Genomic DNA, 246,910 nt, shown 5'->3' on the forward strand with positions numbered 1-246,910 from the left:
CTTGAGCTATCATGTTTTGGCTTGCATTTGACCTTCTGACATGACTCTGGCTTGCTACCTTCCAACTCTCCATCTGCCTGGATAACGAGAAACAGTACCTCCTTGAAAAGCCTGGGACCAAGTCACCTGAGTCACCAAATGCATCATACTCAGAGTAATAAAAATGAGGTGTTTCTTTCTCCATTATTATGACTATTATCTGGTATAATCACTTATTGCAAATTGGATGATGAAACTATCCACAAAGCTCTCTAAAGCAGCATGTGCAGAAAGTCCCTGCCTCAGATAGCTTATGAGCTCAGCCAGGTATCAATGAAACATACAACAAAAGGAAAGGAGACCAGCATTGGAAAGTGGAAGGGGAGCTGAAAGGGTTAAGGGTTTTAGAAGAAAACCTTGCCGCAAGGAAACATGTCCAAGAAATGTGGCAGAGGAGGAGAAAGACCCATGCAGGAGGGAGCTGATGGGGAAAAAAATTGAGAAACATACACACTTTGTGTGAGTTGAGCAATGAAACCAAAATCTTGTTACTTACCTGGAATCCCAAACCACTAAACCAGGCTACCTCACCCCCAAGTTAGGGGAATTCAGATGGATCAAATTCTTCAACCTAGCCATGTGTAACAGACCAAAGAGCAAAGCATTCAGGTTCTGGCCAGACAGCACAACAGAATGAGTCTTGGCAATCTCCGGTTACAGCTTTAGAGCAGAGCTCAGTGGGAAGAGAACCTCTATCTGCAGGCCCAGAAAAAAGAGTTATAAAGAGGGTCTCATACACTAACCACATCAAGATCAGATTAAGCAGAACAACAGGAATAATATAGCATCAGTGGCCTAGTGTATAGAGCTGGCCTTAGAATTTAGTTGTTATTATTCAGTTGTTTTTCAGTCACATCTGACTCTATGACCCTTTTGGGGGTTTTCTTGGCTAAGATACTGGAGTGGTTTGCCATTTCCTTCTCCAGTTCACTTTTACAAATGAGGAAGTTGAGGCAAACAGGACTAAGTGATTTGTGCAGGGTCCCACAACCAGTAAGTGTCTAAGGCTTGATTTGAACTCAGGTCTTCATGACTTCAGGCCCAGCACTCTATCCACGATGCCACCTAGCTGTCCTTAGAATCAAGACCTGGATTCAGGTCTTACCTCTGACAGGTGCTGACTGTGTGAACCTGGGCAAGTCACTCAAGCTTTCTGCTCCTTGCACATAGATATCTCCTTCTCCTGACTCTGTGACTTTGGAACACTCTCCCACCTATCCTTGTTTTCTTCAAGATTCAGTTCAAATCTAACTTTCTCTGAGAAGCCTTTGCCAGTCCCCATGATGCTAGCACTTCCCTCTGAGATTGCCTCCTATTTACATTGTATATCTCATGTATAATAATTGTTTGCACGTTGTTTTCCCCATTAGAATAAGAGCTCCTTGAGGTCCTGGACTGGTTTTTGTCTTTCTTTGTATCCATGGCACAAAGCCTGGCCTCTACTAAGCACTTAATAAATGTTTGTTGATTGAGGGACTAACAGATAACCTCTCAGTGCCCCAGGTGACTACACTCCAAGACTAAATTGTAGAGCATTGGTAGAGGGAGTTTCCTAACCTGGAATTCCCCCACATCAATTAAATCAGATCAGGTCCAAATTAAAAAGACTTTGGGGATACCCTGTATAGTTAAACTCTAATTAGTGAGAGCCCTGCTAATCACTTAGACTCTCTGGGCCTCCGTTTTCACTTCTGTTAAAAAGAAATCTAGTTGGCCTCTAAGGTTCTTTCAAGCTCCAAACCTGTTGTTGTTGTTCAGTCATATCCAACTCTTTGAGACCCCATTTGGGTTTTTTTTTGGGGGGGTAAAGCTACTGGAGTGGTTTTTCATTTCCTCCTCCAGCTCATTTTACAGATGAGGAAACTGAGACAAACATGGTTAAGTGATTTGCCCAGAGTCACACAGCTAGTAAGTGTCTGAGGCCAAATTTGAACTCAGGTCTTCCTGACTCCAGGGCCAGTGCTTTATCCACTGTACCACCTAGTTGCCCCAACCTTATGCTCCTATAATCAAACCTCTCAAGGCATTGTCTCAGAGTTTAGGTTTTGGAAGAAAGTATATGATCACAAAAATGTATGATCTTGGGCACATCATTTAATTGTTGTCTGCCTCAGATTCTCCAACTGTAAAATGGGACTAATAAGAGCAGCTACCTCACAAGGAGGTGTGCAGATCAAATGAGATATTTGCCTTGGAAAGGTTGGAGGGTGGACACCAGAAAACTCCCCCCAGATCTTCCATCTCAGGGGGATCCCAGGGCAGCCCCCTCATTATTTCCTACCCGGCTTCACTCCTCTTAACTTTATCTTGGTCCCATACAAGGTACCCTCCCTCTCCTTCCCCCTTCAGCTATTTTTTACACATTGTCTTTCCACATTAGATTGTGAGCTCCTTGGAGGCAGGGTCTATCTTTTGCCTTTCTTTGTATCTCCAGCATTTAGCACAGTGCCTGGCACGTAGTAGGCATTAATAAATGCTTGTTCCCTTCCCCTAAAGGACAGAAGACTTGGGCGGGGGGGCCTTGAACATAAAACTAAGAACAAGGTAGAACTGAAGAGGAGACATTCTCTTTTTCCTTTCCCCACCAAGAGGTAAAGATTAGTACCTTTCAAAGACTTGTGCTTAAATTTGCCTCTGGAACTCTGACTGAACTCAGTCTTTTAAGGGGCATCACCTGATGGCTAATCTCCTAATGGCCATCACCTAACAGCATGGCCAATCTCACCAAATGGCTAGGCTCCTCTCCTAATCCAATCAAGGAAAATTCCACACTTTGTAAAGGAAAACCAGGTATTAATATGTTTTTGTTAACATATTAATATTTATTGCATCTATTGTCAAAACTTTTATTTTTGTGATTTAATCAAGTGATTATGCTTTAATATTCTTAGGATCTGTGGTTTTTTTCTGTGTAAATACTTCCTCTGCTGGGCATCTAGATGGCACAGTGGATAGAGTGCCAGGGCTAGAGTCAGGATAGATGCGAGTTCGAATCCAGCCTCACACACTTATTAGCTGTATGACCCATGGTAAATCACTTCACCTTCTTTGCCACAGTTTTTTCATCTATAAAATGAGCTGGAGAAGGAAATGGCAAACCACACCAGTATCTTTGTCAAGAAAATCCCAAAATGGGGTCATGAAGAATCAAACATAACTGAACAACAAAACTTCCTCCATTAATGCAAATTACGATCCTTATAATGAATCTTTAAGAGTCAAATTAAGTCAACAAATATTTACTAAGCACCTACTCTGTGCCAGGCATTGTGCTAAGTCCTAGGGATACAAAGAAAAGCAAAAAAATACTACAGTTCCAGCTCACAAACAATTCACCAGACAACATGCAAGCAACTCTGTACAAACAAGCTATGTAGAGGATTAATTGGAGATAATCTCAAAGAGAAGGCACTAAGATTAAAAAGGACTGGGAAAGGATTCTTACAGAATGTGGGACTTTAGTTGAGACCTGAAACAAGCCAGGGAAAATAGGAGTGTAGATAGGGAGGGAAGGAGATCCAGGTATGGGGGATAGCCAGAGAAAACATCAGGAAGGGTGAGGATGTCAGTGTCACCGGGGGTGGGGCCAGACTTATAAGGTATTTTATTTATTTATTTTCAGGTTTCTTTCAGTTCTTTTTTTTAATTTATGGAATAAAACAAGCAATAACATAGTATAATAAAAAAGATGATTTCACATGAAACTGCAAATAGATTAGGTACAACTTGCTATTGCTTTTAAATATATAATAAAGTTATCACGTAAATTTCCTTTTTCCCTTTTTTTTCTTCCCTTCCCTACCTCTGTAGAGATGGCTATCATTAGACACAAATAGGTACATGTGTGTATGTGTAAAATTCTTCTATACATACTTCTATTTATAAGCTTTTTCTCTGGACGCAGATAGTGTCTAACTTAATATGTCCTTTATAGTTAATTTAGGAATTTATCTGTTTTGTTTTGCAAGGCAGTTGGGGTTAAGTGACTTGCCCAGGGTCACACAGCTAATAAGTGTCAAGTGTTTGGTCTGAGACTTGATCTGAACTCAGGTCCTCCTGACTCCAGGGCCAGTGCTCTATCCACCGCGCCATCTAGCTGTCCCTATTTAGGAATTTATAATAGCCAAAATGACTTATTCATTCAAAGTCATTCTTAAAACAATATTGTCCTTGCTGTATACAGTTCTCTTGGTTCTGCTCATTTCACTCTTTATTTCATGCAAATCTTTCCATGTTTTTCTAAGATCATTGAGCTCATCATTTCTTATAGCAGAGTAGTATTCCATCACAAATCTATACCACAATTTGTTAAACCATTCCCCAACTGATGGGTATCCCTGAGTGATAAGGTATAAGAAAACTAGAAAGTTAGGAAGGGGCCCAGTTAGGATGGGTTCTAAAAGCCAAACAGATCATTTCATATTTGATCCTGGTGGTAATGTGGAATCTCTAGAATTGCCTGTAGAGCTGATTGATAAGAGATATGATTGATAAGAGATTGATAAGAGAGTCAGACGTGCGCTTTAAGACAATCAGTTTGGCAGCTAAGTGGAGTGGGGAGAGACTTGGGCAAAGAGACCAGACAGCAGACTGTTGTGATAGCTTGGAGTTGCTTTGGCCAATCTGGGGATAAGCGTCTCCAAATTTTGCTAGGCTTGGCCATTAGTTATCCCATACCTTGGTCTCTAATACTAAACTGCCTGTTCTTCAGACTGCATCCTGCTCTTCTCCCCTTTAGGGAAGCTCTGTTTAATTGTAAAATCTGCATAATCATAAAATTGTCCTCTGGTGGAAAAATCCCTGGCCTGGATGACAGGATAACTGGGTTCTAGGCCTGTCTCTGCCACTGACTAACTATGTACCTTAGACAAGTCATTTCCCCTTTTTTGAGATGTGATCTCAAAATTCAATAAACCACCTTCAAATGCAGTCCAAAATGCTAAACACCCTTTAGTGAAAACAATCTGTGCCCTCATGGAATTTATAGTTTGGTAGAAGAATAAGACACCAACAGAGAAAAAAATTAAACAATGATCAGTACAGTTGGGAGGTGCAAATCAAGGCTATGTGAGGCCCAAGGGGGAAGGTCATAATTGACCATGGCATCCAGAAAAGACTTTATAGAAGAAGGTGGCCTTCGAATTGGGCTTCAAAAAGGATGGCTTAAAAAAAATCATCAAATAAAGAGGGGGGAGGGAGGATTTTCCAGGTTTACATAGCAAAGACAAGTGTGTAGGCAAGATAATATAAGGCCTGTTTGAGAGACAGAGGTTCGTCCTTTTTATCTCACATCCAACTTCTCTTCATTCACACCATCACCATCCCAGGGCCTCATCACCTCTTTCCTGGATTGTTACACTGGCCTCCTGATTGGTCTCTACAGCCACTACTGTTCCTCTTCCAATCCATCCTCCACATGACTACCTAAATGACATTCCTAAAGCATGGGTCTGGCTATCTCACTCCCTCTTTAGTGGCTCTCTCTAGCCTTTAGGATAAAACACAAAGTCCTTTGTTTAGTAGTTAAAGTACTTTACAACCTGACTCCAACTTAATTTTCTAAACTGATTTCACATTGCTTCCCTCACACATTCTAATTTCCAGCCAAACCTACCAACTAGTTCCCTAGACTTGTGTAATACTCTCACACAGCAATCCATCTTGAGCTTTAGGGTCTCTGCATAGGCTGTTTCCTGTGCCTGGAATATTTTCCCTCCTGACCTCTAGCTCTTGGAATCCCCAGCACAAGCACCACCTTCTACACAAGGCCTTATCTGATTTCCATCCTCTAGTTATTCGTGTCCTAATCATCCCACCCCAAAATTATTTTGTAGTATATATAAATATAACATATGCATATCAAATTATGTATATATATATGTGTGTGAGTATATGTATAAAATATATGCAAAGAAAATACAAAACAATATTTCATTATTTTGTGTATATATTTACACACATACATGTGTATGTATATATGCATAGAATACATACAAAGATAATACAAAATAACATGTTTGTATATTTACAAATATATGTATGCATATATGTGTATGTATATGTTTACAAATATATGTATGTATATTTAATTATATATTTACTTATCCCTATCTTTATATGTTTATGTATATTCAAATATATACATATATGTTTACAAACATATGTATGTATATATTTAATTATATATTTACTTATCCCTATCTTTATATGTTTATGTATATTCAAATATATACATATATGTTTACAAACATATGTATGTATATATTTAATTATATATTTACTTATCCATGAACATGTTGGTTGCCCCAAGTGAGTGTAAGCTTTTTAAGGGAAGGAACTCATCCATCTTTGTCTTTTCATTGTGAGTACCTGGCTCAATGTCTGGCGTATATTGAGCACTTAATGAATGGGCATTGAAAGAATTGAATGGAAATGAAAATTGAATGAAAAACTATTAACCATTTACCATGCTTTGTAAAGTGCCAGGGATACACATACAAAAAACAGAGAGTCCCTGCCTTCAAAGGCTTATATTCTAATAGGAGGAGATGACATAAATAAGGGATGGTTACCAGGAATAAATGAAGTTGCTGGGATAGCGGGCAAATGGAGCCACAGGACAATCAAGTGGTGCCCTTTCCAGAAGCAATTTTGGTATTGGTTTGATTACTATTCCCAGAGCAAGAGCTGGAGTGGGGAGAAGGGTACCTGCCCTGGGTGGTACAGTAGATAGAGTGCTAGACCTGGAGTCTGGAAGACTCAAGTTCAAATCCAGCCTCAGACACTTACTGGCTATATGATCTTGGATAAGTCACTTAACTTCAGTTTCCTCATCTATAAAATGGGGAGAATAGTAGCATATACCCTCCAGGATTATTTTAAGGATCAAATGAGATGATAATTGTAAAGCACTTAGCACATAGCCAGCGCTATATAAAAGTTAAGGAGAAAGATGGGGTAGTTGGGAAATTGGAGACAGAGAGGTGCCATAAACTCCCACCAATCAGAACTGTCCCAGAGGGGGATCTGGATGTCAGGTTAGGAGAGTCCAGAAGCAGGAGTGAAAGCGCTGAACTGATGTCAGGAAGTCATGTGGTCAGGTCATATGGAATTGGATTTCTCGGTTTCTCCATCTGTGAAATGAGGAGGTTAGACTAAATGCTCTCCAAGGTCCCTCCTAGCTCTGAAATCCTAAGATTTGCCAAAAATATCTCTCCCTCAGTGCCTGGAATATCAAGCAATAACCACTGTCAAGGTGAGGTGGCCCAGATCTCCAATGCACATCCTGCTTCTTTATTCCTAGCCCTCTGGTACACACACACACACACACACACACAGCCCTGAGAACAGTCACAGAATCTTCCTCTTCTACATGGGAATTCAGTTGGGATTCTCCACTCCAATTAATGACCAACTTTTCCACTAAAGGAAAAAAAGCCCTCATTTAATTTCTTTTTAGCATTTGACTGCAGCTTGGAAAATGTGAAGGTCATCGAACCTCTGGAGTGTAACTGACTTTAAAAGCAGGCCTCAAGTGTACGAGTGGAATCCACTTCTGCCCACGGTCGTGAAGCAAAACGGGCCCTCCAGTCCCTTCAGGTGGAGACATTTGCGTATGGAAACCATGTCAAAGTAAAGTACCAGAAGGGAAATTCAAGTTGAGACATCTGCAGGATGTGCAAATCTGTGGAGAACCTACGAACTTGGCAGCCCCAGCGGAAATGAGGGGTTTTTGTTGTTGTTGTTGGACACTCAGCTAATCTAGATATTCATCTGGGACTGTGTTTCCTATTTCAAGACATTTCCATACTGTGTGTTTACGGGGAACGTAATAAACACATTTTTAGAGGGAGGAACCACAAAGGGCAGCGTCTGCTCTTTGCCAGTCCTGGTCAGGCTCGACCCAGACCTCAACAGGTCTTCCCGTTTTTATCTTGAGAATGTTAACCTAGAAAATTAGTGTGAATTGAGGCAGGGTGAAAAAAGCAAAAACAGAGCATTACTATCTAGACAGTAACTACAACTGTGTCAATGAAAGCTCACCACAAGGAAACAAGTCTGAGTAACTGAAAAACCAATGATGATCCTCTATAATGAAACATTGCTTTCTCTTGGCAGAGCAGTGGGGGTCTGCATGGACAACATGTTATATATACTGTGAGATGAGGGCTCTAGATCTGTTTTTGCTTAACTAATTTTCCTTTTTTGGAAGCCAGAGTTCAATGTGAGAGTGGAGGAAGGGGGATAGTGAGAGGGAAGGAGAGGAAAGTATAACAGAACTGACCATAGTGTAAAAGCAAAAAGTACCATTAAAACCTTTTTAAAATGTTAATCCCTACCAACATGGCTAGGGAAGCTTCAGGACTAAAATAATATTGTTTTCTGCCTTGGATCTCTAGCAAAGGATCAAGAGTAAGTCACAAGAAGGTGTTGGAGTTTTCTGGTGTTTACTTACACGTAAAAACCTTCAGCTTCAGCCAGTAAGCCTCAGTTAGAACGTCTTGCATGTTCACACAGTACCAGAATAGCAGTGGGGTACAGGAGAAAGAACACCACATTGGGAATCAGAGGCCAAATCCCAGGCTGCAAATCCTGACTCTGCCACTTGCCTCCTGTGCACCCTTAGACAAGCCATTCAGCTTCTCTAGCCTCAGGTTCTTCACCTGCAAATTGTAGGGGTTGCATTAGTGACCTCTAAGGTCTCTTCCAGCTCTGAATCCATGAGTATCTTGTATGACTGACTCATTTCTCTGGTTCAACACGGCCTAGAGCTAGCCTTGATGGCTCAGTGGATAGAGTACTGGAACTGGAGTAAGGGAGATTTGAGTTGAAATCCAGCCAGACATTTACTAGCTGTGTGACCCTGGGCAAGTCACTTCACCTCTGTTTGTGTCAGTTTCTTTAACTATAAAATGGGGATAATGATAGCACCTACCTCCTAGGGTTGTTGTGAGGATCAAATAAGATCTTATTTGTAAAGTGCTTATGCCTGGTTCATAGTAAGCATTATGTTGTTGTTCAGTTGTTTCAGTCATATCCAACTCTTTGTGACTCCATTTGGGGTTTTCTGGGCAAAGAGATTGGAATGGTTTGCAATTTCCTTCTCTAGATTATTTTACAGATGAGGAAACTGAGGCAAGCAGGGTTAAGTGACTTGCCCAGGCTCACATAGCTAGTAAGTGCCTGAGGCCAAATTTGAACTCAGAAAGCTGAGTCTTCCTTGTCTCTAGGTTGGCCTCTCTATTCACTGTGCCACCTACCTGCCCAGTAAGCACTACATAAATATTTATTCTCTTCCTCTTCCTTAATCCTGCCTCCGGCATTCATCATGGAACCATTACTCTACAACAGTACCTCTTTGCTTTGACCAAGTTCATTGTATTACCTACTTTGGGATAGAAGGGAGGAAGGTTGTGAGAAAAAGCATTGTGTACATCTTAAAACATGAGGGAAATATGAAAATGATGGTAGTGCTAGTAGAAGTGGTAATGAAATGTCAGTGGTTCCATGTTCATCACTATCACCACTACCAGCACCACCACCACCACCACCATCATCATTTCAAACTTATTTCTGGTCCTGTGTTCACTGTTCCATTATCACCTGAAATACCTTACCTCTCTTGATCAATTCATATCCATTTACTCAATCAACCAACAATCATATATTAATCAACTACTATGTAATCAGATCCTGTGTTTTGTGCTAGAGCTACAAATAAAAGTGAGATAATCCCTACCCCCGAGAAGCTTATATTCTGATCCACCAAAACTGTGGTGTAACCCAGAAGGTACCTTGATTTATCCTTCCCTGATGGAGATAATAATAGTAGTGAACATTCACATAGAACTTTGAAGTTCATAGAGTGTTTTTTGTCCATTATTTCTTGATCCTGTAGTGCAGGCATCTTCCCATTTTGTGCATGAGAAAACTGAGGCTCATAGAAGTTAATCAACTTGTCTAAGATCATGCAGCTAGTTTGAGGCAGAGTTAAGGTTCAAACCCAGTTCTCGTGAATTCAGATCTAGCACTCTTTGCCTTCTTCCACAATTTTACACAATAACAACTTAATAATGATTTCCTGAATCAGAGATAATGTGATAGAGAAGAAAGAGCTAGGATTTGGTGTCGAAAGACATGGGTTCAAACCCTGGTTCCAATGCTTGCTAGTTGTGTTACTGGGCAACTCACTGAGCCTTGGGTTCCTCATCTGTGAAATGGGGATAATCATATGTGCACTACCCACCTCACAGTGATATTGTGAGGAAAGTGAATAGTAAATTTTAAAGTCCCATAGGATTCAGATTTATTGTTATAATGGACCACATTATAGGAGTAGCAAGTCACCATCTGTGAGAGAACTATAAAAGAGAGAGAGAATGTCATCACATTCTGATCTACTGTAGAATTTCAAATGAGATCAATTCCATTTCCTGTCCCCATCCTGTACCCTAAGGAAGAAATCAGGTCACTTGGCTAGGTCTGTTTTGCCCTCACCTTGAACTTGACTCTCCTGCTCAGTTGTGGGATGGACTCATGTTTGGTAAATATATTACTGATGAAGCATGATGAGAGCTGCACATGTGCACCAGCAGGACAACAGGCCACGTGAGGCACTGAAGAGGAGTAGCAGCTGGGAGATCCATAAAGAAGGATGAGAGAGGCTGAAATTCATTAGAGTTTTCCAAAACTTCTCTTCCTTTTTTCCCATAGGAGGCCTGTGAAGTCTGGGATTTCTCATCAGGATGTAAGTTGCCTTCTGAAGTCAGAGAAGTTATTAGGAACCATGTGTGTGTGTTTTTTAACCATCTTTATTAATGTCCAACACAGACAAGGAAACTTGTACAAGTTATCACCAAAGTCAATGAAAGGTGAGACATCCTTATTAAAGCAGGTTCCATTTAACTTTATATATACCCTAAATGGACCAAGGCATTTTTGTTGTGATGTCCAGCCTGTTTACTAACCTCAATGTCTGGGAATCCATTTGCATCTCCATATGGCTGCACCTTCCTGAGATAGTGCATTATAAGATGGGCAGTGTGATGTCATGGGAATAACCCAGGGCTCATAAGACCTGGGTCTAGTTCCAGCTCTGCTGCTTATTTCCTGTGTAACCTTGAACAAGTCTCTTCTTTTCTCTGGGCCTCAGTTTCCTTCCCCCCCCCTCCCGCCCCGCCTCCAGAGAAGGAGCTTGTGAATTTTAGAGGACTAGAGCCTTTCGGTTATTTCATTTTTCACTGTACCCTAGTAGTATCCTCAGAATTGCAGTGACTAGCAATCTTGTCTGCAACAGGAGCCAAGAACAAACTAGGAACACTGGGGAAAAGCTTCAAGACTCTACCAGGAGCCCAGCAGAAAAGGTATATCATGCTTAAGAGGAACTTCATGGAGGGGAGAAAAGGACTTTTACCCGTTTGCTACATGTGCTCTCTAAACTTGGGCCCACTTTCCTCTGGGATATGTACTGGTGGGAGAGTATGTCCTAGACTCTTGGAAGAACATTTTGTACCAACGTTCTTACCGTACCACCTTAGTAAATATCTATTTCTAAAAGCTAATGAAATCTTGCAGACTGATTGATGCCAATTAATAATCATTTAGGGAAACACACCAGTGGGGGCTCATTAGCTCTAGCATTATAAAATCACCACCACCAGGACTCTCAGGTTCTCCTAGAATTCTGAGGAAAGAAGTAGCAGCCAAGATCTGGATATCCAGCCTGCAGGCTGGGAGAGTAAGTCTAGACTAGAGCCTACATCACTCATTCTAATAGAGCCTATATTTTCATAGTGTTACGAGAAGGATTAGATATAGACACAAATACAGTACAGGTTGGAAAAGGATGTATGTGTAGGTGAGACAAAGATAGAGCCATGAGAGCTTTAAGGTGGGACAGATCATTTCTAAGTAGTGAGATAAGTGAAGGTTTTATGGGGAAGGTGTCACCTGAGCTGGCCTTAAAGGAGAGGGTGATACAGTATGATGATGTGAATTTGGACAAAAAAGAAACGGTCTTCAAGATGCCTTCTAACTCTAAAAGTCTTTAAAATGTTACACCCTTTCAGATGAAGAAATTAAAGTTATCTATAGTCATATAAAAATGCTCTAAATCACTACTGGTTAGAGAAATGCAAATTAAAACAATTCTGAGGTACCACCTCATACCTATCAGATTGGCTAATATGACAGAAAAGGTAATTGAGAAATGTTAGAGAAGGTGTGGGAAAATTGGAACACTAATGCATTATTAGTGGAGTTATGAACTGATCCACCATTCTGGAGAGCAATTTGTCAAAAGGGCTATAAAACCATGCATAACCATTGATCCAGTGATACCACCACTAGGTCTATATCCCAAAGAAATCATAAAAAGGGGAAAGGACTCACATGTACAAAAATATCTATAGCAGCCCTTTTTGTGGTGCCCAAGAATTAGAAATTGTGGAGATGCTTGTCAATTGGGGAATGACTAAACAAGGTGTGGTATATGGCTATAATGGAATACTATTGTTGTATAAGAAATTATGAGCAGATAGATTTCAGAAAAACCTGGAAACACCTGCATGAACTGATGGTGAGTGAAGTGAGCAGAACCAGGAGAACACGTACACAGTAACAGCAACATTGTGTGATGGTCAACTATGATAGACCTAGCTCTTCTCAGCAATACAATGATCCAAGACAATTCCAAAAGACTCATCATGGAAAATGCTAACCACATCCAGAGAAAGAACTATGATGTCTGAATGCAGATCAAAGGATACTATATTCACTTTTATGTTGTTTTTTGATTTTTCTTTCTCATAGTTTTTCTCTTTTGTTCTGATTCTTCTTTCACAACATGACTAATGTGGAAATATGTTTAACATGATTGTACATGTAAAACTTATATCAGATTGCTTGCTGTCTTGGGGAGGGAGGAGGAAAGGAGGGAAGGGAAAAATTTTGGAACTTAAAATCTTACAAAAATCAATGTTGAAAACTATTTTTATATGTAATTGGAAAAAAATAAAATACTACTAAGTGCAAAAAAAAATGTTACTCCCATACCCAACGCACCAGACTGTCAGGTCCATAAGTATAGAAACTGTGTCTTATTTCATTTTTGTAGCTCCACCAGCACCAAGAACAGAGGATATCATAGGATTTTAAAGTTGGCCAAGGCCATTAGAGATCACCCAGTCCAACTCCTTCATTTTTTGAATGTGGAAACTGAAGATCAGAGAGAAGCGAATTGCCCAGGGACACAAAGGAAGTGATGTCACAGGGACTAAGTAAATGTTTGTGGAATATATTGAATTCATTATGTAATATTACTTAAAACTTCATCATTCACCTGAAATTGCTCTCTACAAAATGACGAAAACCCTCTTAATTGCCAAATCTGATGGCCTTTTCTCAATCCTCATCTTTTTTTCACCTCTCTGCCACATTTGACATTATTAACCATTCTCCCTGCTACTGATTACTCTCTCCTAGTTCTCTTCCTAGTACCTCACCCGTCTGATCTCTCTTCACACTCCTCTGCTAGTTCATCATCCCTGGAATGCCTAACTGGTATGTACCCTAACCCTAACCATACTTTATGGTTCAGACAGAGCCCTAAGGCTCTATCTCTCCTTGATCTTCAATTTTCTCTCTAAATTCTCTCACTTTGTGACTTCATCAGCTCCCAAGGGTTCAATATTCATCCCTTTGCAGATGACTCCCAGGTCTATATATTATAAAATATATAATCTCATATATAAAATATATAATCTCTTAATCTCTCTCCTGAACTCTAGTTCTACACCACTAATTACCCTTTGGAAATTTAGAACAAAATGTCCTATAGGCATCTGCAAAATCAACAAGTCCAAAAGAAAACTCTTCTCTTTCTGCCAAAACCCACCCTTCTTCCAAACTTGCCTATTACTGTCAAAGGCACCGGGGTCCTCCCAATACTCAGTTTTGCAACCGAGTTGAACTGAAGTATCATCCTTGACTTCATGCTTTCCTTTACCACATATCCCTAGTCACTTGCCAAATCTTATCATTTTACCTCCACAACATCTCTAGCATCATCCCTTTCTCTCTACTCATAGAGCCACTAGCCTAATTCAGGCCTCATCACCTCTCATGTGGACTATTGCAATTACTTCCTAATTTGTCTCCCAGCCTCAAATCTCTTCATACTCTAATTCATCCTTGACATAGCTGACAAAGTGATTTTCCTTAGGCACAGATGTGATCATGTCATCTCCCTATTCAATAAACTTCAGTGGTTTCTTATTACCTCTAGGATCACATATAGACTCCTCTATTTGGCATGTAAAATTTTCACCATCACTCCCCTTGCCAACGTTCCATTCTTCTTACACATTCTTCTTCCCCTCAACATTCTTTATGGTCCAGTCATAGAAGCCTCCTTGTTCTCCCTCACACAACACCCCATTTCCAGTCTCTGTGTCTTTATACTGCTTGCTCCACATGCCTGAAATGCTCTTTCCTCTCATCTGCCTCCTGGTATCCCCAGTTTCTTTCAAGATTTTCTCAAGTGTCACATTTTGCTTGAGACCTTTCTTGGTCTCCCCAGAAGCTAGTGCCTTCTGCTCCAAGGCTCTCTTGTATCTGCTTTGTTTGTGTCTTGTATATAGCTATATATGTGCACACTGTTGTTATGATAGAAGATCCTGGAGGGCAAAGGACTGCTTCATGATTGTCTTTGTGTGAGCTTCGCACACTGCCTGGCCCATAGTAGGCATGTAATAAATGTTTGCTGATTGGTTGATTAATCAACTTCCTATGGAAAGAGTGCATCTAGGTGGCTCAGTAGATAGGATGCTAGGCCTGGAGTCAGGAAGACCTGAGTTCCAATCTGGCTTCAGATAGACACTTACTAACTGTGTGACCCTGGGCAAGTCACTTTACCCTGCTTACCTCAGTTTCCCTATCCATAAAATAAGTTAGAGAAGGAAATGGCAAACCACTCCAGTGCCTTTTCCAACCCCCCCAAAAAAAAAACCAAATGCGGTCATGTGGATTCACATATGACAATGACTAAATAACAGTAACAACAGATGGAAAGATCTAATTGCCAGTAGCAAGTACATCCTTCTGGTTCCCTTCATACATCTAGACTTCTCCATGGAAATACAACTGTGATTATGCAGGCAGACAGTCTGATCATATGTTAAACTAAATGATCCCCCCAATTCATTTTGCTGTATGAACTCAAGTGACTGGGGAGCTTGCCACATGACTAGCTAGTCCTATGTGACTGCCCACACACAGCTTAGTAGACCATCTGTGCAGGCTATGAGGCCATGTCCACTGGCCTGTCTGTGAGTTTAATGAGAAATGTTCTCTCAGACTGAACCACCCCATCACTTGGCACCAGCACATAGAAGCCCCAGCTGCAGGTGTCATCTTCCAGCAAACATCAAAGACACCTAGACCAATAAAGCTCTAAAGAACAATGCAGGCAACATTAAGGAGAACAACATGGCCTCAGCCATGGGCCAAAGAACATCGAAGGACAATTCAGTCCATTAAAAACTAAAGCTGGTCCATATGGGGCTCAGCCAAAGCCTACTTCTCATGTTTCTCTGGGCTCACACACCATATCATTAGAAAGAATTCTTGGAGAAATCAGCAATTCTCTGGAAAACTTACTTCCTGCCCAAGAATGAGGTAGTGAGAATGGACCTGCCGAGACTAATGTCATTCTCGAGGAATTTTTCTCATGTCGTTCCCATTTAAGGGCCTAGAGAAAGTCTTATTTAGTTATATCCACTTGATGAGAGGGGAAACTCCACACATCTATTGCCAAAGACCCAGGGCTCCTGTGGGCAGAAAGTCAGATGAAAATTTAGAATGTAATAGGAACCCTGGAATGTTAGAGCTGAGCGTTTGGGGCCCTGTGACTTTGGCCATTCAACCTTCCAGACATATTCCAACCGAGACCTAGCTTATATGAATAAGGCCAAGGACCAGAAGGCAGAGCTGTATGTGCCTAATTTGAAAGGGTAGAATAGACGAAGGGAAAAGAGAAGGCTCTTTCAGTCCTTCAATGAACAGGTCCATCCTAGGTAAAGAGGGGAAGTCACTGCTTTTTGTACAGCAGCCCAACCACCCTCTCCTGGACTGATGTTTGACTCTCTTTACTACAAATGGGGCAGAACAGCTCAATGGGAATTAAGGTAGGTGGCATAATGATTAATATCCCCATTTTACAGATGAGGAAACAGACACTAAGAGATTCTGTGACTTACACAAAGTAACCCAGCTAAATGTCTTAGGGCAGCTAAGTGATACAGTGGATAGAGCAGTGGGCCTGAAGTCAGGAAGACTCATTTTCTTGAGTTTAAATGTAGCCTTAGACACTAACCGGCTGTGTGACCCTAAACAAATCACTTAATCCTGTTTGCCTCTGTTTCCTCATCTGTAAAAATAAGCTGGAGAAAGAAATGGTAAACCACTCCAGTATCTTTGCCAAGAAAACCCCAAATGGGGTCATGAAGAGTTGGACACAACTGAAAAAAAAAATGACAAAATATCTTAAGCAAAGGCTTACTGATTCCAAATCATATAACACTATTCCCCCACCTCCACCCTTCACACACACACACACACACATTTTACAGAATCCCAGCATCTTGGGGTTGTGAAGAATTTCAGAAAGTGTATAGGCCAACCTCGCATAAACAAGAATTCCCTCTAGAATATCCCTCTAGAATATCCAGCCACCATTGGAAGAACTCTATTAATTGGAAACCCACTACTATCTAAGGGTGGCTCACAAAGGAAAAAGGAGTAGATAGTAAGACAAGAAAGTAGGTTAATTTCAAGCCCCGTTTACAGATGAAAACTGATGCTTAAATGCTATTTCTTCTATGAAGCCTTCCCTTATTCTCACCTTCCTCCTATATCACTAAAATCCTTCCCACCCCCGCTCTTGGACTTTTGTTCTGCACCTCCCAAATTCACTTATTAAGCTATACCATGCATTACAGTTATACATGCTCACTTTTCCCCTTCCAAACTGGGATTCTCTCAATATCCACTTCACTTTGCTCTGGGAAGGCACAAAACTGTGTCAACTGGGCCCCTTACAAATTTATATTATTCAATCTCAATTGGTCCTCACTGCAGGTGGCAAACCTTCTATTCCTCCCTAATTGATTTGCTGTCCCACAGTCCACAGTGGCTGTTTCACTAACCTCCCACAGAGTCCTTTCTCCCATCCTCTCAACTGAGGCCCTTGCCTCATACTTTACTGAGGAAGCTGAATCAGTTTCCCAAGAGCTCCCACTTCCCTCTTTCTCTTCATCTTATATTACCCCAAAAATCTTCATCTACTCTCTTCTCCTTCACTCACATCTCAGACTAAGTGACATTTCCCCTTGCCAAGGCAGACCCACAGACAAGTGATCTCATCACCCACTGATTTGTCCAACAAATTGCTCCTACTTTCATTACTATCTTGGCTCTTATCTTCAATCTCTATCTGGTGGCTTTTCCCCTGATTCCTAAAAACATGCTCATGCTTCATCTATTCTTGAAAAAAAAATCTGAGAATAATCTATGTATCCCCACTGTCTAACACATATTAGCAAAACAGAATGAAATAAATAGAAACAAGAAAAAAAACACAATTATAATAACATAAGCAAAAATGAAGCTAAATACACAGTAATTAAAGACCAATCTTGGCCCCAAAGAAGAGATGGAGAAGCACTTTCCTCCTTGCTAAACTGGGTTGGGGAAACAGGGCTATGGAATGGCCCATACATTGTCAGGTGGCGGTCCCTGTGTTGGTGATTCTTACTGAATTGTTTTTTTGTTTTTACATGGAATGACTCATTTGTGGTGTATGGAGGGCAAACAAATCCCCAAGAACTGTAATGTAAAAACAAAAAGTATCATATGCTGTCAAATACACTTACTATGTTAGTTTTACTGAACATTTTTCTCCCTTTCTTTTTAAGTCTTTATTACAAAGGATAATTTAAGTCAAGAAGAGGAGTGATGTATTTGGAAATGCCTTTTGTCTTCATAACATTCATCAATAAAAGTAAGATAAAATTTTAAGAGGCATCAATACAACTTATTTTAAACCAAGTAAGTATATTTAATGGGGATAAATGTAAAATTCTGGACTTAGGTTTAAATGTTAATTGCATATTCAGGATGGAGGTGATCTGGCTTCACATGAAACACATTTAAGGTCTCAATGGTCTATGAGCTTCATGAGTCAAAAGTATGATATAGCAACCAAAAAAAAAACCACTAGTGAGATCTTAAGCTGCATTAATTTTTAAAAATGTATCCAGAAAACAAATGAAATGTAAAAACCCCACTGTACCCTGTGTTGGTCAGATGGAATAGTTTCTTCAACTAATAATAATAATATTATTATTAATAGCTAACATTCATATAGCACTTACTATGTGCCAGGTACAGTGCTAAGTATTTTGTAATTATTATATGATTTGATCCTCGCAAAAACCCTGGAAGATAGGTACTGTTATCTCCATTTTACAGGTGAGGAAACTAAGGCAAGTAGAGATGAAGTGACTTGCCAAGGGTCACACACCTAATATGTTTCTGGGGCCAAATTTGAACTCAGGACTTCCCAACTCCAGGCCAAGTAATTTGTCCATTGAACCACCTAGCAGCTCTGGATGCTTTTAAGAGGTCCAACAAAAAATGTAAAATTAGTAAGACATCCAAAGAAAGTTAACCAGAATAGTTCAAGGTCTCAAAATCACATTGTAGAAGGAAAATGTGGGGAGAACAAAAACGAACAAACAAAAACCAAAGACAAAAACCTAATGATGTATTCTTGAGTGAATAGAAATCCCATCCAGGGGACTTAGCTACTCTGCCAATAGAAGAGAGGACATATTTCTACCTGTGCCACCTTGGGCAAGTCTCTTCATTTCCCACACCTCAGTTCCTCATATGTAACATAAAGAGTTTGAATCCGTGAAATGAAAGTTCTTTGAGAACAGAAATGATTTCACTTCTGACTTGGGACAGTGCTTGGCACAGAGAAGGCACTTAAAAAATGTTTATTGACTGGTTGACATTATATTCACAGGATCTAGCACAAGTGCCTGTTACATTTAGGAAGCTGCAGTGGGGATAGGGAGAAGGGCCATATCTGTGATTTCCTAAGTGTGGGATACTCTAAGTGTGCAATATTCTCCTTGTGCGTATCTGCCACTTGCCTGTAACTTATAGTCTTACAGAATTGCCAGGGACGCTAAGAAGTGAAGTGGCTTGCCAATGGCCACATAGTAAATATGTATCCAGGGTAGAATTTGAACTCAAGCTCTCTATCCATTGTAACACTCTGCCTCTGGCTTTCCTTAATAAATGTTTATTGTTGGGTGGATAAGCTGATCTCTAAGATTTTTTTTCCCTTCTAAATCCTAAGTACAATTACTTGACTGTTGTCTCCAAGCATTTGAAAGGGCTACTGTGGAGGAAAGGGAGTAAAGGCATCATCTCAGAAATACATGATTGAGAAAGAAAATGGGTTGGTTGGTCACACGTCAAGAGTGAGGGACAAATAGACAGGCAAGTGTTATACTAGAATCCTTAAAATGTCAAGAGAAAATGAAGAAAGTACCAGTGTGGTTGGACAGGATGAGAAGGCACAGATGGGTCATGATCACTACTTTTGGAAGGAATATCCAAATGGATAAGATCATAGGTCAATTTTGCAGTATTTGGGTATTCCCAGAGCCTAGTCCAGAGCCTTGCACATACCAGGCCCAACACATTGTATAAGTGTTTATTCAGTAAATATGTGTCAAATTTGTTTGAACTGCACCAGATGACCTTTGAGGTCCCATTCAACCTTGGAATTAAATGCTTTTTAAAGGAAAAACTTTTACCAAAGAAGGATCTGAACCTTGTACTAGCTCCAGTAATATGCAATTACATGTTGAGTTTCCTTTGCAAGGAAACCATTTGCTTTTTGCCTTTCAAACAATTAGCTGGCATCATTTCAAAAATTTGCAGGCAGGCTGCTCCAAAGACAGAATTAGCAGCTCCTACATTTCATTTGGCATTGAGTCAAAGCAGTCAGAAAGGTGGAATTCTTCAACATTATTGAAGAACATCAGTCCAGCTGTTTGCTGCTGTCTTCTTTGAGGTATGGAGAGCAGGTTTTCCTTTGCCTATGCAGTGCAGAGATGGATCATTTGGCATGGGCTGGAGTGTGCTACTGTGTACCCCTATTAAACCCACAAGATTTCCATCAATCCAGCCCCAGAAAAGCTGCCTCATTTGCTCTATGGCCAGGAACGTTATAGTGTATGCTGGAGCTACAGTGTCTGAAGTTAATTGCTGACTTTAGTGCCTGGGCCCTTAAGGGCACCATTAGGATTAAAGGTAAATTTATTAATTGGCGTACACTTTGAAATGGAAATCTCCACTCTCATGGATTTGGACACTTTAGCCTTTCACCTAGGCTGGGATCACTCTGAAGAGTTTTTGCTGCTGAAAGGCTTTTAGCCTTAAATCAGATAACTAGCTACTTAGTCCCTTCATTATAATATATGTATGTATACACCATGTTCTTATGCATGTTTCCTTCTCAAATCTCATAGTGGCATGGAAGAGACCCTGAGTCATTTAAAGAGAAGGCTATGCCATCAGAGAATACTGTCTAACAGGTTCTAGGAAGCTGACTTCAAGTATTACTCTGTTATCCAGAAAAATAAAGTTAGTTAAGAGTGGAGAGGTTCGTTACCAGTATAGTTGACCACTAGGTAATAAAAGGAATGGCCATGGCTACCCATGTACATTTAAATACAGAAGTATGTAAATAATTTCATTAGAGCTGTTACTATGTCCATTAATATAGATCATAACAAATGCTTTTATGAATCAACAGGGTTGGTTTTTTTTAAATCATTACCTGATGGCCAACTTTCTGGTGATGTGTCTTTCTGAGCTTAGTAAGGTTGGCCTTTAGACAACAGACATAGAATCTTGTCACTAGACCCTCTTTTTGATGTTGTTCAGTCATTTTAGTCATGTCTGACTCTTCGTGACTCCATTTGAGGTTTTCTTGGCAAAGATACTGGAGTGATTTTCCATTTCCTTCTCTAGCTCATTTTGTAGATTAGGAAACTGAAGCAAACAGGGTTAGGTGACTTGACCAGGGTCACATAGGCAGTAAGTATCTGAGGGTTGACTTGAATTCAGGTCTTGTTAACTCCAGGCCTGGCATGATATTCCTTGTACCACCTAGCTGCCCAACTAGACCCCCTACTTGAAACCTTTGGATATGCCAAGAACTTGTGCTCCACTGACCTAGACTTGGAGAAGCCAGGGTCACACTGCATGATTAGATTGTGAGCTCCTCAAGGGCAGCAACTGTGTCACATCATTCTTTGGGTCCCTGGCACTTAGCACAGAGTCTGGCACAGAAGAGGCATTTGACTTATTTGACAATGCTTATTGACTGACTGACATAAATCCATATCCCAAAATCTCTTAGATATTTAAATCCAGTTACTACCAGGAAGGAATGATGAACACTATTCTGTATCATAAAACCCTGAATGAATATGAGAGCTCACTCTGGGTCTAAAGAGTGTTGGCAAACATGGGTTCTGTCTCAGGTTATAATAACAACAGAATGGAGCCGAAAAGGCATCAAGGAATGTAATACTCTATAATAACATGCATATTTTACCACATAATTCTAAAAGCAAGTTCTTTGAATCGATCATCTCATGATGTAGTTGGCACTAGTAGGATCAGCAGGGATACTTCTGGTGGTATATAAATTGATAGAATACCATTGTGCTGAAAGAAAGAATTGTTTCAAAAGATATGGAAAGACTTGTATGAACTGATGCAAAGTGAATTGAGCAGAACCAGAAGTATTCTTTGTACTTTATACTTTATACTTTTTTTTTTGGAATGCCACATATGTTTTTATTCTTAGCATGGACTCAATAAGTAAATAAACATTACTCAATAACAAAGGGACAATGCATAATAACAAAGCGTAAATATTTACTAAGTGTGTGCATGCTCACCAATCTCCTAAAACCCAGTAAATCTCCCCAGATGTAGGATCCATCTACACCCAGAAGTCCTAAACAATGTATAGTTTGAATTCCTCCACGGGAAAGCAAAGAAATATAATGACAGAATTCTCATAGGATATATACTTTATACTTTAACATCAATATTGTAAAAGATTACAATTCTAAAAGACTTAAGAACTCTGTTCAAGTAAATGATCAACCATGATTCCAAGTAACTAATTAAAAAAAAAAACCACTGCCCATTTCATAACAGAGAGACTATGGATCAATATACAGAATAAGAAATACATTTTTATTTAACCAATGTGGGAATTTGCTATCTTGACTGCACTTATGTGATACAGGGGTTCTGTGATTCTTCATTTCTGTTTTTAATTCAATTTTATATTATTTTCAATTCCAAATTATCTCCCTCTTCCCTCCCTATTTCCCACTCATTGAGAACATAAGAAAACCAAAGCCCATTACAAATATATATATAGTCATTCAAATTTCCTCATTAGTTATATCAAAAATAAAAAGGAGGAAAGAAGGAAAGAAAGAAAGAGGAGGGAAGGAGGGAGAATGAAAGGAAGGGACAGAAGGAGAAAGGAAGGAAGGAAGGAAGGAAGGAAGGAAGGAAGGAAGGAAGGAAGGAAGGAAGGAAGGAAGGGAGGGAGGGAGGGAGGGAGGGAGGGAGGGAGGAGGGAGGAGGGAGGGAGGGAGAGAAGGAGGAGGAAGGAAGGAAGGAAGGAAGGAAGGAAGGAAGGAAGGAAGGAAGGAAGGAAGGAAGGAAGGAAGGAAGGAAGGAAGGAGAGAAGAAGAGAAGAAAAGAGAAGAGAATGTGCTTCAATTTGGATTCTTAGAGTCCATCAGTTCTCTATCTGAAGGTGGATAGCATGTTTCATCAGTAATCCTTTGGAATTGTGGGTTAAAGTTGATTAACTTTACAATGGTGTTGTTGTTATATAAATTGTGCTCTGGGTTCTAATTCTTTATTTTTTCCCAATGGATGAAGGAGATGAGAGAAAGGAGGAAAATAATTATTGGTTAGTTTTCCTATGCTGCTTTTTTTCCTCGATTTTTAAATATTTGAAATAAAGGATGACTTTCTGGGTAGGAGGAGGAGAGAGATGCACTAAAAATGAATATGATATAAAAAAGTACCAATAAAAACAATTTTTAATGAAGTAGGGAAGAAGAAAGGGAGAGAGTGAAAAAGGAAGGGAGAGAGAGAGGGGAGAAATGGAGATGGAAGATAAAGAAAATTAAGAAGGATGAGAGGAGAGAAAGACTGAATTATTCAGATATCAAAGGACCAAGGAATCTTACAGGAGCTGATGATACATTTGACACAGCTGTCAAAGGATAGGAAAATGGTCAAGGCATCAGAAACTATCCAAGAAAAGGAGAGTGGATTAGATATTGAGCTGGGCAAAGAGAATCCTCTGCCCCCTTTTCACTATACTATGAAGCCCTCATGGTTCTTGTGAATGAATGAATAAGAAAGTATTGAGCACTTAAAAAGAAAGGCTAGGGTCACCTCTATGCCATAAAAAGTACAAGAGATATAATACACTTTTGAAGTATCAGTACGTAAGGGGGTAGAGGGCAGTGTGAAAGCAAGATTTGTCTGAGCTCTCCCCCAAACCCCTCCAAATACCAATAAAAAATGCTCTAAACAAATTCTAAAGCAGCAGAACCCACAAAAAGACAAAGCCCAAGACAACTTGGATGGTTGATCAGAAAAGTATATTGCGCCAGGCTGGGAGTGGAACACAGTGCAGAATGGACACGCAGGTCACAGCGAACCAGGAGTAGGCCTCAGAGGACTGAATCTCAGGCAGCTGAGGTGGCTTCCAGACTTCTCAACCCATGAACACCAAACACAACTGAGAAGGTTAGTGGGAAAAATCTGTTTCTGTGGTGCTGAGACAGGAGTGTGGGGTCTCAGATCCAGTTCCCTGAGAACACAGCCCTTGGAGGGGACAGCTGCCTCCTGAGCATCTGGCCCACAGGTTGAGGGGGAATTGAGAGGCTGATCAGAGAGAGATTTCAGGGATCTCTTTGCTAATGCTGAGGCAGGAATCACTTGCTTTGCCCGCGCTTGGATCTGGGTCACAGTTCTGTGCAGGGATCCTGGGGTGAGGAGGAGCACTGGTGTGGTGGAGCTTGTAGTGGTTGTAGAGAGTAAACCCTTCTCACAGTTCCAGGAAAGAAAGGAGTGCTTGTGGTCACTAACAGATCAGAGCACAAGATAGGAAAGGAATGAACACCTCAACCCTTATCATACCACCTTGGAAGAACTGAAAATTTACAGGTCCCTACAAGTATCTCTGAAAACAGCTACGCAAACCCCTGAAGCTTGGGACAGTACACTCTCCACATTGGAAGCAGACTCTTACCTTAACAAAGAGTTTAAAACTCAAGTAATTTGCTGGGATCATGAGCAAGCAGCACAAAAAGAGTCAGACTATATTATCTTACTTTGGTGAAAAAGAAGATCAAAATATACAACCAGAAGAAGACAACAAAATCAAAGCTCCTACATCCAAAGCCTCCAAGAAAAATATGAATCAGTCCCAGGCCTTGGAAGAGCTCAAAAGGGATTTTGAGAAGCAAGTAAGGGAAACAGAGGAAAAACTGGGAAGAGAAATGAGAGTGATGCAAGAAAATCATGAAAAACAAGTCAACCGCTTGCTAAAGGAGCCCCCCAAAAATACTGAAGAAAATAACACCTTAAAAAACAGCCTAACCCAAATGGCAAAAGAGGTCCAAAAAGCCAATGAGGAGAAGAATGCCCTAAAAAGCAAAATTGGCCAAATGGAAAAGGAAGTCCAAAGATTACTGAAGAGAAGACAGTGACTTTATGAGAAATCAAGACACTGTAAAACAAATCCAAAAGAATGAAAAATTAGAAAACAATGTGAAATATCTCATTGGAAAACAACTGACCTGGAAAATAGATCCAGGAGAGAGAATTTAAAAATTATTGGACTATCTGAAAGCCATGATCAAAAAAAAGAGCCTAGACATCATCTTTCAAGAAATTATCAAGGAAAACTGCCCTGATATTTTAGAACCAGAGGCAAAATAGAAATTGAAAGAATCCACTGATCTCCTCCTGAAAGAGATCCCCAAAGGAAAACTCCTAGGAATATTGTAGCCAAATTCCAGAGTTCCCAGGTCAAGGAGAAAATATTACAAGCTACAGAAAGAAACAATTCAAGTACTGTGGAAACAAATCAGGATAAAACAAGATTTAGCAGCTTCTACATTAAAGGACCGCAGGGCATGGAATAAAATATTCCAGAGGGCAAAGGAGATAGGATTACAACCAAGAATCACCTACCCAGCAAAATTGAGTATAATCCTTCAGGGAAAAAATGTCATTCAGTGAAATAGAGGACTTTCAAGCATTCTGATGAAAAGACCAGAGCTGAATAGAAAATTTGACTTTCAAAAAAAAAGACTCAAGTGAAACATGAAGAGGTAAACAGGAAAGAGAAATCATAAGAGACTTATTATGGTTGAACTGTTTTACATTCCTGCATGGAAAGATGATATTTATAACTCACGAGAACTTTGTCAGTATTAGGGCAGTTGGAGGGGAAAAAAAATTATATGTATGTAAATACATAGATAGATAGATAGATAGATAGATAGATAGATAGATAGATAGATAGATAGATGGATAGATAGATGGCACAGGATGAGTTGAAGATTAAGGGGTCATATCTGGAGAATAAAATTAAGATGAGAGGGATTATACTAGGAGAAGAAGAAAGGGAAAGGTGGAATGGGGTAAATTATCTCACAAAAAAAAACCCAGAAAAGTCTCTTACAGTGGAGGGGAAAAGGGAGAAGGTGAGAGGGAATGAGTGAGTCTTATTCTTATAGGATTTGGCTTACGGAGGGAATAACATACACATTCAATTGGGTATGGAAATCTGTCTTACCCTACAGGAAAATAGGGAGAGAAGGGGACAAGAGAGCGGGGGGATGATAGAGAAGAGGGCAGATTCGGAAAGGGGGTAATCAGAAGTAAATACTTCTGAGGAGGGAGAGGGTCAAAAGAAAGAGTAGAATAAATGGGAGGGCAAGATAGGATTAAGGGAAATAGAGTTAGTTTTTCCACAACATGTCTACTATGGAAGTGTTTTGCATAACTGCACATCTATAACCTATATTGAGTTGCTTGCCTTTTCAATGAGGGTGGGTGGGAAGAGAGAAAGGGAGAAAAGTTTTAAAAACATATGTTTTTTAAAAAATGTTTTCACATGCAACTGGGAAATAAGAAATACAGGAAATGGGGTACAGAAGTCTATTCTGCACTATAGGAAAATGGAAGGGAAGGCGATAAGAGAAAGAGGAGAGAGATAGAAGAGAGGGCAGACTAGGGGAAGGGATATTCAGAATGCATGCCATCTCTGGGCAGGGGAGGGGCGAGATGGGATGAAAATTTGGAACTCAAAATCTTGTGGAAGTAAATGTTAAAACTAAAAATAAATAAATTCATATTTTAAAAAGTATCAGTGGGTAATACATATTGTTTAAAGTTATGTGACCTTGTAGGTTTCTTCATTTCAGAATATTACAGGGGAGGATTTTCAGTGGGTGGTTATTGGTCCAAATTTTAGTGGAATCTCCTACGAACTGAAATCTCATGAAATTCCACCTGCATTGGTAAGTTATTTGTGTACATGTCTTATCTTGTCTACCAGAATGTAATCTCCTTGAAGGCAAGGACCATGACTTGTTCAATCTTTGTAACCCCCCAGTATCTAGCACAGGATCTTGTATGTAGACATGCGAATCATTATTATAAACATTAAAAACTTGTTTGACAATACACCAATCAGGTGACCAAAGTTTCCAACAACTCTGGTCAGCATAAGAAAGTTGAGGTGAGGGGTCACTAGCCAAGAAACAGAACAGTTTCCATGGGAGGTAAGCTCTAACACATAACTCACATTTCTGCCATGTTTTAAGGTTTACAGAGTATGATAATCACAAGAGACAGAGTAGTATAATGGGCCAACCTCAGCATCAAGATGACCTGGATTCAAATCCTGCCCCTGACATGTGTTGACTCTCTGATCCCCAGCAAGTGACTTAGCCTTTCAGTGCCCCCAGGCAACACTCTAAGACTTTCAGTTGCAAAATAGGTGCCACTGCATTGGTTGAAGTCAATCATGAGCTCCCTATACCACTGAAATCACAAAGGGGAAAATGAGACTTAGAAGAAGCTAAATGACTCGACTGTGACTATGCTGATAGCAAGTATTAAAGCTCCTACATGAGAAGCATTGTGTTCAATTTTGCATGCCTCATTTTAGGGAGCTTTGTTATCAGCTAGAGGGAAAGGGTGATCAGGATGGGAATGGGCTTTGAGTACAAGCTAAATGCTGATCAGTTTAAGGAACTGGGAATGTTTAACCTGGAGAAGAAAAGACTTGGGGTGGTGACAGGCTATGTTCAAATATTTGAAGGACTGCCATGCAGAACTCAGATTAGATTTGTTCTGCTTGGACCCAAGGGCAGAATTTTGTGAAGCAAGAGGGAAGGAGAGAACTGGGGTGGGGGGAGGGGAGAGGTAAGAGAGCAAATGTAGGGTTGATGCAAGGAAACACTTCCTAACAATTACAGTGATCTAAAAATAGAATAGGCTACGTTTGGGCATGTGATAGATTCCCCATCACTCGACATCTTAAGCAAGAGCTGAATGGCTGTTTGTCACATATGTCGCAGAGAGAATACTTGTTCAAGTAGAGGTTAGGCTAGCTTGTCCTTGAGGGTTTTCTCACCTCTGAGATTCTGTGACTCCAAAAAAAATAAGTATTTTTTCCATGATGCTTCTCAGGCTAAACTGGACAATGGCACATCCTGGACCTTGGGCACTCTGGAAGTCCAATCTATAGTGACAACCAGTCATTTCCTAGAGGTATATATTTCTGCATGGGACAAGGAATTGGCTGGAAACCAAAAAGGAAAAGAATTCCTCTTTATAAAGAAAGGAGTAGGGACAAGGAATTGGCTGGAAACCAAAAAGGAAAAGAATTCCTCTTTATAAAGAAAGGAGTAGCCAAAGTATCCAAAGTATACCTCTCAATAAGGTGGTCCTTCAGGAATGAATTGCCAAAGAAGATTAAAAGGACCTATGGACCTCTTCCTATGGTCCTTTTCTCTAGCCTGGTGACCTTCTATGTGGATGATCTGGGCACCTTTGTATTCCTCCTGGTGCACTTTGCTCTTTGCCTGATCTGTTCTCCTTGGACCTATCCACAAATGCCAGAGCACAAAAATACTTGTGGAAGAATATGAGTCCGAAGCAGATCCTCCAGAAATGGAAGCCAGCAACCCTAGTAAACAAGGGCTTTCCAGATGAATGAGAAAGTGATGAAAAATTGTGCCCTGGAAATTTTGAACCCTGGAAATTTTCCACCACAAAAATATTTTAGAATTGTAGGCAAAAAGATGGTCTATATAGTGTATCTCTACTTACATACCATAAAGCTATTGTTCAAACTTCATTTTGGGGGGGAAGGTAATAAGTTAAAGCCATCTCTAATTAATTAAGCAACAGGTATTTATTAAGTACTTACTGCGTGCCAGGAGCTGAGTAGCATGAGGTCAGAGAATAATAGCCAATATTTAGGGAGCACTTCAAGGTTTATAGAGCCTTTATAGACACCATTTCATTTGATCTTCATAAAAATCTGAAGCTTGAAGAGATAAAGTGACATGCCCATGGATTCACAGCTAATAAAGGTGTGATAAGGCAAGATCAAAGGGAAAAAAGTGGAACCCAGAACTTTGCTGACTCCAAGTCTAGCCCTCCTTCCATTTGACCATGTGGCTTCTCTAAAGGCAGCAAGAGGAAGGAATCACTGAATGTCTGGTTTCAGACTATAAACCAAAGAAAGCCAGAGCAGGAAAGGATTATAGTGATCATATAGCCCAAATCCCTCATGTACAGACAAGGAAGCTAAAGGTCAGAAAGAAGGGACTTGCCTAAACTCACAGAACAACTTGTACAGGTAGTTAGGTGGCACAGCAGATAGAGCACTGGACTGAGAGTCTGTAAGATCTGAGTTCAAATCCTGCCTCAGATACTTCCTAGCTCCATGGGAAACTTAACCTCCCTTTGCCTTAGTTTCTTCATCTGTAAAATGAGAATAATAACCTATATCCCAAGGTTGTTGTGAAGATAAAATGAGTTACTATCTGTAAAGTGCTTTACAAATCTTAAAGTACTATATAAATGCTAGCTATTATTATTATGGCTGAGCTGGGATTTGAACCCAGATCTTCCAAATCCAAGTCTAGGGCTTTTGCCAGCACAGCATAGTGGACACGTGGACATACTTTAAATATTGATGTAAAGATCACAGAGAATTTAACCTTTAGGAAGCAACAAGAAGAGAACAGGTAGGGTAGGGGTTTTTTTTTCAGATGAAGGGTCTTGGTCTGCATTTCAAGTGAAGGAATAAGAATTCTATTGACAAAATACTACCAATGGGAGTGAATAGTCATTGTGAAAGGAGTTGTGGAAAGACGGTCCTACTAATACATTATCGGTGGAGCTACAAATTGTCAGAACCATTCTGGAAAACAATTTGGAATTATGCTAAGAAAAGGACTAAGGGGATTTGTTCTGTGAAATTTGTTTTTTTTTTAAATATAAATTTATTTATTTTTAGTTTTCAATATTCACTTCCACAAGTTTTTGAGTTCCAAATTTCTCACCCCTCCCCCCACCCCAAGATGGCATGCATTCTAAATACCCCTTCCCCTGGTCTGCCTTCTTCTTCTATCTCTCCCCCCTCCCTTCTCTTATCCCCTTCCCCTTCTATTTTCCTGTAGAGCAGGATAGACTTCTGTACCCCATTTCCTGTATTTCTTATTTCCCAGTTGCATGTGAAAATATATTTTTTTAAAACATGTGCTTTTTAAAACTTTGAGTTCCAAATTTTCTCCCTTCCTCCCTCCCCACTCACCCTCATTGAAAAGGCAAGCAACTCAATATAGGTTGCACATGTGCAGTTATGCAAAACACTTCCTTAGTAGACATGTTGTGAAAAACTAACTCTATTTCCCTTAATCCTATCCTGCCCTCCCATTTATTCTATTCTTTCTTTTGACCCTCTCCCTCCTCAGAAGTATTTGCTTCTGATTACCCTCTTTCCCAATCTGCCCTCCTCTCTATCCACCCCCCTGCTCTCTTGTCCCCTTCTCCCCCTATTTTCCTGTAGGGTAAGACAGATTTCCATACCCAATTGAATGTGTATGTTTATTCTCTCCTTAAGCCAAATCCTATGAGAATAAGATTCCCTCATTCCCTCTCACCTTCCCCTGTTTCCCCTCCACTGTAGAGACTTTTCTTTTCTGTTTTTTTTGTGAGATAATTTACCCCATTCTACCTCTCCCTTTCTTCTCCGAGTATCATCCTCTCTCATCCCTTAATTTTATTCTCCAGATATGACCCCTTAATCTTCAACTCACCCTGTGCCCTCTATCTATCTATATATACATACATACAATTTTTTTCCTTCAACTACCCTAATACTGACAAAGTCTCATGAGTTACAAATATCATCTTTCCATGCAGGAATGTAAACAGTTCAATCTTAATAAGTCTCTTATGATTTCTCTTTCCTGTTTACCTCTTCATGTTCCACTGGAGTCCTGTATTTGAAAGTCAAATTTTCTGTTTAGCTCTGGTCTTTTCATCAGGAATGCTTGAAAGTCCTCTATTTCACTGAATGACCATTTTTTCCCCTGAAGGATTATACTCAGTTTTGCTGGGTAGGTGATTCTTGGTTGTAATCCTATCTCCTTTGCCCTCCAGAATATTATATTCCATGCCCTGGTCCTTTAATGTAGAAGCTGCTAAATCTTGTGTTATCCTGATTGTGTTTCCACAGTACTTGAATTGTTTCCTTCTGGCAGCTTGTAATATTTTCTCCTTGACCTGGGAACTCTGGAATTTGGCTACAATATTCCTAGGAGTTTTCCTTTGGGGATCTCTTTCAGGAGGAGATCTGTGGATTCTTTCAATTTCTATTTTGCCCTCTGGTTCTAAAATATCAGGGCAGTTTTCCTTGATAATTTCTTGAAAGATGATGTCTAGGCTCTTTTTTTGATCATGGCTTTCAGATAGTCCAATAATTTTTAAATTCTCTCTCCTGGATCTATTTTCCAGGTCAGTTGTTTTTCCAATGAGATATTTCACATTGTTTTCTAATTTTTCATTCTTTTGGATTTGTTTTACAATGTCTTGATTTCTCATAAAGTCACTGTCTTCCAATTGCTCTATTCTAATTTTTAAGGAAGTATTTTCTTCAGTAATCTTTTGGACTTCCTTTTCCATTTGGCCAATTTTTCTTTTTAGGGCATTTTTCTCCTCATTGGCTTTTTGGACCTCTTTTGCCATTTGGGTTAGGCTGTTTTTTAAGGTGTTATTTTCTTCAGTATTTTTTGGGTCTCCTTTAGCAAGCTGTTGACTTGTTTTTCATGATTTTCTTGCATCACTCTCATTTCTCTTCCCAGTTTTTCCTCTGTTTCCCTTACTTGCTTCTCAAAATCCCTTTTGAGCTCTTCCAAGGCCTGGGACTGATTCATATTTTTCTTGGAGGCTTTGGATGTAGGAGCTTTGATTTTGTTGTCTTCTTCTGGTTGTATATTTTGATCTTCTTTTTCACCAAAGTAAGATAATATAGTCTGACTCTTTTTGTGCTGCTTGCTCATGATCCCAGCCAATTACTTGAGTTTTAAACTCTTTGTTAAGGTAAGAGTCTGCTTCCAATGTGGAGAGTGTACTGTCCCAAGCTTCAGGGGTTTGCGTAGCTATTTTCAGAGATACTTGTAGGGACCTGTAGATTTTCAGTTCTTCCAAAGTGGTATGATAAGGGGCGAGGTGTTTACTCCTTTCCTGGCCTGTGACCACAAGTATTCCTTTCTGTCCCATAACTGTGAGGAGGGTTTCCTCTCCACAGCCACTACAAGCTCCACCACACTAGCACTCCTCCTCACCCCAGCACTGCTGCCCAGAACTGTGACCCAGATCTACACAGGGCAAAGCAAGAGATTCCTGCCTCAGCACTGGCAAAGAGATTCCTGCAGTCCCTCTCTGATCAGCCACTGGATTCCCCCTCGGTCTGTGGGCCAGAAGCTCGGGAAGCAGCTGCCCCGCCAGGGCCAGGCTCTTGGGGAATGGAGCTGAAACCCCACCTTCTTGTCTCAGCACCGACAAAAACAGACTTTTCCCACTGACCTTCTAAGTTGTCTTTGGCATTCGTGGATTGAGGAGTCTGGAAACCTCCACAGCTGCCTGCGATTCAGTCCTCTGAGGCCTGCTCCAGGTTTGCTGCGGCCTGCACACCCACGCTGCACTGCGCTGCGCTCCCAGCCCAGCGCGATACACCTTTCTGATCAATCATCCAGTTTGTCTTGGGCTGGAAATTTGTTTCACTCTGTCTTTTTGTGGGTTCTGTTCCTTCAGAATTTGTTTAGAGCCATTTTTTATGAGTTTTTGGAGGGGTTTGGGGGAGAGCTCAAGAAAGTCACTGCTTTCACTCTGCCATCTTGGCTCCGCCCCTTGTTCTGTGAAATTTGGATTCAGTCAAAGGGCCATATTTCATCACCTAGAAGGCCACATCTGTCCTCCAGGTCATAGACTCCCCACCTGGGTAATATATTCACACCGTTTGATGTAGATATCCTACTGCTAGGCATATACCTCAAGAAAATCAATGACAAATCAAAGTCCTCATATTCACCAAAATCTTCATAGCAGTACTTTTTCAGTAGCAGAAAATTGGAAACAAAGTAGATGCACCAATTGGGGAATAACTAAACACAGTGTGGTAGATTAATGTAATGGAATATCATTGTTTTGTAAGAAATGGCAACCATAATGACTACAAAGAAGTATGAAAAAAAACCATTTGAACAGACGAAAAGTGAAATAAGTAAAGACAGAAATATGATATCCACAAAGACTACAGTAATGCAAATGGAAATAACAAAATAATTAATATCCCCAAATTATAATGACCAAACTTGGCCCTAAAGAAGAAATACGAGGACGCTTTCTATCACTTCTTTTCAGAGGTGGGGGATGGAACACTATGCAATATCAGGCTTTTGGGGTTTGTTTTTGATATATTAGTTTTGCAGACCATTTTTTTCTTCCACTTTTTTGGTTCTTCTTTATAAGGAATAGCTCCCTGGGAAGAGGCAAGGAAAGGAATAAAGAGAGAATTGTCAATGATGTAAAAACAATAGGTATTAAAAAATTTTATTTTTAAAAAAAGACACGCTAATTACATCGTAAATTCCTTGAAGGTGGGAACAAAGTCTACTTCATCCCTTCCTCTTCCTCAGCATCCAGTACAGAGTTTTACATACATTTAACAAAATAAAAGCTTGTTAAATTAAGAACACTAGACTACCACAGATATACAAAGGAGTTTCATGACCAGAATATGAAGCAGTGTAGCATAGAACATAGTAACAAAGAAACGAGTTCAAATCCCACTTCAGACCCTTATGAGGTACCTTACTCTGGGCAAACTACTTAACCTTTCCAAGTCTCAGTTTCTTTATCTGTAAAAGGATGATAATAGTGCTTGTTTGTTCAGTCATTTCAGTCATGTCTGACTCTTCATTACCCAATTTGGGTTTTTCTTGGCAAAGATACTGGAGTGCTTTGCCATTTCCTTTTCCAGTTCATTTTACAGATCAGAAAACTGAGGCAAGCAGGGTTAAGTGACTTGCCCCGGGTCACATAACTAGTAAGTATCTGAGGCTGAATTTGAATTCAAGTCTTTCTGACTCCAGGCCCAGCACTGTACCACCTGTAGTATTTACCTTAAAGGTTGTGAAGATGAAATAAGATATTTTTATAAAGCACTTTGCAAAATTTAAAGCACTATATAAATGCAAGTTGTTATATATTATTATTATTAATACTTCTTATAGGTAAATATAACATAACAAAACATGAGATAATGTTTTATATATTATAATAAAATATTGACACTAAAATATATAAAACATAATTAATAATACCAAATAATAATAAAATAATAAAACATGTAACATAATAGCTCACCTTTCTACAATGCTTTAATATTTAGAAAGTACTTTCCTTACACCACCTTAGAGATAACAAAAATGAAATTCAGAGACATTAAGTGACTTGTGTCCATGGTTGCATGGCTTGTGTCTGAGCCAAGATTCAATCCCAGATCTTCTGATTCCAAATCCAACACTCTATTGCACTATGCTGTCTCTTTGCATTCAATGAGTGTATCCAACTGCACTCATTGAGAAGTCATGAATGAAAACCCATTACCAGATGGTTCAATTCAAAGTTTTTTGGTGGTGTTAGGTTTACAAGACACATAAACGAATGATACAAGACAGATTACTGTAAGTTTAAATGATAGGTCCAAAAAAGTGCAATGAGAAAATTGAGGAAACACACAGGAATGTAGGAATTGCTAGATGAAGGGCTGACTTCAAACTCAGTTTCTCTGAGGAAACTAAGGACGCAAAGTATGGTATGAAGTACAATGCACGGGGTCCAGTTGGGAGCTCCATTTCCACTATAACTCAAACCTACGACATCATTGGATGTTTGTCCATCCCAATGGGAAAGACACAAACAATCTTCCCATTCACCTAGACTGCAGCACAGTTGAGCCAACTGAACACTTGATCTGAAGAGTAGTTCAGAGTAGCTCAAAGAAGGACCATGCCCAGAGGTCCAAGAGGCTTCTGTGTGAATGCTAGAGAGCCCTACCTTCTTTCTGATGGCCCTACTCATGGCGCACATAGCAGAGGGGGTTCTGGGATTCTGATGGGCCACAGAGTCCTATAGACTCTCCAGCCAGACAAGTAATTGTTGAGACTGATTTCGTGCCAGTGATAATGTTAGTTTATGTAGAAGATTCATAGGCCAGGGGTAAGTCATTTCTTTATCTGGGACTCAGTTTCCCCATGTATAAAATGGGGAGGGATGAGACAATCTTTTCCCAAGATCCTTTCCAAGTCTAAATCCTATGATCCTATGCTCAAAGAGTTTATACTCTTGAAGGAGTAATAAGACACGAAAATGGAACAGTAGAGAACATCACAGCATAACAAAGTATGAAGTTACTCAGCATAAAGACTATGTGCTATTGGTGTCTAGGCAACATCCCAGAAAACTTTGGAGCCAGACAGGTCTGAGAACTAAAGGCCCCACAAAAGGCACAGACAACACACACACACACACACACACACACACACACACACACATACCCCTTTTGGGGGGAGGGGGTTCCCTGAGAAGGCTTTAGGAAACATAAGTACTTTGGTGAGTTTCTGTGCCCCTTCAGCTACAGGCTTTTAGGTGGGATTGCCAATAATAGTTAACACTGATGAAGCAATATCTCTCTCCTTTTGGAAGAGAGGTGGGGGACTACAGGTATAGAGTATTGCATACATCGTCAGATGTGGCTGCTTAGCTGAATTGAGTTGTTTTGCTTAACTGTTTTGCTTCGATACAAATGGGAACTCATTTGTTGATGGGGGGGGTGCAGGGAGAATATCCAGGGATGATTATGATATAAAAGCAAAAGACATGAATGAAGTTTGTTTTAAATTAGTAACAACTTTGCGTAACACTTTAAGGATTACAAAGTGGTTTCCTCAAAACTTTGTGATGTAGGTAGTATGAGTGTTATTATCTCCATCTTACAGATGAGGAAACTGAGGACTAAACTTGCCCAAGGTCACACAACCTGTAAATTGCAGAGCCAGGACTCAAATCCAGGTCTTCTGATGCCAAAGCCAGAGCTCTTTCCATTGAGGGACTGACCCTAGGAAGTGAGCTAAAGACAGTTCTACAAAAACCCTGGATCTCGGAGTTGGGAAAACAATGTTATAATCCCTGCTCTGGTAGGAAATTAGACCTAGAGCAAATTACGTTCTTCTCTCTCTGGCCTCGACTTCCTTCTTGAAAAATGAGGAAATGACAAGAGATGCTTTCTAAGGTCCTTTCAGCAATACAGTTTTATAATTCAGTGATCTTAGGCAATTCACTGAACATCTGTGTGCCTCAGTTTCCTTATCTGTAAAATAGGGATAATAACTTGCCCTAACTACGTGTCAGAGATCTAGTGAGGATTAACGGATATGAAACTACTTTGAACAGTTAAAAGTACTTTCCTGATGTACACATATAAGGCATTATTATTAAGGACTGGGATAATGTTTTCTCAATTCTGCCAATGATTTTATAATGCCTGTGTATGCATAGAACCGTTGGGCAATCTTAGAGTTAGTCAAACTTAGTTGAAAATCATTTATTAAGTGCTTACTGTGTTCAGGCATCATTTCAGGCTCAGCTCTGAGAATACAAATATAAGCAGAAATACAGTCCCTAACCTCAAGGATCTTCCATTCTGATGGAGGAAGACAAGACGTGAAAGGAAGATGAGAGGTAGGGAGAAAAGAAAACCCTAATGTGGGTGCATGGTGAAGAAAGTGCGGAGAGTCGGGACTGAATTCTGGAGGGGAATGAAGACATGGATAGCCTGGGCATTTTCCTTAAAATGGAGGCTCTGGGAGGAGCCAACCAATCAGAGGAAGGGACTGCAGAGGTCCCGTGAACTTCCAGAGGGAGAAGGCTGATGTTGCCTTTTGGAGAAAGTCCAGAGGGCTTTTTAGCTCTGTTTTGTTTTTGGTTTTGTTTTTTAAAGAAGGTGCCAGTCTACACAATTCAAGTCATAGAAATAATCGTGTTATTTGACCCAATCATCCCATTACTGGAAACATGCTCTAATACCCTGCTCTCTCCCTCCTGAGTTGCTAAACTCTGCATCATCAACTGCCTATTGGACATTTCAAGCTGGATATCCTATGGGCATCTCAAATTCAATATGTTGAAGATAGAACTTATTATCTTCTCCCCCAAACTCATTCCTTTTCTAAACTTCCCTATTATTATTAAGGGTACTATCATCTTCATAGTTTCACAAATTAGGAGTAATTCTCAACTCCTCACCCTCCCTGACCTCACATACTCTATCACTCGCCAAATCTTATCTTTTCTTTCTCTATAATATCTCTCCTATACATCTCCTCAGCACTCACACAGGCACCAGCCTAATTCAGGTCCTTATCACCTCTCACCTGCACTTTTCAAAAAGTCTTCTATTGGGTTTTCCTGCATCAACTCTTTCCCCACTCCAACCTCTCCTTCACATCACTACCTAAGTGTTTTCCCTAAAACACAGATCTAACCATGTGACTGTATCACTCAATAAATTTCACAGGCTCTCAATTACTTCCAGGATCAAATATAAATGCACTTATTTGTCATTTGAGGTTTTTCACAACCTGGTCCCTTCAGATCATTCCATTCTTCTTACACATGACTATCCTCCATCCACCCTACAGTGGAGCTGTGCTGGCCTTAATGTTCCCAACACACCAAGTTTGAGCTGCCATAATTGTGCCTTTGCACTAGCCGTCCTCATGCCTTGAGATAATGAATGTCCCTCCTCATCTCTCTGTCTCGGAATTCCTGATTTACTTCAAGCCTCAGCTCAAATACTACCTTGCTACATATTTTGAATCCTCTCTTATGTTCTCCTGTGCACATGATATGCTTTTTTTCTTTTCTTATTTTGTATTCCAGTTTCAATATTTAAGTTATAAGACGTTTAAGTTTATAATATATTCTTTTCTCATTGTATGTTTAAGTTTTAGTAATTAAAAAAAAAAGAAAGAAAAAGAAAAATGAGGAAGTTAGAAGAGAAGCTCTTTAAGGTCCCTTCCAGCAATAGTTTTATAATTCAGTGACCTTAAGCAATTCACTAAACACCTGGGCTCCTCAGTTTCCTTATCTGTAAACTAGGGATAATAACCTGCCCTAACTACCTCTCAGAGACCTAGGGAGGAAGCCTTTCTTGATCCTATCCCCTGACCTCACCAGCTGCTAGGCCCTCCCACCAAAAACTGCTTTAAAAAATTGTATATATTCTGCATATACTTTGGAAGGCTGTCCTGTGGAAAAGAGTTCCAATTTCTTCTGTTTGACCTCAGGGCAGAACCAGGAGAAGTAGGTTGAAATTGCAAAGGGGAAGATTTAGGTTTGATGTCAGGAAAAAATTCTCTAACAATGAGAGCTTTCAAAACAGAGAAAGGCTTTTGGGAGGTGGTGATTTCCCCTCCCTGGAGGTCTCCAAATGAAGGCTAAATGACCAATTATCGGATACATTGTAAAGTGATTCCCTTTTCCTATGTGGGTTGGATTTAAGGTCTCCAAGCTCCCTTCTAGGTCTGAGAACCAGAAGAACAGCACACACCTTGACTTTGGCTTTTCGAAAAAGGAAAATGTCAACACAAGTGCAGGGCTGAGGAGAGAACAGAAGATGCAGTGGAGGAGCTAATAAGTTTTTCTGAAAATAACTGCAGGTGGAATATTTTTTTAAGCGTCAATGGTTGCCAAAAGGGCTAAGGAAATGTGCTCACTCCATTCTCCATAAGGTACTCCTTTGCCCTGGATGCACATATTCAGTCTAATAATAACAATAGTTATAATTATTTATAGAGCACCTACTATGTGCTGGGCATTATTCTAAGCACATTACAAATATTATCTCATTTGATCTTCACACAAGCCTGGAAGGTAGATGCTATTATTATCTCCATCTTACAGTTGAAGAAACTGAGGCAAATAGAGGTTAAGTGACTTGTCCAGGGTCATACAGCTAGTTAGTGTCTGAGGCCCACTTTGAACTCCCATCTTCCACCAGGACCAGCACACTCTATCCATTGCACCAGCAAGCTTCTTACGGGGAAAATTACTTAAAGCTTAGATGTTGGCTCAGGTATGACTCCCTCCAAAAAGAGTAGCAGAAAGATACTCAATGCACAGTGTAAATCAGGTATGGTATTTATTCACTACACAAAAAAGAAATGCTAAACACAAGACAAAAACAAACCTAAATAAACAACCACCACTACTCTGCCAGGAAGTTGATATTTAAAACCATCTAAACATGAAGCGGTTTTCAAGGCTTCCGCTCAGACATTTTACATTCCACCTTGGCTCTGTACTGTCTACCTCAAAGTCCAACTCTTCTGACAAGTCTGAGCAGGGTTTGAACTCCTTCCCTTGTCAATGTCATCCTCTCAGTACAGGCTCTTCTCTCTATTGGTGGAATGCTGTCCAATAAAGGAGCTTCTCCTGCTAACAGTCACTGCCACCTGAGGAACTCAAGACCTCTGGACCTCTCAAACTCACTGTCATCTCCAAGCCTGGACTTGTGACACCACCTTGAAATGGATATTCAATCACTTACTCAAGAAAGAAAATACGAAGCAAGAAAAGGCATCAAAGACTACAGTCATATCATCACTTAATGTGATTTCCTTGCAAGGTAGGAATAATCAACAGGAAGTTTCAGTTATATTATGCTACTTGGAAGGTTAAATGGTGAAAGCAAGCCAGAAGCACTCTCTCTCTGTTTCAACTGAACAAGCTCCCCACCTCTCCTACTGCTGCTAAAGAGTAGAGAGAGGTCTGAGTGATGATTCAGGGTTTATTGTGTCATACCAAAACAAGAAGTCCTTTCAGCATGGCTTCATCATATGTGGCCAGGAGCAACAGGCCTCAGCTCTCAAAGTGCCAAGCCCCTATTGCACCAAGTCATGTATATCTGCTTGGCTTGAAGGAGGAAGCATAGCTTTGCATATGACCGGAGACAGGTCCTCACCCACTTGGATTTAATCAATTTTGTTTGAAGCTATAATAATTTTTTTTTAAAGGAAGTCATTATCAGTTGATAAAAAAAATTTCAGCCTGAAAAACTTCTGCTGATCTTATGACATGATATAATAGAAAAAAGCTCAGGGTTTAGAAACAGATAAGCTGGGTTTAAGTCCCAGCTCTTCAACATTATCCCTGTGTGACCATCAGTAAATGACTTTACCTCTCTGGGCCTGAGACTTGCCTCCTCCATCAGACAATGAGTTGGATTAAATGATCCTTTAAGGTCCTTCCCAATTCTGACATTTTACGTGGATTTTCAAGTCCAGTTTCTCTCATCCCGTTTGCACTGAGTGATACAACTAGGACTGAAGTGGTTTATTTGAAGTTAGAAGTAAAAGCCTTTAGCTTTTAGAATGGAACCTCTTGGCCTAAAACTTAAATTAAACAATAACAACAACAAAAAGAATTTACAACATCTGCAGCGTAGTTACCAAGCACAGCACAAGTGGCCACATGAGGAGGTTGACTCTACATCTGTCCTCCTCGGGCAGTGGAAGGTTGAGAGGGCTTGGGGAACCAACCAGCTAAAACTCCTGAGCCCTTTAACCTGGTTCTTCCTAACACCTAATACTCATCCTTCTCTGGAGAAAAGAGAAAACATTGACTTTTTTTTTCCCGACTTGGCTACATTAGCTACATTAAGGCAATGACCTTGTGTGGTAGGCCAACCCCTGAGGGAAAACAATTATTTTCCAGCAGAATTTTCTTAAATGAGGCTTCAAAGATTTTCACCCCCCAACCCCCACCTCACTACCCTTCTGGCAAAAGGAATGTCAGCTAATGGGTATTGAGAAGCCCACAGGTCTGGAACACAACTTCAGCTATTAAAAAGAAACAGTGTCAACATGACCTTATAATAATCAAAAACTCTAATTAAAAAGGAGGGGCTCTCTCAAGAAAACTCTCCTTGAACACCAGCCTTAAAATCTCAGCTTTGGAAGAGATCTGAGAGGTCAGCTAACTCATACCTGAACAATATTTCCCACTAGGAAAGAGCTGACAAATAGTTATCCCACCTTTACTTGAAGACCAAAAGTGATGGGAAACAAAAGTGAGGAAGCCCATTGCACTATGGAATAGCCCTCGTTATTAGGAACTTTTTCATTTCATCAAACAAAATTGACTTTTTGTAGCTTTTACTCATTGTTTCTAGTTCTCTACAGAGCCAAGTAAAAGAAGTCTAGTAATTTTTCCACTTGATAACTCTTCAAATATTTGAAGCAGCTACAATGTCTTCCCATTTCACTTTGGCTCTGCACTGTCTAACTTAAAGCCCAAGTCTTCTTGGAAGTCCCTCAGGTAGCCATCACTGTTATCAGAGGAAGTTTCTTTATTGCAGTCATCTCATTTCCAAACTAAAGGTCTCCAATTTTTTTGACTGAAAACTCATTAAAACTTACAATTAATTGGGTATAGGGCAAAAATGGAGAGGTCTTTACTAATAACCCTAGTTGTTAGATCTCTTCCTCTACCAGATTATTTTTTTTTACTTTATTTATCTTTGTATATGTTGTACACAGGATGTAAGTTTATTGAGGACAGGGACTCATTCATTTTTATCTTTGTTGCCCCAGGGGCTAGTATATTGTCTAGCTAGCATATAGTAGGCACTTAATAAAATACGGGAATGGTTGGATTTATTGTGAAAAGATAGGCACACTAATACACTGTTGGAAGAACTTTGGATTGGTCTGATCATTCTGGAAAGCAACTTGGAATTATGCTAAGAAAGCAACTAAAATAACCACATCCTTGAACTAAAGATCCTGCTGTTGATCATATACCCCAAGGAGGTCAATAAACAAAAAAGTCCTATGTTTATAGCAGAACTCTTTGTAGTAGCAAAGACCTGGAAATAAAGTAGATGTCTATCAAATGGGAGAATAGCTAAGCAAATCATGGTACAATTTTGGTAATGGAATATTTTCTGGGCTATAATAAATGATGAACATGATAAATACAGTAAAACATACAAAGATATACAGACTGAAACAAAGTGACATAAGCAGAACCAGGAAAACAATATGCCCAGTGACCACAATGATATAAATGTATAGGACAACAATAACCAAACTAATAAAACTGAAAGCTTTGAAATTATCATGACGGGAGGAGGAATAAGCATTTATATAGCACATATACAAGCATTATACTGAATGCTTTTCAAAAGATCTCATTTGAATCTCACAGCAACCTCTATAGAGGCCAACCCTCTCCATTTATAGGTGAGGAATCCAAGGCCAAGAATTGTTAAATGACTTGTCCAGGATCACACAGCTTGTATCTGAAGCAAGATTCAAAACCAGAACTTCTTGCTTCCAAATCCAATATTTTATCCACTGCATCATCTAGCTGTCACCTCATCAAAATTCTTTTTAACTAGCTGGACATAGTCTACTGGGAGAATGAGGCTGAAGTGCTTTTATCATCCCCATTTACAGTTGTGGAAACTGAGGCAGACAGAGGTTAACTGCCGTGACCAAGGTTGCACAGCTAGTGAGTATCTGAGGCCAAATTTAAACTCAGATCTTCATGACTCCAGGCTTGGCAGTCTATCCACTGCACCAACCTTATTTCCAAAGAAGACAAATGAGAAGTCATCTTTCCATCTTTGCAGAAATGAAGGTATATGGAGCACTATGTTTAATGTCACACTGGGTCAATGTGTTGCTTGGTTTTGCTAAGAACTTTTTCAATGTCTTTTTTGTTCTTTATCATAAAAAATAGCATTTCTGTAGTGGGCTGCAGATACATTAGGAGGTGTAGGTGATAGATATATTATATATGTATATATACATACATATACACACATATTCATATACTATACACACACATATACATATAGAGAGAGAGAACAATAAGGTTTTTTTTAAACATAGTTGTTTACGAAGTTGAAGTGAATCAATTTGTTTGCACCCTAGTTGTACCCCTCTCCTGCCCAATGTGCCTTTCATAGTCCCTCCCAAAGTCATCTCTCTGATATTATCACCCCTTAGGTTCTAGCTTCACCCATTCTTCCATTTGTGTGAATCATTTTGCCTCAGCTCCATATGTAACTGAGTCTCTTTCAAACCATTTTCTGAATTCTGATATGTCAACCTACAAGCTTTGTCTCCATTTCAAACTATAAAAACTTCCATACTTCAGAATCACAGAATCACAGAATTTTAGTGTTGGAAGGGAACTCAGTGGCTATCTTGTCCAACCCAGATTCCCCCCACCCTCAACCATGTGACTCCCTAACTCAACCAATACTAAGGCTTCCTGTTGCCTCTAGAATCGAGCATAAATTCATCCATTTTTCTTTTAAGTTCTATGTAATGTGACCCCAATCTGTCTTTCTAATCTCACTGAACAGATACCCATACTCTGTCATCCAGTCAAACTGACCTATTCTCTGTTCCTCACTTCTGTCTTTGTGAATTTTTACTAGACATCCTCCATGCCTAAAACGCACTCATTCTTTATGTCTCCCTCATAGTGACCCCCCCTTTTAGACACTGATAAAAGCATCATTTTCTGCATGAAGGCTTACCTGCTCCCCCAACTGCTAGGAGTGTCTTCCCTCTCAAACTACTTTTCATCCAACTACTTTGTACATATTGGTATTTATTCAATTTGTGATAGACACGTATATTTCACATATTTTTGTTGTGTCTCCTGTTAGAATGTAAGTTCACTGCAAGTAAGGATTGTATCATTCTTTGTACCTGTGTTCCTAAAGCCTAGTGTAGTATCTGGTACATGGCAAGCACTTAATAAATATCTATTGATGGATTAAATGCAGACTTCTAATGAAGGGGAACTGACTTCCCCCCAAGCATCTCATTACGTTTTCGCATAGTTCTAATTGTTGGGATATTTTTCCTTACATCAAGCATAATCACATCTTTGTAACTTTGGTCTGTTGCTGCTAGCCCTTCTCTATATATGAGGCCCCATGTTGGACATTATAGAGACACAGAGAATGTGTGAGACACAGAGATTGCCCTTGAGGAGAATCAAACAACTAAAACTAAAAGACAGATTGTGGCAAGTTCTGTGTGAGAGGGAAAAGCAAAATACTTTAGCACCAAAGATGAGAGAAAGATTATTTCCTATTGAGGAGAAGAGGGGTGGCTTCATTTGAACTGGGTAACAGAATTTTTTTTTAAGGCTAAGTCTCACTATCTTCATCATACTGGAAGTATAGTGGCTGCTCCCTACTCTGTATCCGACCTGTGCTGGTCTATACCTCCTTAATTAGCCTGGCAGATCCCCACTCTTGGCAGCTCACTGCATTGGTACTAGACTTAGTGGGGACACCCAATTGGCTTTTGCCCTCCTACAGCTCAGAACTCTAGATCTCAAGCAATCCATCAGCCTCATTGTCCCAGTATACCCACATCCAGCTAGTTAAAAGAATTTTGGTAAGGTAACAGCTAGATGATGCAATGGATAGAGTACTAGACTTGGAAGCAGGAAGTTCTGATTTCTAATCTTGCTTCAGATACAGGCTTGGGTGATCCTGGACAAGTCATTTAATAACTCTTGTCCTCAGATTCCTGTAAATGGAGAGGGCTGGACCCTGTGGTCTCTAAAATCCCTTCCAGCTCTAAAGCTATGGTCCTACAAGGCAGAGTTGAAAGAGACAGTATAAGAAAGGCATTTCAAACAGTAGAAATAGTTCAAAAGTCCAGAGGTTAAAAAAAAAAGAGGTATGTTAAGGAAAGAGTGAAGAGTCTTGATTGGCTGGCTTGTAGGCTGAGTGAAAAAGAACAGTGGTTGGAAAAGTAGATTAAAACTAGGTTATGAGGACCCTGAATATCAGACTAAAAAGCGTGGACTTTCATGAATAGAGAATAGGGAACAACTGAAGATTTTTACAGAGAAGATTAACAGGTTTTTAGTTGTTTATTTCTATGATTCTAGAACAATGAACATTTATCGAGCACTTCACAGTGTGTGGAATGCTTAAGCAACTAGGGTAGACGTGAAGTTTATAAAAGATGTGTTCTTGCCCTGTTCAGGCTTAGAATCACAGAATTGCAGAGGTAGAAGGGTGCCACTATGTAATGAAGTAGATAGAGAGCTGGGTCTGGATTCAGGAAGACTTGAGCTCAAATCTGGTCTCAGACATTTCCTAGTTGTGTGACCCTGAGCAAGTCACTTTGATGAGGATGGGATCTAGACCCCAAAAAGGACTTTCCACACATGGTCAAATCTCTGGCTTTTGCCTAAGGCTACAATCCCATCAACTGGCCTTTTGTTATTGTCTACACCCAACCTCTCAGTTGTGTTACCCTTAACCTAGCCTACTCCTCCCTATGGGCCCAGGCCACTTCCCATCCTTAATCCTATCTAGGCTCCATTCTCGAGTTCTATTTCCTCATAGACTACTTGGCCACTCCTAGATCTCTCCTATGGTTTTTCTATATATAAGATCCATCTTGTCTCCATTAAGATGTTTAGATTTTTATAATCTAGCCATTGCTCAGATTCTTAAAATCTAGCCAACAGCTCACTAATGTTCAGACTCCTTAAGAGTCTGCCCAACATGGTGGATGTTCTAATAAACCTTGTCTTTGGTTGAAAGAAGGTTTGGGTCCAATTCTTTTGGACAGGACCCACTTGTTGTGATTTTGGAGTTCCAGCACCCCTAAGCTCCTAAACCTCATCAACTTAACTTCTGTCTGCCTCATTTCCTTTGATTATGAAATGGAGATAACAATAGCAGCCACCTCCAGTTATTGTAAGGATAAAATGAGATATTTGTAATGCACTTTGCACAGTATCTGGCATGTAAGAGACACTTAATTAAACGTGTTTCCTTCCTTCCTTCATTAGCATCCATCTAATCCAATCCAAACTGAGAAAAGAGTCCCAACTACAATGTACCCCCCAAAATGATTATACAGTCAATCTTTACTTGGAAATTGTCATTGAAGGGAAAACCACCACCTGCTAAGGCAACTCATTCCACTTTGGGACAATTCTGATTTTGAGAATTTTTTTTCTGGCAACAAGTATTAATTTGCTACTTTGTCCATTCTACCTCTCGTTCCTAGGAACCAACAGAGAATCTAATCCTTCTTCTGAATGATAGCCTTTCAAGTACTTAAAGACAGTTCTCATAAGCCCCACTTAGTCTTTTCTTCTCCAGGCTAACCATCCCCAGTTCCTTCAATCAATCTACATGTGACATGAGCCCGAGGCCCCTTCGACATTCTGCTAGGCCTGCTTGGGACTTATTCTATCTTAGCAATGCCTTTCCCAAACTGTGCTGCTCAAAATGGAACATAATACTGCAGATATGATCAAACCAAAGCAAAACACAAAGGGAGGGGACTATTACCTTACCTCTAGAAGCCATGCCCCTCTTAATGTGGCTCAAGGTCAAATAGCTTTTTTTGAATGCCACATCACAACATTCATTTGTATTGAACTTCTAGTCAATTAGAATTCCTAGATTTTTTTCAAACTTCTGTGTAACTGTGCTGCCCTAATCTTATGCTTTAGCGATTTTTTTTGTCCAAGTATAAAATATCACATTTATCCTTATTAAATTAATTATCCTTATTAGATTTAGTCGAACATTCTAGATTTTTAATATTTTTTTGCATCCTGACCCTGTCATCCAATCCATTAACTATACCTCCCAGTATTGTGTCATTTTAAATTTGATACGGATGCCGCCAACACTTTTATTGAAGTCATCAGGTCGGAAAAAAAAAAGTAGTAACAGCACTAGACCACATATAGATCCTTGGGGTACTCCACTGGGAACTTCCTTTCAACTTGACCTTGAACTATTATTAATGATTCCTCTTGGAATCTGGCCACTAAACCAGTTCTGAATTCATCTAATTCTACCACTGTCTACTCAACATTTCTCTATCTTTTCCACAAAAGTGGCATGAGGTATTCCATCAAACACTTTGCTAACATTTAAATAAATAATATCTCGAATTCCCCCAATCAAGAAGGAAGTAAAGTTAGTCTGTATTAACCAACCTGATAACTGCTTCCTTTTGTAGATGTTTAGCTATCTTTTAAATAATACATTATAATAATTTATTAGGTAGTTATTATATGGTGCAGTGATAGAACGCTGGGCCTAGAGTCAGGAAGGTCTGAGTTCAAATGCAGCCTCAGACACTTACTAGGTGTGCCAACTTAAGCAAGTCACTTAACCCTGTTTGCCTCAGTTTCCTTGTCTGTAAACTGAACTAGAGAAGGAAATGACAAATCACTCCAGTATCTCTGCCAAGAAAACTCCAAATGGGGTCACAAAGAGTCAGACACAACTGAAACGATTAAACAACAAAATAATTTACCAGTAATAGACATCACATGTAAACATTTTGCAAACCTTAAAGTGCTATATAAATATTAGTGGTGAGGATGACGATGATAATGACGGTGATGATGTTGTCAGGTTCATTGGTTTATAGTTTGTAGGTTCCAGTTTCTTCACCTTTTTCAGAAATTAGGATATTTTCCCTTTTCCAGTCTTGAGGTACCTCTCCTATTCTCCAATGTTTTTCAGACTTCACAGACAATGGTTTGGCATTCTTTCCCAGGTTTTTCAGGACCCAAGAATGTAGTTCAGCTGGGCCGGGTGACTTGAATTCATCAAGGTTGCAGAAGGGCTTTCTTACTATCTCCTTACTTATCTTGGGTATCAAATCCCTAATCAATTGTCCTTGTCTGTCCTTTCTAGTGCAAAGGTCAATCTCCTATTCAAAGAAAAAAGAATCAAAATAAAAGAGAGGGACTGTGCCTTCCCTCTGTCATCAGAATATCATCCATCCCATCCACCCACCCTAACCAGCACTCCAGTCTTTTCTTTAAACTTTGTTTTTTTCCATAATATAGCTTTGAAAACAACAACAACAATACCTTTTTTTGTTACTGTTGCTGTCCTCAGCTTTCCTTGTCAGTTTGAGCTCATTCTGAGCTTTGAGACTCCTAACACTGTTTACTGGACCATGCCAGACATACTTTAATAATCCTCCTGTTACCAGCTTTTAGCTGAATAATTCTAGTTGTTTGGTAGAGTCTGGTAAAGTGCTAAAACACAGATACAGATCACTAAGACACCAGTAAGGGTGAGTTTCTAAGACCCTCTTAGACTGACTGAATCTGCATATGAAAGTCAGGAATGCAGCTAGATTGGTACAAGAGCCAATGATTTCACCCCCCTGGTCTCACAAAGGGTCATAACAAAAGGACCCAAGCTCCTGAAATTCGAGGGAGAGGGATTCTTTAAAAAGATGAAACCTGAGGATATTAGCTATCTGGAAAGATGCTAATCTTTGCTCTAAAGGGCTTGGTGCTGTTAAGAATCTCCAGTCGGATAGGAGAAGCTTATATTCATCTTAAATTTGCCTCTTCAAAACTTCTCATTGATCTTAGTACAGTTCTCTGGGGCTAAACTGGTCATGACTAATCCCTCTTCCACTTGACAGATAGCCTTTCAATAACTTGAAGACAGCCATAATGTCTCCCCTGGGGTCTTCTCCTGGCTAAATATCTCCAGTTTCTTCAATGAATTAATGAAAAGTATTCATTAAGCACTTACTCTGAGCCAAGCACAAGTGATACCAAAACAAAACAAAACAAAAGACTGTAGCTACTTTTCCAGGAGCTCCTAATCTAACTGAGGAAGATGACAACATACTGGAGAGTTCAAGCTAGAAGCAGATGGAAAGTCCCTGAGGTCCTAAGAGTGCAGCTGCAGGGCCCAGTAACAAGGACTGAGTATCTTTCACCTCAGTGATAACCAAGTTTTTGGGTTATCTCTGGATTTTCTCTTTTTATCCCATCCCATCAACACGTCTCCTCAAGGAAACACATGTTCACAAAAGGAGCTGAACCAGTTCTGTAGCAAGAGTGAGGGACACCTGACTGACAGCTGTATGCTGCACTGGTACCCCTGAATTATTACAAGAACAAGAGGAAGACATTGTAAATCCTCTCTGGATGATTCACATGAAGATTCAGGAAAGATTAGCACAGCACAAGAATATGGAGGAACTGAGACCTAAACCACTGGAGAAAGTATCCACATTGAGGAGATCATTGCTCCACTGAACTATGAAATCATAATTATAATAACATTTCTACAGTAATTTAATGGTTGTCAAGCACCTTCTTCCCAACCCCGTTCTCTCCGCCCCTCCCCCGCCGCCCCAGGTGCTGGGAAGAAAAAAGAATTTACTACCTCACATCCCTGGAGTGTGTGAGAATATATGAAGATAGAAGAAGAGGTGGGTGGAATGGGCATCACATGGACATCACTTTCAGCTGAACTGAACAAAAGAGGGCTAAATATACACATACAAATACACAACAGCTTGATATAGAAATACACTGAACACAATGTGGAAATGGATACAGAGAAGAGGAAGGGAGAAGGGAGTTTAAGAGGAACAGTAAGGGATTTGTCATAAGCAATATGAACTTCAGTGGCAGAGGTGAAATGTAAAGGGGGATTAAAAGGGAAGGGTAAGAACTTGCAATTGGGGTCTGGGCAAGGGAAAGTATGGAGTGCTCTTCCTCCCCCCATTAGAATGTGAGCTCTCTGAGGGCAGGGATGATGTTTGTTTGCCTTTCTTTGTATCCTCTGTGTTTAACACAATAAGTGGCACACAGTAAGCACTTAATAAATGCTTCTTGACTGACTAATTCTGAAATATCCTATCCCTTGCCACCAGAAATAAGCATTAATTTGCTGTCATTTAAATCATTCCAAGCTTACCTTTGCGATAAATGGCCACCGCTGCCAGTTTCTTCTCCTCAGAGAAGCCTTATTCTCTTCCTCTTCTACTGAATTCATGGTCTTCTCATTACAACCTCAGACCTTTTCCAGGTGAACTCTTTGCTTTATTATAAGGAATGTCGATCATAAAAAAGACCTTTCTTGGATGATACCAGCTTCTCTCTCCAATATCAAGTCAGTGTCTTAGACTCATCTTACTATATCTTACTATATGTATGGCATATAATAAGCACTGTTCCTGACCGTCTAACCTTCAACATAATGACTCTCTTGCTCTGTCGTCCTGGAACTTTCCTCAGAGCCTGGGGCCTGCTCACCCTGGAACATCCTACCACCCCTGCAGCCTATTCATCCTGGAATATCTCTCCTGTAAGGTCTGTCCCCTTCTCCTACGTGTGTTCCTCCTGGAGCCTCCATTTTGTGAAGCGCTATAGGATGGACTCCCTCAGCCCTATATCTGCCCTTCTGGACTACAAAATCATGTCCCCGTGCTGGATATCTACTGATCAATAGAAGAGTAGCTGTAAGCCTCTAAGGCTCACAATAAGAGAATATAAGAAGCATCTACCCAAGGAGGGGACACTCCATCTTGGAACACTTTCCACTATTGGCAGATCTCAATTGCAGAAGTGTCTGAAGCACTTAGGGGTTAAGTGACTTTTCTAGAGTCATAGTGTCATAGGTAGGATATGAAACCAGGTCTTCCTGACTCTGTGTCCAGAACTTTATCAGAAGTTACTACAATTTCAAAGAGATTTCCTAAGGTAAACATTTTTATTTTTTAACTTTTTTTATTTTCTTGATGGGTAAAATCCTTAAAAATTCTTAACCAAAGAGCATTTTAAGATTGAACTAGGTGGCCTCTGGGGGCAGCTAGGTGGCATAGTGGATATAGCACTGGGCATGGAGTCAGGAAGACCTGAGTTTAAATCTGGCTTCAGGCACTGTGTGACCCTGGGCAAGTCACTTAACCCTGTTTGCCTCAGTTTCCTTATCAGTAAAATGAGCTGGAGAAGGAAATGGCAAACCATTCTTGTATTTTTCCCAAGAAAATCCCAAATGGGGTCATGAAGAGTCAGACACAACTAAAACAACTGAACAACAATAAAGTGGTCTCTGAAGTCTTTTCTTATGCTATGATTCTTCATGCCTGCTTCTGCTAGTGCTGCTTTCCTGCACTTCACTAAACTGTGAAAATAAAATTAATTGGAAACAAAATGCTATTAATAGCCACCAAATAGTATTCGCACAATGCAAGGTAATCAAGTTGTCATTATTATTATTATTACATTAAAAAGCAATGTGCCTTGTATTTAAGAAGAAATTCCTTTTAAACAGCTTACTATATTTTACTTTTAAATAGCTTACTATTTGATTTTGTGACTCATTTTTAGACTACCCCCCCAGTAGGCAATACTCTTATCTTCCTCAATTTTCCTTATGTTGCTCCTATTTGTGCATGCTTTTGTCTTCCCAGTAGAATGTAAGCTTCTAGTGATTATGTTGCTTTAAGTCAGGAATTATTTTGCTTTAAGGTCCTTTCTAACTATAGATCTATGTTCCTATTGTAACCTCTGTTTCAGAGGTTTGATTTTCCCATGGGTAGTATAAATATTGTTACTATATCTCTGAGACAAATGGAAGACTGAGAAAAACAGATTCCATAATTAAATAATATCAATAAATATGTATATACATATATGTGTGTATATATATACACACACATATGCCAAATGGAATAGCATATAAATAATTAAAGGAAAAGTTAATCAGATTATAGGGGAAATAGGAAAATATATATATAATGATAGAAGAACTCAGTGTACCTCATTCAGACATAGAGAAATCTAACAAAAAATAAACAAGAAAGAAGTTAAGGACCTGAAGAGGTCAGGAAAGAATAAGCACAAAAACAGAAAAGGCATGCAGGGTTCCAAGTGCAAACTCATGTGGTTTAGTCCCCCTTAACCAACTACCATGTGGGTGAGGTGGTCACCATGATGGAAGGGTAGAAAGGGGACAGCCTTTCCCCCAACCTCACTGGAAATCTCATGTTTATATGATGCTATATGGAGGGACTTAGGAAGAGAAAGCCAACTAGAAGTTCTCACCTTTAACTGAAGTCATGCAGTACTCCATTCCTGAATGATATCATGAGAAGAAGGACCAAAAATCCATCCAGGGTTTGCCAAGTCCATATCAAAAAGCCTGGTCCTTTCATCACTGGATTACCACATGACCAAAAGCAGTTAGGGAGTTCATCATTTCTGAAATGTTCAAATGCTGTTCCCATGTATCTGGAGTCCTTGGACATTTCCAAAGGAACTCTGGGAACATATTCCCTAGATAGACTTTATTAGCCAATTTAACCTATGTTACATGTCACATGTAGATTTTAGAAACATTTTTTTTAGCACGGTAACTAGTTCTGTGATTTTTGTCCTTGTTGAGAACTCCCGGTAAGAAAACTTTCGTTGATACATATCAGCAATTGCTGATCAGTAACTGCAAATCTTAGACAATTGTCTCTGCAAGGTTAAATGACTTTCCAGGGTCACACAAACAGTATGTGGCCAAGACAGGTCTTCTTCATGACTCCAGCTCTTCTTCATGTCTCCAAGGCCAGCTCTCTACTATACCACAATTGAATATGTGTAGTAACATAATACAGGTATTTATATAGCACCTTAAGATTGGTAAATAAACTTTTACCAATATTATCTCATTGAATCTTTACAATAACCCTGTGAGATTTGCAGTTAGTGGTGAAAAGCATGGTGGAATATAGACTTATGATTTAACTAATGTAAAGAAAAAACTCCCTGCTAATGCAGATTTGCAACTGGTCTGAAACTTATCATCTTAGAGATGCCTGGGAATACTGAGATCTTAAGTTACTTGCTATTTGTCTTTCTTTCTCAAAGAGGACCATGACATCAGGGAGGTGATGCCATGATATGCAAGGGAATTGGATTTAAGTGAGGGAGGGCTGTACAAAGTCACCAGCCTCACTTTCTCCTCCAGAGCATCTGGATCCAGTGGCCAGATATGGATCAGGATGACTGGAGATAGCCCAGGATGCAGTGGGGGACCTTGGCCTTTTCAAGCTAAAGTTTTTTTTAACAGATCTCAGTTTGACTGAGGCAGTACCCATTCAGTGATTAAGGCTTAATAAAAATGAGGCAAAGAATGGCCTCTTTAAAATATATATCTATATCTATATATATCTGTATGTATATGTATATGTATATGTATATGTATATGTATATGTATATGTATATGTATATGTATATGTATATGTATATGTATATGTATATGTATATGTATATGTATATGTATATGTATATGTATATGTATATATGTATATATATCTGAGAGGGGAAGACCCTCAGGGTTTCTGGCCAAAACAGAAACAATTGCTATTTGCTTTCATTCTGAGCCAATCAGGGCCTAAACAGTGACCAAATAGGGCTTGGTCTGGGAACAGAGTGATTTGGGTTAAGGGCTGGTCTTTAAGAGAAAAAAACAAAACAACAACAACAACAACAAGTTTAAGAGATTAATTTCCCATTTCCTTTGAGCAGAGCACTGGTGGGTAAGGATGTGATACCTTATGTGGAAAGAGAAGGAAGGAAGGAAGGAAGGAAGGAAGGAAGGAAGGAAGGAAGGAAGGAAGGAAGGAAGGAAGGAAGGAAGAAGGAAGGAAGGAAGGAAGGAAGGAAGGAAGGAAGGAGGGAGGAGGGAGGAGGGAGGAAGGAAGGAGGAAGGAAGGAAGGAAGAAGGAAGGAAGGAAGGAAGGAAGGAAGGAAGGAAGGAAGGAAGGAAGGAAGGAAGGAAGGAAGGAAGATAAAAGAAAGAAGCCATGTTGAGTAGAAAGTGAGGGCAGTGACTTTGCACAGCCCTCCCTTACTTAAATCCAATTCCCTTGCATATCATGGCATCACCTCCCTCATGTCATGGTCCTCTTCAAGTACAAAGGACAAACAGCAAGTCACTGAGAATCACCACCAAGATGTATCAGAGACCAGACTTGAACCTAAGTCTTCCTGACTCCAAGACTGATTCTCCTACTTCTACAATACTTCCTTTCAGGGTATTACTTCCCATTTTAATAAAAAGAATAATGATAATAATGGACACATACAGCACCTTGAAGTTTTCAAAGTTTTTTACATACACTTTCTCGCAAATCTGGTCTCCAAAAACTTAGGGCACATGTCAGACTATTCCCAGCTTTCTTCTTCATCCCAAATTTAAGAAGGAGTGATCACCTCATTTATTTCTTCTTTATGCCTTGATGGTCTGTGGTACATCTTGTATATTATTTTTCTTGTTTCTGTGTACTGAAACCCTCTCCCCACCATGCTTTCTTTCTTATACTTAGAGTTCCTTATATATCTTCTTCATATAAAATCTACTCTACTCTCCCCTCATAACCCCCAACCATAGACACATATAGTGTGCATGCACAATACATGTATATACACATGCACACAAGTGTATACACACATGCACACTTTTTTTCTATTTTTTTGGGATAAGATGTTAATGCCATCTTTTTTAAATTATTTTTTATTCCATTAAATATTTCTCAAATACATGTGAAAAATTTTAATAACCATTTTAATAAAATTTTGAGTTCCAAATTTTCTCCCTCCCCTCTCTGTCTCCCCTCTCCTTGAAAAGGCAAACAATTTTATGTTGATTATACATATATATGAAGTCATGCAAAACATACTTCCATATTAGCCATGCTGCAAAAGAAAACACAAACAAAATAAAACAATAAAAATAAAGTAAAAAAGTATGCTTCGATCTGCACGCAGATCAGTTCTCTCTCTGGAGGTGGATAGACTTTTTCATCATGGGTCCTTTGGAATTTCCTTGGATCATGATCTTGATCAGAGTAGCTAAGTCTTTCATAGTTGACCACTGTTACAATATTGCTATTACATTGTTTTCCTGGTTCTGTTCACTGCATTTTGCATGACTTCATACAAGTCTTCCCAGGTTTTTTCTGAAAGCATTCTGCTCATCATTTCTTTCTTTCTTTCTTTTTCTCTTCTCTTCTCTTCTTTTTTTTTTATGGCAAGGCAGTAGAATGAAGTGACTTGCCCAGGGTCACACAGCTAGTAAGTGTCAACTGTCTGAGGCCATATTTGAACTCAGGTCTTCCAGAATCCAGGGCCAGTGCTCTATCCATTGTGCCATCTAGCTACCTCTGCACATCATTTCTTATAATACAATAACATTCTATCACAATCTTATACCACAGCTTGTTTATTCATTCCCTAATTGATGCAGTGCTATCTTCTGGGGCTGAGCCCTCGCACCATATCTTCCCTAATTAATTCCCTCTCTGACTCCTCCCAGAGGTTGTTCCAGTCCTATTCCAACCTAGGTAGTGCAATGGGTAGAATGCTGAGCCTGGAGTCAGGAACACCTGAGTGCAAATCCAGCCTCAGATACTTACTAGCTGTGCGACTCAGGGCAAGTCACTCAACCTCTGCCTACCTCAATTTCCTCAACTGTAAAATGGGGATAATAACACCTACTTCCTAGGGTTGTTGTGAGGATCAAATGAAATAATATTTATAAAGCACTTAGCATAGTGTCAAGCACTAGTGGGTGCTTAACAAATGCTTGTTTCCTTTTTTCTCTTCAAACCCACTACAACCCCCCTTCTCCCACACTCTCAGCTGAGTTCCTTGTCTCATGTCTAATGAGAAATTGAAGCCTTTAGCTACAAGTTCTCTTGGGTCCCCTTCTTTGTCTCAATAGCCCTTGACAACACCCACTGTCTCCTCCTTTGCTCCAGTCTCTGACAATGAGGTGGTCATTCTCCTCAACAAGGCCAATCTCTGTGCATGCGCACTTAAACACATCCTTTCCTGCTTTCTCCAGAAGATTGTCCCTTCAATGATCACCTCTCTAATTTCGAATATATCCAGTTCCTTCTCCACCTTTGTAGGCTGTCTCCCAAACCTGAATTCACCTCCTCTTCACCTCTTCCTTACGGAATTCCTCACTTTTTTCAAGATATGGCTCAAGAACCACATTCTACATGGAATCCTTCTTGTTTCCCAATTGCTTGCACCCTTCTTCCCCAATTCCTTGATATTTCACTACCTCTAGTTTATTCTGTATACATTTATTTGCAAATGTACATTTGCAAGCATTCCCAAGTATTCCCCATCCTTTTAAGGGATTGTAACAATTTCTTCTCTCTTTCTTAGCCAAACTCCTAGAAAAACTGTTGATTCTTATTGCTTCCACTTCTCCTTTTACTCTCTTCTCAACCCTTGTAGTTGGGCTTCTGACCTCATCACTCAGTTGAAACTGATGTCTTCAAAGTTACCAATATTCTTTTCATTGCCAAATCTAATGATCTTTGTTTTTGGGGGGATGGCAATGGAGGTTAAGTGATTTGCCATGGGTCACACAGCTAGTAGGTGTTATGTGTCTGAGGTTGCCTTTGATCTCAGGTCCTCCTGAATCCAGGGCCAGTGAGCTATCCACTGTGCCACCTAGCTGCTCCCAATGATCTTTTCTTAATTCTCATTCTCTGACTTTTTTGTGGCATTTGAAACTTTTGACTAACTTCCCCTTTGGGTTTTTGTGAAACCCAGTCTGACACATAGTAAGCACTTAATAAATGTTTGTTAATTGACTGATTAACCCTTCCATTTGGCTATAGCTTCCTTTTGCCCTCTTCATTTATCGTAAGAAAATTAATATTGACAGGATTCAGTCCTTCCAATGGCATAATAATGTATTGGCTATTAATTGAAAATCTCACATTTAGAGTATTGACATTAAATGTTCATAGAGAGTCTACTTATTCTGATTTTTAAAGCCTTTTGCTTCCTTTTCCTGCTGCTAAACCATGGTCACTTTGGAAATGAAAAGCCACATGGGTCTGGTGGCCATTTTGTACTTTGGTGATAGTAGCTCACATCACAGTAGATTCTTAATTTTTTTAAGCAGTCACTTGTCTAGAACACAGCAATTATTACTATGTAAAATTGGTAAGGGCATTTTAAAAGACTTAAGTTAAATGTGATTTACTAACACTAATTTTATTATCTGAAGTCACTCCCTTCATGGACATGTTCAGGCTGTCAAAACTGAAACTAATGGCTAACACTCTAAAAACAAGATACAACTTGGTGTAAAGCCACTGAAACATAATTACTTGAATGCTTTATATTTACATAGTCCCTTTTTTCTGAGGAATTTAAGACACTTTAGTCATTATACTCCACAAACACTCTATGAAGTAGGGGTAAAGATATTATATTCAATTTAAGCTTTTATAAACCAAGCCATCAAACAGATAAAGGAAGGGCTTGGCCACTGACTTGCTTCTTAGCCCTGGACAAGTTAAAATTAAACCATAGTTCCCACTCCTAGTGTTCTCTCCATTAATCTGATTTCAGCTCTGAGTTTTGGAAGCCTTTAAATAGATAAGTAAAGAGAAATAGAGTTTTTCCATCTGAGAACACCAGACTACTTCACAGTCATAGAGTTGGTATGAGTTTTGTAAACCTTAACATGCTAAAGAAATGTGAGTACCATCATTATCATCATCGTCATCATTGTCATGATTGCTATCAGTGCCATCTTAACCATCATCTTCACCATCATCACCATCAGCAGCAGCAGCATTCCTTGTGGAAACTCCTTAGAAATATTTTATGATGGACTTCTGCTTCCGGGAGCCAAGATGGCAGAGTGAAAAGGTAGTCGCTCTCACTCTCCCCTATCAACCTCTGAAAACCCAGAAAATATCACCCCAGAAAAAAACCTGGAACAGCTGAACTAGAAGAAAGACAGGGAGCAGCAGTGCAGCAGCCCAGCAAACGGGTCTCCCAGTGCCTTAGCAAAAATAAGGGAGGCAGAACTATAAGGGGCCCCAGGCAGATAAGTTCCCTGTGGCATTCATCTGAAAGGAGGTGAAGAAAACAACCTAAAGGCTTCCTAAAGCTCCAGCCTTGCTGATTCCAACCCAACACCAGGCAAGCTGTCAGAGCCCTTCAGCCTCCAACTGTGAAGAAATCCTGAAGCCCAGGTGGTAGAGCAGGCAAACACCAACACCTGGACCTCCAAGAGCCTCAGTGAGGGTAGGGGGAACCGGTGGAAACCAGCTCAGAAAACCACAAGGTGCCTTGGCACTCGACTGCAAAGGAAGTATCCTGTGTGCTTTAGCAGAAATGAGGAAGACAGCACTGCAGGGGGCCCCAGGCAGATAAACACCCCGCAGTACCCATCTAAAAGGAGCTGAAGAAAGCTAAAGGAAAGGAAAAGCAGGCAACCTAGAATTGCCTGAAAGTTCCAGCCTTGTTGATTCCAGCCCAACACAAGGTAAGCTGCCAGAAACCTACAGCCTCCATTTCCCAGCATAAGAGGCCCCAGCACCCGAAGTCAGTGACCAAGACCTAGGCTCCCAACACATGAAACTTGGGTCAGTGCCCTCTGTTCCCCAGCAGGAGAGCTCAATCTCTTTAAAGGCCAGGGAATAAAGAAACAACATGAGTAAAAAGAAACGTACCATAGATTCATATTATGAGAAGAGTGAAGATCAAGACAGAAATTCTGAAGAGGACAACACTGTCAACAAACATCTGCAACAACAAAAGGGAAGACGAACTGCTCTGAAGCCCAAAAAGCCTCCTTAGAAGAGCTCAAGAAGGATTTTAATAGTCAAATGAGAGGTAGAAGAGTCCTTCAAAAATACAATTGGCCAATCGGAAAAAAAATTACACTGAAGAAAACAAGTCCCTTAAAAACACAATTGGCCAATTGAAGAAGGAAAGACAAAAACTAACAGAAGAGTACACTGAAGGAAACAAGTCCCTAAAAAACACAACTAGCCAGTTGAAGAAGGAAGTACAAAAACAGAATAAAACAATCTGTTAAAAACTAGAATTGGACAAATGGAAACTAATGTCTCTATGAGAGAGCAAGAATCAGTCAAACAGAAACCAAAAAAAATGAAAAAAATAGATGAAAATGTAAAATACCTCTTCTGTAAAACAACCGACCTGGAAAATCGACTCAGGAGAGACAATTTAAAAATTATTGGACTACCTGAAAATCATGATGAAAAAAAGAGCCTGGACAGTATCTTTCAGGAAATCATAAAGGAAAACTGCCCAGAAGTCCTAGAACCAGAAGGGGAAATAACCATAGAAAGAATCCACCAATCACCACCTGAAAGAGATCCCAAATTGACAATGCCAAGGAATATAATAGCAAAATTACAAAATTATCAGATGAAAGAGAAGGTGCTGCAAGCAGCCAGAAAGAAACAATTTAAATATCATGGAACCAAAGTCAGGATTACACAGGACCTTGCAGCTTCTACATTAAAAGACCGCAGGGCGTGGAACATGATATTCTGTAAGGCAAAGGAGCTCCTTCAAGGAAGAAGGTGGATATTCAATGAAATAGGAGACTTCCAAACTGTCCTGATAAAAAGACCAGAGCTCAACAAAAAATTTGATCTTCAAGTACAAGACTCAAGAAGGACTTAAATAGGTAATTGGGACAGAAGGATACAATATGTTGTTAATAAGGGGAGGGGGGAGCTGTTTAAACCCCTACAAGGGAATATAAGACTTGCAACCCTTGAGAACTGTATTATTATTATTACGCCTTGTTAAAGGAGTATACATAAAGAGGGGTGGATATTAGTTGAATTTGATGTAGCGATAAAAAAAATCTCATCAAGTGGGTTAAATGGATCCAAACAAGTGGATCAATCTGATCTTTAAAAATGTACTGAGAAAGGAGGAGGCAGACAAGGGTAAATTACATTACAGGAAAAGACACAAAATCCTATTACAACAGAGGGAAAGAAGAGAGGGAAGAAGCAGTAAGACTAAAGGGGAAGAAAAGGGAAAGGGATAATAAAAGGGGGAAGGGACGGAAGGAGGTGGTGGTCAAAAGCAAAACACTAGTGAAGGAGGGAAAGGAAAAAGGAGAAAGAAAAGCATAAATGGGGGGAAAAAGGATGGAGAAAAAGACACAGATAGTAATCATAACTGTGAATGTGAATGGGATGAACTCTGCCATAAAACGGAAGTGGATTGCAGAATGGATTAAAAAACATAACCCTACAATATGTTGTTTACAGGAAACACATTTGAAAAAGAGTGACACATATAGGGTAAAGGTAAAAGGCTGGAGCAGAATATATTATGGGTCAGCTGAAGTGAAAAAAGCAGGGGTAGCAATCCTGATCTCAGACAAAGCAAAAGCAAAAATAGATCTAATCAAAAGTGATAAGGAAGGAAACTACATCCTGCTAAAAGGCACCATAGACAATGAAGTAATATCATTACTAAACATATATGCACCAAATGGTATAGCATCCAAATTCTTACAGAGGTTCAGGGAGTTACAGGAAGAAATAGACAGCAAAACTATACTAGTGGGGGACCTGAACCTCCCCCTCTCGCACTAGATAAGTCTAACCACAAAATAAACAAGAAAGAAGTTAAGGAGGTGAATAGAACATTAGAAAAGTTAGGTATGATAGACCTCTGGAGAAAACTGAATGGGATAGAAAGGAATATACTTTTTTCTCAGTACATGGCACATACACAAAAATTGACCATGTACTAGGGCATAAAAACCTCACAATCCAATGCAGAAAGGCAGAAATATTAAATGCATCCTTTTCAGATCATGATGCAATAAAAATTATATGTAATAAAGGGCCATGGAAAGATAGACTAAAAAATAATTGGAAACTAAATAATCTAATCCTAAAAAATGATTGGGTCAAACAACAAATCATAGAAACAATCAATTTCATTCAAGAGAATGACAATAATGAGACAACATACCAAAACCTATGGGATGCAGCGAAAGCAGTTCTTAGGGAAGTTTTATATCTCTAAATGCTCACATAAATAAAATAGAAAAAGAGGAGATTAATGAATTGGGCATACAACTAAAAAAACTAGAAAAAGAACAAATTAAAAATCCTCAACTAAACACCAAATTAGAAATATTGAAAACCAAAGGAAAAATTAATAAAATTGAAATTAAGAAAACTATTGAACTAATAAATAAAACTAAGAGCTGGTTTTATGAAAAAACCAATAAAATAGATAAGCCTTTGGTTAATTTAATTAAAAAAAAGAAAGAAGAAAACCAAATTACTAGTATCAAGAATGAAAAGGGTGAAGCTACCACCAAGGAAGAGGAAATTAAAACAATAATTAGGAATTATTTTGCCCAACTATATGCCAACAAATTTGACAATCTTAGTGAAATGGATACATATTTACAAAAATATAAATTGCCCAGATTAACAAAGAGGAAGTAAAATACTTAAATAACCCCATCTCAGAAAAAGAAATTGAACAAGCCATTGATGAACTCCCTAGGAAAAAATCTCCAGGGCCAGATGGATTTACATGTGAATTCTATCAAACATTTAAAGAACAATTAATTCCAATACTATATAGACTATTTGGGAAAATAGGTGAAGAAGGAGTCTTACCAAATTCTTTTTATGATACAAATATGGTGTTGATACCTAAACCAGGAAGAGTCAAAATAGAGAAAGAAAATTATAGACCAATTTCTCTAATGAATATAGATGCAAAAATTTTAAACAAAATACTAGCAAGTAGATTGCAGCAACTTATCACAAGAATAATACACTATGACCAGGTAGGATTTATACCAGGAATGCAGGGTTGGTTCAATATTAGGAAAACTATCAGCATCATTGAGCATATCAACACAAAACCAACAGAAACCACATGATCATCTCAATAGATGCAGAAAAAGCTTTTGATAAAATACAACACCCATTCCTATTAAAAACACTAGAAAGCATAGGTATAAATGGAGTCTTCCTTAAAATAATAAATAGCATTATCTAAAACCTTCAGCAAGCATTATATGTAATGGGGACAGGCTAGAAGCATTTCCAATAAGATGGGGTGAAACAAGGATGTCCATTATCACCACTGTTATTCAATATTGTACTGGAAACTTAGCTTTAGCAAAAGAGAAGAAAAAGAAATTGAAGGCATTAGAATAGGCAAAGAAGAAACAAAGCTATCACTCTTTGCAGATGACATGATGATATACTTAGAGAATCCTAGAGAATCAAGTAAAAAACTACTTGAAATAATAAACAACTTTAGCAAAGTTGCAGGCTATAAAATAAACCCACATAAATCATCAGCATTTCTATATATTACCAACAAAGCCCAACAGCAAGAGATAGAAAGAGAAATCCCATTTAAACTTACTGTAGACATTATAAAATATTTAGGAGTCTACCTCCAAAACAAACCCAGGAACTCTATGAACACAATTACAAAACACTTTTCACACAAATAAAATCAGATCTAAATAATTGGAAAAACATCAGTTGCTCATGGGTAGGCCGAGCTAATATAATAAAAATGACAATCCTACCTAAGCTAATTTACTTATTCAGTGCCATACCAATCAAACTACCAAAAAATTATTTTATAGAGTTAGAAAAAATAATAACAAGATTCATTTGGAAAAACAAAAGGTCCAGAATATCAAAGGAACTAATGAAAAGAAATGCAGGGGAAGGTGGCCTAGCAATTCCAGATCTTAAATTGTATTATAAAGCAGCAATCATCAAAACTGCTTGGTACTGGCTAAGAAATAGGGAGGTGGATCAGTGGAATAGGTTAAATATGCAAGACACAGTAGTCAATGACTATAGTAATCTATTATTTGATAAACCCAAAGACCCCAGCTTCTGGGATAAGAACCCACTCTTTGAAAAAAACTGCTGGGAAAACTGGAAAAGAGTATGGCAGAAACTAGGCATAGACCCAAATCTCACACCATATACCAAAATAAAGTCAAAATGGGTTCATGACTTAGATATAAAGGCTGATACCATAAGTAAACTGGGAGAACAAGGAATAGTTTACCTATCAGATCTATGGAGAACAGAAGAATTCATGACCAAACAGGAGATAGAGAACATTATGAAAAGCAAAATGGATAATTTTGATTACATTAAATTGAAAAGGTTTTGCACAAACAAAGCCAATGCAACTAAGATTAGAAGGAAGGTAGAAAATTGGGAAAGAATTTTTACAACCAGTCTCTCTGATAAAGGCCTCATTTCTAAAATATATAGAGAATTAAGACAAATTTATAAGAACACAAGCCATTCCCCAATTGATAAATGGTCAAAGATATGAACAGACAGTTCTCAGATGAAGAAATTAAAGCCATCTATAGCATATGAAAAAATGCTCTAAATCGTTATTGATTAGAGAAATGCAAATCAAAACAACTCTGAGGTACCACATCACACCTATCAGATTGGCCAACATGACAAAACAGGAAAATGATAAATGTTGGAGAAGATGTGGGAAAATTGGAACATTAATACATTGTTGGTGGAGTTGTGAAATGAGCCAACCATTTTGGAGAACAATTTGGAACTATGCCCAAAGGGCTATACCCTTTGATCCAGCAATAGCACTTCTAGGGCTATATCCCAAAGAGATCAAACAAATGGGAAAAGGACCCACATGTACAAAAATATTCATAGCAGCTCTTTTTGTGGTGGCAAAGAATTGGAAATTGAGAGGATGCCCATCAATTGGGGAATGGCTGAGCAAGTTGTGGTATATGAATGTAATGGAATACTATTGTGCTATAAGAAATGATGAACAGGCTGACTTCAGAAAAACCTGGAAAGACTTATATGGTCTGATGCTGAGTGAAGTGAGCAGAACCAAGAGGACTTTGTACACAATAACAGCCATGTTATGCAATGACTAAGATTGTTAAACTGAACCTTCTCAGCATTACAGGATCTAAGACATCTCCAGAGGCCTTGGGATGGAAAATGCTGTCCACATCCAAAGAAAGAACTATGGAAGTCGAATCGCTATCACTTATTTTTACCTTCTGTTGAGTTTTGTTTCATCTTTCTGATGGTTCCTCCTATTGGTTTTAATTTTTACTTACAACTTCACTAATGTGAAAATATGTTTAATGGGTATATAAATGTAAAGCCTATATCAGATTGTGTGCCATCTTGGGGAGGGTGGGGGGAGGAAGGGGGAGAAAAATTTTCAACTCAAAAGCATATGGAAGTGATTGTTGATAAATCAAAATAAATTAATAAAATTTAAAAAAAGACAATAGTAAAAAACAAAAAAGAAATGTTTTATGCTAAGAGACAAGGGAAAAGAGCAGATCTTATTCCTTACTTATGTGAGGCTAGGCTAAGGAAGGAGAAACAATCAAGTTGTGTGTGTGTGTGTGTGTGTGTGTGTGTGTGTGTTTTAAGGGGAAAAGTCTCTACCTATGGTTTACAATAAAAACCATTGCTAAAATTTGAGCTGTGCTTCAAGATGTATGAAGCACCTGAGACCCCCAGTTCTCCCAGACAGGCCTCCTAGTAAAGCTACACCAGAATCAGGGAGTTCTGTGGGTCTTCACTTAACCAAAGCCATAGATCCCCACCAATGTATTTACTATCATTAAACAGCTAGTCGACACCACTGATTCAAAGTAAATATATTAATGAAATTACTACTAAGAAAAGCAGAAATAGAACGTCCCCACTAACCTGGACTGTTGCATGTTTTATTTCCACAAATACATGTGCCATCAGCGGGGACAGTGGACACGCACAGGAATTGAATGTGGAGCACAAACTTCAGCAGCATGTCCAATCAAGGCACACACTGAAGGCCACCCCTACATAAATCATGTATGATTTGGACACACTGTGAAAGAACATCCACATAGGGGATGTGTATGAACAGAGCACATGTGTGGAATGGCAACTCCTGTTTCCGAGGGCACCAATGTATTCTGATGATACCCTTACATGGGTCTCACTAGGGATGCTCTCCAAGGGGTATGGCATCATTACTGTTCCCCACAGGACATAGTGTATCCACTGATTTCATAGCTGCTAAACACCTTTCAGCTACCAGCTTCTGGGCTTCATATCTTTAGGACACTTGTTGGCCATCTTGGTTGATTCTTTTATAACACAAAGATTATAAAAACTCTCCTTGATAAAATCAGGCCACCATACCCAGACAAAGGACCAGACAAAGTGCACCTAGGCTAAGATCATTTCTATTCCTTTAGCTAATTATCTCATATTAGCACGATAAATATCACTGTCTCAAACTTCTTTTTGATTTGGAGTTAGAAGGTTCTTTTTTTTTTTTAAGAAGGCACCTCCTAACTCTAGTCAACTGATGATAACCCACCTGCTATAACATTTTTTCTTATAATGAATGAGATAATATTTGTAAAAAGTGCTTAGCATAGTGCCTGGCATATAGTTGGCATTATATAAATGCTCATTTAGAAGTCAACTACAAAGGGCAAAGTTCGGCAGCAATTTTGTTTTAGCTCCTTCACAACCTCTTCCACAATAACCTAGAAAGCACACCGAAATGAATTCTGATCAGGAAAGCCAAGAAAGCCACAGTGAGTAATTTTTCCAAGCCAGGGCAGTTTAGAAAGAGATACCAAGAGGTCTGCAGACCCTGGGGTCAGGAGCTGGTCAGGAGCACAATGTAGCAGCAGTATTGTAACAGTAGGTGGAAGGGTAGCAGAAGAGGCAATGGACTGTGGTGGTGGCAGCAGAGGCAGGAGGCAGCCCAGTACCCAGAGACAGGAAAGGGACTAAACACCTGGGAAGAAAAAGATCCCAGGGAATACCCTGAACTAGCACTGGGCATAGAAATGAGTGCCATCTGGCAGGTGTGTCGCCAATTACCCAGTTATGGGTAACAGTTCCAAGGTAGAGAGAACAGGTTGTTCTCATGAGAGAACAGGGGCCCTACTTGGTTCCAGAAATATAGCAGGGTGGTTCTGAGCCCAAGAACATAGAGGGGACTCAGTTCTCATCTTTAGTTCCACACATAAGCCTGCAATGGAATAAACTACAGCAGGGGACCAGAACCAAGGAACAGCCAGGAGTTCAGTCACTCTGAATCCACAGAACCTATCAGAGGGCTAATTGTGACTGAGTCCAACAATAGTCTTTGGAAACTCAACCACATACAAGCCAATAGATCCGAAATGGGTCAGGAATCTGAAGATCATAGATCAGGAGGGCAGTGAACAGATCTCTCCCCAGATCACACCACTGTGGAAGCACCAAAAACTTACTGGATCACAGAATGAGCTATGAAAGCAGCAGGACATAAAAGACAACAGTTCATACCACGGAGGCAGCTAGGTGGTGCAGTGAATAGAGCTACAGCCTTGGAGTGAGGAAGACCTGAGTTCAAATCCGGTCTCAAACACTTAACACTTACTAGCTATGTGACACTGGGCAAGTCACTTAACCCCTGATTACTTCACCAAAAAGCAAAACAAGCAAAAAAACAAAAGCTCGGACAAGACATTTCCCCACAGACATGAGCAGAGCCAAACACTACCATAAAGTCCAAAGTCAATAAGCAGAATGGGAAAGAAGCAAACAAAAAAATTAAATGGCCATAAAAATATACTTTGGTGACAAGGAAAGACAAGACACAAAGAGAAGAAGAAAATAACTTGAAAATATCTACAACTAAAGTTTCAAAGACAAATTCAGATTAGATGCCAACTCAATAAGAATTTCTAGAAGAGTTAAAAAGATTTTTTGTTTGTTTTGTTTGTTTGTTTTTTAGGCAGTTGGGGTTAAGTGACTTGCCCAGGGTCACACAGCTAGTAAGTGTCAAGTGTTTGGTCTGAGGTTGGATTTGAACTCAGGTCCCCCTGACTTCAGGGCCAGTGCTCTATCCACTGCACCACCTAGCTGCCCTAAAAAGATTTTTTAAAGAGCAAAAAAATCTTTAAAAAATTATTATGAGTAGTAGAAGATAAATGCGGAAAGAAATAAGAACAATGAAAGAAAATTAAGAAAAGAGAATTAACACCTTTATAAAAGAGGCACAAAAAATACTAAAGAAAATAACTCCTTAAAGATCAGAATTCACCAAATGTCAAAAGAGGTACAAAATCTCACTGATGAAAATAACTTCTCAAAAATTTAAATTGGTCAAATAGAAGCTAATGAAATATCCCACTGGAAAAACAACTGACCTGGAAGATTGAGGAGAGGAAATTTTAGAATGATTGGACTATCTAAAAACTATGAAAGGGTATGGACATCATATTTCAAGAAATTATTTTTTAAGACTGCTTGGATATCTTAGGACTAAAAGGCAAAGTAGAAATGGAAAGAATCCACTGATCACCTTCTGAAAGGCATCCCAAAATGAAACTCCCAGGAATATTAGAGCCAAAATCTAAAACTCCCAGGTCAAAGAAAAAATACTGCAAGCAACCAAAAAAAAAATAGAATTCCATGGAATTCCAGTCTTGATCACACAAGATTTCATAACTACCACTATAAAAGGCTAGAAGGCTTAGAATATAATAGTTCAGAAGGCAAAGGAGCTAAGATTGTAATTTTTAAAAAATAACCTACCCAGCAAAATAGCATAATCCTGGGGGTGTGGGGTAAATATTTAATGATATAGAGGACTTTCAAGCATTTCTAATTAAAAGAACAGAGCCGAATAAAAAATTTTACTTTACTCAAGAAAAGTATATCAAGATAAACATGAGTGATAAATTATAAGAGATTTAATAATGCTAAACTGTTTACATTTTTGTATGAGAAAATAATACATGTAACCTTCCAGAACTTTATCATCATTAGGGCTTTAGAGGGAATCTGCTTAAAAAGGATATGAGTCTGTTATGTTGGGATGATCTCAAAAGAAGAATGGAAGGGTAAAAAAGAGGGATACGCTAGGAGGGGGGGAAGGGGGAAGAAGAATAGGGGAAATTATCCCATATAAATGGGGCACACAATATAGAGTTTATACAATGGAGAGGAGGGGATGGGCAACACTAGAACCTCACTCTCATCTGAACTGGTTCAAGGAGGGAAATACACACACACGCACGCACACAAACACACACATACACACACACACACACACACAAACACACAGAGAGGGGGGTAGAGAAATTTATCTTACCCAACAGGGAAGTAGGAGGGAAAGGGGTTAAGAGAAAAGAGAGATGGATAAGAGGAAGGGTAGATTAATGGAGGCGGTGATCAGAAGTAAAAGAGATTCTTGAGAAATTGTTGTTCCGTCATTTTCCACCACGTCTGATTCTTTGTGGCTCCATTTGGGGTTTTCTTGGCAAAGATAGTACAGTAGTTTGCCATTTCCTTCTCCAGCTTATTTTACAGATGAGGACACTAAATCAAATAAGGCTAAGTGACTTGCCCAGGGTCACACAGCTACTAAGTGTCTGAGGTCAGATTTGAATTCAGGTCTTCCTGACTCCAGGCCCAGCACCCTATCCAATGAACCACCTAGTATATTTCCCAGCTATATACTGCATTTTGACAAAAATTAACAATATTTTAGGTCATAAAAATCTTACAAACAAACACAGAAACAAAGAAATATTAAGTATATTCTTTTCTGACCACAATGCAATGAAAATTACATTCAGTAAAAGGTCTTTGAAGCATAGATCAAAAATTAATTGGAAACTAAATAACCTAATCCTAAAGAATGAGGGGGTCAAAGAAAAAAAATCACAGAAACAATAATTTCATTAAAGATAAAGACAACAATGAGACAAAATACTAAAGTTTGTAGGATATAGCCAAAGCAGTACTTACGGGAAAATTTCTATATCTAAATGCTTACTTACATCAATAAGAAAGAGAAAGAGTAGATCAGTGAATTGGGTATACACTAACAACAAAATGAAAAACCACAGAAAAACATCAAATTAATAGCATTCCAATTAAAAACCAAAATAGAAATCTTGAAAATCAAAGGAGAGATTAATAAAATTGAAAGAAAAAAATTGAACCAATTAATAAAACTAGGATTTAGATTTTTTGAGGAAAAATACAATAAAATAGATAAACCATTGGCTAATTCGATTTTTAAAAAGAATAAAACCACATTATTAGTATAAAAAATGAATTCATAACCAATGAAGATGAAATAAAAGGAATTATTAGGAGCTATTTTGTCCAACACCAATAAATCTGACAGACTCAATGAAATGAATGAATGTTTACAAAAATATGAATTGCTCAGATTAACAGAATAGGAAATAGAATATGTAAACAACTCTATCTTTGGAAAAGAAGTTCAACAAACTATAAATGATCTCCCTATTGGGGAAAAATACCCTAAGAAGAAATGAGTTCTACCAAACATTTAAAGGACAAATAATTCCAATACTACATAACTTTTAAAAAAAAAATAAGTAAAGAGAGTCCTACTAAATTCCTCTATGACAGAAATAATCTTGATACCTAAACCAGGGACAGCCAAAACAGAAAAAGTAAATATATACCAATTTCCCTAATAAATATTTATGCAAAAAAAATTAAATAAAATACTAGCAAGGTGGGGCAGCTAGGGGGTACAGTGGATACAGCGCTAACCCTGGAATCAGGAGGACCTGAGTTCAAATCTGACCTCAGACACATAATACTCACCAGCTGTGTGACTCTGGGCAAGTCACTTAACCCCAATTGCCTAACCCTCCCCCCAAAAAAATATTAGCAAGGCTTTTAAAACAATGTGTCACAGAGATCATACATTATATGTATGCCTAGATTTATACTAGGAATGCAGGACTGGTTCAATATTAGGAAAATTATAAGTCTAATTGACCACATCAATGACAAAAACAATAAAAATCATATAATTATTTCACTAGATGCAGAGAAAGCTTTTGACAAAATACAGTATCCACTCCTATTAAAAACACTAGAAAGCATGGGAATAAATGGAGCTTTTCTTAAAATGATAAGTGGAATCTATCTAAAACCAAGGGCAAGCACTATTTGTAAAGGCAAAAATGAAGGATATCCATTATCACCATTATATTCTGTCTTCTACTAGAAATGCTAGTTATGGCAATAAGTTAAGAAAAAGAAATTGAAGGAATAAACATAGGCAGTTTGGAAACAAAATTTGCACTTTTTGAAAATGATATGATGGTTTACTTAGAGGATCCTAGAGGATCAATTTGAAAACTAGTTGAAACCATTAATAACTTCAGCAAAGTCAAAAAATGCAAAATAAACCCACACAAATCAACATTTCTATATATTACTGAGAAAATCAAGAAAGAGGAGATAGAGAAAATCCATTTTAAAATAACTGCAGACAATATAAAATACTTGGGAGTCTACCTGTCAAAACAGAGACAGGAACTATATGAATTCAATTACAAAAAAACTTCATCCAAATAAAGGCAGATCTAAATGATCAGAGAAATATTAATTTTCTTGGATAGGTTGAGCCAATATAATAAAAATGACAATATTACCTAAATTAATTTACTTATTTCATGCCATACCAATCAAATTACCAAATAATTACTTTGAGAGCTAAGAAAAAAATAAAATTCTTCTGGAGAAACAAAAGTTCAAAAATATCAAGGGAATCAATGTTAAAAAAAAAATGAGAAAGATGGAGAACTAGCAGTACCAGATCTCAAACTATACTACAAGCCATAATCATCAAAACAATTTAGCAGTGGATAAAAAAATAAGAGTGGTTGATCAATGGAACAGATTAGGTACACAATATATAGTAGTAAATTACCACAGTAACTTAGTGTTTGATAAACCTAAAGATCCCAGCTACTGGGGCAAGAACTGACTATTTGACAAAAACAGCTGGGAAGACTAGAAAGTAGTCTGGCAGAAACTGGGCAGAGATAAATATCTTGCACTGTATACCAAGATAAGCTCAAAGTGGGTACGTGATTTAGACATAAAGGGCAATATAAGCAAATTAGTGGAGCAAGGAAGAAATTGCTTGTCAGATCTATGGAAAAGGAAAGAGTTCATCACCAAATAAGAGATAGAGAGGTTCATGGGAGGTAAAATGGATAATTTTAATCACATAAAATTTAAAAAGTTTTACATAAAACCAAATGCAACTAACATTAGAAGAAAAGCAGAAAATGGGTGTGGGGAGGGGGGGAGGATCTTTGAAGCAAATTTCCATTCCCCATTTGATAAATGGTCAAGGAATATGAATAGGTAGTTTTCAGAGGAAGAAATCAAAGCCATCAATAGACATATTAAAAAGTACTCTAAATCATTAATAAGTAGAGAAATGCAAATTAAAACAATTCTGAGGTACCACCTCACACTTATCAGATTAGCTAAGATGACAGAAAAAGAAAATGACAAATGCTGGAGGAATATAGGAAAATAGGTACACTAATGTGCTGATGGTGGAACCCTGAACTAGTCCAACCATTCTGGAAAGTGATTTGGAACTATGACTAAAAGGCTATTAAGCTGTGCATACTCTTTGACACAGCAATACCACTACTAGGTCTATACTGTGAAGAGTTCAAATTTTTTTTAAAAGGACCCATATGTTAAAAAAAAAAAAAAGCAACCATTTATGGCAGCTTTTTTTTTGTGGTGGCAAAGAATTGGAACCTGAGGGGATGTCCAACAACTGGAGAATGGCTGAACAACTTAGAGCATTTGAATGTGATGGAATACTATTGTGCTGTAAGAAATAATGAAGGAGAAACGATGATGGAAGACGTATACGAACTTATGCAAAGTGAAGTGAGCGTAACCAGAAGAACAATCTACACAGTAACAGCAATATTGTAAAAATTATCAAATGTGAAAGACTTAGTATCTCTGATTAACACAATGATCCAGCACAGTTTCAAAAGACTCATGATGAAAAACGCTATCCACCTCCAGATAGGTAGAAGAAAAAAAGATGAGGAAAGGAGAGAAAAGAAGAGAAAAAAGATGAAGAAAGGGAAGAAAAGGAATGGAAAGGAAAGGAAAATAATGAAAAGGAGGCAAGGAGAGGGGAAGAGAGGGGACGCAGAGAGAGAAAGAGTGAAGGAAGAGATACATGATAACCAAGCAGGCAGGAAGCACTGAGTACCAGATTTTTCTACTGAAAAGAAAATCTTAATTCCTAAGAAACAAACTTTCAAATGCTTGGTTACAATAATTTCTTCTCAATAACTAGCTACCAAAGGTAGCCCCTTCATACAAGTTCCTTTCCTCCCAGATTATCTTCAACTGATCCTGGATACATCTTGCTAGTTTGTAGTTGTCTGAATGTTGTCTCTCCCATTAGACGGTGAGTTCTTTGCCAGCAGGGTCTTTTTGTTTTCTTCCTTGACGTCTCCTGCGTTTAACACAGTTCTTGGAACAGGGTTGGTACTTAATGAATGCTTGCTGACTTGATTGCTCCTAGATCCCATAAGGTCACTTTGATTTTACACATTGCTACTTCTCTTGCAGCCCTGGTACTGTAAGGAATAGGGATGGGTCAGGTGGGAAGGACGGAGAGCCCAAGAAGGTGCTTTCTTCCAGTTGCCCCTGGTAATTTTCCAAAACTGAATAGACCATTTTCATGCGACAAAGAGACAGGGAGAAAGAGAGGGAGGTAGAGGGAGAGACAGAGACAGAGAGACAGAGAGACAAAGAGAGAGACAGAGAGACAGACACACACACAGAGAGAGAGAGAGAGAGAGAGAGAGAGAGAGAGAGAGAGAGAGAGAGAGAGAGCGAGCTCTTGCACTTGTGTAGGTTGTGATTTATTTGTCTATTACAGAGAGCAGTCTTAATGGGGCCTGTCTCTTCCTTCATATCCCTGTAAAGAAGGTCTGGAGGCTAACCAGCAATGGGCAAGACCAGGGAATAAATAAGGAAAGGGAGCTCAATTTGTGCTTTGCAGAACTTGTTGAGCTGCTCTTCCCACCTCTTGAAATGGAAAGAACAACAAAACAATTGAAAAAAAAGTTATAATGAGATTATAAAAAATAAAGTATAAATAAATAACAGATATGAAAAGATACCTTCTCTTTCTTCATTGTAGAAGTGGAGGACCATGGGTATGGAACACTATATATAATGTCAGACTTTTTTAATATTTTGGTTACTTTTGCTGAATTTTTTACCCTTTTTTACTCTTTATTATATTGGATATTTCTCTGGGAAGCATTGGGGAAGGATCAATAAAATTTTTTTTAAAAAGTAAATGAAAACTATTTGGACAAGCTTCTAAAAAATGCTGCTTAATAAGTGGTTGGGGAATGAATCAATTTTTACAGGACATTGAACCCCTTTGAAATAAAGTGAGAGGTAGTGTTATAGCTAATGAAAGAATACTAAATTTTTATCTGGATATAAGAATGGTATCAGTAGGTATGAATTCAATAAAGACAACTGAAGTAAGCATATCCAGATCCATATGGAAAGGGTGTCATGGGTTATTTCTCAGGTGTTGAAAGTGAAGAGCCATCTACTGAGGGGATGTGAACACAGCTGCCTACAAGGAAACTGTATGATCTCTGGTGACTAGGGAGGTTGGAAACTCAGGAAATCAATTCCATTAGGTGGTAGCAGACAGACAAGATCGGGAGAAAAAGTTATTGTTGTTGTTTGTCCTTCATTCTCAAAAGGGACCGTAACATCAGGAAGGTGATGCCATGACTTGCAAGTGAATTGGATTTAAGTGAGGGAGGGCTGTACAAGACCACCAGCTCCTAGGACCTGCAGTAGAATATGGCTCCACACTGGCCCCAGAGACGATGCTACCCCCAGTCCTGCTATATGTGGGAGGAAGTTTCCTCCCTCCCAAGTAAGTTTTTTTCTGGGAATTTTTTCCTATCCATACATCATTTTTGGAAGTATAGAACACCCACTTATTCATGGAAGACCTTGAATAGCTCTAATATTTGATTCCTTCTCCCTTGGTGTTTATATTATTTGTGTCTTAATTAAATGCTTTGTTTTGGATTTGTTGTTGTGGGTCTGTCAATACAGCCTTATACTGGTTGGGGCTTGGGAAATGATTTGCATAAATGATTACTCAAAACACTCCACTGCAAACCTGAGAAAAGTAGCAAGGGGTTCAAGAGTCAGAGTTTGCAGGGGTAATTAAGAGGACTTCTGTTACAAATGTTTTAGAATGTTTATTTTTAATAAATCTTAAAGAGAAAACAAAAACAAATTAGTACCACTCCCAAAGGGCACATGGTGAAGTCATAAGAGTAATAGATGGGGAGCCAGAGAGCCCATGTTCAAATCCCATTTCTGCCATTAAATACATGTGACACTAGACAAGTCATTTAACTTCTCTGAGTCTGTTTCCTCAGTTAAAAAGTGTGGACATTGGACTAGATGATCCCTACCTGTCTGTTCTTCTTACATCTTACACTTCTGGTTAGTTCAGTTGTTTTTCAGTCATATCTGACCCTTCATGACCCCATTTGGGGTTTTCTTGGCAAAGATACTTAGAGAGGTTTGCCATTTCCTTCTCCAGCTTATTTTACAGATGAGGAAACTGAGGCAAACAGGGTTAAGTGGTTTGCCCAGGGTCACACAGCTAGCCTGGCACTCTATCTACTCTATCCACAGCTAGGAGCTACCCCAAAAGTATAGCTTCTAGAAAATTTGGAAACTACTGTGTTGTCATAATTTCCTAAAACTGTGATCTCCAACCATTTTTAGATATTACGTCTGAACTAGATGACTCCTTCCAGCTCTTGTCTGTGATCTTGTTTTGTCTATTTTTGTGTCCTTTCATTCCCTCATTTCCTGACGTTTGTGTAGCAAAGTGAATCAGCCAATCTGTCCAGCCACGCATTGCTGAGTCAGGAGCAGCTGGGTTTGAATCCTGCCTCTGAAACCTGCTAGCTTCATGAACATGATCGGGTCACCTCAGCTCTCTCTGAGCCTCAGTTTCTTCAAAACAGAGGTATTACTACCTAGAGGACCAATGTCATAAGGTCTTCCTGAGGCTCAAATGAGAAAACCGACTTACAGGTTTGTTGTTGTTGTTTGTTTGTTTTTTCCCCCCAAACATTAAAACACTATGTGAATGTTAGGGAGTTTTGGTTTTTCTTATTTTGTTGGTTCAAATCTGTGATTTCATTGGTGGCCTGAATTCCTAGTGAGGAAACTCTCTCTACCAATGTAGCTTTGGGGTCAACTGGGCTGTGGAGCAGAAGAATATTAAACCTTAAGTCAGAAAAAATTGAGTTCAAATCCAGCCTCAGGTACTTACTTGCTGTATGACCATGGACAAATCACTTAACCTGGGTCTACCTCAGTTTCCTCATCTATAAAAAGGAAATAACTATGGCATCTACCTCCCAGAGTTGTTGTGAAGGTAAAATGAGATATTTATAAAACATTTCACAAACATGAGAGCTCTATATAAATGCCAACTAAATATTATTATTTCTAGTCATTCTGCAACTTACATTCTTAGAGTCCATAGTCTGGGGTAGTTAGAGATTAAGCAATTACCCTAAGGTTAGCCAGTAGATATCGGAGGCAGAACACAGTCCAGATTCATAACCACGATCACAAGCTCCATGATGATGATGAAGATTATGGAGTGTGTGTGTGTGTGTGTGTGTGTGTGTGCGCGCGCGTGTGTCTGTGAGCCCACACGCGTATTGAGCATGGTGGGGCATAAGCATGTATGTGTAGGGGGAGCATTGTGAATTAATGGGCAAATTTTGAACTAACGATTTGTATCTTAATGTAGTTTGAATAAAGGCATCCATCTTTGGTGTTACCCAGTACTCTCACCTGTGGCTCCAAGCTGTGGCATGTGCAGTGGCCACACTCTGGTAAAACTGTCTCAGCAAACAGACTAAGCCAGCTGGATGGTAACTGACAGGTCTCAAACCAATTCGTGAGTTAAGGGAACATCTCCTTCAAGCATGTGAGGACTTTCCCCAGAGGAATAGTGAGATGAGAACAAATTGTTCCAAAGGACATGAAGGCAGCTCAAGCAGGAGCTATGGCGCACTTAGGGCTTGGTTAGAGATTGAAGATGTCATGGTCTTCTGCTTCATCCTGGGCTATCACTAGTCATCTTGACTTGTCTTGCCACTGGACTTCATGATTCTGGAAGAGACAGTGGGCCTGATGACTTTGTGCAACTCTGCCTTGCTTAAATCCAATTCATTATTGACTCAAGATATCACCTTATTGGACCTTATTGGTCCTCTTCTAAAACAAAGGATGAACAACAACAGTTTGGCTAAGGTTCAGGATCCTGAAATGCAAAGGGCAGATCACCAAAAGTAATGATTCTAGCAGGGAGTCAGCAGAGAGAAAGCAATGCAATCCAAGTTTATTGAGGTAAAATATTCACAATCATTGAGTCAGCCACAGAAGATGGAAACAGGTCAGGTCCTACTGGGGTCCCTGGTGGAAGAAGGGCATCCAAACCAATAAAATCCCATGAGTTTTATAGGGTGTTTAAATGAGTCAAGCAATAGTAGTCATTGGGGTGGAGGCTGAGAGAGTAGGGAGTCTAGATTTGGTGTGCAGGCCAAGCTTTGGGGACTGGTGTTAATTCATGCTGAAGGAATCAGAGGCTAGTTGATAGTCAAACTCTCTGTTGACAGGAAAAGGGACTTTGAATTTCCCTGAGGCTTCTTCATTTAGAGGAGTGGGGAATGCTACTGAGGTCCTCACACCTTGGATCTAAAGAGACTTCCAACCCTGGCCTTATGACACTACAGGATGTCTCCATTACTCAAAGACACTACAATAACCTTAAAAAAAAAGCTACCCAAAATAAAACATATGGTAATATTAGCCTATAGGGGCAAAGAGGAAACACACATCCATCAATGACAGCTTGATACAACTTCCAAAAGACTGGGGAACTGATCTAAAGGGATGCACCTGTGGCGAGCCAAGGCAAATATACAGACACACAGGAAGTCAGTACTAGAAACGACCTTCCAAACTTCAATGGATTTGTGATCTCATCAGTATGGGTTCATCCTCCACCATATAGATTGCCACTCATCTATGCCTTCTCATCCTGTGGAATGCTTGTGTCTTTCTATAAATCCTCCAGAGGCTCTAGCTATGAGGCTGGATGCTTTCCTCTACAGCACTCAGGCTGTCCATTTGTTATTCTTCATTCCTGCTACATGACCTTCCTGTTAAACAGATACTCCATGTTGTCTTTTACGCCTACTTCTTGTTTATAAGTTATTTTGGGAGATATGTTGAAATCTTACACATTCACAATGGGTCTCTCTATTGTCCTTTGGCTTACTAGAAATTGTGTATGCTTCATGGTATTCCATGATTGGTTGTCATGTAACATCAGTGGAAGAATGTAAGTATTCAGGGGTGGTGGGGTGGGGGTTAGAGATGAGATTTTATAGGGGAAGACAGGAAGGGAATGAGCATTTATATAGCACCTACTATATAGCACATAATTAAGTGCTACATAAATGTTAGCTATTACTACATGCCACGCACTGTGCTAAGCACTTTACAAATATTATCTCATTTGATCCTCACAACAACAATGTGAAGTAGTTGCTGTTATTATCTCCATTTTACAGTTGAGGAAACTAAAGAAAACAGAGGTTAAGTGACATACACAGGGTCACACAGATAGTAAATGTTTGACTTTCCTTATAACAAGAGGCAGTTTCTTACTTTCTTTCTTTTTTGGGGAAGGGCAATTGAGGTTAAGTGATTTGCCCAGGGTCACACAGCTAATAAGTGTTAAGTGTTTGGTCTGAGGCTGGATTTGAACTCAGGTCCTCCTGACTTCAGGGCTGGTGCTCTATCCACTGGGCCACCTAGCTGCCCCAAGAGGCAGTTTCAAACAATAGAAAGTGCTGCACAGTTTCCAAAATGTGATCCAGTGCCATCTCTTCCTGTTCACCCCTAGACCCACTTTAATGTCTGTCTGCACTAGCGGCACATGATATACGTACTAATGAGCTAGTAAGAGAAAACCTTAGAAGATGTTAATGATTACCTAGTTTAAACTCTTCTTTCCTTCTCCTTCTTCTTCCCCCTGTATTTTCTAGATGAGGAAACATATGTTCACAGGAGTTGTGACTTATTCAAGATCACACAGACCAGATAATATACTAGCATCCAGATATTCTGGTTACCTGTCTAGTAATTCATCTGGTATACCCAGTACCACTAGTATTCCATTCGCCACCTGGATCTTAGAATAAGATCTGCTCACTTTATACAACAATAGCTAACATATAATTAGTACTTTAAGGTTTGCAAAGCACCGAGCATACATTATGTTATTTGATGCACAACAATCCTAAGTAGATTGTCCCTCTATCATCCCTACTGTCTCACTTAATCTTGAATCTCTCCCTGTCTATTGGTTGCTTCCCTACTGCCTACAAAAACATCCACATTTCCTCCATCCTCACTTGATCTATCCATCTTTGATAGCTATGGTCCATATCTCTCCTCCCTTTTGTAGCTAAGCTCCTTCAGAAGGTCATCTATAATAAGTGCCTCTATTTGCTTTCTCTTCACTCTCTTCTCAATTCTTGCTTCCAGCTTCATCAATCAAATGAAACTGCTCTCTCCAAGGTTACCAATGACCTCTTAATTGCCAAATTTAAAGGTCTTTTCTCAATCCTCATCCCTGACTTCTTTGCAGCTTCTGACACTGTCAACTCAACCTCTTCTTAATCCCCTACTTTTCTCTCTAGGTTTTCATGACACTATGGATTCCTGGTTCTATTATCTATGTTACTACTCCAATTTCCTTTGCTGGATCTTCATCCAGGTAAAACCCACTACAAATGGGTGTCCCACAAGACTCTGTCCTGGGTCCTCTTCTCTTCTTCCTCTATCCTACTTCAACTGGTGATCTCATCAGATGTTATGGTTTCAATTACCATCACTATAACACTAATGATTCTCATATCTACTTATCCAGTTCTAACCTCTTGGCTAACTTCCAGTCTCACATCTCCAAATGCTTATTGGACATCTCAGACTGGATGTCCTATACATACCATAAACTCAACATGTTCCAAACTCAACTCATTATCTTTTCCCTAAAACCCTTCCCTCTTCCTAAGTTCCCTGTTGCTTTTGAGGGCACTACCATCCTCCCAATCACCCACATGGGCAACCCAGGTGTCATGCTTGATTGCTTAGTCTCTTTCACTGCCCTCACCCTCCATAACCATTCTGCTGCCAAGGCCTGTAAATTTTACATTCATATCAGCTTATATCCACACCCTTCTCCTCTGTGTCATTGCCACCATCCTGGTACAGGTCCTCATCACCTCATGCTTAGAGTATTGCAATAGCCTGCTGGCTGATCTACTTGCTCCAATACAAGTCTCTCCCCCTCCAATCCATCACTCACCTGTCAAACTGATCTTCCTAAAACACAGTTCTGACCATGTCACCCTCCTCCTTAATAAGCTCCAGTGTATCCTGATTACCTCTGCTGGGCATTCAAAGCCTTTAATAACCTAGCCTCTATTCCCTCACCTCTCCAATCTTTTGACCTTAGATATTTCCTCGTATTGTGTGATCCAGTTAAACTGACCTCATTGCTGTTCCTCTAATGAGACACATCTCCCAACTCCAGGAGCTGGCTGTTCCCCAGGCGTGGAATGCTTTCCCCTTCTCCCCCATCTTCACCTCCTGGTTTTGAAGCCTTTCCTGATTCCCCTTAATTCCAGTACCATCCCTCTGTTGATCATTTCCTGTGTATAGCTTACTTGTACATAGTGTTTGCGTGTTGTTTCCCCAATTAGATTGTGAGCTTCTTGAGAACAGGGACTGTCTTTCACCTTTCTTTGTACCCCCAATGCTTTAGCAGTTCTTGGAACATAGTAGGTATTTAATAAATGTGTGTATACGTATATACTCTTTTGTCTTCTCCCATTAGAATATACATTTTTGTGAGCAAGGATCATCATATCCACTGCATTTGGATCCCTAGCACGTGATACGTATTTAATAAATGCTTATTGATTGATTAAAACCGAACAAAAATTTCATCACCTCTAGGAAGTCTCTCTAATCCCCTGGTCAATATCCTTCCCCCTTGTACCTTATGTAATACCTTGTCTTACAATTGTCTACCACTTTTATATAACATTCTCTACTATAGTTGTCTATGCTGTAATATTACATACTATACCTGTGGTGTCTTTTTAATTTGTAAGCTTCCTGAAGGCTAGAATTGTAGTGAAAGCTTCTATCTCTACCAACATTAAGCCCCATGCTTTCCACACAATAGGTGCTTAATTGATTTTTTTTTAATTCACATCTCTATATACTCTTATCAATGAGTAATATATAGTATTTTGGATGCATACAGCACCTTTCTTCCAATGGAGTCTGAAGTGTTATACTATATTTCATCTGGTAAGGGGAGGAAAAGGAAAGCAGAGTTACTATGTTCTGTCTTGAGCCCTGGGAGATCAAGGTTGCTAGAAAAATATGGCTGGCCTTGCACCTGACAGGAAACCTAAGTCTTGGAAATAATTTTGTGATCTCATGCAGGCTGATTATGGACAAATATTGTCACAGAAAAGCAATCTGTTGATGATCAGCTTTTAAGAATAATCATTTCCTCTTTAATTAAAAATGTGTCCAGGAACTCTCACTGGGCAGTCTATTTTTGTCCCAAATGAGGAAAATAAACATTCTGGTATCTGCCTCTAATATACAGGAATTACCAGTGAAGCCACAATAACTGAGAAATATTTCACTAGGTTTACTAAATAGTGCTATTCTGGAATGTCTGCACTATTTCTTTAGGCTATGTTTTCCTTAAAAGTAAAGTTTGTTATTCTCTGATGATACAAATCTTCAAAGCATCTAGTATAGTTCTATACTCTCAATATGATCAGTGAAAAAAGTATTCCTAATAAATACTTGTAAATCTGAGGTGCTAAGTGTCTGTGCAGGGTCAGAGGGGGAATAGATACCCTAGTACCAATTTATTGAATGCTGTCTTCACTATACAAAAGTGATTATTTCAGCCACACTTTGAAAAGAAACCAGGAGATACTTCAATCTGTTGTTCAGGAAGCATGGAACAATTTCAAGTGAATGCAACTTGAATTTTGAGAGTAAAATTTCAAATAGTCTGGTTCATAAAAACTTTTGTGCAGAAATATTCTAAGTATCTCTCTCATTGGGAATTGTGCCTATGAAAAATTTGTTGTATAAAAGTTGCTTAGGTAGGATTCATCATGCACCCAAAACCAACAGAAAGCATCATATCATGGAACTCATTATCACTGTGCTTTGTGGTCATGAACATAAATAAGCAAAGAGACCACTCTGAAGATAACAAGTAGCTTCGTGAGGAAGCAGCTAGATAGTTCAGTAGACAAAGATTTGGGCCTAGAGTCAGGAAGACCTGAGTTCAAATCAAGCCTCAGAAACTTACCAGCTGTGTGATCTTGTGTGGGTCACTTGACCTCTATTTACTTCAGTTTCCTTAATTGTAAAGTGGGGATAATAATAAAACCTATCTCCCAGGATTGTTGTGAGGGTCAAATGAGACATCGGTAAAGTGCTTGGCACAATATCTGGTACATATAAATAAACACTAGCTATTATTAGCCAAGCTTCAAGAGAAGCAACAAGGTTCAATAGAATGAATGCCAGATTTGGTTTCAGAGAACCCGAGTTCAAATTCCAACTTTGTCACTGATGACATGTATGATCTTGGGTAAATTACTTAACTTCTCTAGGTCTCAGTGCCTTCATCTATAAAATAAAGGAGTTTGACTATGTGACCCCTAAGGTTATTTCCAGTTCTCAATTTGTGATCCTTTGTAGAGGATAAAAAATTAAAGAAATTTGATGAAGAACTTGATGGGATCCTCCAAACAATGCCAACAAATACGTCAACACTTGGGAATTTCGGGGGGGCGGGGGAATGGCACAGAAGTGGTTGGCAAAAACTATGAAAATACTATTTAGGATCAAGAAATGAAACAAGTTGGTCAAGCACTTGTAAACTATATTCATATGTTGTTTCTACATATTATCCTTTTTTCAAGTCGCTGGTTAGAAAGCATTAGACATGGCAAAATGGCAGCCAGATGGCACAATGGTTAGAGTGCTGAGTTCAAATCTTGCCCTCAGACATTTACTAGCTGTGTGACCCTGGGCAAGTCACTTAACCCTGTCTGCCTCAGTTTCTACCTCTGTAAAATGAGCTGGAGAAGGAAATAGCAAGAAAACCGTGCCAAGAAAACTCCAAACGGGGTCATGAAGAGTTGGACACAACTGAACAACAAAAGACATGGCAAATACTGGATATAAACATAAAAATTTCATGTTTTTATATTTTTGAAACAATCCTATAATTTGGGAGGACAAATATTATGATACTCATTTTACAGATGTGAAAACTAAGGCACAAAGAAATGAGGTGCCTCAGCCAAGACCATATAACTAGGTAATTGTGAGCACATGCACTCCAACTCGAACCTAAATCATAAGAATCCAAGTTCACTGCTTTTTCCACTATGATGTGCTGCCTTTCAGAATTTTATATTGAGTTTCTTCTAATCCTCAAGAAAATCTAGAAAAATTACATTAGGCTGCACCTTGAGTTTATACACATTTATTACTATCCAAGTGGAAAGCACCCAAGCTCATTCTTAGTGTTCCTTTTATTATTCATGTCCACCTTTAGGGATTTGCCTCAAGAACGACAAAAAGCCTAAAATGCTTCTGAACCTCTGAATTCTTCACTATCTCTATGCAATAACACCAAAGTGTGCTGGGAGGGAGGAAGGGAGGGAGGGAGGGAGGGAAGGAGGAAGGAAGGAAGGAAGGAAGGAAGGAAGGAAGGAAGGAAGGAAGGAAGGAAGGAAGGAAGGAAGGAAGGAAAGGGAGGAAGGAGGAGGAGGGAGGAAGGAAGGGAGGAAGGAAGGAAGGAAGGAAGGAAGGAAGGAAGGAAGGAAGGAAGGAAGAAGAGGGAGGGAGGGAGGGAGGGAGGAGGAAGGAAGGAAGGAAGGAAGGAAGGAAGGAAGGAAGGGAGAGGGAGGGAGGAGGGAGGAGGGAAGGAGGAAGGAAGGAAGGAAGGAAGGAAGGAAGGAAGGAAGGAAGGAAGGAAAGGAAGGAAGAAGGAAGGAAGGAAGGCCTTTATTCTGCTCAATCAGCCAACAAGCGTTTATTAAATGCTTACTACATGTTAAGTAGGTGGGATACCAAAAAAGGGAAAACGTGGTCCCTGTCCCCAAGGAGATCACATTCTAATGGGGTAGGCAGCACACAAACAACTATTTATGTACAAGATATACAGAATAGATGGAAGGTAATCTCAGAGGGAAGGTACTAGCATTGAAGAGGAGGACCTGGAGAAGGTAGGATTTACAAAGAAGCCAGAGGTGAAGAGGAGGGGAATTCCAGGCATGGGGCATAGCCATGGAGTGTTGTAAGTCAGGAATAGTAAGAAAGCAGGTGTCACTGGATTGTAAACTATATATGGAGAATGAAATGTTAGGAACATTGGAAAGATAAGAAGGGGCAAAGTTGCAAGGGTTTTAACTGCCAAACAGATCAACAAGACACATACAATGCTTTCTGTAATGCAGCATGATCAAAATCTTAGGACCTGGAAGCAACCATGGATACTGACTTCGCCTTATCTCCTTTCTCTCCACTACCATCCAATCCCTGCCCTAGCAATGAAATGCATTTAAATAGTAGCCTTAGCAAGCCACATAAAAATAAACATGATACTTCAATGGATAGTTGATCTCACTTGATAGGGATTTTCTTTCCTACAGTTCAGACCACACTTTATCTGGGCCTTCTTATGCCACATGATTCTTGTCCATGTGCTCCTATAAATCCTGTAGTAGAGGTCCATCTACTGAGGATCATTTTCTAGGAAGATACAAATAGAGCATGTGAGCTACTCATTTGGTTATCTCTCATTCTTCCAGCTGACTCACTTCTTTTTTTCTGGTTGTACATTTCTCTATGTGCACAGTGCCTTGCACATTGGTCTAAAATAAACACGTTGCTTCTCTGATATCGTTTGCCCCATTTCTCTGGGGTAAATCCTTGTGGTTCCATATTAATGCCTACTCACACCCACTGCCCACCAATCATTGCTTTTGAGGTGACCTGCAACTTGAATTTTTCAGAGACGATGACATCCCATGACTCAGAGCCAGACAGCATCACCTTTGCAGAATTCTACTCTGACACCTCATTGTGATGTGGAGGCAAAAATAGGTACTTGAAGGTTACACCACTGCTGCACAAGCTCTGGCAGGTTCCACTTTACCATGCTGAAAAGACTTTATTTAATTGGATTTCAGCAATAGGCTGCTTCCATTTTCTGAGGACAAGGGTTTCGGTGATGAATTCTTTGACCCCAGCAATCCAGTGACTGCTGTAGTGCTGTGCAAAACAGCAAAATTAAATAATGTGTTCTAAGATGGGAGATATTTGACTACTGGTCGCAATGAGAAAGAAAAAAAAATATGTACAAAAGCCACAAGTATAGGAGCAAGAAGATGGCAAAATTACATGAAGGAAAGTAGAGGGGCCATTTAACATACAATAAAATTACAGTAGCCCCAAGATTCCTGGAAAATACACAAGAATACTTACTATTTTTGGTGAATTGAAAAAAGACTCTCCCCAAATCATTTTATGGGAATCCAGTCGCCTCAAAACACTACTGTCTGTCTGGCAGGAGAAACATTCTGACACATCAGAATAAAAGGCTAGAAGGAGAATCATTTAGAAATACCATCTGTAAAAAGGAAATTGACCTTTAATTATTTGAGATGGCAGGTTTATTACTACATGAGAGAAAAACAAAGGGTAGCTAGGTGGCACAGTGGATAGAGCACCAGTCTTGGAGTCAAGAGGACCTGATTTCAAATCTGGTGTCAGACACTTGACACTTACTAGCTGTGTGACCCTGGGCAAGCCACTTAATCCCAACTGCCTCATCAAAAAAGAGCAAATAAATAAATAAATGAAAGAAAGAAAAATGAAAACAAGAATTAGTAAACACCAATTCATAACAGCAATTCATAATAGACTTCTGTCTTGTGGCAAACTTTCTTGTTTTGGTATGGTTTTCATATATGGAGGCTCATTGAGGGAAAGAGTTATGGCTCTTATTCCTACCCAGGACCATCTAGCAGGCATGTAAGATACAAAGTCCTAGGTCAGTAGAATATATCATATCACATGGCAAATGCATTAGAAAAATGCAGAATATAGTGGGGCAAGTGTTACTGAAAGTTGAGGTTTGAAGAAGGCCTTCAGGAATAGGTAGCATTTGAAATAGATGGGGAGGAATTCAATAGCAAATACAGTATATGGAAGCAGGAGATTATAGGGCATAAGCAAACCATCCAGTTAGGCTGGCACAGAAGGAAAGAAATATTACGAGATAAACCTGGAAAGGTAGGGTAAGGCCAGACTGTGGGCCTTGAGTATCGGGCAAAGGAGTATGAATTTTACTGAGGTAATAATATTAGGGAGCCACTGAAAATTCCCGAATGGAAAAAGAATATAGTCAAAATTGTACAGACCCCTGAAGGCTCAATTCCCTTCCTTCTTTCATGATGGCTTTTCCAGTATTCCTAGTTTATGCTAACACCTTTCTCCCCTAAACTCAAGAAAAAAAATTAGCATTTAGTTCCAAACTGTGTGGTTTTAATCTCTCAATTTCTAATGCAAAGCCTGTCTCCAAAATTAAGAATGCAATTCTCTTGAAGGTAGGTGGTATGTTGAGCACGGTGCTGGTGTTAAAGGCCCACTGCCAATTTTAACACTAGTACTTGAGAAATACAACTAGAACTTGCATACCACAAACACCTAGCATTTCCAGGAAGATTTTTACTGCATTCACGTTCCAATTTTCCATCTGTAACTGACTTAAAATAGGCACTACTTAGTCAGTGACACGGCTAGGTTTGATTTATGAAAACAAACAGTCCTGGACTTTGTAATTAAAGATCATAACTTTTCAAGGCCAATTTTAGGCTTTTAATACCGAAGAAAACAGAGACAACCTGGACTTTCTGTGCCTCTGGACTTGGGTACATTATAAATTTAATAATATAACACCTGGGTGTTCATTTCTCTGGTTGAGAATGAGTAGAATGTTTCTCTTCACAAAAAGGTAAAATGAGAACTATAATTTTCTCCACTTGATAGAAAACAAAAGCAGCCCAAATTCTAGGCTTCTGTGTTTCAATTGAATGGCAGAGCTAAATAGCTAAATCCATATTTGAAAGACATTCCAAAATCAAAATTGTTCTTTAAATGAGGAACTTAATGTTTTAATCTATCAAAATGTTATAAAAAAAAACCCCAGAGAATTTCACATTATCACTGCTGATGTTCTTCTATATATAAAACCCATGTTTAAATGACACTAAAGATGGGTCCCTAAGAGTGGTTAAAAAATACACCTGTACTTCTGCTGTATTCTTTTAAAATATGAACTCTTAGCAAAATGAAAAGCTGAAATCCTTCAGTTCCCAAAGATAATACCAAAATCTACCAACAGTCAACCAATGAGCAACAATAACGAGGAAAGGAGTGAGGGTGGTGGGCAGGGAGAGAGGCAGCTTCTGTGTGCTTCATGAATACTGTTAGATGGCCAACATTCCAATTTCTCCTCTGAAGTACAAAGTCTGAACTTCTGTGCTCAAAGCAAATATATTTACACAGGGTCTTCATAAAAAGCTGATGTACTTCTAAATTTCAGCAAATTGCACATCTTCTCTCTCAAAAACAATGACAGTAGCTAATATTTACAAAGCATTTTAAGATCTGCAAAGTGCTTTACAGGACCTCATGTGAGCCTCAAAACAAACCTGTGAGGCAGGTACCATTATGATTCCCATTCTGCAGATGAGGAAAATGAGGCTGAGAGAGATCAAGTGATCTGCTTAGGGTCAAGGACTTGCAGATTAACTGAAAACTGTAGGAAATACCAGATCCTGTACAGTCAGTTCTGCTATAATGCAACAAGTGCTTTCCTAAAAAATCACTGCACTATGAAAAACTGAGCAATAAGAACGATAGTGCCCATGGGAAAACTGGGACTGGGGGACAAACTCAAACACTGTCAGTACCATGCTGGGAAAACAAACAAGACAGGAACCTAATAAAAACAGAAGCAGTTTTATACATAGTAAATGGTTAAAAAAAATACACAAACACAGAATAGTGGCAGTATCAGCGGCCTCAGGCCACCGCTCTACCTGACCCCAGGTTTCCATGGGGCCCAAGTTGGCAAAGCCCAATTTTTGCCAGGCCAGAGTGGTAAGCCTCAAGAGGCCAGGGCCTGGGCCTGGACCATGGAGGATGAGGGGCAGAGTTGGACCAGCCCTCCTTAGTCCAGAGCTGTTATTGCACCATATGATATGTATAAATGTGAGACTTTGTCTTGAAAAAGACCTTAAGTTTGCATAGGGAAGTGAGTGTGGGAAGGGTTACAGCTAGTGCAGGACAGTACCCACAGCAAAACTGTGTGCATATTTTATGCCTGGATCACTAGGTGCAATTTTTTGTTTGTCCCTGATAAAAGGGTACATAAGTAAACATGAAGTTCACATTATACTAAAATAGTTCCCTAATATATATCAATCTCATTGGAACAAATTCACATCTTTGAAACAAGTGTTATAGCAGAACTAACTGTTCAGACACTACAGAAGTGGCATAGAATTCAACAGGAAAAAGAACAAAGGATGAATTACACAATTTTCAATGATTCAAGGCTGGTTCTGGACACAAAATCATATCGTTTTAACACCAATATTCTTCCAATGATGCTACTGCTGAATTGTAGAATTGCTGAAGAATCAAAAGGATGAGTGATCCAAAGGGAGAGGTACGTACCGGGGATAAGCGGACTGTCCTGCATTACTAGTTGTTATTTGGTGCAAGGGGCCTAAAGGAAATGGATGCATGTCATACAGGAAATGCATACTAGTAAAAGGAAGTGGGGCAGTCTCATGTAGCTAATGACAGACAACAGATGGAAAGGTCAAGTGCTACACTGACAGCCACAGAAAGTTAAGACCTAGGGCAGGGTTTGTTTATTTTTTAATCTGGGGATCTATGAATGTTACACATACGCATACATGTATATGCATACATATATACATACACACAAAGCTCACAGATCTCAGTGTTTTTATACATGTATATATATACACATACACACACACAAACACATATATAATTTGACAACTGTATTTCAATGTAATTGGTTTTCTTTGTAATTCTGTATACTTTATTTTATGCATTTAAAAACATTATTTTGAAAGTAGGTCCATGATACACCCCACAAGGGTAAGAACCCGACTGACATAGTGGAAGGCCACCAGCTTGCTTGGTTGGATTCTGTCGAGTCAGATTTGTGGAAGAACATGAATACAAATTATAGAGCTACAACAAACTGTAGAAGGATAGCTCTTTGTGCAGCTGGTGGGAATACTCACCATCAAAAAGCTCACCAATATCCACTGAAGTACACTGTAGAGCAGAGAGGGGGCAGGATGGAAATCTCAAAGCTCCTAGTCCAGTGTTCTAATTTAGAAATACCAGCTTTTCTTCCAAGGTTGGTCTACTCTATTTCTACCTTTTATATTTTATGTTACTCGGGATCAAAGATAGGCTCTAACCTATATATACTTAGGTTCAAGAAGTTTGGGGATTTTTTTATTGGCGGGGGGGGCAGAGGAAAAGGGCATCTTGAATCTCATGTCGAAAAAGTCTACCACAGACAGGAAAACTGAGGTAACAGACCACTACAGGGGTCACATGTATATGGTCTTTTAAATCTCATGCCTATAATGCTTTGCTCTAGTCATGTCCACCTCTTAGAATCCCTAGCTTCCTTCAAGACTCAGCACCGCGGTCCAGTGCCTCCCTTTCTAATGTTATTCTGTGTCTATGCAGTATTTTCTGTACATCTATCATGTACATGCTGCTCCCCCCACTAAGAATATAAGCTCTTTGAGGGCAAGCAGTTTTTGCTTTTTCTCTACATCTTCAGTGCTTAACTGAATATATAGTGAGTACTTAATAAATCTTTGCTGATTTATTAATTAAGGGTGGGAGAAGGTTCAAAGAGACAACAGGACCAAGTCTGGCAGGACATCAAACCAAACCAAATATGAGTTCAATTCCCTGTGAAATGAGAACTGGATAATTAGAGGCAGCTCAAAGCAATGTGTACCAACCTGAGGCTTGACTATGTGGTTGTCTCAATTTCACTAGTTAATAAGTTGGTAGCATACTCACTTACTAGGGCTGAAGAAAACACAGGATCATTGATTTAGAACTGGAAGAGACCTTTTTGGATTAAGTAATCAAAGCTATCTATAGCCACATGAAAAAATGCTCTAACTCCCTATGCATTGGAGAAATGCAAATTAAAACAGTTCTGAGGTACTTATAAATTAAAAGTTCAAAAGCTACACAGGGTCTTTACAAAGGCTCTATTCAATATACGATTTAAAACTGTTTAACTTTTCACAGCTTTGTTCTTTAAATCTTCAGGCAGTGGGGCAAAAGGCCAACTGGAGGTGGCCCTCATAAGTCTGTTGCATAGGAAAGATGAGTGCCTTTGTCTTGGTTCTCATGGCTTTAAGACAAGTCCCAGTGCTACCCAGTATGTGCTGATCCGTTTTGTCCTTCTACTCTATTAACTCAGTAACACCCTATTTTCACAGAGAAGATAAAGCCTTTTCCAAGCTTCTACCACAGCCGACACAACAATAATATGGCTTGCTGCCTCCCTCACATCCCAACTCATTCCCCAAAAGGAAAGGAGCATTGCAGAGCTGCAAGAGACTTGTCTGTACTCTTAGTCAATGGAAATACAGTTGACCCCTCATCGCTGAAATCATCAGGCATATTCTAACTCCAAAACCTACCTCAATTTCTTCCCATGCTCCCAATTCCTTAATAGAACAACATGAAAATAAAATACCTGTCCTCAAGGAAATGTGAGTAGTAAGTCTGAAGTGTGTGGGAAAAATAACCTGGGAAAAGAAAACAATATTTTCAGTGTGCTAAGATCCACAGAGGAAAGGCAACACTTAAATATAAAGAAAATAAAAAGTATTTAAAGATATCAAACCTGATTTCAATATTCATTTAACTCCTGAAAAACTAATTAACTTTCAAAATTTCTTTGAAGAATTCCTTCAAGCAAATTCCTTATTTGTTTTGTTTTATTTTTAAGGCCATTGGGGTTAAGTGACTTGGCCAGGGTCACACAGCTAGTGAGTGTCAAGTGTTTGGTCTGAGGCTGAATTTGAACTCAGGGCTTCCTGACTTCAGTGTCGGTGCTCTATATACTGCGCCCCCTAATTGCCCCTGTAAATTACTTATCTGAAGGGTATTCATTTCAATCAGTTTCTTCCAGAAAGTTCATCTTCCACTGAGTTCCAAAGCCTAGGGAAAACTTCTATGCGCAAGTCAGAAGAATGATGACTTATTTCCAGATCATGTTCTCTTTGTTGTATAACGTACTCCTTGATATTATATTTTCCTCTCAATTCTCTGAGTATCAACAAAACAACAACAAAACACACTCCATTCCTCTCCATCCCTCCTAGATTTATATAAACACCAACACAAATCTGGCCAAAAAGTCATGTCACACAGTTTGAAGGAGAGCTTCCAGATGATGTAATTATGAGGGGGGCAGCAAGCATTCTAAGAGAAAAGAACCAAACCCTGAACCCAGTTCTTGGCACAGAATAAACACTTCAGGTAAATTCAGTTTTTAATGGTACATTTTTCAGGAGGCTTAAGAAAAAAGTCCAGTCAGTTTACTTGATTAAAACTATAGTAAAGAAATAATGTGTTGTTGGGAATAACTTCTACAAACAGTACATTCCAAATTGTATAATAACCAGTTAATATATGCAGATTCATGGAAGTCCAAACCCCAGATTTCCGTAGAAAAGGAGTTATTATATCTTTACAGCTACAAAAGTCTCAATAATACAAATAGGGTTGTAAAAATTCATCTTCTTTTGCTTAAAATCCTGTAATAACAGTAAAACTTAGGTCCCATTTTTCCCCTCCCACCTCCACTGTGCATATTTAGGAACAGTTCACAATCAGCAGGTTGGGGACAGGAATTCTACAATCAATGAAATGAATGGCCTCTTCTGTGATTAGTCTTAAGGTGTCCAGCTGAACGGCGAAGTCTTTTTCTCTCTTGTCGATGCTGCTTCTCAGCTTCTTGTTGCTTTTTCTGTTGTTCAGACTAAATAATTTAAATGGGGAAAAGGAGAGGGAATGAAAGTTCAACATTTCCTTCCAGAGTTACCCAAATCCACAGACCTTCTTTTGCTAGAAGTATTACCGAACTCTGTCTAGTTTAAGTTGGCAAGGTTAGATTCTGCTCAGGAAAAGACACTGGTGGAAGGCAACAGAGGGAAAGACATTTGCATCACTAGTTTTGTTTTTTCTTTCGGGGTTAAGTGACTTGCCCAGGGTCACACAGCTAGTAAGTGCATCACTAATTTTTAAAATAAGCACGATGTACAGAGAAAGGCCCTTTAGTGAGGAGGAAGAAAAGTGCCCTGTTGTGTGAAAAGAAAACTGGACACGGAGTCAGGAGACCTGTGTTCTGTCTGCTCCCCACATTGTGTCTTGTGCCCCTTCCCCTCTCTGATCCTCAGTTCTTTCACCTGTGAAATGGCAGTGGTCAGACTGGATGATTTCTCCAGCCCCTTCCAGCTCTTTCAGTTGATAAATTAACTGTCCAACTACAAAAGGCCAGCAGAGTGAATACATCCTGTGAATACTTTTTCTTGCATTTAGACCTGGATTCAGATTTTGCCTTCAACACTAGCTGTACAACAGTGAACAAATCACTTAACTGAAACTCATTTTCCTCATTTGTTAATGAGGTTCATTAAACCTGTAGAGCCTAACTCACAGGATTATTAGAAGACTCAAACGTGTTGTTGTATATGAAGCTTATTTTCTAACTTTAAAGTAACTTTAAAGTACAATAAGTATCAGTTATTACTATTAATATCATTATCATGAGTACAACTTTAAAAGGGATGATATTAATTTCACTACATTAGTTCTGCTCTATTCAGTATAAACAAAATCTAATTTCCCTAACCCTGTAGTGGGCCTAAAACCAATTTGATTTACATGTCAATCCATGTAGCTGCACTTTATTTCAAAAATTCTTTCCCTATATTCATCCATAGTCAGTTCCTCTTGATGCTTTAAATTCAGAAGACTGCTTTCTTTCCAAATTTTAAGAAAAATAAATTATCATTAGACTTTAAAACTTCCCCTCCAAGATGAAAATTTATACTGAATTTAATTACCTGGGAAAAAATATAAGTGGACTGCCTAACTACAGTATTACAAGTTACGAGGACTAGTTTGCACATTATCGAGAAATCTTTAGTTAAGTGAAATTCCAGAAGATGGAAGTTTTTGTCCATTCTTGATTACCATCCTTCCTCAGCTACCCTTCACAATAATCTCATAAAAACCTTGAGAGGAACACCACATTTCTGAACAGAGCAGCCATAGCATTGTCCTTTGTAAAGCTAATAAATGTCAATCAAACCACCAGTTTATAAATCTGTTGATGTGTAAATGATTCAACTGGAAATCAGTTATGCTATTTACCTCACTAGATTATTGTAGATGTCCTTTACAATAAAGGCAACAGCTTATGTTATTGATAGGTTCTTTTTCTTTCCTTTTGGTCACAAGAGGAATTTAAATGAGATTTAAATTTAAATGAGATATCACTATTAACACTATGAGACAAAAATTTGGAGAATGCTAAAATAAATAGCTAGAATGAAGTTTTAGGCCAGAAACAGTTTTTAGTTCCAGCTCTATCATTAAACATGTTGCTCTGAGATGACTTTTCTGGGCCTCAGCTTCCTCTTGTGTAAAACGAGGAGACTGAATTATATCAGTGATGCTCAAAGGGTGATCCAGGGACCCCTGGAGATCCATGAGACCTTTCTGGGGGATTCTGAGGGCAAATGTATTTGGATAATAATAATGACATTTTAATTCCTAATGTGATAAAAATCTATAAAATCAATTGATAAATTGATAGATAGAACCCATAAAACAAAAGCTCTTTGAGGTCCACAAATACATAAAGGGGCCCTAAGACCAAAAAATTTGAGAGTCAATGAATTAGATTATTTCCAAGATCCTTTCCACCTCTAAAACTCTATAATCACAGAATTCTTTTCTCCAATGAGCCTGTCTTGTTTTCAGTTGCCATCAGCTGCTGGGGAAGAGGCATCAGGGTGGAATATGAATGACAATAGGGGTATAGCTATATGATGGACAGCTTCACAGGAATCACAGTCCCTAGACAAATGATACATTAAATCATTTCTTTCCCTAAATCATTTGTTTTAAAGATGTAGATTTTTTTCATAAATTTCACATGGTTAATGCCATTTAAAATACATTTTTCATCTCTAAAATTTCTGAACAAGTTTTAAGTTTCCTGGAATTTGTTGGCATTTATAAACCAAAATCAAGAATAACTGGAAAGATATATAGATTTAACCGAAAATATAACAGACATCTATGTGATATAGCCAAAAAAGTTCAATGGACACAGTGTCTGAAGACTTGGGTTTGAGTTCCATCTCAAACTGAAATTCAGAAAGCTGCTTCCTAATCATAAGGCCTGGGGTAGTTTTTTTCTCCTGTTTGGACCTCAATGCATTCATTTGTGAAGTAAAGGATTAAGACTAAAAGATCTTACACCTCTAAATCATGAGCCTCCCACACAATGGGCATTTAAAAAATACGCATCTCTGAATTCTTTTGATTTAAATGAATGTTGTGTGTCCAGTCAAATGCTGGGGCCAATGGAGAAAAGGACCAGTGGGGGCCTTCCCCCCTACATTGAACCTCCCCACGCCTTCCTATCCTAAGTTCTAGTTCATGTTTTTCCATAGATGATCTAAAACTTAACATGCCTATATTATTTGCTTACAAAGCAATTTCTCCCCTGAACAACTAAATGATTCAAGTATTATGTTCATTTTACAGAGAAGGAAATGAGGCTAAGTTACCCATAAAACACATACCTATAAAAACACAACTCTTAAGTAGGTGGAGCCAGAGGACCCAACCATTAACCCAGTCATTTGCAAAAATAATTCTAACAAATTACTGTCTATGTCTAGTTTTGATATAATGCCTTTTAAAAATCTCTGAAGTATTTTATTAAATAAAAACAATGTTGGGAGGGTCTGTTATTCACTTTATCATGAAATATGAACAGACACTCTAGGAAATCACTTTCTAATTTTATGAAAAGACTTTACTTTAAGAGTCCTGAGGCGCATTCACTGCTACCAAAAGTTATAAAGAAGTAACACATCAGTACACAATAGTTACTAAAAGTGAATGGAAGACCATTGCCCACAACTACACTGGACTGTATGGCTCTAATCCCAACAAAAATGTGTCCTGAATTCTGAAGAGAACGCAAAGATTTTATGTTAATGCCCAAGATTAATTATGATAAGAGAGTTAAGCTGTAAGGAATAGGTAACAGGTACAAGAAGTAAGTTCTGCCTTCAAAATAGACTGTCTTAACTACAAGGTACTTTCAACTCACAGAATGAAAGCTATCACTGCTATTAAACTACCTTTTTCTTCTCTGGGAAATTTCAGAAATAGCCACGGATAAAATTTATGATATGACTACTATAAATGATTCAAGCAAAAGAACCAATAGCATTGTTAAAAACAATGTTCCTTAACTACTTAATTAAAAGAAGTACCAACTCCAGATAATTACTGAAAAGCCTTCAACAATTAAAAGTACAGATCAATTTAGGGCAGTGTTCAACATTAAAACAAAGATTTCAACACATAAAAACAGAATACACATAGAATGTAGGGTTAGAAAGGCCCTTCAAAGTCATTTTATCCAGCCTTCTCGTTTTACAAAAAAGAAAACTGAGGCCTAGGGGAGTTAAGGGTGTTTCCCAAGGTCACTGAGACAGTGAGTAGAAGAGCCGGGTTTAGACCAGTCTGGTTATTCTTTATTTCTGGCATTAATGAAATTAAATTTTACCAGAATACCATAGGTCACATTACTGTTCTAATAAAAGATATTCTTTGATCTTTAAATGATAAGACCTTTATTTCTAAGTCACATATGGCAATTCAATGATGGACAACTGCTAGCATGTTTGCTCACTACTAACCAAAAAAGATTTATAGCTAATTTTTGAATCACTCAGTCTTGTGCTATCCTCCAGGGCCCCAATAATACATGACCCTGCTTCTTTTAGTCAGTGAGCTCACAGTCCAAGAAAGCTCTGAAAAAAGATGAAACATTAGTATAGAAAATGGTACATTCAAGAGGAGGGGGAAAGCCTGGGAGGTTTGGCTCTGATATGAGGTCAAGAATAAACCAAATGATCCCAGAGGCTTTTGTGAAAGTTAGGTTATCTCACAAATCAAGTGAGAAATCTGATATACTAGCTAATTGAAATGCCTTTAGTTCTTTTAAAACACAAAGACGATAGCGCTAATTGTTCATTTTCTATATTACTTTCCTTTTTTTAAAAAAGGCTATTTAAATTAAGTCAAAATAACTTACCCTCTTTAATGTGAATGTCAACTGTTTGCTGCCAACAGTTGTATCTGATACATTCAGAGTCCCAAGTTTTGCTTCAAGCTGTAAACGATCTTCAAGGGGTTTTCTGCAAAATGAATGAACGAATAAAAATTAAGAAACAAATTATGATTTAACAGGATGAAATGTAATAAAGTGAATACTCAAGGGGCAGCTACTAGGTGAAGCAGTGGATAGAGCACTGGTCATAAAGTGAGGAGGACATGAATTCAAATCTGGTCTTATACACTTGAGACTTACAAGTTGTGTGACCTTGGACAAGTCACTTAACCCCAACTACCCTCTCACCCCCTCCCCCAAAAAATATCCATACATGTCATGAACACATATGATATCATCCAGGGTGTCCCAAAAGTTTTAACGTAGTTTTAAGCTATTAAAATTATTAATGCTTAAAAATGCTGTAAGACTTTGGGGATATCCTCTATACTAAAATCAGTAAGTAGAGAAAATACAGATATTATCATACTCTAGACATTCAATTCAAAGTTTCTTAAGTGTCTCCTATCTTCACTGTACTATGCTTGGTAATGAGATATAAAGGTAGTAAATGACGTAATCTCACTCTCAAAAAACTCACACTATAGTCAAAAGACCAATAGCTAAAAAACAGCATGATAGGCACAAAGAAAACATCAAACAGAATGATATAAAAGATTCAAAAGGCAGAGGGTTACTTCTACCTATGGAAGGAAGAAAAGGTTTCATGAAAGAGATGGCACCTGAACTGGGTCTTGCAGAAAGAATTTTTTCTTTTTAAAATAATTTCACTGATGTCTTTTGTTTCATTTAACAACAGCTTCTCCCAGTATCCCTCCCCATGCCTTTTCTCAGAGAACCATCTAAAATAAAAAATGGCATTTTTAAGGAGAAAAAACTCAGCAAAATCAATGAACAAATCTGAAAATTCATGCAATATACTAAAACTTTCCACCTCTGTGAAGGAAAGGGGTGGGTACGTATTCTCATATTTCTTCCTTCAAGTCATGCTTGTTCTTTTTAATTTTGCAACATTCACTTTTGATTGTTCTGTGCTAACTGTTCTTTCCACTTACACTGTTGTAGTCATTGTGCACACTGTTTTTAGCTTTGCATACTTCATTTTGCATCAGATCATGTAAATCTTTCCAGGCTTCTCTGTGTTGGTCATATTTACCATTTTCTCACATCATGGTAATATTCCATCACATTCACGTACCACAATTTGTTTAACTATCCCCCAATTGACGGGCATCTACTTTGGCTTCCAATTCTTTGCTATCACAAAAAGAGTTGCTATAAATATTTGGTGTATATAGCTACTTTCTCCTTATCAAAGACCTCCTTGGGTTTTAAGTCTAATAGGAGAATCTCTGGGTCAAAGGGTATGAACATTTGAGTTACTTTATCTGTCATTTCAGAATTTTTACAAAATGGCTATCCAATGATTCACAACTCTACCAATAATGTACTAGTATGCTTATTATACCACAATCCCTCCAACATTGACTATTCCCATCTTTTCTCATCTTTGTCAATTTGCTGGATCTGAGGTGAAATCTCAGGGCTTGTTTTAATTTGCATTTCTCCTATTACTGGTGAACTGAAACACCAGAGAGAAAAGTTTCAACAAGGAGAGATGTACAGGGTATCCATTCTTTTCCTGGGTGATAGCCTACCTGGATAAAGGGATAACAGAGGGCACACTGGGAAACAGTCCAGTTTGGCTTGAAAGAAATAATAAGATAAAAAGCTGGAAAAAATAGGCTGGGGACAGATTATGGTTGGCCTTAAATGCCTAAGGAGATCTCTTGGAAGGACAGCTAAGGATCTGAAAGCAAGGATCTGAAAATACCTGAACTAGCTAAAATAATAGGTTGAATATACTAAGATGAAATTAAAGGAAAAAAAATGCAAAGTCTTAAAAATGTTTCATAGAATAAATTATACAAATACAAGACTAGAGTGATATCACTAGACAATTTATATAAAAATCATCTTGGGATTTAGTGGACTGTAAGCTTACTGTGGCTACCATATGTCATGGCAATCAAAAAAGCCATGAGAATATAGTGTTCAAAATGAAGGCAGGAAACAATCCTGCTTTACAGAGCCCTGGTCAGACTAAATCTGGAAGACTGTGTTTAGCTCTAAACGCCACATTTTAGGAAGCATATTTGCAAAGAGGAAGCTTTATTTCCCAATATAAGGAAATATTTCCTAATGATCAGGATAGGATGAGAAAGAAAAGGACAAGGATTAGACAAGTGATTTCAGAGGAAAATTCCCACCAATGCATCCTCTCTGTGACTTATAGCCTTAGAAAATAGAAGCTTTTCAAAAAGGAAGAGGCTGCTTGGGGAAGTAGTGGGTTCTCTATCACTGGAGGGCAGCAAGCAAAAGACAGCAAGTTGGGTTTGCTATAGAAGGAATTTCTGTTCAATATAGGTTGGGATCTCCGAAGGCCCTTCTAACTTAAGTTTCTATGAGTCTGTGAGTTTGTATATCCTTAGGCAATGAAGAGTCATTGACAATTTCTGAACAGGGAACTAGTATGATCATACCTATACAAAGATTAGTCAGATAGTAATGAAAGGGATGCATTAGAAAAGAGAAAAACTGGAAACAAGAAAAGCAGTTCAAAAGTGATTATAATGGTCTAGGCCAGTGGCAATACATTCCTGAACTAGGGAGATGGAACTACGATTAGAAAGTGTAAGCTATGAAAGGAATTTCAGAGGTAGAATCGACAGGACATGGCAATTAACTGTATGCACTGGCAAATGAGAAGGAGACAAGTTAAATATGACTGAAATTTTGAACTCAGGAGTCTAGGAAGAACTATTAACACAACAGGAAAATAAGGAAAGAAAGGCTTTGGGGCAAAGATGATGAGGGAAATTTAAGATATATTGATTTCATTTGTAGTATCAAGGGAGAAGAGATCAGGGCTGAATAGATAGATTTGAGAATCATATGCATAAAAGTATTAGTTGAAACCATAGGATCAAATGAGATCACTGAAAGAAACAATGGAAAAAAGGCTAAGGACAGAGTCTCTGAGGACATGCACATTTATGGCACAGGAAGAAATATAAACTTGTGAATGAGATAGAAACAGGAAGTCACATTAGCAAAAGGAGAACCAGGAGATGGAAGCCAAGACAGAAGAAAATATCAACAAAGAAGTGATTTTAAAAAATAGTATCAAGTGCTGTTGGAAGTATGGAGTGGATAAGGACTGAGAAAAGGTTTTTAAATGTGATAATTAAGTGGTCATTCGTGACTTCTGAGAGCAGATTTATTAACATATTGGGGGCAGAAACCCAAATGCTAGGATAACAGAACTGGAGGAAGATTCGAATGGATAATAAAGAAATGGAGTCAGCAGGAATAGGCTACTCTCTATTAGAAAGTGGCAGTGAAGGGAAAGGAAAAGATTAAACTAATTTGAGTAGTGTCAACAGGGAAAGGGAAGAGGTTGTAGTTTCTTTCTTTTTTAAGGACAGAGGAGACCCAAACAGATTGTTAAGCAGGAGGGTGGGGAGCCAATAAAGAGAAAGTGAAGATTCAAAACAGAGTGGGGAGAGTGGATGGAATGATGGCCATAATCAGAGGAGAGTCAGCCTTGGCAGAGATGAAGTCCAGTTCAATCCCCGACCCTCGAGAAGACTGATGAAGGGAGACATTCCAAGGTACAGAGGTGAGGCAACTCATGTCAGACTGCTTTCTAATCAAAGGAGTCAATGCCATCTGCTTAGCTAGGGGAGGCAGAGTTAGGGCAGGCCAGCAAAGGCCACTTATAGCCCTCCGGCAGCCTGCAGCTCAACAAAGGATTTCCTCTACATACAAAGCATGTTTTCCTTTCCATTTTTCACAAGCCACCCAAAATCTTTCGGCGTGCAGGTTGTGTAGGCCTGAATTATGGGACTGAGGAGAGACAAAGTTTGAAACAACTGTGGTGGAAACTGTGACAGGTAGGTGATTATAGATAGTGAAAAGACTGTCACATGTCATGAGGGCCCATTTTACGTCTGACAAGATAAACATGTCCTGGGATCAACCAACAGTTTTATAACTTCTCCCATGGATCTGTAATTCCTAAATCTTTAATTACTCTGATGGTCACTGGCATTTACATTTCTATGTCTTCTGTTAAGACCATACAGTATTTATTAATCATTGATGTCTTACAAAACAATCAAATACTAAACCATTCTGGAGTAAGAAATAAATGAGCTACAATACAAGTTGTAGCCCAGTCTTACTCAATTGCTTACTCTTACTTCCTTTGCCATACAAAGAACAACTTTGACAGCTCATAAGTTGTTAAAATGTATCTGTTAAACTTGGGCATTTACCAATCATTTGATACATTCCCAGCAAATTAGTCTATTTTCATTGCTACTTTTCCAGGTGTCTTCCTTGGAAGAAATATGTTTTGAACTCAGTTGGTACATCTGTATCACATTTTCTAGAGTAAATATAATTTTCAATTCATAATTGGGTTTTTCCAAAGTTCCTACAAAGTAAACTTATAACTTCAAAGTTTTACAAGTCCTCTAATTCAGTATTACCTGCCTACTAAATACTCCAGTCCTTTCCATTTAAGGAACAGGTGTATTAAAACTCTCATTTCTCAGAACCAAACTGTACTCCTTTGGACTCTACTTTATCATGTTCCTTTCCCATCCCACTCCCTTTCCAGCTTCCTATAGTGTATTTCCCCATTAGATTATAAATTGCTCCCTACTGTGACACTGGGCAAGTCACTTAACCCCCCCCCCCCACTGCCTCTCCACAAAACAGAAATTCTAAGTTCCTTGAGAGCAGACTATCACTGCTTTCATTTATTTATATCTCCAGTTTTTGCACAAAGTTTCCTGGCACAAAGAAGGGACTTGATAAATTTTTATTGACTAGACTGTGCTCCAATTATGGAAATTTATTCAATTCCACTTCCTTGAAAAATCAGTTTTGTCTAGTCAGACACAATGATACCTTTCATTAACTTGGTTTATGGGGAAAACTGCATTGGGCCCAAAGATAAGAAGCTTTCATTTTAAAACTAAGGCCCAGAAAGACACTAAGTAGTAGAGCAAGTATTTGCCCAGGTCCTCTGCCTCCATAGCAAAGATATTATCTTTTCAAGTTAGAATAATTACTTTTTGGGGGAACTAGATCATGTGATTTCATTGGTTTAGGGAATTCCCAAGAGGAAATCTCTCAGCTAATGAATGCAGATGAGCAATTAATACAGTTTTAGTGAGCTGCCTGAGGCACTGAAAAGTTCAGTGACTTGCCCAGGGTCACACAGTTACTGTAAGCCAGATGTGGAACCTAAACGCTGATCTCCAAGGCTGCTACTATCCACCCTATCACGATGCCTCTTAACATTTACTTGTAACTATTAAATACAAACGGATAAAATAATATTCTCTGATTCTCCAATCCTCATGGTAGAGTACAGAGAGCATTTATCAATAGTCTACAAAGGTGTGAAAGGTCTGTTTCCTCCCAAGAGCAATAAATGGGTTTTCCTGCACCCCTAGTATGACTTTAGAGAGTATCCAGCTGCACCCTCTGGGGCTGGAATTAATCTGATTAAGTATAATTGCAAAACCTGGTTCTTGAGAATGGGTCTTCTTTTCTACTAAGTAATATCTTCCAGGTGAATTACTTTGAATACAGTTCCCAAATCCACATGTGAATAAACTTTAAACATTTATACGTTGGGAAATTTAGCTACAATTTTCAAGTAGTAATATACTAACGTATCTCCTTCATATAATTTGGGATGTGTTTGGCATAAAGTGGTAGGTTTTTTTCCTAAGCAATAATGTTGTTAAGAAACACTTTTAATGCACTTTTCATCTTCAAAGTTCTTTAGAGACTAAACAATTAATCCTTTCAACATCCCTGAGACATCCCTTGGGGGGGGCGGGGGGGGGTGTAAAATGATTTGCCTCGGGCCACATAGGGATTCAAGTCTAAAGCCAGGATTGAATTTGAGAATTTCTGGTTTTCAGACCAGTGCTAGACCTTACCTGATTTAAAAGATCTGCACAAGAAAATTTTCCTAATTGTTCTTCAACTGCTAATCTTATATGTGATGAAAGGAATGAGAGTGAATTCTTTCATTTTGGTGAGGCTATGGTCATAAATGTGGCTGTAGCAGAGCAGTGAATTATGTTTGCCTAAGCACTGTCCTCAACCGTCATATTTTCTTTAGGATCCTACTCTATTCACATCATAGGAACTGTAAGTGAATATGGAGCTATTGGGACTAAATATTTCATAGAATATGATTTGTGAGAATTAAGATTTTTCAAGTAAATGGTATAAAATTACTGTCTTTCAAGAATGACCTTATTTTCTCTATGATCAGATATTTATATTCTGGGTTTTTTTTTTCAATGTGCTTTCAATGAACACTTGTAAAAACTTGTTTCGTCTGGGTTACTTGGAAATGCAAGCTAAGCTTCAGAATGAAGCATGGCAAGAGATCAGACACTGACAGGGACTATGTACTGAGATTTCTACATTAAAGAAAGTTCCACTTCTCTCTCTTTGAAAGTCAATTTAGAGTGTGGCTGCTAACCAGCAATTCTAAAGCACAACTGCACGAGTGCCATTTCAGTCACAGGCAATTAAAAATATGAACAGACACAGAAGCTGTAAAAATGTGGGGACATCTGAAAATGTTCAGTTGTAATAGAAAAAAGAAATCAGGACAAGTGGAACAACTGCTACTGTGCAGCTTTCCTAGAACTTGGGGCCTAATATAGGGCTTAGCAGCCTATGGTACTGCACAATTCCATAACTCACTGAAAGCACACTAGGAAAAAAACATAACTTAAATGCTGGAACTTAGAGGAAGTACAGTCATACTTGAAAAGCAGTAATTCAATGCAATTGTCCTTAGACAATTAGTGAGGCTAAAATGACTAAAACTGCTTAGCAATGAGAAGAGGTATTTAGAGCAAAGGATCTAAAATATGAGAAATGACATTTTACAGGTAAAAAATGGAATGGGAATAAACCAAAGAAGGAAAAACTGAGGTTAGACCTAAGGAGAATGAAATTCTAGGTTGTGCTACAAAAGTAAATTGTGATATCTCTTTATTTTATTTTATTTTTTAAAGAAAAAGGGTCAACAGTTATTTGTCAGGGCTGCTTTGAGTGTGGACTTACTCTACAAGAAGGTGATACACTTGCAAAACAGAATATTTAGATGATCTTTCACACACTTTTGATTCACAGTATGCTTATTCCCTTCTCTTCCACAACTCTACCATTATCATGTAGGAAACAGAAGGGATAAGGGCTGTTTATCTCATAACATCCCCGGTGACCAACCTTTTGTAATTCAAGTTCTCTATAGAGACCATTAGGCTGGTCCTCAAACAGGAGCTATGGCCTAATGCCAGGCTTAGCTGATGTCTGTTTGGCCTTTTCCTCCACTGGCATACACAGCCTTTTGGAGACCATGGTTCTTCTGCACAATAGAGGCAAGAGGTGGGGCTTTTATGAAAAACATTCTTTATTGTTGTTGTACGTACCTATTATACTTAATGTTTATGCCTCCCATTTTTTAGACATAAACAACTCTATCAAAACATAGCAGGAAGAATGCCAATGTGATCAGTTATGCAACCCGCCCTTCATATCTTGGCCTCTTATGACAACAGAGTCTGTAAACACCTGCTTTCATGCAGTCCTAGTTGAAAGGTTACATGAGAAAAACAATGGTTTAGAATCTAAAGCAAACTATTTTCAGCAGTTCTATAAAGTATAATTTATTAATTCTTACCTGGCTAAGCCAGGTAAGGAATGTAATTTAGCAGATAAATTCAATCCACAGAATACATATACCACTGTAGAAAAAAGTGGTTTAAAAAAAAAAGTAATGTCAGGTTATAGAAAAATCTATAGCTATAGAAGGTAGAAAAGGGATTAGTCACCTTTTAACTTACTGAAAATGAGCTTGCTATTTGCTACTGAGGTTTACAAACATGGAATGTTTCCTGACATACCAGAAACCTAGATTTTTAAGTGAGAGAAAAAGTTAAAAATTATTGTAAGAGAATCTCTTATCTTCACTTAACCTTGTTTTAGTTCAGACATTTGAAACATGAATGCACACAGTGTTTTAGGGAAGACATGTTGGCAGTTTTCAAATTATTCCCTCCAAATAGCTGAAGGTGAGAAGTTGAGCAGACTAAAATAAGTTAAATGATGGTGAAGGACAAGGTAGGCAGAACAAGGTATACATCAATCATCATTCCTATTACGTAGCCTATAATCTTAGCCTTACATCTTTAGTCTTAATGTTCCTTTACCTCCTAACTCTGATGTCTTCCCCAAATCTTCAGATTCTTACCAAAAAGCTCATTCTTATGTGTGACAAATTTATCCTATTTTAAACCTGTCCTATCAATACTTTGGTTGGAATTAGAGATGAGTCAAGACTTTAAAGTCACACACATTTGGAATTGGATTACCTAAAAGAACCTCATGTCAACTGGAAGTGACATAAATAATCAAATAATGCCAGTCCTGAATTTAGTTTATATTTGCTTTTTAATGACCTCCAACTGCCTTATAAATTTCCTCATATATCCTTAGAAAAAACAGGCAAGATGAGAAGAAACAGTAAAGATTATGGTCCCAATAAAAAACACGATTGTTTTCTATAGGAAGTACAGAATTAGTTAGCTCCTATATTACTATGTGCTGTCTCTAGGATATCATAAAAGTAGCTTTATGCTGACTGACCCTACTGGTAAATGAATGAATGACAGAACTTGGGGTAAAAGAGAGAGAACAAGAAAAAAAGTGCTTATTTAGTTGGATGTTTCTCACATAGAAGAGGAAAAAGACATATTCTAACTGATCTCAGGGAGAACAACTAGAACTAACGGGTCTCAATGTAAGGAAGAATTTTGTAAAAATTAGAAAGAACTTCTGGTGAGGTAATGAGTCCCTTATGACTGGTAGTTCTCAAGCAGAGGCAAGACAAACACTTGGAAATGATGTTTCTGAGTAAAGACCAGACAGACGACTTCTACTGTCTGTTCCAACTTTAAGTATCCATGAACTTCACTTTTGAGATTTTAAAACATTTTAATATCTTGTGTTTTAATGTTTCCTAAAGCCTTTTGATAAAGAGCACTTGGCCTCTACCACACACATATGCACATGAAATAAATATTACTATTCAAGGGGAATGAACAGGCAATGTGCCAACTATAAAACATTTGGAGCCCTGACCACATGTCAACCCCACATGTTACTTACTTCATTAGCTTCTGCTTTTTTGCAGAATCCTTGAAGCTTCTGAATTCCTCCCCTGCTTTGATCTCAAAAAACTGGGGCTTTAGCACTGTTTGCTGATCCTCCTTGAACCTTTCCTGCCACCTCAGTTTTTCCTCTTGGCGGAGAAGTTTGCGCTGTTTCCTGACCTCTTCAACCCAGTCTTTTTCATCATCTGAAGTCTCAGAACTTTCTGCATCACTCGGTTTTCCTTCCGGTTCTTCCTCCTCTTCCTGAAGACAGAAATAGTTAGAGGCAACACTTTTTCCCCTAAACAGGAACTAGTTTTTTTTTTATTAGCATTTGTCCAATTAGAATACGTGACAACTTCTACTGTGCTCCAATTTTAAGAGAAAGCTATAACTAAATAAAAATACTGCCAAATAAAACAGGTAGAACTGTCTGAAATAATTTCTCAGCCACAGTCTACAGTTCTTCCTTGCTCTACAGATTAATTACATAAAAATTCTCATTAATATGAAATAATAGGTACATTACTTGTTCAAGGAATTCCTGTTGCTCTAAGAGTTTTAGTTTCTTCTTTCTTTTTTCACTTATTTTTGAAACAAGTGGATTCAGAAGCCTAAATTCTTCACTCTGTTCATCCACCTGGAAATCAGGGTTCTCAAACATAACTTTGAATCGATCATCAGTAAGAATGTTTGGTAATTTCTGTGAAAGAGAAAGAGAGAAGTGACTGACATGTTTTAAATTCAGTTTTAGAATAAAACGGAGCTAGATAAAATCAGTTACTAAAAATTTCAATTATGATTTTTAATGGCAATAAGGCAAAAAGCTGCACAAGGCCAACATTACTTAATAATTACCAAACTTCTTCAGAAGTAGTTTCAAAAACTTTCCAAATGTCCCTAAATTTTAAATCCCACCACTGAAACAACCCAACTTATGAACTTCTTAATCAATGCTGTTCAGTCTTCACTGATGAGATCTGACAATTTACACCTATGTAGGGGAATGCTTTTTTTTCACTCAATATTTAGAACATAATACAGATATAAGACAGAATTATTCTTCAAGTCACATTATTAATGGAAAAAATATATTTTTGTGAATCATGAAATTTTTGGTATATAGTAGTTAAATATTACATTAAAAGGAGAGTTTAGGCTGATAGAAAAAAATAAAATATGCAGGTACATTGATTTAGAAATCTTTAGAAATATTATTCTACACAACAGGCTCACCAATTTATTAATTTATTTTCAAAGTATATGCTTGAAGATCCTATACATTCTGTACTGAAAAACATTGGCAATCAGGAAACAGTATTCTTAGTCTGTAAAGCACCATATTCTCATCAATTTTTGTTACTATGTACAACCCTTGGAGAAACAATTGTTTTAAGCAGCCATGTGTTCCTGATAGCAACTATTTTTATTTAATTTAAATGAAAATTTTCTAAAGTACATGTTATGTATGAATGTTCATATGCATGTGTATGTATGTATATGTGTGTATGTGTACCCTTTGCCTTTTTAAACAGATAATACTTAGTATTCTTTAATGTTTACTTGATGACCCAAGATCACAATTATTAACATTCATGACAGTATACAGTGATGCCCTTAGCGTCTACTCTTAAGAGAAGGCTGTTAGTTTCTCTAGATAACAGCCTAGGTTGCTATAAGCATTTTGAATTCTTGCATCAGCTCCCTGAAGTGCCTTCACTAGCTAGTACACACTGCTTCTAGCTACTCTCACTTTAAGTGCCTAAGGCATTCCTTACACTTAACCAGCACCACCAGCACCTAAACCCCCAATAAAATTGCTTTCAATCTGTGGTGTACCAGGAAATCATGCTGTCATATCTGTTAGAAATAGATGTAAAACTAATGTAGAATGGTTCTAAGGTAGAGCATCTGTCATGAACAAAAATATATAAACCTTTTATCTATTTTGGCTAGCTGAAGGCCTGTTTTGGTCACCTGTAGTTTTCAGCTACACTCCTGATATGTGAGGTGCTACTGATTAAGTCAAATCCAAATAAAAAATTGGCAACCAGGCCATGGTAAGCAGCTATTTGTCACATAGAATACATTTGTAAGACAGACTGAACTTTGTGAAATTCCACAATATCATTAGGAAAGGGAATCTGCATATTTTCAGTTACAGAACTAGATGGCCCCTCAGAGATCATACAGTCCCAAATTCCTCTAAAAAGCTTTCAAGATCCCCTCAACTAAAAATGAATTCTACCCTCTCAAATTCTGCATCTCATTTTGCTCTAATCTCTTCTTATATGCATTTAGCTCCCACTCTCATACATGTCTTTTGATCAACTTATAAAACTCCTTGACAGCAGAACTGATATCTCTTCTATTACTCTTGCCCAAACCCTAGCAAAACACTTTGCAAATAATAGTAAAATATCCATTGAACTGAATTTTACTACTGGAGTATGCCTTTGTCTATATAAAGTCAGTTAATAGTAGAGTCAGAATTAAACACCAGGCCTATTAGTTCTGTTCCTTTCTATTATTTAATGCACATTTTCTTAAGAAAATAATAAAAATCCAATTAAATGACGAACAAAAATTTTAACACGTCAGCTTATTAAATGCCACAAAGTTGTCACGTAATCATTATGTTTAGCAAAAATCATTATATCAGAAAAAAATATTCTGAGACTAAATATAAGTGGTATTCTCTAATCATGATACTAATGAGATATGATGGCTTTTAACTTGTTTTGGGATTTTTAAAAACCTTAAGACCATTACATTTTAAATGAAGATTTAAAAAATGAAAAAACTCTTTTTTCAACCACCTGCAAAAACATTATTTCCTCATCTAATTATTTGTTTACATAGCTGTCTTGAAAGCCCAAAAATATAAGAGGATAGTTAGAAATGTTCTCCAGTTTATGGATGCCTAGTTTACTCAACACATAGAATTTAAAAAAGAAAAAGAATCTCCTGTCATTGATGAAAAATTTATGGAAAGACTATTTTAAAGTACTTACTATATATATAATCCATGGGAGATACATTTATATGACCTGTGAATTAAGTGGTTGTTTTTTTCTACTTTCTCATATCCCTTTATACTCAAGAGCTTTATTTGTGAACATTAATCAATTAAATTAATTATAAAATAATATATGAAAATAAAGGTTACCACTTCCCAGTTAGGAAGGCAAAAGCTAAAAATGATAACATTTTAAATGTTCTAACTGATTTGGCTCAAAATAATAGCCTACAAACATTAATATTCTTTTTACCCCTGGAGTGATGATTTATTATTTTGATAGAGAGCTGAAATGGTGTTTAATCATCTCTAAGTTGTCTGCACAGCTCAGGCATAGATACCCAGCCAAGAAACACCCATGGCCTAGAGATATCTGATATGACAACGTCTGCCATTAAAAGAACGGTTGCCAAAGAAACAAATCAGTCATACACTGTACTGTGGCACAAAGATGCCAAGCTATTACTCTCATTCTAATATCAAATAAGCCAAAGAGAAGTGGACACACACACACACACAACAAAAGACCTAACCTAACTTCTACACCTCAGTGGACGGAAATTAGGAAAAATGTCAGCTTTAGAAGATACACGTTGAATTTATTATATACTTGATGCAAGTTCTACATAATGGAGATTCACTGTTTCATGTACAACCCTTTCCTGTTCTAAACTGTGTATGGAAATACTTATTGTTTTTGGTGTTTCTGTTCAGAATAAAAAGAAAATAAATTAGAAAAATAAAGGGCTCAAACCTGGACCAGTTTTTATAATTCCAATGACTAGGTGCCATGCTTTACTATGGGTAGGCTGCTCCACAGTTTTTTTGATTAAATTAGTATTCTGATAAAGAGGTAGCTTAATGGTTCATATGTATGACTTGACTCTTACCTTGCTATTTGATTCAATCATTCAAATATTTATTAAGTGTGTACTATGTGCAAGGCAGAAAGGTAGCACAACATGATGATGAATAATCAGCCTCAGAACCAGGAAGACCTGGATTAAAGTCATGGCTCTGACTCATCTTGTCTGCATGACCCTACACAAGTCCCTTAACTCCTGTGTGCTGGGAGATTCTCTAAGGCTTTAAGTTGCAGACCTGCAAAACTCCACATCCACTGAGTTCCTAATACTAATCAAATCATAAATCTAGTCTCTATCCCTATATAAAAGGGAGTGTGGTAGGCACTGAGGATACAAAGATAGAAAATTACATGAATCCTCTTCTCAACAGAGACAAATAATATGAGATGGGAAGTTACAGGGAGGAAGGAGAATACCATAAAAAAACTTTGAGAAATGAAAGAATACTTTCAGTCTGGGAGATCAGATAAGAGTACACTGAGAAGGTTACACATTAGCTGATCCTTAAGGAAAATAAGGACTCAAAGAAATTAGATGGAAGAATTTCAAGCCAAGGATTTGGCCTTCATGAATGCAAGGAGTGAGAATATAAGTTAAGTTCATGAAATAGCTAATAGTCTAATCATGCTGGAAATCAACCCAAATAGGCAATTCAGAGCAAGTTTGAGAAGGGCATTTTATCCTAAAGATCACTGGTTCCTATCCTCTGGAGTCCCAGAGTAACTGCAAGGAGTCAATGAATCCATATGCAAACAAATCTTCTGTAGACTGAATAATGTCTTGTATATATGTATTACTATTTTTAAATGTATGAAGTTGCTTTTGTGGTCAATAATTCATAACATTTATTGTCACTATGTATTTTCTAAATCAACAGATGAAGAGTACAACTACTCACAGAGTGGGTCTGAGGAACTTTTTAAGGCTAAAGGGGGTAATAAAATAGTAGTTATTGTATCTGGTGTTTATGTAGCAGGTTTACATATATACTATCTCATTTTATCTTCACAACAAGAACAACAAGGTTATCATCACAATCTACCTATGGCGTAGGTACTGAAGGTTTCATAAACATTTTACAGGTAAGGAAACAGACTCAGAATGATTAAGTAACTTGTCCATGGTAACAAAGGTAGGCTTTAGAAGTAGGATTTCAAATCCAGTTTCTCCTGACTTCAAGTCTAACATACTTTTCACTAAATCAAGCTGATGCCCTACTTAAAAAGGTTAGGAACCACTGCCAGAAATAACAGAGATCCACTTTAGGTTTTTGATCAGGAAAGTGTCATAGCTAGACTTGTGACTTAGAAATATTATGTTGGTATTTGAATGACAGATTGATAGAAGAAAGAAAAAAAATGTTGGCTTAGAAGACTTTTGATAGTTGAGGGATTGAAATAGAGTGATGGCAGTGTGAATGGGAAGGAATAGACAGATCTAAGTCACATTGAATTGTAACTGATTGTATGGGGTTGGAGATGCTGAGGTAGAAGGCAGAATCATAGATAACTTACATGTTTCAAGACTGAGTGACTAGGGAAACAGTAATGTTCTCACAGAAATAGGGAAGTCTAATAATACCTACGGGAGTAGTGGGACAAGTCACACATGCTACAGTTGTAACTCTTTATTTATATATACAACTATGATGCGTATACTTATTTTACCCCTGAGATATGTCACTTAGATACTTTCCTAGTGACAGGGGCAACATTTGGGAACAGAAATATAAAGGAAGCCACATCCAAACATATTCTCTCTTCATTTTACTGCTTTATTAAGTTTCAAATGGACCCACAGTTCAACAAAACTGAACAGTGCAGTCTTCCAAAACATTACATCCCAGATCACGAGGTGCTATCAATACTATTAAAGCTACTAAAGTTTTGAAGAGCAGAATTCAAAGGCAGAGCTAATGATCTATTATGGATTTAATGTTTCACTTAGGTAAGAAATAGTTTGTGTTACCTATTGTTTAAAATCTCAAAAGAAAATTCTTTTTTTAATATGCAGATATTAATTTGTCATTAGACTATCTAAAACAGTAGGTTCTCAATGGGAATGGGGAACATTAACAGAATTTTTCTGGGTCATTAGCAGTGTTAGCTCTGAATCCATGAACTGACTCAGGTTAGCAAGCTATCATAAAGCTAAATCTCATTTTTTAAAAGCATGAGCCGGTGTAATGGCTTCTTCCTCTAGGATTTTATATAGCAGACTACACTGCTAATAATAATAATACTCACAGTATGCAAAAGCTGGATGAGAATTGCTGTTTGATGGCAGAACAAAAGAATTTCTAAGATCCTCATCACCATCCCCCCATTCAAACTACAAACAGCAGACAGATAATTTCTTTAATGAGTTACTGTTAGAGGAGCCTGGAAATACATTTATTGTACTCAATTATTCATTATGGTGAATTTGTGGTAACCCAATCAACAAAGCACTCTTAAGTCTAGACCACCAGGATAGAGTTGATAGGAAGATGAAACTGTGATGGCATAGCAGAAAAAACACTTAACTTAGTTGAGTCAGACAACCTGGGTTTTATTTAGTCTCAGTTCTGCTACCTATGGGGCCCTGGCCAAGTCACAACTTTTGGGGGCCTCAGTTTCCTTATCTATAAAACTAAGGAACTGAATTAAATGATCTCTAAGCTCTAGCTTCTGATTCTCCATCAGAGCTGAAAAGTACACAAAGCGAACAACAACTAAAATGAAATCTTAATTTGAGAGGTCCCTCCCCTGGGGTCTGAGAGGTTACAAACACACTATATTGCTAAGGACAAAGAAATAAAAATTTCTCCTCCTAAATCAGCTGCTGATGCTACACTTCAGAAATATGGTAGCTTTTTCATCCTAAATTTAAATTTAGTTTTGGAGTATATGATATGACTTTCTAAGGTTAATTATAGTTTTTAATTCTGACCGACATTAAAATCATGTTGTAGCCTTTGAGCAAAGCAAATAGCCCAGAACCTCTGGTTGGTGGCAATAAGTATTTACATCATACATAGTTGTGTGTTACTCTGTAAGATGCATGCTTAGATACATGTTAAACACATCTACAAATTAAATATGTATACATGTTCGGATTATAAAGACACAGACTAAAATGTCAACAGATCTTTGCAAATGTTCAAGCAGTGGAGTGTTATTCTATTAACAGAAACTGAAACACTAAAGACTACTAACAGAAAAAAGGCCATGGAAGGTTAAAAAAAAATTCTACTTACTTAGGAAAGACTGCACGTAGATAAAGCTTTTAGTTTTTTTAATATAATAATAGAAGTGACTTGATGGACTGAGAAGGGAAAAATGTTTGAAGTACAAAGTATATGCAAGCAGAATAAAAGGTATTAACACCAAAGGACTATGGAAGTAGTGAACCGAATTTACCAAAACTGATTGGAGAAAACACAGCAGAAGTGTACTTTAATATTTCAACAAAAGTATCAAAGAGTATGAAGAATGAAGCTCAGCAGCCATCTATTCCAACCCAGAACTGAGAGGAATCCCCATCATAACATATCCAGCCCCTGCTTAAAAGTTCTCCAAGGTAGAGGAACTGACCCCCGCCTCTCAACACATACCCTCCTACTTCTGGACAGCTCTTCCTGACATGAAGCCTAACTTGGCCTCTCTGTAACTTCCTCCCACTCATCCTGATTCTGCCCTTGGGGCCAAAGAGAGCACGTTCTAATCACTCTTCTACAGAGAGACAGCCTTTCAAATATCTGATGAGAACAGCATGTGTCTTCCCAGTCTTCTCTAAGGTAAACATCTCTAAGTCCTTCAACCAATCCTCAAAGTCCTTCACCATTCTATTTGCCCTTCCACGGATATGCTCCAACTTATCGATGTCCTTCTGAAACTGGAGCAGCCAGAATTGAACATAATATTCCTGGTGAGATCTGATGTGGAAAGAGTATTATCTCTTTATCTCTGGGAGCTGTGCCCATCTTAATGCAGTCCAAGAACACCTTGGTAGTTTTTGCTGCCACACCAACAGTGCTGAAACTAAATAAAATCCCCAAAACTTATTCAGACAAACTTCTATACAACTATGACTCCCTCATCTTAAAGTGGTAAAGCTGGGGAGTTTTGTATCCCAATTTAAGATCTTACAGTCATCTCTACTGAATTTTATCTTACTAGATTTAGTACAACATTCTCTAGCCTATTAGGATCTGTTGGAATCCTGACTCTTGTTATTCAGTGTGTTAGCAATTCTTCCCAGCTTCGTGTCACCTGCAAACCCGACAAGTATGCCATCTCTATTCATGTCTAGGTTACTTCTTAAAATGTTAAATAAGAAGGGCAGCCAGGTAGCACTGGCCCTGGAGTCAGGAGGACCTGAGTTCAAATCCAGCCTCAGTCACATAACACTCACTAGCTGCCCTGGGCAAGTCACTTAACCCCAACTGCCTCACCCCCTTCCCCCCCAAAAAATGTTAAATAAAGTAAACACAAATCCTTGGGGTGCTCCACTAGAGATGTCTTGCCATAATGAAAACTGACCCATTAGCAACTGATGAAACTGGCCATCTAACTAGTTCTGAATCCATCTAATTATGTTGTTATCTAGTCCACATCTCTTGATCTTTCCCAAGAACAGCATGAGATCCTTTATCAATAGCTTTGTAAAAAGCTTTAAAGTATTACAATGAATTTGGTTGGTTTTTTTTTTTTTGCTTTTTGGTGAGGCAATTGGGGTTAAGCGACTTGCCCAGGGTCACACAGCTATTGAGTGTCAAGTGTCTGAGGCCAGATTTGAACTCAGGTCCTCCTGACTCTAAGGCCAGAGCTCTATCCACTGTATGATGGAATTTTGATTAAAAATTTTTGTCAATCTGAACTAGTATGTTCTTTGATTAAGATTATGTAACACTAATTTTTCTGAAAAGAAATTTATTTCACCACAGGATAGTTAACTGGTTACAGAAATTGTGCATAACAAAAAAATGATCACTATAAAAATAAACAATATTACCTATCTTTTTTTTTTAAATGCTGTGATACAAGAAAAATAAGGCTAGATAATCCTGGCCACACCATTAATTCATATTATTACAAGGAGTCAGAAAGCTTCTTGGCAGCAAAAAATAGATGTCACAAAGTCCATACAGTTCTCTAAAGACAGGCTTCCATTCAGATGCTATTTGCAATTCTACAACTACGGTTCTAACAAATATGGGTTTTACAGATTCCCAGACAATAACAAAATATGGAATTAATGGCTTAAAAAGAGCATTGCTTGAAGCTAAGGCACTGAAAAAGGAAACAAATTATAGCTACCAACAAGGAAAGAACAGAAAAGCTACTAAATACACTCACAAGAACTGAATAAGAACCACAGGAATATATAAGGCTTAGCACTGGAAGGGATACTAAAGAATTCATTTCAATCATACATTTTGCAGAAGAGGAATAGAATTCTCAGAGGGTGGAAAGGACTTGGTCAAAGTCATACAGCTAATAAACAACAAAGCCAGAATTTGAACCTAGCCAGGTCTTACGACTCCAAATCTAGTGCTATAAATACAATACTATGCTGTTTCCCCTGAACTAGAGCTATTACCATACTATAGCAAAATATGGTAACTGATATCATGATTACCTTTACTCACCCAGAAGAAATTAAGTTAGAGTCAGTACCTTCTGTTTACCAATGCAGGAAATTCTCCTGTGCTCCACTTAAGAGAGATATCAATCCAAAAACACAGTAACAATCAAATTAGAGGTAAGTTTTAAGTATATGGAAAATACCTCTATATTCAGTGGTTCATCAATGACAATGCCTGCTAAGTTACTACTGACCTGATGAAGGAAGAGTTCTAAAATACACTGTGAGAAGGTGGAGGAGTAACAGCAGGGATTCAGCCTAACTCTCCAAGGATTCACCTGAACTCTCCCATGCTTCCCTCCAAAAAACATTAAAATAATGGCTCAAGATGAAACAATCTGACAGCATGAGACAACTTACAAGGTCGGCAGGCAAGGCCATCTCACTGGGGTAAGAGTGGAGCATGGTCTCTCGTAGGTTGTGCCCTGCAAGCCAGCAGAAGGACCTAGGGCAACTAAATGAGGAGTACAGGTGGCTTCCAGAGCTCTCAGCCCACAGACAGTAATGGGGTTGAATAGCTGGTCAGAAAATTACAGGGTATCCAGACATGGTTTCAATTCACAGTCCCAGGGCAAGGAGAAGCACTAGTGGGAAGTGGAGACCCTGGTTGTAGTTCCAGGGCAGAAGAGAGTGATTGTGGCTGCTCACAGACCAAAGCACAGGCCAGAAGAGTACTGACCATACCTCCACTTAGACCATACCACCTTAGAAGAACTAAGAGCTTGCAGACCCCCTGGGGTAGCTCTGAAAACATGAAAAACTTGAAGCTTGGAACAGTGTCCTCCCTACCTTGGGAGCTGAGTTCAACTTTAACATAAAGTTAAAACTCAAGAAATAAGCAAGAAAAAAGAGCAAACAACAACAACAACAAAAAAGAACCTGACCATAGAAAGTGACTACGGCGACAAAGAAGATCAAAAAGCACAAACTCAGAAGAAGATAACAAATCAAAGCAGATACATGCAAAGCCTCAAAAAAAAAAAAAAGAAGTGGTCTCAGGCCATGAAAGGGCTCAAAAAGGATTTTAAAAATCAAGTAAGAGAGGTAGAGGAAAAATTGGGAAAAGAAATGAGAATGACATAATAAAATCATGAAAAAAGAGTCAGCAGCTTAGTAAAGGAAGCACAAAAAAATACTAAAGAAAATAACATCTTAAAAAACAAAATAGGCAAAACGGCAAATGATGCACAAAAATCCACTAAAGAGAAGAACTACTTAAAAGCAGAATTAAAATGGACAAATGGAAAATGAGGTACAAAAGTTCACTGGTGGCACAGTGAATAGAGCTCTGGCCCTGGAGTCAGGAGGACCTGAGTTCAAATCCAGCCTCAGACACTTAACAGTTACCAGCTATGTGACCCTGGGCAAGTCACTTAACCCGGGCAAGTCACTTAACCCGGGCAAGTCACTTAACCCCAATCACCTCACCAAAAAGCAAAAAAAAAAAAAATTAGAATTCGGCAAGTGGAAGCTAGAGACTCCATGTGACATCAAGAAACAAGAAAACAAAATCAAAAGAATGGAAAAAACAGAACAAAATGTGAATTATCTCACTGGAAAAACAACCTGGAAAATAGATCAAGGAGAAATAATTAAAGGAAAAGTTCTTGGTTTATTTTCTCCAATGAAAAGTGATCATACGATCACAAAGGAAATGACTAGTTTAGCTCCAAAATCCAGGGAGGGATTGCTATTGATAAAGCAAATAAATCTTCAAAAATCTAATGAGAAACCCATTGTCTAAAGTATTCTGGAAGGAGCATGATAATTTTGAAAACAAAATCCACTCGAGACTCTCCTCTTTAAATATAATCTTACCTTAAGTTTCTTTTTCCAAACAGACCGCTGCTTTTCTTCCTCTTCTTCAATTAACTTGAGGGCCAGTTCTTTGTTAACCTTTGGCAGTTTCTATTTGAAAAAGAAGGAGCATAATGGTATTTAAGAATATATCTCCTGGACACTTAAAGATTAGCTTTGAGGAAGCAGTGTATGCATCTGTGAGTTCATTAGCATAGGAAACGTCCATGGTAGAAACTCCTTCCTCCTACACAGACCAGTAACTCGTAGAGAATTGCATGGGAGCAATGAAAAATTAAATGGCTTGCCCATGTTTGCATAACTACTATGTGTCAAATGTACACTTTAAACACCTGTCTTCCTTTGTCTAGCAATTTAAAAAGTTAGCTTTAAAGGGGGAAAGTTCCATAATAAAGGCAATTTTTAGACTTGAGATATTTTTACCCACCACAACTCTATTTTTCATTAACCTGTTGGTTATAGTAGGAACTAGCTTGGTCCTGACCCACTGCACTTAGAAATAACCTGTCAGGAGATCTGTTTGTAGTTTTAAAGGACCTTCTTCTTCTTCCCAATTTCCATGGCTCAAGATAAAGGACAAACTAGGAGAAGTTGTATGTAACCTAAGACTAGACCAAGGGCCTGAAACACATTATGGGGCAAGAAAGGCCACCCTGCTTCAGAACTCTGGACTTTCCAAAAGGAAAATCCATGTGAGAATCTGTCAACTCTTCAGATAATGCTTCCTTTATTGGTTGTGCATAATTCCTATTTTGCAGAGGTTAAGACGTCGTAAAGATCAAAGAAAATGTCTAGTCCACTCTTGTTCCAAATAACGCTTCCATTTTTCCTTTATTTTTCATTTAACTTTTTAGGTTATAGTATGAAATAATACCTTTAAGTTTAAATAATTTACTCCATCCTACCCCATTTAATATTTAAATAACTAATATATTGGGAGAGAAAAGAAATAGCATCTTGAAACAACTTCAAAACACAAATTATTTTTCTATTTCCCCTAAATGATATATGATAAGTTGACAAAAATATTTTATCTGCAAACATACATAAGAGGCCAATTACCAGTTACTGTTTGTAGTCTTAGGCATCTTTCCCAAGGCCAAAGACAAATGTACCAGATATCAAAGGTACATAAGAAATGACCATTGTGGAAACAAATAGGGAAAAAAGAAACAGAGGAAGGGTGAGGGAGGAGAAGAAAGAAAGGGGAAAAGAGGATGGGGGAGAGGAAGGGAAGAATGAAGGGAGAGAGAGGGAGATCAAAGGTGCAGAAGAAATAAAGTATCAAAGGTGCATAAGAAATGGCCATTGTGGAAATAAACCATAACGACATAGAGAAAAAGAGAGGAATGGAGCTTGAGAGAAAAAGGGAGAGGGAGAAAGGGAGAAAGAAGGGGGAAAGTGAAAACTCAAGAGAGTAGTATTAGATGTTCTTAGAATGAATTAAAATCATCTTCTCTTGGTAGATTTCTAATTTACAAATAGAAATTAACTATAAAGTAAAGCCACTCACAAAAGTAAAATATTATGCTTAAATAGATAAACACATTCAGCTAGGTGGTGCAATGGTTAGAGCACCAGACCAAGTCAGAAAGTCCTGTCCATTACATCACAGGACTCCTATATAAAATAACATAATATATACATGAGCTTTTGTAAAGATGTCAATTTATGTTTTACACAAAATCAAGCTGTAAAAGATAAACAGCATACTACATCAATACAACCTACATAATACAGTCTTGTGAAATAAAATCATGTTTTTAAAAAAGGAGTGTTTCCTTCAGTAAGATTCAAAAGTGGGAATATTTACCTTTAATTTGACTCTTTGTGCACGAGTTTCTTCTATCTTCTGTCTAATTCTATCTTTTCTGTATTCTTCATAAGCAAATGGATTTACCATCAATTTCACCTGTTTACAAGAAAAATTTAAAGACAAGAAACATAAGTGATAAACACTGAGGGTACAACTTCAAAGAACCATGACATTCTTTAAAATAACATACTATGAGAATATGTAGGAGAAAAATCACTACATGTTCATAGTCTCCTACTTGAACTCATCTTAACTATATGTTTACCTTATGATAGAGTCTTATATCCATGAAAAAACCATGCATATATGCCCGGAGTAAAGGTGATCCAATGAGGTGTGTAAGGCCTAGGAATGATGAAAAAGTTCACTTAAAAAATCTCACACAGGAAAAAAAACCCTTATCTAAATTTGATTATAGTATCACAAAACCTGCTGCATTTGATTTGCTTACATTTATTTTTTTAATCATTCAGAAGTCTGGAGATTTGAAAACTATACATTTAAATGAAAGCACTAAGGAAATTAAAAATCTTAACATGCCCCTCATCTCACTATTATCACTTAGTTTTTATTTTAAATATTAAGTAATAAATATCACAACAGAGAAAAGAAGTCATTTTCAGCTGAGTGGAATTTAGGATGTTTTACTTGGGGATAAGTGAGATTATTATTTTTTTTATTTTTAGCTGATACTTTATTTTTTTTGTGGGGGGGGGAGGAATGAGGCAATTGGGGTTAAGTGACTTGCCCAGAGTCACACAGCTAGTGAGTGTTATGTGTCTGAAGCCACATTTGAACTCAGGTCCTGCTGACTCCAGGGCTTGTACCCTCACTGCACCACCTAGCTGCCCCCTTAGCTAATACTTCAGCCGTGATCTAAAAAAACTAATTAAAAAAAGAAAGAAAAGGAATATCTATGACCTGCTAAGGTATCACATTTATTATTAGTTTCAAAACTGAACAAGATGAAAATCCAACTCTGAGTTATTCCCACTATTTACTTTCTCTGTTCTTCTCATGAAGCTGAACACTGACAGAAAAACTCGTGCAACAATGCCAGTGGGGTTAATCAATCAACAAGAATTTATTAAGTGCCTATTGTGTTCAAGGAACTGTGCTAGACACTGAAGATACAAGGACAAAAATGAAAGCCTCTTTCTTCAAGGACTTTACATTCCCTCAGGGAAGACTATATATACACCAAATAAATAAAAGGCAATTCAGAAGAGATGAGGTGGGAGGTTGGGGTCTACTAGCAGCTACGGGGATCATTTAGAAGATGATGTTTGAGCTAAGCCCTGAGGAGAACTAGGGCTTCTAAGAGCTGGATTCTGGAAAAGAAGGAGAACTTTCTAAGAAAAGGATAGAGCCAGTGTAAAAGTAAGGAGAAAGGTGAGGAACATGAAGAAGGGCAGTTTGGCTTGACCATAGAGCATCTGAAGAGAATGATGTATAATAAACTCAGAGAGGCTTAAACGAGAAACAGAGGAGTGTGCATTTGATTCTAGAGGAAATCTTTTCCTTTCTCTTTCACCATCAAACTCCCAGAAACCTTTGCCTGTGTTGCCTCTCCCTTCTCACCTCCCACTATACCACAGCAATCTGGCTCCTGATCCAGCCACCTTGGTGAAGCTATTCTCTCTAAGGTTAACAATCATCTCTTAGTTGCTAAATCCAAGTTACTGAAAGTGCTTGGGCCTAAAGAACTCAATTATGTCTAATCCCCAAAACAATACATTTGTTACCATTTCTTATACTTCGGAAAAAAGAGGAAAACGAGAACCAAGTATTATTGCTTTTACTTTTCTAATTATTCCAAGCGATTTTCACGTATTAGGGAAAATTGATCACTGATTTTTTTTCTCTAAGTACAAAGGTAAAAGTGCATGTTATCTTTTTTAAGAGTTAAAATTCTGTTAATATCTTTTATTTTTGCATTGCCTTCAATTCCCAGCATGGTATAATGGACAGACTGCTGTCAGGAAGATTAGCCCCTGAAAGGTAGTAGCTATGTGACCCTGGGGAAATCACTTAACCTCTCAGTATTCCAGGCAATTCTCGACAACTATCATTTTCAGAGAATATATTGACCTTATTGGCAGAGGGAGTGTTCTCATTGGATATTCCCGTATCATTGAAACCACAGCTCATACACTGCAACTCATACAGCTAGTATAGTGCAGTTATTTGGGCAGTTGATAAGAGTGCTGGACCTAGAAACAGGAACACCTGAGCTCAAATCCAGTCTCAGACATGTAACTAGCTCTGTGACCCTGGGCAAATCAATTAATTTCTGTTTGTTTCAGTTTCCTTATCTATAAAGTGGGTTGAGGATAAAAATATTTGATAGCACTTTGCAAACCTTAAAGCACTATATAAATGGTCCCTCTCACCACACATCTCAGAAAGCCATCCCTTATAAAAAAAGGGGGAAAAAATAGTCAAGCAGAGCTAAGTAAGTGCAATAATTATATGTAGTGTTCTACATTCAGTCATCTGCTCCTGGAAAGAGAGAGGAATACATTCTTATGTATAATTACCTACTAACAATGATGCACAGGATTAGATTTATCAGAGTACTATCTAAATCTTTTACTTAAGTCTGTACTTGGCCCCAAACGGATAACCAGGTTTAAAAGGTCTGCATATTTTAGAATAGTTCAAAAAATACAATATACAATATTATATTCAATATGAGAATGACCTAGCCCATCACTAAAAATACTCAATATGAAGTCACTGAGAAGATCCATAAAGAAAAATATCTAAGGGGCAACTAGGTGGCGCAGCACATAGAGCACCGGCCCTGGATTCAGGAGGACCTGAGTTCAAATTCGGCCTCAGACACTTGACACTTACTGGCTGTGTGACTCTGGGCAAGTCACTTAACCCCACTGCCCAGATGGGAAAAAAAAAGAAAGAAAGAAAGAAAGAAAAGAAATGAAAAAAGAAAAACATCTAGACTTTTCAAATTTAGCACTCAGATAATAAACTTGTATTCTATTTTTATCATTCTGGAATATAAAGGAAAGTAGCTATATAGGGTTCTAAATGCTGATTTTAACAAGTTTTGAAAATACATGTGTATTTTCTTTCTTCTGAAGACATTAAGCTTTAAAATACAAATTTGTAAGGAAAGTAAAGAAATCATATGTCAAAAGATTAGGTGTGATTAAGGCACAGCTACACAAAAGGCAAAACTTTTTAAATTAAAAATTTTTAACTATCTACTAACAGCTACTTCTAGTATTATCCACTAGAAGATATCTTTTCTCAAACACATTCACAGACACCACTGTGCATCTATTTCTTGCAAAGAAAATGAAATCTTGTCCAGGCTTGTGATAAAAATGAATCGTTTTCCCATTCTGAATGACTTGTTATTCCAACTTTACTCTGACTATAGTTTTGCCAGAAATATGTATTCTTTAACTCAGAAAACTGCGTGCCATTTCAAAGGGACCAAGTGACACACTTTATTTTGTTACTTCCACAGCTAAAATAACTAAAATACACACAAACAAAAGGGGATTTGGTACATGAATCCTAACACTTAGGTGCTAAGGTTTTTTTGTTTTGTTCCGAGTCTGTGGTAGATGTTTTTCTTTGTTTGCTTGCTTATTAGGTAAAAAATGCTAACACATACCCAACAGGAACGACATTACTTAATTAAGATTAATGATGTATTTCAAAACCTGTTCTACTCAGGTGGCATAATGTCACTCCTTGATGATAACTTTTCTTTTTAAACGCCAATGTAATGAAAAGCAAGTATTTCCTCAAAAATAAAAACCTTAAAATATTCACTAAGTTCTATTAAAAGTAATAGAATTAGGGAGGATTCTGGGAAGATGGTGGAATAGGCCAGAAAATTCCAAGATCTCAAGATTTTCCTCCACAAAAGAGATAAAACAGTACCTAAATGACTTTGATAAACTTGGCTCTTATCAGCAATGCAAGGATCTAAGACAACGCCAAAAGACTCATGATGGAAAATGCTCTCCACATCCAGAAAAAGAACCCTGGAGTCTGAACGCAGATGGAAGCATACTAACTTCGCTCCTTTTCTTTTGTTATTGTGTTTCATTTCCTCTTTTTCATGGTTTCTCCCAATCATATTTTAATCTGATTCAGCCCATACCGAAGAGTGTTGTGGACTACATTTTTGACATCTGCTGTAGGAGGATAATCCAATGCTAACTTGTCCCATTATTGAATCCTAATTGATTGGTACCTCAGGAATAAAATGAAATTTAGCTTCAGTAGAACCACAAGAACAATTTACAGTGACCATAATGACATAAAGTAACACAATATAATGATAATATAACAAATAATGTGAATGAAAACAACATTAAAAGACTTCTCTGATCAATTCAATAACCAATAGTAACTTCATAGGACTTAATGGTGAAGCATGCTTCCCACCTATCAACAAAGAGGTGGTGAACAATGGATATAGAAGTCACATTTATATTTTGAGACACAGCTAGTATGTTCATTTGTTTTCACTGACTGTTGGGTCAGTGAAGTCTGGGAGAGCAGTCATTGGGAAGCTGGCAGTGTATGTTAAAAAGAAAAGAACATGAATGAAACATCTTAAGAAGAAATAAAAATATTAGCAGTAGCTATTAAATGTGATTTCAAAAAAAGTCAGATTGACTTCCAAAGCCAGGTAGGAAAGTCATTTCTGATGATCTGCACCACTACTCTTTTCTAATAATAGAGATAACAGATGTGACTATAATCTATACAGGAGAGCAAATAATTTCAGCTGAGAATTATATCTATTTGCTGCCCACATCAGAACATCAAGGAAGTATCAGAACATCAGGAAGTATTTAAAACTTAAAAAAGAAAAAGTGAAATAAAATAAAGGAAAAAAACATTTATGACCATAACATTTTTTTTTACCTAGATTGTCAAGATCTTTCCTGGTGACGAATTTATAATCATCATAAACTGTGCTTTCTGGATTCTCTTCTAATTCTTCAGTCAAGTTGTCTAAGAATGAACACCATCTAGGAGCAGGACCCAAAACCTGTGAGTATACATTACAATAAAGTTAGACAATGGCAGTTACCCTGACACTTAATAGAATCACCTATTTCAGTCAATGTGACAAAAATTTACTAAGTGCCTAAATATGAGGCCCAGGTTTAAGCACTTGGCATACAAAGATAACAATTGGCACATTTCCCTACCTTTACAGAACTTGCTACCCAGCAAGGGGGGAATAAGACATTTTTACAAATACCTATAAAAAGGAATACAATGAAGAAACAGAAAAGATTAAAAAAAAGTCATGAGATTTTTGGAGGGGGTAATCACTTGAATCTGAAAGGTTAAACAAAAGCAATGTAGTACAATATAAAAATTGGTAGAATGAAAGACAGAATGTTAAGGTTCAAATATTGGCTCTGACACCTCCTGCTTGTGTGAAGGTGGGCAAGTCAAGTTACCTCCATCTGTAAAAAGAGAGGACTAGACTAGATGACCTCAGAGGTCCCTTCCAGCTCTAGACTGGTGACCCTGTGGTACTTCATGGAAGAGGCAGCACCCAAGCTGCATCATGAAATATAAGAAAGATCTCAGCAATCGAAGACAGATGAACCTGATGGTTGTGAGGAAGTGCATGAACAAATGCTCTGAGGTAGGAGAACGTTGGATGAGAGCAAGGGCCATTTGGTAATCCAGGTGAGCTGAAACAGAACTCCAGCTGATTGGAGCCAGTATGTGGAAGGCCTTGATTACCAACATAAGGAATTTTTATATATGAGAAATAAGAAGCCACTAAAAGCATTTGAGTGAAGAATTAATATGATCAGGACTATGCTTTGGGAAATTTACTCTAGCAGCCATTTCAAGGATGACTGGAAAGGGGAAAGACTAGAAGTTCATCAGTTACTAGGCTATTGCAATGATCCAGGTAATAAAAGAACTTGAACTAAGGCAATGGCAATGGGAAAGGAACAGAGGGGGCAAATGAAAGAAACTAAGCAGCTAACATCAACAGGATTCAGAATCAACACAGAAAGGTCTTTATTTTCATTATCCATTTGCCTTATTTTGTCTTCTATGATGCATCTCACCATTAGCAGTGCCACTGAGGTATGAATTTCAGCCTGTAGAACTGGGGCTAAATCAAGCCTATATCATTATTGTTCTTATTATTATTACTATTACTATCTATGGTAACTTCAAATGTAATTCTGATGCTCAGAGACTCCTTTTCTATGCAAAAGAAATTTTTATATTAAGTATGGTTTACTACAACCTTTGTTGCATGCTGAGTTACTAGTTTTCTTTACAAAGCTACTTGTAGTTTTGTTTATTTACTCGTCAGTCAACAAGCATTTAGTAAGCACCTACTATGTGCTAGGCCCTGAGCGTACAAAGAAAGGTAAAAAAAAGTCACCACTCTTAAGGTACTTACAGTCTGACAGGAAACAACACATAAACAATTACATACAAAGACAAGATACATGGGAGGATAAAGTGGAGAGAGTCTTGGAGAAAAGACACTAAAATTAAGGAGGGTTAGGAAAGGCTTCTTGCAAAGGTGGGCCTTTAGCTGAGATATGAAAGAAACCAGAGAAGCCAGGAGGCAGACATGAGGAGACAGAGCTCAGGCATAGGAAGAGCCAGTGAAAACACTTCAAAGTCTAGAGATGGACTGTCATGTGCATGCCAAAAATGAAAAAAGATCTTTTCTTCTCATCTTTGCAAAAGGTTTTGCCCCTCTTTCTTTGCTCTAAGACAACATTCTGTCAAGTATATTCTCAACCTATTCATTAGTATATAAATTGAGCAAAATGTCAATCCCAAATTAACCACTGCCTGTATATCAACCTTAGGTTAAGCATAGGAACCAGTCTATCAAATCCATCATGGGTGTGCCCCAAACAACAGGCCCCCATGTCTGAGGCTACTGAGTAGGTCGAGTCAATAAAGTCTGAGCAAATAAAGTACTGAATATGATGAGTAAACGATGAATAAATAAAGGACTGTCCACTACCTAGACTCCCATGCTTCAGCCAATGCACATTCAGAAAAGGCCATCCACTAATTCAGGAACACATACCAGCTGGCCTATCTGCACTCACCAATCTTCAAGAATACTTGAAAAATGAGAAACTTCACTGATAAAGACAGAAGTGAAAAGACGGGCTTTTCTACTACATATCAGCAACAAGAGCAGCCCAGCCTCAGACAGACCTGCCACAGAAGACAGAATACCAGGATATAGACATTCTGCACTGCTATGGGGAAAGCTGGCATAAAACTGGAAGAAAAGCTGTAAGCCTAGAGCAGAGTGTTCTTCATCTGGAGGTACCCAGAAGAGTAGAAAGCAGCATTCATACTCTATTAAGTCCTCACTATTCATTCAAGCTGCAATTCATTTCTGCAACAAATGCAGCTAGGAGTGCTGGGCCTGGAGTCAGGAAGACTCATCTTCCTGAGTTCAAATCTGGCCTCAGACATTTACCAGCTACGAGACCCTGGGTAAGTCACTTAACCTACTTTGCCTCAGTTTCTCATGCGCAAAATGAGCTGGGGAAGGAAATGGCAAATGACTCCAATATCTTTGGGGTCACAAAGAATCAAACACGACTAAAACAACTGAATGACAAAAATTACAATAAATCTCATTGGAATATAAATAAATTATGTGCTGGGTTTTGCTTTCACCATTTAGTGGTACAAAGGTATCAATTGTCACATTACTATTCACTTATACAGAATTAACTGCTAAATGTCAGGGAATGGGCAGGAGAAGTTGATTGCTTCTTCAACTTTTGGAATCAGTCCCACAAACACAGACCAAGGGTACAAAAAGAGTCAAAGATGACACAGGAGAGTTGGAACCTGAAAGACAACTAAAGTCCTTTGTAGTTCCCTAAATGAAGAAAAAAATCCTTGATTTAGATCAAGAGCACTTTGGAAAATGAGAATGGTTCATATATAACAAAAGCAAAGCATGAGAAGGCAGTAAGAACAATCTGCATTTAATTATATTTTATGCAAATACTATCCCAATCCCCACAGCAATCCCATGAGACTGAGTGCAAAAATTGTTCTCATTCTACAATTCTAGAATTATAACTGTAGATCCAGAATGGGCCTCCTAGTCCATCTACCTCAACCCCTTCATTCTGTAGGTGAAGAAACTGGGGCCAACAGAACTTAAGTGATTTGCCTAAAGGCATTCAGGCAATGTCAGAATTGGGATTTGAACTCAGGATCAACGAGAGACAAATAGGTGGCCTCCTATTTTATTTAAAACAACAACAAAATTAGATGACTTGCTGTTTGGACTATCCAGAAAAACATTACCACGTGAGATGTATTAAAATCTGGACTGTTAACTCCGATGTTTCTTAAAGATTTGAAGGAATGATGAAGTTAGTTTCTAGAATTAAAAAAATTAATATAAACTCCCATACCTGTTGAAAACTACTCATTATAAACATTTTAAGATAATGATGTAATAAAACAACTTGTTCTTTTAACGTTTTTAAACTTATTAACAGGACAAGTCTTCCACTAAAGTCCTACCTTATCATGGCGAGGAGGTGAAACGAGATTTTCTCAAAGATTATGTCAAAGAGTACAAGGTCTGTCAGGTCCAACTAAGCTAAAAGGGCTTTCATTACACACCTGATTATGACATCCAATGTCTAAGATTAAGGACCTGTTTCTGGATAGATAAGGAAAAGCTTAACACCAGAAGGGGTTGGCCATAAATGGATGATTTTTTTTTCCCCAGTGACAGTAGCTCATAAAGAACTTCTACTAAGGTGTAGAGAGCTCATAACTATAACAGTGGAAGGGTTACCCTATACCGATAAAAAATTAAATAAGGTACATGATAGGTAATCATGCTATATCTAATAACTCTCAGAAAATTCCACATTTAAAATAATACATTAGCAATATATAACAATATCAACAAAACATTTCAAAAGCACATGGAAGAAAAAATTCATAAGGGGACATAAACAGGGCAATTTTGATATTAGCATTTAAAATTTTTAACTTCAACTTTTAGAAAACTTTGCAATGGAAATTCATGGTTTCATATATAAATCCTTTTTTTGTTGTTGTTCTTTATATACTGAAACAGTCATTTTGGTTGACGATTATGAAGTTCAAAAGAACAAAGAAAATTTAAATTTAAAAAAGTTAATAGTTGGAATCACCTTCAAAGATTCCAGTAAAACCACCACTTGACACAGAAGCATGTCACTGATGCACTATTATACCTCCTCCTCCCAAAAAGCGTCAATAAAGAACCTAGGCTCATTGTTTTTTTCTGCTGGGTAATATTCACAATGAACCAAAATACTTAGGTCTTTCACTAAACAATGAACATGTTTGTCTCTCCTGTATTTTGATACAAATCCTTTCCATCATGCAATCAAATCACTGAGGGAGAACACGCAGCCCACTAGCTGTACTAGTTAAATGGGAAAAGGTCACTACAGAGATCCTTCCTTCAGCGTGAAGCTTTCGGCAGGAGACAGGATAATGGACTTCAAAAAAATAGAACTTTTTATGATTAGTTTCCTTTCTAGTTTTGGTACTAATCATTTAAATGAGGAAAAACAAAAAATTACATTGGAAAGAGTAAATCTGTTATTCTTTAAAAGGTTCACTGTAGGTGGAGAGAGGGGGGAAGAAATACAGCAATCATAACAAAAGAACAAACAAAAGAAAATTCAAAAACCACAGCATTTTCACGTGGATAAGATATAATTTGGCTATATTACCAACTTGGTATGGCAGAAATTTCTTTTTCACGAGAGACAATTGAGGAAAATTCTCAACCATCATTATCTTCAGGGAATTAAACACCATCCAATAAAGAAATTACATTTCTGTAAGAATGGCCTCAAAGAAGAGATGTGAGAAGATACTTCACTCTTCTGCAGAGTTAGGAAGTCCCTGGGTATGGAACACTGTTTTCAGATTTTTTTAAATATATTTTTCAATTTTGCTGATTGTTCTTCCTTTTAAAAAAAGGCACTACAACTACTGTGGAAATATGTTTAATATGATTGTACATGTATAGCCTATATCAGATTGCTTACCATCTTTGGGAAAGGGTAAGGCACTGAGGAAGGGAGAAAAAAAATTGGAACTCAAAATCTTATAAAAGTGAATGTTGAAAATTATCTTTACATGTAATTGAAGAAACAAAATACTATTAAGTAGGGGGAAAAAAGAAAAATCGCATTATATGGAATAGGAAAAGGGGAGGGAAAAGGACACAGGGTTAAATTCAGGCAACATAAAAACAAAATATACCAATAACTTAAAAAAAAAGAAATAACATTTTTGTATATTAATTTATGGAACAGAGTGCTTAATACAAAATGAGAAACAGAATAGTGTCTAAATTCCTTTTCTATAAAATGCAGTACAGTTGACAACATTTAAGACATTGGAACTTCTGAAAAGGTGGCAAGTTTATAAGTTTTCAAAGAAAATGGAATTGAAATTCATTTAATCACACTGAGGTCAAGTCTTCAACTTCAAATTCAGTATTCTGTTTAATCACTCACTGAAAGCAGCATAATGGAAAGTAAAATAGGGTTTTGAGTCAAAAGATCCAGAATGAAAATCTAGCTCAATCACTTAGTATCTATTATGACTGTGGGCAAGGAAGGCCATCTCTAGAGGTGCTCTACTGAGTTCTCAAAGAGTTAGACACAGTCCCTGCCCTCCCTGCATACAGCTTACAATTTGGTCAGGTAAAGAAATCAAACTAACTGGTAAAAACAGTATCAAGTTGCTATTGGGAAGCATCACTGTGGGTTACTGGGGTCTGGAAAAATTTTTTAAAGGATAAGGAATGAGCTAAGAGATAGGTAGTCCTTGGAGAGCAGAATAAAGTAGGGGATGGGTAGGTATTCCAGAGTTAGGGAACAACACGAACAAAGAAAGAGAGAAAGGAAAACATATGACACAGTGGGAAAGCATGAAAAATTACCCAATTACAAAAAAAAAGATACACATGCTGCTTCTGATTGATTCTAATACATTACTATAAATATGCATCTTATAGACTGGTACCCTGACAGTCACTAACTTTATACATTTATAAACAAACCCAAATCGTCCATTCCCTACCATTGCAACATAGAGAGTATTAGTTTGTTGAATGTTTTTTGAACGATCTAGACAGGTATTTTGAATAAAAGCAACCTCTTTTTTTCTTAAATAAACATACCAGAGCCTTGTCCTAACACTGCAGATTAGAACTGTGTTTAAGTTATCTTTCTTGGAACTTTTCCAAAGGAGATTAGGGAGGACAGGAAGGCTATTTATTGAAGGACTTCATTATAAAGAAGCTTTCCCCCACACAGATGCAACAAGAATCCTGAAGGCAACATTAAAGTTATGCTCTAGTATATTTACTGACTTCTATTTGAAGACTAGAACACTACAATATCATCTTCAACATCTTTTAGATATTCAACTTCATAAAATCAATAATATTCTTAAACAGTACCATAATACTTCATTTTAGGGGATTAACCAAGCATTTTAATAGAACTTTTTTTTTAATGAAATAGTTAATGGAATTGTTTTCAATTACTTCCCCAGAGACAGGCTTCATGGCTGCAATAAATAATCTCTCAAATCAAATTTCTGGTTGTTAAATTTTATAGCATGAAATGTTTCCATCAAAAACAAAATGACATTTAGGGGGCTGGTTTCATTTATCACCTTTTTCCATTTCCCTTTTACAGAGAAAAATATCAAAGTAATCTTAAGGAAGCTGGAATTAAAGATTAGATCCACATAAGTTATTTCCTCAAATATGTACAATTAAAATGTTTCAAAGAGGCCAAGAGAAGTGGTTTAATCAATAAGAGACTTGGCACACTTTGCCAATCTCTATTCTACTTGTAAAGCTTGTAGTACTAATTAATACATTAAAAAAAGCCACTGATATCTGACCAGCATAAATATATAACTTTCAACTAACCCTCTCAAGATAGTTAAAGCATTTCAGTTTTTGGTTCATCAAAACAAATACAACTGTAAGCATAGTGGCTTTTCTGCATCTAGTGTCAACATTTCTAAGTTTTTAATGCCTGCCAATAGCATGATTTTGTTGAAGATTTTATTCTGAAGTTATAATCAGTGAGTGCTCTGGTGCTTTTCTTTTACTGAATAGATCTCAATTTGGGGGGGTATGTAAATCAGCAAAGGAACTTTGACTCAAATTTCTGCCCTTAATGGTCCAATCACTGAATCAACATTTTGTCCATTTTAAATAATTAAAAAGTAATTACTTAAATTACTCAAAAGATACATTGTATCACCCTTTTAATGGTAATACAACCACTACCACCAATTGTCACATTAGGTCCATCCAGACTTAAAACAATCTACACCTATCAACAGGCAGTATGGTAAGGTTTTAATCTCAAATGTAGCCAAGTACCATAAAGCTCTTGAATTAATCTACCCAAGCAGAATAACTAATTTAAAGGTACATGTAAATACATGCTACAAGTGCCTGATAAGGATCTGCCTCCAAGATCAGAATCTGTCTCACATTTTTACAAGTCAAAATTCACACGAATCTTCCAATGGAGAAAATGGCCTGAAGGCACTGAAGTGGTTAAGAGTAGCAAAACTGCAATACAAATATTATTATTCACTAATAATACATTGTTAACAAAGAAACAAAATAAAAATATACAAAAATTCCAAAGAAATATTTACTATCATTTTCCCATTATTTATTACACTATTCCATGACACTATATGAGGCAGCTAGGTGGCACTGTACTTTAAATCAGAAGGACTCAATTTCCAATTCTGACTCATGACATTTAATAGCTGTGTGACCACAGACAAATCACATAACCTCTCTCAGCCTCAGTTTTCTTCATCTATAAAATGAAAGGTTTGGAATCAACAGCCTGTAAGGTCCTATCTAACTCTAAATCTATGATCCCATGACACAGGAATTTCATGACTTTGCCTATTGTTAATATAGATAAAAGAGTTGTCAAATAATACCAAATATGAAAAATATGAAAAAATAACCTTAGGTTACCTAGGTCTTTTTAAACAAATCAAATCAAATTTTTACTAACAAAGACTTGTCAAATTCATCATTGATTTTAAAGTTAGTTTTTCTAATCTAAAATGCTTGACAAAATAAATGAACCTTATGGTATACATGGAAAAAACTGAGCAAACATTAAGTTTTAAGAGCTGCAAATTAGTATAAACAGAAATATCCTTCAGTGAACTAAACTCATTTTTCTGAAAAATCACAACAAATAGGTCAATCATTTATGACTTTAAATATACTGGACTAATCATTCACAATGGTCAAACAAAAGTGATGAAAGGTGCTTTACTAAATTGAGATGTGATTTTGGACAGACAGCCTACTGAAACAGTCCATTCAATTCAACAAACAGTCTACTAAGCAAAAAGTCACTGTGTCAGGTTCTAAGGATATAAAGACAAAAAAAAATAGCTTTAGTACTCAAACAATTTATAGTCAATGGGGGGGGTTATAATATAATACATAAAAAGCAAAATAAATACATGGTAATTTGGGGAGAACATTTAAGAACATTAGTTTCTGTGTTATACAAAACACACACACACACACACACACATACACACACACACACAGAATATCAGTAGAAAGAGCGAGAGAACAAGGGGTGGAGGAGAAGAGACAGGTAACCAGGTGGTACAATGGATAGAGCTCTAGACCTTGAGTCCAAAAGACCCGAGTTAAAATGTGGCCTCAGATAATTATTAGCCATGTGACTCTGGGCAAATCATTTCACCTCTATCTCAGTTTCCTCATCTATAAAATAAGGATAATAATAGCAACTACTTCCCAAGACTGTTGTGAGAATAAAAGGAGATATTTTTAAGTGCTCTGTATAACTTAAAGCACCATATAAATGCTGGCTATTATTATATTGACTCAAAAGTTAATAGGAGGAAAAGAGAAAGCTAAATTATGTGCTTTTATATAGAAGAATCAAAATTGCAAATGATCCAAAGGGCAAAGGAAAGGCAAATGATTCATTTAACAAGGCCAGTGCCTATTACCAAAGATAAACCTGCACATTATTTGTATAAAAAATATGTATGGTCTGTTATATAGCAAAAGCAAGGGATCACAACAATAGAATGCAAATCCCTTGAGGCCCAGACCTAGATTTCATTCTTGTCTTCAAGTCCCCAGCAACTAGGACATAATAGATGCTTAATAAATGTTCCCTGAATTGAACTGCTAAACAATCCAAATGCTGCCTTAGTATCTATAATACACTTTTTAAAACCAAGGCAGATCTCTAGCAGGCTGGGCAACATCTCTAAGAACCCATCTCACTCTTCTAAAGTCACACATTACCACAGCCTCCATGGAACCATCTTTCCCTCCTCAAATTTTCCTAGATTTATGGTTCTCTCCTTTGCCCCTTTTACTATGCATATGTTCTGTATTCTCCCAGTATAATGAAAGCTCCATCAAGGCAAGAATTATGTCATTTTCGTCTTTTCATTCCCAGCACAGTTCCTCGACTGTAGCAGACACAGAATAAATGTTTGCTAAACTGACCATAATTTATATAAAGGTTCCCCAACATTGTGCTCTGTAATCACAAGGTGCTAAGCTGCTGTTTGTTGACTAATTAATGAATAAGGACAGATCACCTAATCTTTAATTATCTCTACAAAATATTAAGAATCCATGATGTGTCATTGCCCAATAGATAACTGATCAAAGGATATGAATGAACAGTTCTCAAAAGAACTGCAAAGTACTGAACCACACAAAAGAATGTTTCAAGTGGCACCTAGGTGGCTCAGTGGACTCAGAGACATAACACTTACTAGCTGTGTGACTCTAGGCAAGTCACTTAACCCCACTGCCTAACCAAAAAAACCAAAAAACAAAACAGAAAGAATGTTTCAGATCACCACTAATAAGAGAAATGCAAATCAAAACAACCCTAAGATATTACTTCATACCCTGTACAGTGACAAAGACAAGAAATGGCAACAGTCAATCTTAAGGGGGGGCTTCTAGAATGATAGGCACAATAATACATTTTGGCAGAACTGTGAAATGGAACCACCATTCTGGAAAGCAATTTGGAATTATACACATAAAGTGACTAAACTGTCCATATTCTTTGAAGATCTATACCCCAAGGAGGCCATCAATAAGAAATCTACATATATATACTTATTGCAGCACTTTTCATAATAATGAAGAATTGTAAACAAAGTAGATGTCCATCAACTGGGGAATGGCTACACAAACTGTGGTACGTGAAAGTAATGGAGTATTACAGTGCTACAAGAAACGATGGATGATGAACACAGAAGCATGGAAGGATCCATATGAAATGATGTACAAGAAAGTAAACAGAGCCAAGAAAACAACATGCACAGCAATTACAACAATATAAATGGAAAGAACAATGATACACCAAAATTCAAAAGTGAATGTAACAGAATTATAAAGACCAAGCAGGAACTGAATGAAGAGACATGAGAAGCCTTCTCTAACCCACGCTTCCATGAAGGTGGGAGATCCACAGGTGTAACACACTGCACATTTTTAGACTTTTCAATGTATTGATCAGTTGTGCTGATTTACTTTTTCTCTCTAAAAAACATTATTTCTGGGGCAGCTAGGTGGCACAATGGATAGAGCACCGGCCCTGAACTTGGGAGGACCTGAGTTCAAATCTGGCCTCAAACCAAACATCTGACACTTACTAGCTGTGTGACCCTGGGCAAGTCACTTAACCCCAATTGCCTTAAAAAAATTTTTTTTAATTATTTCTCACATGGGATGGCTCTTTGGGAGGGAGAGGGAGGTATATTTGGGATAACTATGATGATAAAATATCATTAGTCATCAATAAAGACTTACTTATAAAAAAGCTATAATGAATAGAAATTAGAAAACATATTAGTAACATTAACCCAGAAGTATGGTACAAGAGGTGCTGGGTTTGGATCCTGGCCCTGTTCCTTACTACCTTTATGACCCTGGGCAAGCCATTTAAGCTCATTAGGCCTCAGTTTCCTTATCAATAAAATGAGGGGCTAGACTAGGCGACATCTGAACGCCCTTTCAGCTCTAGGTCCGTAACACTTTCATATTAACTACGCATTTTACAGCATACTGGGTTGGAGGAGATGGTAAATATTGACATTATTGTTCTTATGCTGCTAAAACACAGAAACATATGAATTGGCCAACATTGTAATTCTACAATACCTTCATTAAACAGATAAGGACTACAACGGGAAGGAGCAGACTGTTGATAACATCTGTTACGAAAGTACTGGTAACCTGACTGCAAGGCACCGTCATGGAACAACTATGTACGTACTCATGTCACTCACATATCACTTATTCTCAGGACATTCTCAATGTAATTATAAAGATAGCTCAGGCACAGAGCTAGAATGCAAGGGACCTTAGAGACTATAGTACAACTAAAAACTCTGCTCCAAAGTCACACAAGTAGTAAATGGCAGATGAATGATTCGATCCTAAGTCTTCTGACTCCAAATTCAACGTTCCTTTCACCATGCTGTCTCTCTCAACTGACCACTGGCAACCTTTTTTCTATTTTTTTTTCTTCAATTGTATAGCCCATACCCCTTAGGTTTGAGACTCTCCTTTTACCCTTAAACAGAAAAATTCTTTGCACTGCCTTTCACAATTTTTGGAAAGAACTTCAGAGGATATGAAAAGAATTCCAACTTTTTGCTCACTACTACCTTAATAATGATTTAAAAAGTCTTGCATAAATGTTCAAATTTTAACAGGTGCTGCTTAACAATATAGTAAAGCAGAATCCAAAAGAAAAAAAAACTGGGTGAGCCTGAGGGAGTGGTCATGTATTTAAGCATGTAATTTCATTTTCAACATAATTAGTTGTCTAATTGCATATCCAAGTTTACATGCACTTGCATGAGTAATTATGATTCATTTAAAGGTATTCAGCTTGCAATGCTTTGTCCTCTATTTCCTGAATTCAGATTAGCAAAGAACTAATTTGATTTTAAAATTATTTTCTAAGATTTCCTTCAAATATGTTTATATTTTAGTATTAGGAAAAAATACAGTGACCATAATTTTAGACTGATTTCATATACTAGAAAAGTGCTGGAATTAATATCAGAGGACTGGAGGTTAAATCTCAGCACTGACATTTATTTACCTATGTAACTAGGGTCAAGCCACTTATTCTCTGAACATTTCAATTTAACATTTGTAAAATGAGAATAATAAATAATAATTATTTGCATTATCTATCTAACAGGGTTGTCAAGAGTAAATCACTTTGCAAATCATAATATGTTATGAAAGGTTGGTAATTATGTCTTTAATAGAAGAAAATTTTGATGTGAAATGGAAAGGGAAGTGAATTTTTTTAATGATGAAATTATTAATACTGCATTTTGGCATTAAACAATCAGACATTTATCAAGGACTTATTATGCACAAAGGAAAGTACTGAGAGAAACATAAGACATAGTCCCTACTTTGAAGAGCTTAAAAATCTAGCTGAAGAGACCACACATACACAAAGAGATAAATAACACCAGGTTGCATTTAAGTAGGAGTCAAACTGTAGAATTATGTCAGGCTAGGAAGCTGGAATATTAGTTGGTAAACAATAGGGAACCAGGTTTATGACATACTGAAAGATATATCTTCAGGTTAATGAAATTGTAGCATTTAAGGTAGACAGGAATAGGAAGATGATAAAATAGTAAGGTAAGTATTACAATTATCTAAGAAAGAAATGATGAGAACCTAAACTAGATGGCAGCAGTAGGAATGAGAAGAGTTAGGTAAAAGAAACATCATGAAGATTTGCTGACAGATAATATGTAGGATAAAAGAATGGACAAATAGGACCCTCAAGAGCCAAAGTGACTGAGAAAAATAAAGGCAATATCAACAGAAATAAGTCTGTATATACAGCCAATTTCAAGAAAAGTATAATGACCTGTATTACCATAGACAAGTCAATTTGCCTTTCAGGGCCTCAGTTTCCCCACTTCTAAAATAAGAATTGGAATAAAAAAAAGGTGTCTTCCCTCTCTAAATCTATGATACTTTAAATACAGGGTAATGGTGGGTAAGAGATTCAGGCTAGTTATCAGGAAAGAGATCAAGGATAAAGATATAGAGAGTCTTTTACATTGAGTTGAAACAATGAAGATTGGATGGGCTCTATAAAGTAGGTACCACAGAAAAGAGTAAAAGACTGAGGATTAAACAGATCAGATGACACTATCAGACACAGTGAAGAGCTGGTTAGTTTTGCTTAAGTGCTATTTGTCTTATGTGTGAATCCTTCTCCTTAGAGAGGAAAGAATCAAATATAGGACATGCTGGATCATTTAATCTACCAGAACTCAATAGGTTGTGCCAACTGAGCTACTAGAATAAAGTGATATTTTAGTGCCACTGGAAAAAACACTCCTCACCTGATAGAGGAAATTTTTATTCTGAATTCTATAGTGTAATGCTAGACTGTCAGGGACTTGAGAATCAAAATTCTGGAGCCAAGAAAGGGTGAGATCTGGCTCTCACCAACCCTTCTGAGTTCTAACCAACTAAAGTGAGCTCACAGACATACCTAATATCTCAAGGCAAACTTCAATGATCTCTTTTTTTAAGTTCTGTAGCATGCACTAACTTGGTATTTCAGTGGCACCCAACATATGTTACCTTCTACTACAATTCATTTTTCAAGGTTATCCCATTCCTACTTTTTTCCTGATCTGAAATCTTCAGACTATCTTTTAGCAGACTTTGTCTAAAAGATTCACACCTACTGATAAACCATCCTACATCCTTATTTCTCCAACAGAAAGAATATACAAATCTTCCTGCCCTGTTTCTTTTATCACTTAGAGCACATTTAAGAGGTACTGGAATATCCAGGAAGTCTACTGGAGAGTGCTGTAACTTGTTTCCTGAAAACCCAACTCCTATATCCACTGTGGATTTATTAACTTTAAAAAATGTTTTGGCAGAAGCAATCTTCCTCCCAAGGTGAGGACGTAATAATAACACTGAATTCCCAATATACTTTTCCTGTTAACCCAAGAAAGCATGGAAAGAGGTATTCTACCAACTAAACTACTATAATTTAATCCAGCAAAAATGTTAAATAATAAAGATATGACAGTCTCTCATAATAAAAATTATTTTAAGTATTACCCTAAGACCTCCAATTAAATGTACTATCCTTATTCCTATATATTCTAGTTTGTGGAAAAATAAAGCTTCAAACTTTAAGCCTGTATTTTACAGATGAAATAAATAGTTTAATTAAAAATTATCAGCAAGTAACAAGATAGGCATGTAAAAAAAATTATTATTTGTACTAGTAAATGTATTCATTCTCTATCAGCTTTCAGAGAATTAGATACATATACCAATGAGATACTTAACATTTGAAAGTAATGAGGAAAGGATACTGAATCAGGAATCCTGAGCTGTCATCCTGGTGCTGCCACAACCACAACCACGACCTATCTGATTTTGGTCACATCACTTCCCCTTCCTGGGCCTCAAATTTTTCTTATGAATATGAGGGAACTGGATTTGATGATTTTTTTTTTTGGTTTCTTCCAGACCCAAAATTCTGTGACTCAAGAATTACAGCTTATCATACGTTCCATTTACATGAAGACAAAAGACAAATCTGATTTATTAAATTAAAATCACATTTGCTTGGAAAGGGGAAATATAAAATTCTTTCAAATTTTGGCAGGTACTACTTAATAATAAACTGTTACCACAAAGGAATATTGGGAGTAACAAACGCATGCATGTAAAAGCATTTTTTAGACTCTAATATGTAAGGCATCAATAACCCTGAATATGATCACGATGTGCTTCAAAGTCCTTTGTATTTTGTTTTGTTTTTGCTTTTGCTAGGCAATCAGAGTTAAGTGACTTGCCTAAGGTCACACAGCTAGTAGATGTCAAGTGTCTGCAGCCACATCTGAACTCAGGTCCTCCTGATTCCAAGGCTCTATCCATTGTACCACCTAGCTGCCCCTGGAAGTCCTTTTTAAAAAAAAAAATTTAAACTAGCCTATAAATCATTTCTTACTTATCATATATTTGAAAAAATATAATGGAATTCCAAAAACTCTCATAGTTTATAATAACTTTCCAGTCAATGTTCAAGTTCCTTACTTTCTGCCCTTCTTACTCCCCTCAACTTCCTAAATGCATTAAAGCTCTAAAGCTTGAGGAATGTATGAATATACACATGCACACAGATACCCTTGGGTGCTAAAGGCACTGAGCCAATTTGTATCAGATGAGAATATGTTTATCTTTTTGATCACACACCTGGTCATGTGCACTCCCCAAGCTCTTGTTTTGAAGTTTTACTCCTGCCAAGAGTTATACAGATGGTTTTAGAGTATTATCCCTGGTTACCACATCAGCAGCTTCCTGGTTCTGGTCTACTTCCGCGCAGGCAATAATCTCTCTAAATAGTTTTTCAGGATCTATTTGTCCTGCTGTTCTTTACCCTGAAGTCTATATACAAAATCAAGAGCATCTTAGCATTTAAAAATCCCTGGGAATAGAATCTTGGTAGAAATTTGCTGAGAATGAAAAAATTAAAGGACTTATAAATGCATGTTTTTTCCTCACAGTTCCACGCCTTAGCTGTACCAGTCTAGGAGTGTCAGAAAATATTCTGCCAGCAATTAATTACTAGTTACTAAGTACCTACAGAGTGCTAAGTACGGAACAAGGAAATTGAAAAGGAATACATTTCAAATTAAATTAATTTTCCCCAAAAATAAAGCAAACTGGGCAAACTTTAAGACAACAAGTGATTTTAATATGTTCACAGTATTAGATAGAAATTTTGTTGGCAACTAGATTAAAAGGAATATGACTCATAGAGGCTTTAAAAAAAAGATAGATTTCACCCTATCATAGTCAGTTAAGTATTCATTCAGTACAGATCAGTTTTACTGGAATTGGTCATTGAAGTTTCTATCACTTCTTATACTATTTTATTTGGGAAACAAATGGCCAATCACTCTCATTTTGTTCCAAAGTGAAAAACAAAAGAATACTACTACATTGACACACAAAGTTATAAGTTGATTCAAGAGAACTAAATTTTAATATTTAAATGAGTTAATTCCAGGACGGAAAGCATTTAATTGTCCTTCGGATTCACTATTGTACTATATTTCTTATGGAAATAAAACTGCAAACATGAGCTATGAGAGTTAATCTGAATTAAACCCAAATCTTACTTGCCAACGTATAATGCTGCATGTCATTCTGCACTGTTAATTTTTATTTACATATGTAGATGGCCCTCAGATTTCTAATAAATTATTATAATCCATAACTATGTAATGAAAGTTTAATAATAAATTTTGAGACAAAGTCTTGGGGACAGAAAATGTTGGAACAAGAAATCAAGTAGAAGGCTAGGTGGCGCAGTGGATAGAACAGCAGCCCTGAAGTCAGTAGGACCTGAGTTCAAATCTGACCTCAGACCAAACACTTGACACTTACTAGCTGTGTGACCCTGGGCAAGTCACTTAACTCCAACTGCCTAAAAAAGAAAAAAGAAGAAAAGAAATCAAGTAGGATTTTCATATACAAAGCAGTGTACTGACAACTCATGACCTAATTAGTAGATGCTAATTCAGTACCTATAACCACTTGCTCAACTCACATTTCAAAACCAGAGGACACAAATTTTTAACATTTTCTTTGCAGCTCTCAAAATTCAACAAGTATTTTTTTTTAATATTTTGAGTACCATATGACAACCATCATACATAAAGCTTTGGGACAGATTATATATGCAAAATATCTATATAAAGTAAACACAAACACATTAATCATGTACTTAATATTCACTGAATATTAATTAATTTCCCTACTAAATTGCAACTTCCACAAGGGCAGTGATAACAACTTACTCAAATCTGGTAATACACTGAGCAGCTAGCATGACCCCATAAACAGTAGGCACTTTACAAATTTTTTGTTGAAAGTGAAGAAGACCACAAGGTCTACTAGAAAGCACACTAGATTTGTATCTGACAACCTGGATTTGTATACCAGAGGCACTACTTATTGTCTATGTGACCTTGGGCAAGTTACTGCAGCTCTTTAGGACTATGTTTCTTCACTGGTAAAATGAAGCTTAGACTTCCACTTTTAAGCCTTATGATTTATTCATTTGAATACTGAATATGAGCTATTTCAAATATTAAAAGTATGCTAACAGAATTTACTTGGACAGAAATGTTGACTGCACAGTTAGTGTAGTCAGTCCTTTTTACAACTACATCAGTCCTCTGAAAAACAAAGAAGATTCCATATTGTCTTAAAGTTCAATAAATATGGTTAGAAGTTGATTCCTGAAGGAAAGTGAGACTAGATCAGCATTAGTCGAAGTTGTCCTAACAAAAATCTCCATGTATCATCTATGTGTTACTTAAAATAAACTGACACCTACCACTATACATACAAATATTTTTACATAAGAGTTAAATTTTTACACTGATAGGAAATAATATGTAATTTTTAAATCTACAACAGGACGCTCAGAAAATTGTTTCCTAAATTTCACACATTAATGCTTTTTGTATCTCTGCTATTCCTGTGACCCAATAAAAGGTGGTGGGAAATGGAAAGGATTTCCTTTGTTGAGAATATGCCACAGCTACTACATTTTAGCCCAATTCTGTTTAGCTTAAGATAGGAAGCCCAAGCTTCCCCTCTGCAAAGACACAAACAACTTGTTTGTCTCAGAACAAAAAGCTTTATTATTCACCTGGAATTCACTTCTTCTTTCCATACTAATTAATATATTGTTTGATACTCACCAATAAGATGATTTATCTGAAAAGTACACAAAGCACCCCTGACTTAAAAAGTAATTTTATACACTGAGATAAAATCAATATTGATCTGTTTGTATTAACTTAAGCAAGAAAACCAAAAACATTTGTGGCGCTCTTATTTTTTATGAAAAGGCAGTAATAAATCAATTACAGGAGTTTTAAACTGGCACGTTGTTTGATATTACCTCCACGTTCTAGTTTTTCTCTATGTGCATGTTATGCTTGAGGAAAATTCTGAATATTTTTTTAAAATAAAATTATACTTTTCAAGGACAAAAATTGGAGACTTGATCAACTTACATATTATTAATCCAAGCAGTAATAAATCAGAGAACCACATGCTCAATTTAAAATGAATCATGTTTTTCTCATTATAAATTATATTTTGGCGGGTAAAAGAATAATATGGAGGTTCATGTGCCAACCTACCCATGTACTATTAATTCCTTCTTAGAGCAACTACTTAATAAATCAACAAGCCAGACACTGTAACGCATCAAGGATATAAAGATAAAAGTAAAACTGTCCCTGCCTTCAGTTTCAAGAAGCTCACCCTCAAAGGATGGACATAGCATTTACATATATTAGTATGTACAGAACAAATACAAAATAAATACAAGGTGTTCGGGGAGTAGATGTGAGGTGGATCAGTCTCATGGAAAAGGTGGCACTTGGAAGAAATCAGAGGCTCCAAGAGGCAGCAGGAAAAGAGTATTTCAGACATGGGGGACAGTCAGCACAAAAGCACAAAGATGGGAGATGAATCATTACATGTGAGGAAAAACAAGAAGGCCAGTTTGGATAGACAGTGAAGTGTATAGAGGTGATATAATAAAGCTGGAAATGTAGGATGAAGCCAAGTTGTAAAGATCTTTAAATGCTAAATAAAGGAGTTTATATTTAATCCTAGAAGTAACAGGGAACCACTAGAATAGTTTATTTTTCAGCCTAGAGGTAATAGGGAACCAACTATATTTACTGAGTGGGAGGTGGTACAGACAGACCTAGACTGTAAGAAAATCAATTTGGTGGAGAATGGACTAGAGTGGGAAGAAACGTAGGTCAGGGAATCCAATTAAAGAGATTACTGCAATAATCTAGATGAGGGTCTGAACTAGGGAGATGGCTACATTTGCAGGCAGAATGGGACATGTGGGCAGAAATGTCAAGATTTAACAGACGACTGGATACATAAGGACAATAAGAGTGAACAGTTGAGGATGATACCAAAGCCATGAACATAGGTGACTAGAATAATGGTGGTACCTGCAAGAGAAATAGTTCAAGGTAGATTTGGGGAGGAAGATAATGAGATTTTTTGAACTTATTAGATTTGACTTGCCTACAGGACATCCAGTTCAAAATGCCCAAGAGATAGCTGGTGATAAGGAACTAGAGCTCGAGAGAGAGATTAGGGCTAGATATATAGAGGTAGGAATCATATGCATAGAAATGATAAATTTATGGGATCCAATGAGGTCACCAAGTGAACTTAAAGAGAAAACAAGAAAAGGGCTTTGAGGACATTCATAATTAGTTCCTATGCTATGGATGAAGACACAGCAAAAGAAAATGAAAAGGACTGGTCAGAAGAGTAGGAAGAGAACCAGAAGAGAGTATGTGTCATATATAATGCCAAAGAGAGAATATCCAAGAGGAGAAGGTAGTCAGTGGTATCAATGCTATAGAGAGGTCAGAAAAGGATTAGGATTGAGAACAGGCCATTAGATTTGGACATTAAGAGACTGATTATAACTCTGAAGAACATAACTTCAATTAAGGGATGAGACATGGAGCCAGACTGCAGAGGGTTTAAAAGAGAACGAGAATACAGGAAGAGAAAGTAACAAGTGGAGACAACATGAATATTAACACTCTCCTCTAGACAGCCCAATCAATTCTGAATTAGAATTAGTTTAGACTTATCCCAACCTAGTAAAGAAAACCTTTATTCACTATCTTAATATTAAACTCTTTCTCCAGGTTACACAAAAGCCCAAATCCATGAAATTTCAGTAAGACTTATCCAATTATCTATTTTACTACGTTCCCTACAAGGCTATTTACCATAGCTCACTGCTTTGCTCACACTCAAGTTATGTCTCAAAAATCTTGGCCTGCATAATCTCTACAAGAGACCTAAAAACCATTTATTTCACAAAGAATTTCAGTAACTACTTGTTCTGCTAACTATATGTTCTGTCTTGTATGCCCCTTAATGTGCTCACTAATGCCCCAAGGGAAAAGCATTCTTTGCATTTGGCACCATCCCCCAATGCTAAATAACAGTAATTTCCAACTAAATTGTTTATGACGCCAGTGTAACAGGCCTTTGCTTAAAATGAATATTTTAAGATGAAAATATGTACTTTTTCACCTTTAAGAGCTTGCATGCAGAGTAATACATATATTCATTTCAGGGCAGGCCAGAGGTCCATGAAGGAAACCTTGGGAGAATGGGCCAATTTTGGTTGGACCTAAGGAGATATAACACGTCTGGATCTTCCTCCCAAGGGACTTGAAGAGACATTCAAGGAAAGGGAGTGAGGTAGGGTTAGAATGTAAAAGCTAATGAGATCTTCCTAATGGAGAGTTCCCCAAATTACTACATGAACCTAGATCACAGTTACAATATCATGCTAAATCTGGATAAAAGTAAGTCACCTAAGCCTATCTTGGTCTAGATTAAAATCTAAACCTCCGGGTTAGGTAAGAATCTACAGGACCTCTGCTGTGAGGTGTGGCATGGATCTAGTCTCTAAAAAGGCATCCCAACAAGTATTACAAGTTGAGGAGAGAGTTCTGGCTCTCTCCTTAAGTTCATTTCACTTATAAAATTGGATTAGAAGCAGCATTAACATGGCATTACATATTATTTTTTTATAAATTGAGTAATGAGGGGCAGCTAGATGGCACAGTAGATAGGGCACCAGTCCTGGATTCAGGAGGACCTAAGTTCAAATATGGTCTCAGACCAGACACTTGACACTTACTAGCTGTGTGACCCTGAGCAAGTCACTTACCCTCAACTGCCTCGCAAAAAAAAAAAATCATGTAAATTAAGTAATGAGATTGGCATTTATGCTGTACTGTATTGCTCACAGGGAGGTGAGATGAGATACATTTCTCTCCTTTTATTTTTTCAAGCATCAAGCCAGTTGGTTATGTGATACTAGGTTGAGAACAAAGAAGTAAGGGATAGAAGTGATTTAAATTTCTTCATAGTACCTAACATGCTTCCCTAGTACATATAAATATTAATTTGAATTGAACTGCTGGCTGGGTCCACTACAAGTATGTATTACATAATCTTAACTGGGCCCTCACTGGAGCAAGGTAATCTTTCTACACTTCCCTAACAAACTCATCGCACCTCTTTTCCAAACCTTTTCCTCTCTTCTCAAACCTCCCATGGTTCATTCTCAGCTGAGAACATTGTTGAAATTGAAAAAATGGAGGCCGTTCATAGAAGAGTTTCATCTTCTCCCTTCCTCTGTATCTCACTCAGATATATTTCCACCTCTGGCTGCTTGATATGAAAAAGTGGCCTTTCTGCTTGCCAAGACAAACCCCTCTACATGCGCAAGTGATCCCATTCCAACCCATCTTCTCCAACATAGTGCCCCTTCTATCATCCCTATTCTCTCACTGATATTCAATCACTGTCACTTCCCTACTATCCACAAACAAGTCCATGTCTACTCTATCTTCTATAAACCCTCACTTGATCAATCCATCCATTTTCACTAGCTGTCATCCCATATACCACCTAGTTTTGTTTGTTTGTGGCTAAACTCCTTGAGAAGGCTTCAATTTCCTTTCTTCCCACTCTTCTCAATTCTTTGCAATCTAGAACCTGACTTCATCACTCAACTGAAACTCTTCTCTTAAATTAACGACTTCTTAATTGCCAAATTTAATGGCCCTTTCTCAATCCTCAAACTTCTTGATCACCCTGTAGTCTCTGACATTGTCAATCTGTTCCTTCTGTAAACTCTCTAGGTTTTTGTGACACTGCTCTCTCATGGTTCTCCCCTTACCTATATGACCACTCCTCATTCTCCTTCATCCTGGATCTTCATCAAAGTCATGACTGCTAACCACAGATGTCCCAAAGGACTCTGTCATAGGTCCTTTTCTCTTCTCCCTGTATTCTATTTCACTTGGTAATCTCAGTAGTTTGAATTTGAGCCCAGATCTCCCCTGATTCCCAGTCCAGCATCTTTGACAATACATCATGCTGTCCTAAAAAGCCCCTACCAATTAAACATTCAGAACCCACTAAACTTAATAAAAAAAAAAGACCTTCAACTATATATACAGATATATAGCTATATATTACTCCATCCTTTTGAGCCCTCTTCCATGGCCTTTGTCCATTAAGTCTCGATATTTATGTCTACCTTGATCTCTGACTGCTCCTTAATTCACCTCAAAGAAGCAATCTGAATCTTTGGGTCCATTTCCATTCACATATTTACTTTGCTGAAGCTGGTAAACAAATCTCCAAGTCAGACATATTTTACCTTGCATGCAGGATTCTTTACACTCTTTACTTTGTCCTACCAAATAATACCAATGTCAGTGGAAACAGTCATACCAAGAAACCTAACACTGTTCTTTTGCTACAGATCCATTCTGCAAAGCAGAGTGGTGAAGTATCTGAGCCAAATATGCACACCCAGAGGTTCAGCAAGGACTCACTGGCCTCTTTCAGTGTAAAGCATTACTTGAGGCCAGTAGCTCAAAAGATCTGCTGCAAATTAACTGCTAAAAATTGTACATCATCAAAAATAAATCTCAACTTCTGGCACCACAGCTGAGGGCCCAATACTCCAAAGGCATGCTATGGAAAAGGAGCCAGAGCACAGTTAAACTTTCCCTTACACCATGCAACTGTCACATCTTGTCACTGACATTCTGTCAAACAATTAGCTTTGGTATTTGTAAGCAAAAAATTCAATTCATCTTCTTAAAAGCAACTCTAAGGTTTTTAACTTTCAGAACAGTGTAGATCTGCTAGCTAGAGGAAAGTGCCAGATTAAAGGTTCCCTATACCAAAGAAATCACAGGTCTGGATTAAGAAGAAAAAAAAAAGCACATGTGCTTTACAAGATATCACTATTACAACTGCGAGGCAACTAGGAACTCAATTATTTTGCTACACTGAGATTTTCAGATCAGGTCTACTTAGAGTCTATCACACCAAAGAAAGGGATTTTTCAAAAGTAAATCAAGTTCTTCCATTGTTCTTCTCAAAGGTTCTCCTGCCTTTATCTTCAAATACCAGTAGGAAGAGAAAAGGAATACAAAATGTAGAATCTTGCACAAAAGAAGCAGAAGTAACACTGAATACCTGCATTACTCTTTGACTTTGCACATGCACAGCAGCAGTCTAAGGTTACCCTAGTATTCAGTAATCAGATTTACCACACATTCAGTAAAGGATAGCGAGAGACCAAATTCCATTTTTATTCAGGAAAACTGAATTCTATTTTTCTTCAGAAAAGATACTGACTTCTACATTAGCCAACAGTTCCCTCTGGTGTTCACTAAGATTCTGGAAGCTATGGAATGTTAGACTTCACTATCATTACAGAGTATTTAGCTCTCCCACATTTGCATTTATCTAATACAAAATAGGCACGATGTCAGGAAATACAAACTCAAGGTGGGCTTTCAGCAATATCAGCAAAAAAAATTATAATAATTTTGTATACCTGGCATGTTGGATTAGATTTTCAAATTAGCCATTAATTACAGGCATTCTAGAATAAATATTTAAAATTTATTGTTTCACTTCTAATATTAAGACACCTAGTCAATGATGCAATGCAACACCTCACATCAGACAGAGATGACCCAGTACTCTTCACTGTAGGTTTGAATAATCCTTAAATTCTGGGGCAGCTAGGTGGCGCAGGGGATAGAGCACCGGCCCTGTATTCAGGATGACCTGAGTTCAAATCCGGCCTGAGACACATAACACTTACTAGCTGTGTGACCCTGGGCAAGTCACTTAACCCCACTGCCTAGCCAAAAAAAAAAAATTTAATCCTTAAATTCTGACTTCAACATGCCAACACCTACTAAAATGTCTCCAAAAGTCACTGAAGTGAGCTACAACTCTTTTTTTATATAAATTTATTTATTTTTAGTTTTCAACATTCACTTCCACAAGTTCTTGAGTTCCAAATTTTCACCCCATCTCACCCCTCCCCCCCACCCCAAGACGGCATGCATTCTGAATATCCCTTCCCCTAGTCTGTCCTCTCTTCTATCTCTCCCCCCCTTCTCTTATCCCCTTCCCCTTCTATTTTCCTGTAGGGCAGGATAGACTTCTGTACCCCATTTCCTATATTTCTTATTTCCCAGTAGCATGTGAAAACATTTTTTTAAACATATGTTTTTAAAACTTTAGGTTTCAAATTTTCTCTCTTCCTCCCTCCCGACTCACCCCTACTGAAAAGGCAAGCAACTCAATATAGGTTGTACACGTGCAGTTACCCAAAACATTTCCATAGTAGACATGTTGTGAAAAACTAACTCTATTTCCCTTAATCCTATCTTGCCCTCCCATTTATTCTATTCTTTCTTTTGACCCTGTCCCTCCTCAGAAGTATTTACTTCTGATCACCCCCTTTCCCAATCTGCCCTCCTCTCTATCATCCCCCTGCTCTCTTGTTCCCTTCTCCCCCTATTTTCCTGTAGGGTAAGACAGATTTCCATACCCAATTGAATGTGTATGTTATTCCCTCCTTATGCCAAATCCTATGAGAATAAGATTCACTCATTCCCTCAGTGAGCTACAACTCTTGCTCAATTCTCTGGAATAATAGTTATTCTTTAAAAAAACCACACAATTTTTTTTTAAATCCCAGAAAAATAGAGCAAAGAAACACATGTGTATACCATGAAATCTGGTCCTCTACTCACAAAAAACTGACCAAAAGTGAAGAAACCAGCTCAGTGTAGTCTCCATCTGGTTAACATCAGACATTGGGTAAGCATAGTAATGTCAGCTGAAGAGCATGCGCATGAATATTTCTATCATAATGAAACCATATAAAATATACTGCTTGTCCCAAATTATTCACATGCCACTATGTATATGTATTGTCCCTCTGATAGACAATAAATTCCTTGAGAATAACAAATTTTTTTGTTCTTTGTATTCCCTGCATCCAGCATAGTGCTTGCAAGGCACACTGAGTTTAATAAATATTTGACTGATTTAAGACTAAAAAGAAAAATGAGGCAGTTGTATAATAAGACACAGAGATACCAAGTGTCATGCCAGTATCCCCACAATACTAAATAATTTAGATCAAGGTTTACAGTGCATCCTCTTATGGAGGATTTATGGGACACCATGGAAAAGAATCTCAGAGTATAAGTAAGCAATGGATGAATGGTGATCTGTACCACTAAAGGGAAAATCCAAATCAGTAGAGCCATGGATCTGTCAAAGGAGTAAATGTCATAAAACAAAACCTATATCTGGAGAAACACTTTTTATTTTTCTAAAATGAGAAGATTCCTGCTCAAATAATTACCAATATGTTTCACCTCTTTTCCTAAAATTTCTATACATAGTTTCTTAATATATAAATCTAAAAACAAATTAAAATACGCAAGGAGAATTGTGGCAGTTGAAAAAGATACAAAAGTACATACAAAAAAAATGTTGAACTTCATCAACAGCACAGTTCCAAAATGTGTAAGATGCTGTTGCTTTATCATACAAACCTCTCAAAAGCACTGGATCATACATATCATAAATTTTTATGTTTCTAATAGTTTGATAAAACATTAGGGAAGTGAGCTCTCTCAACTTCAAAGATAACATTAAAAGAGGGTTAGTTATATACAAAAACAAGGCACACCACTGAAGTGTCAATAACTCATTCCCAGAAAGATGACATTGGAACTATTTTTACAGTAGTAGTGCTAAGCTGAAGGAAGACATTATTCAAGATATGAAAGGGAGACTTTAGTACAACTTGCAGCACAATGTTTACCTAAGCAAGGAAAACTTAGCCTCTTCACTACCCCCACATATATGGTTATCACCAGGAAATTATCTGTTTTTTAAGCAGTGATTTTTTTCCTATGTTAAATAAAGAGCCAGATGTACAATGTGACACTAATTCACCTGAAATAGCTGAAATGACAACTGTCAAGAAAACAGTTTCAAACACTTTCAGTATATTAGTCTTTTTTCATACATATAATTCAGGTAAGGTAAACAAGGTTTAAGAAGAAATTTGAGAAATCACAACTGAGTTATGGGTTTCCTACAGCTGCTAGATCAGGAAGTTGCTAGAGCTTTTCATGTCAGTTAATGTAGAACACTACCTAAAGAAAAATAAACACAATTCTTCAGAGCCAGGAGTAATCACAGAAGCCACACCTTTGCAGTTCATGAAATGAGACTTATCAGTACACAAATGACAAATTTCTGCAAAGTACTGTTTGAGGTTTTTATTTTTAATTCCTGCATTATTCCAAAAAGAATTAGAGGCATGACTTATAACCATGTGGTTTTCCTCATGTAACCAAAAAAAAGTATTACTGCATAGTGTTTAACTATAGCAGAAGTCAGCACTCTCAGACCAAAATAGGGAAGAGAAACCAAAATTCCTATTAAATAAGTTTGAAAGGGTATGAACGTTTTTCAAAAGAATTGTGAAATATCAATGACCACACTTAAAAAATGTTCCAAATCATTATAAGTGCAAGTTAAAACAACTCTAAAGTTTCACCAAATGCCCAACAAATTTAAAAAAAATTAAAAAACAGAAATAATAAATTTTGGAGGGCTTTGGGAAGACAGACTAACTAATATACTGTCTGTAGAACTGTGAAGTTCTACAATCCAACAGGGTACAGAGAGAGAGAAAGGAATTATGAAAAAATTTTTTTAATAAACTGTTCATTATCCTTTGCAGCAATCACACTGCTGGGCATGTACACTATAGATGTTAACCACAGAAAGAAAGGCCCCAAATACAGCAAAAAGCAAAATCTTCTAGCAAAGACTTAGAAACAAAGCAAGTGCCCACTAACAGGGGAAAGGATAAACTATAGTTATGAATTTAGTAAAATATTAGCATGAAGTAAGAAATAACAAATATAAGGAATTCAGAGAAAGAAACATGGCAGGCTTTGTATGAACTAATGAGGAATGAAGTAAGGAGAAATGGAAGAACTACATACACAGTGAGTAAAATACTGTAAATGAAAAGGACACTAAGAAAGAAGCTAAATTCTGGACAATTGTAATAACAAACCTCAAAACTAAAGAACAGCTAATGAAACAGTTCTTTGAGTACAATGAAAAGTAGACGACCAGAATTCAGATCCTGCCTGTGTGAACCTGGCCAGGTAAGTAATGTCTCTGTGCTTCTCTCTCCTTCCTTGTGAAATGAAGGTGTTAGACTTAGTGCCCACAAGATCCTTTCAGCTCTATGTCTACGATCCTATGACTATGAGGGCATCATGTTACACACACTCTAGAAATAGTCACGACATTCATTGTTTTTGCTTAAATATATTTTGTTGTTTAATGTGGGGAAGGGACTGGACATCTTATACCTGCAAATGAATGAGACATAAAAACAAAAATCATCAATAAACAATGAAGTGTTACTATTAAAAAGTTAAAAAGGATAGGGACTAGACCTGTAATTTCATTCATGTGGAACTCCTGGATAAAGAAACTTTTTCTTCCAGTACAATTTAACACCTCACTGAATCTTGTGTTGTTAAAGAGTCCATATGGGAGAGACAGAATTAAACCTAGGCCATCTTGGCTCTGAGGACAGCTCCCTCTCCACTAAGCCATCATGTACCTCCAAACCTCTCGTTTAGAAGTTACAAACACTTCTGAATTTATCTCAAAGAAATAAGAAATAATGATTACATGAAAATGGTTACTGGTTGTGTGAAATTCTCATGATACTAAATTTGCTTATGCAATTTACAAATGACGAAAAAGCTAGAAAGGACAGTTAATACTCTATATATCAAAGCCAGGATCCCAAAAACTGCTGAGAGAGTATAATCTTAGATTGAATCTAGTAAGATCAAATTTAATAAGGAGAAATGTAACATGTTACAATTGGCTTTAAAAAAAACCAAACTTCACAAATGCAAGATGGGAAAGGCAATTAATCTGAAAATGATTTGGGAAATAGGATGTGTCTTAGTGGATTGCAAGTTCAACAAGTAGACAATGAGATATGGCAGCCAAAAACACTAATGAAACTTTTGTATATGCTCCATAACTTCTCCCCCACCTCCACCCCACCCCCGAAAAAGGCATAACTTCCAAAAATAAGGAGCTAAAAGTCTGGTACAACTACAACCCAGCCAGGCACAATCTGGAATTCTTATGTTCTGTTCAATAAAGAAGAAAATATTAATATTCTGTCCATTGTCCAGAGGCAGGCAACCAGAAGGGTAAAAGGATCCCGAGCCCATACAAGAGAAGGTTAAGTGGAAGAAATTAGGGATATGTAATGTGAAGAAAAGAAGAGTTAGAGGTGACATGATAACTATCTTCAAGTCATGTGAAAGAGGGATAAGAATTGTTCTATTTAGTACACAAGGAAGAACTAAGTACAAGGTAAAGGAACCATAAAGAGGCAATTTTTTTACTATCAGGAAAAACCTCCTAAGGATTAGCAGTATTCCAAAGCACTATTCTTAAAACAGAGAAGGCTAGATGACCATTTTCCAGATATGTTGTAATTACAATCCTTTTTCAGGTGTGAGTTCAACTATATGACTACCAAATCCCTTCCAATTCTGAAATTCTATAATTTCTAGTTTTCAATTAAGCCAACAATCAGGCCTGCTCAAGAAAGGACACAATCAAATAATCCTTAATGGGCCATAAAGTGAAGTGTTATAATTGGTTACAGGTTTTCTTTTTCTTTTTTTTTTGCTTGGAACTATGATTTCACTGCTGTAGGGTGCTCTCTAGTGAGGAAATTACTTCTACCAAAGTAAGCCGCAACTGGTCAGCAACAAAATATTCTTAGAGTTGCCTAGGGTACTGAAAGGGCAAGGACTTGTCCAGGAACATGCAGCCAGTATGCGCCAGGTGCTCTATCTACTATAACATGCTGCCTCTCATTTTTCTATTTCTAGGATCATTCTCACCAGTACTACCTTCTTAAGAAGAAATTAAAAGGAAAGGGAATAAACCTAAGAAAAAATGAGTTATTTATGTACATGAGAAAAAGAGCTCTAATACAGTGAGCTGAAAACATACATTATTAAGCAGGGTCACTTTTAAAAAAATTTTTTTTAATTAAATATAAGAAACCACTTATAAGAACTAATAATTAGCAACTACTACAAAATGGTCAGATTTTTTTTATGTTTAGAGTGGCCTTTTCTTGGCCAAAATCTATAAAGTAATATTAAGAAACAAGCTTCAAACAAGAGATATAAAAGTAAAGATAAACTTAGAAAGATAAACTTTTTATTCCTAAAACTCTATGTTCCCTTACTTCCCATAACAGAACATTTTAGTAACACCTTATATATAATTTTACTGACTCTAGGAAGTTAAGTAAACCTATACATTTTTACTATGCTTTAATTTAAGATTCCCATGTAGACTCAAATTCATTCTGAGTAAAAACAATTTAAAAAAACAAACAGTGCCTTTACTTGCTCCTACATTTAATCATACAGCTTATCTGCAGTACTTACAGGTATGTAATATATGCCCATTTTAGGGGTTTCATTGGCTGTCAGAAGCATTCCTAAAAAAAAAAATTACACAAAACACAGTAAACAGATAGCAAAAGAAAATCTTTTTTTTACGATTAAACATCTGAAGATTTTTAAAATGGTTTCTAATACCACGCAAAATTATACCATGGCAAAAAAATAAACCCCAAGAGAAAGATTTCTTCTGTGTCCTTGAGCAATTAATACGATTTTTCTGGGCCTCGCCTTCCTCATCTATAAAAGAGGAAACCAGTTTAAACTAAATCTCTAAAATTCCTTCCAAAGTCTACACAGGGCCTGAAAAATACTTAAAAGAAACATATTTTAAAATTCAGGGACAAATGAAAAGGAGCTTCAATGTATTCTCTCTCACTACAACAAAGGACAGTCTTTTTGTGGTGACAAAGAACTGGAAACTGAGGAGGTGTCCATCAATTAGGAACAGCTAAACAAATTATGGCTCATCAATGTGATGGCATATTATTGTACTATAAGAGATGATAAAGGGCATGGGCTTCATAAAAATTAAGACTAATATGAACTGAGGATACAAGGTGAAGCGAGCAGAACCAGGAGAACAATTTATATGATAACAATTTGGTGAAGACAAACAACTCTGAAAGATTTAGAAACAATTATCAACACAATGACCAATAACAAATCACAACTGCAGAGGACTCGGTAAAAACAGGCATTCCATGTCATAACACAAAAGTGATAGATCCAAGAGTGCAGATGGAGACTTTTGAGGAATATGGATTTGTTTTGCTTGAGTACACATGTTTGTTAATAGGCATTTTGCTTTTTCCTACTTTCTCAACTAAAAGGAAGAGGAGAAGGTAAGAGAGAAAATACGGAGGCAAACTGAATTTTTCAAAAATACAAAACAATAAATGGAGGGGGACAGAATACTTTTCCTGCCCATCAGCCAATGTAAACTCTTTTCCACAAAATGTCAAGGAAGAGCTCCATATCTTTGATCCAAGATTCATAAATAAGCTGAAGATCACACTATTAACAGTGACTAAATTCAGAGATATAAGGCTGGAAGGAATCTTGAGGATCACCTGGTCCAATCTCCACACAGCTGATGAAACTGAGTCCCAGAGTAGTTAAATGACATGCCTATCACAAAATTAGTAAGTAGCAAACTTGGCATTTGAATCAATCTATTTATTAAACCCCTATCACTGTGCTAAGGGATACAAATATAATAAATGAAACAATCTCTAATTTAAGAACTTTGCACTCCAATGGGAAAGACAACAAAAAATATATGTAACTATATACAGAATGAATACAGAAAGAATAAAGAGGAATATAAAGTAGCTAAATATAAGATCGTTTAAGAGGAAGGGCACCAGCAGGTGAAGTGACTAAGAAAGGCTGCATGTAAAAGCAAGTAGTGTATAAGCTGTGACAAAGGAAAAGGATTCTACGAGGGAATGATGAGAAGGGGGAAGTCCTCCAGAAAGAAGGATAGCCAGTGCAAAGGCATGGAAAGAGGAGATGGAGTGCTGTACATAAGAAACAGATAAAAGGATGGTTTGGCTGGACCACAAGTAGAATGGGAATGAGAGTAAAGTAAGGCTGGAAAGACAGGTTGAGGCAAGTTGGTAAGGCCTTTAAAAACTAAACAGCATTTGCTTTTGATTCTAGAAGAAGAAAAAAGCCAGTAGGTTTTTTTTAATTATTTTGAATTCAAACACCAAATAAACATTTCCATATAAAGAATGTTCTAGAAGAGACCTTGAGTATCCATTTCCTACCACTTTTTTAAAAGTATGTAATAAATTCTGCACATTACTTTCATAAGTTCTGTGCTTGCCTGTGTTTCCCTTTGAACTTTCCTGTTCTCTTCTGTGCATTTTCTAAAAGTTCTCTCTTTTTTTGGCATCAGTATTTCTAACTCTACCTCCTCCTCCTCTGCTAAATAAAAAGCTAAAAAAGCAAAATAAAAACCTAATAACAAATAAGTAGTCAAACAAAATAAATCTACACAGTGGCTGTGTCCAAAAATGCATGTCTCTTTCTGACCTTTAATCCATCACTCTGGTCAAGAGGTAGGTAAAATGTTTCACTAAAGGTCCTCAGGAGACCTGGTTGGTCATTGCACTGATAAGAGTTCTTTAGTTTTTTCAAACTAAAGCGTTTTAATTTTTAGTTCTTTTTGTTTTTCTTTATAGTATTGTTGTCCTTATAAGAAACCATTCTGTATCTCCTCACTTTGCATCAATTCATACAATTCAGGGTTTCTGCCATCATCTTTTCTATAATTTCTTACAGCATAGTAATATTCCATTACACTCATATACCACAATATCTTCTCATTAATGGGCACCCTCTTTAGATTCTATTTCTTTTCATTTTTTATTTTGATTCTAGGGGTTTTTTTAGATTTTTTCTTTTAAATTTAGATTCCAATTCTTTTTTTTTCCTTTAATCTACAGTTCAAGATCAGGAAGTTTGTTTTGCTAAGGACTGTTCTCTCCATGGTATTATACTTCCTCTTGACAATCTTCCATACCCTGTTGACTTTGATATATTTATACACCAAACAGGTTTGTTGGTTTTGGGGGTTTTTTTATGTGTGCATGCATATGTGTGTGCTCAATCCTCCTTTGTCCAGTTCTGTATGCTCTCCTCACCTCTTCTCGCCCATGCTTGCATATATTCTTATTCTCATATGCTCACCTTTGCATAATAAATTATAATTGATTATATGTTTTTACCTTTTGGAATATTGCATTCCAAGACGTCTCATTTAAAGTATAAGCTACCAGGCCTTTTATAATCACTGGTACCTGAGCTGCTTCTTCCTGGTTGCTTGCAGTATTTTTAATTTGATCTAGATTTTGGTTGTGATGTTCCTAGGACTTTTCTTTAAGCATACCTTTCAGGAAGTAATCAGTGGATAAAAACATGATAGACAGATAGATAGACAGACAGACACAGACAGACAGATAGATAGACAGACAGATAAGATAGATAGATAGATGGATGGATGGATGGATGGATGGATGGATGGATGGATGGATGGATTTTTTTTTAACTTTGCCCTCCGGTTCTCACGGATCTAGACAGTTTTAATTTATAAATTCTTGTGCTGGGGTTTCTTGAGTACAGGAATGACAGAAATACTCAAGTGCAGATGTATACTCAAGGAAGATCTCTTTGGCAGCAGCATGTAGAATGGACTGGAGCAGGGAGACCAGAGTGGAGGACATTGCAGTAATCTTGGCAAGAGATGATAAAGGTGTGAAGTAAGGAGGTAGCTCTGTGAGGAGAGAGAAGGATATGGTAGAGGTAGAAATGGCAAGATTGGAAAATTGACTGGATACATGGGATGAAGAGTTGAGGATAATACCAATGTTGACATCAGGCAGTCTAACTCCAAATTCCATGTTCATTCCATAGCTCTCATGTCACTCCAATCCATCCTCCACTTAGCCGTCAAAGGGATCTTGCTAAAGTGCTGGGATCTTCCTACCCAATAAACTCTAAGGACTCCCTATTAGCTTTAGGATAAAATATAAAATCCTCTCTTTGGCTTTTAAAGCCTCTCACAGTCTGACTCCTTCCTACTTTCCCAGTCTTCTTACACTTTTATTCCCCTCCACATGCTCTTTAATTCAATAACACTGGCTTTCTCACCATTCCTTACATGTGCTGGAATGCTCTCCCTCCTCACTTCTGCCTCTTGGCTTCCTTCCAGACTCAGTTTCAAATACCATTTTCTGTAAAAGGCTTTTCCTGGTACCCCTGTTCTCTCCTTCCTCCACAATTAATGTTTTCCCTCAGGGACCACCTCTCATTTACACTGTACATATCTTGCATGTACCGTTTTTTACATGTTGTCTTCCCCATTAAAATGTGAACTCCTGAGACCAAGACCTCTGTTTTTGCTTTTCTTTGTATCTCTAGTACTTAGCACAGTATCTAGCACATAAGAAGCACTTAGTAAATGCCTGTTGAATGGACTATGTAGATATGTATCACAGAAGAGTGCTACCGAACCTAACAGTATTTGATAACACTATGCACTCATTGATAGTTGAATCCTATTGCAAATTTTTTATGATAGCAGTGGTGGGATAAACCAAGAGATATGCCTGTAAATCAGATGATCAAGACTACTAGCAAAACACAGGGTTATCAGCAATTTTTCTGTCAATCTCAGTGACAAGACTTTACACTGACTAGATGAATCTCTCAAGTCTTACTATCTGTTCTAACATACTTAGTTTTTACATAACACAGTGGCAGAAGACACGGACACTTGTATAACAATCTCACATCATGTAAAAAACCCATTTCCCCCTCTCTGCTTTAGAAAGGGCTCTCTTGTCAAAGTCTCTTAGGTCAGTTATGATACAGCAACAATACCTGCTTGCCTGATACCCTGCCTCATAACCCTACCTTAGTGATGTGCTCTTGGTACAATTTTAAGTAGCAGCAGAAAATTCTGGAAACAGTTTCAAATTCCAAGGGTGGTCTCACATCTGAACCCCTCTCCTGTACCTATGACTACTGAAGTTAAAGCTAAAGGGATCTTTGCCATCTAACTAAACTCCTCAATACAGAAAGGTGCAGTGGACTAGGAAAGAGAACCAGAATTTGAATCCTGATATATTCCTCATGTCATGTTTTGTATTACAAATTGTGAGCCAGAATTAGAACCCAGGTTCTGACACAATTCTTTCATTTACCATGTTTTCATTACAATGTTTATATTATAGTTATTTGTATATGTCTCTTCTCTCTATGCCATACTATAAACCTGACGAAAGCAGGAAACATACCTTGTTTATTTTTTATCTCCCTAAACAACTAGGACAATTGCTAGGCAAACAGTGAGTGTTTAATAAATGTTTGCTGAATTTGCTGAATCAAATGAAAGTTACATTATTCTCTTTTTATCTGATCTACTTATAGAGCATGGGAGAGAGAAAATAAAAGGAAGACAATTATACTTAAAGTACCAGAACACATATCTTTAGCAATAAATACACCCACATATATGGACAACTAACTGGTAGCTTGTATGTATTTTAAAATAAATTATTTTGGCCATCAGCTTTGTGTAGCACATAAGAGGATTAAAAAGTCGAAGATTAAAAAGTAATTTCATATAGATATGAAGGAAGCTAAGATTAATGAGGTCTATTAACACTGAGCCACATAGCAGGAATGTAATTAAACATTCAGTCCAAGTCATGCATTGTGTGTAACTGGCTAGTGTGCTTTATCTCAAAGCTGGAAACCAAAATTTCCTTGACAAAAAAAAAAAATAGAAAGGAAATCCAAAAGTACCAATAAAATCTAGAAAGGCAAAAACTCAGATCAAGGTAAAGCAAATACTTAAAACACACACACACAAGATACCTGATCGTTATCACAATATTCAGAAGCATTCGTCCTAAAGTCTCTGTAGTTAGTTACTAAGACCTATAAAAACCTTTGGTATTTAAACATGTTTTATGGCAGTGGAAACAACTAATAGTTTCAAACTCAGAGGAAAACGAAGGCTACAGTAAGATAAAGCACATGATGACTATGCTTCAAATACTGCCACAAATAAGAGTGATGTCAATGCAACTTCCAAGAGCCTTCAGCCATAATTAAAGAAGAAAAAGTCATAGGGACTAAATATGTCTTTGCTCAATGATAGGAAATATCTCACAACTAAAGAGAAGCTTCCTGATCAAAAGACAGCTCCCCAACCTGTCTCCACTGGCTTTGCTTCTTAACACCGCATCTCACAAGAGAACACAGCCACACCTTCAAACCACAGAAGAGACTAATCTGATTACATGAGAGAATTCTGACTAGATTGAGCTAGATTTATTTTTTCAATGAAGCATGAGTTAATGACAACCGTATATGGAAGTAAAGATATATGCTGATTGGCTATCAGTCTAAGTTAGGGAATGTCAAGGCCAAAACCAATTATAAATGTGAAAGATAAACAATTTCATAAAGCCTAAAGAATGCCAGAAGTTACTAACAAATAGAAACAAAAAGGCTTCTTTTCAAACCACTAAGAGGAAAGTTAATTTAGGGGGAGATACAATGACCTTCAGAGAAACAAAGAGCAAAACAAATAACAACAACAACAAAAAATAATTCTTCCAGGATCAAAAGGTACTCAGCACCTGTAGTCAACACAGAACCCTTCTATGGTCTAGTCTCTTATGATCAGATATTATGAGAGTATCAAGTCTCCCTTTGAAGCATCTGGCACTGGCCACTGTCTCATACAATTTACTGGTAGACAGTCTACAAGTAAATACCACTGCCAGAGGGGGAAAAAGGTGGGAAGTCTCTCATGTTTGCTTTTACCTTTTTTTAATATCATGCTTAGAAACCATGTCAATATGCACCAATGTATTTAGCTTATTAAACAGATCCTCATGAAGAACACAAGCAATTTAATACTAAAAAATACAGCTCCTAAATTGCAGGCATAGTGTGTTCCAAATGTGCAAATGTTATCTGGAACTCATAATGAATTTTTTTCCATAGAAATAATGTAAGTGGTATCTAAGTTCCAAGTCAGCCCACTAAAGCCTATGTATCGCATAAGGTACACGAATGAATGTAAGAATAATAGTACTAGCTTGAGCTGTGGGTCTAAAGAATGGCAGAAGAGGGTGAAGATGTTCATGTTCCCTCTTCTGTAAGTCCACAACTAAGCCTAGGCAAAAATTTTGACATAGATAAAGTTTGTATTGGCACTCTCTCCCTTGTCATTTTGCACCTCTCTCCAGCTTCTTTGTACATAACTCTCTAGCTTCACAATTCTCCCACAAAGCTCTAAGGGGCCCACTTTAGTCAACCTTAATTCCTGTTTGGCCTACAATCACAAAGGTGAGAAAGGACCTTAAAACTCATATATTCCAATCAGCTACCTAATGAAAGAATCAGAAATTCTTCTACAATATTCTCAATGGTCATTCAATCTCTGCCTGAAAACTTCAAATAACAGGGAAGTCACTACTTCAAGCAATTCTATTTTCAGAAAGGGCTAACTGTGAAGCTCTTTTATTGAGTTGAAATCTGCCTCTCGAAAGTTTCTTCTTACATCCTTGTTTTTCCCTCTGAAGCTTTGCAGAATAAACCTAATCCCTCTACCCCACGACAATTAGATATTATTGGGGGACAGCTATCATTTCCCCCCAAAATAACTAATCACAAACCTTGCCTTGCCCTCATAAAGTTCTCTATGCTATTTAGTCGGTTCTTGAAAATTTATAAGTGATTCAACTATTTATTCATAATTTATACATTTATAAGTGATATCAACTAATATTGATTCAACTAAGTTATATTAATAGGTCAAATGTGGATGCTTCAAAGTCCCTTAACCCTTTGAGGGAAAGGTGGGAGAAGTAGGGGAGAGGTAAAAGCTTTCCATTTGAAAAAGTTTATAAACCCAAATTAATTTCCAGAAGCATAAAAACAGACATCACCAAAAAAAAATTAAATTTGTAGGAAAATATTTCTGAGGCATTACCATGATATTGTCAAGAAAGAGCACTGGACTTGAAGTCAGAAGAACTGGGCTTAAGTCCCAGCTCTGCTGCTTAATAGGCATTTATTTAACCCTGGGCAAGTCACTTCAAATTACTGAACCTCAGCTCATCCATCTGTAAAATGAGTTAATAATATGTGTATTACCTGACTCACAAATCTGTGAAGGAGACACTTTGACTCTTACTTTACTAAGAAAATGGAAGCTCTCCAGCTTGAACCTTATCTTTTCCTATTGTTGTACACTTCAAAATCTCTCTACAACATCCTACAATCTCTTCTGCTCTAGGCTCTAAGGAAAAGGCCCCATCTATGTACAAATGCCAACTCCACTCTGCCACTTTTATCCTTAATCATATGCCTGTCTCCTATGGGAAATCATCCCTTTGATAATCTATTCAACCTCCCAAATTTTCAGTCTCTCCTTATCCACTTTCAATCTCTTCTTTCCTGCTGTCCACGAATGTGACTAGGTTTTGGTCATCTCTGGCTTGCCCTCTTGCCGTCTCTAGTGACTGCCCTCTGTCTCTCTCTCCTCTCTTTCATCACCAAACTTCTAGAAAAAGTAATTTGTATTCCAATCTCTTTCTGTTCTCGTTCACTTGTTAACAGCATAAAATCTGGTTTCCATTAAGCACACCTCTTGATCGAAGCTGCTCTCTCCAAAGTTACCAACTATTTCCTAATTGTTAGTTTAATGGCATCTTCTCAGTCCATAACCTTCTCTACCTGTTTGCCAATTTTGGCACAGATGTCCACCTCCTCCCTTGGCTTTTATGACAACGTGCTTTCCCAATTCTCCTCTTGCACCTCTAACTACATCCTTAGCTGGAGCATTATCTAAAGCCCATATTCCAATGTGAGTGTCTACTACGCTCTATTCTGGGACCTTGCCACACTCCAACAAAGTTCCTTGGTGATCCCCTCAGCTCTCAAGGTTTTCAATTATCTCTATGCAGAGTGACTCTCAAATCACATATCCAGGACTTCTATCTCTCCAGAGCTAGACATCTCTGAATGTTCCAAAAGAAAGTTTATTTTCTTCCCTCAAAACTGACATCTCTCCAAACTTTCCTATTTCTACTGAAAGTACTAATAGCTTTCTACTCACCAAGGATCTTATCCTCAGAATCCAGCTATTCACTTTTACTCTGCCAACCTCAGATCCAATTAGTTGGTAAATCTTGTCACTTCTACTTCCTTAATATCTCTCATTCATCCTAGTCTTTTCTTTGATATGAACATTAGCCTAGTTCAAAACCTCATCTTGTCTCATTTATGACTATTAGAAGTAGACTTAGCCTCTAGTTTCTACTTTCTCCAATTCAGCCTCCACATTTAGTTGCCAAAATAATCTTCCCACCACAGAAGCCTAACCATATCATTTGCTCAAAAATTATCAGTGGCGTTCTATAGCCTCTAGGAAAAAATACTAAAGCCGCAGCTTGGCATGTGACTACTTCTCCAAATCTACCTACATTATTTACTCCCTTTTATGTGCTAAGTATACCAGTTAAATAGGTCTACTTTCGCCTTGATTTCAGTTTGCATGCCAAATTCCAGCTCTGTGCCTTTCATGGACTGTCCTCCATGACTATGATGGACTCCCTTCTAATCTCAGTCCTCAGAATTTCTAAATTCCTTCAAGGCTGAGCTTATGTACAATCTTATGTATAATCTTCCTAGTTATAAGTGCTCTCCTCCTCCTAAAATTATCATGAATTTACTTATTCATTTATTTGTCTGTAACTTCAGTAGAATATAAGCTTCTTGAAGGCAGGGACTATTTCATTTTGGCTTTGTACCCTCATTGTCTAGTACCCTTAATGTTGACTAAATTGAATTATAAGCTTCAGGAGGTCCACGACTGTTTTATCTAAACTTTATATTTCCTGTAATGTCTAAGACAATTCTCTCCATCTTGTAGGCACTTAAGTGCTTAAGTAATGAATCCATGAACTGTGCAAGACTCTAGGGCAGAGAAAAATGGTGAAGGAGGAAAGAATATACTTGCTTCACAAAAAAACTGAACACATAATCATTAAGAATTGTAAAAGAAGGGGCAGCTAGGTGGCACAGTGGTTAGAGCACCAGCCCTGAAGTCAGGAGGATCTGAATTCAAATCCAGCCTCAGACATATAACACTAGCTGTATGACCCTGGGCAAGTCACTTAACCCCACTGCCTAGCCAAAAAAAAAAAAAAGAATTGTAAAAGAAGAGGTGAGTGGGGAATGTGATTTTACCGAAATAAAGAAAACAAAATATAAATAAGTGAAGCTCAAAGCAGTCATTAAAAGGCCCTTTCCTAGTATATTTATAGATGTTACAAAATAAGTTCCTTGGTCATTATTAGCCTTTTTCTTTTTTCTATAATCAACTTGTGAAAACTTAATGTAGAAACCATACTATATTCATATCATCAAGCAAGAATGTGCTTTGCAAATGAGAAATGTCTTTTTAAAAATATTCATTTCCATCAAAGTTAACTTAGAAAAATTAAAATCAACATACAAGCTGCACTTAATGCAAAGTTTTGATACACTTAAAAAATGATTTTCAAAAAAAAAGAATGATTTTCATTAAAATCAAAAGGTCTTAAGAGATATCTGCGTTGAAATGCCAATACTTAGAACATTCTCCTTGCCTAGGAGCATATCATAAAGTTGATTCTGTTCTGTATGTCTACTGAACTGATACAGACATTTCACAAAAAGAATCAAGGGCTGGTAGAGCTATGACCCATTGGGTCCTTCCCAAATTCTTAAACCTCCAAGGCTAATCCATGAGAAAGTTTATGGGAAGTAAGATTTTCTGGTTGGGTACTTCTGGATATTAGGAGGCCCCAACTGTATAGAATGAACAGCTTATCCCTCAGTATAACCAAGCAGCTCCTCAATGAATACAAATAGCTTTAAAATCCAGTGTTCTTACATATTTAGTGTCATTCTATAATCACATAAAATCACCCTGGTTACCTTAAAAATCCTGATTCACCATAACACGGATATCTACCAACATCCTATAATAACTTACTACTAATAGCCACGATAAGTGAGTCAGAGGTAAGAATACTCTTTTCTGAATCATCTATACCACTTCCTCCTCTTGGTTTTTTCCCACAATTTATCACACAAGTATTAGTCTGACCCAGAAAAATCTGTCTACCCAATGAAACTAGATAAACTTGAAGGCCAACATATACAATGGAACAAACATTTGATATATCACCTGAATCTGGATAAAGACAGACATCATTAATATCATGTTCAGGTTCCAAGGAAGTAAATATTTTCCCCTGTAAAAGAAACAGAAAAATGAACTACTGAAATAAATTTAAATTTATTTTAACAAACAAGAGAACCTAGGTAAATCAATTCAAAGTGACACTATGTAATAATATTTTTTAAAAGCAAAAAATATGTATTATTTACAAAACTTAAATTAACTGGTACTTAATAAGTGTCTGATAATTAAATGTGTTCCTTAACCAGTTCAAAAAGGAAGAAAATCAAATTACCAAAAGAAAAAAAATGAACAAGGCAAAAATCACAAGATCGTTTTTTAAAATTATCTGAACCTACTATACACAATTATGTGCTAGCAAAAGAAAGAATTTTTTAAAAATTACCTACAAAAATACAAAATAACATGCAAATTAACAAAATGTGAACTTGAAATCTTAAATGATCCAATCTCAGAAAATGAAATCAAACAAGTCATAAAGGAACTACTAAAGAAAGAGTCATGGGGAAAGATAAAGAGAGGGATTAACAAAGAAAAATAGAAAAGTAAAATGCTCATATACAGTTTATGTGTTGGTCCGAAAGGAATTAGGTATTTACAAATACCCCCCAAAAGTCAAATAAAACTTATTTCAACAATTTAAACAAGGGCTATCATGAAGCCCCTTCCAGCTTTTACATTTGTCATTTAAAATTAAACGAAGACTCTGGGACGTAGCAAAATGGGTAACTTTGATTACATTAAATTGAGAAGTTTTTGCACAAAGCCAATGCAGCTAGAATTAGAAGGAAGGCAGAAAACTGGGAAAGAATTTTTACAATTGGGGGGCAGGTAGGTGGCTCAGTGGATAGAGCTCCAGCCTTGGAGTCAGGAGGAGCTGAGTTCAAATCTCACCTCAGACACATAACACTTCCTAGCTGTGCGACTCTGGGCAAGTCACTTAACCCCGACTGCCACACCAAAAAACAGCAAAAACAAAAAAAAAAGAATTTTTACAATTAGTCTCTCTGATAAGGGCCTCATTTCTAAAATATATAGAGAATTAAGTCAAATTTATAAGAATACAAGTCATTCCCCAATTGATAAATGGTCAAAGGATAAAATAGGCAGTTCTCAGATGAAGAAATTAAAGCCATCTATAGTCATATGAAAAAATGCTCTAAATCACTATTGATTAGAGAAATGCAAAGCAAAACAACTCTGAGGTACTACACCACACCTATCAGATTGGCTAACATGACAAAACAGGACAATGATAAATTTGGGAGAAGATGTGTGAAAATTGGAACACTAATGCATTGTTGGTGGAGTTGTGAAATGATTCAACCATTCTGGAGAGCAATTTGGAACTATACACAAAGAGCTATAAAAATGTGCATACCCTTTGACCCACCAACAGCACTTCTAGGGCTATATCCCAAAGAGATCATACGAATGGGACAATGGCCCACATGCACAAAAATATTTATAGCAGCTCTTTTTGTGGTGGCAAAGAATTGGAAATTGACAGGATGCCCATCAATTGGGAAATGGCTGAACAAGTTGTAGTATATGAATGTAATGGAATACTATCGGGCTATAAAGAAATGATGAACAGGCTGACCCTCAGAAAAACCTGGAAAGACTTGTATGATCTGATCCTGAGTGAAGTGAGCAGAACCAAGAGAATGCTGTACATAATAACAGCCACATTGTGCGATGACTAATATTGATAAACTTAGCCCTTCCCAGCAATACAAGGATCTAAGACATCTCCAAAGGCCTTGTGATGGAAATTGCTATCCACATCCAAAGAAAGAACTATGGAGTTGAACACAGATCGAAACATAGAATTTGCTATTTTTTTTTTCTTCTGCTGAGTTTTGTTTCCTCTTTCTGATGGTTCCTCCCATTGGTTCTAATTCTTACTTACAACATCACTAATGTAAAAATATGTTTAATAGGAATGTATATGTATAGCCTATATCAGATTGTGCACCGTCTTGGGAAGGGTGGTAGGGAGGAATGGGGAGAAAAACATTAAACTCAAAAGCACATGGAAGTGATTGTTGATAAATCAAAATAAATTAATTTTAAAAAAAGACTGCAAAAAGAAGAGATTTACTTCTCAGCACTATTTGAGGGGATAGGGGAGAAATCAGAGAAAGCTTCCCAAAGGACATAGTACTTGGACGAAGCCTTGGAAGATGAGAAACGTATCTTAAGCCCAGGTAAACAGGAGAATGATGACAATATCACCAGGCACACAAAACCCACTAGAAATAGGTTCTAAAGGAAAAACAGTGAGATGATAAAGGAAAAATAAACTGAATGATATATCTTTTCCCTCATCATAAAGCCCTGCCATGAAAACGGAGAAGGGGAACTAAGCTAGCCAACAGAGCAAAAGCAATATTTTCTTAATTCCAAGAAAGAAGACAGAAATAAGAAACAATTCCCAAGGTTCTTTTGAATAAAAGTTTCTGAATTTAGAACTAATTTAATTCAGACAAGTCTCCTAAGCAGCTTCCACTGTACATATTTTTTAATCCCATTTAAAAGACCAAGATACTCCTCCTGTCCTCCCACAAAGCACCTCTTCCTAGAAAAAGAAAATGAAAATAGGAATTGGAGAAAAAGAAAAAAAAAAGCTTAGTTTTTATGGACTTATTGAGTTTTCCCAAGTTTATGATACAAAAGAAGAATATAAGGTTAAAAAGGATGATCATGGAAAGATATTCTGAACACACAGCGTTCATAAAGATGAAAGAGAACTTCAGGGTCTAAAAACTACTTTAGGGGATTCAAGAATAGTCTCTTTAATGGATATCCCATGGGCTCTTCACTCACCTAAACATTTTTAAACTTTATGCTCACTTTTCAAAATGAAAAACTACACTCAACAGCAAGTAAAAAGCAAAGAGTAATGACTCTACTAACTAAACAGACCTTATCTATAGTGTAGTAGTTGACTTCCTACTAGAGCTTTCTAAACTGTCTCTTGACAAGTCCTAAGAAATCAATACCTTTTCAAAATGGTATCAAAAGAGGCAAATGAAGGAATGAAAATTCAACACTATAATACTTACTGTGTCTTTGTTCCACATTTTGATGATTCGAGAGTCTGCAGATAAAATTAAATCTAACGAATTCTGGAACTGGATTGATTTAATAGCTAGACCATACTGGTGATCCTTAACCAATAATGGGTTACTAGAGCGAAGATCATACAACAAAACCTTCAAGAAAAAGGGGAAAAAAAGTTAAAGTTATCTGTGCTGTGAAAAACTAGAATAACCAAAACAACAACAAAGGAAACTGAAAGTATTTTAGATTTTGAACAGGATGGCACTTGCCTAATTATTTTACTATTAATACTCTATTCAGCAAAATGTCCAACAAATAAATTAAGCCAAAAAGAAAATCTTTCCAGAGTGATTAAAAATAGGTCTTTTGTGCTTTGTCCACCAATGACTGGTATTCTGTAATAAATGCCGGACTTCACCTTACCATTAAAAAGTTTCTTACATTTGGGAAGTACCTGAATGTTGAAAAGAAAACCCTGGCATAATGAAGAAACTAATTTGCTTCACCCAAATAAGCATGTGTGCTAAGAAAAAAAAATCAATAAACTACATGACATCTGTGTCTTAAATGAATGAAAAGACTCCTACAAACAACCTAAAATAGAAAAATGAAAAACATAAGAAAAAGGAGTAAAGAGCCAAGTAATTATTAATTAGCCAGGCCCTAGAATAAGTCAAGCTACTTCAGTTGAGCCCTGAATTTAGCTCTGAGTTTCCTGGCTGCAAAAGTACAAAGAAAAACATACTGTGTTTTGTAGATTTCACAATATTCATTGCATAATTTTTTTTTAAATCCAGATTCACCAGGACAGATGTACTTTTTCCTAATAACTGAGATGGAGGAGGAATTTATCATAAGAGTAAATGGACCTTAAGTAGAATCATAAAGATTATCTTCAAAGTGATTTTGTAAACACAAATATTCAAATGGATGTTTCTTATCATTGACTCCCCTATGAAAGCAGCTTCGGAGAAGTGGACAGACATTAGATTTACAGTCTGAGGACCTTGGTTCAAATTCTGCTCTTCTATTTACAACTTATGTGACCAAATACAAATCGCTGAATTTCTCTCTGCATCTTCATCTATAAAAATGAAGAAGGTAGATAAAATAATTTGAAGGATCCTATCATTGCTAAATATGTAAGCCTATGGAAAACTGAAACTACAGCATCAAATATTAACTCAGTGGAGTAATTCCTATAAAGCTGAGATAATGATTATAGTTTTCTAGTGACTAAGTTAATACAGAAAAGGTTTTAAAAGAATAGTTAATATATCCATTAGGTTGGATCTCTCAACCACCAGATCTCAAATAATATTTAGCAATACTACTCATGAACCCTGAAACATAAATTATCATATTTGTGAGCAACCTAACAGATGGCATCCCCCACATACTATGCACAAAGACTGGATAAACTGCAGTTTCAATTCACAACATATTTACCTGCCCTGTAGATGTTCCAACTGCCATGTTCAAAGCACCATTAAATTTCAGGGCTGAGATTGTAGGCAAACTGTCTATTCTGAAAGACATAATGTATGCTCCATTTATACAATGGCCAAGAATCCTCCAAAATAACTGGTATATTAACATCTCAAAAGAACCTCTGAGCAACACTACGAGACTTACAAATCCAATGTGGGTGGGTGTGTGTGGGATTTAATATTTTACTACCAACTCCAGCCAAATCCAGCTTCTCTTTAATGGTTGTTTAATTCAAAGGCTACAAAAGAAACTGCCCAAATTATTAAGAAGAAATATTTTTAGACTCCAACACGTAAAACAATAAATAGGGAAGTTCTCTTTTTGTAAAAGGAGGATATTATAGGACCTAGAGCTAGAAAGGACCTCAGAGATCATCTAGTCTAACCATATAATTCAGGTTGCTGAAGAAACTGAGACCTAGAGAGGAAAAGTGATTTGACTCAAGGTTACACACAGGCATGAAGTAGCAAAGTAAAGATCTGAATCCAGGTCCTATTATCACAACTTGGGTGCTTTTCCCCTATACCTCACAAATTGAACCAGATAATCTCTCAAATCTCTTCTAGCATCATAATTCTAAGATTCAAAGTGAGAAAGAAATAACCTGTAATTTTTTTAAAACAGTAACAAAAAAGGAAAACAAAATAAAATTAATTGAGCTTTATTAAGACATAAGTTCAAAGGTAATTGGCAAAAAAAACTAGGAGCTACAGTATTATAACATCAATGAAAAAAATCTTAAACCATACAATATATTACATATATTGTACGTGTGTGTATAAAAACTATACAATATTTATGAGTTAAAGTATTAACTAGATATACAATCATCCATGTAGACATGCACATACTTTTTATAAACATGAGCTACTGAAAACTGATTTTTAAAAAATCCTTAGTAGTGGCATAAATGGCATATTAGGAGAAAGTAATTTAGTTAATTTAATTTTTTTTTTCTTTCTGGACCTCTCAAAATTACCTTCTAAATGAGACTGTCTTAAATGCAATCAATAAACATTTATTAAGTACCTACTATATACCAGGTACTTACTAAGCACTTGGGATACCCAAGAGGGAAAAGACAGTTCCTGCCCTCAAAGAGTTTCCAATCATTTGGAGAAGACAATATGCAAATATATACAAATAAGCTATATCGGATATGTATAAGCTATTTATCCTATATAGCTTATGTAAACAAGCTATTTATCCTATGCATTACAGGGTAAATAGGAAATAAATTAACAGAAGGAAGGCACTAGAATTAAGAGGAGTTAGGAATGGCTTTTAGTAGAAGATGGCATTTTAGTTGGGACTTATAGGAAGCCAGGGAAGTCGGTATACAAAAGTTAACAGGGAGAGTGTTCCAGGCACGGAGGACAGCTACGGAAAATGCCTCCCATTGAAAGATGGAGAGTCTTGTTCATAGAATAGCCAGAATGCCAGCATCACTGGATCAAAGAGTATGTGGCAGGGAGTAAGGTGTGAGAAGACTGGAGAGACAGGAGGAGGCTATGGTTATGATGTGTTTTGAATGCCAAACAGAGCATTTTGTATTTGATACTGATAGCAATAGGAAGCCACTGGAGTTTATTGAGTAGGAGGGTGACATGACTGGACCTGGACTTTAGGAAAATCACTTTGGCGAGGAAAAAACTATGGAGTTTGAACGCAGATTGAAACATACTATTTGCTATTTTTTTCTTCTGCTTTGTTTTGTTTCCTCTTTCTGGTAGTTCCTCCTATTGGCTCTATTTGTAAGCAACATCACTAATGTGAAAATATGTTTAATAGGAATGTGTATATATACATATATAGCCTATATCAGATTGTGAACTATCCTGGGGAGGGGGAGAAAAATTTAAAACTCAAAAGCTTATGGAATTGTTTGTTGATAAATCAAAATAAATTTTTAAAAAAATCACTTTGGTGGCCGAAGAGATGATGAAATGAGTGTGGAGAGACTTGAGGTAAGTAGACCCATCAGCAGGCTATTGCAATAGCCCAGGCATGAGGCAATGGAGGTCTAAACTAGTGCAGTGGTAGTGTCAGAGGAAAGAAGGGAAATTATTAGGGAGATATTGCAAAGGTGAAAAACCGACAAGCCTTGAAAAAAGCTTGGATATGGGGAATGAGAGTAAAAGAGGTTCATGATGACTCCTAGTCTGGGAGCCTGAGGGTCTGGGAGGATGGTGTTGCCCTCAACAATAATAGAGAAGGGGGAAGCACGGGGAGGGCAGGAGATGAAGGTGTTAGGGGAAAAGATGGTAAGTTCTGTTTCCAGCTTATTGACTTTTAAGCTGTTTAATGGACATCCAGTTCAAAATGTCTGAAAGGCAGTTTGAGATGCAAGATTAGAAGTCAGCAGAGGGTATGAAGTAGAACAAGTAGATTTGAAAATCATTAGCATAGAGATGGTAATTAAGTGCATGGGAGCTCATGAAATCACCAAGTTATATACAGAGCAAAGACAAGAGGGTCCAGGACAGAACCCTAAGGGACATCTATGGTTATAAGACATGCTCTAGATGAGGGTCTGGCAAAGGAAAATGAGCAGTGATCAGATAGGTAGGAGGAGAAAAAGGAGAGTGTATTATCTCAGAAACCTGGAGAGAAGGTATTATCGAGAAGATGATAGCAGTGTCAAAGGCTGCAGAGAGGTCAAGGAGAATAAGGATTGAGAAAAGGGCATTGAATTTGCTAACTGAGAGATTATTGGTAACTTTGTAGAGAGCAGTTATAGGGGAATGACAAGAATGGAAACTAGTTTATAAGGGGTTAAGAAGAGAGTGAGAGGAAAGAAAGTGGTGGCATCTATTATAGACAGCCTTTGATTTAAGATGATAGTGGGGTTAGAAGGATCAAGTAAGGGTTTTTTCAGAATGGTAGAGACATGGGCAAATTTGTAGGCAGTTGGGAACGAGCTAGTAGAGATGGAGAGGCTAAAAATAAGTGGGGATGACAGAGAGGACAATCTGTTAGAGGAGATGATAGCAGAAGCCTGAATGACAGAAGATAAAAAGGAAGAGAGAACAGGGACTCAATTTCTTCTTTAAAATGTGAGGTAAAGTTCTCAGCTGAGAAGGTGGGAGAAAGAGGAGCCATGGGAGGTTTGAGGGATGAAAAGGTCTGGAAGAGCCCAAGTGGAGAATGGGATAGTGAATTAATAAGGAAGATAGAGCAGGAATGTCTACCAGAAGTAATGACTTCCTTGAGATTACGTAACAAATTTGTACTGAACCTAGTGAGAACAGTTGTTGCATGATTTCCTTTACCTTCATTCACAACACATGTGTAAGACAGAAGATGACAAATGGTGGGAGTGATCCAAGAATGAGGCTTGGCAGGGTATAATCAATCAGTAATTAGGGTCTGGCACGGATCTACTAACTGCTAATCAACCATTGCTAGTAAAGGAAGGAGAAAAAAATTTTCTAGATTATAAAATCTGGGGGCTCCTAAGCCTTAAAGATTACGGCTAAATGCAGTTAGGATTAAAAGTAGCTTAAACAGGGGCAGCTAAATGGTGCAGTGGATAGAGCACTAGCCCTGGAGGCAGGAGGACCTGAGTTCAAATATAGCCTCAGACACATAATAATTCCTAGCTGTGTGACTCTGGGCAAGTCACTAAACCCGAACTGCCTCACTGAAAAAAAAAAAACAACAAACAAAAAGTAGCTTAAACAAATGTTTATAGAAATACAGACCTAAATAACTGCAAAAATATTAATTGCTCCTGGGTAGCATGAATCAAAATAATAAAAAAGACAATAAATGTAAAAAAATTTACTTATTCAATGCTAAACTAAATAAGCTATCAAAGGATTACTTTATAGAACTAGGAAAAAAAATAATGAAATTCATGTAAAAGAAAAAGAAAGTCAAAAATCTGAAAAGAAATGATGAAAAGAAACGAGAATAAAGGGGATCTAAACAGTGCCAGATCTCAAAATATACTAAAAAGCATTCAGAAATTTCCAGTCTAGGAGCAGTTAGGTGGTATAGTGGATAGAGCACTGACCCTGGAGTCAGGAGGACCTGAGTTTGAATCTGGCCTCAGACCCTTGACACTAGCTGTGGGACCCGGGCAAGTCACTTAACCCCAATTGCCTCACAAAAACAAACCAAAAAAAATGCTTCTTGGGGGCAGCTAAGTGGTGCAGTGGATGGAGCACTGGCCCTGGATTCAGAAGGACCTGAGTTCAAATCTGGCCTCAGACACATAACACTTACTAGCTGTGTGACCCTGGGCAAGTCACTTAACCCCACTGCCTAACTAAAAACAAACAAACAAAAAAAGAAAGAAAGAAAGAAAGAAATTTCCAGTGCTACATGATAGAGTGAGGAAGAAACTTCTTGGAGCCCTCCCAAATTCCCCTCCAAATAACCTTGAAAAATATCTCAGAACCAATTTAGGAGTGGAGAAACAGCACAATAGGAAAGGTCTGTCTCTCTGGAGTGGGAGAAAAGCCCGGTAAACAAACAGCAGCAGGCCACACCCCAGGCAAGTAACACAAGACAATCATAAAAAAAGAAGAGTCAACAGCTTTGTAAAAGAAATACAAAAAAATGGAAAAAGATATACAAAAAAATTCATTGAAGAAAATAACTCCTTAAAAAACAGAACTGGCAAAATGGAAAAGGAGGTACAAAAGCTCACTGAAGAAAATTCCTTAAAAATTAGAGTTGGGCAAGTGGAAGCTAATGATTCCATGAAACAAGAAACAATAAAAAAAAATCAAAAAAAAGAAAAAAATGTGAAATTTCTCATTGGGAAAAAACTTACCTGGAAAATAAATCTAGGAGAGATGATTTAGGAATTACTGGATTACCTGAAAGCCATGAGTTTAAAAAAAAAAGGAGCTTGGACATCTTATTTCAAGAAACTATTTAAGGAGTACTGCCCTGATATCTTAGAACCAGAGGGCAAAACAGAAATTGAAAGAATTCACCAATCACCACCTGAAAGATCCCAAAATAAAAACTCAGAGCAATATCATAACCAAATTCCAGAGCTCCCAGGTCAAGAACATAATGCAGGCAGCCAGAAAGAAACAATTCAAATACTGTGGAGCCACATTCAGGATTACATATGATTTAGCAGTTTCTATATTAAAGAACCAGAGGGCTTGGATCTGATATCCCAGAAAGCAAAGAAGTTAGGATTACAACCAAGAATCAGCAATCCAGCAAATGGAGCATAGTCCTTCAGGGGAAAAAGAAAATGGATATTTAATGAAATAGAGGACTTTCAAGTGTTCCTAATTAAAAGACCAGAGCTGAATAAAAAATCTGATCTTCAAATATAAGACTCAAGACAAACATAAAAAGTAAAAAAAGAAACAAAAAAGAGAAAACATAAGAGTGTATAAGGTTAATCTGTTCCCATTTCTACATGGTAAGATGATTTTTCTAATTCTTAAGAACTTTATCATTATAAGGGCAATTAGAAAGAGAATACATAGACAAAGGGTGTGGGTATGAGATGACTGTGATGGGATGATATTCAAAAATACAAAATTAAGGAGGGAGAAAGAAGATTGCACTGCGAGTAAAGGGAAAAGGAAGACAGAATAGAGCAAACTATCTCACATAAAAGGTATAAAAGAGCTATTACAGTGAAAGGGAAACTATAGGGGTGGAGGGTGGGGGAGGCAATATTTGAACCTTACTCTCAATGGAACTGGCTCAGAGGGAATAACATACAAAGGCAGCTGGATAAAGAAACCTATCTTATCCTATACAGAAATAAAATTGGATAGGGATAAGAGAATGAGTGGAGGGGGGGACTGATAGAAGGGAGGACACACTGTGGAAGGCTGTGATCTAAAGTGAAATACTTGTGAAGAGAGACTGGCTAAAAGGTAAGAGAGAGAAAAGGATAACAAGGGAAAAATAGGAAGGAGGTAAATATACAGTTAGTTATCATAACTGTAAATGTGAAAGGGATGAACTCATCTATAAAATGAAAGTTGATGGCAGAATAGATTAAAAACCAGAATCTTACAATATGCTGTTTACAAGAAACACATTTGAAGGACAGAAGATACACACAGAATAAAGGTAACGGGATGGGGTAGAATTTATTACACTTCAGCTAAAGTCAAAAAAAAAAAAGCAGGGGTAGAAATTATGATCTCAGACCAAAAGCAAAAATGGATCTAATTAAGAGATAAAGAAACTATACCTCACTAAAAGGTACCATAAACAATGATTCTGCTTATTTCATTCTTTATCAGTTTATAAAAGGTTTCAAAATCATTAATTTTTTTTAATACTGATGTTATGGTATACATTATTCTGGTTCTGTTCACTTCACTCCACATCAGTTCACACAAGGATTTCTCTATTTCTTCATAGCTTCAGCACAATAATATTCCATCACATTTATATGCTACAGCTTATTCTACCATTCCTCAACTGTTGCATATCCTCTTTGTTTCAGTTTCTTGCTACCACAAAAAGAAATGCTACAAATATTTTTGTACATATAGGACCCTTTTCTTTTATCCCTTTTGAGTATGGGCATAGCCTAAATATAGCTAAAATGAAAGGGAATTCACGGTTTATGAACAGAAATATATTTAGAAACATATATTTTTGGATATAATTCCAAATAGTTTTCCAAAATGGTTATACCTATTGACAGATACACAAATGTTGAAAGGGCAGTGGGAAAACAAGCACAATGATGTGAACTGGTCTGAAAACCTAGATAACAATTTGAAATTATGCAAGAAAAGTTACTAAATTATCCATAGCTATTGACACAGAAATTCATCCACTAGGCCTATATCAAAAGAAGCAAAAGTGAGAGTGAGTGAGAGAGAGTGAGAGTGAGAGTGTGTGAGAGAGAGTTTATGTATTTGTGTGTATATATATATATATATATATGTATTTGTGTGTATATATATATGCATATGACTAATATTTATCACATATTATATACACATATACAGTAAAGGTAAAGACTAATTAATAAAGAGAGAAATTTAAACTTGCACAATAAATCATATAAGGGAACAAGGAAAACTTCTCATCCTAGAAGCAGTGATAACAATTCACATTTCTATAACATTTTCAAGTTTTTAAAGTGCTTTTTCTCACAATCCTGGGGAACAGGTATGTGAATATTTCTACACCCCTTTTGAAAAAGGGGAAACTGAGATTCAGAAAGATTAAATCACTTGCCTACAGTCACACAGTGAATAACTGAATTAGATACTTTGACCATAAGAAAAAAATATTCAAAATTATGAAAAGTGAGTGTAAGAGGGGAGAGATGGGGGGGGGGTTGTGTGAGCTCAAGCCAATACCACAGGATTATTGAATGTGAAGTACAAATAAATGAAGACACTTAGGGTGGGCCAGGCAAAAGTTTCAAAAAATGGGAGAAAAAAGATTCAAACATTGCTAAGAGTCTAAGGTAACTTATAGCAGTTATGTACTTTACAATTTGTTTTTTTAATAGCTGAAACCAAAAAGATGAGTCCTGCTTTCCAGCTTCCCCTAAATTAGTTTCAGCCTGACAGCTCCCTAATAAAGGACTACCCTACAGAACTTTTGAAGACAAAATTAATGATTTGGCCATGATTTGGACTAAATGATCAAGCAGGTCCCTTCTAACCTTGCAATTCTATGGTTCAAGTCAAATGGGAAATTAAATATACACTAAACACCATTCATTCTGCCAAGTAATATTAGTTCCAAAAGGAAACACCTTTATAAAAACAAAAATTGATACGTAAATGAGGCACCATCTTGCCTCCTCATTACATCAAGTTGCCTAAAGTTTAATAAGAAAAAACTCTCATACTAATTCCAAGTAGGAGATAGCATTTCTTTTTCTTTTTAGAGGCAACTGGGGTTAAGTTACTTGCCCAGGGTCACACAGGTAATACGTATCTGAGGCCAGATTTGAGCTCAGGTGCTCCTGACTCCAGGGCCAGTGCTCTATCCATTGTACCACCTAGCTGCCCAAAATGGCATTTCTTTAAAAAAAAAAACAGTAATGCTTACAGGTAAAATACCATTATAATAAATGTTATTACAGAGGAAATTCTATTCCAATTGATACCTTAATAGGAATCCCCATAACATTATTCATGACAAGTGGTCATCCAGATTCCACTGAAGACCCCTAGTAATAGGGATCCCACTAATTCCTGAAGCAGATCATTCCACTGCAACTCAGTTTTAATTTCCAGATGCTGCGGACTAGGAATGTTATTTCTTAAACTGTTATCAAATTCCTTTGCAAATAATTAGGATGGCCTGCAAAGTTCTTTATAAAGAGAGTTTCTACTTTAGACTTTTTGTTAACCTTTACTCAATTCAGTAGAGTTCTACTGTAGAAGTTCTTTTTAAAAAGAAAAAAAAATAAAAAAGATATGAAGCTATCACATTTGACATCTTTATACACGGAAATTTTCTAAGGATTTTACTATCTACTATTTTGCTTTATCTTGAAATACGCATGGGTGAAGCCACAGACCATACTTTGTCTCAAAAATTCAAGTCAAATTTTTTTTACTTACTCTGTATCAGCTGTGACACTGCTTAAAGCACAGTCTAAGAGTCCAACCCGATTTCGGGTTCTAGGGTCCCAGCACTCAACTCTACCCTAAACAAGAGAAATAATCATCTATTAGAAAATGTGTCTTGCCTTGGAAGTAAAAGCAATATCAAATATACTTCAGAGACTGTCATTATCACCACACCTCTTAAACACAAAAATATCCTTATGATATATAGTAAGCAAAGACTAATAAGAAGACAGAAGTTATAACTTGCCTAGAAAGTTATATAAAGGAACAAGGAAAGAAGCTTCTCATTCCAGAAGTACTGACAACTAACACTTCTGTAACATTTTAAAGTTTTTTAAGTTTTGTTTTTTCCTCACAACCTTATGATGTAGGTAATGAAATCATTATGCCTATCTTACAGATAAGAAAACAGAGATTCAGAAAGGTTAAATTGTTTTCTCATGATCACAAAAGATTCCATAATTATAAGGAAAAAAGATTCAAAATTATGAAGAAAGCATACATATTGGTGAAAGTAAACTAAAAACAGCTTTTCTTTTTACTGACTACTGATGATCTAAATTCAAGTATTTTACTAATAAAAGCTAGTCTTTTGAATATTTATAAAAAATGAAAATTACATTATTTACTGCACTATATTTGATAAAGCAGTATCATCTAGAAACAGTAAGGTGGACATAACAAGTTGTTATCTCAAGATCAAGAGACGTGAATCTGAGGCCCTGGTTTCAAATCTTAGCTCTTCTATTTACTACCTGTGAGACCCAGGGCAAGTCATGCACTCTTTCTGGAGATAAGAGATGAACTCTTCCAGCTCTAAAGCTATGATTCTAAGACAATTCACTTCTCTAAATACCAGTTTCCTCATCTGTAAAATGGGAATAATACAGTAGTTACCTCATGAGGTTACTGTGACAAGAGCATTTTTTAAAAAATCAAATAGTAAAATGCAGACAGCAAATTTTTTTACATATATATTATTTTGGGAAAGAATTTTAAAAGCTCACTTTAATTTTGTCTGGAATAATATACTTGCTGTCACAGAATTAAACAATCTCTAGAATACCAAGTATCTAACATTATACTTTCCAATGACAGAAAAGCTTCCATGCTCTCAGTGCTGTTCTTAAAATTTCTAGATGGCGCAGTGGATAGAGCACCAGCCCTGGAGTCAGGAAGACCCGAGCTCAAATTCGGTCTCAGACACATAACACTTACTAGCTGTGTGACTCTGGGCAAGTCACTTAACCCCAACTGCCTCACAAAAAGAAAAAAAAAAAAGAAAAGAACATCACCAGCATGTGACTGATGTCTTCTCTAGCCCATATTTCATTTACTTCGATGTCTAAAATATATGTATGTACGCATGCATGTGTATGTGCGCGCACACACACACACACACCCCTCTACCCTCTAAGTGAATGTACATGTGGGTACATATGTAATAAATATATCACTAAGAAAATTTTATTTGTTCCTTGACACTGAACAAGGGTACATATCAATAATACTAAGCAGACCTTCTGCAAAGGTTCCCTACATAGCCATACTGTATTATTTTTAAAACAAAAACATAATAGGGAAATGCTTACCTCTATTGTGCCTGTGGCAAACAAGCCATGCATGGAATTTATGTCACAAACATTGTTTTCTCTACAATAGTAAAGGGGAAAAAAATGACTGTTAATACTCATTTGGGGGGGGGAGGCACACAAAGCCCTTAAAAGATCAAGACTCTACAACAATTTTATGGAATGACATCAGTTTGACGTTCTATGTTTACCTACATATGAGAAAGTGGAGTCACAAAAAAGCTCACTGATGTGCTGGTGGTCCTTCTTTTTTGAACACAAAAGGATAAGAACCACAGTCTTCTCATTCTTAGAAAAGAATTTTGTCTTCTACTCTATACTATCTTTAAGTAAATGAAGACATAATAAAATATGAAGTTGTCAATGGCATGGAAGAGTTCAACATTCCATGAGACACTGTGGGAGACTAAGGAGAACTCCAAGCTAAAACTATTAGAAAAGACAGTGTGGTACAGGGAAAAGATTATTAACTTACAGTCACAAAACCTATATTCAAAACTCAGCTCTCCTACTTAAACAGGTGAGCCTTTGGAAAGCTATTTAATTTCCCTAGATTTCATTTTCCTCCTCTGCAAAACGAAGGAGTTGTAAAATATGATCTGGAAGGTCCTTTTTTTTTTTAGCTTTAAGCCCTTTAATCTCATTCTGAAGACAATGAAATGCCTGACTTAACATTTTATTGAAATTATTATATATGAAGAGTGTATAATACTTTTTTGTTAATCAAATAATGCATTTGGAAACTAATGCCTTTAAAAGAGGAGAACTATCAAACAGATGATCAAATCAAGGCTGGGCTGAAAGTTCTTACCAGAAAGAAAATAATCATTTACTTGTTTTTCATCTGTATTTCACTCTCTTCATTTTGGAATCCTCCCAAAGTAGTTTTTAAAAATAAAATACTTACATTCACATTTGGAAAATTCTTCTTTGCATGAAAAACAAAAGAATGCAGACCTTCCAAAATGCTTGTCTCCTAATAAAGAATGCTGGATCTGGAATTTCAGGCTCTGTATTCAAATCCCAACTGTTATACTCTATCTGTGGGACCTTAATTAAATCACCACACAGCCTTAAGTCTCAGTTTGCTCATTTATAACGTGAACAGGCTGAACTAGCCAACCTCTAAAGTTTCTTCTAGCTATATATCTATGGGTGACTCTATGAACCAAATTTGGTAACAAAATCAACAAAATAATCAGGGCCATCCAAAGTAATGTGGATAATGCAAAAAGAAAAAATCTTTTCCGATTTTGACTACATTAAACTCCTTTTAAAATCAGAACTTGTCAGAAATAAAGTACTTTTAGAGAATATTAATGGATTTTTTTTAAGTAGAAAGCCATTTTTTTAAACTTCCAATGATAATATATTCCTTTGAATTAGCATAGCACAGAGTCCATAAAACATGGGATAAAAGTCCACCTTTAACTCTTGTATCAGCAGAGACTCTTGCTTTATGAATATGGGCAAGTCATTTAACCTCTCTAAGCATCAAGTAATTCTCTAAGACTAAATTATAGATGGGTTGCAATCTGTACTGATATAACAAGTTCCCACACCTAAGAAATCACAGGTCCTTTGCCTGAGGGACACTCATAACCTAAGAAGTTTAACTTTTGGCTCCCCCTACAGGTTGAAATCAAGTATTACTTCAATTGGAGAAATACTCACGCAGAATCTGTTTGGAGAGGATTCAGGTACCGTCCTTGTTCTAAATTTAACCTGTACACTTCAGAGCTAGGGAAGAAAAGCTACAGTTACTCATTTGATAAATTAAATCTACATGATTTTAAAACTAATTGTAAAATGGTAGGCCCTTTAAGCATCATAATGCCTTCATGACATGTCTTTCTTTAAAAATTAACAAATTCTAAAGAGGTTGATCGCTACTTCCTGTGAATTTGCTTACACGAAAAGGATTTTCAAAAAAACATGCAGCGCCTTAATATACTAAGTTCAAAATCAGTTAACAAAGAGTTTTAAGAAGTGCTATTACCTTATCACACTGTGGATCTGACTGGCTCAATTGGTTAGAACATCATGCCAATTAAAGTCACAGGTTCAATCTCCACTAGGAACCAGCAATTTCATTCTATATAGATCTATGACCACAGACTGAAATCCTAATTCCAATCAGTAATCCTGAAAATATATCACCTCAGTCACAAAGGAAACCAGCAAAAAGCATGAAGGCAGTGGGGGGGAAGGGGTAGTAGGAGAGCAAATATATAAGTACACTTGAAAGTAAGGTTCAAAGAACACAATTAAGTGTACACTGCTAAGTGCTTCTCAAAAGCAAAACAGCACTATCTGTGAAACTGCTTCTACTGAGCTAAGTTTTTCTTCTAAAGACCCATTTCTCTACTTCTCAAGAACAAAGCTTATCCTGTACAATACCCACCTTCAGTATGACTTGGTTTTACCATGATATATGTAATCAGTCTCCAGTTTTAACATTAAGAAAAATTACCAATTAACTAGTAGATAATAAATGCTAATTGGGGATGAAGTAGAGGAAAGTCCATATAGTTCAATACCTTGCACCAACGAAGTACAAATCACAAGATGGATAGTGATAAGAAAAATCCCTGCCAAACTTGGGTATTCTGGTTTTGTAATAAAAACCTTGTTGTGAATGAAATTCAATATATCTGTCATTGTGCAGGAAGACAATCTGAAAAATATAACCAAAGAATTCATTTTGTTGGGCCTCTAGGCAAAATTTTAACCATCAAGTACCTAGCATCATGCCTTGCACACAGTAATCACTTAGTAATACCAGTATTGAGTTAAATGTTATCACCAATGAGAACAGATTCTAGAATCAATATGCTATATACCAGAAGTTTCTATGCTCTTTCCATCAATAAATCAATAAGTATTTATTCAATGCCTACTCCATGCCTGGCAATGTGCTAGATGGGGATAAAAATATAAAAAATAAAATAATCCCTTTTCTCAAAGAGCTCACATTCTACCAGAAGAGAGAAGATGTGTACATGTACACACATACACACACACACATACATACACAGAATGAATACATATTATCATACAAAGCAATTAAAAACAAGAGAGCTAGGGAGAAATGGCCCTAGCCATTGAGGGTGTCAGGAAAGGTTATCCTTGAGCTATGTGTTGAAGAAATCAGGATTCTTTGAGGAGGAAGTGAGAGAGAAGGATGTACATTCTCAGCTTGTAGGAAAGCCAGTATTTGATAGTATGTCATGAGTGAAAAACAGAGAGAAGGCCAGTTTGGCTGAAGCATGAAGTATGGGAAGGGAAGAAATACATATTGAGGCTAGAATCTTTGTATGGGCCAGACTGTGAACGGTTTTAAAAACAAGAGGCAGTTTTCTTATCCTAGAGGTAACAGGGAGCCACTATACTTACAATGAGATTTCAGATCTTTGCTTAAGAAAAATCATTCCATGATTGCACTTTTTTTGGATCAAAACTTCATAGTGGAAAAACATAACCAGAGTATCCTCAATTCAGATTACAAAGTCACTTCATAAAACAGAAAGCTAACTCTAATGAATAATTTCCAAACTGATTTAGGGACATATTTTAGTAAGCCAGTGGCAATTAGATGACTACAAAGGAATAAATCAAAGTTAATTTAACTGTGTAAACCAAGAAGGCAATAAAGATAAATACAAGGTCTTTATGAAGTCTTTACAAACTTTTAAACTCAGGCTGTTAATATGATGCAATTATTCTGTAAATAACATTCAACAATGAAAAGGAAAATTTATGAGTTTGGTCAACACACAGATGTACGCAATACATCCTTAGTTTAAACTTGTAACAAACTTTAAAAATAGCTCTCATGGAGCAAGATATTAATTTCTACCCTGTGGCAGACAGAACTTAGTCCAGTAAGGAAAAATTAAAATTGTGCTATAACCATGTACAGATTATTTTCATACTAATTGATAATCTATGTCACTAAAATATAAACTTTTCAAAATTACACAGTAACTTTAAAGATTTTGCATATCATTCACATACGTTGCCTAAGTAAAGAAAAAGTCACTCAAAACCGGTGTACTTTTTTTTTTTTTGCAATAATCATCCAAACATCCTTACACAGCTGTGGATTTATTTTTTAAACTATGCTAGATAGACTCAGTTAATGTGTTGGGTTTTTTTATCCTTTGTTTCAGAGGGCAGTGAGGTAGAAGAGGGAAAAATGAGGTAATGAAGGTAATATAACTGCTTTTGTAATCCAAACAGTACTATTCTCTGTGCTCAATAAGTCTGAATTTCTCAGGTCCTTTGACTTCAACTTGTGGAGCTGTTCTCCACAAGTGAGTAATTAAAGTTTAGCCTTTTAATTGCAACTATTTTTATTTTAGTCACTTAGGTTTGAAATCTTCTTTCAGATGTATTAAAATTTTCAAGATATTAACAAAGGTCTAAAAAAGTGAACTTTAAAATGTTTTGACAGAAACAAGGAAAAACTGAGTCTTCATTTAAATAAATTCAATGGTAAAAAAAATTGTAGAAAAAAATCTAGATAAGTTTATAAACTTAATACAATGTGCATTAAAATATAAATGGACTATTTTATAAAATTAAATAAAATAATAAAATTCATGTGAGGAAAACAAAGAGAAGTATCAATAGGAAGGACAAAAATAAAAACTAATAATGGGAAGACTTATTCTGTCTTATTTCAAAATATACTGGAGAGCAATAATTATCAAAATCATGTGATACCAGGTGAAATTAAAAAGATAAAAGAAACAGAAGGCAGACGTAGCACCAAGTATATATATCAGAGATAAGTGTTTAAAATCTAAGGTTACCACACTGGGGAATTATTATGCAGTAAAAATTTTTTTAGGAAAACTGGATAATGAAATGACAAAATGAACTTCTATCCACAACATATTACAAAAAATTCCATTTGGGTTAAATAACCAATCATGGTCCCAACAAACAGATAATGAAGCACACCTTTTTGGGTTCAATACACAAGTGGAGGTCTATGAATGCAGTACATTGTATATAATCAGACTGAGTCTCAATATCAAGCAGTTTTGCTTAACTGTTTTAAGTAGGAAATGATTACCATTAAAAAACAAATGGCACCAATAAAATTATTTAGTTATCAAAACAATTTGAAAATTGGATTAAACAGGAACAATTTATTTCAATTACAGAGGAGAAAATGTGTGTCTATCAAACAGGTGGATAAAATTACTAAAAACAAAATAGCTTTAAAATAAGTTTTTACAGCTTTAGTGTTATAAAAATCAAAAGATCTGCACAGCATAAAAACAATATAACCATAAGGAAAAAGAGTGGGGAAAAGACTTCAACTGATACATAATATATAACAAATATGGAATTAAAGGTCAAATATGGTGGATATAAATAGGATACAAATGGCATAGAACCAACAACTTGTGTGCCGGCAACATCACAAAAGAGATCATCCAACAGATACAGAAAGAGAATAAGAAATGTCAGTCATAGAGTAAAAGGGATGACGGACAGATGGTCACATACAGCTGAAGGAATCCTTACAATAAGACTACAGATCTCAGGATATACTGAGGAATATTTGGAATATATTTCCAAATACATTCCAGTGACTACATATTATCTGAAGCAATGGGAACACCCAAAGGAAAGGGACTCCTTTATTCATAAGATGTTACATTTAAAATTCAATACAATGCAAGAGCTAACACCTTATTTTTACAGAAGAAACTGAGTTGAGAAAAGCTAAGAGACTTGCCTAAAGTCACAGAGGTGGTAAGAGAAGTGGGGCCTGCTTCCAGATCCTTTGACTCAAAACCAGTACCCCTTCTTCTGTATCATACTACCCAAACATGATTAATCACTTAAAAGTTAATGCTGTTAAACATACCTTTGAATAATCATCAGATAATATGTCAAATGTCACAACTGAAAAACAAGAGGAAAAATACATAATCATAAAATGTTCATTTGTGAACCCAAAGGAAATAATAGTATATACACATGTTGGTATGTATATAGGGTGTCCTAAAAGACCTAGTGCAGTTTTAAGCTTTAATAATTTAAATAATAGCTTTAACAGATACATATATATATTCACAATGTATATACATATCACACATAATGTGATTATATGTAATATATAAAGTTGCATGTTGTATTGGTATGTATAAATTTGCATTTTATATATTTTGCATATAAATTTGCATTTAAATATTTGCATTTTATATCTAAATACATATATTTGCATTTATACACATATACACACTTGCATATTAGGATTATCATATTTCAATGCATAATCATCATACCTTGTTTTGTTTTGGTTTTTTAGTTCAAAAATTGGTTTATAACCTTTCATCAAGTAATTGCCATATGGGTATAATTATGTTCATCACGATGCTTGAAAGGTAAACAGAGAAGCAATGTATTTGCCCAGTGGCACTGCAAGCCGCAAGCCTAGAATTCTCAGTGCATGCACATTGTCAGTATATTTCCAAAAGACTTGCATGGTTTGTTTAGAGTGCTGCAACAGTATTGTTGTTCAATCCAATGAAGAGCCATAGGCACAAAGGGAGCAGGCAGGCAGGTGAAGCTGCCATGAGTAAGTCATGTGATACGATAAGACTTGCATTTCCCGATTTCCATGTATATTCACAAGTATTCCCTGCATCCTAATCTTGTACCAAAGACAATTTAGTAATAAATACTGCTTCACATAATGGTAGCACCTCACTTTTGGCAAAAAAATTTGCCACAAAATCTGCAACAATTATGCAGTGAAATACAGTATCTGTCTTAACTCATAAGTTATGTAACTACAGGATTCCCAACTTTCTTTCCTCATAAAACCAGAATGGAATTTCCATTTAATCATTTATACATTATACCAAATACAAAAGAAAACAAGCGGTTTACAGACTCCCACCACCACCCAATCAGATTCCTAAATCTAACACTATTTGAAAGAATGGCACTGTCAAATGTCCACTGGGCTATAATGTCAATTAGACAGGCAAATACATCATTTCACTTCTTTCTTCTTCTGGTTCTTTTTAATTTATAAAGCCAACTGCTCAAAAGAAAGAGGGATTTCTCTGTACTTTAAAAAAAATAGCATTTTACACAATCATGGAATACCAAAAGAATAGGAACTCTGAAAAAGTATTAAGTCAGTTGTTATCTCCAGTTCCAATAATTTTCATCCCTTTTGGGAAAACAAGAATAAAATAAATCATTAGAATATGGCTTCAATTCTTTAGCCATACCTTATCTCTCTTCCTCTATCATCAGGCAGATTTACAGTTTCTCACTTCCATTGAAGGCAGTCAGGCAGGAAAGTAAACAAGCAGTGCAGACAAACATTAAACATTAGTGTCATTGCTTCACTCACCATCTGAATCTAAGCACCTTTCAAATTTCAAGGATAACTGATATGTGTCATAGCATCGAACTCGTGGCTTATATGTACCTATAACACAAAATTAATACAATATAAAAACCAAACTGCATACATTTCATGGCTAAGAAAGAACAGCACGATGACATTAGCAGATAACCATCTAATGGTAAGGCGGCAAGGCAGGTCAGCTTCCTGTTATCAAAATGCAAACTATTTGTACTCCACAGTTACATGCTTTCTTTTGTTATCCCACAGGCCCGCAGGAATCTTTCATCTTTGGACCATGTGAGAAAGTTCTTGCTGCCATCACACAGTTGGTTCCCCTTCCTTCCCTTTGCACAGCATACAACTTAAACCAGTTTAATTTCTACCACCTTTTCTAATGGAGGTTTATCCATAGTTTTAAATTATCTGTACCACTATGATATTTCATCAGTGTCAATAATTGTGGAGCTGTCAGCTCCCTTTTTAATGTTAAATCTTTCACCTTATTTCCATTTGAAAATCGGGGGGGGGGGAGTATGAAAACATTAACAAAGTACTAGGTTCTACTAGTCTGAAATTATAATATTATCAAGCCTAAAATTCCATGTAGATTAGATTTATAAATTTTAACTTTACAAAGAAAAAGCCACACGAATATAAATTACCATACCAACTAGCATGAAAACATTAACAAAGTACTAGGTTCTACTAGTCTGAAATTATAATATTATCAAGCCTAAAATTCCATGTAGATTAGATTTATAAATTTTAACTTTACAAAGAAAAAGCCACACGAATATAAATTACCATACCAACTAGCACACAACATCAGCAATCTTTATTTTCATTTAGAATTAAGACATTGTCAAGAAGCAGATTAAGGGGTGGGGGGGAACAGAACTAGGGATTAGAAGATCGGGGTGTTAGTCTTTAGTTCAGTTATGTTTCCAGTCATGGGGGGGAAATAGTATCTGCCCTGTCTACCTCACAGCGTTCTTGTGAGGCTAATGTAATAATGTGAAAACATTTTGTAAACTATGTGTCCTACAAATGAGAGGTAGAAAAAGCAGTAATACTATACCTAGTACAAATGATGATCATATGCATATAGCTTATGCAATACCAATATGAAATTTAAGGGTAGAAAAATGGATGAAAAAATGAGTGTTCTTGCATTTTTTTTTACAGAACTAAATACTGCATGTGAAAACTAATAAATCCATAAAAAAATATCTAGTGATACAAATGTTACTATATTCTCAAAACAGATTCTGAACATTACTATAAAACACTTGGCATATAGTGTCTAATAAATGTGTACAGGCTGATTTTCAAGATAACTGAAGAAGGGAATGAAATCAAAGGAAAAAAGGATCTCAGAATTTATTGCTATGAACCAAAAAGGTGATCAAGAAAGTACCAAGAACTATCAACTCATATACCTACTTTCCTATGTATTTAAAATTTTTATGAGAATAATCTAAAAAGATATCAAGACCAACCTCTGTAAGAGAACATTAGAAAGTGATTGGTCACCCTTTTAAAAGTATTTCCACCATTTCAAAATGAACGGCCACAGAAAAGGCATTTGGGCAACCACTTGTAAAAACTGGACGACTAGATCTCTTCACCCAGATTCTTTCTGAACTAATGGTCTTTGATCTTTGTCTGTTTCTGGAAATAATTGATGTGCTTGGTGCTCGTAAATCAAAGTGAAAGTTTGTATATGTATATAAGATACATTCTAGGTCAAGTAAAGCAGAGAAAAATGTTTTCATGAGTTTTCTACATAATTAAAAATGAGATAAAATTTTTTTCTAGTTATTATGTAGTGGTTAGAGTGCTGGATTTGTAAGTCAGGGTGACTTGGAGTCAAAGCCACCTTCTGACACTTAATAGCTACACAATCAAAGGCAGGTCATTTAAGAGCTCTGAACCTTCATTCCCTTCTCTATAAAAGGGAGATAACAATACCTACTTCAGAGGCTTGTTGTGAGGAAGGAATAAAATATCATTTGTTAAAAGGTTTTAAAGGTTTTAAAGAATCAAAAAAAATAATATTCTATAGCAAATATTACCATACAAAACTGACTATTAATATATGGACTATAAGATCCCACTGTGCTTACTGTTTGATGACTATAAAAATAATCAACTAATAATCGTTTGTCATGTGATTATTAGGTGCCAGGCAGGCAGTGTGCTAAGCACCAGGGAGACAAAGGAAAAAAAACAGTCTCTGCCATTTGATTTTGTGAAGCACAATACTACTTTGGTGTATCTCTTCCAACGAGGGAAACTGCATGTATATGTCATACAAGATTCCTTGAAAGATATGAGATAATCCAGTTCAAAGATCCTCTGATTATTAATATCAACACATAAAACAGGCAAATGTGTGCTCATCAAAATCAATCAAGAAGCATTTATTAAGTGCCTACTACATGTCAGGCACTATGCAGGAAACAAAATGGGCAGAGCTCTCCTGGAGCTGACATTTATCAAGCTGCTCACCATCATCAAGGGAGATCCAGTTACAGAGCCTGTCCACCAGTGTATCTTGAATACACACCACAAACAAACAGTGCTTCTAGCCCACTGTCCATAGCCAGCATCAAAGGAAGCAGCCCCTACAGAGATGAAACCTGGTAGCTACTCCTGCAGGTGCTAAAACCATTGCTACTTAAGATCCTAAAAAGAAACTTCTTTGCACTGACAAATGGGTCAGCCTCAGAAACTGACAGGATTTTATCCAAGGAAATGACATTAAAGAGGCATTACCATTTCCTAAGATCCTCACAGAACTTTTCCGCCCGCCTTATAGCAGAAAGAGTTCCGGATATGCCATTTCCCCATTAGTACATAGGCTCTTTAAGAGCAGGGACTGTCTTTCCTTTCTAATTGTATCCCCAATGCTTTTCATAGAATGCTTAAATACTTCATTCATTCATTGACAATGAGCTGAGCCCAGAATTAAAGGAGAAGAAAGCTGGCTTGATTGACTTTGTGAAATGGCAGAGTTCTTTTAATTAACCCAAATTTCTCCCTAAAACAAAGGTTCATGTTTGTTGGTGGTGATGTATGTCTGGACTACAAGCTATAAAGAACTGATGTTACAGCACCCAATGCCATTGCAGAAATGCATGATGGACAGGAAAAGCTTAAATACCTTCTAAACAAGCCACTGTTACATAGGAGGTGCAAAATGTAGAAGATGAAATTGAAAGAAAAATGCACAATTTAAAAAACCAGATGAATATGCTTCACTAAGTGGCACAGTAAGACCTGAGTTCAAATCTAGCCTCAGATACTTCCAAGCTAAGTGACCCTAGGTAAGTCATTTAACTTCGTTTGCTTCAGTTTCCTCATCTATAAAATGAGCCGGAGAAGGAAATGGCAAATCACTCCAGTACCTTTGCAAAGAAAACCCTAATTGAGGTCACGAAGAGTTGGATATGACAGAAACAAATGAACAACAACATGCTCTACCGACATATTCTTGAAATGTAAACAGAATGTCAAGAAAATATCATATGGATAGATTCCCTCGGCATGCCCGCCCTCCCTCCCCCTCCCCAGCCACGAAATACTTATTGACAGGGGTCAAACCAGATGAGGAGGCATGGAGGGGAGACAGGGAATTTGCAGAACACTTCACAGGGAAAGAATAAGTGAACAAAAGAATCTCAGTTTTAGCTACACTGGTAACCACACCTGAACCCAGACAACAAAACCATCAAAACCTATTCAGCCAGGTATTAACTAGGATCCAAACCCCAGCAGAGCCCCCTTATATGTAAGAACTGGCTGGAATCTATCAGGACTCCCTAAACTGCATGCCCAGAGACAAGCTAAATAAAGAAATGACTCTAATTAGGCTAGTGATATCAGAAGGTTCCTATAGAGGCCACTATCTTTCAGGGTCTTTACGAGGGCTTCCCATTGCTTCTAGAAACATAAACTTATCAACATTTAATAAAATAATTCTTTTTGCTACCATGTTGTAATGCTTGCTGTCCTAGAGTGCCCATGACTCAAATCAAGGTCCTCCTTAGGCTACAATTATGATCTGCATTGTTAAAGGAAATAGCCACATCTATGAGATCACAGATCCACTGGAATACTGTGATAAATTCTTCTCTTTATAACATGAGTTCTCTTCAACATATGCCATCTGAATTCCTAACAAGTTCTTGTAAACTAAATTCTATATACCAAACTTGTTTTCCCACTAGCTTCCTTTGGGTTATAAATGTTAATAATTATGGCAATAAGCTTGAAGAAACAACAGAATATCATCATTACTTGTATTTGCAGAAAATATATTAAAGTTTGGGTCAAAAAAAATAACGTTTGGTTCAAAGTGTATTAATGAAGATAGTTATGGTGAAAGCAATATCCTAAATGTCTGCCCTGCTCAGGCTAAGCTAGTTGTTAAAAGGTTTTGAAACCATTCTCACGATTCAGTCAGACCAGAGGACTAAATGCTTCTGCCACTGGTGCACCTCTGCTGCCCTTAATATAAAAGCTACAGCACAAGTAGTCTCCTGGCTCGTCCCTCAGACTCCTGACCAGCATACCAACAGCATGATCAACACTGGCAGAAAGAAGCTAGCCTTAGCTGACTCGATGCTGCGTCTCCATTGAATATCCTAGCCCTGCTCTGAATGGCTTTGCCCTATACAGATAAGAAAACCCCCTTTAGGTGTCTCATTTTTGTTCCACTCTTCAATCTGAGATACCAGACCAGCCTAAGTCAGGGATGTCCTGCTATAAACAAGTACTAGACTTGAGCCAAGAAGCCTGAGTTCTAGTGATGGCTCAACTGTTGAATGATATCAGGTAAATCACTTAACCCTTCTGGGTCTACCAGATGATTTTTATAGCTCCTTGTATTTCCAAAGTTCTGTTAAATACTTGGATCAACCAACTGAAGCTACTCTTTAGGGCCATGCATGAAGATCTATTAGCAGAAGAAAGGAAGAGCCTCAGAGCAGACTACTCTTGTGTGACTCTGCTGCTTAACTAAACAAATACAAAATGGGACCAGAGAGAAGATCTGTGCTTGAGCTATTGATTCTACCAAAATTCCACAAATGTCAAATTAATTTAACATACATTTTTTATTTTTTCAATTTATTTTTAGTTTTCAACATTCACTTCCATAAGATTGAGTTCCAAATTTTCTCCCTATCCCTGCCCTCCCCCCACCCCATGACAGCATGTATTCTGATCACCCCCTTCCCCCAATCTGTTCTCCCTTCTATCACCTCCCCCCCTTCTCTTATCTCCTTCCCCTTCTATTTTCCTGCAGGGTAACATAGATTTCTATACCTCACTGCCTCATTTCCCAGTTGATAATATGGGAACAATTTTTAACATTCATTTTCAAAATTTTGATTTCCAAATTCTCTCCCCTCTTCCCCTCATTGAGAAGGCAAGCAATATGATACGGGTTACACATGTGTAGTCGTGCAAAACACTTCCATAAGAGTCATGTTGTGAGAAAGATTAATCCCTCCATCCTATCCCACCCCCTAGTTATTCTATTCTCTCCTCTGTCCCTCTCCCTTCTCAAAAGTGTTTGCTTCTAATTACCCCTTCCCCTAATCTGCCCTTCCTTCTATTACCCCTACCTTTCTTATTATCCCCTTCCCTCCTACTTCCCTGTAGGGTAAGATAGATTTCCATACCCAATTGAGTGTATATGTTGTAAGTGTGTATGTTAAGTGTTGTAAGTGTGTATGTTAAGCCAAATCCGATAATAGTAAAGTTCACTCATTCCCTCTCACCTATCCCCTCTTCACCTCCACTGTAAAAGCTTTTTCTTGCCTCTTTTATGTGAGATAATTTACCTCATTCTACCTCTCCCTTTCTCCTTCTCCCAATACATTCCTCTCTCACCCCTTAGTTTTATTTTTTAGATATCATCCCTTCATGTTCAATTCACCCTGTGCCCTCTGTCTATATATATATTCCCTCCAATTACCCTAATAATGAGAAATGTCTCATGAGTTACAAATATCATCTTTCCATGTAGGAATGTAAACAGTTCAACTTTAATAAGTCCCTTATGATTTCTCTTTCCTGTTTACCTTTTCATGCTCCTCTTGAGTCTTGTAGTTGAAAGTCAATTTTCCTATTTAGCTCTGTCTTCTCAAGAATGAATTAAATTCCTCTACATCATTGAACATCCATTTATACTGAGTTTTGCTGGGTAGGTGTTTCTTGGGTTTTAATCCTAGCTCCTTTGACCTCTGGAATATTATATTAAAAGCCCTCCAATCCCTTAATGTAGAAGCTGCTAAATCTTGAGTTATCCTGATTGTGTTTCCACAATACTGGAATTGTTTATTTCCAGATGTTTGCAATATTTTCTCTTGACTTGGGAACTTTGGAATTTGGCTGTAATATTCCTGGGAGTTTTCCTTTTAGGATCTCTTTCAGGAGGTGATTGGTGGATTTTTTTCAATTTCTATTTTACCCTCTGGTTCAAGAATGTCAGGGCAGTTTTCCTTGATAATTTCTTGAAAGATGATGTCTAGGCTCTTTTTTTGATCATGGCTTTCAGATAGTCCAACAATTTTAAAATGATCTCTCCTGGATCTATTTTCCAGGTCAGTTGTTGTTCCAATGAGATATTTCACATTGTTTTCTATTTTTTCATTCTTTTGGCTTTGTTTTATAATTTCTTGATTTCTCATAAAGTCATTAGCTTCCATTTGCTCCATTCTAATTTTTAAGGAATTATTTTCCTCAGTGAGCTTTTGGACCTTTTTTTTCCATTTGGCCAATGCTACTCCTTAATGCATTCTTCTCCTCACTGGCTTTTTGGGCCTCTTTTGCCATTTAGGTTAGTCTATTTTTTAAGGTGTTATTTTCTTCAGTATTTTTCTTGGGTCTCCTTTAACAAGCTGTTGATTTGTTTTTCATGATTTTCTTGCATCACTCTCATTTCTCTTTCCAATTTTTCCTCTACTTCTCTTACCTGATTTTCAAAATCCTTTTTGAGCTCTTCCATGGCCTGAGACCAATTCATGTTATTCTTGGAGGCTCTGGATCTAAAGCTTTGACTTTGTCTTCTTCAGATTATATGTTTTGATCTTCCTTGTCACCAAAGTAAGATTCTATAATCTGAGTTATTTTTTCCTCTGTTTGCTCATCTTCCCAATTACTTGACTTTTTAACTCTTTGTTAAAGTAGAGCTCTGCTTCCAGTGTGGAGGGTGTACTGCCCCAAGCTTCAGGGTTTTTATGCAGCTGTTTTCAGAGATACTTCTAGACACCTGTAAGTTTCCAGTTCTTCCAAAGGTAGTATGATCTATGGAGAGGCATTTACTCCTCTCTGGGCCTGTGTTCTGGTCTGTATGTGACACTGTTTTCTGCCCTGGAACTGAGAGAAGGGTTCCCTTTCCACTGCTGGCATAAGCTCTGCTATGCCAGTGCTCCTCCTCACCCCAGTACTGCCACCCAGATCCAAGTATGGGCAAAGCAATAGAATCCTGCATCAATGCCAGCAAAAAAATTTCTGTGATCTCCTTTTGGTCAGCTGTTCAATCCCCTTACTGTCTGTGGGCTGAGAGCTCTGGAAGCAGCCGCTGCCACCGTGGCAGCCACTCTAGGGCTATGCTAGAGCCGGGGCTGGACCGCGCTTCCTTTCTCCCCCAGGACCGACAAACCTTTCCCACTGACCTTCTAAGCTGTCTTCTGCATTTGTAGTTTGAGAAGTCTGGAAATCTTCACAGCTACCCGTGATTCGGTCCTGAAGCCTGCTCTGAGTTTGCTGGAGCCCCATCTTTGCTGGCATGGCCCATGCTGAACTGTGCTATTCTCGCAGCCCAGAGCAACAGAATTTTCCCATTGACCATCCAGGTTATCTTGGGCTGGAAATCTGTTTCACTATGTCTCTTTGTGGGTTCTGCTGCTCTAGAATTTGTTTAGAGTCATTTTTTAAAGGTATTTGGAGGGGTTTGGGGGAAAGCTCAAGCAAGTCCCTGCTTTTACTCTGCCATCTTGGCTACACCCCAATTTAACATACATTTAATCCATTCCTCAATTTGCCATTCCCACTCAGTGCATCACAACCCTCTGGTCACTACAAAGATGGCATATTCAGCATATCATTATTTCTTATATTTTCACACGACTTGAAATTTTTTTATTAGGAAAGTAAAGAGCAGAAGAGGGATATTTTAATAACAATGCTGACAATCAGAGGCAAAAGAGCATCAATGTTGTGACTGTTGTACTTCAAATACTTTAATAATTCAAATGATCTCAACCCTTCCTTTTCCTTAGTAAATGACCCCATGAGATGCTATGACCAAAAAAAAAAATAACAACTGGTGACCAACCTCTTGATTACCAACTCTCCTCACTTAACTCAGCCAGAGTTAGAAAGTAAATTGTCCCTAGCCCCATACTGAGCTTTTTCAGTTTAACAGAACATGGGAAAACTTGCAGTACATCCTTCAAGAACAAGAGTCATCTCTATAATAAGGCATCAGAGGAGGAAATTTGGTGAAGGGAATATGTGAATGTGAGTGTGTGTGGTGTATGTGTGAGAGTGTCTCCCTATGAAATATATCACATACAGCTGGGGTAAAGAATGTGAATGGACAGTCTCAGGACCAGTGAATGCCTGTATTTAACATAAATATATGATGTATAACATCCCAAGTTCACTGGCATGTCACTACTATGAGTGGACACACACACACACACACACACACACACACACACACACACACAAGGAAATAATGCCATGTCTATAAATTTTAGCAGATGCCATGTTTGTTGTACTGAGTTATTATATTATAAGGGACAGTCCTAACTATGAAATATCAATGAGATGATAAAAGTAAAACATTTGATAAGAGATTAAGTCTTAAAAGTTATGAGACCACAAATGTCTTCTGGTCCAACCATGATCTGAAATATAGTATTTCTATAATGTCCTGAACAAGTGATCACACAGCCCCTAATTAAAGATATTCAGTGACAGAGAACTCATTACCTCTAGAGGTCACCCATGCTGTTTTTGGACAACTATAATTATTGGCAATTTTTTCCCTTATAATTTGCTGAAATGTGCTTAAAATTATAAACTACAACAATAACTGTCAAAATGACTGTGCACCAATACAGTACACCTAAAAGTGACTATTTTCATTACCACATTTTCTATAAATGGACAAAATATTAAAACTTACCAGTTGCTAAAATATACTGTCCATCTTTCGACACTTTAATAGTGGTGCTAACTGTGGGCATTTCAAAATCCTGAATAAGTTCAATTCTCCTCCGAATATCTACAGAGAGACAGAACAAGGAAAAAATAAATTAATGAACATATGCATGAAATTCACCAGATATTTATTCATTCTATTCAAAAGCTACCAATTGCCAAATCATTCTAAGTAATGCCAAATTGTCTCCTCCATTAAATAAGGATGACTATTGGGTTTCTTTTTTATACCCTGTATTTGTATACTTGCACTTTTTAGTTTCCCATATCAGAGGTGACAAACATTAACTCTAAAAAATATCTCTACAAAGAAAACAACTATAGTATTAAAGAATGAGGAGAAGGAGAAAAGTACAAAATAAACAGATCACAGAATCATCAGCATAGAAAAAATAATAGAATCCATATAAGCTGATGAGATCACCAAGAGGAAAAGAGGGTCCAGAACAGCTTAGGGAGACATCCATGGTTGGTGGGCATAACCTAATTAAGATCCAGTAAGGAAGACTAAGAAAGAATGCTCAGTCAAGTAGAAGGAAAACCAGAAGAAAATAGAAGAAAAAGAAGAACACTTTAGCAAAAGAGAAGGAAAGTGAAACCTAGAGTGGAGAATAGCTGGGGGAAAAAGGATATCAACAGTATCAAATGCTGAAGAGAGGTTAAGAAGGCTGAGGACTGAGAAAAGGCCATTAGATTTGGCAAATTAGCAATCAATGGTAACTTTGATAAGTTTGAGAAGTTTCAATTGAATGACAAGATCAGAAGCCAGACTACAGGAGAGTTAAGAAAAAAAGCGAGAAGAAAGGAAATGGAGGCACACCTTGATGGTAGATAGTTTTGTGAAGGAGTTATGTAGAGGGCCGATCTTAAGAGTCTGATATGGGTTTAAGATCCAGGACAGAATTTGACCTTTGCCCAGGCTTTCCCCCAAAGGGCTCAATAACTAAGAAGCATGGCTCTCCAATCTCTCCCTGCTAGGAGGTTCCTGAGACATTCCTTCTCACTCTTTGAACCTTAGATTTACATATTCACTCCTCTATACAGGCGCCAGGAGAAAGCCTTGGAATTTACAACTTTACCTAGGAACTCTGATAAGGAGGAAATGTATGTTATCACATCCTTAGCAGATGTTTCGGGAGCATCTCACGGGGAGGACTCTTTGAAGTTAGGATGGATTTTCTCTATATATTCTGTACCCTCAGAAAAATAAACTGAGTCAGTTTTTCTGCTCTGCCTGGCCTACTTCTTCATGTCTTATTTCACGCCTTTCCGTTTGGTGCACTATCTGGTTGCGGGCAACAGAGTTAGGCCATCAAAGGGAAGAGAGATATAAGACAATAGCTAGTAAGAAGAAATGTATCAAATAAGGGGTTTTGTTTTTTTAAGAATGGGGGGGGCAGCAGGGAAGCAGCCACCAGATTGGTAAAGTAAGGATGAATTCTAATCTACACCAAGAGGAAACTACCTACATAATTATTATTATAACAGCAATGATCACAAATTAAAAATACATTAAAAAGTACAGAAAATAAAAGTACTCAGAGGGGTCCAAAAAAGCAAACAAGATAACTGATATTATTTTATTAAGGTTAATATATTTTAAAATAAACCACAGTTTTGAATTTATGGTTTTATCTATATACACTATTTTTAAAATTTTTTTTTTTGCTGATAGTTACTAAGCAATAAAGACATCATGAAGTAGTAAATAGACAGCTGACCTCAAAGCCAGTAAGATCTGCATTCAAATTGTGCTTCTGACATATACTGGCTGTGTGATCCTTGGCTAGTCATTTAACTTCTCGGTGCTCTAGGGAAATCTCTAAGACTATAAGTTATTCTCTATGTCAATGAAATTATAGGCTGATTCTAGATCCGTATCCCAAAGAGAGCATAAAAATGGGAAAAGGACTCACATGTATAAAAATATTTATAGCAGCTCTTTCTGTGGTGGCCAAGAATTGGAAATTGAGGGGATGTCCATCAACTGGGGAATGGCTGAATAAGTTGTGGTATATGAATGTAATGGAAGATTACTGTGCTATAAAAAATGATGAACAAGCAGACTTCAGAAAAACCTGCAAAGACTTGTATGGACTGATGCTGAGTGAAGTGAGCAGAACCAGGAGAATGTTGTACACAGGAACAGCGACATCATGATATAACGAAGTTTGATAGACTTAGCTCTTCTCAGCAATGCAATGATCGAAGACAACTCCAAAAGACTCATGATGGAAAATGCTATCCATATCCATAGAAAGAACTATAGAATCTGAATGCAGATCAAAGCATACCATTTTCTCTTTGTTTTTTTCTTTCCTCGTGATTTTTCCCTTTTGTTCTGATTCTTCTTTCACAACATGACTAATGTGGAAATGTTTAATATGATCATACATGTATAGCCTACGTCAGACTGTACGCCACCGGGGGGGGGGGGGAATTTAGAACTCAAAATCTTATAAAAGTAAATGTTGAAATAAATTAATCTAAAAAAAGTAAAGAACTACTGATTTTTTGAAATTTAAGCTGTAGAAAATGGTGTCCACTAGCAGTTTAAATGAAAATTTATTTTGTGGTGTTAATGCTAGGCAAACTAATTTCCTAAATATATTTATTTGTAAATTGTGATTATCTTTGAAATAAAGTACTCCACTAATGCAAAAAAAATTTTTTTTAACTGTACCCTCCCCAAAAAGGGGCCAAAAAAAGTAAAACAATCAATTTAAAAGAAATCTCTGACATGCGGCAAAGAATAACAATGCAAAAAATCTAAGGAAAATTATTTACCATATCCCATAGGAGTTTACAAACCTTTGACTTTTCATCTTTTTTTATACACTTACCCAAAACTGAATAAGCTTCCAGAAGGATTTGTGATTCAGACCTATTAATTTACATGTTAAATATGGGTTTCGTTAAAAAGAAATGCTTCTTCTTGGTTCTGTATCTTGCGAGTAGCAAATAAAATTTAAATAGAGAATTACACTGGCTTGGAGAAATAAAAAATTAAACTCACCAACATCTTTCTTTTGCAGTGCTCTCTTCTTTCTGTCAGAAAGCCACTGAAAGAAAATTGATTTTCTCATAACTATTATGTTATACAAAAATGAGAGAGAGCAACTTTTAAAACAGTATATTTTAAACTTCACATAAAACAGAACCTCATTTTTGAAAGAAATTTTTTAAAATTATAACCAAAGCAATTAAGTTCCACTAAACTCTTGATAGGATGGTGTCAATGATCAAAACAGAAGCTCTGATAAGTCTTACCAAGCTGAAAAGGTTTTCAGTACAGTGTCAATCTAAGTAAATTGCAAAGAAATACACCATCAGAAAGTTGGGCACAAGGTGATGAATTCAAGTCCAAAAAATTCATGAAATCATCTAAAATGTAGAAATATTATAATCAGCTTTGGTGGAAGGAGTACCTATAATGACAAAATCATTAATCTTGTAGTGTACTGAGAAACAAATACAACTATCAGGATCATAGATTTAAAACTGGAAGGAACGTCAAAGTACTATCTCATCCAGCTTTACAGCTGAAGAAACTGAGCCTCAAGAAGGTTACATGATTTGCTTAATGTCACATAAGCTAGTAAGCATTAGAGGAAGGATTTGAACAAAGATGCTCAGACTCTTTTCATAGAACCATGTTACCTTTATTATAAGACAAAACAAAGTAATTCAGAATTTTAGTAAATTCATAAGTGAACAGAACAATAAAAATCATTCTGTTACCTAAAAAAGTTTTATGCCAAATTGCCTGTTGCTATTTGAAGCAAACATAGTAGTTCTATTCTACGTGACATGAATCAACAAGGGAGCAGAGTGGTGAATTCAAGGATACTCTGAATAAGTTCAAGAGAAGAAACAAAACAATATGAGTTCCCTTTCAATAACAACAGTTTATGGACTTTGTTCTTAGTACCCTGTTTAACAACTTCATTTCTAAATAATTCACTAGTAAATTTCAATAAAGTAAATATGTTTGTTGCTGTTCCCAATAACTGAATGATACCACTCACTACTTTTAAAGTTTGAGACTTATTCTGGAACTTTCTTGTTACCACACTGTCAGTTTGCCCATCTAAAAGTCATGTTAATCTCTTCATTTGCTTTCTATGATTCATCTGAGGCAGCAAACTTCAAAATGCAAACCAGATAAAAGCTAAGGTTTCTATACTATATTTCTCATTTCTCAAAATATCTTCTTGAATTAACAAACTATAAGCTTCTCCAATGGCAACTCATCCAGGAGTTTCTATACAAAATGACTGTACTCTTGAAAAGTGTGCGTGTGTATAAGGGTAGATTCGGTACAACAGAATGACAGACCTGAATATCAGTTCACAACAAGAAGTCAAAAAGGTTCACTGATGATACAGAATTCAAAGCTGTCATTAAATTGTAATAGCTACCCACTGTACTGGCCAATGATAGTTAATATGGAGGAGGAAGAGAATACAGCTATTTTAATTCCTGCTACAAAAATACAGATGTTGTACTACACAGTAACAACGTTTAAATGACTCACACAAATTTAGGAAGTTTACCCCAGAGAGAACAGGTATCCTCTGGAGTTAGTGAATGTACTGAAGTCACTACTAAAAAACACCTTTATAACTAGAATTTTGCAGACATGGGACTTGTAATAAAACTCAGAGCATCACTTACATTGTGTCAGATACAGAGAACAACAAGGTTCCCAATTAACTAACACATGATGAAGTGAATAGGAATGACAACACAAGGAGAAATAATAAAAACACTACCAAATTCAACTTATAATGATATATCAGTGACTAAAAGACAATTTGAACTGGGCAACCAAAATCTGGGCTAGAATAATCTCGTCAGCCTTTAAAGCAAAATGGCAGAATAGTAAATAATAACTGACACAGGTAGCAAACAGCAATCAGAATTACCTAGAATCATGTAATATCTTAAAGGCAATCTAGACCTCTTTTAACTATATGACTTATATGGCCTCTTTCACCTTTAAATCCACTCATCAATGAATAAATGAATTACTGAGGTCAGCCAAAATTGTAAACACTTTCACATCTATTTTTTTTAAGTAAGACCTATTACTGCTCAGAGGGAAAGAGCTTCAATTCAACATCAATTCATACCCTTATCCTTTCTAATAAACCTTCAAAAACCAGAAAGGCCTTCAAAAGTCATGATTCAAAATCAAAGAATCCAAGAGTTAGAAGGAATCTCAGAAGTCATCTAGTCAAATCCATACTTAAGCAGGAAATCTCCTCTAAAACATCCCCCACTGGTGGTTATTTGGCGACTTCCAGTGAAAGGATACCCACTACCTCCAGAAACAACCCATTCCACCTGTGCAAAACTCTAATCATTTTACATTTACTTCTATCTTCTCTTCTCCACAGGATAAACATCCTACTACCAGTTTAGCATTAGCTGTGCAACCTTAAACCAGTCACTTAACTTCTCTGAGCTTCAGTTTCATGTATCCGTGAATCAGATGATTTCTAAGTCCCTTCCCAGCACTCTGATCCCAGCAGGAAGTACATACGAGTTCTCTGGCCTCTTCTTCTCTCCGACCATGCCCCAAAGATGCTGGGTCTATGGAGCCCACAGGAGCCTGACTGTCCCCGGGAGGATAAGCATGAGGTGCGGGTGCTGGGAAAGATGGCGTGAGGAAGGAGCCCAGGGTACCCAGGAAGTACCGAAGAACCGGGTAGGAAGGCACGAAACTCACCTCAGGGAGGGATTTGCCGCAGCTCAGGCTGTAAATCTTCACTTCATTGAGGCTAGAGACCTGCATGGTCGCTCTTATTCGCCGGCGCCTTCGGCACGCAAGTCTGAAATTTCTCACCGTAGCCCACGACCTGCGACAGCTGACGCGCTCCTATGACGCACTTCCGGCCTGAGAGAGCCGAGGAGCGGAAGCGAAAGGCCGTTGCCGTAGGACTAAAGAAGGCGGAGAAAGCTAAAAGAAACACCTCCTCCGCGACCCCGCCTTTCGCGTTTCCTAGAACGCGCATGCGGAGTCGTTTCGCTACGGGCTTTGTAAGCTAAAGTTGCTTCCTAGTTAGCTCCAGTTTGAGGCTCCGTGGGCCTGGAGGGTCTGCTTCCCGCTCTCCTTTTTCCGCAGCTGTTAAGTCCCAGGCGGCCAGGACCTACAGAGATGAGTGGTCCGTTCTGGGTTAGGGATGTTTGACCCCTTAAAAAGGGAAGCGGAGAGAAGCAGTCACTTTTCTGTAAAAATGGCAGGGTTTGGACTGTGAGTGCAGTGCCTGGTACACAGTAGGCGCTACATAAATGTTAGCTCTTGTTGTTACTGTTATCTCCAAAAGCCCCAGCGTTCCATATCCTAAGGCCCCAACTGTTAGCTCTGGATTTCTGTGCTATAATGCCATCCCCCAGGTCTGACACCTTACGTCTTTAAACAAGCAAACATTTGACAATGGGGATACGAGAAAACATTCCCTGTCCTTTCCTTCCTGAAGTTTACATTCTTTTTTCCCAAAAAATAGGTGTTTTTTTAAATTATTATTAAAAATTCCTTCCCCCATCTCCCTACTGAAAAAAGAAATAGAAGAGTAACCTTGGTAACACATGCATAGTTGAACAGCAAATTCCCACGTTGGCTTATTTCCTGGAGTGTATGTCTCATTCTGCATCTTGAGATCTCACCTCTGTGTCAGGGCAGGTAGCATGCTTAGTCATGGGTGCTCTGGAATTGCAGTTTGTCATTGATTACATCGATCAGAGTTCTGAAGTCTTTGAAAGTTCTTCTCCTGGTTCCACTCACTAAACTCTACATCAGTCAAGAAGCTTATATTCCAATTGGAAAGAGGAATGTGTACATATTCATGTAATACATATATACTACATATAGTATGTCTACTTTGTGTGTATATATATTCACATGCATATATGTGTGTACATGTATGTGCATGTGTGTGTATGTGTGTGTATATGTACATATATATGTATACACATGTGTATCCCATTTGGTCACAGTTCTGGCACCAAGCAGAACAAGTCTAAATCTTTTTTCCATATAGCAGACCTCTAAATACTGGAAGACAACTATCATGTCCCCATCTAAGCCTTCTCTTCTCCAGGCTCAACATCCTCATTTCCTTCAACCTTTCCTAATGTGGCATTGACTCTAGCCCTTTCACCATCTTGATCACCTTCCTCTGGGTACCCTATCTTGTCAACGGGCCTCCTAAAATAAAGTGACCAGAACTAAGCTCAGTACCCTAGGCATGTGGTATGACCAGCGCAGAGAGTAGCAGAACTTACACCTTCCTTGCTTTAGATGATAAACTTATATTAGTGCGGGCAAAGATCACATGTAACTGGTAGATGCAGTGGGTAGAGTGCTGGGCCAGGAGTTAGGAAGACTCAACTTCCTGAATTCAAATCTGGCCACGCACACTTACTAACTCTGTGACCCTGGACAAGTCACTTAACTCTGTTTGCCTCAGTTTCCTCATCTTTAAAATAAACTGGAGAAGGGCATGGCAAACCACTCTAGTATCTTTACAAAGAAAACTCCAAATGGGGTCACAGAGAGTCAGACACCACTGAAAATGACTGAACAACAACAAGATCACATAAAGGTTTTGTATTTGGGGGTAGAAAAGTTGACTTTGCAATGCATTAAAACATCTAGGGTTGTTTTATTGTTGTTTAAAGTATGAACTATTTTCTAGTCATGTTTCCCTAGGCATACACATTTGATTCTTTTCCATCCAGTACAGGACTTAATATTTATCCCTATGAATTCAATTAAATTCACCAAACATTTTAAGCATTTACCAGGTCCAAGGAATAGTGTAAAATTCTGGGAATGCAAAGACAGCCTTTGCCTTCAAGTAGTTTATATTCTACTGGGAAGGGGCCATCTCCAGTCCTCCTGATCTATATCTTGTCAACAGACCCAGATGGCTCTAGAGGAGAAAGTGTGGTGGGTGACTTGCACAGCCCTCCCTCACTTAAATCCAATTCACTTGCAAGTCATAGCATCACCTTCCTGATGTCATAGTCCTCTTCAAGAACGAAGGATAACACATAATATTCTAAAACTCACTAGCTGTGTGACCCTGGGCAAGTCACTTAACCCCAATTGCCTCGCCAAAAAAAATAAAAAAATAAAAATAAGAATGAAAGACAAACAACATTCTACTGGGAGATACAACATGTACAGAAATAAGTAGACGCAAATTAACTTGAGTAGGGGAGCAAACTAACAATTGAAGTGATTAAAGAAGGCTTCATTAGGCATAAGGGTCTTACTACAGTAAATATAATGCTGAATTTGGAATTTTCAAGACCTAAATTTGAATCTTGCCTCAAAAACTTATTAACTCTGTGACCTTGGACAGGTCACTTAAGCTCTCTTGGCTTCAATTTCCAAACTATAAAATGGAGATAATAAAAGCTCTTGCTTCCCAAGGTTGTTGGAAGGATCAAAAGAAAAAACGTAGATAAAGAGCTATACAGACCTGAAAGGCTATGCAAGTGCTAACTATTAGAGGAGATGGCATCTAAGTTGAGTTTTGAAGGAACATAATGATTCTGAAATCGGAAATAAGGAAGGGGTGATTTCAGGTATGTGAATATATGAGTGGTGGGAGATAGAATGATAAATCACAGGAATAGCTTGTATCTGTCTAGTCTCCCCTGGTTGAAGTGAGAGCCTACAGAAAAGGGGACTCCCATCCATCAGAGATGCCCAGCTCCAAGGTACCAAAGGGCATTAGCAGAGATACTAGACACAAAGTTACTAGTGAGTCTGAGGTGGTTGTGGCTTGTTCTTGAACTGTATCTTCAGGATATGCTTCATTCCTAAGGGTGAAGTGGTGAAATGAATAGAGTGCTGGGCCTGGAGTCACAAAGACCTGAGTTCAAATGTGGATTCAGGTACTTCATAGTTGTGTGACCATAGCAAGTCACTTAACCTCTGTCTGCCTCAGTTTCCTCACCTAGAACATGGGGATTATAACAGCACCTACTTCCCAGAGTTATTGTGAATATCAAATGAGATAATATTTGTAAAGTGCTCAGCATAGTACTTGGTACACAGTAGACACTATATACATATTAGTTATTATTATTTTAGGGGAATTGCCAAATTAAGTTTAGTCCTGCCCAAGGAGTCTAAATAGCAAGCACTTACTGACTGAGATGCTTAGTCAGAAGTCTCTGCCACTTCCATTCTCCACTTGGAACGCAAGGTCCCTAGTGTTTGAAATGACTAATCATGCTCAGTCATCACAGAACTTTACAAATGATTGTGTCCTTAATTAATTATTATATGGAGTATTACCCAGTAGAATGTGAGCTCCTTGAGAAAAGAGATTGTTTTAATTTTTTTATCCTATATGAACAGTAAATTTCACATTTTAATATTTGATCAATATCTCATTTTATCTTCCTAGACTAAATTAGCTATCATGGAATTGTTTTTGGTTGGTTTTTTTTTTAATCTGAAAATGTGGAAAGAACCTTGGATCTAGAGTCAAGACCTGAGTTCAGATCTCATAAATACCTGCTATCCTGATGACCATGAACAAGTCATGTAACGTCTATGGGTTTCTTCATCTGTAAAATTAGAGTGCTGGATTTGATGACCTCTATGGTTCCTTCCAGCTCTAAATCAATGGTTCTATAATAATATGCTGTTGGTGGACCTGTAAATTGGGCCAGCAATAGGAAAACAATAGGAATTATGTGGGGAAAAAAAGTCACTAAATCATTCACACTCTGACCTAGTTAGATCACTACTATAGGTCACTTTATAAAGGTCAAAAAGAAAAAAGATCCCACATGCACTAAAACTATCCATCGTTATACATTTGTGGTGTCAAAAACCTGAGAAAAGAAAATGTAAATGGCCAAACAAATTATACTATATGAATGTAACAGAATATTATCAAACCATAAGAGATAAAAATATAAGATATTCAAAGAGAAGACTTTTATGAGTTAACACAAAGTAAACACAGCAGAACTGGAACAATACTATACATAGTAACTACAATAATGTAAAATAAAACAACACTAAAAAATCAACTGAATTCAGCTTAAATACAATGACCAAACTTGATCACTGGAGAGAGAACAGATAAAGAAACACATACCTTTCTCCACTTGATAGATAGGCAAGGGACTACAAGTACTGAGTATTGCACACTTTCATCTCTCTTGAATATTCTGTCTGGCTCCCAGGCAGGTCAGTTATATCTCTCTCAGACTTTCTGGCCCTCTTGGATTCTGATTACTGGCTAGGCCTATGGAGACATCTCTTTCTCCTGCTTAGACTTCCCTAACGAACTGTCAGAGGAGGTTGCTGTGTTGGTTGATTTTGTTCAACTTTGTAACTCATTATAAGGGTATGTTTAGAAGGTGAGGTGTATTTGGAAATTACTGTGACAGAACACTGCTCTAATTGTAGGCATCATCATTATCATCATAGCTAATATATGCATACATATACACATTTGTGTGTGTGCTTGTGTGTAGCTAAAATTGTGCTAAATGCTTTACAATTATTATTTCATTTGATCCTCACAAAAACCCCATGAAGTAGGTGCTATTATTATCCCTATTTTCCAGATGATACAACTGGGGGCAAATAGAAGTTAAATGACTTGCCCAGTCTCACAGCTAGTAAGTTTCTGAGGTCAGATATGAACTCAGATCTTCCTGACTCTAGACCTAGTGCCTTACACTGTAACACCTTAGCTGCCACTAAAAATAGTTAGAAGCCCACTTTCTCAACAATTCTTGGCAATACACAATTACAAAACACTATTCACACAAATAAAGTCAGATATAAACAATTGGGAAAAAAATTAGTTGCTTGTGGGTAAGCCAAGCTAATATAATAAAAAATGACAATTCTACTTAAGTTAATTTACTTGATCAGTGCCGTACCAGTCAAACTACTAAAAAATTATTTTATAGAGCTAGAAAAACTAAGATTCATTTGGAAGAATAAAAGGTCCAGAATATCAAGGGAACTAATGAAAAGAAATGCTAGAGAAGGTGGCCTAGCCATTCCAGATCTTAAATTGTATTGACAAAGCAGCAATCATCAAAACTACTTGATACTGGCTAAGAAATAGAGTTGGTGGATCAGTGGAATAGGTTAAGTATGCAAGACACAGTAGTCAATGACTATAGTAATCTACTGTTTGATAAACCCAAAGACCCCAGCTTCTGGGATAAGAACTCACTATTTGACAAAAACTGCTGGGAAAACTAGGCATAGACCAAAATCTTACACCATATGGCAAAATAAAGTCAAAATGGGTCCATGATTTAGATACTATACTAGGCTGATACTATAAGCAAACTGGGGGAGCAAGAAATAGTTTACCTGTCAGATTTATGGAGAACAGAAAAATTTATGACCAAACAAGAGATAGAGAACATTATGAAATGCAAAATGGATAATTTTGATCACATTAAATTGAAAAGTTTTTTCACAAACAAAGCCAATGCAACCAAGATTAGGAGGGAAGTAGAAACCTGGGAAAGAATTTTTACAACTAGTGTCTCTGATAAGGGCCTCATTTCTAAAATATATAGAGAACTAAGTCAAATTTATAAGAATACAAGTCATTCCCCCCCATTGATAAATGGTCAAAGGATATGAACAGGCAGTTTTCAGATGAAGAAATTAAAGGTATCTATAGTCAAATGAAAAAATGCTCTAAATCACTATTGAATAGTGAAATGCAAATCAAAACAACTTTAAGGTACCATACACAAATCACACCTATCAGATTGGCTAACATGACAAAACAGGAAAATGATAAATGTTGGAGAAGATGTGGGAAAATTGGGACATTAATGCATTGTTAGTAGAGTTGTGAATTGATCCAACCATTCTGGTGAGCAATTTGGAGCTATGTCCAAAGGGCTAAAAAAAATTAAGAATACCCTTTGACCCAGCAATAGCACTTCTAGGGTTGTATGTATCCCAAGAGATCATACAAATGGGAAAAGACCCACATGTACAAAAATATTTATAGCAGCTCTTTCTGTGGTGGCCAAGAATTGGAAATTGAGGGGATGCCCAGCAATTGGGGAATGACTGAACAAGCTGTGGTATATGAAGGTAATGGAATACCATTGTGCTATAAGAAATGATGAGCAAGCAGACTTTAGAAAAACCTGGAAACACTTGTATGGACTGCTGAGTGAAGCGGGCGGAACCAGGAGAATGTTCTACAGAGTAAGAGCCACGTTGCGTGATGACTAAGTTTGATAGACTTAGCCCTTCTCAGCAATGGGAGGATCTAAGACATCTCTAAACGTCTCATGATGGAAAATGCTATCCACATCCAGAGAAAGAACTATGGAGTTTGAATGCAGATTGAAGCATACTGTTTGCTCTTTTTTTCCCTCTGTTTTGTCTTGTTTCTTCTTTCTTGTGGTTACTCCTATTGGTTCTATTTCTTCTTTACAATGTGGTTGATATGAAAATATGTTTAATAGGGAAAAAAAGAAAAAAAACTCTTGGCAATATTACCATTGATCATGGACAATTACCTTGTGGCCCCTTGGAATGACAGAGAAGGGCTAATAATGTGTTCTTTTCCCCCTACCCATTACCCCAGCTCTCACTATAACAATGGGTCTTAGGAAGGAACCAAGGAATGTAACCTTAAATCTATAACTTCTTTTTAATCCTTATATTCCTGGTGCTTAGCACAGTGCATTGAACTAAGTAAGTAATGAACAAATATTCATTTGTGTTGAATTAATGGGCCTTGGGACTGGGTTGAGGAGGTGATTCTCTGTTATTACAAGTCATCCTCCACTTCATGTAGATCTGGTTTGTTCCTGGCTGGAATATCACTGTGCCAAAAGAAACATATGTAATAAATATAGAGAAACATGAAAGACTTGTATGATCCTATGCAAAATGAAGTAAGCTGGAGCAGCTAGGTGGCGCAGTGAATAGAGCACTGGCACTGAAGTCAGGAGGACCTGAGTTCAAATCCGGTCTCAGACCAAACATGACACTTATTAGCTGTGTGACCCTGGGCAAGTCACTTAACCCCAATTACCTAAAAAAAAAATTAAGTAAGCAGAACTGATAAAACAATATATATATGATAACTGTAAATGACAATGTATATAAAAAAAAAACCAATAACAACAAAATAATCAAAATTGAGTGCTGTGGATTATAATGACCATGCTTGGCTAGTTCCAAAGAAGACATATGAGAAGACACTTCTTCTCCCTGTCTCCCTTATAGAAATGGGAAGCCAGGGGTGTGGGATATGTCATATAATGTCAGATTTTTTTTAATATGTATAGATTCATTTTTTGAAATTTTTTCCCCCCATTTCTTGTATTTAGCATAAGGAACAACTCTCTGGGGAAGGAGTGGGAAGAGGAATCCAATAGGAAATATAAAAGATATAGTAACAAAAGGTATCAACTACTTTTTAAAGGGATGGCAACTCAAAATGGAATTAACTTGAATCAATATGGCACAAATATGCCAAATATGGCAATGCATAAAGAGCAATTTTGTCTTTTCGTGAAAGGTAGAAGAGAAGAAAGCTAGAGAGATGCTAGGTAGCAATGAGAAAGGTTAATATGAATGTGGCTTTAAACCAAAAACAGTAAAAAGCATATAGGGAAGGCCCACATAGAACTTCCCTTCTCTCTTTAGACTCACTTTCAATCCAGTGGCAACATTTTGATTTCTCTTACATAGTCTTTTTCTCTGGCTCTGAGTGAGGTCTACAACTACATTTCCCTCAGATTCTGGTTTTCTTTCTAGCTATTTGCCAGGCTTATAAAAGTATCTCCTTCTTATAACCTGGGGTTCAAGCCTACTTGTATAAGATTTGCTATTGATGGAGAATGAATTTTATACATGAGAAGCAGAGTTAGCAAGAGCTTGGAAAAAGAGAAACACTCGGTCTTCTGTTTTCTATCTTCAAGAGAAAACATTTGAGGTTCCAGGCTCTCTTCATGGAGAATTCCTGGAGGAAGAGATAGAGTCCAGGAAGAAGCCAATATGTAGAGGAGCTAGAGCCTCCAGATGTCTTATTTCTCAGCTTACTATGCAAGAGACTTTCAGGAGTTTGTCCTTGTGTGAGTTCAGGCATTCTCTCTGAATCCCTGTTGGAACGGTAGGATAGTTCATTTACCTGTATTGCGTGGTATATTACAATTCATAAAACTTTTCTGATTTCTGTTTATTTTGGCTTGGATAAATGAGTTTATTTGTTGTTTACCATGTATGATGATCTTTGTGTATCTGACATTGGTGGGAAGGGAGTTAAGCCTTCGGATACATAGCTTTGAGCACTCCTTCCCCATTAAACAGATAGTGACATGGCTTGGAACTAAAAATTATTCCTCCTAGACAAATACTACTTAGCAGGGCAGAAAGATATAAATCTAGCCTAGTACCCCTTCTCTAAGGATAGCAGACCAACCAGAATCAAGGCCCCAACCCCACTGCTCTCCTCTTGGCAGGAATCCGAGACTTCCTTGGAAAAGAATGGGCTAAGGATATCCTAGAGCTATCTATCCATGCTTCTTTGTGAGCCACATTTAGACAGACCCATGTAGACAGACCTAATCTATATGACTAAAACACATTTAGTGTTTTAGTGTCTCCCACACTACCAGATTATATCTTGATCTCTCTCTCTCTGTGTTCCCTCCAGGTTTTTTGTTGTTCAGTCATTTTCAATCATATTTGAGTCTTCATGACCCCATTTCTTAGCAAAGATACTGGTTTGTCATTTCCTTTTCCTGCTCATTTTCTAGATAAGGAAACTGAGGCAAACAGGGTTAAGTGACTTACCCAGGGTCATACAGATAGGAAATGTCTGAAGCTAGATTTGAACTCAAGTCCTTCTGCCTCCAGGGCCAGCACTCTATCCACTACCAGGGGTGGGGAACCTGCACTAAACCACCTAGCTGCCCCTTCAAATTAGCAACCTGCAACCACATCAATATGTTGTTCTCCCAGCCAGTGACTAGGCCATCTTTCATTCTCTCTATTCCTCTTGTCTTTTCTCTCTCTTTTTTTCATCTTTGTGTTAGAGTTTAGAGCTGGTATGACATAAACTCAAGGCCTTTCATCATTCCCACTGCCCTTCTCTGAAGTTCTCTAGCTTATCAAAATCCCTCCTACCACATATGTAGTGTTAGGCCTAGTCCTGGGTGTTGCAGTTCAGGAAGAACGTTGATTGTCCAGAGGAGGACAGCTAGTATTTTGAAAGTCATTGAGTGCATGTTCTATGAGAATCAAGTTGAAGAAACTGGAGATATTTAGCCTGGAGAAGAGAATACCCAGGGGAGGTAGGAAGTAAGGGTGTAAAAGAGGAAAATATCAAAACTGACTTCAAGTATTTGGAGGCTTGTCACGTGAAAGAGGGATCAGGTTTGTTCTGTTTGGATCCAAAAAGCAAAACCAGGAACAATGGATGAATATTGCAAAAGGGCAAATTTAGCCTTGATGCAGCCAACTAATAGTCAATAAACAAGCACTCCCCAAATGCTTACTATGTGTCAAACACTGCGCTAAGTGCTGGGAATGTGAAGAAAGTAGAAAACGAAAAACATGGTCCCTACTCTTAAAGAGCTCACATTTCAGTGGAAGTTATAGCAGGCAAGTAACTATATATGTACACAGTCTGCACAGTAGAGATGGAAGGTAATCTAGAAGGAAAGGACTGCAGGGTGGTAGAAGGAAAGACCTCCTGAAGAAGGTGGGATTCAAGCTCAACCTTGAAGGAAGCCAGAAGGTGAAGATGTGGTGTGCAAGCATTCCTGGCACAGGACATATCCAACGCAAATGCATCATGTCAGGCGATGGAATGTCTTGTGTGAGGAATGTGTGAGTAGGCCATTGTATCTGGATCATACAATATGTCAGTTAGTCAACAAGTATTTATTGAACACTTACCATGTGCTAAACTCTAGGGATTAAAAAAAAATGCAAAATGAATAATTTTGATTACATGACATTGAAAAGTTTTTGCACAAACAAAGCCAATGCAACCAAGATTAGAAGGAAAGTAGAAAACTGGGAAAGAATTTTTATAACCAGTGTCTCTGATAAGGGCCTCATTTCTAAAATATATAGAGAATTAAATCAAAATCGTAAGAATACAAGTCATTCCTCAATTGATAAATGATCAAAGGATATGAACAGACAGTTCTCAGATGAAGAAATGAAAGCCATCTATAACCATATGAAAAAATGCTCTAAATCACTATTGACTAGAGAAATGCAAATCAAAACAACGCCGAGGTACCACATCACACCTATCAGATTGGCTAACATGACAAAACAGGATGTTGGGGAGGATGTGGGAAAATTGGAACAGTAATGCATCGTTGGTGGAGTTGTGAACTGATCCAACCACTTTGAAGAACAATTTGAAACTATGCCCAAAGGGCTATAAAAATGTGTATACCCTTTGACCCAGCAATAGCACTTCTAGGGCTATATCCCAAAGAGATCATACAAATGGGAAAAGGACCCACAGGTACAAAAATATTTATAGCAGCTCTTTCTTTGGTGGCCAAGAATTGGAAATTGAGGGGATGCCCAGCAATTGGGGAATGACTGAACAAGTTGTGGTATATGAAGGTAATGGAATACTATTGTGCTATAAAAAATGATGAGCAAGCAGACTTCAGAAAAATCTGGAAAGACCTATATGGACTGATGCGGAGTGAAGTGAGCAGAACCAGGAGAATGTTGTACACAGTAACAGCCACATTGTGCAATGACTAACTTTCATAGACTTAGCCCTCCTCAGCAATGCAAAGATTTAAGACATCTCCAGAGGCCTCATAATGGAAAATGCTATCCACATCCAGAGAAAGAACTGTGGAGTTTGAATGCGGATTGAAGCATACTATTTGCTCTTTTTTTCCCTTCAGTTTTGTTTTGTTTCTTCTTTCTTGTGGCTCCTCCTATTGTTTCTAATTCTTCATTACAACAGGACTAATGTGAAAATATGTTTAATAGGAATATATATGTAGAGCCTTCATCAGATTGCATGCTATCTTGGGGAGGGAGGTAATGGAAGGGGGGTGGATTTAAAACTCAAAAGCTTATGGAAGTGATGGTTGATAAATCAAAATAAATTAATAAAAAATGAAAAAAAAAACAGTTCCTGCTCTGAAAGAGCTTACATCTAATAAGGGAAGCAAAATGCTAACAACTATGTTTAAACAATATATACAGGATAAATTGGAGAAAATCAACAGGGTGAAGACACTAGCATTAATAGGGAATCAGGAAAAGTTTCTTGAAGAAGGTAGAATTTTAACTGGAATTTAAAGGAAGCCAGGGATGCCAGGAGACAGAGATGAAGACAGAGAGAATTCCAGGCATGGGGACAGCCAGTGAAAATGCCCATTGTCAGGAGATGTTGTCTTGGGTGAGAAGCAGCAAGCAGACCATTGTCACTGAGCCTCAAAGTATGTGAAGGGGTATGAGGTGTAAGAAGACTGGAAAGACTGGGGTAGGGCAGATTATGAAGGGCTTTAAATGCCAAACAGGAGAATTTCTATTTGATCTAGAAACTAATAGGGAGTCACTTGAGTTTATTAAATAGGAAGGTAACATGGTCAGACTTCTGCTTTAGGAAGACCACTTTGGCAGCTCAGTATAGGGTGAATTGGAGTGAGTGAAACTCAAAGCAGAGAAACCAGTTAGAAGGCTATCATCATTCAGGTGGTGATGATGGCCTGTACAAGGGTTGTAACTGTATGTGTGGAAAGAAATACGTGTATGTGAGTAATGTTGTGAAGGCAAAAATGACAAAATTTGACAATAGATTTGATCTATGGGGTGAGTTTGAGTGAGGAGTTGGGGTGGACTCTAAAATTGTAAGCCTGGTTGATTAACAGGATGATGCTGCCCTTGGCCACATATCCTATGGGAAACAGTGCAGTTTGTATTTCTATTGTTAAGTTTTTTAAATTATGGTAGTTTCTGCTATAGTTAGATGTTTATGTAATTCTTATGTCAGAGGAAGGTTTGAAAGAAGGGAGGGCTTAAGAGGAAAGATAATTATTTCTGTTTTAGACATATTGAATTTGAGATGCCTATGGAATATCCAGTTTGAAACGTCCAGGAGGCAGTTGGTGATGCAGGTTCAGTGTTTTAGGAGAGAAATTACAAAGATCTGGGAATCATCTGCATAAGGATAATAAGCTACACTCTTAGGAACTGATGAGATTGCCAGAGGAGACAGTACAGAGGGAAAAGAAGAGAGTTCAGAATAGAGCTTTTGGGACAACCATAGGTAGTAGGTATGACCTGGATGAAGAAAAAGCAAAGGAGACTGAGAAGGAACAGTCAAACAGGCAGGAGGAGAATCAGGAAGGAGCAGCGTCACAAAGACTTAGAGAATAGATAGTTTCCAGAGTCTGGTTTACAGTGTTAAAGGCCCCAGAGAAGTCAAGAAGAATGAGGATTGAGAAAAGGCTTTTGGAGTTGACAATTAAGAGATTATTAGTAATTTTGGAAAATTGTGTTTTCAACTGAATGATGGAATTAGAAGCCAGATAGCTGAGGATTTAGAAGTTAGGGAAAAGAGAGGAAGTAGAGGCACCAGGTGTAGATAGCTTTTTCAGAGTTTAGCCAAGAAGGGAAGGAGAGATATAGGGTGAGAGTTAGTGGTGATACTAGGACTAAGTGAGGGTTTGGGTTTTTTGTTTTGGTTTTTTTAGGCGATTGGGGTTAAGTGACTTGCCCAGGGTCACACAGCTAGTAAGTGTTAAGTGTCTGAGATCGGATTTGAACTCAGGTCCTCCTGACTCCAAGGCCGAGCTCTATTCACCACGCCACCTAGCTGCCCCGAGTTTGGGTTTTTTTAAAGAATGAGGGGGTGCAGCTAGGTGGTGCAGTAGATAGAGCACTAGCCCTGGAGTCAGGAGGATCACCTCAGGCACTTATTAACTCTGTGACTCTAGGCAAATTACTTAATCTCAATTGCTATCCGGCCCCAACCAAAACAAAACAAAACAAAACAGAACTGGGAAAAGAGGCAAGTATGTAGGCAGCAGAGAAAGAGATAATAGTTAGGGAGAGACTGAAGACTTCTTAGCAGTTAGAGTTATTCAGGAGAGGAAGGGGCAGACTCAGAGGGAGGTGGGTTCCCCTGTTTGGAGTTTTTCAAGGGTTGATGACCAGTTGTCAGGTGTGTTAGAGTGAGGATTCTTTTTCCAGTATGTGTTGGACCATATGACTGCTGAGATATCTTCCAGGTCTAAATTTTTGTGAATCTATGAGCTTGATTCTAAGAAAGCCCAACAGGACCTAGTAGAAGTATTGATTGGTAGTGTGATTCCATCCTCTTTGCAGGGTGTGAGAATTTATCTGTGTCTGTAGCTGCATGGAGTGTGATAGAGAAGTTTACTGAGGATGGCAGTGGGAGTTTCTCCTCTAAGGAAATTCAGGATAAGCTGAAGAAATAAAACCTCTCATGAACCAATGCAGTAGCATGTGAAGCAAATTTAAATTTTCTTTGTTTAATTCAACACTTTGTTGTGTAAGTGGTATAGGCCCCTAGATTCCTGAGTTTTAAAATCTACCTTGGAGCAATCTTGGGCCGATCCATCTCCCCGAATGTCAGTTATAGCTACTAAATTTGGCTTTTGCTTCAGACATCCTTTTTTGCCTGGCTCTTTTAGTTCCTAAACATGTATTTCTAATATCTGCTTACTTTTAATATGATTGCAAGTGAATTTCCCAACTAAAACCTCTTCCTCACCTCTATGGGCTGTGAAAACCATGTGGCCACACACAGTTCCTGTCAGAGGAAAAAAGTACAGTTTGTATCTCTAGTGTTATCTTTAAAAATTATGTTATCAATTTTTAACAGTTTTTGCCATACTCATTTATTTATGTAACTTTTATGTCAGAATCTTTCACATGACACAAAAGGCCTAATTGTGATTTACAATATCATAAATTTAAAGCCAGAAGACCATCTAGTGACCATCTGGTCCCACCCTCATCATTTTGCAATTTTGGAAACCCAGGCCAAGAGTTGCTTAAAGGACCTGACCAAGGGCCTAGAGGTAACAGTAGTCAGAGTCAACTCCCAATCTAATCCTCTTTCCAACAAACCATGAGGACTCTCCAACTTATTGCCCCTACCGTGAAAATACAAGAAACTTGCTGATTAACAAAACCTTCCCTATAAAATCATAGGCCCAGGGAATGCAGTACTTGCTTTCATGCTGGAGAAAAAATAATTCAAGGAAATTATCAGTGCCTTATGAATGAACAACCTTCCCCAGAGAGCTGCATAGCTGGGCTGTTAGAGCAATAAACTAGAAAGGACTCCCAATAGGTGTTGCCTCACTGCATGTAGCCCACTACAGTTCTTCACAGCTCCCAGTTAGCAGTAGCTGTCACTCTAACAGTTCTCTGAAGTTCCCAGCCTGTACTGACAGTCTTTATTTCTCTGCTCCAACGTTGAAGGTCTTCCTTATCACTCTACCTGTAGTCTCAACAACTCCCAGCAGGTGGCATACCTAGCCCATTTTCCAGACAGAAAGCCTCACTCCTATCCTAGGATGTCTCCATGCAGCAAAATCCCTACATTCCTTTAAAGAATCCTTTATTATGTGTTTCTGGGTATATGGAGTGTGCACACACACACACACACACACACACACACACACACACACACACACTATCTGTAACACATATATGTGAACACATATAAGTGTATTATATATAACATAATATTAGATAATATATGTGTGCTATTATATAAGCATATTATTATAAGTGATATATCATATATAGTGTTATAACATATGGCATGTATAATATATGTACATGTATTACGTGTAAATACCAAGATACTGCGCTAGTCACTAGGGGAAAAAAAAAAGGGAAAATTTAAATATGAAAACCCAACAGATTTCAAGGGATTCTGACCATAGCCAACAAAGGATCCTTTTTTTTAACTGTTTTTTTCTTTTTTTAAGGCATTTGGGATTAAGTGACTTGCCCAGGGTCACACAGCTAGTAAGTGTGAAGTGTTTGTTCTGAGATGTATTTGAACTCAGGTCCTCCTGACTTCAGGGCAGGTGCTCTATCCACTGCGCCACCTAACTGCACCCGAAGGATCCTTTTAATAGCACAAGAATTAAATGAAAAATAAAGGCTCCTTTTCATATATCTGTAAATATACTTATATATGTATATATACATTTATTTATCTGGTCAATAAAGGATCTTTAAATAATAAAAGGGTTAAATTTAAAATAAAAGATCCTGTATAAGTGTGTGAGACCATGATGTTTATACATAAACATCATGGCAGTGGCTATATGACATTGTCCAGGATCATACAGCTAATAAGTATCTGAAGCAGGATTTATATTCAAGTCTTCCTGATTCTAGGTCCAGCACTGTGTTCACTATGCCACTTACTTACCCTAGTATGTAGCAGCTACTCATTGTGCTTATGACCCATTCTGTCCTGTTAATATATTAAATAAGAAGATTGGTATCCTTAAAGATTATGTGTATACATGTATTTGTAGGTATACATATAATATATAAATATATGTGTATGTGTGTATATACACACATGTGTGTACATACATGTATGTGTATATGTGTGTCTTTTTTGTATTTGTGTCTCCAGTGTCTGGCACATAGTAGGAGCTTAATAAATATTTATTGACTATTAAAGGTTAATTAATGTTAACTGGAACTTATCAATGTTGGGGAGCAAACCAAAAGAGGAGCACATGAATTGTAGTAGGAAAAACCCCAAACCATAAGTTACCACTAGACCTTTAAGGGAAGCAATAGTGATTATCCTCCAGGGAACCTGACCTGCTAGTCCAGCATGAGGTGAGAGAATTAGTCCAAAGTGGATGCTACATCTCTAAAATGGGGATAATAATAGCATATAACTCACAGTGTTGTTCTGAGGATCAAATGAGATTATGTATACAAAGTATCATGCAAACCTTAAAGCCCAGTTATTATTAACCTAAATCTCATAATGGGGTCAAAGAAATAGCTTACATAAAATTGTTTTCATAAGAAAAACTCTTACTTCTGTATTTCGAAAGCACTTTGCTTCCTGGTGTAAGGACTCACTATTTGACAATAACTACTGAGGAAATTAACAGAAATTGGGATTAGATCAATATTCATACCATATAACTCAATTAGCTCCAGATAGATAGATAGATAAACTTATAAAAGGTCACATCACAAACAAATTAGAAGATCAGGGAAGGAGATACTTTTCATAATGATGGATAAAGGAAGAGTTCTTGACCACACAAAGGCTAGAGAGGATCACAGGAGATAAAACAGGCACTTTTGATTACATAAAATTTAAAAACATTTAATAAATAAAATCAATGCAGTTAAAAGTAGAAAGGAAGTAATTAACTGGTAAAATATTTGCAATAAGTTTTCTTGATAAGTCCTAATATCCAAGATATATAGGGAACTTATTCAAATATATAAGGATAAGAGCAATTCCATAATAGGTAGACACAACAGTTTTGAAGAGGCAGTTCTCAAAAGAAGAAAAGTAAATTCTCATTAATGATATAAAAAGATAATAGAAATCAATAATAACAAGAGAAATAAACATTAAAACTTCCCAGCTACCTCCTTACCGTGTTGACTATATTCTGGCCATTATCCTCATCTCCACTCCTACCCCATTTACCCCACCAACATTACAACTTTGGGCCCCATCCCTTGGTCCCACAGCTCTTATGTTTTATCAGGAGCCAGGCCTCCATGCAACTTCCCATCCTTGCCAATGCCATGCCTCCACAGGCACACTGTCCTCTCTCTAGCTCCCCTTTTTGTGATGTCTTCCCCCATTAGAATGTAGGCTCCTTGAGGAGGCAGCTATCTTGCTTGCTTATATTTGTATCTCCAGTGCTTAGCGCCATACCTGGCACATAGTAAAGCTCTATCTGTCTGCTTGCTAGCTATCTTTCTCCCTGGAATTAAATGCAAAGGAAGGAGAAAGCCAAGGGAAAGTTTTTGATGTACCTAGAGGTGTCTGGTGACCATTTAGACAAGGGGACGCAGAAGCAGGATCATATCAGTCAACAAGTACTTATTAAACTTTTACTATGTGCTAGACACTATGCAAGACTACAAGGATTAAAAAAAAAAGTCAAACAGTTCTTGCCCTAAAGGAGCTTAGATTTCATCATACAAAATAACATGTGTGTTATATACATACTCATACACATACATGATACAACTACATGGTAATTTTAAGCTGTAGGCCCAAGCACCGGGAAGAGGAGGGGGAGAGGGAGAAGTAAGGAAGAGTGAAGATCAAAAAAGACATTGTGTAGGGGTGGCACTTTGGGACAACTTTACTAAAGATTTCAAAGGATGGAAAGGAAGAGGATGTGCATTTCATGCATGGGGGACAGCCTGTGCAAATTTACAGACAAGAGATTGAATGTGTCATGAAGCTAGAAGACCAGTCTGGCTTTAGTATTGAGTGAATCCGGAGAAGTAATATATAATATGGCTAGAAAAGTATTTTGAGCCATAAACGGGCTTTAAATGTTAAACAGAGGAATTTATGTTTAATCTTAGAGTCAATAGAAAGCCTTGGGAGCTCCTTGATCAGAGGAGTGACTTGCTCCAAATTGTGCTTTAAGAATATCCCTTCACCAGCTATGTAGAGGAAAGAGAGCAGAAAGAGCACTACTGGCTTTGGAGTCAGTGGACCTGGCTTCAAATCCTGGCTCATTTGCTTGAATTTACCTGTATGTTTTTGATCAAGTTGCCCTCTTCCAGGGCTTTTGATTATGAGGAATATCTAGGTCCTATTGAAAAAAGCATAGAATTGCCAGACTAGGCTTCAATACTTTGTGACATGACCTTAAAAAAGAAGAATGGAATAATTCAAATTAGTTGAAGACTAGAAGGCCAAGTTGATTGATAGAAGGCCAAGATTAGTTGAAGGCCAAGAAGCCTGTGGCCAAGGTTCAAGTCAGACAAGTTTTTGATTTAATCTTGAGTTCTGATTATCCCTTCAAGATAAAGACTCTGAGGCATCAAGAGGTCATTTGACTTTCCAGCTTGTGGGGGAGATAGAACTAGAACTCAGGGCTTCTCCATTTTACTGACCATTTGACTACACAGACTATCTCCTATAGGAAAGCATTTTAACAGATTTAAAGTAAAACCAAAGCTTCAAGGGAATTTTCTGTGTCTACACAGAGGCTTAGGTCTTCTTTACAGATACAGCATCTTCTCTGGGATCATTCTACCAATTCCCAGTGGGCTAACAGGTTGGATTATCTGGAGGTCAGAGCTCTAAGCATAACTCTGAGGAGTTGAGGTTTCTAGTAATGCCATTCATGAAGTCACCATCCAGTGTGCTTCTCATTATTGATCAACCAACTGACACTGATTAGCTTTTACAAAAGGACATTTTACTGAGAAGGTATAGTAGGAACAGTAGTTATAAAAGAATTCCTCCTACCAAACCAGGGGGCTCATTCTCTCCCTTGCATATGCATAAGTTCTGGTAGGGGAGAGCGGGCTAAAACTTCAGGGACAAAGGTAGTAAGGCACATATGTAGGGAACACATGGCAATGAACAGTGCCTCATGATTCCTGACCTTGGAAGTTATTTTCTAGCTTTTTAGAGTCCCCAACAAATTTGTTTCAGGATGAGACACTCCCTTTGTTTAACTGTAGTTGCTTCTTGAAGAATGTGGTGTCTCAGCTAAGCAAATTCATTGCTGGGTTGGGTCAGACAAGTAACTGAGCTACTAACTTGACTCCTCACTGGAGTAGACAGCTAATGCTATTGATTCTAGATGCCAGTTAGATCTCTGATGGCTTTGATAGATCTTTTGGTCTCAGCAAATATTCTTACCAGAATATTCATTTACCAAAAATCAGGAAAGTATAAACACAAAAGAAATAAGGGCCATATGTACTCAAGGATACATGACTTGATATCAGGCAGGAGATATAATTACCTGGACATAACATTGATCTACCAAATTTTAATCATAACCTTTTTTTCATTAGATGTCACCATACAAACACTAGTAACTTCCAAACTATGTGGAATGAAAAGTTTTCAAACTATAGAGATTTTATGGATAAAGTCAAAACCATGTGGGAACAGGATGAGATGCATATAATTCCTGTTACCCTATCAATTACAGGAATTGTTTCTAGAGATACCTTGAATGAACCTACAGAACAGAAGATGAGTTTACCTTTCAATATTTCACACACACACACACACACACACACACACACACACACACACACATACACACACACACACACTCTATCTTCAATCATTTGGGTTTTTAATTATTTTCATAATCATTTATTACCTCCTCCTCTCCCCCCATTCATTTAATTAAAAGTAAAGAAATAGGAAATCCTCATAATAAATATGCAGAGCCTAGAAAAAATTTCCAAATTGATCATTTCCAAATATGTATGTGTCATTTTGTATTTTACATCCATTGTCTCTTTAGCAGGAGATGGGTGGCATGTTTCATCTTTGCTCCTCTGGTTCTCTGGACCCATCATCTTGAACCTTTTATTTCGTCACAAAAATAGCTATTTTATCCTCCTCTTAACAGTCCAGAATATTAAGTAAGGATAGGGACTGCACTTATGATTTCATTAGTGCAGAGAACTTTTAGCTAAGGAAATTCCCTCTATCAATGTAGGTAACCACCTTCCAAAAAAATTAGAATCTTAAAGAGTTACCTTATCAGGAATAGTCTTGTGAGAAGCAGCATAGCATAATAGCTAGTGAGCTGCTTTCAAAGACAGGAAATGATGGGTTCAAGTCTCACCTCTGACATATATTGGCTGTTTCATCACGGGCAAGTCACTTAATCTTTGAGTGCTCTAGTTAACTCTTAAAGAACATTAAATAAAAAAATTAAAAGAAAAATAGCAGGATGGCAAATTGTTCCAGGACAATTCCTATCTGAATTCCATTAAAAAAAAATAAGGTGAACAATGATTAAAATAATAGATAGGCACACTCCTACTTTCCAGTTCTGTACCACCATATACAGAGATGCTATAAATATTTTTAAGTATATGGATTCATTTTTTCTTTCCATCATCTCCTTGGGATTCAAGACACATATTGAAGCATTCATTTTCAGACAGGGAATGTATTTTACTTTTTTGTTGTTTTTTTCATTTTTCTTTTGAATTGTAGGGATGGATAGGAAAGAAAATAGGAGCTTAATTAGAAAATGAAATAAAAATTAATATCAATAAAATTAACAGCTCTCATTTTTGTACCACTTTATATATTAAGGTTTACAAAGCCCTATATATACATCATCTCATTTTATGCCTTGAAATCTGACTTCTGCCTTCATCACTCTATTGAAACTGCTTTCCCGTTACTGTTTTGTCTTTCTTTTTTTCCCCTTTTTAAAATTAATTAGTTTATTTTTAGTTTTCAACATTCACTTCCATAAGCTTTTGAGTTTTAAATTTTCTCCCCCTCTCTTCCCACCTTCCCCACCAAGACTTCATGCAATCTGATGTAGGTTTTACATATACATTCATATTAAACATATTTTCACGTTAGTCATGTTGTAATGAAGAATTAGAACCAATAGGAGGAACCACAAGAAAGAAGAAACAAAACAAAACAGAAGGGAAAAAAAGAGCAAATAGTATGCTTCAATCTGCATTCAAACTCCACAGTTCTTTCTCTGGATGTGGATAGCATTTTCCGTCATGAGACTTTTGGAGATGTTTTAGATCCTTGCACTGCTGAGGAGGTCTAAGTCTATGAAAGTTAGTCATTGCACAATGTGGCTGTTACTGTGTATGACATTTTCCTGGTTCTGCTCACTTCACTCAGCATCAGTTCATATAAGTCTTTCAGGTTTCTCTGGAATCTGCCTGCTCATCATTTCTTATAGCACAATAGTATTCCATTACATTCATATACCACAACTTGTTCAGCCATTCCCCAATTGATGGGCATCCCCTCAATTTCCAATTGTTGGCCACCACAGAAAGAGCTGCTATAAATATTTTTGTACATGTGGGTCTTTTCCCATTTGTATGATCTCTTTGGGATACAGCCCTAGAAGTGCTATTGCAGGGTCAAAGGGTATGCACATTTTTATAGCCCTTTGAGCATAGCTCCAAATTGCTTTCCAGAATGGTTGGATCAATTCACAACTCCACCAAAAAAGCATCAATGTCCCAATTTTCCCACATCTTCTCCAACACTTATCATTTTCTTGTTTTGTCGTGTTAACCAATCTGATAGGTGTGATGTGTAGTACCTCAGAGTTATTTTGATTTGCATTTCTCTAATCAATAGTGATTTAGAGCATTTTTTCATTTGACTATAGATACCTTTAATTTCTTCATCTGAAAACTGCCTGTTCATATCCTTTGACCATTTATCAATTGGGGAATGATTTGTATTCTTACAAATTTGACTTAGTTCTTCATATATTTTAGAAATGAGGCCTTATCAGAGACACTGTTGTAAAAATTCTTTCCCAGTTTCTTCTTCCTCCTAATCTTGGTTGCATTGGCTTTGTTTGTGCAAAAACTTTTCAATTTAATGTAATCAAAATTATCCATTTTGCATTTCATAATGTTCTCTGTCTCTTGTTTGGTCATAAATTCTTCTGCCCTCCATAAATCTGATAGGTAAACTATTTCTTGCTCTCCCAGTTTGCTTATAGTATCAGGCTTTATACCTAAATTGTGGATCCATTTTGACTTTATTTTGGTATATGGTGTAGATTTTGGTCTATGCCTAGTTTCTGCCATACTCTTTTCCAGTTTTCCCAGCAGTTTTTGTCAAAGTGAGTTCTTATCCCAGAAGTTAGGGTCTTTGGGTTTATCAAACAGTTGATTACTGTAGTCATTGACTACTGTGTCTTGCATATTTAACCTATTCCACTGATCCACCACTCTGTTTCTTAGCCAGTACCAAGTAGTTTTGATGATTACTGCTTTATAATGCAATTTAAGATCTGAAATGGCTAGGCCACCTTCTCTAGCATTTCTTTTCATTGGTTCCCTAGATATTCTGGACCTTTTGTTCTTCCAAATGAATCTTATTATTGTTTTTTCTAGCCCTATAAAATAATTTTTTAGTAGTTTGATTGGTATGGCACTGACTAAGTAAATTAACTTAGATAGAATTGTCATTTTTATGATATTAGCTTGGCCTACCCATGAGCAACTGATGTTTTTCCAATTATTTAGATCTGACTTTATTTGTGTGAAAAGTGTTTTGTTCCTGGGTTTCTTTCAGCAGGTAGACTTCTAAATATTTTATAATGTCTATAGTAACTTTAAATGGAATTTCTCTATCTCTTGCTGTTGGGCTTTGCTGGCAATATATAGAAATGCCATGATTTATGTGGGTTTATTTTATAGCCTGCAACTTTGCTAAAGTTGTTTATTATTTCAAGTAGTTTTTTACTTGATTCTCTAGGATTCTCTAAGTATATCATCATGTCATCTGCAAAAGTGATAGCTTTGTTCTTCTTTGCCTATTCTAATACTTCAATTTCTTTTTCCTCTCTTATTGCTAAAGCTAATGTTTGTAGTACCATATTGTATAACAGTGGTGATAATGGACATCCTTGTTTCACCCTCGATCTTAATGGAAATGCTTCCAGCTTGATGCTTGCTGAAGGCTTTAGGTAGATGTTAATTATCATTTTTCGGAAGACTCCATTTATTCCTATGTTCTCTAGTGTTTTTAATAGGAATGGGTGTTTATTTTGTCAAAAGCTTTTTCTGCATCTATTGAGATCATATGGTTTCTGTTGTTTTGTTGTTGATATGCTCAATTATGCTGATAGTTTTCCTAATATTGAACAACCCTGCATTCCTATAAATCCTACCTAGTCATAGTATATTATTCTTGTGATAAATTACTGTAATCTATTTTCTAATATTTTATTTAAAATTCTTGCATCTATATTCATCAGGGAAATTGGTCTATAATTTTCTTTCTCTGTTTTGATTCTTCCCATTTTAGGTATCAGCACCATATTTGCATCATAAAAAGAATTTGGTAAGACTCCTTCTTCTATTTTCCCAAATAGTCTATATAGTATTGGAATTAATTGTTCTTTAAATGTTTGATAGAATTCATGTAAATCCATCTGGCCCTGGAGATTTTTTCCTAGGGAGTTCATCATGGCTTGTTCAATTTCTTTTTCTGAGATGGGGATTTAAGTATTTTACTTCCTCTTCTGTTAATCTGGGCAATTTATATTTTTGTAAATATGTATCCATTTCACTAAGATTGTCAAATTTTTTGGCATAGTTGGGCAAAATAATTCCTAATTATTGTTTTAATTTCCTCTTCCTTGGTGGTATTCACTTTTCATTTTGATACTGTAATTTGGTTTTCTTCTTTTTTTTAATTAAATTAACCAAAGTTATCTATTTTATTGTTTTTTTCATAAAACCAGCTCTTAGTTTTTTTATTAGTTCAATAGTTTTCTTAATTTCAATTTTAATTTTTCCTTTGGTTTTCAATATTTCTAATTTGGTTTTAGTTGAGGATTTTTAATTTGTTCTTTTTCTAGTTTTTTTAGTTGTATGCCCAATTCATTGATCTCCTCTTTTCTATTTTATATATGAAGCATTTAGAGATATAAAACTTCCCCTAAGAACTGCTTTCACTATCCCATAAGTTTTGGTATGTTGTCTCATTATTGTCATTCTCTTGAATGAAATTATTGATTGTTTCTATGATTTGTTGTTTGACCCAATCATTTTTAGGATTAGATTATTTAGTTTCCAATTATTTTTTAGTCTATCTTTCCATGGCTTTTTATTACATATAATTTTTATTGCATCATGATCTGAAAAGGATGCATTTAATATTTCTGCCTTTCTGCATTGGATTGTGAGGTTTTTATGCCCTAGTACATAGTCAATTTTTGTGTATGCCATGTACCACTGAGAAAAAATATATTCCTTTCTATCCCCATTCAGTTTTCTCCAGAGGTCTATCATACCTAACTTTTCTAATGTCTATTCACCTCCTTAACTTCTTTCTTGTTTATTTCGTGGTTAGATTTATCTAGTTCAAAGAGAGGGAGGTTGAGGTCCCCACTAGTATAGTTTTGCTGTCTATTTCTTCCTGTAACTCCCTGAACTTCTCCTCTAAGAATTTGGATATTATATCACTTGGTACATATATGTTTAGTAATGGTATTACTTCATTGTCTATGGTGCCTTTTAGCAGGATGTAGTTTCCTTCCTTGTCTCTTTTAAAAGATCTATTTTTGCTTTTGCTTTGTCTGAGATCAGGATTGCTACCCCTTCTTTTTTTACTTCAGCTGAACGCATAATATATTCTGCTCCAGCCTTTTACCTTTACCCTGTGTTTTTCCCTCTGTTTCAAATGTGTTTCTTTTCAACAACGTATTGTAGGATTATGGTTTTTAATCCATTCTGCTATCTGCTTCCTTTTTATGGGAGAGTTCATCCCATTCAAATTCAGTTATGATTACCGTGTCTTTCTCTCCATCCTATTCCTCCCTCTCCCCATCCCCCCATTTATGCTTTTCTTTCTCCTTTCTCCCTTTCCCTCCTCCCTAGTGTTTTGCTTGTGACTGCCTCCCTCAGTCCATCCTCCCTTCTGTTCACCTACTCCTTTTCTTTTCACTTTCCCCTCCTACTTCCTATAGGATAGGTTAGATTTCTATACCTAAATGATTATATTTTTTCCCTCTTTGAACCAAATCTGATGAGAGTAAGGTTCAAATAATGCTCATGTCCCTCACTTCTTTTCCTCTACTGTAATAGATTTTTGTGTCTTTTCACATAATGTAATTTACCCTTGTTTGCCCCTTCCTTTCATTTTGTTCCAGTACAACCCCTTACTTAGATCTGCTTAACCACTTAATTCACTTAACTTAGATTTTTTATCGTCACATCAAAGTCAATTTAGACACACCCCCTCTATGTATACCCCTTTTAAATGGTGTAACAACAATATAGGTCTCAAGAGTTACAAGTGTCATCTTCCCTTGTAGGGATGTAAAGTTTTCCCTTATTAATAATATGGGGTTTTTTTTGTGGCCTGTTTACCTTTTTATGCCTCTCTTAAGTCTTGTATTTGAAGATCAAATTTTCTGTTGAGCTCTGGTCTTTTTATCAGAAAAGTTTTGGAAGTCCCCTATTTTGTTGAATGTCCATCATCTCCCCTGAAAGATTATGCTCAATTTGGCTGGATAGTTGATCCTTAGTTGTAATCCAAGCTGCTTTGCCTTATTGAATATTGTATTCCATACCTTATTATCTTTTAATGTAGAGGCTGCAAGGTCCTGAATAATCCTGACTGTGGTTCCACGATATTTAAATTGTTTCTTTCTGGCTGCTTGTAGTATTTTCTCTTTGACTTGGTAATTTTGGAATTTGGCTACTATATTCCTTGGCATTTTCAATTTGGGATCTCTTTCAGGAAGTGATCAGTGTATTCTTTCTATGGCTATTTTACTCTCTGGTTCTAGGACCTTAAGAGGTAGTTTTCCTTGATGATTTCCTCAAAGATGCTGTCCAGACTCTTTTTTTCCATGTTTTCAGGTAGACCAATAATTTTTAAATCGTCTCTCTTGAATCTATTTTCCAGGTCACTTATTTTACCAATGAGGTATTTTATGTTTTCATCTATTTTTTCATTCTTTTGTTTCTGTTTGACTGCTTCTCCTTCTTTCATAGAGTCATTAGCTTCTACTTGCCTAATTCTAATTTTTAACTAATTGTTTCCTTCTATTAGATTTTGTATCTTCTTTTCCATTGGCCCATTTTACTTTTTAAGGAGTTCTCCTCAGTGAGTTTTTGTGCCTCCCTTTCCATTTGGTCTATTATCCTTTTTAAGGAGTTGTTTTCTTCAGTGTATTTTCTTTCCCATTTGGCCAATTGTGTTTTTTAATGACTTGTTTTCTACAGTGAATTTTTGTCCTTTCTCTTCCAAGCTTTTGACTCTCTCTTACATATCCCTCATTTCTTTTCTCAATTTTTCTTCTACCTCTCTTATTTGACTTTTAAAATCCTTCTTGAGCTCTTCCAAAAAGGATTTTTGGGCTTAAGACCAGTTCATATTCCCTTTAGAAGTTTCGAATATGGGTACATTGACAATGTTGTCCTCTTCTCAGTTTCTGCCTTGATCTTCCCTATTGCCATGATAAGAATCTATGGTCATTGTACATTTCTTTTTGCCCATGCTTTTTGCTTATTTCCTGACTTTAAAAACAAATTGAGCTCTTCTGCTGGAGAGCAGGGGGTACTGATTCAAGCTTCTTGTGCTAGTCACAGGACCTGGTCACCAGTTTTGTATGCTGGGGCCTCAGGTGCTGGCAGTTGGAGGATGTAGGGTTCTGGCAGTTTACCTGGTGTTAGGCTGGAATCAGCAACATTGGAGCTCTAGGGGCAGGGGTGGGGAGTCTGGCCTCTGGAAGATGTCTGCTCACCCAGGCCTTGCACAGGGATGTTTTGCTGCTGGAGGATGTCTCTCAGCCTGGAGCTTTACCTCTTGGAGTTGTGCTTCCCAGAGTTTTGCAGAGGCACTGGGAGACTTGGCTGCCAGGGAAAGCCATGGTACATGGTGGTTTTCTGAGCTGGTTTCCACAGGTTCCCCTGCCTGTACTGATGCACTGGAGGGTCCTGGTGTAGGTGCTTGCCTGCTCCACCACCCTGGGGTTCAGGCTCTCCCCCTGGTATGCTGAGGTGGGGCTTTCCTCTAGCTTGCTGGGATGCCTCACATTCTATACTGCTCCCCCTCCCCCAGAGTGAGAGGGGCCTTTCTTGTTAATCCTCTAAGCTTCCTGGGCTGCAAAACTGTTGCACCCTATCTTTCTGCTGGTTCAGCTGTTCCAGGGTTTTTCCTGGGGTGATATTTTCTGGGCTTTCAGAGGTTAATAAGGGAGAGTGAGAGTGACTTACTTCTTACTCCACCATCTTTTGTCTTTCATTTTCAAAGAAGACCAATGACATTACAAGGTGATGTCTTGACTTGCACATGAATTGGATTTAAACGAAGTAGAGTTGTACAAAGTCATCAACCTGATTGTCTCATTCATAGTCATTGGAGTCCACTGGCAAGGCAAAAGTGGAAATGACTGTTAATGGCCCAGGATAACCTTGACTTCTTTGATGTCTGGCCAAGCCCTAAGTGCTCCATTACACATGCTTCAGCCACCTTCATAGCCATTGGAACAAATTGTTCTCATCTGCCCATTTGTCTGGGAAAAGTCTTCACATCCTTGGGGTAGACATCCCCCTAACTCATCAACGGGTTTGAAGTCTATAGGTTATTCTGAACGTAGGTTAACCTGTCTGCTGAGATGGTTTTACTTGAGTGCAGCCACTTCATATGCTATAGCTTCTTGGAGCCACAGGTGAGAGTTGTGTGAAAGGGGACATCAAATGAGTAGCCCTGAAAAGGGCTTGGCAAGCCCTCTCACCAGAGGTGCTAGTTAGTTCTCCATGAACACTCCATAGATCCCTTAAGCAGCTGGGTGGCATGGATAGAGCACTGAGCCTAGAGTCAGAAAGGCCTGAGTTCAAATCTGGCCTCAGACACTTACTAGCTGTGTGACCCTGAGCAAGTCACTTAACCCTGTTTACCTCAGTTTTCTCATCTGTAAAATGAACTGAAGAAGGAAATGGCAAAGTACTCTAGTATCTTTGCCAAGAAAAAAACCCAAATTGCGGGGTGGGGAGGGGGGTGGTGTTGAAGAGATGGACAAAATTGAACAACATTCTCGGCACTTAGCAAAGTTCCTGGCACATAGTAAGCACTTGAAATGTTATAGATTAAAAGCCATAAATAAACTTTAGTCACTAGATCAGCACTCCTTTTCTTAGTTCTTCATCTTGGCCTGAAGCATTTGATGATTTTGACTACTTCCTTTTTCCAACTCTGTATTCCCTTGGTTTCTGTGACACTCTACTAACTGGGCTGTCCTCCTCCTTTGATCATTCTTATCACTTTTCCCTGGAATTTCTTCCTCTTCCCACATGTTAAATGTTGGAGTTCCCCAGAGTTCCATTGTCATAAACAAAGTCATCTCTTCCCAGTCTAGCCTCTGCTCAATGATCTCATCCACTCCCACAACTTCGATTGTTATCTTTCTTGAGATGACTAGCATATCCATATCTCCAATCCTATCCTCTCTTCTCAGCTCTATTGTGACATTTCAAACTTTTTGCTCTATGTTTAACAGAAGCCTGAGGCTTCTGTACCATCTATCAGCATCTCAAATTCAATGTATCTAAAACTTGAACTCACCAGTTTTCCCTCATTTCCAAACCAGGTCTTCCTTGTAACTTCCCTATTTTTATGAATAGTGTTTACCTAGATTCAAAACTCAGTCATCTTTGAATCTTCTTTCTCTTTTGTCTCCTCATACCACTCATGAAGTCATTAAATCCTGTCATTTCATGTTTTGCAATGTGTCATACACCCATCTTTTCCTTTTCCACTACTGCCTCCATTCTAGTTGAGATTTTATCACCTAAAAGCATAGGCCCATGGCTCTAGAGCTGAAAGTGACCTCAGAGGCCACTTATGACATTCCCCCTCATTTTACAATTGAGAAAACTGAGGCCCAGAGAGGATAAATGATTGTCTTACGGCCACAGGGGTAGTAAGTATCAGAAGCAATATTTGAACACAGGTCTTCGAACTCCAGAACCAGTGCTATTTCAGTTGTCTTGTGCTGAAACAATTCAATGCAATTCAATAACCACGCATTAAGTTCCTACAATATGCAAGGCAATATGCTTAGGGTAAGGGATATAAACAACAGTCCCTGTCATCAAGCCTCTTACAATCTAATTGGGAGGAGAATATTTTTTAAAAAAAAGGCATGGTACAAAGTAGAATGTAATAAAGGCAAATAGAGATCTGAAGTTCAGTAAGAAAACTTTAGAAAGATCACTTTTAGCTGAGATCAGGGAGGAACTCATATAGGAAGTGGCAAGTGTGAGAGGGTTAACAAGCTAAGAAGAATTTAACAGGCAGAGATAAGGAAGGAATGCTTCCTAAATATGGTGTGTGCGTGCATGTGTGTGTGTGTGTGTGTGTGTGTGTGTGTGTGTGTGTATGGTTGTGCATGCGCAGGTGTGCTTATTTGTATGTTTTTGTGTGGGTGTATACACACGTGTGTGTATGTGTGTTGTGTATGGGATCTGTTTCTTTATGTGTGTATGTATGAATTTATGCAAGTCTGGAGTTGGAAGAGGGCCAAATGAAATCAGAGAACAGTTAGCAGTTCAGTTTTGCTAGTTCGTAGAATATCTGAAGGGAAGTAATATGAAAGAAGGAATTTGTAAGATAATTTTGGCAGCTGTGTGAAGGCTAGATTAGAGAGGAGAGAAATTGAGGACAGGAAAACCATTAGGAGACTACTACAATAATCCAAGGAAGAGACTATTAGGACTTGAAGTAGCATATCCTTGGGACTGCAAAGAAGTGGATGGGTTCCAAATATTATCAAAGAGGTCTGTAATCTCATTGATCTCATAATGAAATTTTTTTGTAAATATATATACATATATAAATACATATCCAATATATAAATGTAATATATAATAATAACATATAATAGAATATATCCCACATATACACATATATATAAATATGTATCCCATATATATGTGTATGTGTGTGTGTGTGTGTGTGTGTGTGTGTGTATGTATGTATGTATGTATATAAATACATATCCCATAAATCTATGGTACATTTCTTACACAAATAAACCTGGCATTAGTAGGGAAAGTAGACAGACACAGAAGTCACAAGTAGAAAGAGATATGAATAGAAAAAACACATGCCACTGTGCTGGAGTACAACGGGGGAGGCAATTTATACCTCTGAAACGTATTTTTGTGATGATTGCATGGGGCTCCTCACAGAGTATAGCATCTTTGCTGGGACAGTCACTCTTCTGGGTCCCTGGGCCTGTTCTCTGCTAGGCTAGACATGTGGCTTCACTGCTTGGCCATATTCTCTACCACCTCTATTTTCTGTCTCAACCAAAATTCTTGGCTAGGGGCTTGCCAGATTCTTTCAGGGAAAACCAGAGCCTTCACCTAACACTAGTTGGAAGCATCCCCAGTTCTATTCCCCTGGAGTCACAGCAGCCCCACTCCAGGGGCCAAGCTCTCTTTCTTCCAAACCCTATCCATAGTCTATCCCCTTGTTTTCAAACTCTCAGATTCCCCTGATGCTTACATAAATGAATAGACGAAAAGACACTGAGGCTAGCCACAGTCAAGGGCAAGTCTATCTTCTCCACAAATCCTCAGCCACATTTCCTGACCTTTTCACAGATAGGCCTGAAGCTTCTGTACAGTCTACAAGTCTTTGCCTTTTTCTTTTCTTATTTCTGATCTGTATCTTTTAGTATGTTGCTTAACAACTTCACCTATTCCCATTATTGTTGGTGCAATAAGTTGTGATTATTTTCATTGTTGGAGGGTTTTTTTTTGTTTTTTGTTTGCTTTATCATGAGCAGTCTAATACAAGATGACTAAATGTCTTGAGAAATAATATTTCTTGTGGCCTTTAGATGCATGGCAAAGTCACCTCTGCCAAGTCCTTTATTGGTCTTTTCCTATGAACCATCCTTCTATTTAGCTACAACTTCTTTCTTTCTTCTAATTTTGTTTAGAGCAATAGCATCAAAATTGGGATGATTCAATTCCCCTTTAATCATTTGTCCACTAAGTTACTAGACAAGGATTTCCTATTTAGATGAAGAATAGCTAAATTGAAGTTTACAGGAGATTCTACAGCTCTCTGCTAATTTTCTACAACTCGACCATTATAACCACAAAGTAAAATAGAGTTGCAGAAGACTGAGGGCCATTTTGCGCTTTTCCCTATTTCCTGGGTTCCCATAGCCAAAGAATTCATGCTCAATTGGCCAGCCTTATGGTGAGGTACCTCTTTGTACTTAGCTAAGCTGGTTCTTGGAAAGCAGGTTCATTTTATTGCCAGGGCTATACTTGAAGCCTTTCCAACATGATAGTACCTGTCAAAGCTTGTGCCTGAGCTGATGTACTCTTTGAGAATCTAGGGTCACCTCCAAATCATTAAATGGCATAGGACTCCAGACAGAGTAGTGGTAAAATTCATAGGCTTGGATAATTGATTGGAATTCTGCCCAAGGATCAGCTCAAATGCTACCTCCTCTATGAAGCTATTCTTTATCACTGAACCCAGAGAGATCTCTTCCCCTTCTCAATTCCTACAAGCCCATATTTTTACCATTCATATTTATCAATGTCTTAGTCAGTTAGGTGGGCAGTGGATATCGTACTGGACTTGAAGTCAAGAAGACCTGAGTTCGAATCCTTACTAATACCCTTACTATTTGTGTGACTTTGGGCAAGTCACAACCTCTATTAACCTTGGTTTTCTCATCTGCAAAACAGGGATGTTAATACCTATACAAGGATGTTGTGAGAATCAAATGATATAACATATTTAAAGTACTTTTAATACTTAAAGTACTATTAAAATGCTAGATATTATTATTTGAGGACCTATTTTTCTCCCCTTACTTGGTTAGCTTCTGATAGCAGGGACCACATCTTATTTGACCTTGTGTTCCCATAATTCACAGCAGAGTGTCTTTCTCACTCAATAAAGATTTCTTAAATGCCAAATATATTCTACAAATACTTTTAAACACCTGCTATATTCAAGGCATAGTTTTTGGCATTGTGGTTACACAGATTAGTATAAGACAGCTTTCATGTGGCTTAAAATCCACTAGGGTAGAAATAATAGCTACAACGATAATTATGATATGAGGGAGAATGTGGCAGAGGCAAAGTAGAAGTCAAGACAAAGTGTTGTGAGGGAAGTGAGGTGAGTGTGCTGTGGTGTCATGAGAAGAACACTGTCCTGGGAATTAGGAGAGACTTGAGTTTAACTTGTGCCTTTTGAATTTTGTGTGTTCCTTAGTAGATCATTTAACCTCTCTAAGCCTAGGTTTCTTCATCTACAAAATACGTATAACAATATCTTCATCCTTACTTCACAGGGCTGTTATGAAGGTCAAATGAAATAACTTATGTAAATCACCTTATAAACCTTAAATCACTATTTCAATGTTGGCTATTATCATATGCTTTCCCTGATAATAAGCTCCCTAAAGGTAGGGACTATTTCATTTTTGTTGTTGTTATGTCTAGTATTTAGCATAGTTTCTGGCATGTTATAGTCACTTAATAAATGCTTGCCAATTAACTAATTGATTATCATTTGGGGGGGTAGGGAAAGGTGGTCAATGAAGGTTTCATTGAGGAGCTGATTCCTGGGTTGAACCTCAAAGGAAAGGAAGCACTTAGAGCTAGAAAGGCTCTCAAAAATCATCTAATCCAGCCGTGGTGGCTCTGGACCTCTTGGACTTGGACCCCTTATACGGTGGTAATACTATTGTAAAGGGACCATGTCATTTAAGGAATCAATATAAGGAATAGGGAAACATGCCTTCTGTATACCACAAAAATATATCCCTTAAACATATATGTAATTATACAAATTTATAAATTATTTATATATCACTATTACTATTTATATATTACTGTTGTTTGAATATATGCTATTGGGATTAATAAAAACAAACTCATTTAAAAGTGTTACTGAATCAAAGCAGCTTTTTGTCAATATGTATTTTCTTAATCAATGCATATTAATAGTGTATTTACTATTATATGGGGGAGGAGCTTCAAAATTGTTTTAATTTTTTTTGTTGTTGGCTTTTAGGCAATTGGGGTTAAGTGACTTGCCCAGGGTCACACAGCTAGTAAGTGTCAAGTGTTTGGTCTGAGGCCGGATTTGAAATCAGGTCCTCCTGACTTCAGGGCCGGTGCTCTATCCACTGTGCCACCTAGCTGCCCCTTCAAAATTGTTTTAAATAAAAAATCAGTCCTTAAACTCAAAAACAGTGAGAACCACTGATCAACCAAATCTTTCGTTTAACAGTTAAGGAAAATGAAGCCAGAAAAATAAAGTGATTTGCCCAAAGTCACAAAGCTAGTAAGTAGCAAAGCTGAGACTTGAAATTTGATTTTCTGGCTCCAAAAATAATGCACTTTCTATTGCACTTATTGACTTTTAAGGTAGACATGGGAGCAGAGGAAAGTTCAAGCTCTAAGCATGATGGATGAATGAATTAAAAGGGGGAGGAGTGGGGAGGTAGGGAAAGGGAATAAGCATTTATTTAGTACCTAACATGTGCCAGGAACTGTACTAAGCAATTTACAAATACTGTATTTGTATATGTACAAATATTATCATTTGATCCCTCCAACAATCCTGGAAGTAGGTGCTGGTATTTTCCCCATTTTTGCCCTTGAGGAAACTGAGGCAAACAGAGGTTAAGCAACTTGCCCAGGATCACACAGCTAATATCATAATAATGAAGACAAATTTGAACTTAAGTTTTACTGGCTCTAGGCCCAATGCTCTATGTTGCTTAGCTGCTCAAAGGGGACTTATTCAAGATATTGGGTAAATTAAGGAGGAAAGCTCTTTGTTTTAGTTTATCTTTGCTGGATATAAAATGAGGAGAATATTTGTTCTTAAATCATAAAGATATTGACTAGATCAATGAGATACTATGTTTAAATTACCTAGACCTGATGAAAGGCAGAATAGCATAGTGGCTAGAGTCCTAGACTTGTTTTTCATGGATCATTGATTTAAAATTGAAAGGGACTTCAGAGGTCATCAAGTCCAACCCTTATCATTTTACAGATGAGTACAGGTCCCAGGAATGTAAGTGAGGCAGCTAGGTGGCATAGTGGAAAGAGTCTTAGAGTCAGGAGGAACAGATTTGAATCTTGCCTCAGATGCTGTTTGACCTTGGGCAAGTTATTTAACCACTCTTGGCATCATCTGTAAAATTGGGATAACAGTATTGATCTCAAAGTGCTGTTGTGAGGATCAAACAATGAGCATGTAACATGCTTTGCAAACCTTAAAATATGACAGTAGCTTTCAAGTGGCTTCCGAAATCACACAGTTAGGAAGCATACCAGGCAGGATTCGTACCCAGGTGCAAGAGACTTAGAGCTCAGATTTGATTTTGTTGTCTGGTCATTTTTCAGTCATGTCTGACTCTTTGTGACTGCATTTGGGGTTTTCTTGGCAAAGATACTTGAGTGCTTTGCCATTTCCTTCTCCAGCTCATTTTATAGATGAGGAAACTGAGGCAAACAGGGTTAAGTGACTTGGACAGGGTAACACAGCTATGAAGTGTCTGCAGCTGGATTTGAATTCAGGAAGATGAATCTTCCTGACTCCAGGCCTGGAATTCTAAACACTGCACCATCTAGCTCCCCCAGATCAGTCAGATCCAACTTCATATATTTGCTAACCCTGTGAGTGAGTGATTTAGCTTCACAAAGTCTTAGTTTTCCTTTCTATAGCATGGGAGTGATGCTACTTTGTCCTACTTACCTCCCAGAGTTGTCACAAGGAAAGTATTTTATAAGCCCTGTCCCTATTATTATAGCACATTCTTTTTTTAAAGCTACGTTATGATATGGAAACTCTGTTCAGGTGATCTAGGTGAAAATTTAAGGACTGTCAACCCCCAGAGAACTTCTAAGCTAGACAAAGGTTCCTATGCATCCTTCTTTCCTAGGTGCCCCACTAGGCATCTTTCCAGCAGGTCTTGGGGAGAGGGGGACACTAAGCAATCATCCTCATCCACCTCTAGGTTCAGCTGGGCTCCCACGCTAATCTGAAGAGGGAGTCCTATTGATGCCTAAAGGTTTGTCTCTATGAAGTAATAGTTAAAGAGGTCCAGAAAAATGAACCACCTGGGAGCGGTTGAAGAACAACACACTGACTAGCCCAGCCTCGTTGTTCTAGTTCTCAAACCAGATGGGACAGTTCGATCTTGCATAGATTTCTGCTGGCCCCATGCCATCTCTCTAAAGGGAATGCATGGCCAGTGCCAACTACACATGCAATTCTGGGACATCTGGCCAAGGCAGAGTTTGCAGCCACACTGATGATATAAAAGGCTATTGGCATCTTCTCACTAGCCTTGATTTCCTTCCGGGAAAAGGTGGTCTGCCTTTCCTCCTCAAGAGAAAGGGTTGTTTCGGAAGAAGGTATTTCAGTTTGAACAGAGAAATCTGTTCAAACACATACACACACATACATACATACATACACATATAGAGCTCTACTTAATGTAAACTAAATAATGTGACTCTACGTCTTTAAGGTATGATTGAAATCAATGTCAAAGATATATACAATTAATGTCGGAGAGGTTCTGCTCCTCTACTGGCAGGCTGCTTTGGAAGATCTTTCAAACAGGCAGGAAAAATACTCTGTCTTATTTGAAGAGTGGGGGTGGAGGCTGGAGTGTGGCCACCCCCTGAGGCTACCACAGAGTTAAGCATGACTCATGACTACCATGATACTTCTCCATTTCCCCATAGGAAATGAACTGGTTCTCTTGCCCCCTCCTCAGCCATATTACTAACCATCTATCTATCCATCCATCCATCCATCCATCAATCAATTTTTATATCACCTCCGTTTTCTAATAAAGTTCCTCCTCAGAGGGCCATCTCTTATAACTAAGAATTTAAAAGATAAACAAACAAAAAAGTTCAGGGAGACTAACCAACATTTAAAGACAAATATTTTGAAATTTATTTTTATATAAGGTGCATTCTTTCACCCAAGTAGAATATGTGTTTCTTTAGGGTAGGGACTATTTCACTTTGGTCGTTGTATTCCCAGTGCCCAGCATACAATAGGATCATAGATCTAGAGCTGTGAGGAATCTCAGAGGCCATCTAGTCCAATCCATCCATTTTACAAGTGAGGAAACTGAGGCCTAGGGAATTTAAATGCCCAAAGTCATACTGGTACTATCAGTAGCAGGGTTTGAACCCAGGTCTTCTAATCTGATTCCATTACCATGCATGTTGAATGGGGTGGGGGAGTACCTTAGTATAACTGACAAAGATCTTCGTACAGGAGAACAGGGGTGGAGGGACAGGAAAGGAGGTTTAAATCCTTTAGAGGAGTTGATGTTGTTTTTGTTTAATTTTTTTTTATCAATATTTCATCAAGATAAGTTTGTCAAGATATCAGTCGTTTTGTGATCTTTGTTTTTTCCCACTTAGTATTTTCCAATTGCATATAAAGATAGCTTTCAACATTCACTTTAAGATTTTGAGTTCCAAAATTTTTTCTCTCTCCTTCCCTCCTCTCCCCCTCCACAAGATGGCAAGCATCTGATATAAGCTATACATGTGCAATCATATTAAACTTTATTTGTTTTTAAGAGTGAATAAAATTACTCAAGGCCCGAGCTTTGAGAAATCATTTCTTGCCTTTGTTTGGTTCTTTATCTGCAAGAGGTATTTATATTCAGATGCTAATTACTTTGACTCTTTTATATGCAATCATCAATTGCCACAAAATACATATGCTTAAGGAAAGTCATCCTAGGACCAAGGCAGACCTCTGTGCTGCTTCTCCAAACCTGACCAAGAAGGTCCATAGATCATGGATTCTCAAATTGAGAGCAAGAAGAGGCTCTCATCTAGTCTCCCCCGTCCCCCCCCCACCAATTTTATAAATGAGGAAACTGAGGATTAGGAAGGTTAAATTACTTGACCAATCACTTAGATAGTAAGTCAGAAAGCCAGAAATCAAATATGGGCCCTCTGGTCCACTGTTCTTTTTACTACACTTTACTATTTATCTTCTTTAGCTCACCTCTTTACTACCTTACAGGTATTACAGGTGTACCTGTGTGATTTTGGGAAAGTAAATTAAGCTATTGAGCCTGAGTTTTCTCATCTGTGAAAACAGGAAATTAGACTTGATATTCTTTGCATTCTCTTCCAGTTCTAGGTCCATGGGCCTATACATAGACCTATGAAATATTGTGATCATCTCTAACAACACAAAAAGGTATGAAGTAGCATTCCTGAACATGACACTCCATCTCCCACTTTTGTATATTTCTTTTTTTTTTTTTTAGGCAATTGGGATTAAGTGACTTGCCCAAGGCCACACAGCTAGTAAGTGTCAAGTGTTTGGTCTGAGGTCGGATTTGAACTCAGGTCTTCCTGACTTCAGGGCCGGTGCTCTATCCCCTGCGCCACCTACCTACCCCACTTTTGTATGTTTCCACAAACCATATTCCAACACTTGGAATTCGCCTCCTCTTCATTCCCAGGACTTCTAATCCTTTTCTTTCAAACCTCTATACAGATGCCACCTCTAACATGAAGCTTTCCTGTACTTCATCCCTAATTTTATTTTTTTTTTAGTATTGTAAACTTATTTTGGATACTTTTTGTTACATCTCAGTTGAATGAAAGCTTCTTCTGGGCAGGGACTCTTTTCTTTTTATCTTTTTAACCTCACCATCTAGCAACCGGCTTTCCATACTTAAAATGTATCTGTTTAATTGAATTAAATTTCAACTCTGACATTCTGTGTTTCTAGAATTGAAGCTGTTAATGAGTGTAAATATGCTCCACTTTCAGTTTCAATCTTGACTTGATTGGAGAGGCTGCCTAACTTGACTGTGCCTCAGTTATTCACTCTCAAAAGAATCTATGATACATAATAACTCTTCCCTTCCCTCAGCGTTATTACTTGCACAAAAAGGTATGAGCTATATCTTTTTAGTCTGTTTCTGCCAAAACATGGCAGGCCTCCAGAACCTCCATTCTTCTTTCTTTTTTACCAAGTTACAAGGTACCTTGAGATTCCATGCAGTCATATTTATTGATGAGGAAAGGACTGAAAACTCAAAAATTGTACAGGGATTCATGAGAATGCTAATAAATTACCACTGAATAGGTAGATATCACTAAAGCTTTCTCATTCTAAGCTAGCCTTTCCTAGGCTATGTCCCTGGCATAGATCAGATGCCTTTGTGTTTGGATCAGAGATTTAAAGTTAACAAGGACATGAGAATTAATCTAGACCAATGCTCTCATTTTACATGCCAGGAAACTAGACCCAGAGAATGAAATGACTTGCCCAAGGTTATACAGATAGTAATTGGCAGACATAAGCTCAGAGTCCAGGTTTTCTGGCTCCAAATCCAGTATGCCACTATGCCACACCATATTTTCTCTCTTGGTATATCCAACCCCAATGAGTTCCAGACCAGGACTAGTAACCATTCCAAGATGCTGGGCCAAGGGCCTTGGTTCCACCCAGCTTACAGTTCCCCAGGTTCAGCCCATTGGTAGGTTTATAATCAGTGCCACACTCCCAGGCCAAGGAGAAGTCACCCTAACACCCACTTGGCCCTGGCACTCCACCCACACATACACATATAGGGTTTGCTAACCTATAACTACTCACCACACAAAGATTACTGTAACTCATTATCAGCTGAACCCCCAAAGTTCTCAAACATTGCATTCCTCTTTTACATGCCAGAATGACTACCTCACCCACACCCCCACTGCAAAGTTTTGGGTATTGTTCCCTAATAGGGAAAGGGACATCACCTCTCCCTGATGTAATTAAGTAATTTGTGCCTGATTCTGCTTTTATGATGTTAAAACAAACTAGTTTAAAGGAAGTCATAGTGTCAGTAGAAATGCGGCAGCAAGTACATAGGGAATTACTTCTAAACATGTTGCTTGCTAGCTGAGGGGGAAACAATGGAAAGCCAACCAGGTAAAATGTGGCCACAGCCGAAACTAAGAGGGAGGTACATGATCCCTCCTGAATGATGTCACAGTCCTTTAGTCCTACTATGGATGGTTGGGCAAAGCATGGGATTAGAGGGAGACCAAATAAGTACAGTCATATCACTATTTCTGGGTGATCCTGGAAGCCACTTATCCTCTTTTTGTACCTTGGTTTCCTCATCTCTAAGTTTCAGGGTATCCTCCCTCATGAAGATGTTGCAAGAACTGACTAATCCAAATTAGTTAGTGTCTCAATAATAATGATGCAAAGAGTGCAGGTGCTGGGAATATCCCTTCTACTATGGCAATCCAGAACCCATGAATGGCTTCATACTATGAGGATGAGTGTGACCCAAAAGCCACCTCTCAGTACTCAGTGTGCCTTACATTCTCTCTCTGTCCCAAGTGGAAAGAATTTCATTCAGCATTACATAGAACTTGCATTATATAGATCTGTCTGTTGAAAGATCAAGGCATTTTTACAGCTTTCACCTAAGGAAGACTAAGAATAACACCAAGGGAAGAGTTATTATGTATCATAGATTCTTTTGAGAGTGAATAACTGAGGCACAGTCAAGTTAGGCAGCCTCTCCAACCAAGTCAAGATTGAAACTGAAAATGGAGCCTATCTCCAGTCATTAGCAGCTTCAATTCTAGACACACAGAATGTCACAGAGTTGGAATTTTATTTAATTAAACAAATACATTTTAAGTACGCACTCTATGCAAAGCACTTTGCTAGGTGGTGAAGTTAGAAGTATAGAAGTATAGACAAGAGTCCCTGCAAAGGGAAGTAGAAAGCTGGGAAACAATTTTTACAGTGTCTCTGATAAAGGCCTCCTTTCTAAAATATGAAGAGAACAGAGTCAAATTTATAAGAATACAAGTCATTCCCCAAATGATAAATGATCAAAGGATATGAACGGGCAGTTTCAGATGAGGAAATTAAAGCTACCTATAGTCATATGAAAAAATGCTCAAAATCGCTTAGAGAAATGCAAATTAAAATAACTCTGAGGTACCATATCACACCTATCATATTGACTAACATGACAAAACAGGAAAATGACAAATGTTGGAGAAGATGTGTGAAAATTGGAACACTAATGCATTATTGGTGGAGTTGTGAACTGATCCAACCATTCTGGAGAGCAATTTGGAGCTATGCCCAAAGGGCTATAAAATTGTGCATACCTTTTGATCCAGTAATAGCACTTCCAGGTCTGTATCCCAAAGAGATCATGAAAAAGGAAAAAGGAGCCTCACGTACAAAAATATTTATAACAGCTCTTTTTGTGGTGGCCAAGAATTAGACATTGAGGGGATAGTTATCAATTGAGGAATGGTTGAACAAGTTGTGGTATATGAATGTAATGGAATATCATTGTTCCATAAGAAATGATGAGCAGGCAGACTTCAGAAAAACCTGGAAAGACTTACATAAACTAATGCTGAGTAAAGTGAGCGGAACCAGGAGAATGTTATACACAGTAACCACAACATTGTGTGATGATCAACTATGATAGATTCAACTCTTCTCAGCAATGCAAGGATTTAAGATAACTCCAAAAGACTCATGATGGAAAATCCTATCCACATCCAGAGAAAGAATTGTAGAGTCTGAATGTAGATCAAAGCAAGCTATTTGAACTTAGGTCTGCCTGAGTCCAGTGCTAGTGCAGCTAGCTTCTCTGAGCTGCTTTATAAATGGGAGTTGTTTGAAATGTCTGGAGAAGTAGGCAGGAACCAAATTACGGAGGACCTTGAATGTCAGAGAAAGGAGTTTGCATTTTATCCCCTAGACAATGGTGAGGCATTGGAGACTTTTTCAGTAGTAGAGCAACATGGTCAGGATTGTGCCTTTGGAAAGATATTTCGGCACTTGTAGGACAGAGAAAATATCAGAACTGGAAGGAATCTTAGAAGTACAGTGTCAGAATGAAAGACACCATAGTCCAATTCCCTCATTATGCTATAAAAGAAATGGAGATCTAGAGAGATTATACAATATGGGTCAGACAGCCAGTAAGTAGTCATGTCAGGGTGACAGCCCAAGCCTGATTCCAAGTCCAGGGCACTTTCTCTAACACTATGTATTTGTCCCCTCCTACCTTCAGAGGGCTTTGAAAATTGGATAAAAATTAAACCTGGATAACTCTGAAAAGCAGCTATTTTTATTTTTGAGGAGAGCCTATCTTCAATAAATTGTCAAATGTAATCTTAAAGCCTCTCTTGTCCTGTCTCTTCCCTGCCCCCCCCCCAGAATAAAAGCAATGAAAATTGCTCCAGTGTGAAGCCCGGCTATTTATAAGTTCTCTTAGGTTCCAGAGATTACTCTGGAGAAAATGCATTATCTATGATTTCTACTTTTTTTCCCTAAGCTATAGCTGGCAACATTGCCAAGATAGCCTGTTCAGCTTTTGAATATGCTTTGCAGTGATCAAAATACAAAGAAGTAATTAAAATTCAAGTAATAGAATTGTTTATAAACAGCTTTTAAAGTCCCACTATGTTTGGTATATTGTGCTATGACTGAAGATACAAAGAAGATATGATACAGCCTTGCACTCTGAAGAAGTTTACAATCTAATAGAAGGAAAAAATATACAAGGTATAAATATGATATGAGATAGAATGTGTTAAGTTCAAAACAGAAATCCAGATGAAGTGCTATGAGAAATTTCGAGGCAGAGAAATAACCTTCTCTTAGGGGAGAAAGAAGTCTTGGGGGAAGATTTCTTGAAAGAGGTGACAGTTGAGTTCAGCCTTCAGGAAAGGCATGAGAGAGAAGAGTCATCAAAGGCCAGAAACTAGCAAAGGGTGGATTTGGGGTTAGGGAGCATGGTTATAAAACCTTTTAGAAGTACTTAACCTGGGGATCATGAACTTGTTTTTTAAAAATGTTCCAATATCAGTATTTTAATGTAATTGCCTTCCTTTGTGATCCTATGTATTTTATTTTATGCATTTAAAAACTATGTTCTGAGAAGTGGTGTATAGACTTCACCAGACTGCAAAGGAATCCATGACCCAAAAATGATGAAGAAGCCCTGGTCTAGATGAACTGGAAACAAACTCAGAAACCACATCAACATAGCAAGATATATATATATATATATATATATATATATATATATATATATATATATATATATATATATATATATATATATATGTTCACTTGTAGGCAATAAGAAAAAAATGGGGAGAGTGCTGGACTTGAAAATTGTACCCAAAGGATCACATGAACTGTATGACGGTATCTAAGTGCTAGCTGTTATCATTAGTCAGTGATATTTTAATAGATGTATAAGTATACTATTTTGATATACAGATAGGTAGCTTGGCATAGCGATAGGAGATCAGTCTTGGAGTTAGGAAGAGTTTGATTCAAGTTCTGCTTCTGACATTTAATAGATGTGTGACCTGGAAAAGTCAATTAAACTCAATGTGCTTTAGACAACTCCCTAGGACTTATCTACTAAGTCACAGACTAGTTGTGATCTGTCCTTTGTAAGCCTTTTGAATTGCAGGAGGGTAAATAAGGCTGATTTATGTATCTCTTCAAGACACTTTGTTTCAGTACCAGGAACTCTAATACTGGCAATGCAAATTTTGCAGGTAAAAATGTTTTTAAGACTTTAAGGATCCATTATTCCCTCCTGAGATGGAGCTCTCAATCTCTCCACACCTTAATAGACAATCTTCAAGAATATTTATACAAAAACAGTCCTGATCAGGTGATCAACTCTGTGGTTTGAGAAGCCTTTCTAAATTTCACTAGCTTGAATGTTCTTCAGGTGATGGTCCATTGCTGAACCCAAATAAGGAGTCCATAAAATGGAAACAACATATTATAGTTCTTTGCCCTCATTCCCTGTATGTTATGTTGATTATCCCTCTTCCAAGGCCCTAAATGAAAAAAAAAATGAGAGAGGGAGAGACAGAGACAGATACAGAGAGACAGAAAACCGTAAACTTTAATATTCTGTGTAATTCTCTTTGTGACGAGAATATAAATTAATCTTTTGGGGGGAATTCTAGGATTTTATGGAAGGAATCTCAGAGGGTTTCTAGCTCAACTTCCCACTTAACACATGGAGGTGATGTGGTTTAGAGGTTCAGGGGTGGTGGGACCCCAAAATCACAATATGCAGGTCCTGCCTGAAAGAATTTGACCCAAACCTACTTTCAACCAAAGACAAAGTTTATTAGAACTTCCATCATATTGGGCAGACTCTTAAGGAGTCTGAACATTAGTAAGTTATGGGAGAGATTTTAAGAATCAAAGCAGTGGCTAGATTACAAGAATCCCAGCAGTGGCTAGATTTTAGGAATCTGAGCATTTTAGGAGACAAGGTGGACCTTATATACAGAAAGACTGTGGGAGGGATGGCCAGTAAACTGGGGTGAACAGAACTCCTGGGACCTGGACCTCATGGCCAAGGAAGAATGGAGCCTAGCTAGGATAAGGCCAGGCTAGATTAACAGAATTGGGAGATTGGGTGTAGCCATAATGAAAGGCCAGTTGATGGGATTATAGCTTCAGGTGAGTGACAGAGATTTGGCCAAGTGGGAAAGTCCAGGGTTTTTCCTTTCTGGGGTCTAGATCCCAACCCCATCAGAGGAAATGGAGTCCAGGGCAGTTAAACAACTTACTCAAGATCTCATGTGTGTCAAAGGTCAGTCAGTCCTCTGTTTGACTCCAGAGCTGGTGCTCTTCCTATTGCACTAGAAGATACAGGCGGCATTCATAATGAGCAGAGAAGTTGTCTTGTCCATGGGTCCAGGTAATATTTAATAGACAACCAGAATGAAAGCAGAGGTGACATTTGTTTCCACCTCTAATTCCCTTTCCCCACATCTCAAGTTTCTTCTCTGTAGACAGAGTTGAATGGATAAGGAGGACAAGGACAGCCAAATTCCTTTTCAGGGCATTCAAGAACCTCCAAAACCTAATGGTACCTGTTTTCCCAAACATTGCATATTACTTCACTCACTCTATGCTCTAGCCAAAATGGACTAGTCTTTGTGCACCCTTTTCCTTCTTCTACAAGTCTCTTAAGTTGTTTCTTATGTGTGGAATGTCCTCCTTTCCCATCTACATCTGGTAGTTGTTTCAGTCATGTCCTACTCTTTGTGACCCCTTGTGGTATTTTCTTGACAAAGATACTGGAGTGGTTTGTTATCACCTGTTAGTACCCATCCTTAAAAGCCCTCATGCTACCTTATCCAGGAAATCTTCCCAGATTCCCCTATTAATAGTGATCTTCTATGTCAGAGCTTAGGGCAGCTGGCTGGCACATTGGATGGGGTAGGGAACCTGTAGCCTCTAGGTCACCTATGGCCTTCTAGATCCTTGGGTGAAGCCTTTTGACTGAGTCCAAGTTTTACAGAACAAATCCTTTTATTAAAAGGATTTGTTCTGTGAAGTTTGGATGCAGTCAAAGGGCCACACTTGAGGACCTAGAGGGCCACATGTAGCCTCGAGGCTGAAGTTTCCCATCCCTGGATAGAGTGTTAGGCCCAGAGGAAGGAAGAGTCATCTTCCTGAATTCAAATACAGCCTCAGACACTGACAAGCTATGTAACCCTGGAAAAATTACTTAACCCTGTTTGCCTCAGTTTCTTCATCTGTAAAATGAGCTGCAGAAGGAAACGGCAAACCACTCCAGTATCTCTGCCAAGAAAATCCCCAATAGAGTCATGAAGAGTCAGATATGACTGAAAAATGACTGAACAACAACAAATCTCAGAGTTCACATGGCACTTGGTTTTACAGCTTTCTACCCAATTCAACAAGAATTTGTTAAGGGCCTATATTTGTAAACTACAACGTTTTATCTGGGGGAGGCATAGCTAAATAGCAATATCAAATGAAGACTAGATAAAGAAATTGAAGATTATTAGCCATCTTCAAATATTTTGAAGAATTAATATTTGGAAAGGGGATGATTAGACTTAGGATTATGGAATCATAGATTTAGACTGTTTTAGACTTGGAAGAGACTTTTTTTTTTTGCTTTTTTGGCAATTGGGGTTAAGTGACTTGCCCACGGTCACACAGCTAAGTATTTGGTCTGAGGCCGGATTTGAACTCAGGTCCTCCTGACTGCAGAGCTGGTGCTCTAGGCACTGTGCCACCTCGCTGCCCCTTGGAAGAGACTTTTGAGGTCATCTAGACCAAGCCTCTCATTTTATAGATGAGGAAACTGAAACCCATGGAGTTTAAGTGCCTTGCCCAAGGTCAGGCAAGCATAAGCATTTGAGGATTATTGTTCTTGGTTCCAGAAGGCAGACCTGGAAGTGATGGGGCAAAGGTGCCAAAAGATAGATTTCGGTTTGATCTAAGGAAAAATGTTCTAACAATTAAAGCTATCACAAAGTGGAATGTGATGCCTCAGGGGGTACTGAGTTCCTTCTCACTGTAATTATTCTAGCTATGGAAGGATGAGCACCTGCTGAAGATGTAGAGGGATTCCTGGTCAGGTTGAAGGTGGACTAGATGACCTCTGAGGTCCCTTCTAACTCAAATTTTATGATTCTTTAACCAAATCCCCTAGCATTAAATTCTGTGTTTTGCACACTCAAGGTACTTAGTAAATGTTTCCTGAATGAATAACTCAGTTGTTCTAGTTATAGTGTGAATTATTCTTATCAGTATTTTGTCTCATCTTCCTAACTCCCCCAAGGGTAAGCACAAGTAATCTTTAAACAGCAGGCATTAAATAATTGTTGTTGGATTGATTTAAGCTGAATTAAACTGTAAAATAGCTAATGCAAGCAGAATTTAGGGGGACATCATTAGTGTTGAGTAGGACGCAATGTGACTCTTGGAATAGAGACCTTCCAGATTGGAATCCCACATGTGACCCTTACACATGTGCAAATGGACACCTCTCCAGGTTTTAGTTTTCTCATCTCCAAAATAGGGGGAAATAATCCCTGTGACTTCACACAGTTGTGAGGATCACTTAATATAAAGTGCTATGTTGATGGTTAGTTTTGCTGGGCTGACTTTCTCTGTCTCTTTGTGTCTGTCTGTCTTTGGCTTTCTATCTCATTAAATGGGATAGCTTGCTATGCTTGGAATGTTCTACCTTCTTGGCTCCGCCTCCTGGCTTCCCTGGCTTCCTTCAAAACTTAGGTCAAATCCTACCTAGGGCTAAAAGCATTTTCCTTTAACCCAGCCCCCTCTAATTTCACTCTTGCTCTCCCCCTCCCCACCCCCCCGCCCCAGCTAGCTTTTCCTAAGAGTTTACTGACAGTTATATATAGTTTCAACACAGCTGTTTGCATGTTGTCTCGTTAGAATATGAGATTTTTGAGGATTGCATCTGTTTTTTTTTTGTTTTTGCCTTTATTTGTATCCCCAGTGCTTACTTAGCATAGCGCCTGGCAAGTAATTAGCTTAATAAATGCTAGTTGATTTGTTGACTTCCTATGTATAGGAGAGTGGAGGAATATATTCACAAACGAAGTTGATGCTGAAAATTAAAGTTAACAATTAAAAAAAAAAGATAATACGTTCAAAGCGCTTTGGGGGCAGGGTAGGGCCCAGTTCAGTAAAAAGAATCCTTTGGAGTCTCTGGACCTGCGTTCGAAACCTGTCTCTTTGAGGTTTTTTTCCTCATTTATGAATGAAGGAGCTGGACTGGAAAAACCTTCTAAGTTCCCCGTCGGTTCTTACAGAACATTTAAGTCCCATGTAAATTCCATGATTAGGGCAGCTAGGCAGCA

General features: G+C 37.5%; 1 protein-coding gene across 1 annotated transcript; it reads right to left on the reverse strand.

Moving 5' to 3' along the window:
• Positions 1-90,297: 90,297 nt before the first annotated feature.
• NOL10 (nucleolar protein 10) lies at positions 90,298-200,318 on the reverse strand. The gene is made up of 21 exons (XM_020992678.2): positions 200,150-200,318; positions 197,432-197,477; positions 194,381-194,479; positions 185,176-185,253; positions 183,673-183,710; positions 180,326-180,462; positions 179,460-179,525; positions 177,786-177,846; positions 176,185-176,270; positions 167,609-167,687; positions 166,162-166,311; positions 163,079-163,145; positions 152,296-152,348; positions 122,533-122,659; positions 117,884-117,963; positions 117,616-117,714; positions 115,803-115,892; positions 105,001-105,174; positions 104,488-104,735; positions 95,173-95,275; positions 90,298-90,804 (listed from the first exon to the last, which is right to left on the reverse strand). Exons 1-21 carry the CDS (start codon positions 200,213-200,215, stop codon positions 90,685-90,687), a joined length of 2,067 nt encoding a protein of 688 aa, XP_020848337.1. The 5' UTR covers positions 200,216-200,318; the 3' UTR covers positions 90,298-90,684.
• Between the last annotated feature and the right edge of the window lie 46,592 nt (positions 200,319-246,910).

The sequence above is a fragment of the Phascolarctos cinereus genome, unplaced genomic scaffold (assembly GCF_003287225.1).
Source record: "Phascolarctos cinereus isolate Bilbo 61053 unplaced genomic scaffold, phaCin_HiC Scaffold_2;HRSCAF=192, whole genome shotgun sequence".
Lineage (NCBI taxonomy): Eukaryota > Metazoa > Chordata > Mammalia > Diprotodontia > Phascolarctidae > Phascolarctos > Phascolarctos cinereus.

What these genes read in the sequence shown, in the direction of transcription:
- NOL10 (XM_020992678.2), bottom strand. Translation starts at nt 200,215, where the DNA reads ATGCAGGTCTCTAGCCTCAATGAAGTGAAGATTTACAGCCTGAGCTGC. An exon ending in GCGGCAAATCCCTCCCTGAG is followed by an intron (nt 197,478 to 200,149) that starts GTGAGTTTCGTG and finishes ATTTTCTTTCAG; the next exon opens with TGGCTTTCTGACAGAAAGAA. An exon ending in ACTGCAAAAGAAAGATGTTG is followed by an intron (nt 194,480 to 197,431) that starts GTGAGTTTAATT and finishes GTCTCTCTGTAG; the next exon opens with ATATTCGGAGGAGAATTGAA.